The sequence below is a fragment of the Taurulus bubalis genome (assembly GCF_910589615.1).
Source record: "Taurulus bubalis genome assembly, chromosome: 12".
Classification (NCBI taxonomy): Eukaryota; Metazoa; Chordata; class Actinopteri; order Perciformes; family Cottidae; genus Taurulus; species Taurulus bubalis.
Window position 1 is genome coordinate 10,625,911 of NC_136600.1, and position 288,358 is coordinate 10,914,268.

A 288,358-nucleotide genomic window follows, 5' to 3' on the forward strand; every position below is an offset into this window, starting at 1 on the left:
TCAACTAAAAGTACATATTGTACAAAGTCAAATAAAATGTTTAAAGTGCAGTCAAAGCAGTCCTGTTTCAGAGTTTTAATATGAATACAGTATTTATCGTTATATTATATCATTGGGATTTGAATAATTGATGCATTATCATTTAATCAGCATTTTAATATTGCTGACTATTTTTTGTAATCCCTCAATTTGGTGATTTCGTATTTGAGTAAATGCACTTTACTTGTTAAATTCCACCACTGATTGTTATACAGGTATGTACTGTCTTATGGATTGTTATTTCTGATGCATTATTATTTAATCAGCATTTTGATATTATAGATTGTTACAGTGATTCTAATTGAACATATTTTTATGCCTCAAATATGTGTGATCAAATGTACTGCGCAGCCCACCATAGTTAATGGTATACGTATTATGTCATTGGATTATTATTACCACCATACATTATCATTTAATCAGCATTTTAATATGATAGCTGGTCACAGTGAGGCTGCTACTTTATATACTGTTTTGTAGTTAATTATGCTTCATATTTTAGAAGTTTATCATATTCCTTACATGTAAAATCCTCATCTGGAAAGTCACCAAAGCTGTCTCTAAATAAAGTGGAATTAAAATTGCAATATTTGTGACTGAACTGCAGTGAATTAGGAGTAGAAAGTTGAACAAACTGGAAATACGCAAGTATCTTAATAAAGTGCTTTAATAACTGTACCGAGCTATACTTCCACCTCCAAGAAATACCATTAACATCATTCCTAAATATAGTGAATCATATAACCCTTAAAATAGATAAAACATGCATTGTACGATAAGGCCACTGTAAAATCACAACGTTTTCCACCTACACAACTACAGACAAAGAAGATCAGGCGAGTTATGAGTTGTGGTGATCCTATTAAATACACAAATAACCATAAAATACAATTTACGTCCCTTACATCACAAGCCCACTGAGGCGGATCATGTTGTACAATTGTGTCATACTGGAAAACCAGTCAAGCTTAATTAAGCAAAATACATAGCTTAAAATTGCAAATGCAGCCAAGATAGGACGATTTGCTTGTGTGTTGAGATCAAATGTAGATGCTGATCTCAATAATATTTAGTAAACTGAAAAATTAGATGGCATCACCGCCAGCATTTGGAAACATTTTGTCCCCCAAATAGAGTGAATCAGACTCCCTCCTGATGTTGGACGGCTGCAGTTCCTGGAAAAAGTTGTCAGCTGACAGAAACATGTCAAAGAAGTTCCTGGTTTGGGCAAGTTTTCTCACAATCAACACCATTGTAGCCCCTAATCAGCTGGACTTGATAGATATACTTTAAACAGATGTTTCCCATTGAAGACTGAAAATCAGAATATTTTAGCAATGTATACTTTCTAAAATACATTTAAAAACTATTGTTTTACCTTTATTGTTTTAAATCCACATATGCGAGGAGCATTTTTCTCACATCAGTGTTCTGAAATACTGAATGCATTTAAAAGGTGCTAGGAACATTTTATTCATGATTTTTTGTTGAACTCGACACTAAGATACTGTGAAATTACAAAATGCAACTCACGAAAACTATCCAAAAGTCCTTATTTTAGCCTTGATTTAAAGTCATATATCAATTACTTCTATTGAAATGTTCCATTTTAACAAACATTTTTTTAATAATTGACCCAAATAAAAGTATGGAGGCCTCAAATGAAACTATCAAAGATCAGGCTCAACATCTCACTTGAATGTAGAGAATACAGCATGTATATCTGAAATGACTGTACTCCGTCCCTGCACTGTAAAAGAAAAAAATAATTGTGTAATGTACGGTAAATTACCGGCAGCTGTGGTTGCCTGAACTTTACCATAAAAAATAAAGTAACAATCAGACATTACAGTATTTTCTTTGCCACTGTAAAATTCCCAGTTGAGAACTGTTTTGTCTTCATATTATGGCGTAGTTGCGTTATCAGTATGTTTAGTACAATTAACAGTGACAAAATGTATTTTTTTTTTACAAGAAATACATGCACAAATTACAGTTGGGGGTGACATATATAGTAACCTAGTGGGATTTAACGGTCTCTTACTGTTTTAACAGTTTTTAACTGTAAAATCTATTGACTTTATTTTACAGGCAGTGTTTGGATGTGCTTTGCTCTAGCCAGAGGATGGCAGTGTGCTGCCATGTGGGAATGTATGACTCAGCAGCACTCAGGTGGTGAATCCTCCTGACTACGACAACAACAACAACAACAACGTGTCATTGGTGCCTGAGCAAACATCAAATTATAGTGATAATTTTTAATCTCTGTCTGATTTCAGAGGAACTACTCTGAATAATGCACAATCTGGCAAGTTGAGGGAACAGTACACTCTGAAAATGGTTAATATACATAATACCTGTAATGTTTGTGTACCAACTGTGCTGAAAACTGCTCTGGGTTGAGTTTGTCTTTGCAAACAAATCAAAGAGATCTGTTTTAATGATTAGGACCAAAGCAGATTTTCAGTTTTTGGCCAGTTTCCTGTGATTGTAATAACTCAGTGACACTTCAGTGAGTCTTTGGACTGTGTGCAGAATCCATCTGCTAGTCACATTAACAATGTGCTAAAAATAAAAAAGCTATGTGACACAGGTCGGCTTTGACAATGACCCACTTGGCATCGTCGACAAGTTTGTCATAAAGCCTGTGCTAAATGACAGAAATCAGGATCAGCAGTGGCCCTGAATATCCCCTTGAATACGGATTTGCTACTTGAGAAAATATGTTCTTAATAACGTGCATTCACACTATTTTGAATAGAGCTCTCTTGACATTGATTGCCCCTGAGTTTTACAATAATTAAAGAGTCGGTGTCCAGTAAGAAACACCATTAAGTTGGTGTTGAACCTGTATGGCAGATCTGCTGCTGCTGATGAGAGTTTAGGATCAGAATAATTTCCTCTTAACTGGGTTGGAGCTTTACCACCAGCCATGTACCAGTATAGGTTGGAGGCCATCGCTGCAGTTTGTTCTCTCCGATCTGAGACTCTGATTTCCAAGCTTGTGTATACACCTGCAGGCTGTCAGGTAAAGCCATAATGTTGGGATTATTTCTCGCAGTCAGTTTGCATCACATTGTGACGGAGAACAAACCAAGGTCGTCACGCTGGGGGAGATTTGATCCGCCGAATGATCGAACCCTGAAGAAGGAAAGTGTTGTCAAGATGCTTGTTATAGACGAACAGTCTGTCTTCCTCACTCTTGAATCCTCTCCAATCATCACCACTCACAGTGCCAATGCAGTCCACGTCGTACAAATAGAGGACCGATTCATTTTTGTAATCACCGCGAGGCATTATGAAAAACGCCTGGGTGCTGTAGTCTGAGGAGGCGGGTTAGAAGTGGCAGCTCTGGTCCAGTCTGCAGCTGTGCGAGGAAGCCGCCTGTGTGTCACCGATAAGAGCGCGTGAGTGCTGAGGACACATCAGCGTACTTCAGGTGTCAGCACTTCAAACCAGAAGCGGGGCTTCAGAGGGAATGTGCAAAACTCTATATTGCAGAGTTGAAGTGGAGGATATTCTGAGTTTGTGGTATATGATGTCTAGTGTCAACTTGTTCTTAACCTAAGAAAAAGGAGAAAAAAGGTGGTGCCTCACTCGATTTTTTTGGGCGGGCTATTGAAAGCTTTCCAGATGCTGTTTTCTTCTTATAATGTTGCTCAGCAAAGGCATGCATTTTTTAATAAGCCTTTTGTGGTGTAATACAGCAATTTGCTGCATTGCGGTGGAAGGACACTTGAGTTATCAGGCGTGATCAAATATATGATGGCGTAAACCGCCATGGCTTTTTCCATTTAATGGGAAATTACTGCGCATCACTGAGAGGTGTGCACCTGTCAGTCCCATCATACGCTGCTGGGGGGCTGATCCACCGACAGTGAAAATAAACAGCAATGACTGAGCACGACAACTCCTCAAGTGAATTACAATTAATTTGTTCTTAATTGCTCAGTAATAAGTGAATCTGGTCTGAATGATTTTCTGAGCTCATGAACTTTAATAAAACAAAATAAGAATCACCATATGACATAATCAATATCATCCATTTCTGGCTGTATGTTTGAACCCCAAACAAACACCCGAGTGGAATCATCCCAATGATTATAATAAAGTGGGATTACCCAACATAAAGTCCTTCTGTTTTGAAATGGATTCTCAGTAAGAACCAGATAGAGACCACATTTAAAAAAACATTAAAAAAAAGCTGGAGCATGGAAAAATAGCATATTGAAGGAAATTCCACAGGGATTCATCATGGTCTGACCCAACAGTAGAAGGATTTATTTTTGCACAGAGCTCACCAGACATTTTACACAGCGGGAAGAAGGAACAAGCGTTGAGAAAAGGATTCTGCTAGACATGGAGAACAAATTGAATCAAAAATTTGCAAATGAGGGATGTTTGTTGACTAAAATTTGCAGAAATGGCGATAAGAGTGGCTCCAGTGGTTGAGTTTTTACGTTACATTTCACGATGACGTCAAACACGAGCATATAGACAGTTTGCATCTGTGAAGAAATGCTTGCAAGGCTAATTTTAAGACTTGAAAGTACATCATTCTTTATGAGACTACATTTAAATAAAAGTTCGCCGCCTATCGATTTCCCCCAGCATGGCACTGTGAATGCTTGTTTGTAACAGATGGAAGAACTTCCTTTCTTTAGACACAGTAATCAGTAATTACACAGTAGCTCCATTTCCTTTTTCAAACTAGAGCAATGTTTCTTTCCCTCAATATATTTATTTATCATGAGACATGAGGGGGAGATGAAAAGCCAGTGTATGGTAGGGACAGTAGAAAATAATTAAAGGGGTTTGAGATCCAGCAGGGCTGCTGCTTCCAGGCACCTAACCAACACTCATCTTAGGCAGTGTTGTGACACTTTAGGGACCGGATAGACCCCAGCAGGGAGTCTACCAAATAATTCCAAGCTGATCCACCATGCCTGGGCAGTTCACAGGATCCTTTAGTTGTTGTCTTGTGCAGCTGACCTGTGATTCAACTCTGGTCAGTTCAGCCAGCGGTGCTTCCAAGAAAACCTGGGAAAAAGGTAATTGAAAACACATGGAAAATGACACAAAATTTAAAATATCCTGGAAAATGATTTATTTTCTCCTATTGTCCTTCGGCTAAGAATGAAATAGGCTGTCTATGAGAACTCCCCAAAACTGATAGTGCCATCTGAAGGGGCTGAGTTATGTTCACATTAACATGTAGATGGTAGTTTATGGTCTCAATCATTAAATTCAAGTTTTCAATCCAGCAAAATGTTCATTTAGTAAATTATGGTCCATTTAGAGTCAAATAGACCATAAACCAGGTATACTTTAAGGGCGGGGCTACAAGGTGATTGACAGGTCGCCACCACGGAGTTGTCCAGTCTGGAAGTTGTCGATGTTTTTGTCTCAGAACTAAAACCCTTTCTTGCAGTATTTTCAGTTAATCGTAACATTGGTCGCCTAAAAATATCTTATTCAGCATTTGGTTGTACTTAGCTCCATCGTCATGTCCACAAACCAGTAGGAGACATAACATTGACCATGTTCACTTCTCTATTCTTACGAGATGTGTGTGCAGTTTAGCTGTGAAATGTCCAGTGGAGTTCAAGGTGACGTTAGCAGTTCTGTACCGCTTTTACTCGCACATCTGACAGAATTGTTCACTCGTTACATTTCGTTTCCACCTCAGGTCGCTACGTCACTCCTCCACAGTGCAGTCATGGTCACTTCTGCTCACTGGTTGCAATAAACCAAGATAGATGGCGACGGCCAAAATCCAAGATGGCAACGACCAAATTTATCCACCCATTTTTCCTATGTATAAACAGTCTATGGTTGGAAGACATTACATAATGTTGCTTTCTTCCCAACTTGGTTGAACAGTTGAATATCGTCATTTTGGTGAGCATGTTTGTTCCTTTTGCTGAAGTTGATGCGCTTGCTATATACCTTTTTTTCCCTGCAAAGGTGCGAGTCTTGTGATTCAACACTGGCCGGGAGCAACTGTTAGGAACAGGAACCACTGTGAGCAGGACCCACAAGCAGACTGAAGGCGAGGTAGTTTGTTTCAAAAGCAAGGTTTAGTTCAGGCAGGGTTTCTTACACAGGTAAACATACACGGACATCAAAAGACAAACTGGCACAGGACACGGTGTTGACACAGACTAAATACACAGGGGAACGAGACACAGGTGGAAACGATGAGGCCGAGGCTTGCAATCACACAGGAGGGCGGCACACAAGGAGGGAGGAGTCTGGAACGAGAGACAAGCTGACTGACGGACAACACAACAGAAACAGACAGTGAACACAGAACTACCCAGAAGGTCTGGGCGTAACAGCAATGGTTTCCAACGTGTGTTACGCATTATTGGATGATAATTAATGGGAAGTTGGGGTCCAAACAATGAATGGGAGCCCAAAACACTGGCTAACGTTTTTACTTTGTCTCTGTAAATGCAAAGCTGAATTATTCAGGTCAAAGGGACCAAAACGTGACATGAAATGTTCCTCACATTGGACGTGATTGGCCTTGTTAAAGACTCCACTTCAGTGGGATTTGTGGCTGTAGTTAATAAAAATGAATTTATATGAATCTTGCGATCCCTGTCCATCATACCGGCTATAGGTCATCACTGAACATGTCCTGGAAGATTGGAAACCTGTCACATACACCCTCCCAACACCCACTACTGCTGGGTTTGGTCGCTGCAGATTTACGGAAGCTTCAGAACCAACGTGACGAGTTCATAAGCAAAAGATTCACGACTTACTTGACCACTGGTGTATTGTAAAACTGGCTGCCCGCCCACTTTGTCTGTCTGAGATTTTTAGAATCAAAAGCCGTATCGTATAACGGTTGGGTGCCGGCCAAAGTCTGGTTGATGCACATATCAGATTCTGTTCAAATTTGCAAGCGTTTTGTCTGTAGGCTGATGGTTCTTTCCCACCACGCTTATAAAGCATGTCATCTTTTGAGCGCCATGCAGCATTTCTGATTAACTCCTGCTGGAATCCAATCTGATGCCTTATTTTTTTTAAAAAGAACACTCTGGCAAAAATAAATATCAGAGGGTTTTACAGAGAAGGTTAGACGATAGATAAAGAAGGGGGAGATAAATAGAGTACATGTTCATGCCTGCAAGGTTAATGCTTTATCAGGATGTATGTCTAAAATAATAATGCAATATAAGAAATTGCTAATGTAGACGGTTATTATATATTGGATTAGTACCTTATTTTAAGTTAGATGATGGGGCAGTGGCCAAAATCGAATTTGTTTTTTGGCCTCTTGTTTTTTCCCCCCATTACATTTGAAAGCTGTCTGATCACTTTCCTGTCTTCTTAAACTCTGTTTGATGGTTTGCAGTCGGTTGTCTAACTTGGGTTTTCACACTGGAGAGTTACCTCGGTAATCAACTGGAGTAAATCTTGCTCATGACAGCAGTGGAAGAGTTTAGTTTAGTCTGAAAGTTTTAACTTACTTCACCTTTTGTACTACACTACAATTTGGGGTTATGGAGAAACTCATAATGAGCAAGTTTGAAAATTGCTAGATGCAGTTTTAAGATGCAGAGCATGCTGAGGTTCTGATCCAGAAAACACAGTTGTTGACGGCTTCTACAGTCACTACTAATGTTGAATAAAAGTATTTTTAATTCGGTCTGAGAGGCTATTTTTGGTGTTAACATGGCAAATGTGATGTGACAGTCTGCAGGTACGCTAATCTTCTTTATCACCTTCTACTTTACCAGATTGCATCTCGATCAGGGGAAAAGAGAGGACGGGGACTGAATAGGACAGTTTGTTGATGCAGAGCTGGCTGGGTGACAGTCATGTCAGGCATACCTTGACCCGAAGAGGCTCTTTGGGGAATGTGTATGACATTGGCTGTAGAGGTCAAATGAGGCCCCAGGGGCTTCTCTCCGCAATACAGCTCATTTACATCTCACCTTGTTGTTGTCGTCAGGTCTCTGAAACTGGATCTTTTTGTAACATCAATAGAATAGGGATGGGATCGGGACTATCCCGTTGTCTTTCAAAGAGACTGTAAAACTCGCTCGGCTCGTTTGCCAGGCGGAGGTCATTCATGGAGGGGGGCTTTAGGTTTTTTGTCGGTGATCTGTCTGATTTCCTTAGTTAAAGTCATAAAGGACAATAACTAATGCCGTGTTCACACCGGACGCGACGCGAATTTGCGGCGCGACCAGTTTACATGTTAAGTCAATCCACAGACGCGCTGCGGCGCGAATTTGCGGCGAGATAGACGCGTTGGAGGCGGCGCGAACAGAACGTTTGACCTGGGGCGAACAAAGCGAAGGACGCGGCGCAAATTCGCGTGAGTTGAATTATCCCAACTCTGGCGGAGAAATCGCGTGACGCAAAATTGCGGCAGCCAATCAGCGTTGAGAATCAGCGTTGAGAATCAGCGTTGAGAAGCTCCGCCCGTCACCACCGCCGTCTCCCCGTTTCTGAATGAAACTGCTGCTGCTGCGCCTGAACCAGCGCTGACAGCGGCTTCATTGATACGCTGTTGTGGAACTACGGATAATATTATGAACCCAGACACCATGGAGTTTGATGTTCCGACATATGTGGAGTTTACACAAAAAGTATAAAGCAGAACTGGTGGTTATTTCCATGGTGGATGGCATAATCGGTATCGTTTTACGGAGATTTGCGAGACGCAGTTCCTGGAGGAGTCGGTGAAATTCACCGAGCTGTGTGCGGCTACGGATGATGTCATGAACCCAAATACGAGGGCGTTTCATGTTCCGACATGTTTGGGACTTCCACAACAAGTATAAAGCAGAACTAGTGGTTATTTATTCCATGGTCGATAGCGGAAATGAAAGCTCCGTCGCAATGGATAAGCTGGCCACTCCCACCGGACAAAAAAGGCAGCGATATTAGCTAGATTAGCCCGCCCTGCGCCTATTATCAGCCATGAAAATTTCAAATAATTAAAGTAACCGTTAAATTGGAGTATTTACGTAATCTCCAACGACCCTATGTCACATTGTCCAAACGCGGTGTCCAAAACGGTTTCACAAGATCCTTCATAAGTGTCCCTTATAACGTCGGATTTCACTAATCAACACATCTCCGTAAACGTACGGGCTTGTGGGATTCTAACAAAACAATCCATAAGCTTACGAACCACCTAGAAGTACCTGAAAGAACACAAAACGGCAAAAAGTTTGAAAAAAAAAAAAAAAAAACGCTTCCTCTGGACATTTCCCTGTGCGACTTGTGTAGCCCCCACCTTTGTAATACCACGTCACACCGCAGGGGGGAAGGCTTATGCACATTTTAAGGCCAGTCAGCTCTCGGTGAGAGAAGGCTTTCACATAGAAAGTGATTTTCCCATTTTTCAACCGAACGACACAGTTTTCTTACTAAAAATACGTGCCAACACCCCATATGCTTCGATTTTCTTGCATATTCCGATTTAGGCCATAACCTTTCAAAAAGGTGTTTTATTAGTTTGTGGGATGTTGGTAAGGGTCTGAACCATGGAGGTAGTACATGTCGGTGATCGCTCCAAAAGATATGTTTGAGAAATCTTGCTTAGATCATGCTGGATGTTTATAGTTATGATCAAAATATGGTATTAAAGTAATTTTATTGAAAATAGTTTTTCTTCCCACAAGAAAATTCTGAAAAAAAGATATAAAATAATACAAGTAATATAACTAAATGGGGTTCATACGACTACTTGAACAAGGGGAACAAAAGTAGAGAAGTAAAAAAAGTGGTAACATATGGTTCTACGGTTTCCAAAAGGTTAGTTTTATAGGGAGAGAGTTCTTCCAGATCGCCAAGATCCGTTCTCACATCTTCATGACTTCCTGTACGCGGCGCTATAGATTCTGCAGACAAGAAATCACTTATTTACGAGAGCTTCTCGAGCCGTAGACACTGATCACTACAGGCGCAGCCGATCGCCCGTCTCACAGACACAGACTATCACTTGCTGCAGGCCGCGCTGTTCTTAAGTTTATTTAGCGCTTAAGAAACTTATGGATGTGTTGAAAGCACTCAATTATATGACTGTTATTAGTACACCATACACATCATTATTGTAGAACATGATTATGGTGATAAGAATACAGAGAATCACAATTTATTTTCACTGCTTCAATTGACTGAATTTCTGATGGATGAATAATACATACATACTGATCCACCCATACACATATTCAAACTCCTAGTTATATGGTAATCTACACATACATGTATATACACATATATAGTACATGATACATATGCACATACAGTACATATATCCTCATAAGTATATATTTATTCGTAAATATAATCTGATTGATTTGGGTGATGAAGCACTTAAAATGTGCCGATACATTTTCTCAACACTGACGCATTTAACTTTTTTTTTTTTTTTTTTACTTTTTCTGATATATTTGCGACGCTTATGTCTCGCAGCGCTATAAAGCTGCGTTTACGGCAACAACGTTGCAAAAACGTTGGAATATTCGCAATGTGTTTGCTGTGAATGACTACGGTATTGACTTCCTCATATGCCTTCATGATCATCTCCTGCTTCTCAGCAGAGAAATAAAGAGAGGTTCCTCTGAGTTTATTTGCCATTGTACTGTATTGTTAGAACATCGTGGCGTCAGTGCTTGATTAATCCTTCTGAAGAGGAGCGGGCGCGTGCATTTATCCAGATGACCGACGTCTGGCTAGAATTAACAAGACCGTTTCAGCCGTGAAGAAACCCAGATAGCCTGATGTCAATCATCTCACTAATTTAAGCTGGATAATAGGACATTTGCTTGACTTTGTTTAGCTAGGTACGAGAAACAGGGCCCAGGTCGGTCCGCTCCACAAACAGTATTTGGTTGGCGAGCGTGCTTCCTGCACGTCGGCCTGCGGTTGAACGTAAACACCGACCAGCATGAATGAAGTGAACTTACGGGGGGAAAAGAAGAGTTTACAGTTTATTCTAGAGAGAAAGTATTGCTGTGGCAGCAGCTTGGTGGGTTGAAAACTAAGATCAATACTCACAACTAGGGTACTTTTATGTAAGATGAAAAATCTACTCACAAAAAGTTAAATACATCTTAAAATAAGTGTTTCTGCTCCTGATGTTACATTTTTTATCTTGTGGCTCATTCGCTGCTCTTTATCTGTTGATGCAGTCGGCTAATTGTTGCAAACCCCCGTTTCTTCTTCAAGAGTTTGGAAAACATGGGGCTATTGGAAACATTTAAAGGTTATTTTTTAGGCATTTTCTTCAATTGTACTCAGGAAAAGGGGGAGGAGGAAGAGGGGACGACATTCAGCAAAGGGCCGTGGGTCAGATTCCAACCTCGGCCGCTGCGGTAAGGACTCAGCCGTGGTGCATGGGGCTGCCTGCTCTTCCAGGTGATCTACAAGGGTATTTTTCAACCTGGCTGTAATTCTCCTAACTGTGGCCGTAGTGACTGCAGTTAACAATACCAAATGATTTGCCTCTCCAGCCATGCGGTGTTGCATGCCTTATCCCTCTCTCTTTTCTTGTTTATTGCTCTAATAAAGACCAAAATGCCACACACACACAAAAAAAAAAAACTCTGCGCTTGCCATCTCTGTTGTAAATATCAGGAAAATGCAACTCTTGCAAAAAAAAAAAGAACATCGACTAGTGCAAGCTTTCTAAATCTTTCCATATTCAATTTTACAGAAATGATTTTGCTTGTCTCTGAGTCAGATAGAGGGTAAACAAAGGAGTCCCTAGGTTGGAATGTAGTTAACTGCATGGGACCTACTTCTGGGGGGAGGGAAGAAGATTTATGAGGCCGCAACAGAGGCGGCGAGAGCATCGTTAGCGTCACTCATCGTCAGAAGGGTCACATTTATTATCAGGAGAAGACCCAGTTTGAAAAAAAGGCAGAGTTTACCCCTAACTAGTTTCAGAGAGCAGTCGATCAGCAAGTTCTTTACTGGTTATCTAAGATCACAGATTAGTGAAACCAGTTGGCTCAAATACAGGCAGATTTATTTCACCTCACTTTCAGACATAGGCCCCAGAATGTATTGTAACACCGGTCACTGACTTGTGGTGTCCTCCATTAATCAGAGTGTGGGGGGAATTATTGATCAACATCCCTATCAGCCCTTCCTGTAGATGTATTAGGGTCATTAGGGGCTTTGGGACTGGATCCAAAATATGTAAATGTTCTAAAATGGCTGTGATGAGGTTTTTCCCTCTTTTTTTTCGCGAAGGCAGAGCTTAATTTAAGTGTCACACACGCAAACCTTGTAACCTTGAGGGTGAGCGCGGGCACTAAAGGCTGTCTCCACTCGTTGTTGAAGTCTCAGCTAAGAAGCATGGCAACGGCACAGTGCGGAGTTAATGAGCTTTACGTACACAAACGCATGCACGGCGAAGCACACGGACTGAAGCTGCGTGCACGAGAAAAATATATACTCTGGATAAAACACCCGCCCACACACACACACACATTCTTGCCTGTCAAATCATATTAACATCAGGTCAGGCGACTTTTTTAGCTGGTTGCTATGGCAGCAGTGAGAGAAAAAAATAAAAAATGGCCGTCTCTGGGCCGTTCCTCTAGGCGTCTTTCACATCAGGGCTGCAGCAGGAAGATTGCTTCCCTCCGCTGTGCTTAGTGTAATATGAGAGTGTAACTCCAAAAAATGCATGAAATGTTGAATTGCTGTTGATATAAATGAAATGGCTGCAATTTGTCATCGTAAAAAAAAAAAAAGGGGTCAACAACTTTTATCCATTAACAGTATTGTAAAAGCTCCAGAATAATGTTTATTCTTCCCAAAAGAGGGGGATCTCGTTACGGACTGGGAGGGAACATCCATCATATCCTATTTCATATAGATAATTGCGTGGTATTATGAATGAACAAGTTTAAAATCCCTAATCAGGCCGTAATTCGGCTCCCATAACGATAGTAATCCGCCTGTTAATTTATTTACTTTTAGCTCCAATTAAATGTCAATCAGTTGTCTTTTCTCTTCATATTTTCACAACTGACTTGTTAAAGAATGTAAATAAAAGATATCATGACTCAAATATTTAGAGTTGTAAGATCTGCTGCAGAGAGAGAGAGAGATCTTCCCAGATCTCCTGCTTTTGAAGCATTTAAAAAACGCATTGGCCGTCTAATTAATTATTTAACTTAATATTAATTTATGTGATCTTCTTTTATCTTATTGTGGCCCAAAAACATCCTGTTACAAAACTACAGACGTGCACGATCAAGTGCTGCAACAACTTTCTTTTGTTGCCTCCTCGCTTCACAAACAAGACGTGATGATGTCATGCTCCAAAAAACCCACTTGTGGTCATTTTAGAGACTAAATACAACCCTGTGCCCAATTAGCACCGTTTAACTAGCCCAAGGGAAAGTGGACACCAAGTGCACTTGCTCCATGCACTTAGATCGGTAGTCTGGATCAAGAATGTACCCTCAGAAATCCTCAAGTCAAATTACATTAGTTTTATCTGGCAGAGGTTGAGAATATCTATCTGGGTCACATTTGGCAACAAAAAAAAAGAATTATTCTGCTGCGTCGTGATTTGCAGTGTGCCAAGAGCTTTTTTCCGTCTCAGCCTAAAAGCACACATTGATTACTGCAAAGTCAGAAATGAAAATCAATTTCATCAAGTGCAATAAGCATTGTGTCGTGCACTTCCTGTGGACAGAATCCTGTAGCTTGTGTCAACTCCCAGGTAGCTGTGAGGTTCTAGTGTCACAGTTTTTCTGTTTAATTCTCACAAGGTGTGATGCAGAAGCTTTTCTATCAGCAGCCAGGGAGATGCTGCGTGTGGCCATGTCACGGAGGCCGAGGTCCGCATGCGGCATGTGGGTCAAGTTTTTTTTCTTTTCGGTATTTGCAGTGGCTTTGCAGAATGGCCATGCACTTAAAAAAAAAAAAATCTGGCCTCGTTCCACTTCAGCCCCTTTTTGGTGGCTTCTGATAGCGACACTGACCCACATTTGCCGAGACGATTCATGGACGGAAGTTTGTTTGTTTGCAAAATGACTAGTTTTATCTAAACATGTCCAGAGGGAACCAAGTAAAATTAAAGAAAAAAAAAAAAAAAAGCCTCTACACACGCAATACATTTCAAGTTTGAGAAAGAAATGAGATAAAAAGTCAACATTATACAATATTCTGCTTCTTATATTCTCATTAATTATCGTGATTTTGTTGCAAACGTTCAGACTATCACAACATTGTCACGTAAGACTTCTGCTCTTTAATAAGCAAAACTAACAATGAATGCATTTAATGTGATTGCAGTTTTGTAGTATTAACCTTTTTCTTCATTTACCACTATATATATATATACACATATATATATATATATATATATATATATATATATATATATATACACATATATATATATATATATATATATATATATACACATACATATACATATACACACATACATATACACACATACATATACATATATATATATACATATACACACATATATATATATACACACACATATATATATACACACATATATATATATACACATATATATATATATATATATATATATATACACACACATACATACACACACACACACACACACACACACAATATATTAAGATAATCCTTTATTAGTCCCGCAGTGGGGAAATTGCAGGATTACAGCAGTAGTGCACACGAGATATGGTAAACAAATAAAAAAAAACAATATAAATAAACAGTAAAACAGTAATAAAAACAGTAAGAAGATGCAGTAGCAATATTAAATATACAGACGGAATAAAAAAAGTATATAAAGTAAGTGATATGAACACTTTTCCTATTATAACTTGTGAAAACACCTTGTAAAAGCAGTAAAAGTTAGCTTGACATGCTTCAGCGGTTCTTCTGGAACTGCTTGTTCGGCTAACGAAGCTGAAAACAAGGAAATTGATGTCAAGCCTTTGCAAATCATTTGACTGGTGAAATGGGGGAAAGTTAACAGCTTGCAGGCTGTAATTGGGGAGTGCAGGTAAATAGATTAGATGTGCTTTGTGATTGTCAGAGACGGCGGTCGATGTGGGTTTATTTTGCACCCACATAGTTTTAGAAGTGTCAGAAAGAAAATCTTGTTTCCGCCGCATTTTAAATATGAATACTTCTGTTCATTGGTTTCAATAAACCAAGATGGAGGCGGCGAAACCCCAGGAACTCGAGGCTTCATTACGGCAGTCCACAAAACGGGTGACGTCACGACGACAAGGACAACATCCTGAGTTTTCTTTCTTTGTGTTGTAGAGCTCAGCGCTCGCACCGTCCTCCTCACACCAAATGCACATCAACACGCTTAACATTGCGTGTCCTCATGCACACAGACATGAGAACACGCTTGTCTCATGCAGTGTGTTTAATCAATAACACCGTAGCTTACTCTGCACATTACAGCAATTGTTTTATCTTGATTGATATACACATACTTCTCTTTTTCTTCCATCTCTCATATTTTTCATCTTTTTTCCCTTCACGTCCTACAATTTATGTCCCCCCTAATTCATATTGAAAGGATAATTTCCTTTTTTTAAGAATATAGGTTATATAACCCTTGTGTCAACAGCATTTAAAGGATCATACTTAAATATGTAACAGGTTCTAACTTCACTTTATTATTATTTATTAAAATAAAATGCTTTTCATGTTTTTATTGTGGAGATCCAGATGTCTTTTCCAAATCCATGTTTGCTTTGAACTTTTGGTCTCATCCTTTAGAAATTCTGAACACATAATAGATAAACCAGTTTTAGCCTGTCCCATCTCATATTAATATAAGTCTGCACAAAAGGAAAACATTTTTATTTAAATGTCTTCAAATGAATGATTGCATTACAGCCTTCAATGCACACTTTAACACATTAATCAAGGAGTTCATTAGTTAATTAAATTGCTGTGTCCCAAAGTGGAGGCTGAACGTTTGCGCCGAAGACGACAATTAATCAATGAGAAGCTAAATGTGGTAGCGACCTTTTTTTCCCCCTGTGAAACCCCCTCAGATGCTAATGGATGATGTTCCTGTGTGTCATCGGACTAATTGGCTTTGGCCGGTGACCACTCGGTGAGGTCGACGGGGAGTGTTCAGTTCAAGAGTAAAGCCTTCATCTTGTGGATTTGTTGCCTCTCAAGGTTGCATATGAGCCTCAACCAAACACTAAGACTTTATAATTCAGGTATACCATCTGAGCTAATCTTGACATTATCCTGCTCATCAGTAAGAGGTTTAATTACTTTACAACTTTGTAGTCAAATTAAATGATATGTGTGCCGAAGGAAGTCTGCCAAGTTGAAATTGTCACTGAAAGCTCGTAAAATGTTCTTATTTTTCTCAGTTTTCTCCAGAGCTGTTTGCACATTTTCACAACACGAGTGGCTCCTTCATGCCCAAGTGTGTTGTAATGTCCGTCCACATCTCTCTCGAAAGTCAAGTGATTTCATGCGAGCATTTCTAAGTACACTTCATTCTGTCAGTATCCTGCCTGGTGGGATCGTACTCCACGCGTTCTAAACCGGGGTTTGAGATAATGTATGCAACGGGAACATGAAACAGTTGGCCCACTTAACTAAATTAAATACAGGCCGATACAGCAGCCTGCCTTATCCTTTAAAATGTGAGTAATACAGTCAAGTTGAAATGGATATCTGGTGTTGCCCATCGCTGCTCTGGATCTAAACATCTCCCCAATCTTTGAGGTGCAATGTGTGACGAAGGCAGCGTTTCTACTAAATGTACTGTCATGTGTGATTTAGAAGCGAAGAAGAAGAAAAAAAAAAAGCCAGCTACTGTGGGCTAAGAGCCCCGGACCATGGATGTATGTATTATGGCTCTACTTCTTCGTCCTCTCATGTGGGCAGACTGGCTACAGTGACTCACTATCGCCTCTCAGGGAACAAGTGGTATTACAAGAAAGGCCGCGGCTAGTCAGTTAGCATGCTCATTTCAGTAGAAATCTCTGAATACGCAGACGTCTTTTTCTATGTTTTAAACTAAAGTTCTGGCCAAATCTTACAAATGTCCCCTCTAAACTGACAGTGAGCATACAACATAGCCTCTAAACGCAGTCTTTAAATGTCCGCTTAGGCTTAGAGGGAGCTTTGTTAAGCCTGAGGAACTCCACTGATGAAGTTGTTATTAACCAGACATTGATTTGGATATTGCAACGTCTTATTCTTTGTTTCTGGCCATTCAGTGTTGCGGCTCTCAAGATGCCGACGTCTCAGAGGGTACACCGTTTTGGTCCAGACAAAAATCATCATGGTCAAAATTCTAATTCGTCAAAACCTTTGAATTACCCATGATGCACACTGGTGTTCTTTTGCAGTGAACGCTACATTCTCACAAATAAACACACGCGCGCACCACACACATTAGCCTGGGTTCCTCCTGTAAAGGCCTTTACACACCGAGGGCTTCTTCTTCTTGTGAAATTACTTCACACTTCAATGTGTTTTTTCAAACTGTTAATTTGGTCTTGAATACTTACACACAGGAGGCGAATATTAGGCGGCGAGAAAGCGGCGTCAAATGAAGGTTGATCTGTCGCTCCGCTTTCACACGGCGAATAAAGGCGTCAACCAATCACATTGTTCGTATACTGTATTGCACAGCTTCCTTGGGCCGAACTAAGACGGCAAACTTTCAACTTTAACCGAGGCAGAGCATACCAGAGCCCCTCTCACCTTACGCAGTGTATATGTCTCTGGGCTTCTATTGTGAAACTGTTTACCAGATTGAACTCAGTCACTCACTCAATAAAATATCTTACAGTAGCTCAGGCTGTACAACAGTTTACCTCCGATAGACTGCCACACGCTGCTTTGGGTCAATATGACCCAAGAATCTATTCAGACCTTTTATTGCTGCTGCAAGTGTCGCACATTTTCGTCGCTGCTGGTATCAATCGCTTCAATAGTTGGCCGCAGAATATTCCGCATTTGTGTTTGTCACGCCCACTGTGTAAATGCCTTCAGTAGGATCAGATTGGTGTCTCTGTGCGTCTTTGAACGTGAGAGAGACATGGATAGATCTGAGCTGCCATAACACGCATACATATTGCAGGCAGGGAGAGAGAGATAATTATTGTTCACATCAAGCTTGCTGTGCATGCATACTACAACAGATGCTGATGGTTTCTGTGTATCCGTTTGAAGTAAATATTTATCCCGCCATATGGCTTTTAGTCAAATGTTTAGAAATGGCTGCAGCTCCTTCTCCCCGTTGGCACGCCAGGGTCTCTGATCCACGGCGCAGGAGACTCCCATAAAAGACTTAAACGTACTTTGACCTCACGGTTGATCTCATAAATCCATTATCTACCTCGTGCTGGAGATACTTTGGGAGGGCTTGTAAGTCACATACTCTGGGATTGGACTACCTTGATGAAGCTCGTAAAGCGTAAAAATGTTTGGTAATCAGAGCTCAGATTGAGTGAATGAAATATGGATGATGTTGACGCGCTCAGATGGTGTGTATTTACTTTCTAGTGGTTTTAAATGAATGTTAGACATGGGACGGGTAGAAAACCAGGGCCAAATGGGTGGGGTTTAACTACATGAGATACCTTTACTGCTCCTTGTAGATCAGAGCAATGAGGTTCCAACAAGTCCAGATTTCTAGTTCCAGACGTTTCTGGTACTTTATCTTGAAAGGCGACTCCTTTGTCTTTGGTTCCTCTTTTTTTTATGAAATTATGCTGCATTTGCAAATATGAATCAGCCCAGTTCTGCTGAATCATCTCAGGCTTGTTGTAGTTTGTTCTAATATTAATGTGGGGGTACTTCACTGTGGAACTGTCCCCAGTGACTTTGGTGCTTATTATCTTTTTTTTAACCTCAGGCAATCACTACAGCAGCTTCGTCTGAGGAAAGATGAATGGGGGCCATTTCCCAGAATGTAGCATTTAATCAATTCAATAACATTGTGGTCACCGAATCAAACATTGCTTTTCCTCCGTCCTCCGGCTGCCATGGAGCATTGTAGTATTACATCCATTTGGTAGGCCAATGGTGTGTGTAACTGGTATTTCTGTTCGCTTCCTGGAAGGAACTTTGGGACGTAATGTAGAGATGCATGTAGATACTGGGCTAATCGGACAATGATCTGGCAACGAGTGGATGAAGAACCGGAGTACTTATACTGCAGGGTGATTGATGGATTGAAGACAGCTTGGTTGCTTGAGCAGGTGAGGTGAGTTCGTAATCAGGAGACCATGCCCCTCCCACACACAGTGCAGGCAGGGGGCACGGCCTGGCCGTGACAGTAACGTTATGATATTGTTAGCAGGCACATTTCTGATCACAATCTTCACGTCTTTAACACGGACCGCGCTTCAAAGAGCATTGGCCGTCTGTGCAGTTCTGTGATGGCTTCCAGTAGTTTATGATACATGAACTTGGCCTTCTCCCCGAGCATTGCATTGTTGAAGTTTACTTAAAAGGTCGGGCTGGGTGGTTATGTATTCTGGAGGAAAAACAAAAGGGCATGGAACCAACAGAAACTTGGATGATTCGCTGTTAGGATTTCGGCTCAATTCCTGATTTTTGAATGCTGAACGTGTGGCGTTCTGCACGCGAGCAAAACTCTGCTGTAACTGCTGCAAACACCCGAGCATTGCTGCTGCTCCTGATGTAGTGTTTTATTTGCCCCACCTGGTTCCCAGACTTCGTTCACTTGTAGGCTCTGAGTTGAAGATGCCCTAATCCTGGTGCAATATATATATATATATATATATATATATATATATATATATATATGTATGTGTATATATGTATATATATATATATATATATATATATATATATATATATATATGTATGTATGTATGTATGTATGTATATATATATATATATATATATATATATATATATATATATATATGTATATATGTATGTATGTATGTATGTGTATATATGTATGTATATATATATATATATATATATATATATATATATATATATATATATATATATATATATATATATGTATGTATGTATGTATGTATGTATATATATATATATATATATATATATATATATATATATATATATATATATATATATATTTACCAATATGTCAGACACTAAACAAAATGTTGCTCCAGTTCCAAACGGCCACATCTCACACAGAGATTTTTTTGAATAGGGTGTTTCTCAGCTCGACATTCCTATCTGCTCCGGAACACACAAGAGGCTCCAAATCCACCCTGTACCTTACAAATTATACTCACAGGCATCACAGTGAGTCGTGTGGCTCTCCTAGTGAGCGCCCTCACAACAAGTGGATCTGGCAGTCTGCCGTCCACCAACTGATCCATGTTACCACCACAATGCATGCGCATGACTTCGGATCTGATTTGAGAAAGCACTCATGGTGCAAAAAAATTATTATATTTTGATCTTATTGTTAGAGGCATGCATGCAAAATATATATTTTTTTGTCTCTTCTCAGCGTGGGGTTTCACCCATTCAACCATCTCGTTTCTTGGGAAGGGGACTTTAAATTGTTGTCAACCTGCGCACCTATTCAAACACAATCAAACTCAACAACGTAGAAATACTAAATATATGCACTCATCTCCCAGCAAACCAGCCGACTCCCGAGCCGGGTATATCTTGTCCAAACAAAGCAAAGACCTTTTTTATTGCGTCTGCCATAAAATTCATTAATAGTTTAAACTTGCCAGCAGAGGTGTCAAAAGTATTCACATTCATTACTCAAGTAGAAGTATAGATACTAGGGTTTAAAAATACTTCTGTAAAAGTTGAAGTATCAACTCAAGCTTTTTACTTAAGTAAAAGTGTAAAAGCACTGGTTTAAAAACTACTTAAAAGTATAAAAGTAAAAGTAATGTAAGGGGAATGTTTTTTTTTCCATTAAGGACAAACTCTTAAGCCGCGTCTCAGGGGCCTATAGTGCACTACCCCACCTCCCCCAAAACAATCATTTTTATAAAGGCCATATTGACTATAATGTTTTAAAATGTTATGTTGAAAAATGTGGGATGCACTAGTCTACCCGTTTCAGCTGCATATATGCCCATTTAAAATGATCACATTTTATTACAATGCAAATACATTAAAGTACCATATGTGTAATACTGAGCATTAACATGCGTTTCATGGAGCGGAAGACATGATAACTAGTTGCCTGTAAGTATTGTAATAGTGCAAAATAGGCGGCGGCGGCGACTCCGACACAAACACTTAAAGCTGTGGTTCTCAAACTTTTTCTGTAAATAACATAATTGTGTGACTCATCTGTGCTTTTATAAATAACAGAATAAAGAAAATTGCAATCACTTTCAAGTAAATCAGATTGCCCCATCAGACAATGTTTTGTGTAAGTTCTATCTGTGCAAAAAATTACTCATATTTAGTTACTCCTAAATAGCTCATTGTGGAAAACAATAAGCTTTTAATTTTTTTTGCCAAACAAAACAGAATGAGTGCAGATATGTGAGCCATCAGGTTGTATCAGTATTAGTGGCTGCAGTGACCTGCTTTCCTCGACACATATGTTATAAATGGGGTTGTAGATTTGATCCGGCCTCTCTCAATTCATGCTCAATATTGAGCTTAGATCTGTTTTTTATTTTGAGAAACGCAACAGCAGGAAAAGACGAGCTCACGAAGCCGCGTCAAATCGCGCATGCGCAAGCGTAACCTGTTAACGGCGTACCGTAACCATTTACCCGAATGTACAGGCATTTGTCCATGTATTTATTAATGACTTAGTTTTATATCCGTGTACTTTGTACTTTTGTAATATGTGAAGCCAGCAGCTCATTGTTGGGAGAAGACACGAGCACTTTGTCTCGTTTCACCAGGAGCAGGAGAGCTGCTCCGGGTTCAGAGAGCTGCTCCGGTGCGAGGAGAACTCCACTGCTCCTCACATGAGAGCTGCTGTTGCATCTTCACCCTGGGAGCGTAAAACGCAGATATAGCGGTCTGCTTTTCACGCGACATATTTTTCGACGCTCTCTGTCTGCTGCTGTGTGCTCAGCGCTCACCTGTGTGTGCGCGCACGTATCTGTGGGCAACGGGGTGGAGAGGTTTTGTGTGTGTTTTTGAACGATGACAAGCCGGAGTGAAAACAAACCAAAATGAAATAGTAACGAGGCTATTTTTAAAATGTAGGGAGTAGAAAGTACAGATATTTGCGTGAAAATGTAAGGAGTAGAAGTAAAAAGTCTGCTTGCCAGGAGTGACGAGCTTATTCAGCTGTTAATCAAATTGTCTCATAGATTTCCAGGGGGTGTGTGCAGCACGCCGCTAACGGTGCTATGTGAGATGCATAAAGTCATTGGTATCGCTTCCCCTCAGTGTCTTCGTAAAACCTTGCTCAAACAAACAAAGTTAAGAATAGTCTGTGTGCATATCCCAGAGCCATATAAGCCATATCCCAGAGCTCTGTTCTCTGTTGCATAAGTGTGTGTGTGTGGGGGGGTGAAGGGTGAAGAAGCACACTGATCCCATTGTGTCACACGAGGTGCATTTACACGCCGGAGCTCGGTCAACAAATCCATGAGACGCAGGCGTCGGGCTGTGTTTTGATTTGAGAAGTGCTGCTGCAGCATCGTGTCCCCTCGCCTCCACATGAGTCATTATCCAGAGACCTAGTTTCACGGGCATCCGGGGTCGCTGTCCGTTGGCCTCGTGGCAATGATGTCACTGTCATTGTGTTTTTGCTTTGTGAGTTGTGCCGGGATCAAAGCCTGGAGTGGAATAAAGAACAACAACAGAGCAGTATTAATAATCACTGTGTGGCGTATCTTTATACGGTTTCATTAAAAACAACAAGTAACAGCTCACTATTCTTCAAACTTATATCATCTATTTCCCACAGGAGGTGGTGGAAACTGAAGTACAGCTGGAAGAGAGGGAATAATAATTCCCTAACTGCTGGATCTGCAAATAACCTACTGTTTGCCTACAAGCTCCAGCATATACAGTACCTTGTGTTTATTGCAATGTTGTGTTCTCATCGAAGTGGTTATTGCATGTCTAAAACATAATTTGTTGTAAAAAAAAAATACAGTTTTCTCTCCACATTCACGCCGCAGCCGCTCAAGAACGCTCTGCTTACTTGTACTAAATCCTTCTGAGATTCTGTTACTTGTCACAGGACGTTTTAGCCGGAACAGTTGTGTTACTTGTGTGAAAAACAAGTTGCATGAGGGTTTTTATTCATCAAAGTGATTATGGTCAGTTTACCTTGGAATGGCGTGTGGCCTTCCGTGAGATGACTCTGATGACTTTGCTCACCTTCGCTCGCCAGTTGGCTCATGTGTGGTCCCACTGGTGCTGTGACACGGTTTAATAGACTGCAAGCATGTGTTCCACTGATTCAGGCACTTAATGAACCAAGCGACTCAGCGATTTGGTCCGATATTGTATGTAAAAAAAAGCTTGACGGCACGACGACTGTCCTTCACACCTGAAGTGCAAAACATCCGTTTCTTCCCGGTCCTAATGCTGTTGCTGCACAATTACACCACTTTAACATTAGAGCTGGTCCAATATATATCGATGCTCTATCGATATCGTGGTATGAAACTAGATGCACATGACAACAACAAAACAGTGCCCCTGGTGTGTAAATGCGTTACGACCGTGAACATGGCACAAAAATAAACTTAATGTTTGCATTGTGAACATGTTAGCATGCTGACGTTAGCATTTAGCTCAGGTACGACCTCTATCTTGGCTGTCGAATCGTAGTCTTGTTGGGTTTTGGACCAATGCTCAGATGAAAAAGGAGATTTGAACAAGCCTGGACTGTGAGGTACAACGCATTCCTTCCTGACGAAGAACAATGAACCGACGATATAAATAGAAAATAACGGAGCAGATTTAGTCGAAGAGGAAGTCGTTGTTGGTTGCGGTTCAAAGCTGAGGTTCACTCACTGAGTCCTAGAGCTTTGGAGAAACAACGCTAACGGCATGCACTGCATGTCCAGGAGTGCGAGGTCAAAAGGCAATTGGAGTGATGTCAGCTTCTGACGAAACGCCCCCCACCCCCTTGTGATATATATAAATATGATACAACACAAAAAAGACCTTGTTGCCGACCACCAGTCTTTTGAGTACTTACTTACAGTGTACTTACATTATGGATGTCGAGCAGTACTTTCCCAGCTATCGGCAACACTCTGTTGAGTCTGAATGAAACTCCTCTTCCGACAGGAACATTGAATTAACTGCTCTCAGCAGCGGGATGGCGTATTTGCATAACCTCAATACATTCTTTGTTAGCCAATAAGTCCTCTATGTGCACGTAAACTCACCCAAAATTCACAACAATCATCTCCCGCTGTCAATCATCTGAGTCTAGGTGTGTGTGTGTGTGTGTGTGTATTACAACCAGTAACCTTCAGGCACTCCAGACGGAGAATCAGCTTAAATTTTCAGTTCCAAAAAGCTTTCTTATTATAGAGACAAAAAAAATATGTCAGGAGGTGATATTAATATCTCTAAAATCAACTTGTGACTTTTTTTTTATGTTCAATATCGCACAGACAACAAAGGCTCTGTCTTTAAGCGCCTCACCACTCCGACGTTACCTTTTCATCCGCTGTCATTTCAGAGAGGGACTGTAATGTGTTGCAATTTCCTGCCCGCCATCAATCATGTTCAAAGTGTGACAGATTGATCAAAGGGCGGATTCATTTTTTTTATTTTATTTTAAAAGTCATCAAAAATTTAGGTTTTTGATTCATAACAAATGTTGGCTCTTCATAACTTCCCACGATCTTGATTATCAAAAGAATTGTTGAAAATATCAAACACTTCCTGGTTTTCAACTTTTCAATTTAGAGGATTTGCTGTTTGTTTTTTTCTCTTCTTCAGCAAAAGAGAAATGGTAACAAAAGGCCAACTTGATGGCGGCAGGAGTCGTGTTGTTTCGCTGTGCTTACCAAATAATGTGCAACGAGTGCTGATTTATAATTCACGTCAAGGAGAGCAATGATGTTTTTCTTTTGTTGATTCATTGCGTTCCATTAATCAATTTGAACAGTCGTGATCTCTTGTCGAGTGACTGTGTTTACTCTATCATCATCATCATCATCATCGTCATCTTCATCATCTATCTTCTCCTCATCGACCTCGTCGACCGTTAATCAAACAGCTGGCTGTTTAGAAAAGGACTTGATGGAATAAGTCATTATATAGCTGCAATTAAAGATTTACACTTATGACATTTTTTACATTTTATCCCATATCGGAAAGTTGTGATTCAAAAACTTTGTAATATCTGAATACAACCTGGAATTAAGTTCTATTCATACAAAAATATTTAAGTTGTAATGGGTCTGTAACTTTCATATTGCCAAACATAAATATATCATTAAGGCCCTAATCCCACTTCACATGTTGTGACTATATACACCACAGCTGAGATGCAGGCGGACGACAGCCTTCCTCGCTGTGATAGGATGCAACCAGGAGCTATTGTTTAATTACGTAACACGCAATAATAAGTCTTGCATTTGAAAGTCAAGTAAAAAGTATTTGCAGTCGCTCACTAACGCACTCGCTGAGAGGCGGTGATATAATGTGCCCTCAGAATATTCTCTTCTTTATTATTAAGTCAAGAAACCACAAACCCCTGATGAGCAACCACTCAGAGAAACAAAGCAACATAGAGGAAGACTTTTAATTAAACATGACAAACTATGGTGAATTAAATACTAGTAAGTTACATACTCATGATAAGGTATAATGAAGCTTCACTGATGAAAAAACTAAACAGCATTAACACTATTTGACCTGGATTGACTGTATTGTACAACAAAGAGTCTATTATTTACATGTATGGATTGGAGGTAATTGTTTCTTTTCATTCCAAGCTGGTCTCAAAGGACTTTACAGGCCGGGTCTAAAATCAAATCAATGAAGTCATATAAAATACAGCAAAGTACAGTAAACCAAACAAAGCTTGAAGCGCAGAATATGCGGATCGCGTCAGGCTGGATTGAAAGATTTACGTATGAATGGATAGCATGAAAAACAATATTTACCAGTGGCAGTATTTTCCAATTAGAGCAGCTGATACATAAACCTGCAAGATACATGATGTGAAAATATTTGTTGATTCTAACGAGCCCACAGATGGTCTTAAACGTGCACAGAAGTCTCGCTGGCACCAGGGTGTGTTTTACAGAAATAGACCTTTTCAACAGATTCAGTTACAGGTGCCACCAACATTTAATGACATTTCTACCTCATATCTTTCATGTCTTTGTCATGTGACTGAAATACAGCTTTTCACTTGATTCAGTATAATGTTGTTTTGGAAGAACATGCGGTACAGTATGTGCACTCTCCTTTGTGTATAATGATATTTTGTCTATTGAGTATGAAAAATGCCCCGTAGGCTCACAGTAAAATGGAGTTTATGGATAAAGAAACAACATGCAGCGTGTTGTGCTTTGCTGTCTATCTGTCTGTTCGTTACAGTATGTTTTCCAATCATCTAAAACTAGTAGCTCAAAGAAAAGTCATTATTTTATATTCACAGTAATTCTTGTTAAAGCAACAGTTATTAGTACATAAAAAAAATCCCCTCGAGTTGTTTAAAAACATAAAGTACTCCGCTTTGATTCATTATTTGTGTCTGATACGGTTTTCCGCAGGAACAAAAAATGCTGTTAACAAGTGAAGCATTTAATTAAATTAAACATTCAATTAAGAACATCTGCTGCTTCTCCCTCATTGACAAATCCATATATCTATGAATATGCAAAGTTTCACTGATGGACACAACTTCAATGTCTTTAAGTTACCACGTCACACTTTGGATCTTCTGGTCGCTCTCTGGAGCCCTGCTCTAACTTATAGTATATACATTTATCAGATACATCTTTGAGTTGAGGGGACCATTAAATAGTAGCCATTGTCTTCAGCTTTGTTCTAACTTATCTTCTCAGAACATGATACATCCACATATTGACTTATAACTACCAGAAGTAGCTTCTGGTTTCATACCAAAATGAACAGACAATGCACACAATGCGTTTTCTGAATGTAAGTCAATCATTTAAAAAAAAGTAAAGAATGACAACCGATGTCAATAAATGGGAAAAGCTTCCCAATTCTTTTTATTTTTTAAAAGGCAGCCTTCACTTCCAGTTGGCAACCAGTTAATAGTCTGACGTCCCGTTAAAATATGAATCCTCATCCGCTCCTGTGAAGCTCATTGATGCTGAGTGTCGATTGTGATTCGATTTCTCTAAAGATAAAAGATTGTCCTGCCAGTATTCAGGTGGTGACTTTGCAGCCTGGCAGTGCCACTCACATCCGCCTCGTCTTATCTGCTGTCTGTCTGTCTGTCTGCGGGGATCCAGTGGGCTTCTCTCTGTTGATATTTAACATCCAGACGTTACATCGTCAGCTGACACTTAGCGCTATTATTACGCTGTCAAGTCGCATAGAATGACGGAAGGATGGAGGACTTTTTTCTGATTAAATAAGTACAATGAAAAGTCACTGCTCTTCATCTTTTGATTCTTCAACCGAAAGAAAATTTGTAAACCAAAAAAAGTTTTCTGCTCCAAGTTCACCATATTTTTGCATCGTATTATAACATGTGTCCCCAATGAGGTACTCCTGTAGTCAAACAAGCACGCCCCAATACAACTCACCACCCTTTGTTCGTCTCTCCACCGTTCTAACCCTCACCAACTGATTTGGTCAAAAATGGAACCCTAAGCCACTGAGTTAGATGAGAAAACACATTCTTCGGAGGTTGAACATTAAATTGGCAAAGTTAAACGACAAAAACGGCCCCAAAAAAACTTGGATCGACCAACTCCGCTGCCCCTGGGCTTCGCTCTTGGCCCTCGTCACAGATGAACGTAAAAACTAAACATTTCCAGAGCTTCACCTTCCCCCACGCTGTTCGATTGTCTGCGTCGTTTCACTTCACGGCAGATTCTACACCGATCAGTCCGTCAATATCACGCTCCATCTTACGTCCGGTTCTCACCAAGACACTGAGATACTCGGGGAAGCAACTCAAAAGCAACCATCCACCGTTTCTCCGGTAAAGGGTGATGAGGTCATAGTTGGAGGTAAGACAACATGCAAAACAGTGTTGGCAAAAAGATGGATTTTGGTCAGTGCTTCCGAATATAAGCTTTCCCAGAATGGCTAGTACAAATATGAGTAGCTAATACTTTCATGTTCATCAGTGGAAGATGCAATCTCAACGTCACCTTTCTTATTATAAATAATAAGATCATGGGATTCTGGCCCTGTGTATGTCAACAGTTTTACTAAGGCCGTTATCTTGCCGAAAAAACAAAAACAAAAACGAACAAATGACTTCGGATATTATTTTAGGAAGATGATGAGTAAGTCTACATAGTCCCTCTGTGCTGTGCCGTTACCTGATGGCGATTTCTCGGTATTGATGGTGTGACCAGTCGGCCCGGCTGAATGTTATCGATGTTACTTATTACTTATTCTGCCTTCCCATCTTTTTTAATCAATAAGTGAAATTATTTTCCTGATTTCCTGTAAAAAATAAAATAAAAAAGACATAATCAATACGAGGCAGACGTTTGGCAGCTGTCCAGTCACTTTAATACAAACAAGTTGTTGTTTATTTTTTTGTTCACGACATCCTTCAGCTGCCATTAGCGGGACTGTACCTTGAGGGACGCTGGCGTTACAATCACATCTTGCTGGTAGCCATTTGCTTCCATTCTGTTTGGTCTAATTCCAATTGAGTGCTCCGCCCTTTTAGATACACTGCAAATTAGAATAAATAACAGAAGAATTGGCTCCCGTCAGTCTTCTGTATGTCTGGTAGTAATCAGGCTGTTGCATCCCTTCGACTGCATTGTCCAAGGAAAAAAAGAAAGAAAGAGATGACAGACTGACTCAGACTCAAAACCTGCCGGTTAGACGTCCCGACACGACCTCAGTCAGGACAGTTGAGACAGCACAGAACATTAAACTCAGGACACCCACCCTCTGATCCAGCTGTATTTGTGGTAATTGAAGGTTGTGCTCGAAATCGAGAGAGTTCTTTAGGAAATTACTTGCCCTTCTTTGAAAAATAAAATTCATATTTGGGATTCTTTTTTAATTCATCTTTTTTAATTGCCGCAAATGTCTTTTGGGTCGAGTGCTCAGAAAGGGGAGGGAGGTTTATGAAAATGATAACGTCCGCCTTATCCTTTAAATCATCAATCCAGACTTCCACTGACTTTTTGTTGAAGTAATCACTGAGATCCAATCATATTTGGCACCACGCACACACTTTCTTTTTGTCAAAAAGTTTGCGAAGAAATATTTTCTTGGATTAGATTTTCTTCTTGTTGATGAAGTTCCTAGTGGTGGCACTCTTTCTCTGTCTGTGTATCAGGGCATCACTGCCTATATGCTAAGTACGCAGCTCTTTTAATTATCTTTTTCTTTTTTCACCACTATGACATGAAATGCTTCACAAACACAGGATTTTAAAATGCATGCATGACTGTAGGTCAGGGGGGGGGGGGGGGGGGGGAGGCATTTCAGCCTTTCACCCTGAAGTTAAAACACTCCAAGGTCAAACCGTGACACCTATAGGCGCCAACACGATGCCATGTCTCAGTAGTAGAATATCAAAGTATTTATGTGTACTTTTTGGAAGTATTAAGCTATTACCGTGCATTGCCGCTTCCTCCGTTCCATCATTTCACTTTCACATCCCTTTCTCACAAGCACAAGCACAAACACTCTCCCTCCCCCTCATCTCTTCCTCGCGCTCGCTCCCTCTCTGCTTTAGTGTTTTGCTCCCCCTCCCTCCACTTTCTCTCGCTCTGCATTAAGCCCTGCTTGTCTCTGATCCTGGAAGCAGTGCTTATGGGAGCTTCTGAGACCAGTGTGAGCACTGCTGGTCTCCAGTCGCCTTCCCAGCACTGCTAGTGGAGGAGGAAGAGAAGGGGGAGGAGGAGGAGAAGAAGGGGAAAGGGAGAGAAAGTGAGAAGCAGCATGTTAGAGATGCAGATAGTGTGATAATAAAAGGAGGGGAATGAGAGAGAGAGAGAGAGAGAGAGAGAGAGAGAGAGAGAGAGAGAGAGAGAGAGAGAGGGAGAGAGAGGGGGCAGGGGAGGAAAAAATAGATATATAAAAAAACAGGAGTGTAAAAAAAGAGAGAGCAGGGTGGCACGGGGAGAGGAGTGAGTGAGTGAGCGAATAGGAGAGGGGGAGAGAGAGAGTGAGAGAGAGAGGGAGGGAGGGAGGGAGGCGAACAACACTGCAGACACTCGCCCACTGTCACTGCTCCGCAGCCAGAGGACAGAGGCAGCGACGGCAGCAGGAAGCAGGACGCGATGGAGGAGGAAGACCGGACCGTCCATCCGCAGCTCAGTCCCCGTCACTGACGCTTTTCCTCCGGGACCATCCTGTCAAGTTGGGAGCAACCCCCGAAAAAAAGAAGGGACAAAAAAAGGAGAAAACTACTCTCTGTCCTTCACAAGACCAAGTATACCGGACCTCAACTCCTGCAGGACTGACAACACTCGCTCTGTCCTCTCTGTCTCACTTCACTTCTTGTTGCCTTTTTGGACTAGTGTGTTTTTTGTTGTTGTTTTTTTCTTTTTTTGCGACACTGCCATTCCCTGACCTTCTGAGCTGAGTGGATTTACTTTTATTCTGTGGCGGACCATGGGGCCCGGCCTGAGGGGCGCAGCAGGGACCCTCCTCATCCGGACCGAGGGGAGCTGCTGCCTCTTGGTGACATTGCTGCTGTTCTGTGGCTTCTGGGAGGCTCGCGCGCAGACAGACGACGGGAAGTCTGTCTACTTCTGGGAAACAGGTACCGCTGAAAACCACTAATTGGAGATTATATGTGATCCCTTGTTTTACATATAGGGCACGTTTACAATGGCGGGTGGGCGGCAAACCGGTGTGTGCTGTCGGTGCTGGCTGTACGCAACCTCCCACTCAGCAGAGTTCTGAGCGTGTGTGTGTGTGTGTGTGTGTGTGTGTGTCTGTCTGTCTCATCAGATCGCTTGTGGAAAATGCGCACTTGAACGGCGCGATAACTTTTAGAATAGGGGAACATTTCACATCAGAGCGTGTATTTATTTATTCTTTAAATCGTGAAGCATGTAACTCTTGTGCAGAAAAAGACAGATATTAATTCACATGCACAGGTTTACAATGCTTCCAGGTGACACACTTTGGTCGCCTCACAGATTTTTGTTATTTCTTTTCCCGGTTCGACGCTGCCAAAACTTCAAAGATGCGCACACTTGAAAGACGACCCAGAAAAAAAAGCTACAGTAAGGGGTTCGTGTGCAGCACGCAGGACGAGCGTGATCCCTTTTGTGAATGGATTACTTTCATTCCCCCCACCGAGTCTCAGGTGATGCACCATTATCTCCGCTGCGTGTTACGCCATGCGGATGATTGATAGACATTGTCGCACAACTGTGCTTTTGGTGAGGGAAGCCGAATGGAATGGTTTTTGATAGTATTGATATCCGTGTGTGTGTGTGTGTGTGTGTGTGTGTGTGTGTGTGTGTGTGTGTGTGTGTGTGTGTGTGTGTGTGTGTGTGTGTCAGAAATCCATGCATGTATACCTGCGTGGATTGATGGGCGGTTACTGGTATTTTCTTATCTTTGTGTGAATGTCGCTGTGTTAAACTGTCTGTCTAAGTAAAGTACCACACGGAGTCTACTGAGGGCCACAGTGGGGTCCATTTGAATGACATTATCACTGTTGACATGCACATGAAGCCAACGACCGAGCGGCGGCTGCTGAGCACTGATTCATTCCGGATTACAGATGTGGCGGTGATTATCGCCGTGGTGATTTTTATCGGACACCAGAGAATATAACTGTCGGCAGATCTTAAATAAACACCGGGGAGTTCTTAAAGGGCACAAATTAAATGACTTGATTTAATCCCCAATGAGACAGAAAAGATCAGTTGGTGAAGGAAGGCCTGCTCTTGTCTTCCACCAACACTTTACCCAAAAATATGTCTTCTCCCACTATCTCACCCTCCCTCCTCCTCCCCGCCTCGCCCAGCACCAGCTCCCCAGTTGAAGTATCCCACGTCTCTCCCGTGGTTCTGCATCTTTAAAGAGGATGTAGCTGAGTAAGGAGATTAAAGGAGCAGGGATTTAACAACCCAGGAAAGGCAGGCCCAGGGAACAGACTTGAGGAAAGAGAAAGGCAGAGAGAAGCACTGCAGGCGGAGAGAGGGACTAACTTAACCTACATCCACCCTACTGTAGGTCATAGTGATTACGCCTCTCTCCCACGCTATGCACCTTTCTCCCACACTATACATGTTCCTCAACCGCAGAGCTGCAGGCTCTGCGCTTTGAAATGTAATCCAGTGCTTGGAGTTTGTTCACTTCTTCCCAAATAAAAGGTAGCACATTGATTTCAGCCCGGAGTCATCTTTTTGTCTATACGCCTCTTTGATTTGACAATTGCCTGTAGAGTATAAAAATCACACAGGGCAATTTAGGCCTTTGAATCCCAGTGCATCCAACAAAATGCTATCACTGTGTGTTTGCACAAGATTTGCATATACTTTAATTTCAAATCGGAGCTTGTTTTCTTATTTTATTTTTTTACTGTGATGATGTTTGTGCACTTTTGCAGAGTGTGCAGTGGAGGGAATATTCTTGTGGCAAGCAACGCTCTGATGTTTTGCATATTGATGAGTCGAGCTGAAATACAGCCCCTGTCTCCGAAACTGTGGGGAATTGGGCCTGCACTGCTTTTATTGCCTTCTGTGAAAATATGATGTATCTGTTTTGGAAGGTGAGACAGTTGAGCTCTTTTTTTTCTTTTTTTGGGGGCTCTGAGAATTTTATTCAAATGAGGCAGATAGAGACAACAGGCTCCGCCAGACGCCGCAAGTGATATTTGTGAAGGTGGCAGTGAGGATAACTGGAGCAAAAAAAACGAGAATGATTATAGCCACCGTGAGGAGGAGGAGGAGGAGGGTGGTGGTGGTGATGATGATGATGATGGGGATAATGGCTTGCCACAGTTTCTTCTTTTTCCGGGGCCTTTGAGAGATTGCAGGGAGTTTGTCTCCCTCAGACGCTATTCACAGCATTTCCTCCCCCCTTCTTGTCTTCTTCCTCTCAACTGTGCACTCCCTGTGCACTTCCTCTGCATCTCCTTCGCTGTCTGGTGCTCTATATTTTTGGGATTTCTGTTTCGAGATCCAGCTTTTCCCCGTTTCAATGTAACGATAAAATAAGCCACAGCAGCCTCATCTGTTTCCAGTATATATAGTGGGAAGTCTCAATAGATGGAACACGTTTGCTGCATCCTGCATGTTTCATGTGTGATGGAGAACCTATGCAGAGACACACACACACGCACACACACGCACACACACGCACACGCAGCAGGTGCATCGTTCCCATTCTGCGCGCGTGCTTCATTAGACCCTGTTGTTGGAGCGACAGGGTTGCCAGGTTTGAGCTGTCAAGACCTCACATGTGTGCCCGGGGACAAAGCAATTACTAGTGGCAGAGGAGGTGATGGTGTATTCAAGCAAGCACATACTGTAACGTCTTGAAATCGTGTCATTCTCAGAATGGCTGACTGTAAGTGTTCCTTGTGGAGTTTCATAACGACGCAGGTTCATTTTATTTTCAGCGGATCCTAAACCACACATCAAAGGGATGACTTTGAAGATCAATGTTGTTATTGTCTTTAAAAAAGAAATAAAGAAAGATATATATATATATATATATATATATATATATATATATATATATATATATATATATATATATATATATATATATATATATATATATCTAGAGGCTCGCATCAACAGGTGCCAAATCATTTAACAATCCAGTTTCACATCCCGATCTGATCACGGTTTATCACCCCCCTTTGAATGCGGGCCCCCGTAATCTTTCCTGGGATCTGGATTATTCATCGTTCAGATTACGCAGGAGTCACCTCCAGCACCTGATCAAACCAATCCCCTTTCTCATACCTTCTCGCCTCATGAGGTCAAGTCACACCTCTTAGCATATGTCTCTCCGTCGTAAGCCTGTAACGTCACCTGAATCATCATCACAGGCTGTCCCACTAATTGCTCCATCTTATTTACTTACCTACCATGCATACATGCATGCATGCGTGTATGCGTTTACACGAGGGCATGGGGTGTCTTAATGGCTGCTACAATTCTGGGTTTAATCCACACGGAGAGGGAACATTTCGAAGTTGAGACCAATGACAAACAGGCCTCTGATTGGCCACCTGTTACACGCTCTACAAAGCAGTGCCATTTAAACTCTGGTTGAGTGTTTTCTTGATGGTTAACTGACCATATACTGATATTTTGTATTAAACGAAATGTACTTATTCAGTCTTGCTTTTATTTAGTAGATTTTATACAGTGTCTGATGGGTTTTTATGCTATGCTTTTAGTATTTATACATATTCTATTCATTTTATTTTCCTATAATGAGATATATATATATATATATATATATATATATATATATATTTAGTGTTTGAACATGAAACATTTATTCAGTGTTGTGTTTTATGTATTCTTCTTATTTTAATCTTCTCTCCATTCATCATCTCGTCAATCATTACATCGTCACTAACCTTGACTTTGATTACAGTTTTTTTTTCATTTAAAACACATTTTCCTCGTTTTATCAGATGAATGAATGAGATGATTTTAGATCATTCAATTACACCGTTGTGAGTCCACAAATGCGTATCTGGATTGTAACAGACAATGGAGCTTCGAACACGACGCCGCGTGCCACCACGACTCGATGATGTCACCTTTCAATGCGCGGGGGGAGAGGGCGACAGGCACTGACAGGCCATTGTTCGACGGGGACATTCCTCCCGTCAGAGATCCACTCGCAGTGATGGATGTCAACCCTCACTGAGGATTGTTAGCGGCTAGTCGGCGGTGGACCCCACTGAGGAGGCCGTCCAGGAAATTTGGCCGGGGGGGTGGGGGGGTGACGGGTTCACAAGTTCGACACAGCGAAAGCAGAGGTCGTTAATACGGCAAAAAAAATTGGTAACCGAGTTGCTCAGAAGTAGAGCCTTGAGCTGGATCGAAACAAAAGCACAATATTGATCTCCTCCAAGTGACTAATTAAGCATGAAGTCGCTTCTCTTGCATTATTTCCTGTTAAAGAACCACACTAGGAATCTGAGATTGGATCGCTTTTTGGCCTGCCCATCTAAATTAAAATGTTACATTTTCTCATTCTATAAGGGGATGGGGTTATTTTGTTTTTTTTGTCCACATACTTGATTAACTCAGGTCCTCAAATGACCTGACATCTCGGTGTCCCAGGTTTAAATTACAAATCTGCTCTCTCTGTACGCCCTGAAAATCCTTTTCCTTAAATAGCCGTGTGCTAATGCCTGAGTGCTCATTATGTCCGACAGTCTTGAATTGAGCCAGAAACAAACACCCGTCTGAGAGGCTTTGATATCCACAGGAATGTGACTGGCATCCTCCCAAACGAGAACATCCCTCGAAGAGTCCTGCCTCATTTTGGCGAGTGCGTTACGGCGTTGCTCTCCACGACCCTGATTAGCATAGCACCTGAGTGCAAGCGGGAGTCGGGTAGGTAATTGGCCAGCCACTGTTTAAATGCCTTCGCAGCAGGCAACAAATTCAGGCCATGCATATAAAATCAAGACAATTTCCTTGGGATTTTCATTTTTCATTACAAAGTGTGCCAATGGGCCATTTTATTTTAATTCAGCGTGCCTGTGTTTTTGTTCACTTGGAGTAGAAGTGGAGGCTAATTGTGTCTGTTGTTTTGTGTCTGGCCCCTTCAACCATCGCAAAGGGAGCGCTCGGCACTCCGTGGAGCTTTTCTCTGGAAACATCGGCAGTCGCCACGCAGCTGTCCGAGAGAGGAAGGAAGCTATTTTTCAAAGTTAGGGTGTTTTTTGTTTTTTTTTGTGTCTCAAGCTCCGGTGGTCTGCAGCGCTTCAGATGATACAGAGCTGGGACAACAGCGAAAACCATGATGTTGCACTTGCTTTTAAAAAGCAGCACAATACGTCACGTTTGACCCAGATTGATCCGTTTTGTGGCTTTATCACCCCACCACTCTCTCCACTCCAGACTGCTGCAGGTTGTTTATTTAAATAGCCAATCCATCCAGGGGAGAAAAGGGGCCAAAGACATGCCAGAGTTTCTTTAATCTAAATGGCAGAGCTTACACTAAAACCGGGCTATTACTGATATAGGGGGGATGGCAGGATTAGAGATTACACTTCATCCAAAAAACTTTATTTAGTGTGACATAAGAGGATTTCCAGCTGCCTTATTTTCCGCCATATTCAAATGGCTCATAACATATTTCAGATCGGGCACTATGTCGTTCAGCCACACGACCAGTGTGCTTTGTGGATGGTGGGGACGTGAGTAAGCAGATCAGTGATAGATTTATGTTATACGGGGATGTTTTTTTACCCTGATTACCAGCCATGACCTGGTATACCAAAGTAACACGTGCTGTAAAAAGATTAGTAATATGACGGGGGGGAAATCGGACCTGCTCGTTTTCTATTTCCAGTATAACTTTCCAGTCATCCGGCTCAATTCTAGCAACATCACAGTTCACATTTAGTCCTCCCTATACCTCGACACTCAGTGAGACCCATGATGTCTCCTTCAATTCACTGAGGACGATAGGTGCCTTGCTCAAGTGCCGTTTGAGGCAAGCTGCTGCTTTAATTCTTGTCCCCTCCTGTGTTATCCCAGTCACGCCTCATAATGCTCTAATTTCCCCGGCCCAACCGACCAATTGTTTTCCTCTACTCTTCTCCAAAACAAACGGCGGGCATGTGTTTTTCTGTCTCCCAGCGGTGTCTCTTAACAAACGAGAACTCAAATCGGCGCTCAGTCACGAGTTGAAACACAAACAAATCCGTTTTCCTTTTTTTCTTTTGGGAAACCGAGTTTTTTAGCGGTCAGGGAGTGGTATTTCAAAACGAGCCCTTCACTCCCACGGGAGGTAACAAGGCGGCTTCTGTGGGCTGAAAGGAATGGCGGGCGTCACTGAAGAAAGCGGTGACATTTAGAGGCTGTGCTGCCTCCGCCGATGCTACTCTAATAAAGCCGTGGAGATGGAGGAGGCTCAGGAGTAAATATCCTCCTGTCCATCCAGCGGCCCTGTCGTTAATCCTTCATCTCTCCCACTGGCCATCAATCGTTGTCTCTCCCTCGGCTGTGTGGCAGACGTGGGCATATTTTACAGTCTCTTGAAGATAAAAGCTTTGTGTTTCACAGTAGTTCTTTTTTTGGGTGTTGTTGCTCTGCTGTGTTGTGTGTACGCTGATGGAGATGCTGAAAGATGAATTCATCATCAGATCATGTGATGAACTGTAAACACAAACAGCTATAATCTACAGTATGTGTGCTTTAGGAATCATATGTCAGAGTTTTTTTAATTTGGCTGAATATCATCATTACATTAAAATATTGAGCCCGCCGCTGGTTTGAAACATATAACCACATTTGCTTTTTGTTATTGGAAGTCACATTGTGCCGCTGCAAGTTTGACCCCATTCCTAAATGATTTTCTGCTTGGTTCTGGACCGTGTATTTTGGTTTCGTTGAGTAAAAATGGCGCAGTAATTCCTCAGAGTGCCCCTAAGCAACAGTGACAGGACGGTGGGCTTTAGGTAATTGTTTGTGACGGTATTTGCCAATCCCTGATTTGATGGTGCTCTGTGGAATAACACTGACCGCTGTGTCTTCAGACTTGTGCATGTTTCGCTCTGGTTTTAGTTGCAGGAGAAGAGCGATTAACAGGACTAAGGGTCTGCAGCCACGCGAGCAGCTTTGTGAGGCTGCTTTAGGCTAAACGCTAACGTCAACCCATAACCCTCACCCTGTAAGTACAGCTGAGGCTCGGGTATTACAGTATCAAGTTAAAAGGTTCTCTATAACATATTAAGAGCTTTAATATATCATTAAACATTCATTTGCTCTGTAAAGATATAGTGGAGTAAAGTCTAGCAGAGCCGAGAATGATATGTGTGTGTAATCTGAGCTTTGTTGACATGCCAGGCCGGCCGTGAATACCTTTTAGTGCATGTTAGTGCATGTGTGCATACCCCAGTGGATAGCTAATCGCACTGTTGCTGCTGTTTGCGCTGTTAGCTGCGAGCCATTGGTGTGGAGACAATACATATGATCTGAATCTCAAAAATATTAGACTCGTAAAGCGTTTACCTAAAGATAGACATATATTAGTTATAAATTGAATTTCACCCTTAGTAGAACTAAGCCACACATGTAAACCTGATGGTGCGGCCGGAGGAAGCACATCAGATCATCACAACCCGGACACCGTGAATGTGTGAGAACAGCTCCATGCAAGCCCTCTATATCTCGCATGGCTCAACATACGGACAGAAAACAAAGTGACAAAAAAAGTTGAACACAAGGTACATGCAGTGTAAGGTATCACAGTGTTTCCTGCTGTCCGTATTTTCACTTATTAGTCCATCTGTTATCATATCTGTTACCCAGCGCTCTCTGAAGAGCTAACCTTCACACTGAAAGGCAGCACTTATTACTCATAGTTTCAAGAGCAAAAGATTTTAAACTGAAGTTAAAAGTCAACTTGGTAGTAAAGCCTTCAATTATACCTCTGATTGATGCTATTGACCCCATTTGCATTCAGCCTTGTTACACGTACACTGGGCGCTGTATCCTTGAGACTGCTGCTGTAATCTGTCTGCATTTCAAGTCTTTGAAATACTCCACCGTAATAAAGGTGCACATGGCAGTGGAAATTGGAAAAAGGTGATTAATTTGAGGACTTAAAAATGCATAGAAAAGAGAGCGAGCACTTTTTCATTTAAACCCTAACGACAGCATAAAAGGGCTGAAATATAGTCATGGAGGAAGGGAGAGGAAGCAGAGAGGAATTGTCCCCATCGAGGCTGAGTAAGAACGCCACCCACTGCTTTAACACTATCAACATAAATAAATAGATAAACCAGAAAAACAGTATATAATGGTATAGGGAAAGAGAGCGTGATAGAGTGTCTGGATAATCAGCAGTGACAAGCCCTTAGATTAGAGGGAGGGCAGCAGATGGCCCCGGGCAGGGCAGGCTGACCGCATATGAATATCGCAGGAGGTGGATCAGGCTCACTAACTCCTCATACCTACAGCAGCCCGGCCCGGTGTGTGTGTGTGTGTGTGTGTGTTTGGCGTGTGTGTGGCGTGTGTGTGTCAGTGGACGCTTCCCAACCAGAGAGAGGACAGAAGAGACCTTGGGCATTTTTAAGTTGTTTGATGAATTGATTAATCGTTTGGTGGACAAAATTATGAAAAGAGCCTACAGTTAAAAGTCAAGACCAACAGTCTAAAATATGTTTAATTTATATGGATGTAACAAAGCGAAAAGCAGATTTTTGTTTATCACTTAACTTTTTCCACTTGTGTTTCCACTTGTGTTCATACAAAGCCATGGCTCTGTATGAACACCAGATTAGTGTTTAGGCCGCACAGAAGGAGGTCATTGTTAATTTTGACAAACTCTATTGAATTAGAATACCTAACTCCACCATTAAACACATTAATTGATTATCAAGCAGGGTATGCTTTAGGGCGGCTACTTGTGATTGACAGGTCGCTACCACTGATAAAAGCTAATTTTGCTATTTTGGTTGCCCACATTATTTTTTTTCAGTTGTAATTAGCCACACCCTCTCATGTCACTTCTGGTTTTAAAAAAACAAGATGGCGACAGCCAAAAATCAGAACTCTAGGCTTCAAAACCGTATAGTTCACCAACCAATGGGTGACATCATGGCCCAATTCTGATACAGTCTATGGTTTGAACACACATTGACCACTGAGGGAGTCTAGATGACTGGAACAGCGACTGAAATACTATATGAGTAAAAAGCTCCAGCCTAACATGCTCCGCACACATAACCACAGATTATTCTTGGCATATGATGTGAATGGAGGTGATTTTGAAAACTGTTTTTTATAAATGCTCAAAACTACCTTGAATGTGTCTGCTTAGATAAAAAAAAATCAAAGCAGAATCTTCTCGACATACACGCACGCACGCACACACACACACACACACACACACACACACACACACACACACACACACACACACACACACACACACACACACACACACACACACACCCAGCAACAACAACCCAAGTATCCACACGGAAACTCTCTCAAATGGACATAAATGTGCTTTTAGTGACTTGTCAAGGCTCTGCCGGTCTCCTCGCCTTTCGGGAGGAGACTGTTGACATTTCCCCTTTCTCAGCACTCTATTCGGGTCAAGGTGAAATTATCATTTATGTATGACGATGTCAGGTGTCCGATGAACGTAGATAGCGACCCATTTAAAAAATAGTTGTAGTGAGCAGTTCTCGGAAAGGTAAAAAAGATCAAATTAGAAACGTACTCTTAACACCACAGCATTTGGTTTGGCAGGTATTTTAACGTAACTTTTCTGGCTGTGTCCTTAGATGCTTAACCACCCGGTTCTTTCTGCTGCTTTTAAATGGTTGTTCATAACTAAAACTACAATCTTGAACGTCATCCAGCACACACACACACACACACACACACACACACGCACACGCACACACACACAGAGTAAATCCCACTCAAACCACACTTGTAATCCATAGAGAGAAAGTTGGCATTTGCCTTTAACACCGTATTGAAAACAAGACAGCTTTTTACTTGTTTAGCGGTTTCAGTCCGGAAAGAGACCTCTTCAGTGGTCACACCTCCGGTTTTATGTAGCTAAGTGCTAGCGGGTGACAGATTGTCTCATCCATTTCATCTCTCTGTCACTACGTTGTGTAGGGTTTATTTATAAGCGAGCACAAGTACAATATTTGATTATTTCTTAGTTCAGGATTATGGACTGTGTATAAGAAGTGGACACAGCCACGAGTTGCATCCCCTCCTGGTTTGTGGGCCGACGTTTTGAAGCCTCACGTTTGGCCATCGCCATCTTTGTTGTTTGCAGCCACAAGTGACTATATTTGTATGGCGAGGGGAAGCTTGTTTAGTTTTCGAGGGGCACCATTAATTCCCGTTAATTGCGACATTAATTAGGGTGCAAATTGTGGCTAGTAAATAAAGCACTTTTTGGAGAAATTGAACAGCCAGAATTTTTTTTTTTAAATATACGTAGCTGAAAAACACATGTCCATATATATAAGAGAGATATGCAGTCTAATATTTCCTTTTAGCGCGTTTGGACTGTGTGAGTCGTCGTAAGCCGCCTGCATGCCATCTCACCAATATGATCAACATCGCAATGGAATTTACGTTTAGCATTTCACATGTTGTGTGCGTGCGTGTGAGGCCCTTATGTGCACGATTATTAATAATCAAGCCTCATTCTTTAAACTGAAATAGTCTGTGCACATGCCTGCAGTATGCGTCCATGGTTTTCCAGTCCAAGTGTGATAATCACAACGCGTGCGACCGCAAGTTATGCAAACAAGCTTTTGTCATTCGAAGATTAGGCAATTACGAGGGCGCACAACTGGATCCGAATCAAGCGGCGCACCGTACGGACACACTGCTGACGAGCTGTTGAGAATCAATGTCCTGTTGATTTGTCCTTTTGTGTTGTGGAGGCCCGTTTCCCTAAGAGGGCTCATTAATGAACAAGCAGCCGAGACGAGCCCGGCGACTGTAATTCATCATGGCACGCGTGACCTCTCGGATTGCTGCCACTGGCTGTGCTCGCTGTGCCCTTCTTCATCCTCTGTGGACGCACAGGAATGTGCAAGACGCTTTCGACCCCAATAGCTCCGTTTATTCTGGAGTACAACGCCTAAGAGGGTTATAAGAGGTATTTATTGGTTGCTTCATTTCTTTATTTTAGCAATGGCCCCCATCTTGTCAATAGAGTTACGACAAGAAGTGTTGCTTCCTCTGTACAACTCTTTCCATACATCACACATGACTCGGGGCCGGGAGCAAATGGGGCGAAGCAAAAGAACGACATCGTTTGCGTGTCGAGAGAGAGACGTGTTCGATGCTGTAGGAGCGTTTGCATAAGTGTGTGGGTCTGGTCAGTGGAAGTATCATTATTATTCCAACCGTAATCCTTCAGTTTTCCTAAGGAAAGCTTGTTTCATTACTTAAATAAAGCAGTCGGCGGTATCGGCTCGCAGAAGAATCTTGTTTTTTTTGGCACTTTGATGTTTGTGAAGAATGCGAGCTACACGAGTAATGTAGGACATTTTTTTTCCTTCTATTTGTTTTTTTTTTACCTACGTGTAGCTGGACTAAACTAATCTGGAAACTCCACAGCAGGAAGCCTTTGTCATCAAAGGTAAAAAAAATACATTAAAATGTTCGGACGTTGTTTAAGGGCCCTGGAGCTCTTGAACCACAACTAATTGCAAGACAAAGCGTCGGAAAATGTCATCCATCACCTCCGTGTTTCCATTCTCCCAGTTCATTTTTATTTTATTTTTCCTGAAAGGGCCCTCATTAGAAACCAAGTGGTCACACAGATGGAGGGGGAAGAAGAGGTTCCTCTTGCTAGCGGTGGAAAATTGCCCCCCCTCTCACTCAGGATGGGAAGTTTTGTGGAATTAATGCCATGCCTGAAGTTCTCGGAGGGCACGCAGCTGTGCGCTCCACATTTCCTTTCTTTTAAATGAAAAACTCAACCTTCAATGATCTCACACTGTTCGTTATCATCAAGCTGTGTGTGGGTGGGGCTTGGGGGTATTTTATTATGTTTCTTCTTTTTTTTGTGATTGGGTGATTGCAATTAACTTTTTCTGGGTTACCTGCAAAATTCAGTTAGTGATTTCCTGATTCCCAGGATGACTTTCAACGGCCCCTAGAGAACGAGGTTCTTTCTGAGTTGGATAAGAGAAAGAGAGGAATAAAAAAAAAAGAAGATAGCAGTGCAAGAGTTTTTCCGAGTTAACATAAAGGAAAGAGTCTCACCCTTGACGGAAAAATGTCGTCAGCTGCAATTTTCCGTGGCGTACAGAGGCTACTGTCAGTTGATAATAGCTATCACTGTCTGTGATGGGTTTCTCTCTGTATGGCATGCTCAATGGGGGGGGGGGGGCAGCTGTTGAAATATACCGCTTTTATTTGAACTACGTCACCTGCCAGTTTGCATTTCACTAGATTCCACTCTCCTGTAATCTTTTATCCCTGTACGTGGATATTAGTGATGAAGACAAACACAACCATTTTCTTTCCTTCAACCAGCAGACAAGAAGCCGACAAAGCTTGTGGTGATTGAGCAATAAAGAGTAATAAGGCAAAACATTCCCTGTGGGATTGTTGGAGCTTATATTTCATCTCCCCCCCGGCGTATTATCCACTTAGCCTGCTGGGATTGAGCAAGCGGCGATTCGCCTGCTATTTATTGGCCCATACGTCGTCCGTTTATCGGGCTTCTGACTTGCTCCTCTCCTTGGCCAGCAGCGGGTAAGAATAAAATAAATAACCCACTTCCCCTGTGTGTGTGTCTGTGTGTGTGTCTGTGTGTGTGTGTGTGTCTGCTGACCCTCAGCTTTCCGGTACGGTGTGTCATTAGGAGTACTCGTCACCTGTCAGCGAAACAGGCCGACCAGGCCCTCCATTCAGCCGGGCACACCTGCCTCAGTGTGTGTGTGTGTGTGTGTGTGTGTGTGTGTGTGTGTGTGTGTGTGTGTGTGTGTGTGTGTGTGTGTGTGTGTGTGTGTGTGTGTGTGTCTGAAAGCACAACACAACCAACAGGATTATATAGCTGTCACATCCGTCAGTCAAGGCTTGAGCACCCCCCCTACCTCCACCCTCCTCATTTTTGGGCTGCTGACAGCTGTAGTCATGGCAACAGAGATAACATGATGACTGTGTGTATTTGTCAAAGACTCTGCCCCCTGCTACCTGTGACCGTACCTGTCTCGCACGCCTGACATATAATTTAATGGGAATGTTTAACTGTCACGCAGTTGATTATGTGGTTGTTTGGTCGTCCGTCTTTTACCGAAATTGTTTTCCGAGTATAGTTTGTCTGCCAGCAACGCGCTCCTCGGTGAGATCTTATCGTTCATTATTTTTGTAATTTATCTACTGTTTGACAAGACATGTTGCTGCAACTGTTGCAACAGAGAAGAAATAAGGTTGTAACTCATATCTTAAAGCAACAGTACCACAGCGGGGAAAACAGCAAAGCCTGAACTATTGTATTCCTCTGAGTCATGCAGCTCCGTTGTACAAAAATGAGTAAAAATGAGTAAAATCAGTGAGCAGCAATGTGACTTTCCTGTTTCTTCACCAACATGAACACGGCAACACTAGGTTGTTTAAAGTCGTGGAAATGCTTCCCGAAAACAGCAATTATTAAAAAATTAAAAGATATATTTGAGACTTTTTTTAATGTTTTTTTTTTTGGAGGGATTTACGTCGTCAATAGGAAGGAATGGACTTGGGGTTGAGTGCTGCACACTAATCAGAAGAATATAAAGTAACATCAGCCATATCCTTCTATGTTTTTAAGACATTGCATAAGGAAGTATTGGCTTAAAAAAATAAAATCCAAGTACTAAATGATAGTAAGTCAACTAATCTAGTAGCAGTAGTAAGTAACTACTGTCGATGTCAAACAAATTTCATATAATATTCCCCCTTAAAGTTGCCAGTACTTTAAAATGTGTTTTAACCCCAGTACTGTGGTGAGCGTCCTGTCTCTGGTCTCTACTGCAGTGTGCCACATTTCCCCTGAATCGTGTACCTGAGCTCGTCTTCACTCTGCCATTGAGTGTGTGAAAGTGTGTGTCCCAGAGTTCCCCATCAAACAGGTGAGAGGTAGGTCGACGTCTCCGAAAACATTTTCTCACTCGGAGCTCCAGTCGCCAATTTTAGCGTCCCATGTTGATCCAGGTGGTTTTTTCCCCTTCTTTTTCCAGAGGCTTTTCCTCTCAGACAAGACTAAAACTAGGGCGGAAAACCCTGGTGTGTGTGTGTGTGTGTGTGTGTGTGTGAGAGAAATGTAGGTCAGTCCTGCTGGTAGTAGTCTGCTGGTGAACCCTCTAGTCCGGCTGTCAGACAATCCGAACTGGCATGTGGGCACTCGTACATGGGCACGTGTTTATTTGTGTGTGGACCCCACCCTTCTATTGATCCTGCACATATGCTTTTTCTTTATTTCACTATACTTGCCGTCATATATTTAAAAAAGTACTGCATCCCACAACCTCTAAATCACAGGAGTAGGAGTCAGTGTGGGAGCCGTGTAAGTAGCCCCGGCAGCAATGGGTCAGCTCTCCACGCCTCCTCAACATTATTTAAGAGAGGCTCATTTCTGATGCAATCTTCCCCTTCGGTCCACTGTTAATTTACAGAGGATTAATATAATTAAAAGTCTGCTTGTCCATGCTCACTGCCATTTTTTTTCCGCATTGACTGTCGGGTCCCTTGTGAGTGAAACTGCAGACCGAGGACTCCGCGGCGCTTCGCTGTTTACGTGATGGGAGATTGCGGATGAGGAGGAAATGAAGGGGGGTGGACAAACAGAGATGGAGAGAGGGAAGGAGGAAAGAGAGGGTAGGAGGCGGTGTCGGTGTGATCTTCGGATGAATTAAATTGAGCGAGGCAGTGGGCGAAAGAGGGGAGATTCTTCTTCCCCTCAGTTTTCCACACTTATCAAATATAAACTGGACCATTAAAGACGTCCATCTCCTGTTTCTGCCGGCACAGTAAACCGTTGCTGCACTTTGACTCCACTTCGAACTTCTCCAACTCCTCCATGTGGGCGACCAGCGGCTGTCAAGGGCCGCCTCGTCCTCTTCAAACTGTGTGTTCTGCATTCGCTGCAATACGACAGAAATGCAGTTTGAGACGCGGGGCGTATCTTCAGAAATGTCCACATATCTATATCTTAGCTGTGGTGCTGAAAGTTCACTTAAGTCTTGTGTCTTGTAAATATGGCCACTTGTTGACTGAATCATTTCAGATGTATTTCTCCATCTTAAAAGGATACGGCTGGCATTCTCTATATTTTTTTGTTATTGTCAACAAATCACATGAAAAGACCAAAAAAAAGTGCTTTGAACTTCCCCACGTTGTCTATGGCTCTCAATCCCAAAACGCATTGGTTCCTACAATGAAACATAAAAAAAGAAAAAAGTAATTGATGTAAAAGGTGTAGCCTTTCAAGGCCGGTTTGAGAGTCTCTGCTGCTGTCGACAGAGTGTACGGGATGGAGAAATATCTCTGCGCCCAGTGCTTGTCCTTCACAATAGGAGCCAGGCTTAGAGTAAATCGCTGAAGTAACCACCTGCAAAGATGAAACAAAACACAAGGCAGGTAGTGATCAACTGTTGTGGAAGAAGTACTCAGATCTTTTACTGAAGTAAAAATAGCAATTTTAGTACTGCATCAAAATATACTGAAAGTAACAAGAATAAAAGCTCATTAGTCTCAATGGACCATTTCAGAATAATTTATATTAAGTTTATATAGTATAGTTTATGATATTGTTTGATTTGATTGATCCAATGTTAATGACTTAATGTGTTAACTTCCCCACTGCTGATCAATAACGTTTTATCTTAACCTATAATGATACATCATAATTCATTTGCTTGATGTATTTTCTATTATTAATCTCAATTTGCAAAGTAAGTAACTCATTTCGTAGTGGATTACAAATCACCTCAAATGTAGTGGAGTAGTAGAAAGTAGTAAGGAATGAAAATACTCAAGTAAAGTACAAGTACCGTAAACTTGTACTAAAATACAGTACTTGAGTAAATTAGGTACATTCCACTGCTGGTGATCAAGTCAGTTTTGTAATGCCGTGTTCACACCGGACGCAGCATAACACATTTTGGATATGCATGCTACAAGCATATACAGTACTTTAAATATTTTTTAAAGACTAAATAATTTCCTGGAAGAGCTGGGCACTAGTTTTTTTTATAGCAAAGGTTACTCAAACAGTAAATAGTGTCAATAGTACATTTTTGGGGGGTATTTTCAGCTGCGCATTAATTCAGTTTTTCTAGCAGTTTGAGGGATTTCTTCCTAAAACTACATGGTGTTCATGGTAATGGAGCCACATGTCACTTGGTGCAACGGTGTGGCTCATATGTATGTGTTTGGAGCTTCATGGCACAGAGAAAAGACATTTCAGACAAAACTTGTCAGTAGTAAATATATATTATGCGACCACCCGTCTGGGGAAACACAACTTTTACTGCACAGATCCACAGTCCTCGTTCCGCCGTACGAGGACTGTGGATCTGTGGATTCGTCCCCCATCTCTTCACGGCGGCGTCCCTTTAGTAAGGGATCACTTCACTGACAGTATGGAGGAGGAGGAGGAAGAGGAGTAGGACTACAGCGACCATAACTCTTTCTCATGGCCGCGGTGAATTTGCAATAATAATATCCATGCCTGCTCACTGCACTCTATGAATGTGTGTCTCCTCCTGATGGCAAGAGGTTTATGTGACAACATGTTACGACTCGGGAGGATATTGAGGAGACGCAACAAATCAAAAATCTATGTTTGTCCTCTTACCTGTAATGTTGTTTGAGTGTTTTCGTGTGAGGTGCCGAGTGTGGGCAAAATCGTCCGCAGAGCAGTCAAACATATCTCCGATACAATGTAACTACGGTATAAGGTACTCGGTTTGTGGAGCACAAAGCGCCAGAAATATACATTTGGAACCACTCAACAGCAATGTCTCGGCCCAGAAATCATAATTTGTTTACTCAAGATAATCCACATATCTTGTTGTGTACAATTTCATAGAGGAACTATTTTGTTACCGAACTCCACCTGCCATTCGTATCAACTTGCGGAAAGAAAGCGTGCGTCTACTCATGGACGAGAGGCTCGCGCTTGTGATCATCAATGGCGTCCTCCTCGTCCGATCTGTAATGTTGGTGTATTTTTTTCTCAAATGGAGTTAAACCTTGGTGAACTTTGACATGCAGATGTGTTCGTGTGAGCATCGGCCTGCTGATCTTCGACCGGAACAGAAAGCTGCAGAGTCCAAAACAGAGGACGTCATGTGGGCATAATAGGCGTGTCCCTCTGTCGACTTTGATCCAACCTCCCCTGTCGGAGTATAAACCGCCTCACAAAAGAGGAATGGGGTTGTACTTAACGCTCGCGAGCTTGCTAGCAGTTAGCAAACTCTTGAGAGCTTTTATCCCTCCTCAGTAATCCTCTGTTGAATGAGTTGTAAATGCCGTAAAAACCCTGTGAACAAAATGCAAAGGGGGGAGTGAACAGGCCATTGCAGAGAAAAGAGAAAGAAGCCTGGAGAGCTGTTGTTGTGGACTACAATCCTCGCCTGTCAACATTTATGAATGTCACTCCTTTATCTGATAGTCAATATTCAAGATAAACAGGGTAAATGGTGCCAAATAGCAATAACAAACATCTCATCTGCCCCGTGTTTTTGTTTTTTTCAAACAAAAGGTTGATAACTAATAAAGTAGATTAATCGCTGCATTCAGCCCAGACAGCGTCGTCAGCGTGACACGACATTTGCAGGTTGACACGATTCACTCTGGAGCGCAGTCAGTGCACCTTGACCTCATTACCTCCTGTGGTTTCCCTCAACCCTCCAGAGAAATGTGCTGTTGGTTTGTTTTCTTTCTAAATAGTCCAAGAGGAATCATCACTGCTTTATGTGTTTTGTTCTTGTTCAAAACCAACCTAAGAAACTTCTTTTTAAAAGCGGACAATGCAAGAAACCTTAAAAATTATAGATCAATTATAAACATGCTGTCGACAAACAGACCTGAGCCACACAATCTGGAAAGAGAACAGTAAGGGTGCGTCGGTCGATAGTATTGAGATGTTTTGCGTGGCAGTATTGTGCATGGATGATACACGGTTGCCAAGTATTGATCTTTTATTCAGCGGGATTGGCAGGGAATGGTCAAAGCACGGTTGTTTAGTCTGTCTGACTTGATGAGATGAACAGAGTGAAAACGTTATCTTACAAGATAAAACAGATGTTGCCATTACAATATGTTATCGCAATATTTAGCATATCGCAAAAATATTTAAAATCATAATAATATCGTGACTTAAGTATTGTAGTAGTATTGTATCATGGGGCCTTTGGTGATTCCTACCAGTAGAGGACAAACACACATCAGAAAAAATACAAAATATAGAAAAAATCAAATCAAATAGAACACAAGAAATTAAGCTAAGTCTTGTTATAAGGCAAAAATATAGCAAAAAGGAAAAACACATAGCATTATCACCTCTCCCAACTCACACTTCCTCTACTTTTGCACCATAATTAGTTATTTCCACAGGGGTTGCCCTTCACTGCGGGAAAGCCACAGCTCGTCACTCTTCAGAGACCGAGGAGAACTCAAGTAAGTAAGTAAGTAGGGAAGACTGGAAAAATGCAAGAGGATGACGAGGGCAAATAACGGAGAGGGAGAATAAGAAAAAAAGACACTCCAGGTGCCGTCTGTTCCTCTCAACAGCACGATCATCTCTTAAAAAGAAGAATGAGCTATCATCAAAGCCTCTACGGCCTGGAGCATGGACATTGGCAGTATTAACCTTTAGCAGTGCTTGACACTATAATGCTCTCTTGTCAGAGTGGATACCCGATGCCTCTCACGTATGGGTGGATCCTCACCGGGAGGCTGTTGTGTGTAAAGGCAGAGGGGAAGGCGTGCGAGAGAGAGGGGAAGAGACGGAGAGAGAAGGCCTAAGAGAATAGAGATGATGGAATGGGTGTGAAAGAGGAGGAGAGACGACACTGCAAGAATGAATGCCGCCCTCTCGGGATGGAGCGGCGAACTCGACGGAGGGAAATAATAATAAGACTTCCCTCAGTGTGCTCCGACGCCAAATGCTGTGATTGATCAAGTCAGAGCTCCTCTCTTTATTAGGTGGGGCAAGAGGAGGGGGGGTTCCTACACGACTGAAGGGACAAGGAGGAAGAGCACTCTTCAATTTTGCCTGAAATGTATTTCCGTCTGTCAGGTTCAATTTATCCAAGATATTGCCGATATGTCTGTCAAAGTCTGCCTGTCAAAAGACATGGCTGACTTTTAAGCCACCGATGCCAAGCAGCGTTCAAAGACTCTCAGCGTCGTCGGCCTTTGAGGCAACACTGTTTTCATACCAGTCGATTCAGTCTGGGATGTAAAATCGAGAATTTTGCTGAGTAAATACAGCGACACCAGCTGAAGACTATAAGAGCAATAGCGGTTCAAAGCGGCTCTTTCCTCTCATCCTAACAAGGAAACAGCTTTACTTCATGTCCTCCCCAAACACTGTATCAAAGCATCTCAATCACACCTTCACGTTCCTCTGCTCGATCTCAATGCCGAGTCTGGGGGGGGGGGGGGGGGGGAAGTATTGCAGAGCACTGTTTGATTCTCCCGGGAACAAAGTGTTTAAGATGACGGTCCAGGGCGGCTATTGAGTTGCTTTGATCCTCCACCCACTGGGGTGCCTCTGAAAGTGACTCTTTGGAGTGAGGGACGTTCAGTCAGGGGGTCTCGTCTGCAACATGCAACTCGGCTGGAAGCGACACCGCCGGCAAAACCAGGGCTCTGTTTCTCGTACCTGGCTAAACAAAATCAAGCAAATGTCCTAATCTCCAGCTTAAATTAGCGAGATGATTGACATCAGGCTATCTGGGTTTCTTCACGGCTGAAACGGTCTCGTTAATTCTAGCCAGACGTCAGTCATCTGGATAAATGCGCGCGCCCGCTCCTCTTCAGAAGGGAAAATAATCGAGCACTGACGCCACGATGTTCTAACAGTAGAGTGGCAAATAAACTCAGAGGAACCTCTTTTAATTTCTCTGCTGAGAAACAGTAGATGATCATGAAGGCATATGAGGAAGTCAATACCGTAGTAATTCACAGCAAACGCGTTGCGAATATTCCAACGTTTTTGTAACGTTTTTTGCAACGTTAACAGCGCCCGCTGCCAGACATAAGCGTCGCAAATATATCAGACAAGTTAAATGCGTCAGCGTTGGGAAAATGTATCGGCACATTTTAAGTGCTTCATCACCCAAATCAATCAGATTATATTTACGAATAAATATATACTTATGAGGATATATGAACTGTATGCAAGTATGAATCATGTACTATATATGTGTATTTACATGTATGTGTAGATTACTATATAACTAGGAGTTTGAATATGTGTATGGGCGGATCAGTATATATGTATTATTCATAATCAGAAATTCAATCAATTGAAGCAGTGAAAATAAATTGTGATTCTCTGTATTCTCATCACGATCACCTTAATCATGTTCTACAATAATGATATGTATGGTGTACTAATAACACTGTCATATAATTATGAGTGCTTTCAACACATCCATAAGTTTCTTAAGAGCTAAATAAACTTAAGAACAGCGCGGCATGCAGCGGCTGATAGTCTGTGTCTGAGACGGGCGATCAGCTGCGCCTGTGGTGATCAATGTCCGCGGCTCGAGAAGCTCTCGTAAATAAATTATTTCTTGACGGAAAAATCTATATTGCCACGTACAGGAAGTCATGATAATGTAAAGGATGGATCCTGGCGATCTGAAAAAACTCTCTCCCTATATAACTAATATCGCTCCTTCATCAATGAGGAAGGGAGCTGCCTTTTTTGTCCGGTGGGAGTGTCCAGCTTATCCATTGAATTTCAGTAAGCCTGCGCGGGAGCAGGTTTACATTTTCGGCTGTGTTGCTATGGTGATTTTTCTAAGCTTGCTTCGAGAAACCGAGAAAGCCTGACCTACGTCATCTTATCCTGACAATTAGCCCGCTAACTCAGTAAGCCAGGTACGAGAAACAGGGCCCAGGCCACTCATTGCCAAATCCGACAAAGACTCTCTTTCATATGATATTTTAATTTTTATTTTCTCAGACATGGAGGAGCTTTTACAGCCAAAAGCCAGATTTTCAAATGAAACGTGCTCCATCCCACGAACATGCCCAGCTGTATATACATGTTAGGTTTATAGCTATTTATGGCTGGAGGATGATGTTTGTGTTTTGGGTTAGCCTCAACAACAGCGTTCAGGTTTAACGCCATTCAGCAACGCGCCGGCTAATCCAATGCATCTAGGCAAACATTCCCCTAGCTTTGAAACACTGAAAGTGGTGTAACTCCTCTGTTAACCTCGCAACTGTCACAACGGAGGATAAACGGATTCTGCTGCTGCTCGGATATCTTGTTCAGGTTACCTTTTGTCGGCCGCGCAGTGTTTTGATGTCTGAGTTATGAGTTATGGATGCATTATTCAAACCAGTGCTGCAGCTTTGCAAATGTCCCTACTGCGGGACTAATAAAGGATAATCTTATCTTATCTTGGAGGCCAAAGCCTCGAAATACTCCAGTAGGGGAGTAGGTTGGGGGGTCCAGTGCCGTGCTCAAGGGCAACTGGGAAGGGCGGGATTCACAATTCAAAATGCAAAATATGAATCCACATATATGAATACAGAAAAAATGCTATATATACAGTAGCTTAGTTGATTGCCTTTGCCTTACATTCAGTCGGGAGTCTCCCGATTTCTGACACAACTCCATGCTGGTTCCTGCAATGTCGCTGACCCCAGCTTTAAAGTAAAACACACACCTGATGCACACTTTCCCAAGACGGCGCCACAGGACTGATCTGAAATCGCTGAGCCACTTACAAAGTACTTGTGTCACAGAGAGAAATTACAAATTGTTAGTGTGAAAACATGCAGCCGTGGTTTCAGACGTTCACTCTGCGGCAGCACCTGCAACACGTGAGCGCAACAGATCTGGTCGGCAGCGTCATTAACCCACATTCATTCCCCGGGTCGCACAGTGTCGTCGCGGGGAATGCCCCCACCGTGGGTATGTAGCAGTTGGGTACTCTATCTCTTGCGTTGTGTAATTTCTTAGTAACGTAAAGCACACTTGGAATTGTATTGGCGTCACCAGCCGTTTATTCTCCAGTAGAGACGTGACACGGAGATGTGTCAATGGCCTGGCAAAACAACAAAAATACATCAGCTTCTCATAGCCCACCTCGCGGTCATAGCTCTGGCACACAGGGAAAACGTGTTGCAGACTGGGGAGAGCACACGGGGTCCACCGCTCAAGTACGCAGGGGCGCAGAAGGGGCGGGGCTCTAATGTCTCACAGCACGCTAATTTCTGTGGCTGACTCACAACATATTGTAGTAAAGGACAGTGATGACAAGTGGAATCATTAACTCCGTTACATGTACAAAGGCACAAACAAACAAATCCCACCCGCTCCTGCTGCTGTTCACATTTTCACGTTTCCATTCATATTCCGTCGCTCTTGAACAGATGGAGCCGTAAGCCAGCATGTAGACATGCTAACACTGAGCCTGTGTGTTAAGGGCACCGACGCCACACCCATGATGACTCTACCCCCCGCCTTCACGCCGCCACCAGGCCCTCCACCTGGCTGTCCTCCCGCACGCCTCTGCCCTCTTGTCCCACTCTCAAGCGATTACCACTCTAATCCATATTTAATGGTTTCAGCGCTCTCTCCTCCTGTCCCGATGCTTGCCCCTGATTAAACCTCCACTGTGTTTGTGATCCAGATGTTAACGACAGGATCAAGGAAGCTGGGGGGGAGGTGTCTGTATTAGAGGAGTCAACGCGCAGGCTTTTTCTCCGGTGCGAGCCCAGGGAATTGATTGGCTCCCATCGGGGGTGGCTTGTTCAATCACAGTTCCACAGAAGCTATTATCTCGCATGTGCTTAATCTGCTCGTGTTGTCTCCACTTACATAGACTCTGAAGAGAAGTGTTTGATCGCTCCGCTGACTGAGGGCACAGAAAAAACAAGAAAAAAAAAACAGGGAGGAGGGGGAAGAGATGTGTGTGTGTGTTTATTAGCGATGAGAGATGTGTGTGTTTATTAGCGATGACGCCGTGTCGAGCCACAGATACCGAACATGGTCAATGTTCTGCTCGATTGTTTTCTCGATTTTGGGTCATGCAAGGAAGCAGAAATATCAGAGGCTCACACAAACCATTTGGATACTTTGGATGTGTGTGTGTGCGTGTGTGTGTGATTACATGTTCAGTGCCCCCTCCCCATCTCCTCCCCCTGTCCTCATGTTTACCTGGAGTGGCGCAGTTGTGATTTCAAAGGGCAGAAACAGAGAGTCGTACACTCATTTATCTCAGCACCTTCAGATGGAGGGTGGTAGTTTTCACAGCTCACACCCCCTGGCGCGATCATAGCACTCAGAGTGTGTGTGTGTGTGTATTAGTGTGTGTGTCTGTGTGTGTGTGTATGTGTGCGCCCACACATCACCGTGGACCTCCCGCTCTACCTGCTCCCTCCAGCGACAGCATTCTCCTCGCAGCTCGCTGTGGGCCTTCTATTAGCGCCTCTCACGCCGTGGTAAGCAGGAAGGGTTTCAATATCGTGTTCCTTGAAAGCTTTGTTCTTTCTTCGCCTCCTAATTTATGGAGGAAACTGAGGCAGTGGGTGGCTCATTTATACATAATGATATTCCTTGTGATGTCACTTCTCGTTATCTCGCTGTCAGGAGAAGACAAGGGTGTAAGTTAGAGAGATCAGACGAGAGCTACATGATGATATGCGTGTACTGTACAGGTGGAGCAACTCCCAGAGCAACCCTCTAATCTTCTCCCGTTGAACCGGGGCGCACCATCCAGTTCAGCGTCAGGTCTTTTCACCTGGGCTGCCCCGGATTTATTATCAGGGTGATTTTAGGGAACGTTAGCTTTCAAAATGTTATTGTTTTACCTTGTTTTCAGGTCTGATACATTTTTTCTCTGAGGTGTTTGTATTGCCGTCGATATGTGTTTGTGTCTTTGTTCCCAGTATCACGAGGAATTACATCCATACTGGACACATCTCGTGATTTACATCCAAGACAAACATTTGCTGCCAAAACAGGAAGCTGTTTGACCCTTTGTGGAGCGATACGTTTTGTTTTTGGAGGTCAGGGTTGGTGCATGAGACTTGCAGTTGACCTCTGACTTTTAGAAATCATGACTATAATCTTTCCTAGCGTGTTTTAGTCGCCTAAATGTCAAGGCATCAGAAATACTTTGTGGTTTGGATTGCCGTTTATTTGGCATAACCACTATCTTTGCATGACTTCACCATACTGTAGTTGGCATTCACAGATATTGTGTTGAATTTGAGAGGTTTTCCAAAATGTACAGCACTGTTGTATTGTGGATATGTTCAAGTCAGGCTTGGCGGTGTGCGTTTAATAAGGATGTATCCACACCTTCAGCCCTATGAGACTATTTTTAACGACACTCCCCTTGAGTCTGTTTCATTCCTCTGCACCTGACAAAAGGCAATTTGGGCTCCAAACTATCAAACGCTTTTTTTTCTTCTTATGTGATAAAGACTCAATTTTAGATAGCAGACAACACTGTGATGAGTCGCAGAAATAAATAAAAAAGTTTTTTGGGATTCCAAGATGAGATTCTGTATTTTCACTTCAGTAAAATAGATACATAACATATTTTCTGTTTATGTCTTTTTTATTTTTGAACATTTTGTGGATCCGTACTTTGAGGCCAGACAATGTTTAAATATGATGAAATCTATAGATCTAAATAACTTTTTAATGGCATGTAACAATTTGTCTACAACATTTAAGTAGTGAGTGAGTATTTTATATATCTCCCTCTGTTGAGCTGCTTGCTTGGGACAGACATGGAAGTGTGTCTGTAGCACCGTCTTCCAGCTCTCGACTGCTGACAGTGAGAGCAACTCGAAGGGTTTGAAAAGTGACTCGAAACTCAAATCCTTCTGAAAAGTTCTCGCTCTGAAACGGAGCGCAGGCCGGGAGGTGAGTTTTGGAAGCCAGAAATCTGGGGAGCCGGTGAGGTAGATGTCATGGAGTAGCACCAACACATGTCACGGTAAGTCTGTTTGCGACAACACCCATGGGTTTCTGAAGAGCTCAAAGTGGGCGGACCTGGTACAGTAACACCTGTCAAAGCGATCACGCCCTTATTAATCATGCATACATTTAAGCATAAAAACGATTTTCGTACCAGGCTGTAAACATGTTTATTTCTGCTGTTATATTGGCCATATACACATACAGTTCTATGGGGATTGACTCACTTTTTGAGACAGCCTCAAGTGGCCATTTGAGGAACTGCTAGTCTTTTGGCTTCATTGTTCAGCACTGGTGGTTGCCGCTTTGGGTATGAGGTAAAAACAAATAAATAATTGTAACTATTGCAACTGTAAAAGCTTGTATGCACTGTTCAAGTTATCAGGAAGGTTAATAAAACATGAACACTCATATCACCGCACAAATTTATACAAATAAATAATTGAAGGAGGATACAACATAATGCCTGAAGTCAAGCTTTAATCCTAAAAATATGTTGCATATTTGCATGTTCTGTATAAACTGTTGGTCTTCTCTGCCCGTTTCCTCACGAATTGAATTGCTTCAAATCCCCTCGTTGTTTGGTTGACCTTTCACACCCTGGCAGTGCTTCTTAATTTCCAGACTTCCAGTAAAGATGAATAACAGAGGAACATATTCACGGCCAGTCCAAGTACGTGGCCGCGGTGCCATATGGAGAACGATGGCAGCCTCCCCGCCGCTTAATGCAGTCGAGGAGCTCCGAAAGGCGCACGAAGCCCGCCGCCGTGTATCTTTCTCATCGCCACCTCACGCCGCTGGTCAGAGATGTATGCTTCTGCTGAAGTGCACAAACAGTTGCTCGGTGTTATTGATTTGCCCCCTTGGTCAATCCGTTGCGTCGAGTAAATGATGTCTTCAGGGGAGGCTTTCTTAGAAGATCCTCTTTAAAGGAATATGGTGATTTTCGGCACACTACAAGTCGCGGGAAGATTTTTGCTTTCAATCATTGATTGATTTTTCACACTCCAGTAATGATGCTCAGCAACCTGAGGTTGTATGCTGATATGGGGGCCTTTTTTATGTGAGTCATTATTCAGGTTTTATTATTGTTCTTTGACATGGTTTGCAGTAATACTGTTGTTTTTTTACTGCTGACTGAAAATGGAAAAAACTAAACGTCAATGTCTTGAAGAGAATCTAATGTGGCAGACCATCACAGTAAAGAAAAGGCAAGAAATGACCAGAGCCATGTTCGCCCTGTGACTGCCATCAATATCCTAGCAACCGTCTCCCAGGGGCTCCATTATCTTCCTCCATCTATCCAATTAACATGTGGGAAGGGTGTGAGAGGGAGGGGTCAGGTGAGCAGAGACTGAGATCTGGGCTTCATGCTCTGGATGAAAAAACGCTCGACACTCTGATCGCAGCTTCATCACTTCCACTCGACACCCCATGCTATTTCCGTGACAACCAGGTGGAATCTTTCCACTCCGTTTTCATTTGGGCCTCTTGATTAAATCGAGTGCAGCGCCACTTGTCAGTCTGGTGGACAGGAGAGCTCTGGCCACCTGCCTGCTTTTTCACCTGTTTCAGTCTATGCACAGAAAAGAGCCTCGCTGGCGAGGTTAACCGCCGCAAAAACACCCGATGGAGTGAGAGAGAGGACGAGGCTCAAGTTTCATGAATTGACTGAGAGTTAAAGGCTTCCTGCTGAACTCTAATGTTCACAGCAGGATTGTCGGAGTCCGCCTTCATCCAGCAGAATCGCTCATGTGCTCGTCCGATCAAATTCACCCCCATCTCCGTAAAAAAAAAAAAGGTCTTCATGTGCCTTCACTGTTTGACGGTTAGTCACGCCTTCTGTTCAAGGCAGACAATAACGTCAACGCTTTATATCTCGCCTCTTTTATTTCGGGAAGGGATTCACACCTCAGTATCGCCGCTGTTTCTCGACACATAGGATGCATGCAGCAGCCGGCGTGAATTATTCAAAGGTTTTCTTGCTAGTTGCAGAGTTGACATTGAGCTGGCGGATTGTCAGTTTCTTCATATCTATGGGACCCCTCCACCCACGGAGAATGCACTACTGTATACTACAATGGTAGAGGGGCAGCATCTTATACTAGAACTTGCGTGTTCTAAAAGCTGAGCGTCAGAACAAAAAGGCTCCGAGGCCGGCCCTGCTACATTGCACACGATGTACACGCCGTGGTAAACATGGACCTGCACGAGCACCAGCTGCACTAGAAAACCCAGTCGTTTCACTCAAATCCAGGCAGACTGACTCATTCTGACAAAGTGTGCCCAAAACCTCTGTGGTATTATATGCTCACACCTCCACATGCGTAGGCATTGGCACAAATTAGCACAAGCAAGAGGCTGGTGTCCTATGGGAGAGGCAGCTGTCAGTCTTCAGATCTATTCTTGGCTCTCAGAGTCTTCACACAACTGGGGGGGAGGGGGAGGGGCGAGGCAGCCTGACATATAGTAATCAATCATTTGTCTCACGGCTGCTTCACAATTTGATGTGAGCGATGACGAAGAGAAAATAAAAGGAAACTGTTATTAGGAGGTATCAAAGGCGAGATTTTTCAAAGGGATTCTGTCCATAAACGTGACAAAATATAAATAGTCATGTGCTTAACAATTCTCAGCAGATACCAGAAAGTATTGGCAACTGTGGCCCTTCTGCTCTCTTTCTCCATGTCCCCCCCGCTAACATGTCATGCAATTATAGCCCAACATCCTAACAAGACCTCCCGTAGGACCACCAGTCGGTGACGCTGTCAATTTGCTAGCTGAGATTGCTGGAAATGTCTCATTACTCTGCTGAGCACATGCAGCAGAAACTCCTCAACGCGGCACAGTTAACTCTATGTGAACTGTCCTGCCCCGCCCAAGTCATTATGAAAAATAACGCAGGGGATCAGCAGATACCTAGACCTGACCGTAGTCTCCGGGATGAATAAATTACAGTGTTGTACAGAAAGAACAGATGAGGAGGGTCATTGGATGGTCACTGTTTTCGCTGCACAGCCTGTCTGCATGAAAGGGCATTGTTTAAAAAAGTTAAATGTACAGTTGTTCCTTTTTTGTATTGCCTAAGTTGAAATTTAGCATCTGTTCAGATACGTAACACCTATTTCACTCGTGTGAGCAATTCAGACCGAATGAAGTAAAAATGGATTCCTACTCCGATTGGCAGGAAGATTCTTTTTTTCAATCAAAAGCAACGGAGATGAAACAAAACGGGATGTTTGTAGGAGCGTGATTTTTCTAAATGCAAAGGTTTCCCCCTGATCTCACCTCCTCGTTCTCTGTTTCTCATCATGCACGTCAGCGTACCATGAAATGAAGACGGGCATGAAAAGAGCTGACAGAAGGCGGTGGGTCGATGTGGTGGTATGATCACAGTCTGCTCTGCTTTTGGCCTGCTGTGTGTGTGTGTGTGTGTGTGTGTGTGTGTGTGTGTGTGTGTGTGTGTGTGTGTGTGTGTGTGTGTGTGTGTGAGTGCACGTGTTTTGGATCAAGCTTGGCTCCGATATCCATGTTCCCCGTCCAACACCTCCCACCTCCCTACTGCCGCCGAAACAGAGTCCAAGAAGGATCCCCGTAGGCTCCGAAAAGTGGGCCTGGACCTCAATAACTTTAGCAGAAAACTGGCCTAAAAGCTTTCTTAAATCCATATGCCGAGCTAACTAGTAAAACACAAACACACAAAACCTTGCTGTTACTTGAATGAACAACCTGACAGGTGGTAATTTTCCATCAACGTTGCCTCACCGAGGCTTTAATTAACCAAAACAAAAAAATGTAGCACTTTATTCCTTGAATTTGACGAAATTACAGGACTTTCAAAGGCTTATTGTTGCAGACAATTCTGTAATTTTATGGAAATTCAGTGTAAGTTCATCTACAAAGTCTTGGAACATGTTATTGCCACCTTCCCACTCCTACGCCCCCGTAGTTTTGAAAAACAATAGATTTGTGTAGGACATTCACATAATAGCGTTCACATTCAACAATTTGGCCAGACTGTGGTGCTTTGGTTTTAAAAAAAACAAGCAGTCAGTAAAAACGTTGGTAGTCTCTCTCTGAAAAGTTTTCCGTTCTCTTTTTTATCGGACAGATAATATTATACAATTTTCTTAAAGACCTTAATGAGGATGAATTCTACTGACATCTTCAGTGCTGTTCTTTGCACTTCTTTGTATGCAGAGACATTCTTCAGTTATGATATGACCAGGTGCTATTACAGCATCTAAGCTGCCATTGTGGTTTGGATCGAACAGTCGCCTCTCTGTGAAGCGTCACACACGCCTAAACTCCGATTACCTCCTCACATGATGCTGATTGGTTCTTCCGCACACCAGTTTGGACACAAACACATTGTGTGAAGCCTGACGAGATTGCTTTTCTTTTTTTTGCATGATTGTATGATATCGCGAGAATCATATGTCCATCTTTCAGCAGCAAAAGTGAACTGCAGTCAATGAACTACGGCACCGTAGGGCTCTAAACCAGACTAACGTAGCGTTATTGGTTAGCACCTTGCTTGCTGTCGGTCTAAGAACAGCAACCACAATCTGGTACAGCTATTCCACACAGGTTCACGTAAACATTGGAATTACTACATCACCCCAAGCTCCCATTTACTGTGTTATCAGTAACTTTTACACTTGATAATTCAGCAAGCTGGAAATTATTTTATGCACAAAAAATAAACTGAGGCATCAAAAAAAGAAAAAACTTGCTCTGGATGTTTTTGCTATTTCTGATGCTCTTTTTAATGACTTCTGACCAACAAAGTGCGCAACATTTCAGTTTTGGTTTCAGTATTTGCAGAATAAAATGGCAGAACACATGTATGTTCTCTAATCCAGTCTGGACTCTGTTGAAGCTTTTTTTTATTACGGAGACCTGTCAATTTGGTAAAATGATAAGTCAATTTTCAGAATCCCCCCTTGGCAGCACTCCCATTCCCTCAGACCGTCTTTCGTGGTACTATAGGTGATTGTTACCGGATGATGAGATGATTGTAATTGTATTGGTCTCTAATTCCGAGCTTTGTTGAAGCAGAAAAATGAAAATGTGCCAGTCCCGACACGTGGCTCAATATGAACTGGCTGTCTGGGGATGCTGTGCTTGAATCTCATTGTGTTTGAGCGTAATGCTGAGATAATGAATAATGAAATTGCTGGTAGACTCTCCTAAAAGCAGCCTGTGTCAGCTTTTCTCTGACAATATCAGTCTCGAGTGCACAGTGATAATTACCATCAGTGTCAGGTTCCACTGCATATTCCATGCTCGCTTACTCTTATTGCCCAATTTCATTACTATTATCATATCTTGTTTCTTAATGCGCCACCTTACCAGTCTGTATCTGATAGACTGAAAAATTCCAAATCAGCCCAAATCAAAGCATGAAGCAAAAAGAAAATGATTGTTTGCAATGCCTTTTTTGCACCGTTGTGTGTTTACGAGAGTTCACCACTAATTTCACAGCGATATGTCAAAGCAGATCCTCCATCTAGTGTTTTCTAAACGAGCGGGTACCTCGCGGTGTTCTCGTTGCTGTTGTGATTTACTGCGTGTCCCCAGAGCTCATTTTAAAGCTCTCGTTTTCGGAGGCGAGGCTGCACAGTATCTCCACTCTGGCATTGCTCTCCTATTGGATTGTGATGTAAAGCGTGGTGCATTGTGGGAGGGTGGTAATCTAATCCCAGACGCTGACACTCCTGAGGGTGGGAGATTTAGCCATGTGATTGGAAAATGTATCTTAATCAGGTGACAGCTACATCATCAAGCTGCCCCCCTCCACATTACCACCCTCCGGCGCAACACCTGTGCAGAACAACACATGCAGATACAGTGCGGCGTGCATCATGCACAGATACACAGTGAAACACACCTGTATCATAAGATCTCTCACAGGTGCGTCCCACACCAGTGATATTAAACCCTGCAGCCTTGTCTCAACCCCCCACCCCTCCTCGTGCAAATTCATTCACAGACTGTCACTTCTTTTGCGTCCCCCGTAAAAGAAAATCCACACAACGTGAGCCTAATCCACAGAATACAAAAGATGATCCAGCCACTACACGCACGTTGCTGGATTTTACCGTCGGAAGGATTTGTATCAGCAGATGAGGAAGAACGTAGGTACACAATTTAAATCAACACCTGCAGAGTATAATTCGGCAACCAATGCAGCGTGCTGTGGTATCACTTTGAGAATGATGTTGAGTATTAAAGGGTCAGAAAAGCCCAATTTCAAAAACCACATTCCCCTCCAGTGGCATCCATTCAGGGAGATACTTTTGGTTTTATTCGCCCACGTTTGAGGTATGTCTCAGACATTTCTGCTCCAATGGAGTGCTGAAGGGAAGACATGTTTTTGTTGCTCCCTTGACAAGAAGCCAAGGGGATTTTTCCATCGGCTTTTTTTGTTGCATTAATGCAGAAATAAAAGCGCTGTGCAAAGCAAATGTTTATGATACTTACACGTTTTGTTCAACAAGATAATCACCACTTTCAGGATTTTTTTTTTTTATGCCGTTAAGTCGTCACTCGTTAGCAATCTTCCCTTTTTTAAAGACGCGTGAAAGCTTCATCGAGGAAACAAAACGGTAAAATCTGTTGAGGTCGTTTTAACCACAGACCTTATTTCAGTCTAACCGAAAATCCACTGACTTTGAGACATTTCCTAGTTGTACTCTTTCCTACAGCATTAACACGTTTCAAAAATTCTGTCTCAACAATGTCTCTTTCCAGAAGGAGTGAACTTTTCTTTTCTCCTCTGTCAGCAGTTTTCAGAGGGACTCTAAAGTAGTTCCCATCTGTTGACACAGTGATGTCTGCACGTTGTCCAGAGTAAACAGCAGCATTGTCTCTGGAAAAACACTTTTCTGTTGAATTTTTATCTTCCTTTTTTTTAAATATCCCACGTTCTGCTCTTGCTCAGCATCATAATTTATTGATCATACGAACGTTCGTCTTGAATAGATAATAATCAACGTGGGACGATTATTCCCCCGTGGCAGTGTCTCTCTGTAATTGACAGCGACATGTGTGCAATCTGTCACATTACGTTCCAAAATATGAGAAGAAGTTAGACACCTCAACACATAATTAAATCCCTTTTAGACCCTTTTTACAGTTTGTAAAGGATGGTGATCGGTTTCAGGAAATTATTATTTAAATCTGTACACATTTCCAGTTTCTTCTACCGATGCCCGGGGAATTCTTCCATACTTATCGAACATTTGGACAGGGTGGAAAACCAATCAATGCCTTACCTTCTGTTTTTGGACATGTGTTCACGATGTGGTGTCCAGCCACCCCCCACACCATATTTTAAGTCTGTTTTTCATTCGCTTTTGCTTTGTTAGGGCCTGGCATCGTGCCTTTGTTGTTGTGTTTCTGTCGCCCAAATAACTGCAACCAGTCTTATAAATATTGTACGTTTGAGAGAGGGAGATGAAATACCACACCCCGACTAGAAGAATATCATCTTCTGGGAAAACAAGCATCCCTGCTGTGTGTACATCTCATTCTCTCTCTGGTTTTCTTGCTCACAAGAAAAATGCCATGAACAGTTTGTATCACGGCACTTGTAAAAAGCTGCCAGCGCAGCATCTCGGGGACCCGAGGCTTTCATCCACGGGGCGAAGTCGCTAAGCCTCTGACGCTCCCTCTGTGGCACTGGAACCCACCGCCCACCCCCCATCTTGCCACCGTCCGCTTTGCCAAACTATCACACCCCTTCAGGGTAGACTTGCAGGGGTCTGTCAGCTCAGATCTGAGTCAACAGAAACCCGCTCGGTGGACAGCGGTGGACGGCTCTCGGGTGTGAATGTGTGTGTTTATATTTAAACGTTCGTATCACCTCCCTGCAGAACAAGAGCTTTCATTTCTTGGTAAATAAAGATAAAACAATTCGCCGCAGTGCACACACACACACGTATTTAATTTTACTTTGACAGTGATGGGTATGGCCACAGTTGTTTGTTCTGTTTTCCCCTCGGTGTCTCGACTTAAAATGGAGAGGGGGGGCTTTCCCTGCCACAGCCTTTAACAGTATTTTTGGGGGACTTAATTTCTCTCCTTTTTTTTCTTTCTCTCTCTCTCGCCCCATGACACTCAGCTTTCTGTTCAGCACATGTTAAGATGATTTGAAGAAGAACATCATCCCACTAATGTGTCCCAACATCAGCTCTCTGAACTCCTGAGCGTCTAAAGTGTGACTTGTGATTGAAGCAATCTGTTTTCAGTCCCGTTTACAGACGTTCACTCCAAATAGAACAAGGCAGCTCCTGCCCGTCCGTCATGCTCTCTGTCATAATAGCACAATGAGCTCCTGTGTACTACATGGGTTTTCAGAAGAAAAAACAATTCCCCCTCATTAGAGAGACTGCCTTTCTTGACAAACACCGAGCTGTTGCTGTTGAAGGGGTTTGACATAATTTCCTTGAAACCAACTTTGCATGTTGAGTGCAGCACAGCAAGGGGAGCTGTGCTGTTTATTTACTAAAGACCAGTGTTGAGTTGTGACGTTAGCTCACTGGCGGCTGGATAGCTCTGAGAATTGTTGACTCTGTTTTTTGCGTAGTTGATTGTTGTTCCATTGATATTTTTCATGTGAGAAGATGCCGCAATTGTGAGATGTTTCTTTCCCCCCTCATCTTCAACACCAAGCTTATACAACTATTTGTAAATCCCAATACAGCAAAACTAAAGCACAAGAAAAAAACAACAACACAACCATCAACAGACCAATTCATAAAACAAAACAATGGGTGCACTTTGAGCCGGACAAGGATGTGATAGGATTATGACTAAATTGGGTTATTCCACACCTCGTACTTTATGCCAATGTAGGAGATAGTGTGTCCTTTCTGTAGAGCAGTAGAAGCTGGTGCGGTCGTTGTAGTAGATCCGGTCAGACCTGCAATTAAATTGCCTTTTTAATTTAACTAACACCACCAATACTAACAGCACTCTAGTCGACATGTACAGATATTGTAGCAAGTGTGGATTATTTGTATTATCAATAAATCTGCCAATTAGTTTCTTCATTAATCAATTTGGTCTATAAAACGTCATAAAAAGTTGGACAAATGTCACATCACAATATAGAGCAGAAGGTGACATCAAATCAGACCCCAAAAAGATTGAATTGACATTTTCTTTAATAAGGAAACACTTTTAGGGTAATTTAGGGAATGTTCAAACTGGCCCCTACTTCCCCATGTTGGTGTGTCTAAGTGACTAATAGGGAGATACATGTTTTAAATTGGTCCAGTATTGAGGGATACTGCGCAGACGTAATCGGCCAGTGCTTGTTTTCGCCGCTGACTGGCTCGGATTGTTTTATTATTGTTCTTATAAGTTTCTGTCAACATTACAGAAAGAACCCTGCAGAGAAATTAGATGTTTTTTCCGGTCTGTTTGTGATGCTGTCAAGTGACTCGTTTCCGGAAGACAGGGATGGAAACGTGGGTGAGAGTTGGATAGAGGATTGCAGGATTGAGTGTTATCCAGAAGATTTTCATGGCTGAATATTTAGATGATTTGTGGACACAACAGAACAAGACTTCTCTTTGAACCGGACTCGGCCAAATGATCGGTGGAGCGTTTACATTATAACCCGTTGAGCGCCTACAGCGCTCTCTCTCAACACTGGACCGATTTAAAAAATGCTCCTCATCAGTCACATGAGGAAATAGGGTCGACAAAAAGCACTGGACAGAAAGACATCTATCAATCAAATATTTGCAAGTGAACTGTCTTTCGATCGACTAATGGCTTCATCATCTAACTGTTGCATCTCTAATTTCTGTTAAAATGGTAATTAAAAGGTTAGTTATTGAAGGTTTTGTTTTCCCATTTGAAGTTTTGAGATTCATGTTTTAAATCAGTTGGATTATTTTACATTTGATTTTCCACACATTGTACATATTGTGATAAATAAATAGCATGACGTAACAAACAACAATATTATTATGAAGATACTGATATCATTCAGCAGAGCTAAGTGTATAGTTAGTCCTATCATCCTGCTTTAAGTCTTAAAAGTGTGAGTAATATTCCACTCTGTAGAGGCTACTGCACGTAAATGTTTACTTTACTCTCCATACTCGAAAATGGGGGACAAAAAAATGTCGGTAGCGATCACTAGCAAGCTGGAAGTTAAGGATAGCTCGACTGGTAGCCATGGCGGCTAGTTACACATATTAATAACACTGATACAGTATGGACGATGAAGTAGTGGCTCAGAGGTAGAGCGTGTTGTCTTCAGAATCAGAACCATTTATTGCCATGGCGGGTGGTGCATAACATTAAACAATAAACACAGTACAAGAAATAGGAGCATGTTAAATGTACAAATTTAAATGTAAATTCAATTAAGTCTTAAATCCCACATTGCTCCCGCACCCGTGGGTGTGAATGCTTAGAGAGTCCTGATTGGCAGGTGGCGCCTTGCACGGTCACCCCCATCGCCCGTGAGCGGGTGTGAATGACATATGTCAAAAGGTCCGTTTACTATCCATAAAGGAGGGCAAAAGAGTAGAGGGCACACCCACGTGTTGGAAGACTGATTTTTATTTTTGTTGGGGGAAATCCGGCGTCTTTACTGGAGCATGTAAGTGCAGCAATGTGTTACCGTCATTGCTCTCGATGCCTAGTCTGCATGTTTTCAAGAAAGTGTTGAATGGAAAATTATGCAGCTGCTGATTTGATTTACGTGACACATCCTTTAAAAATCACTTTCACTCCGTAGGGTTAGCGTGCAAGCTGCGGGTCCTTCGCTCGGGCCCGGTGCCCGGGCTTCACCCTTTGACTCTGCTAGCAGCGATATCGTCGCTGCTGAGAATGTGGTGGGAGTTGTTCACATCGGAGCACGTTCCCGCTCTAATTGATCTCCTCAACCCTCTGGGGGCGGCGGGGGTGGCTTGTTCTGTAAACAACAGAACAACAAGCGAGTCTATGCTGGTTCAGCTTCAATTACAGGTGCATAGAAATGTCACGATGATGTGCATCTTCACTTGAATGTCAATTTTCTACTAAAAGGTTTGTAACTGCTGAAGATGCCCACTTAATTTGACTGGTGAAGCCTCATACTGTGTAATTTCCTCCTCTCTTACAACGGAACAGCATCAGAAAGGACTGATTACAGCAACCAGGGATTATTTTAATGTACACATGGGCTCGTGAGTATTGATTTAAGACAAACGTAAGAACATTGAAAGTGATCCACTAAAGCTGAAAGATGAGCAAGTTCTTTCTGGTGCACCGGGTTCCCCGCACAGCATCGTTTAGCGACAGCTGGATTGAAGATTGCCGTCGTTAGTTTCACGTGAGTACGTCATATCAAGATCAATCCAGTTCTATTTAATCAGCTTCACAGTATTCAATAGTGGGCTGCAGGAATGAGTCCTACAACCCAGAAATGGGTTCCCTCGTCTCAAAGTCATTTTTTTTTTCCTAATAGGTTTTTGGTAAGTTGCCTGACATAAGGTCAAGTTACAATCGGCACATTTTGTTCTAAGATAAATGAGAAAACGTCAGTACCCACTTGGGAATTTGAAGCTTTTACGCTTCGGTTGTGTGTCTGGTTGAGACGACTAAACGTCTCCATGGCGAACTCGAGTTTGCCTTTATATTAGTGGTGGCGGCGCAACGTCACGTGACCTAGGTGTACGCTGCATTTAAAGCTTCAAGAAAAATTAAGTGGTAGTCATTTTCAAAGACGAAACATAAAGTTTCATGAACGTTTGTTTGCCACAGGGTTTATGGAAAAATCCCATTGGCTTTTTTGTCGAGGGAACCAGTGTAATACTACCTGCCGGCTTGGCCCCCAAGAATGTGTCTTTCCTGCAACACTCTACGTTTCATTCAATAGAGACAACGCACGTTTAGTAACTTACTTGCCACAACCACACTGTTGCTATTATACAGCTATAATATGAATTAAACTGACACGAGCAGAGATCAAAACGGAGACCACTTATTTAACTTTGTGTGACACGTTGAAAAACGTCTGCCTCGTGCTGGGCGTGACAAACACAGAGCCATCAAAGAAGCTCCTTCAAGCCATGCAAGCACAATCGTGGTATTACAGCTAATGAAATTTAGATCAAGTGTGAGCGGAGAGCCTCACTCAATGTGGCTTAGTGCCGCACGGCCCTGGGCCGCGATCACACTGAATGCAGGCCGGGGTTAACAATCATCCGTAAATGCTAAGCTGCTCAAAGTGTTCCTTCTGATGTTAAGTATTCGCCTCTGGTCTTGTTCCTTTCTCCTTCGTTCCCCACATCCCCCCGACACATACTGCGGCCCATTAAGACCAAAAGGCTAATGTCCATCTGGTGATAAATAGTGATCTTTTGACCGTTCCCTCATGAGGAATAGCATGATCTGAATGGCAACGCTTTTCTTTCTGGGAACAGCATTTGGAGCCGGCTGTTTTCTTTAACACACATAAAACACAAAGCTCTGTTGGCCCCTCGCCTCATGTTTTGTAGCTCTCGGCAAAACAAAATTCATTGCTGAGCCTAATGTGACTCAACGTGGCGAGTTCAATGTGGTAATACTTAGTTCTCCCAGAGGCTAAGCAAACGTGCAATTATCACACTGTCGTCCATATGATTTATTCTGCTTAAACTGTGAAGCTACATAAAGTGTTGAACACTCAGAAACTCTGTTTGAATTTGCTTTTTTTAAATACTCACATAGAGTAGTGTACCAACCACTGGATTTGTATTTTTTTTAACTAACAAAGGTGACATAATGAAACTGACATCTTGCTGCGTTACTTTTGAACTGATGGATCAATTTCCGGGCACATTTGCATGAGATTTAAAACACCATTCACGTTTTCTTTTAATCATGAAAACAAGCTCAATCGGAGCGTTTCGGGTGATTCGTTTACAAAAGCAGGAAATACTATCGGAACACTTAAAGGAGGTTTGTTTGTGTGCAGCCATAACATGAACATAATACAATGTAAAATCATCATCCGATGCTGTGATTTCATCTGACAAGTGGACGGCGCTCATTTTCATTTACTGGAAGTGTGTGGGAGAATGAATCCGGAGAGACCCGAGGCGAACACAATATGTACATTAACTCCCTTTCACCCTTCAAACTGCTGCTACTTATCACTCGGCAGCGTATATAAACACTGACAGTATACTGTCTGTGTTCAGATAAGTTTCCACGAAGGGTGAGAAAGGGTTTCATGCACTTTTCTGAACGGTGCCCTCTACCCCTGCAGCGCTTTCAGAAAAATAAATTTTTACTGATTGAGGCAAACCGGCATAATACTTTTGTCAGAACTTTCTCACAGATGACCGATTGAACACATCCACCGGTTGTGGGAGAGACAGCCGCAATGGTCCCGCAATGAACCCCCGACCCGGCCAAGAGAAAGGTCCCACCTTCAGAGTGCGAGATGCCGCAGCTCCGAGCAACGATAAACAAACAGCGGCAGAGAGAGACAGAGCGACACGATGACCCATTCATTACTGGAGCTGACCCTGCGGGGACAAAGAAGCTGTTCATTAAATAGACACTCGAGGCCCAGTCAGAGATCAGGCTCTCACCGCGACTGTGAGGGTATCGCTCTCCACACATATTGCGCGGGGGCCTGTCAAGGGCTCCGCGGGGCCCCCGAGTAAAACAAAGAAGAGCTAATTTTATTATGAAGTTGCCGTGAATAGCCTGCAGTACTTTCCCTTTTTCTCTTTGGTGACTTTTCAGAACTTTTTAATCTTCAGTCCTTGGTTTGGAAGTCACCGAGCACTTTTTTTTTTTTAATGAACGGTCTATTGTGATTTCAGTTCATTTAACTCATTAAATACCTGAAACTAGAAGATTGGGTTCTATAATGAGAGGGCATTTTATATTCAATACTTTATTTAATTTGCAAAAGTAAGCGCCCTCTCAAAGTAGTGTTATGGCGTGTGTTGTGAGATCCAATTACATAAAAAGTAAACTTTTGTTTTATTCATATTCCATGCATATGGTGGTCTTTTTATGCCAAGCACAAGTCCCACCCTCACATGAATGATGCGGGCATACACTATGTTTATGTTCTGCACTTTTTAAATTAAATGAAGTAACAGTGGAGAGAAAGACCGGACAATCAAGTACGGCATGTTTTTTATTTATATTTTGATCCTACGTGTTTGGATAAAAAGGTGCATCGTGGACACGTCAGTTAAAAAAAATCATCGATATTTTCTGAAAGTTAAAAATGACATGCAGAATATTGTGATGTTTGTGTGTTTCTCTATACAGTATTTATTTGGCTAAATTGTGTTTGCTTTCCCTGCTCACTTTTGATTGAGTTGTGTGAAGTAAGTCAGCTAAAACAATAAACAGACACAATAAAAATGATGCCTTTGTTGCCAAATGAGAACCTTACATTTACATTTAGATTGCACAGGTCTGCACTCTATTCTCATGCAGTCTGTGTCTAGCAGGACACTCTGGATTTATGTTTGTTCCTTTGTCTTCTACATTTAATTTGACTCCAGCAAACAAGAGCTGTTACAGTGGAACCGGATCTTCAGCCAAATGAAATCAGCTTTCAGTGACGATTGGTTTGATACCAGTCGTTACACCTTCCTTATGAAGGTATTATGATTGAAGACTTTTTTCAAGAGACCTGATATATTACAGTGGAGTGACAGTTATTGATAATTCAGTGAATACTTTCTGCTAAATGGGAGAAATGGAGGTACAGCAAGCCTTGTTTGTTTGCAGAATGTCTAATGGGGCTGTCAGGCTGCATGCAATATTGAAAAGTTAGCTGTAGGCTACCGGGGCTACACATTGATTTCCAAAGGAGAAGAAATGCCACGTTTCAAACATGCAAACATGCTGCAAAGATCTGACAACACAAAACATGTCACCGAGAATATTAGAAACAGAACGAGATATAGAACAAACAAAGAGTCCAGAGACCAGGCCCGTTGAATACAGCCAAGCTTTGTGATCTTTACTCAGTGAGCTCCTGTTATATTCCACACCCCGAGCTGCAGGAGTCTGAGAGCAGAGCCAGATGAAAGTCTCAGAGAAGATACCTTCTATCTGGGAATGGATTAGATTTGGGTAGGAGGCGTTTTATTTTGGCACCTGGAGAACCTATCTTGATTCCGCTGCGTTTTAGATTCTGGATCAGCGCTATTATTTTTCTTCTCCGCTCCATTTTCTCCTTCTGCCCTCAAAACTCGATATCAGCCCTCGAGATAACGCTCGCTGTCTTTATCAGTTTGCATTGTGAAGGCAAAAACCTCCAAGTCGCCTTTTTTCTATTATTGGATGAGAAATCACATAGATTTTATGGACTCAGACAAAAGAAACACCTGAGAGGATTCGTCGAGAGAATACTAATGCAACTTACCCTTTAAGTCTTCATCCTTAATTCCAGAGTTTGTAAAAGCTAGTAGCACGATGTGATCTGGAGTTAAAGACGGCCATCTTTCCACATTGATTGAGTGTGTCGATACCGTGAGGAGTAAACCAACCTTTGAGAAAAGGCCTTTGAGGCTCCTGTGAACGCGGCGTCACGTTGACTGGAGGTAGATGCTGTCAGCTGTATCAGCAGAGAAAAGGCAACAAGCAGCCTCATCAGAGGCAATCAGTGGCCGGAAATGTGCTGCTGATTTTCTACCAGTCTGCATGGACGTGGGTCAATGTGAGCTGCCCTCGCGCACCGACGGCCCGCAAAGAGTCCAATCAAGGCCCAAGGCCCCATGCTGATGTAATCAATTACCTAGGACTTTAATGTGAGGGGAAAAGTGAAGCTGCCCAATTAGTTTGATTTCTTCTCCCTACTAGTATGAACACCCTTAGGATAACACACTGCGAGTGCAGGTACGCTGCTTTAATTGGTGTTTTTCAACTTGCTTAGAGGACCAGCTGAGTTGGGATGATTGGGTTAAGACAGTTTTCATGCTGCTACGTTTTTCCTCACTGTGAAAAACAAAATTAGGCTCTTTTGCCCTCTGTTTGATTCCACACAAGCCTAAATGTAATGAAATTGTGTGTGTTGGTCCTAGTGTAAGCGAGCTTTTCTTTGTTTCTATTCGCACAGTGTTGTATTCATAGCGTCAAGCACATTGAATCAAGCAGAGCAGATATATGTGTGTTTTTTGGGCTGTCTAGTTTTTCATCCCAGAGGTAAAAGGTGAGGAGAGGAAAGGTACCTAAAGGAGCAATAAATAAACACAAGGCGGGCCTGGGGCTGATGGGGCTGTTGATGAATACAGCAATAAATGAGAACGATGCTGTAAACGGGCGACCAGCATCACGAAACATTTCAGCTGTTGAAGCTGCTGTTACTCCAGATTCAAAATGTGTCAGTGAATCTAACGAAAAGACCAAAACTAACAACGTTTTACTTCATTTTTTGATCATTTATGACTTCATTAGGACTCATTAGATTCCCATTGGTCCCTAATAAAGATTACATTCTTTTATAACATATTCAATGTTTTAAGAGGCCTACAAAAAAAAGAGCCAAAGAGACAAATTGGTCCGGGACTACTTGTCGTCACAGAATAATACACATTTGGTGCGGTAGTGAAAGTCAGCAGCCGCATGGTGTACGTGGGATTTATTCACACTAAACTACAGTGCTCATGTTCATCGTGGTGAAGGAAGGTGAAACTCCGGAGCAACAGTTTTAATAAGCTACAACACCATGCTTCTTAGTGGGATCAATTAATTGTTTGGTTTGTTCTCTGAACAGGTTATGTTGATATCTCCATCCTGATCATTTCAGGACACTGTAAAAAGCCCTGCTCTTAAACCCAGCATTACTAGTCTGTTTCCCTTCACTGCCCCAGGCCTGTAGACTGTTTGCTGGATCTCTGCTACAATTATAAAGAGAGGATGAGGGGAGGCTTTGCCAGAGACTTGTGTACAGACAAATATGTTTATTGATGTTTGTGGCACTTCCTGCTCATTGTCCTCTGGATACTGTGGAGGTGGTGGGGGACAGGAGGAGGATGGCTAAGATCTCATCCCTGATGAACCACGCCTCCCACCCCATGCAGGACACTCTGGCAGCTCTGCACAGCTCCTTCAGCCACCGGCTGATTCATCCCCGGTGTCTGAGAGAGATAGTGAAAGTCCTTCCTTCCTGCTGCTGTCAGGCTGCATAACAAGCTGAGCTCACAGCAGACCACAAACACTTATAACACTTTAATCACTTTGGCCACTTTAATTCATTCATCTGGTGCAATATATAATACATTTAAGTACTTTTATATACTTTTTTTTATTCTGTCTGTATATTTAATATTGCTACTGTATTCGACTGCATTCTTCTATACTGTTTTTATTGCTGTTTTACTGTTTATTTATATTACTTGATTTTGTGTCTCTTGTGTGCAATGCTGCTGTAATCCTGCAATTTCCCCACTGCGGGACTAATAAAGGATTATCTTATCTTATTTTGCCAACAAAGTTTGATAAATTCCGCCGATAGATTACCAACGGCCCTTAAATTGTCTTTCAGACACGTTATTGCGATCGGCAATAATCTCCGCTGTCGCACATTGTATCCGCTCCGACTGTTGTTACTCCCTCGCACCGAGAATTGACCCGAGTGCGGCGCACAGCAAGGTGACATTATGTTTTTATTGAACATGACACTTTTTTTTGCACTCGCACATGCTTCCGCTGTGGGCTGCCAACAGCTTTTCAACACATCCTACATCAAGGACCACGTTAGAGAGAGTCTGTGGATTTACTGTGTCATCCTTGAAGATGCATTTTCCTCAGCTGACGAGCCGAAGTAAACTGTCTGTCTGTCTCTCTCCAGCATTGGAAGGTTTGATGTCTTTGACTAATTGATGCCTGCGTAATGTGGATTTCTGTTTTAAAGCCACGGAGGAGTTTTCAAATGGCATCAATGAGTGTTACTAATGCAACTTCAGGATGTTATTATAATTCGACACATCGGATCACAGCCTGTGCATTTATGTTTTATTATGACAGCCGTGGCCTTCTACTTACGTGATACATACTTATTCGTCTGTATGTGCGGCTCCTTTCTCTTGGGCGCCATGAGGGAGTTTTGCACACTTAAAATCGAAGAATTTGGATGGTCAAAGGTCACTGTGACCTCACCAAAAGGTTTTCTGGCCAGGACTCAATAATCTGCTAATTATGACAATTTAACACAAATGTCGATTGAGATACAACTATAAAGAGAAGACATTTTGGACAGATGTGGATGTACACTGCGAGCCAGAAATTCTAGTTGTATTAATTGATCCATTAGCAGAAGTACACCTTGATGCAATCTCCCTCAACTTGTCTCCAACCAAAACTAATAAAAGCTAATATGTTTTGTCTTTTTCTGAGCCGTCTTCTGTCGTGACAAAGAAATGTGCTTTTCAGGTTTCTTACAGGTTTCTGTTGCATCTGAAGCTCAAAGGTTTATTGTCTTCATACATGTTCATCTTGTAACCTGACCCGGTTCATTTGCTCCCCAGGTCCGTGGGGGAGATGCATGGGCAGCGACTGTGGTCCAGGAGGCAGCCAAAGCCGGGCAGTCTGGTGTGCCCATGTGGATGGCTGGACGACGCTACACACCAACTGTGACCAGGGCCAGCGTCCCTCCAACCAGAGAAACTGTTTCCGCGTGTGCGACTGGCACAAGGACCTTTACGACTGGAAACTGGGAGTCTGGAATGTGTGCGTGCCAGTTTCGGCGAGGACCTTATGGGCCTCGCGGCCATTCACATGCAGCGGAGGCGAGGAGGGTATTCAGACCCGGGAGGTGGGCTGCATACTCAAATCGGACGCATCTCCAGCAGAGGATGCCATCTGTGAGTACTTTGAGCCCAAGCCTCGCCTGGAGCAGGCGTGTTTGATCCCTTGCCCTCAGGATTGCGTGCTTTCAGAGTATTCGCCATGGACGTCCTGCTCCAAAACATGTGGAACGGGCCTCAGGAACAGGGTCCGTAGTGTCCTGGTTCCCCCACTGTTTGGGGGCGCAGTTTGTCTCAACCTAACCGAGTTCCAGTCCTGTAAAGCGGGGTCATGCGCGGGTCCAGAGGGCATGCACAGTCTCAGGGTTGGACCGTGGAGCCCCTGCGCCCTCCCACAGACTCGAACGGCACGCCAAGTTAAGCGCAGGAAAGGAAAAGGCCAGGGGCTCAGGGAGCGTGCCGGGGTCAAAGATCCAGAGACCAGGGAGCTCATCCAGAAGAAGCGAACCAGGAACCGCCTCAACCGGCAGGAGAGTCCGTTCTGGGACATCCAGGTGGGCTACCAGACCCGGGACGTGACCTGCATACACAGGAATGGCAGCACCGTGGGACGCAAGTGAGTGGCAACATTTCCATGTTAATATGACATAAAGTTAATTTGATTTGATTTTTTTATTTGTCCCTCAGCACTTTTATGTGCCCCTTCAATTGTGTTGCTTAGACAATGGTGAAACCTTCCTTGTAAAACCAGGCAATTATCTTCCATGTTACAGGCATTTAGCAGAAGTGATGCATTTTCTGAATCTAAACTAGTCTAATTTTATGTATTTCTGTGTGTTTATTGTCACCAGCTAAACTTCTGTACCTTCGGCATTTAGCTGTCCTCAAGTCAGTGCACTTCTAACATGATGCCAAATTTGTCCTCCTGGAAGTATTTTCCTCTCCCTGTCGGGAGGTGACACGCAGCAGAGGATGCTTTCTGGCTGTGTGTTTGTCGTCGCTGTGCCCGTTAGAGCAATGAAGCACGACTCCCCACAGTGTATTTGATGTCAGCCTCAGTGGATGGAAGTAGCAAAGCTACTCATTTTGGGACATGAGGCGATTCTCTGAGTTTTGTCCTCTGGTTTCGAATGAGTGTGTGATGATGAAGAAATGATAATAAGTTAAGAAAAGTACCACTCAAAATGACTTCACTTGCTAAGACATGACGTCAAATTGCGACAGAACATCTTCTATAGAATGAATAATAATGGAATGCTTTGCTTTCTTTATTTTAAGTTTGAGATTACAACTTCTAAAGACGTTAAAGGATCAGTTCGCCCAAATCACTAAATATAAAAAAAACTGCTTTTCTCACATTCTTCAACCATGCATAAAATACAAGTTTGATGTCCAAAACAGTCTGCATAGCTAGACCATTGCGAGGGGTTAGTGAAATAAATTTTGTTCTCTGATCTAAGGGTCCAATTTGTAAGGTTATGCTGCAAAGATGCAGGTGAAGAAAATGTCTCGAAAGAAGCAGTCAGGGCAGAATGAGAGATCCAACTACGACACCGCAATGAAACGGTATCAAATCAAAGGCCATGACTTGAATAGGTAATTGATTTAGACCTTTAGTGGGCACTATTATCCCAAATAAATGCTGTAATTATATGACCCATGTCTGATCTAACCTCTGGCCCTGACATTATTATAGTCTCGAGCTACAAAGTCACACACAGACTGAAAATGAGACACATCAAATAGCTCTAAATTCCCTCTCATCTTTACTTCAAATGGGCGTCAAACTTTTTACTTCCAAGGACTTAAACCTAAAAAAAAGGATGTTTGAGCAACTGAAGATGATTATTTTGATCTGGTACACCAGCTTAGAAACCTAGCTGCTGTCCACTTTTCAGACCGTTGTTCTGTTCGGGTTGTTGATGACTTAATTAAACTGAAAGCCATCAAGTGGCAATCAGTGATTTCTGGTTCTTGTCACAATATGTATTGCTGTTCTTAATAAGAACCCTCTGATGTCGATGTCAGATGGCTGTAAGGTAATCAGCGATTCTTTTAAAGAGCCATTTCTTTGGATCTGTCGTCTCTTCGACTGACGGTAACTTAAAATGTCACCGTTCTTCCCGAGGAACTTTGAATTTGGGACTTTCATGAGGTCTCTGATCTCCAGGAAAGAATCAGTGACAATGTCGGTAAAGCAAGCCACATCTGCCACATGCGACTGTACTCCAAGATTTGATCAATTATGTACCAAATCTATTCATTAATGCTTTGTTGGCGCAGAGCTCTCAGTAGTGACTGGGTTCAAATATTTCAAAGGAACCGTGAAAACAACTCCCGTACCCTTAGGAGCATAAATATTAATCCTTGACTTGTTTATTTCTTGTCCTGAAATATTAATAGTTGTTTTTGCCACTTTCATAAAAAAAAAAGTAAAACGAACTTGCCAGTGAAGCGATAACTCAGTCATTTCCTAGCCAGACGCTCTCTGAACATCTTTCTCACTTCATTTCTAATTTACTTTGATGAACATCTGTCATTGAGCCTTTACTTTCTCCATAGTCCTGCGCCCGTCCCAAACAGGGCTGCTTCCTCATCACACTGCTTGTTTCGTATTAATCAAGCTTGCACATGACCATTTGTTTTGCCGTGCCACATTACATCATTGCATTAAAAGGTCCCATGTGGTGCAGTAATTGTGTCTCTTCGTTTTCTTTTTTCCCCTTTTTTCCTTCTCAGATGTTTTTTTGTTGTATAAAAGAAAAGGGAAAAAAAGGCGCTTTAATCACTTGACCCACATAGAATTATGTTTTTAGACCATTTCATCGGCCGTTTTCTGATGCAGCTCAAGTAATGAGCCTACAAGTGTTGAAATATGGAAACTTTCTGACTGCTTTTATTTTGTCTCAGAGCCCTCGGAGTCCATTGTCACTGTGTGAAACCTACAGGCTTCAAAATGAGCATTTTCTCGACATCATCTTACTTATTTAAATAGGGACTGATTGTGTCCTCATTCTGTCTGAATGACTGAGATGAAGAAATAATGACTCCTTTTTCGCATCTTTGAAATCTCCCTGAAAATGCTCGGGCATGCACACGACCAACGGAGAAGGCTCAAAGGATCCAGTTTCAGCGGGAAATGGGTCATTGGCTGCATCAGGGGCTTTTTTTTAAAAACAAGAAATTCCATCTGAGACAGGAAATTCATCACGGTCGCTCCTTAAATTCCTCAGTCTTTCCCTCCGATGCAAAACGGCGGCGGCGGCGGCGCACCGAGCGCGTTCGGCGGGAAAGCAGAACTGACGATTTTCCGCCACAGTGTCGCTTCACCACCACTTCAAAGATTGCGGAGGTGTTTTAATCCACAAAGACTCGGGAGTTTCAAGAAAAGAGACAAAAAAGAAAAAAACATACTCGGCTCATACATTTCCTCATTTATACCAAACGTCTAAGTCGCTGGAGGTGAAGTGTGGTGGCAACGTCTAAATGAGAGGTTTCTAAATGAAGCAGAGCCGTAATTAGCACTAATAGCTCGTCAGCTGCAACGCCCCGAGGGGAAAGACATCCAGACTGAGAAGCGGAGCGCGGTCGGCTTTAGTTAGAACACATTTCTAATGATTCGGAAGGAGCCCAAGGAGAGGACGAGTTATTCATTACATCTAAATGTCATTTAGATGATCAAAAGATGTGTGTGAGCGATTGATCAGGGGTTGTTTTGGTTGTTTTGAGACTTACGCCACCCCGCTCCTGTTTTACTGCTAATGTGAAACTGATTGCGCTAATGACAGAGTGTGGCACCGGTCAAGGGCAGAGGGGTCAAAGGGGAAGCTCTACTACCGCTTTCAGTGTCTCAGTGTTCAGAGAACATCAACCGTACAGCTGTAAGGCACCGAGAGGCAACTGAGAGATTTAATCTCACCGTAATGAGCCATCAATAAGACGCACGCTGCATGAGGCTGGTAATATATACTCTCTGTGACCAGCCGGCCAGAGAATAACAAACAGATATAAAATGATCTGCTTTTGTAATTTAATGCAGGTTAATCTACAGAAAGAACTGCCAAACATTGAGCCGGTTTTAGCTTCTTAAATGTGCACTGTTGCTGCTTTTCTCTGTTTTATGTTGTCATTTCCAAACCAATAACATAATTATGAGCCCGGCTATTTATTTATTTTTGAGCAGTGGCTTCCTGGAGTCTCGTGCTGTGTGTATTACAAGTGTGGGACTTTCTCCTCATAGTACCCGTTTGGGTTCCAACATCGATCTCACAACCCTCCTCTTTATCCTTTCCCCAGCCTGTGCACAGCGAGGGACCTGCCGCTGACCGTCCAGTCCTGCGTCCTCCCCAAGGACTGCCAGGTGACCGACTGGGCCGAATGGAGCCCCTGCTCCAAAACCTGCGTGGACCCCGAGTCTCCCCTAGGCAGTCGCACTCGGAGCAGACAGGTGGTCCAGTTCCCCGTGGGCGAGGGGGCAGAGTGCGAGCCGCTGGAGGAATCTCAGTCGTGTGAACCTCAGGGGGAAGGTGTGCCGCCCTGCTCCAAGTGAGTCCCCCCGACAGCAGGGGAGGGAGGCGGGGAGCACAGTGGGGAGGGAGCAGGGGAGTAGCACAGCACTCGGCAGGCGCTCAGGTTTCACGGGGATACAATTGCATGTTTGGGTTGTGATAATACCTTCCTCTTTGGTTTCGGCGTTGTTAAGACCCCGCTACAGTACCAAGCGCTCTGCAGGGATTCATTCTGTGTTCCAATAAAGCTTAGGAAAAAAAATAGAAAATGCATTCAACCTGACGGAGGCTGCACACGCTTCCTGTTGGTTTCCCTTTACTCATATCACACAGCTAATCTGTTCTCCTGGGTGGCCAGTGTGTGTGTGTGTGTGTGTGTGTGTGTGTGTGTGTGTGTGTGTGTGTGTGTGTGTGGCAGCATATGGAGATAGATTAGTATAAGTGCTTGGGCTAGTGCCAGACACAAAGTAGAGACAAATGGAGGGAGACTGCAAGGATATCTGAGTCCCACAAACTCTCTCTCTCACACACACACACACACACACACACACACACACACACACACACACACATATACACACACACACACACACACACACACACAAAGATAGGCTCACAGCTGGCCCTTATTCCCTCAGTTTCATCCTTCATCTTTACACAGCTATTGCCAAAATACTTATACTCGTACTCTCATCCTGGAGTGTGTTTGGGTTTCTTTTTTTAGATTACGATTCTTTAGAAATAAACTTGTCAGAATCAAACATGTTTGATTCGTAGTTTCCTTTCACAGCTTTTTGATGTCCGCAGACACTTCTCACTTCTTCCCGTCACATTATGACATCATCGCCGGCTGTGATGACAAGCCTCTAGAACAAATATCCATCATTATGTCACTTGTGTGTCTGAAAATCTAGTGTGTTTTCAAACACAGGGTGTTCTTCTGATGAACACATTCTCCAAAGTACTTGCTGTATACTGCATACTGTACATACTCCATTACAGTAAACTGAAAAAGTGCAGCTCACCATGTTTTCAGACTTAATTGGGTGTAACAATACAACACACCTTTAAAGGTCTGCAAGACTGTAAGCATTTTGTACTTTTCACACCACGTCACACCCACGCAGAACATGCATGTTCTCCTCCTCTGTAGCTACACATGGAGGAGCACCGAGTGGAGCGATTGCCGGGTGGACTCGTTGCTCGGCCAACAGGACCGTCGGCGTGGCAACCTGACCGGGCTTTGTGGGGGAGGCCTGCAGACCAGGGAGGTGTATTGCGTCCAGGCCAACGCCGAGCTCCTAAAATACCTCAACGACCTCAGAGAAAAAGACAAAGGTAAAAATAATCAAAATAAAGTTCTGTCGCATTAATACCCAGATATACAGACATGCATATGTATGTATGTATGTATGTATATATATATATATATATATATATATATATATATATATATATATATATATATATATACATACATACATACATACATACATATACATACATATGTATGTATGTGTATGTGTATATATATATATATATATATATATATATATATATACACATACACATACATACATATGTATGTATATGTATATACATACATATATATATACATATATATATATATATATATATATATATATATATATATATATACATACACATACATACATATGTATGTATGTATGTATGTATGTATATATGTATATATATATATATATATATATATATATATATATATATATATATATATATATATATATACATACATACATACATACATACATACATACATAGACATATACAGAGAGGCAAGCAAGGATGAAAGTGTTGCTATGTCTGATCTTACTGTTTTCTCTCCTGTGTTCACGGCTTGAGAGCCGATGATGCGTGTGTTCGGTCCCGATAATGATTCATTGGTTTGATTAATAAACCGTATGCCTCGCTGTGCGGGAGCAAATGGGATCATTATTTCACATGTAAGGCAACACAGTTACCTAACTTTGGAAAGCAAAGTCTAATGAAGAGTCACATAGAAACGATTTCACTGAATTGTCATTTATTATTAAAATAATTAACCGTGCACCAGCAAATCTGCACAAAAAGACCTTCAAAATTCATCAATGCTTTGGGCCTCGGCCTAATATGCAGTCAACACATCTAAAAGGTGTCTGAACAGACATTTAGAAATAGCATTAGTCAACGTCATACAACTTTACTATGTTTCTATATCACTTGTGGTAAGAAGCAATACGGTTTAAGGGCCAACAGATTATAACAATAATATATATTATTCATGATTTCTTTCACTGAATATGTTTTAACACAAAATGCATGATTCATGTTGAAGGAGGACTCAACGTGCACTAGTAAACAGTAGTTTTCTTCTGCCGGCTGATTTTTGCTGCAGGATGCGTAATTGATTACTTTTGCACAAAGGTATTGGAGCTTCGGTTCAGATTCCTAAACCAATTAAAGCCTTCATTTGCACACGCTCTCCCTCGTGTCAAAACGCTGCTGTTAAGTTTGGAATAACCAATGAGAATGTTTTCCAGGTGTCTTTTCAATTGCATTTCTGTCACTTGTTTTTTTCCCCACTATATCTCCGTCATCTGTGATTTTTCTATAATTAGTCTGTTCAGGAAGTCCTTTTTTGTCATCTGGCTCATTTGAGTTGAATTGATCTCTTCCTTCACTGCTGTAACCAAGTCGACTCCAGTGGCTGCATACCTCAAATCTTACAGCGTCACACAGGCAAAGCCAATCGAACTCTCTAGTGTGACTCAAATATATTTGATCAAGCGGTGTTACATGACAACTCACATCCTCCAACCCCTCGCACAGTTTTATAGGAGCGGCAGTGTCTTGGTGGATTTAAAGCAGATAATTGCATGTAAAATACAAATATAAAATGACACACAACATTTCATTTGCATTAATAGTCACTGGAGCATTTTTTCATTTGTCTTCAAATATCCCACTGTGGCTACATTGTCAGCTTCAAGTTTTTTCTTTGAACATTGAAACAGTCCTCAACCCCGCTTCCATTCTCTGCTCTTAATCCAAAGCGGGAGTCATTGTGATACATGGATTTGTCTGCTCATGTTTCCTGCTGCGACTTCTTGTCACTGGACACAAGTGCAGAGGCCATTTCTGACACTTGTCGAGCCAGCTTAGAGTCAAAGCTACACTCCTAAAGCGGCCGGTAAACACATTATCTGAGGCCGAGCTTATGGAGAGGTGAGATGCCCGGTCGGCACTTATTGGAAACGTGGAGCGAGATGCTCCTCTCAAGTCCAGTCGATGCGTTCTAGTGGTGTTCAGTGTAGCTCGTGGATGTATGGAGGTATCAGCCGAGCAGCCGATCAGACTGGGAGTTCATTTTGTTTTCTCTCAGTCCAACACTATGTTTGTTTGTGTTTTGGCTATTTTGCCCTAAAAGACCACTATAGATAACTGGGAGGGCACATGGAGAGCTCAGACGCCCGCCAAGGTCGTTCCCATGAGTTAAAAATAACGGGATGGGTTCTTTCTTGGCCCAATGCGACACCTTTCCAAGGCTCCTGGAAATCAGGCCAGTAGTTATCCTGCTGAGAAACAGATCAACAAACCAAGCCAAACGCATTGCATACAGAGGTAATAATAATAATCATAACTTGATTTCAAAACCGATGTTTCTAAGTTCCTTACGGGGAAAAAGTAATATAAAGAAGAAACAAAAATATGTAAATAATGACATATTTAATAACATATAATGTAGAATGATTAAAACAATGACATTCCTTTATTGCCCATTTTTAACAGATGACTGAAGTTTCTGGCCCATTGATGTCCTTTTTCAGCCGACACAGAAGCCGCGGCCGCCCTTGCTATCGGTGCAATTTAGGAATCATGGTGTTGAGGGAGGAAATATATAGATTCAAGAGTCCTTTCTGTCGTTCGACTCATAATTTCAGTTGTATTGATCACAGGAGGCTGTCGGCCGTCTCCTATCAATATTGTAACCAAAGTCAACACCCCGCTGCATATAGCTCAATTCTTTCAGCGCCACGCTGAAACAAATCAGTCGAACTCTCCAGTGTGACTCAAATAAATTTGATCAGAGCGGTGTTACATGACAACTTACACCCTCCAACCCCTCACACAGTGTTTATTATAAGAGCTGCAGTCCCTTGGTGGATTTGTAGCAGATAATTGCATATCAAATACTTGTGTTGCTGTGTCGGTCTAATCCACATTTTAACATTATTTTCTACAATTTGTTCTGGCTCCAGCTGAGGAAGGCTGACATCATCACTCTTAATCCTACTAACAAAGCTCTCGTTGGCTCAGTGGTTTTTTCCAACAAGGGAAATAGCCGTCAATGAGCGCAGCAGCAGAACAATTTAATTTACTGAGGAATTTAGCTGGCTGGAAAAAAAGCTCTTGCATATATGTGTTATATGTGAAACTAAAGATCAAACTACATTCAATATATGGAAAAAGACATCACATTAAATAATGTCTTGTTCCAGATATTTTAACCTGCTAGTCACTTATGATCCGGGACTTGGTGCTCTTGAAAAGCACATACATAATTACTTATATGCAATTTGTATTTTCAGTGATTGCCAGGTCTCTGTTAGGTAGCTAACAGAGCCAATTGACAAAGTGAACGTAATCTTGCTAAAATATGATTCGTTTACACTGAAGACTATCAAATGCAATATATTAAATAGGTTTATTAACAATGTAAACTAGAAAAATGTAAATTACATATCAGAAAAATAATACAATACTATTATCATTAAACTAAATGTCCAGACATTTGATTCACTCTAAAACTGGATGGATTATTTCGGGCACGTTTTCCAAAGTATTACTTATAGATTTACAAAGTATTTTGAGATAAGTTTAACATGTTTTATTCCCCCTGAAACCTCTTAGATGTAAATGTCATGTCAGTTTGGTCTCCTCTCCTTAAATGAATTGTGTCTTTTCAAAACAAATGTCCGTGTTCACAGGAAACACACATGCAGTTTTAAATGCATTCAGTATCTTTTCAAAATAAACTTCCAACATGGGTTTACTATAGTTTTTAGGTTAACTTATACAACAAAAATACTTGGTAAGGCTTCAGAAAAAATCATGGTTTGGGTTAAAATAACTATTTTTGTTATTTAAAATAACTACGCTTTTTTATGTAACTGGTGTTAGTAAAGTTCTGAAGTTACGTAAAACAAAAGTACGGTAAAATAAATTGATTTGGTTTTACATGGACACTAACAGATCTACTGAGTGAAATTAGACAAGCTGTTTATTCACAAGAATATGTTCTAGGTTATGCCCTTTTATTCCATTCATATTTCTTCTACTTGTACTAGTGACATCATTCTCGATGAATGACTTGTTTTTTTTAGAGTTTGAATTGATCTGCATCTGATTCTCATGTCTCAGCACAAATCAAATAAATCTGGTACGTAGCCAAATAATAATAATAGATAGACATATCAAATTATATAATAATCTATGTTTCTATGTACTTAATCGGATTGAATGTCCTTCCTAAATTCTCTAGCATCTCTAGGACTCGGGAGAGAATACAGGACATGTACCTGAGCTATTATACATGTTTGGACGCCTAAAACCTTTAAGGTGGCGTTAAAGATTTGTATATACGAGCACGTTGAGAGCGGTGTCGTCTGGGCCGGCTGTGCAGAAATGTGCGTGACTTGTGTGTGATAGTGTCTGTACAAACACACAAATTCTCAAAGTTCTTATCTTCTTGGCGCAGGATTTCTTTCCCCTCTGTCGGGGGTTAATCTCTCAGCATACCACTGAGACAGAGAGGCACACAGAGGCTCAGTGAAGTTTAATGCAGCCGGCGCTCTCTTTCTCCCCTCTGCCATTACTAAATATCACCATGCAAAAAGGGGGAGGAAGATACCCTCAGGCCAAGATCTGGAATCAGCTTACCACCTCCTAAACCTTAACCTTAATCTTTACAGGGGAGTAACTCCCATCTGACCCGAGATCAGTATCGCAGGCTAAGCAACATCATACGGCACTTCCTCTGCCACGGCTGTGTAAGTTTGGGTTTCTGCTCAGCTGTGGCAGCGTTCGGATCCCTAAAGCACTTCCCCCAACGCTGTGGGACATTTTGGTCCCCTTTCCCAGTATTTGACAATAAAATCGACTTAACAGCCCTTTGAAGGTGCATTAACACTGAGTGTATCAGGAGGGGTTTGATTAAAATGCTTGAGTTTGTACTGTCATTGCAGGTTAGAACAATGTCTTTTGAACTTAGATTTTTTTTAAGGATGCACATTCTTTCTGAGAGTTAGACGAGAAAAATCAATATCATCGTCTGCATGTTAAACGAAGAGCTGAAGTCGTGTGGGGTTAGCTTAGCATTAAAGCTCCCCTGAAATCAAAATAGAGCTTCACATTATGTATTGAGCTGGTCGTCACCTGTACGGCCGTATCCGGCCCAGCGATGGACAAAAGTGGTTATAGAAAGTTTCTTTACGATATTTTTTTAGTTTTTCAGTTTGAGCTACTGTCCATCTGAAGCCTGGTGCGCTATTGGCCACTGCAAACGCCAATGGAGACAAGTCTTTCCCGAACGTCCTGCTTTTACAGGAAACACGTACATATGCTGAAAAAAATAGCACTTTGCCTACCGTTTCATGGGAACTTGAAGACTAAAATATGCCTTCCAACTTCTTTTTAAGATGCCAGAGTTACATAATGTGTGTTGTTTGTTTAATCGGTATGACTTCTAGCACCTTTGGAGTTATTTCTTGACCAACAGAGGGTTATTCATGCACCTGGAGCTTCTATGTAGAGTCTCCAGCTGCAGCGTGGGCTGCCAGTTGCAGAGTCACTTCGGTTGTTGCTAAGGCTCTCCAGCTCATACTGATGTTCTACCATTTTTTTGTTTGTTTTTTGTACAGTAATCAAACATTTTAATTAGTCAACTGTGGAGCTGTTTGGTGGAACACAGCAAGGCCAGAGGTCTACCCTGCATTTAAAAAAGAAGAAGTGAACTGTTCCTTTAAATGCCTGGAAAGACCTCACTTAACACCCACATCTCCAACCTGAAGAGATGGCACATCCACATGGAAATATGATCAGGAACAACGAGTTGAACGTGTCAGAATAGACGGACCACTGATCTCATGTTCAGACCAAAATGATAAAAGACGTGTTGTTAAAGCTTTTAAAACAAGTCTGGTCTACGAGGCCCAGCACTGCTGCTGCTGCTGCTGCTGCTGCTGCATTAGTCTCTGCCAGTCTCTTGTGTGCTGTTTCCCGTCTCCGTCTGTGTTTGTTTGATAGTGCCTCCGTCTCCCCCGATGTGTGCGTAGCTAATAGCACTATCTCCCCTGTAATTGCAGCGGGTCAGACCCAGAGACAGCAGAAGCCTAGTGTCCCCCCTCTCCTCTCCATCACCTTCCAGATTACAGGTAGGTGTTTTCAGCCACACTGATAACGAAGCTCCAGCCTCTCTGTTTGCTTTGTGCCTCCCAGCTCTCTTTCTTTTCCCCCCTTTTCCCCATTCTCATTGTCAGTCTCCTCTCATCTATCCTTGTTTCCTCTCCTCTCTATTCACTCCTCTTGTCTCCTCCTCCTCTTCCTTTGCCACTAATTTCTCCTTTCCTATCCTCTCTCCTTGTTTCTTCTGCTCTCCTATAATCTCTCCTCTCTTCATCTCTACTCTCCTCATTTCCCCGCATCCTGTATTCTTTTATCCTCTCCTTGCCCTACTGTCACCTTCATTCCTTCCTCCTTTACTCTCCTCTTCTTTCCCCTATTCATGTTTCTTCTCCTTTCCTCTCTCTGTTCTTTTATTTTTCTACTCCCCTCCATCCTTGTTTCCTCTTCTCTATCCTTTCCCCACTACTAATTGCTCCGCTCCTATCCTCTCTCCTTGCTGCTGCCCCTCTTCTCTTTCTTTCTTGTTTTCTCCCCTCCTCCCTCTCCTTCCTTCCTTCCATGTATTCTATTACCTTGTCACCTTTCCTCTACGTTCTTCTATCCTTGTTCCCTTTCATTTACTAATTTATCCTCTCCTATCCCCTCTCATTTCATCCCATCTTCTCTTGTCACTTTTCATTTCTGTCAACGGAATGTCTATTCTTTTCCGTCTCCTCCTGCTCTCTTCTTCCTTCCTTCCTTTCATCTCCTCTCCTAACCTCTATCCCTGTCACCTCTCATCTCCTGTCTCCTTGTTTCCTTCTTTCTTACTGTCCTTTCTTTCCTCCATCCTTCCTTTTTGTATTCCCCTCCCTTTCTCTTCTCCCTCTACCTCCACCACTTTCCTCTCCTCTCCCCTGGCTTTCCTTTCCTCTATCCTTGTTTCATCTTATCTGCTAATTTCTACTCTCTTCTATTCTTGTTTCCTAACCTCTCCCCTCCTTCCCTCTCTTCTCCTAGCCTTCCCTTTTCCTCTGCTCTCCTCTTTTGAACATACATACACATGTATCACAAAGGAAAAAGAAAACATGTCATCATAATAATGAGCATTCAAATATAGATATTTGTTTAACAACATGTTGAAGGTTCTTCCTACTACTCTGACACTATAGATGTATAATGCTGTGCACAACTGTGCCCATTACAACACACTTTAACAAAGTTACAAGCCCAGCCTGCTGCTCTTCATCCAGACTGCAGTATTGTTGCCAAATCCAACAAAGGGACAAGTACTATTACAACAAAGTTCTGTATTCTCACATAAAAAATCTGGGCAGATGAGTGGAAGCTTTGTTCCTCCACAAACCGAATATGGATGGTGAGACACTGCAGACAGTAAGCCACACTGGCACGCGGGATGGTTTCCATCGTTGTCAGTTCAGCACAATAGGAGAATGGATTCACTGGAGAGCACAGTGTAAAATACACGGATATAGAGAGTATTTTCTCTCTACTCTGTTGGTCCTCAATTTTGTATTCCCAAATGAATAGATGTTAAGAGATTGAAGTCAGTGTAGTTCACCAATAAGACGTGGATTAACGGTGGCTCAGCAAACTCACTATTTGACTTTCAGTGTATTTGTAGGAGGAATTAGCCTTTTTGCATTTCATAAGCCCCACTTGCCTTCTTCCCCTGTGCAGTTCTGAGGGAATTATGATTCAGCTCTCCCAACTATGTGAGACTTTAAGCTCTTAGATGTCTCGTAGAAAGAGTTGGAATACTGAAACCTCAGGTTGAACATGAGAAGAGTTTTTTTCGGGGGGGATTCATTTAATATTCTCTATAAAAAGAAATATTTGAAATGTATGACTCAATACTATACTTTACAGAGAAAAGTCTTGTATACATAGATGTATTTTAAAACTTTTATGTCACCACTGACTGATGTCTTAAGACTGAGCATCAATTTCCTTTTCTTTTTTAAACGTCGTAATATCTCAATCAGATACGCAAGACCTGAGAGGAAAGGGAAAAAAATATATATAATCTGGTCATCCACGTCTGATCTAAATAGTTTTCTCTCTTGTGTTTTTGACTTAAGAACAGGTGAAATAAAGATACTTTTTCCAAGTAATTCTTTCTGGGAGAACAGGTGTATATATGTATAATATAAAATCCTTCCAATGTTGGCATGAAAAAACAACAAATCTATCGATTTATGTAGCAGCTGCCTTTAAGTTTGTCTCACTAAAAGTAAATGTTTCAGGATTTGTTTGCAGTTTTTATACCAGCCATCAGTTAGTATTTAATGTGCAAATTAGAATGTTATCTGAGTCACGTGCACGGCTGCACACGTTTGCTTTGTGTGTGTGTGTGTGTGTGTGTGTGTGTGTGTGTGTGTGTGTGTGTGTGTGTGTGTGTGTGTGTGTGTGTGTGTGTGTGCAGATGGAAAAAGGTTTAGAAGTGTCAGACAGCGTGTGGAGCTCCCGGCGGGGGATTGAACCTGTCTGCTGAGTGAGCAGGACTCGCTCTTATCACAGAGAACGACCTGGAAGCGAGGAGCAGGTGTCTTGTTGGCTTAAAGCAATTATAGGTCGACATTTTTGGGAAATACTTATTCGCTTTTCTTGACGAGAGTTAGATGAGAAGATTGCTGCATTTCCACATTTCCCTGCCGAGTATGAAGCAGCAGCTCGTTAGCTTAACACAGACTGGACGTAGCTCGTTTGGCTCTATCTGAAGCTCACTAATTAACACGTTTGTCTAATCCATATCCAGGTGGAACAAATGACAATTTAGTGGTTTTACGTGAGTTTCGTGAGACTATTTTGTATTACTCTTTACTTTCATTTACTCTGCAGCCTTTATTTTTTTAAATGTGTTTTTAACAAATTAAACAAACAGCGTTAGCTGGTAAGCTTCAAAGGTGCAGGTAGACCCATTATTTTTACTTTTCGGACAGAGCCAGGCTAGCTGTGTCCAGCTGTTTCCAGTCTTTATGCTAAGCTAAGCTAACCGGCTATTTAACGTGCACACGTGAGAGTGGATTCTGTCTTCTCATCCAACTCCCGTTGAGAAAGGGAATAAGCACTCTTAGCGCAAAAAGTCGACTTATTGCCAGCAGACAAACAGGACATCACCTCTGTGCTTCAAGGTCATCCTTGGATATGAGAATGAGTCAAAAAAACACAATCCCGCAAATTTCATAAAATGTTGAATTTTTCCCACAGGCCACAGTTTGGTATTCAAAGAGCCGTCAATCTCCACCTTCAAATATTGAATAAAGAGAAAGACAGATGCACAGCTCTGGAAGATACAGTATAGCTTCACTTTGAAATGACACTGACACCAACATACATATTTAATGTGCATGCATAAATGCATAAACTCTGCATCCTCAAAAACTGCACACATCAAATGTATTTATCGTTGCATGGTTCGGCAGACACGCAGAAATGTAATCTGCACAGTTGTCACAGAGCCGTGGCTCGCACGGCGATGGCAGCGCTCCATTTTACTTCGACAAAGTTCCTTGGTGGGAGTTCAGACGGGCGCGTTCACCAGTTCATGGAGAGCGCTTCTTTCTTTAACATTGTAGCACGACTCGGGGAAATAATGTGCCACATTTCACCTCATCAGACATGAGCCAAGACATTGTCAGAGTTCCCTTGAACCTTTTGTGTTTCCTCTCCTCTCTCCGGCGAGAGTCGGTGGGCAACGCTCCACAACCTGTTTTTATGTCGCTCGCAAAGGTGCCGCACGGGACAATCTCTGGTAATTTATTATTCTGACACACCAACAGGGTGGCGATAAACAAAACAAAAGGAAAATAGTGTCTACTTCACGGGCATGTTTTTGGTTCTTCTTTTCCCACCTTACTTTGGTTCTCATCTGCTCTCCATACTATAGAAGCCCATTTCTGTCAGTAAAAGAAAAAATGTAGCTAAGATAATACAAATGTCATATATCTCATAATTATGACTCATAATTATGAGATAAAAAGCCATAATTTTGAGATAGACAGTCAAAATGATGAGATAAAAAGTCCAAAATCAAAATAATGAGATACAAAGTCCTAATTATGAGATGGAAAGTCATAATTATCAGATAGAAAGTCAAAATTATGAGAATAGAAGAATAACGAAGGTAAAACCACTGAAGCGCATGCACACTTACTGTCTCATAATTTCGACTTTCTATCTCATAATTAGGACTTACCATGCAGATATTTTTATTATCACAGGTACATTTTCATCTTATTTTGTTCTTTTACTAGCGGAAATGGGCTTTCATTCTAGAGGGACTCTCATGCTGGGAATAAATGTAAAGAAGCATTTGCATGTCCCTTTAGACCGTAATGCTGGTAAAATAATAAAAAAAAAACTCCTTGCATAATGACGAACAGGAATAGGATCAAAGTAAAGCAGGCTTTGTTTTATCCGCTGCTTATTCCTTTTCCCTTTTTGATCGTATGCGCAGCCTCCCACCCGGTGGAAAACAAGCTGTGCGAGGGTCCGATCCCCAACAGGTCCCAGCTCTGCCAGATCCCCTGTCCCATCGACTGCGAGGTGTCGCCGTGGGGCGCCTGGGGGCCGTGCACCTTTGAGAACTGTGACGACCAGGCTGGAAAGAAAGGTAGGAAGACCCCTGTCCCCGTGGATGATTATTATGATTTATCTTTAACTATCAGGCCATTTACATGTTTGATATGATTCTTTCTTTTTTTCGGCCCTAAAGTAAAGATAATAAACATGTTATAAATGATAAAGTGCATTATCTGTCATTCCCTCGTCCATCTGCCATTTTACTCTGTGATAAACAACAATAACTTTTTCTTTCCATTCCTTGCTCTTGTTTCCACTCACTACATCAATGTAGTATAATTAATATGGAAACAATAATAATGAGTCTAAAGGCATTCATGAACCTGCAGTCTTCACTATATTTTTACTAAATTTTGTTATCAATAGTTAATGATTTAATGTCTCTAGTAGTAGCCGGACATCTTGTTAAAAATACATAGGAAACATACCATTACCGTCGGTGGACATTACTGTCACTGCAGCAACATTACAATTAATAATTAAATGTACCTTTTTCGTTTTAATATCAGTGTGTAAAATGTTAATGCAAACTCACACATAAATCTCATGCGATATACATGTGAAAGAGCAATCGAGTGATCAACGTTGTGTATACAAAGATGTCACTGTGACTGGATTCATTGGTCACACGTGCATTCTGCGTTATGACACTTGGTACCAAAACAAGATGGGCCGGGTAAGATTACCGGCCGCCTCCGGCTCGGTCCGTGTGGGGAAATCATCAAGGTTCTCCTCATTAGTGTTAATGAGCTGTCTCAACATGGCAGCCATCCAACCAAGCCAAGCTAATCATCAGCATCCATCATCGCTGGTGTAAGAACTGCTCTGATCCTTCAATTAAGTAAAAGTACCAATGCCACAGTTTACAATGACTCCATTATTAGTAAAATTCCTGGACCCAATATCATCCGCAGAAAGTATTATCAGCAAAATATACTTAAAAGTCAAAGTAATCGTACTGTAGATGAGACTGTTAGATTAGTACTGATGCATCAATGTGTAAGCAGCATTTTACTGCAACAGTAGTTTACACTTTACTAATTTGTATGTTGGATAATTGATGTAACGCCAACGTCACATTTTCGATTAGTTGCATGTCTCACCCACATCTCTCTCCCGTTCTCTCCCTCATCATCAGTAAAAAGAATTATACAAAAAGGCGAAAATGTCCCAAAAATAAAACATATGTTGACAAAATATGTTCAACTAAAGTGTAATTCCCCCTTTAAAGGTTACCTATATCACTCCACACAATTTTATGTATTGTTAGGTAGTTTAGTCCGGTGGTGGCCGCTCCAAAGGGCCACAAAATAAATGCGAGGGGGTCATGAAATAATGGAGGAGAAACGAAGGATGAAAGTTCTGCTTCACAAATTCATATATATTTTTTGGACTGTAACTATTTGATAATTTGACCTATTTGAACCATCTGAGACGTTTAGAAGGGAAATGAGTCTTTAGTTGAACTGATATCATGTTCTGTTTTTTGGTAATTTGTCACAAGCCAAAATAGCTCGAAAACCACAGATTTCATCTGTAACCAACGAATAATGTGTTCATGTGAAACACAAGTAAAATCATACTTTTAATACCTTGAGCACGAAAGTAACTTGCTGTCAAACACATGTAGAAGAGTAGAACTTAGCTTCTTGAGTAAATAACTAGTTACTTTCCACTTCCCGCATGAGAGAAAGTGTTCTGTAAATACATCGTCTTCACGCTCTTTGCAGGTTTCAAACTGAGAAAACGCCGGATCACCAACGAGCCGACGGGAGGGCCGGGGAACTGCCCGCACCTGGTGGAGGCGGTGCCGTGCGACGAGCCCACTTGTTACGCCTGGCAGCTGGTCGGCCTGGACGAGTGCGTCCCCGGCGACGAGAAGCTGTGCGGCCCCGGCGCTCAGCTCGCACGGGTCCAGTGTGTCAACGGCACCGGTGAGAGGGAGGACTCATAGTGTGTTGGGCTTTCTTCATCCAGCCTCCGTTTGCAATAAGAGGCGCACGTCTGACCTCGCGTGTGCAAAATCACAGATTTTTCAAGACCACCCCTCCACTGACCCTCCGACTCTCGCTCTACGTGAGGAGATTTCCACGAGTGGACTTCTCTCCAGACTCCCCTCCCTTCCTCACCTCCTGTTAAAGCTCTCCCACTTTAACGCTCACTTGATTCAGCGTTACCGCCTCTCTCACGCCGTCTCTCTCATTACAGCCTTCCTCTCGGCACGCACAATTAAACCTTACTCTCGTTAAATCAAATCAATCTCCGTGGCCACGGGTCTCGGAGTGCTCCGTGCCCTTTGCTGCTCCTGATTTTTACTGCTCCTCTTTACAAAGCTAAATCTTTAATCTAAGAGTGCACAGATGCTTTGTCAGACTCCCCGTTTGCCTTTTGGGGCTTATGGACAAATGTCAGGCAAAATAAAAGGAACACATTATTGATTTAAATCTTTTCAGCGACCACTTTTATTTATTTCGGCATGTAAAGTTAGAACGTGCTGCCGCTCTATAATCACATCCGGTCCCACACGTGCTCAGTTAATCTGCATTTCATGATCCCGTACTCATTTGTCCTTCTGACCTCTCCCACGAATCACAGCTCCTGCATCGACTGCAGGTATTTGGTGAAGTTTCAATGCAGGACTAACAGAGACTCTGCACTGTTCTCTTTCTTCTCCCCTTGACTTCGGCTGACTGCCCCCCAACATTCACTCCCTCATCTGATGAAAATTGATTTGTTCTGTTTAGATTTTTCACTCCGCTTTTCGCCTCAGAGAGTTTTCACCGCAATGTCAGCTTGTGTATTTTCCCCCCAACTGTGTCGCCGTTCCCAGACATAAAAGAAAAGGCCACGCAGCCAGGCCCCAGACAACAGGCGAAGGTCGATACAAATGTTATTGAAACTGGCTATTGATATTCCCCCCGCCGACCGCCTGCCCACTTAAGCAGGGAGCTGTTTCGTCTCTGCACACGACGCGTGAACGTCTTCCTGTCACAGTGGCTGTTCTGCTCATTCATGTTTTTCCCCTGTGTGAGCCTGAAGACTGCTCGGATCCCCTGTCACTTTTTATTTTCATGCCCTCTCAGTTCAGTCATGATTGGTTCACTGCGTATCTGTCAAATTGACATCTTATTGCAAAGCCAGGCCCCGGACTTCTGAAGCCCAAGCAATTTCTGCCCCGCTTGAAATTTCAATTCAGCTACTGAAAGGTTTACACTTTTTTCTGCATGCATCGCTTACAGGGGGAAATATTCCCTGCTTAGCAACATAGAGGCAGATGTGGGTTAATACAATCCACTTATGACTGACGCTCATCAATAAAACATGGGCGACAGTGTACAAATGTGGAAATCCCATGTGAGTTTGCTCTTCCCCACGTTCAACGGCACTTTAGTATCGAGATTGGCTGGAGTCCAGAGTGCGTCCGTATGAATATATGATATATAACATAAAAAGGGTCATAACAAACTGTCGTGTCAATATGGAAAGCATAAGTGAAATGTTTTTGAATTATTCCTGCGGCGAGCCACAGATTACGTAGATCTAGGAATATCAGACGTGTCAGTGGTTTGAATGCTGGTGGCTTTTTGTGGAGCTTGGATCGTGCCGCTATACGGGTTTATTGATGCGGCCTGTGCGGCCTGCTCCTTTTCTACGCTGCGCCGACCGCCTCTGAGCTGAAGTGTAGGTCGATGGTGATGAAGTTTTTGAGTCCTCAAGTTTTATCCTTCTTGGTAAAGCGACCACCCAGTATTTCATTAACTGGCGAGTAACATCAACACGTCTCACTCATCGGGTTCAGTTGTGCTCTGAAGAGTTTTAGCTTTCGGATTCTTTCTTCAGTCGTGAACGTACCAAGGAGGTTAAAACAATGCACACACACACAACATGAAAACCGGGAAAGATCCCAGAATTTTATGTTGGTAAATAAACCAAAATAATAAGAAGAAATGGAGTTTATATGATCAGACAGACAGTCTGTAAATGTGAAATGCTCTCCTAAGATATGACAGTAATAAGGATATTTTAGTTTTTTAAATAAAAGAGTAATATAGTGTTAATTATGTGCTAATATCAGTGCCATACACAAGAGGATTCATTGGTATCATCAGTAATTGCCTGAAAGAAAAAGTCCTCATTTGCTAAATATCATGAAAATAATGAAAAGTCTCCTGAACATATATCGTGATTTAATACTGGAAAAACCACAGATGGCATCGTCTGAGCTACAACACTATACCCATGAATACATATGGAATTATAGGAAGTAATAAACATTAATTAATTTGCACGAACAAAACGACCTGTCTTAGCTTTCAAAATAAAACGTTCACATTTTCGGCCAGAGTCGTTACCTGGAAACACAGATGGCAATTTCTGAGTGACAAAGTTTACCCGGAAACACATCTGGAATTTTAAAATGAATAACGAATAAACCAAGTTCGGAAATAAGAAACCATCTGTTTCGACTTTCAACAGAAGACTTTAGGCTTGAAAAAGCAAAAAAACAAAGGAGGCATTACCTGGAAACACAGATGGACGTTTCTATGTCATAAATGCAAATAGTGGCTGGCTTTTTATGCCTCAGTTTCAGCTTCTTTCTGTGCTAATTACTGAGCTTGATTTCCTGAAATCCCATCAGTATTAAACATGATGAAAAGACTACTTCAGTATCATTAACTAGTATGCTAGTCTCGTTATTAAATTATATATTTTACAAGATTAATTGCTAGGTGTCACCCCATTATTATTAAGAGAATATTCTGGCTCTAGTTTGTCTCTTTAAAATTATATTGACTCAATGAGACAAAATAAGGATCGAAATAAAAAAGGTAATTTTGAAATTTACAGGAACATTTTTTTATATTCTTTGAGAGTATAAAATCCCAAATTTGCGAGAAAAACCCCCACATTGCATTGAAGGAACCACATTGCATCATTTTGCAAGATACTATTAAGTACAATTCTAACTCTGCTGTTGACAATATATTACCACAGTGTTACCTTACTGTTAGCACGTTGTACACTGGAAACTAACAACATGGATGTATTTTCTACTTTAAAATGCAACTTCAGGCTCTCCATCTTTCTTTTCCCTTCCAAATGTGATGGTGTTATGTTCTGTCCTCCTCAGGAGAGCCAGTGGACAGGGGACTTTGCACAGCTTCTCCGGCTCCAGAGCCCGTGCCCTGCGAGGTGCCTTGCTCACGTGACTGTGTGCTCAGCGACTGGACGCCCTGGTCCACTTGCTCTCAGACCTGCTCCAGCAAGACCATCGAGGGGAAGCAGTTGAGGACGCGCTCCGTTCTAGCCTACAACGCCGGGGAAGGTGAGTCTCACCTGCAGACGGCCTCCTGCACGCCGTGGTGCATGGGAAATATATGCAGATGAGGCTGGGATATTGGCTTCGTCATGGCCTTTCAAGTCGTCCTTTGCTGTCACTCACTGAATGTCTGGATTTCACACTTGTCTGCGTGTGCATTTGTCCTTATCTCAAACAGTCTGCTTATCACTCCTGGTGCTTATTTCTATTGGTCCGTCTCCTCGCCTGACACTTACTTTTTTATCTGTCTCCAAGATCATTTCTCTGCAATATGCTCTGGTTTAAATCTCCGTGTGCGTCTGCTTGTCTCTCTTGTCTTTCTTTTTGTCATGTCTCCAAACATTTGCCTGCGTCTTATCTCGTTGTGTTTGTCTGTGTGTGTGTGTGTGTGTGTGTGTGTGTGTGTGTGTGTGTGTGTGTGTTTTCCTCACAGTCACAGCGATGGTTGTGGCCTGGATCACAGTGATGGAGGGTAACGGCTGTAATTAATAGTCAGCTTTTAGCTGTTTCAAACCTCAAACTTTGTGTCAACACGTAGCAAAATGAAAATTGTCAGCTTGGTTTGTGCTTTTAAAAAGCGACAGCATCGAAACAGCTTTCGGTTGACTTGTAATTGATTTAGATTTTAGTCAACCACTTGTGATACAGTCAGGGCTTGTTGGCCATGTGTGAAATAGCTTGAATGTGTTTTTTTTCTGTTGTTCTGCAGTGGTATTCATTTATGTACTGCATGCACTCACCTGTCACATTAACATATTTCATGTCTGTATTCATCAAAGGTCTCACTCAGGTGCCAAAGTTTCCGGAACTTTTGGGTAAATCTTTGACGTTAGGCTAGAAATGTAGTGGCTGTATTTGTAGTAGCTTTAGAAAGGCTAAGAAAATACAAAGGAGATCACCCCAAACTGTATCCCGCTGTCTATTCAGACACACATCTTTATGACAAAGTTAACGCACACATACCCAAGAACAATACCTGAAAGAGGCTTCTGTCTCTCCACCACAGGTTCCCCCTGCGGAGTAGATTATCTGATTAGATTTTGAGCTCCTTAGCAGATTTCGCAGCTCCTGTGTTGCATATTGATGAAGAACAAAAAAAATTTGAAACTACAGGAAGTACTCCAAGCTTTAAGATAGGGTTCATATTAAAGAGCAACCACCAATATGTGGGCATAGGATTATGTGCTAATGAATACATAAATATGCCTAATTAATGACCGATTTAGCATAACTGCCTCCATTTAATTCCACAGTGATTATTATGGGACTTCATGAAGCTCAAGTGCCTCTTACTCTTTCAACTGAGTGTTAGTCGGGACGCATGCTAAGTGAGAATTGCTCCACTCTGTGAATGAGCCGACAGCCCGTCATTTATCCCACAACAGACACAAATAACTCTCATATGCTGTTTATTTTTTGTTTGTTATGCAGTTTATGTTTCCAGGAAGCTTCATATTTCCCCCCATTGTCCAACAATGCAGCTTTTTCTAGGTCATTGAGGCACCAAGTCATGCTGGCGTTGGGACTAGCGTCTCCGTCGTTGTTAGTCAGCTGAGCTGCCATGGCGCAGTCAGGAGAACGGTAGAGTCACGCTCAGAAACCATTAGGCTGAGCCTTGTCTGAGTTGGCAGCCTGTGATCCAGGCCCAAACTGTGAGTGTTCGCCGCCGCTCATTACGGAGCTCGCTCTCTGTCAACTGCAGCAGCCAAATACAGGTGTCAAAACGCCACAGTCCCACAACACCTCTCAATCTCTGCTGAGAGCCCTAAGTGTCGGCAGTTACTCTGAAACAGAAGAGGGCTCCGTCGACACAGCTGACTGGCTGCCGACTCACAAGAGAAATGAAAAGGGGAGACGCAAAAAGAAGGAACTGGAAAAACAACAGATGGAGGTCAAACGCGCCAAAGTAGTGCACTAAAAGTCTGACACAGAACCTGAACACTCCGATGTGTCTGTAGTGTTCGCAGCATCTACGATGAAACAAGATTAAACAGAGAAGCGTAGCACCTCTGTTATAATGTTTTTGTTTGTTTTTTAACCAAGGGTCTTTGGCGGTTAATTACTGAGTGCAGGTTTCTCCTTGAAGTCCCACAAAAGTTTAACTGTGAGAAAACCAGACTGCCTAATGAAATGAATGGCCTGAACATTTTATTAATGAGAAAATGTAGCACCCTTTAAGCAATAACTTAAAAAAGGACAATACATTTGTGTATTATATGTGCACACTGGCTGTATTCATAGCTAGTATTCATAACTTCAGATTTACAGTATATTCAGAAGGTAAAGACTACTTTTGTGTGGAAGGTCATCTGTATTCAGCTTAAAGCGATTCTTGCAAGCATAGCCGCTCCAATTTTGCAAACAAGGTCTAAAGGCTCTTGGAAGTATTCGTTAAACAACGGAGCACTAAAGGGAGTTCTCATTATAAAGAGGTTCAATGTGAGCGAGTGTAGGTTTTATTCAGTGGGTCACAAAGATTCAGCAGTTTCAAGGAGGACAAAAAATCTGTTAACAACAACTGTCAGACAGGTGTGCTCGATTTTCATAGCTCTCTTTTCTGAAGTGTGCATCACAGAGGGGAAATGTGCTGAATAGAAGATAGCTGTGGGCACTATTCGGACAGCGGAACGAGCACTTGAACTTGAAATTGTGTATTTACATATCTAGTGGTCACAGTGTAACGTAAGCATTTATTGTGACTTGTGTTTCTGAGCATTTAGGCCACGTCCAATATTCAGACCCCTGATAAGCTCTGTTTTGGTCTCCACCATCGGAAAACGGCGAGATAAGAATGGTGAGAGTGAACCAAATCAGTAAAGCTGATCACCATAAAATCAAAACAATGAGCTGAAAGAGGCTAAAAAGCTCTGTAGAGTTGAGGGGAGCAACTGACTCTGGTGATAATTCTTTGTAGGTTTGTTGTGAGAATGCAAGCTTCTCCTTTCAGATTACACAAAGTCATTTAAACCGTAAAAAAAAGAAAAAAGATGTTTAACTAACCAGTATTTTTTAACATGGACCCTATTTCCCCTCACTTTGGTGTCTAAGCGACTGATTGGGAAAACACAGTAAAGCGTAGCTTAGTGTTATCTTCAAGATGTTTCAGTGTCACGGAGGAATGTTTAGATCATGTTGACGATGTGGATGCAGCATGAGACCTCAGAACTAATCTGAGACTGATCTGGGCGAGACTCTGATAGACAACAATAAGGTCCTGTTTTTTATCTCGGCTGTGTCTTGGTGTTTCTCAGGTGGAGCCCTGTGCCCAAACAGCAGTTCCCTCCAGGAGGTGCGGAACTGCAACGAACACGCCTGTACAGTTTACCACTGGCAGACGGGGCCGTGGGGCCCTTGTACCGAGGACCCCTCTGCCTCCACACTCAACACCACCGTGGGTGTCCGAGCCAGCGGCGGCGGTCAGGCTCCTTGCTCCACGGGAATGCAGACTCGCAAGGTCATCTGCGTCCGGGTCAACGTGGGACAGGTGCCCCCCAAGAAGTGAGTTATTTCTCTTATTTATTCTGCTTCTGCTTCATGTTGGCGTTTCTAAACCAGCGGTGCCTGGTGTTGTTTTTCAACGGCAGCAGTCTTATTTAGACTCCCGAGTAATTTCTCGCTTCGCTGCTTTGTAGGTGTTTATAACTGTGACATTAGCTCTCGGAGAATTGTGTCAAAATTAAAATTGCTCACTCCTCAGAGCTGAAATCCACTGGCTTTGAGCTGTAGCTCTCAGTCATGTGCCATCAAGATCCAAAAAGATTCCTGATTTGGACGACTTTATCTAAACAGAAGAAAGCAATCAGTTAAATCTAGTGCTGCCGTTTAGAGAATAGAGGAATGGAGTGCTCCGGCGGTTTTTTGATGTGTGAAATTATTCTTCAAAGAACCTCTTATATTTATTGTAGTTGCTCGATGAACACAGCAAAAAAAAAAAAAAAAGGTTAGAAGCACTCGTCAAGCAAAGAATTAGAAAGCCTGTCTTATGATGTGAGGTCAAAGAGCAATCTGTGAGCATCTGTGAGCATCTGTTGTGCGAAAAGACATTAAGTCAGTTGTGTTTGTTTATTTGTGGTGAACTGGTAAAACTGAATGGTACATAAAGATGTGTGTGTGACATTGAAAACAAGCGAGATTAAAAACAAAACAAAAGAGGAGTCAGGAGGTGAGAGACAGATGAGAGAAGCAGCAGCGTTGGGAAGGAAAGACAGCAGGAGAGTAAAGTGAGTCAGAGAGGAAATTAAAAACACACACAAGGAGATGCTGGTTGGTTAAGTAAGCAGAGCAGACTCTACGTGAAGTTAACTCCCAATTCATATCTTCCCTTCGCAGGCGACCACAGATAAATAAATAATCTCTCCGTCCCTGAAAGCCTAATTAACCCTGCTGTTTTTGGGGCGCTGGTAATTTCTCATTGATGATAATGACGGTAATTAAATGGGATTGATACTTTGAGGCAATTTAATCATGAGGCAGATGAGAGGCAAGATGTTTGCGGTTAGCTCTGGAGACCACACCGCACGAGACGGATTCAAAATATGCTTTTGAGTTAACGTCTGCCAGACGGATCGGCTCCAGTCGGGTGTCAGTTTATGCTTGACTGATTCACCCGACAACAGAAGACAAAGGAGTTGATCTGTCCAAAGAAGATTGATTTATAAAAGTCCCCCCTCTCCCAAAAAAAAGAAAGTCCTTTAATGCATCTTTAGTTTCTGACTCTCACTCAATACCAGCAGACACCTCCTCATCCTGTTAGATATTATCAGTGAGGAGAGGAAGAGGAACAGCAATTATCTCGAGGGTCGGAGTGTGTTGTGTTGTGCAGTTTGAGCAGCTGACCCAGGCGCTGTAGTTCACACATCAGGCCGTGGAAGAGGGGTCGAAGTACAGGGTGTCTTTAATCGCATGTGTTTTATTTATTTTTAAATCCACACGGGCGAAGCTCGAACAGGAGACAGACACAGGCCCAGCGGGTCGGAGAGCAGCAGGGGTCATGGCTAATGGCATCGAGCAACCGACAAAAAAAGAGTTTCCGGTCGATTTGCCTCCATTATCTTTTGTTTTTCGCCTGTCGATAACTTTTATATTATCAAGTATAATTTTTCAATAAGGGCGACGTGTAAAAGCATCGCTCGCGATGAAAGAGACAAGAGAACAGAAGACATGTCGCCAAAGTTGACTCCCCTCAAGCGCCTGCTCAGCCTCTCAGCAGGGGGCCGCTGTTATTGACCACAGCTGAGTCGAGTTTGAGGTTTTTCATAAGACCTCTTGTGGCTGCAGTGACACATGTCTGTTTGATTCTGTCATTGACTGCTGACTCCTCACTCCATAAGACCAGACTATCCTCCCGGTCGCTTGGAGCCACAAGTGAGACATGGTTGGGGGGAAACAGTTTGTTCACTTTTATTGTTTTGGCTAACAGAGGTACCAGTAAACCAGTGGTGGGCCATCAGGGCCTGCTAAGCCTTCACTGCTGGCCTAAACAGAATCACAAACTTATAGCTATTTTATAATTTAGTTGTTTTTCACAAATACACTACATGTATTATACTTATTTTTCCCTATCAGCTTATTTTCTCATTGCACAGCTCCTGTCTTCCTCTGTTGCTCTGCCTTCAGCCTGCAGCGCAGTGCAGCTGAGTTTTATCCAATCAGATTGTTTTCTCCTGTGTCTCTATGTCAGCGAAGCAGTTTAAGCAGGCCTTTGCAGATTAAAGTACACAGAGAGTGGACGTTGTGGTTGATTGTCATGGACTTCAACAAATCATCTTTAGTTTGACAAGCTGGGTGTATTCTTTGTCGTGCCAGTGTCAGAAATGGTGTGGACGTATATGATTGGTCAGTGGCCCAGCGTGACCATTAACATGCACTGTAATTGGTTAGTGGGGCGCGGGACTTCTGTCAACTAAGCTACTAGAAACTTCTAGCTTTTACCTAGAACCTAGAAGCTACCTTGAAGCTTAGGCTGAAGCCTGGGAAACGGACTTGCTGGTGGATTTACTGATGACGCTTTTCGCACAGAGGGTTACGGGCATTTGGTGAGTGAAATGCTGGTTGTGTTACTTTTTTTTTTACATCTGCAGTCGTATTTACTAAACAAGCCACAGCGCTGTTGTTGCTGCTGGTCGAGCCGGGACTGGGGCTGCGCCTCTCCCCTCACCACAGTGCAGCAGCTGCACCGGAGATGTCTTGTGTGTGTGTGCAGTGTTTTAGTTTTGTTGGATTGTTTTGTTATAACTAAATGTGACTGGTTGTTGATTTGGACAACATGCATTGTTGTTGATTCAACAGGGTTGGGCTGATGCCTCCAACATCGCAAGACGAGGTTGGAGGCATCCGACCGAGAAGCAAATAATAACCGGTAGCTGTGGCGTCATAATGAGACGGCACTGAAGGCGCAGGTAGAAAATGCACGGCTCGCCACTGCAGTACACACACAGCCGCGAGCCGTGAGACACAGTTATTCTGGGCGTTTTTATTGGGTATCAACCTCACGCTGACACGTGTATTTTCGGGAAAGAAATGGACTTAAAAACAGACTAGAAGCTGGAATACACAATTTATATTTCTTTCTTTATTTGCTATGTCTTACTGATGTGGTTGTATTTGAGTAGAACAACAGTTCTCTAGATAGTACTCTGTCTTTGAGGTGGAAAGAACCCAAATTGACAACCCTTCAGAATCGATCTGATCCTCTTTATTTCAGCAAACTCTCACACAACTCACAGTTTAAATCTATGTGACTGGATATGGGGGAATGTATCACTACTGTAGTGTGTGGAGTGCCCACTTATACATGTGGTGTCCATGTGTTCTCTGGTCAGGGGATCAAACCTCCATCCTGCATGTATGATTTAGGAACTCATGCATAGTTTTAGTTATTTTGAACTTGTTTTAACTGCAAGCTGCCAGTTGAGCCTGAAACGTACTTGGAAGTAACCTGCAGCTTACACTGCACATACTAAATATCCTGGGTCCCACAGGTATTTTTTTTCAGAGAAGAAGGATTTTGGCAACAATACCTCGGGCATTTATGGCATTCAACTCCCACTTAAAAAAAACAAACAATTAAACTTATGTTCTGAGATGCATATGGCATCGAGACGTTTTGTTCACAGGCTGGGATTTGCTTGTATTTGCGGAATGTAGAAGGAAATAAACTGAACACAGCAAAGAAAAAATAATGCTTCAGTTTCCATCAGAATGATAGTAACTGTGATTTCTGTCAGACAGGAGTCTCTTTATAGACTTCGGGGCTCCTTTTCACCTGCCTTCATGGACCGGTGCTGTCCGTGGTGCTGAAGAAGCTGCCCTCGCTCTGACTCTTCATACAACCCCAGCTCCGGTTATTATGTCCCTTTGCATGTGCTGCAACTGTTGTAACTCTTCAAAGATGCTGTTTAAAGTCTTTAGAGGGATTTTCCTCAGGCCTCTGTCACTGGCAGGATTCCAGTAACAAGCTGTGAACCAGCGTGCAGACTCCCATTTTACTATCACCAAAAGAAGCTTGCAGTGTGTACAACATTGCTCATTTGTTTTAGCTGTGAACACATACAAGTTGTTGTTGTTGCTGAACTATCACATAACACGCACACGCACGCACACACACACACACACACACACACACACACACACACACACACACAGGATATGATTTCAACACCTCATGGGGACATGACTTTGACTCTTCTACTCACAATGACAAACACTGCCACCAAGATGGGGCTATTAATTTGATTGCCAATTAGCCACATTTGTCAACTATAAAAGAAGTCTGGCAATCAGCACTTTGATAAGCAAGTTTTCAAATCAACATGAGACAATTAACAGAGCTGGAAGAAGCCAAATCATCTGTAATTAACATGCATGAGCATTGGTCTAAAAAGAACAGACAACAAACAAATCAGATTACTTAATATGTAGAGGGAGAATGACAGCATGCAATAAACGCCAACTGCGTGATGAGAAAGATGAACAGAAGTCTCAAGTTGACACTAACAACTAGGATATGATGGACATTAACAAGCTATAACTGTATTACAATCGTCATATATATACACTACCGTTCAAAGGTTTGGGGTCACCCAGACACATTTTCAGTTTCTTCGCAATTTCTCGCATGGAATAGCCTTCATTTCTAAGAACAAGAATAGATTGCAGAGTTTCACATGAAAGTTCTCTTTTTTCTGGCCATTTTGAGAGTATAATTGAACCCACAAATGTGATGCTCCAGATACTCAACGAGCTCAAAGAAAGGCCAGTTTTATAGCTTCTCTCACCAGCATAACTGTTTTAAGCTGTGCTAACATAATTGCACAAGGGTTTTCAAGGGTTTTCTAATCATCCATTAGTCTTCAATGCAATGAGCAAACACAATGTACCATTAGAACACTGGAGTGATAGTTGCTGGAAATGTGCCTCTATACACCTATGTAGATATTTCATTAAAAACCAGACGTTTCCACCTAGAGTAGTCATTTACTACATTAACAATGTGTATTTCTGATTCATTTAATGTTATCTTCATTAAAAAAACAGTGCTTTTCTTTGAAAAATAAGGACATTTCTAAGTGGCCCCAAACTTTTGAATTGTAGTGTATATATATATACAGTTACAGCAATGAACTTGAGGTTCAGTGTCTCACTCAAGGACAACTCAACATTCAACCTTCTCCCTTTATCTCTCTCTAAATTAATCTAATCCCCACCTAAAATGCTTTCAGACATGACATATAACTTATTATTGGATTATATACAAAACTTGACTTTATAAGATCCCCATCCTGATCCAAACATCAAGATCCCAAAAAGCATAAAGATAAAAAAGAATTGAAGATTGAAAGATTACTGGAGCCACCCTGAACACTCAGTTAGTTGCTACTATTCTTTGAGTCCATCAATTATTTAAGACAAAAAAAAAATCCCTAATTTCAGCCCCTCAATTGTAAGAATAGTCAGCTTTTCTGTGTTACATTTGATCATGTACTGTCTTTTGGTACGAGACTGGAAGACGGACCTTGAATGACAATCAGAAGCTGTTAGGGGAACTTTTCAATAATATTAACAGTCAAATCAGTTAATCAAGAGAATAATCAGCAAACCAATTGACAAATTAATGTAATTAATAAAACATTAGCGTAATTAGTGTTTGACAGCTGTGATTTACTCACTATGAGCCTAAAGAACAGCTTCAGCTTTTTCCAACTGTTAAACCCATCCACGCCTATATTTGACAGGCAGAGCCACTGACATAGTATAGAAAGTATGAAAGTCTGTGTACAACAGACGATAATGGAGGTAGGATGAGTCAAACAAAGACAGGACTTTCACCCTGGAGACCACTGTTAAAGTCCTGTGTGAAACCATGTCCAAGTTGACTATTTTACCATAGTTTAGTTACCCAAATGCTGTACTTCTTGACAATATTCACGTAACAAGGATACTTATTTAAACCACAACCTTCTTTAACCGAACCAAGTACTTGTGAAAGTAAGCTTAAAACCTACGTTGGAAGTTTATGTTTAAAATGCACCATGCACGTAACAGGAAGAATCTGACACGCTGTCCCTAGCACGTTTAAAACTTGCGTTAATGACGAGTTATTTGATGAGTTTGGAGTGAGAATTTGCGTCTCGCAAATCCCTTTCATACTAACCATTCAGTGATCCCCTCTGGCCCTGGACGTTATATTTCTCCTCTCATTTATTCAGGTTTCTCCTTAAACCTCTCACTTTGGTTATAGTTAAGAAAAGGTTATGCTCTTTCATGAATGCTTTCTTTACTTTTTTACCCTTTTTTTAAGCCCTTGATTCGTTCATCTATTTGACCAAAGCGTAAAGATGCAACAGCTTTGCCTTCCCGGACCATCTGTTGCTCAGATGCAGTGTTTACGCGCCTGCACTCAGGAGTGACTCAATATAGTTTTTTCTTTTTTTTTCTGCACTGCGTGTCTTCGTCTGGTAAAAATCCAACTGGCAGGTAGTCTTGATCAGTGCACCCAGGGGATCCCAGCAGAACAAACAAACATGGCCGCCTGCACCCTGCATATGCAGATGTGCCCTGTCTCATTCATCGATGGATCTGAGCTGTCTTCCTCTCGCAGCCTGAGGCAGTGAACCTTTCAGAGTGCATGCCACACACATACACACACACACACACACACACACACACACACACACACACACACAAACACACACACACACACACACACACACACACACACACACACACACACACACACACACACACACACACATACTAACTGTCAAAGCCCAATAGAAGACACAACAGAGACAAATATGTCAGTGCCTCAGGCTTGGGCTGCTATCATCCCATCGAGAAAGCTGTTGCGGTGTGAGGAAAAAAAACAACGTCTGCTTATTGATTCTGACAGTCTGTGTGCTGAATCCTACCCAATGTGTGTTTGTATAATCACATCGATGCTGTGAAATTTGTGAAAAAGGGAAACTGAATGATTCATGTTCATGATGTTCGACATCAGCTGTATTAATCGCAGTCAATCATCTCCCTGTCGTGTTTTCTAATGGAGGCTGTGTTTACTCCCTGTTTTTTTTTTACTGTGATAGATAGCGTGAAGCCCACGAGAAGGAGGCCAAAGCCACCACTGAAAGGGTTCTTGAAGAACTGCAACCGTTATTTGCTAAATTAAACAAATTATGTTCTTGTTTTGTAGTCCGTTATTTTGATAATGAAATTAATTAGGCCTTATCTCTTCCCACCAGACCTTGTTTTTTTTTTTTCTCTCAGTGTGTGTGTATGTGCGCACGCTGTTAAAACTACTGACAGGTCCTTGCTTTGAATCTCCTCACTTCATTCCTGCTCAACCATCTGCTCAATTTTTTTTCTAGAAAAAAACACCTCTCGCCGAACAGATTACTCTCCGGGCTAATAGCAGCGAGCGAAACATAAGCATTAGCCTGGCTGCCCGTCTTAATGTTGTGCTTTGGGACAAGCTCCCGGTGCCATGTTGTGCACGTCACCCTCCTCGCTACAAATCATGACATTTAAAGATCATTATGAGATTGTTACACTGACTGGAAACAGCAAGTCAGTTAAAAACCACACGCTATTTCTGGATGGCTTCATTTCATTTCAAAACTGCTGCGTTTCCACAGCGTTAAACACACACATGAAGTGTTGAAAGAGGAGTTTGTGTGATAGAAAATACTGCAGTCAGTGAGGGATAAGATACCCCAAGTGCCTTGTAAATAAAACAAAGAAATGTTCTTTAAACAAGCAGCAAAATCTGACAAGCAAAGACAATATTAGAGACAACAGGAGGAAACCAGAGGAACGCCAAAATGTACATATAATACAAAAATACATAAATGACAATATTACAGCTAACTTCACACCCCCATGGTCTACACGGTCTAACAGCCAACCATAGTGTTGTCAGTATTGTGGCTGGTGTCGTGGTCCGCCAACAAACATGGCATGTTGTTTTAAAATGTTTTATTTAAATCATCACAATTTGGATAATACCCCTCATTAGAGGGGCTACAATGTAATTAGTGTTAAAAGGGGAACAAAAGGGTGGGTTTCTCTCTGTAGAGGGAAACCTGCTGTGAGTCAACTCTTTACCCTAGATGTAAAGCACTTAAGACACACACCAAGGGGATCAAAGGAAACAAAATAAAAAACATTTACATTCAAATAACAGAAAAGCACCCAATCCTGTTTACCTTATCCACCCAAATCAAAATGTATGTGTTAGACATGGAGACGTAACTGCCCACAGGAAGTTAACAACCAAAAAATGTAATTTATTTTTGCTCTTATTCAGGCTCTGCTGGGATTTATGCTAATCCCAGCATGCAGCTCTCACCAGACTGTAAGCAGGCAAACACATAGAGAAACAGCCACACTTCACATTCACACTGATGGTTGATAGAGTCTCCAGTTTAAAGGAAACACCTCACCAGAACTCTGTTTCCAACTCCAGATTTAAAACCAGGAGCGAACACTAGTGCTCAAAAGTATTACATTGTTAAATAACTACAGCCACTGTCTCATTCATAAATATGCACGCTGTGTGTGTTTATTCAAACGAAGAAAGTCAAGTTTTATGCATGTAGAAAAAAACAAGAGCGTAGTTTTTTGTTTCATTATCGATACCATTAAAATCTCACCATTGTGAATCTTATAAATTCACTACCTCTGATAAAATGCAGGCTAGATCCACTTTATCATATATATTTCAAACTGCATTTCCAACCCCCCAGAGCCCAGAAGATAGGGCCACAGTTTATGTTTCTGACATGCAGCTGATGACATTACTATTATTATGAAAAGGTTGTAGAAATCCACGAAAACAACAAATAACATTCAAGAATAACACAGTGTCGATATAGTTTCATATATTCTATGAATATGCCGTGCATATATATATATATATATATATATATATATATATATATATATATATATATGTATATATACATATATATATATACATATACGTATATATATATATACGTATATATATATATATATATATACGTATATATATATACATATATATACGTATATATATATATATATATCTCATCCACATATAGTTTTAGTGTGTAAAATCACTGCAGGGAACTGTGCACATGGTGCACAGTTACAGTCTGACTTCTAGAGTCAACTCACTGCCACAGACAGCTGTCAGTTTGAAGCGGTCTCACGTCATTCAGATGCAGGTGCACAGTGGGCTTTTTAGAAAATAACTCAGAGAGAGAGAGAGAGAGAGAGAGAAAGAGAGAGAGAGAGAGAGAGAGAGAGAGATCTGCAAGGACAATGCAAACAAGTTTGCTCAAATATTGGTTGTCAAAGCATATTATTCAAACTTGAGGAAAAAAATGTGTTGACAAAGACAAAATGCATTGAGATATTATATATAAGCAGAATTTTTTTAAGTATAAAGCGGAGCAAGGAGGCATTAATAGAAATGTCCTTTTTAAGAATAAATTGATCTTGATATGATTGAACGCTAAACAGTTTAAAAAAAAGAAAAGGTCTGGAGAACTTGGAAATTCATATAGTGTAAAGAAGGTGCTCTTTATGTATTCAAATTCATGAATTTTATGTAATGGACTTAGACAAAATAAGTCAGAATTGCGGAAAATTGCAATGAAGCCCCTGAGTAAGATCTTGCTCTACCAATAACCTTCAGAAGTCCCATAATGAGTTAAATAAAGTCCTCCTGTCTGCAATCGAAGTGCCACATGATCTTTCACATGATCCAGCGGAGCACCATTAACATTAACAAAAAGGAAAGAATAGGGGACCACAACAAATGTTCAAAGAGAGAAACTAAACTCACAGCAGGGGAGGAAGGCATTAATCAGAGAAGCAACGAAGGGACCAAAGACAAATCCGAAGCTAGAAAGCTCGCCTGCGTAGCGTCGGTCCGGAGTCTTGAACTTTGAGGAGTTCACGAGCAGGAGCTCTTGTTCCCATGACCTTTGAGGCCAAGTGGTCCTATGGCCAAATTGTGTTACTAAATGATGAAGTAATTAGACCGATTTAAAATTGAATGCCAAACATAACAGAAAGCCAGTGTAACAAAGCCAGCATTGTAAACATGCGAGATTACATTCGAAAGTTGATCTAATTGTAGATTTTCTCCGGCGTCTCGGCTGAAACAAGAATGTGGTGCATTACTCACGATATGTGGGGACAGAAGGAATGTTGTGGCTGATTTAATTATGTAGTAAATTATGACCCTTAGGTCATCTTGTTCGAAGAGAAGTCGTTTTACTGTGATTTACTTATTTGACTTTCACGGCAATCACATGTGTGGCTGTCAAGGGCAGTTTTAATGAAATATGAGAGCATGAGGGCATTTTCTGAGGGCATTATTTGTCGGTGTCTTTCAAAATGCCCGTGACAAAAACCATTTCATGGGACTGTTTAACGGTCCATCAAAGGTTAGGTTAGGTTTCGGCTATAGAGCAGCAAGATTTTGAAGAAAAAAAGATCTAATTGTGATTACTTTGATGATTGCAATATTGTGGGTAATGATAATTCTTACATCATTATTCTCATTTTCATTGAAACTCATATTAAAATGATTATGGTGTGATTTTTGCTGAGAAAGAACAAAGAAATCCGTAGAATATGAAATCAAATCACACAATATTATTTCAAAACACATTTTGCCTGATGCAAATTGGAAATTAGCGATTTCGATAAAACTTAGGCTCAAAACATCCTCGGTTAAGAGTAGGGAAAGATGGTGCTCATGGCCGAATGAAGGAGGCAGAATATTCTCAATATTCGCTCAATCTTCCACCCTCAGCTCCTCCCTGAACGGTTTGTGACGCTACAACGACGTTGTGCAACGTCTACCCCCCAGAGGGAGGACTCATAATTCCTAACGACAAGAAGTCAATTCTCTGCGAGCACAAGTTATTTTTGGGCATTTAGAACAACAAGCATTGCTGTTGCTTTCTGGTAAAGGACTTTCCCGCCAGAGCGTTTGCTGTGGTCGTGAGCGGGAACGCTGAGAAGGTGAAATCTAAAAGGCAGGCGGTCTGCACTTCAGAAATGAGTCCTTCAGTCCTGTAGTTTGGTATTCAGAGCGTGTTATGCCTGGATCAAAGGCCAAAGTGAAGCCGTATAACTGTGGGGTTTTATCTAAATAGGAATATTGTTTTATTGCCCGTGTACTTTCCAGATCTTACACTAGTGGTAAATTGTAGCTCGTCCTCAGACAAGACATTTTTTAGTGTAGCGGAGGAATATTAACAAGGTCAAAGGTTTAATCCCCTCTTTGTCAAAGAGCTCTTGGAGTCACATTGTGTAGCAGTACTGCCTCAGTGCTCTGATCCCTCATGATGTCTCAAAGCCGGAGGGGAATTTTCAAGAAATCAATAAGCGGAAGAACTACAACATGTAGAAACATGTAGTCATGCTGCATTTAAAACGTAAAAAAAGCAACTAACCCAAAACTAAATACTTTGAAAAGGGGGAGATTTTAGGGATCAAACCCAAGAAAATCGTCTCTGCATTTGTTTGATATCAAATTTGAATGTTCCAGCTATATTGTTCAGATATTGGTTCAGGGCATCCTAATGTGATGAATGATTTGATCCTGTTACCAGTCAATACAACTTCCTCAATATCCTAATTATCGATCAACAATGTGATTTGGAGCCTCGTGGAACTCAAAACACAATAGTGTAGATGAATATGAATCCACACTCTTAAAGATGGAACTTGTGACAAAGCAAAATCAAAAGTTTTGTTTATTTGTTTTTTGTCAGACTTAAGTAATTTGCTTCATTCAACTGCAGCTTTTGATACTGGCCTCCTGTTTATTGGCTTTGCTCATGAAATAAATTGCTTTTCCATCTGTTCCATAGATGCTTTGATTAGATCTTGCAGATTTCTGTGCGCTGTTTATTTTTGCAGCATTCTCTGGCTCACCCTTGATGAAGAGCTCCATGAATCCCTACAGACTGTCAATGCTGCAGTTTATATATAAATTGTTAAAAAGAAGAAGAAAAGAATCCTGGTTAGCACTGAGGTCTGGTGTAGAGATTGTTCTGCAGGTTCGTGGGTTGGATCCTGTTGACGTGTGCTCCAGCTGGACACCTGTTCATTCACTTCTTTTCTTCATGGAGCTGAGGGATGAAAATGTAGACGTGTCCTCCCCCTGCTGCAGCCGGCATCCGTTTTCTTTTTCCCGGGGACCATTCACTTGTACGAAGACACCAGAGGATTTGTTCCGCATGAGAGGGACTTAGCTCTGTCCGTTGGTATTAAAAATAAATCTCTCCTCTGCGTCGCTGTTGCATTATTACATTCTCCCTGTGAGGCTCACTATCGCTTCCCTGATAAAGGCCTGCTAACGAGTGCGGGACGCCCAGAGGAGAACGCCCTCGTTCGTAGCACCATTAAACCTGACCCGGATGATCGGTGTGCCCGCCACCGGCTGAGGGAAGCAGAGCGGCAACGCCCCGATTACAAGATGTCTTCCAGCAGGGTCTATCTCGACCTATTTATTGTCGCATGGTGATATGCACACGGGGCCCGAGGTGCTTAGATGGCTGAAGATTATCCATGATAACCCTTGTTCTAAAAACCTCGGCTTGACCCCCCCTACTATTTGATGCCATCAATAGGATTATCCCTCACTGATAGCAGAATCCAGTTAAAACAAGAGTTCCTCTAGTCTGCTGGGGCTCTGTGTGTGTTACAGTTTCCTCAGCGTAGAGAAATAAATGTGAATCACCCTCATGTAGACTTGCTTAACATATCCCGTGAAGCCCACATTGTTCTGTTGGGGGACGCGACCACCCCCTCTCCATATCCTTAAAGCAGCGCGAGCCAGATGGCATACATCAGTCGTAAACTGGATGTGATTACGAAGGTTTTCATCAGTTTTTATTGCCCTAGATTGTGCCTGGAATAATTACATTCTGCATTCAAGCAATACCCAGATGGTCCGCGTGCCAAACCTCTACAGTGATATTTATTAAAGCCTTAAAACATGGTTTATATCCCTAGCAGCCACTGTGCTATCGGTTCAGTATATAAGAAAGTCATTGGGGCCTGGCTGATGCTTTACGGTTTCACTGGAGCCTCTAAATTTCAGTTAACGCTGCAGCAGAGCTCCAAAAGGGTTCTGAAAAGTTCAGAAATTGCACAGCGTAAATGTCAATATTGTTACTGTTCGCCAACACGCCTGATTATTATAATGCTGCATCAAAGGTTATCAATGACACGCTTTGAATTGATTTTATGAGGAATTCAAATCAACAGGGATTTGGACAATTATTATAATTGATCTATGTAAAAAACATACAATTAATACCTCAAAGCCAGCAGACTCCAGTCAGACAGCAGTCACTTTAATTCGCTGATAATCGAAACCCACTTAATTTAAAATCCGACGGGCACAAAATGAAACCGTCCTTCCAGCGTTTCAACAATCCCCAACTCTGGTTTGAGAGTATTAAGGAAAGACTGATTAAGTAAAAGATTTTTCCTGCCGTGTTTGCAATGTCGAAGGTAGAGTGCTGCAGGAATGGGTCAGCATCTTTGCCCCTCAGCTTCCCTGGTTTCAATGTCAATGTGTTCTTTTAATGTATTTATTGGATGCCTGAAAACAGGTCTGTGGTCAAAACAAGCTTATGGGATTTAAAGGTTTGGTTCTACAACATAAAACATGCCAGCAGATGATTTCAGTGGGATAAGGGTATTAGTTCAACTTTCTTTGGATAGAATAATCACTCACTTTGGAAACAGTTAAAATGTATGTCCGTGGGCGCTGAGTGAAACGTGTTGCTCTTATCCGTGTTAACTGTCAACTAATTTTTATTGATACAGCCCAATATCACAAAGGAGTCCGGACACATTTGCCTCAAAAGGGGAGCGCAGTTTCCATTCTGTTCAACATACAAGACCCTCCATCGTCAGATAAAAAAACTCCCCCAAAAAAAGGGACGAAACCTCAGAAAGAGCAACAGAGAAGGGATCCCTCTTCCAGGACAGACAAACCTGAAGTAGATGTATGTACAGACCAGACCAATTAAAAATCACAGTAAAAAAAAAAAGATCCATGATCGTATATATTTTATGGTCTCAGGGGCTTTACACAAACACTTGTGTTTATTTTCCCTGACTGCGTGTTGCCAGCAGCTCTTGCTCTGCAGCACACGCCGTACTTAAACTGTTGCTTCCTATAGGGGGTAAAGAGCCTGTAACCAACACAGAATGTAATCTGTGCTACATTCCTAGATGGGGAAACCAGTAAAAAATGAAGAAAATAAAAAATGACCAGAAATCCACACCTTGTCGTCTGTTTTTTATCTGGTGTGCTTCGACCGTTTTGAGGCCAAAGGGTCTGGGAGATGTAATCAGTGTTATTTTTTGGGGTGGGGGGGGCACTCGGAGGGGGGTCTCGCCCGGGGCGTAATTACATGTAGAACCGCCACTGCTTGTAGTCGCATACTTTTACCGTGGGTCACGAGATGAGTGTCTTCCAGAAACACTCTGCTGCTGCAGATCAACACAAGTATCTTTGTGCCTTTGAGGTTTTCGGAACACTAGCTGCATATTGTGGTGTATGTGGAAAGAGTTCCCAGCAGTGTTACTTCACGGTGTGTGTGTGTGTGTGTGTGTGTGTGTGTGTGTGTGTGTGTGTGTGCGTGTGTGTGTGCGTGTGCGTGTGCGTGTTTCCGGTGTCTAGGTGTCCAGACGGGCCTCGCCCCAGCACGGTGCGACCGTGTCAGCTGCCCTGCAAGAAGGACTGCATCATGACCCCGTTCAGCGACTGGACAACGTGTCCGGTCACTTGTGACGCAGGTATAGTGAAAGAAATTAATTTAATTGCTTGAAAGGAGAGATGAACAGGCTGTGGTGAAATAAAACTGCTTCTTACCAATCACAGAGAAGAAAAAAGCATGCATTCCCTTTATAAAAAAAGAATTGTTTAATTAGATTTATTTATTTTTCTGTCTGGCTTTGGTGCAGTACATTAATAGCGTTTACACCACTTGGCTTCGTTGTTTCAGGCGTTAGTGATAATAAACAATCATCAATTAATCATATTGCTCTGACTCAGTCACGGCCTAAAAATAAACACAGAAGCAAGTTCAAATTAACTGTGTGGAGAAAAGAAACGACAGAGGTGGGACCCATTAAACCGCCCCACAAACACTTGCCCTCGCGTGTTGTTACACATAATTAATTTGACAGATCGGCATGTCAGACAACCTTTTGGGCCGGCCTCTTTAAGTGCGCCTGGCGCGCCTGACTCGCTGGTGGCCACAAGTGTCAGCGAGTCAAGTCGCTGTTGTTTTCCTGCTGCGACCGGAAGAAAAGCGTGTCATTCGGATGAGGTCACCTTCGCCAGGCAGCCACCGGCCGAGCTGCCTGGCTACATTAAGAATGATTTACATCTGAGAATCATTACGTCCATATTTTGGTGACCTCTTCGCATGACACGGTGGCATAAATCTCTTCACTTGGAGCGTGCTGTTCCACCGTCGTGCTGTGCATTTTTAATTCCGTGCTATTGATGTCTTCACCTTGCTCGGAGAGATTTCACACCACCCACACACAAACACACACACACACACACACACACACACACACACACACACACACAGGTTTAAAGCAGGCGGGGTTCAGGGCTACCCAGAGGCTCGTTTCATCTTAATTAACTACTTGAGGTCAAATCAACACACGTAAACACCGTAAATTTGATCTGAGTCAATTCCAAGGTCTAATGGGATTTTACTACATCATCGTTGTTGGCTTGATATCCTGAATAATCAGACGTGCGTGTTGTCTACGATAGCTATCCAATTAGATTTGGCAACAGCAGTCTCCAATTCTTCAAGGAGTATTAACAGAGCAACCTACGTGTAGCTTTTTATTTTGACTTGTTTCTCATCACTTTCCCATGCAGACATTTCTTATTTCATTCAATAACTGTAGTGTGTGTGTAATAGTGTGTGTCTGTGCGACTGCTCAGATGGCAACGCTGTGAAGAACAAGCAATCAAGGAAACGTCTTATCATCCAGCTGCCATCCAACGGAGGACAGGACTGTCCGGAGTTGCTGGAGGAGGAGAAGGACTGCGAGGTCCCCAAAGTCTGTCCGGGGTTCAGGTAAAAGCTCCACAGTGATCGGAGAATGGGGATTTCAGGTTTCATGTTTTTACTGCTTGTAAATTGACTAAATAAATAATAAAGACCTTATAAATCAATTAAATGATATCCAGCTGGTCCAACTTTACCATTAAAGTAGTGTTTGCATGTTAAGGTTAATAATAATAATAATAATAATAACGGCCAGGTATAATAATAATAAAAACATCATTCTGACAAACTAATACTTCACATTTTTCTGTAAGGCTTTTGTACTTTTACTTTCGTGAGATTTTGATTACAAGACGTTTACTATAATTGAGTATTTCTATCGTCTAGTATCAATACTTTTTCTCAAGTAATTTGAATTCTTCTTTCACCACTTTGTGAGATGTTAGTTTGTTAAACTGTTAAACAGACACAAAAAATTAAGAAATAGGCAAATTGATTTTTCTCTGGCTGACTGGACAAAAATATAGCTCCTCAACAACAAGCATCGTTTAATCTCAATCTGTTAAAGAAGTATCTGTTTGTGGTATCATACTACAAAACAAGCCTGTAGTTTGTATTTTTGGAAAATAATTGCAATATACCTTATAATATCGGTCTGAAAAAGTTAATATTTCAGCCCTGAATACAGAACTTTATTACATATTTACTTTCTCACGTGGTACAATGTTGGTGTTGGTGTCATAGTGAACGCTGTGGTTGCATTATTGTACTGATACTGTCCTGAATAATTTCCAGGTGGAAAACCCACAAGTGGAGGAAGTGCCAGCTGGTGCCGTGGTTGCTCAGACAGGGCCGCCCCGGTGCGCAGGAGACCTGTGGACCAGGACTCCAAACAAGAGGTATGGAGACAGATATCTCTTCCTTTCCCTCCACATCTCCACCGACCCGTTCCTAATCACCGTAAATTAAATCTTTGCTCGTTTCGGTGCATTTGGAGCCCGGCCACGAAGCAGCAGATGGATGTTGCCAAGGTTTAGAGAAAAGGCCAATTTACTCAGAGCACACATCTCATCCTCCCACTTACTTACTCACAAATCCAAGTTGACACTCCTGAAAACATCGGCATGAGACTTCTTTTATTTTTTTCTGGTGGTTTTTATTTTTATTAAAACATTTGTTGTCATCCTCCTGAGTTTGGGAAGGAAATGTGTCACAGCTCATCATGTGCCCCTTGAGACTCGTTTGACAGTGTGGCTCGTTTCACTGCTGGCTTTTTTCCCACCTCCGGCTCTTGTCATGCAATTTTAATCAAATGTCTCTTGTTGAAATTTTCAGGGGAGACGCTGCACCTTGCCTATAGCATGCGACAGCCCAAGCTCCTGTTCACATGGGCTTCACATGGGCTTCAAATGACGAGCACTTTAAAGGAGTTGTGGCTCTCCCACTTTGAAAGTATATTTCCTCTTGCATCGACGATGGATGTGCCCTGTAGTCCTGGGAGGCTTTCATAGAAATTCAATTTCAGGGGGTCACGCAGAATGATCAATTTCATTATGTTCAAGCTCCTATAGAAGGCCATTATTAGTGCTTATATTTCTGTTTCGTCTGCGCTAGCTTACATTAATGGATGGAAGAATCAATGTATTCATGAAAATGCTTTACGGTCTACTTAGACGCACTCGCCTCGACACTATTCCAGATTCGGTGCAGCTTTTCACTGATTTTACACCATGTGACACCTGATGCACGCGTCCACCCGCACATGTTTTCACCCCTCTGACACTTCTGTCATTGACGTGAACCAAAAAAGACTCACTGTCTATTCTGGTCTGGGATTTTTTCCTGACAGTGTATTCTGTTGTTTACCTGGACAGGGGGGAAAAAAGGGAAAAAAAACACTATTTTAGCACTATTAATAAACACACGTTCAGCAGAGAGATTGGTAGAGATTGATTTCACTATGAAGGTACAGCCCTGCAGAACGTCTGCATCACAAGAAAATGAAATATTGCTGCAACACAAGTAATATCCTTTATTGAAAGAACAAAGAATGGGATGATGCAAGCCAACATAAATTGACTTTTTTTTGGCTTTGAACCAGTTGTGGTGGAGATGCATTTGTGTCTGCTATGCTTATAATGTTTTTTTGTTCCCTGGGAGATGTAATCTGAATCATAGAGTTGTGATCTATTTTTCATTGACTCTTTAGTTGCCCTCTTAAAATCTCCATTTGATGTTATGTTGTTCACCAGTGGGCGAAGACAAATTTGGATCTCTTACTGTATTTAAAGGAACAGTACAGGGATTTTACGAGTAACGGGGAGATGTGGGAGTGTTGTGTGGCTCTGAATGAGCTTGATCTATTCTGAGGAAATCAAGTGTCATCACTTGCATCTATAGAAGCGCAATACTGAATCACTGGAGTATCCCTTTAACAGTAGAAATACCAATCATGCATTTCTTTGAATTATTTAAGCTGTCTGTCCTTTTTAAATACAGACAGCAGCAGGTTAGCTTAGCTTAGCGTAAAGACTGGAAACCGAGAGGAACAGCTAGCCTGGCTGAGTCCAAAAGTAAGAAAATCTGCCCACCAACATGCCTAAAGTTCAATAATGAAAGTGTTCTTGTTTGTGGTTTCATGGGAGTTTATGGAGGTGCTGGACTATTAAACTAGTGAGCCTAGGACCTTCTGACCTAACCCAACGGGTTGCTGGCTTTAGCCTCATGTCGTATTTACCCAACAGATGATAACACTAGTTTATATCTTGTGCTGTTAAATCTAATTAAATTCAACTTGTCATATATGCACCATATTTCAAAAGCTGTCTGCATGTTTTGTACATAAAAACTGCAATCTTCAAAAGAGTTGAAGAAGAGTAAATAGTTAAATATCTGAATTGTATTGAGTATACAGTAACATAAAATGGAAATATGGAAGTTGGTACTCTGAGTTTCTTTTGAAAGAAAAGTGCTTTAAAAATAAAATTTATTATTATTACAAGTACCTCAAAGTTAGATATATATATTAACAAGATGCCAGTACTTCTGTAGTTCACTCATTACTTCTTTTATGACCATACATCATTGCACTATTCAATAGCTACTATGACAGCCAATCCATCTGTTGAAACCTCTGAATCTTCCAGCTGTGTCCTGTCGCCAGCTGGACGGCACGCAGGCCGACTTCAGCGAGTGTCTGAAATTCGCCAAGGCCATGCCACTCATCACTCAGCGCTGTCAGCTCCCCTGCCAGGACGACTGCCAGCTGACCAACTGGTCCAAGTTCTCGTCCTGCACGGCGGACTGCGTGGGGGTCCGCACCAGAAAGAGGGCGTTGATCGGTGAGAACAGAGAGCGAGAGACACGTGGCACAAAACGATGGCCGTTTGTTTTGAACCCTTCTTAGACGGGCTTGTTTGCACTGTAGTTGTAGCGTCTGTGAGTTACCAGGCAGTTTAGGGGGTTTAATGTCGGCGGGCGGAGACGAGCAGTAAAAGTTAAACACAAGGTCATAAATCTCTTCAGGTGCTTCTTGCCAGCCGAATGCTCCAGAGGTATTAAAGCAACACATCTGAAATAACTCCTCAGCCTTTGTTATCCATCAGGTCGTCCCCAGACAGTTTCCCTGTGCATCACAGCCATAAAAGCAAAATGACATGAAATGAGATCTGCGATGCATTAAGGCACCTCTGCTGGAGGTTACAGGAGGGAGAGTCAACTTTAAACTGTGAGAAAGTGCATTTGAAAAGCTTTTAGTTCTCCCCAATGTGAAATCTTTGACCCATTTACCCAAGTACAAAAGAGCAGAGAGGTCATCTGCTGCATTTAAACACTTTCTGAAGAGGTCGTTTTAAAAGTTTTAATGTACATCAGAGTTGTCTGTTTGCTCTTCTTAGTCTTACTCATACAAAACGATACCATGACATCCTAAAGATGTAAAGATGGATGAAAATGTGAACTTTTCAGCTGCCTGTTGGTCACTTTGACCTTTAGAGACACATTATAGTATCCAGCTGCGCTGCCGTTCTCATTTGCATGGGAAACAACTCCTGATGTCACAGGAAAACAAATGTGCACATTGATTTATGGTTAACAATATTAACGACATGTCTGAGAAAAAAAGTCAAGCTGTTTTAGTAAAAGAGCACTCTGCTTGAAACAATTTTGCCAGCGTAATCTATCATCAGCCAGCATCCAGCCTTTTTTATTTCTGTGAGTACACTAGCTCAGACTCTCCCAAAGGTCTTGATGGTGGCCTTAAATATGATGAGACTCAAAGACACATCAGCCTAGCAGAGACAGAAATCTAGCAACACCAGCAGAGTCACCTCTCCCAGAGCAATCTGCTCATCGCTGTCATTCTGCTCTCCTGCAGGGAGGAGCAAGAAGAAAGACAAGTGCAAGAACACGCAAATGTACCCTTTGAGTGAGACCCAGTACTGTCCCTGTGACAAATACAACGCCCAGCCGGTGGGGAACTGGTCAGACTGCATCCTGCCCGAGGGAGGCCGAGTGGAGAGCATCCTGGGGATGAAGGTCCAGGGAGACATCAAGGAGTGTGGACAGGGCTACCGCTACCAGGCCATGGTGTGCTACGACCAGGACAACAGGCTGGTGGAGACCTCGCGCTGCAACAGTCACGGTGAGTAGCGTGTGTGTGTGTGTGTGTGGTGTGAAATCTTACCTGCTTCCAAGGTGCATGGCCTTCATCGGGGTCATCCAAAGGCCACAAACCGAAACAATAAAGTTGTGTCGCTGGAGAATGGATCGAGCAATTAACGACGACAAAATGTTTTTAAAGCACATTCACACACACTGTATTTGGAAAAAATTCCATTCATAGTAGAAATGGTATATGATGCCATTTTTGTTGCTTAAAACTGAGGTGTGACTTTTTGTGCGTCTTGATTTGCGGATTTATCCGCTGCTGCCAAAACCTGCCAGTCGCCAACTGCGAGTAAATTATGGAAACCACCTGCCAGAAATTCTTCCAGTTTCTTACACGCGCTGAGAAAGCTGCTGGTTTGCTGTCACTTCAGTCCAGTGGTCTACTGGCCCTCTGGTATACCGGGACAAATCCCAGCGGGACGTTGCATCAGTGGGCACTAAAGGTGAATATCACTGAATGTGTCCTGTTAAATGTGGTACACTTAATGTAGTACTACTATTATTACTGCTGCTGCTCACTGCTATAATATTGATTGAGAATAGCATAAGAGACTAAGATGACAGGCCAAATAATAATAATAACGGCAAATTCAAATGGTAAAAAAGCAACATATTGTTTATAGCTCGTACATTGTTTTTGATCTACCAGTGGATAAATGGATTATGCAGAGTTCCAGAGACCCTGATGTGTAAAGAATTGAGACCAAGACGATCTGAACGGCTACGTAATGTTGGAGGTCAGCGAGAACATGTCACAATTTGGGTCAACAAACAACTTAAGTTTGGCCTTTGGACCCTGACCGAACTCTGCATCAAAGCGCAGAAGTAGAAGGTGAGGTGTAGCAGGGTACGGTGCTTTCCCTCTCCAGCCTCCACTTCTTGGGTTTCAGGTGAGAAATGTGCTTGAGGCTGCGGATGCAAGAATAACTTTTTGTTCTGTTAAATATTCATCTGAAGTGAAGGATATTGTTTGTGCGCATATGAAAGCCCCTCCTATGGAGGCTGGCGACTCATTTTGAATGCTCAATTTCACGTAAAGGAGGCCTGTTTCTGGCACACTCCTGTCAGAATCATTTGTCTCCTCGTTGTAGAGTCTTATCTTGGATCCAAAATACTTCAAGCAAAGAATCCTGGCACAGAAACTCGTTGTGAAATTGCTGTGAAATAGAATGCGGGAGATGTTCAGATGAATACATCAGTGTTATGCATATATAAACATGGTTTTAGTCTCCTTGTGTGAGTCACAGATCCAGATATGCATCAGTTAATCCGGGTGTGTGTGTGTGTGTGTGTGTGTGTGTGTGTATTTTTACACCTATGTGATGCGCATCCACACATACATCTTCAAGCATCAGTGAGCTCCGTCAAAAGATATGTTCCTTGAGGTGCACAGAAAAACAAAAAACACTTTCATGAGGCTGGGCGTTTCATACATGTGAATCTCAAAGATATCATTAAATCTCTCTTTTCATCCTTCCCATTCAGTCGTTCTTCTCCCTCTCTCCCTCCTTTCTCTCTCTCTCTCTCTGCCACTCCCTCCTTCATTTTCCAAGCCATTCTCTCTGCATTTCAGCCATCATCGCTTTCAATCTCGATAGTGGAGGAGACGCGGTCTTCCCTCGACTCTGCCGCTGACACAATGCCCTCGGCTGTGATGTCAATCGAGCGAACTTTGCCACCGTTATCTCTGTGTTCCTCAAACAGCAACAGGAAGAGAGAAAAAAAAGAGGGGGGGGGGGGGATTACCATTAAAAGTACACGTTGATCCAAGCTTTGTGGCATTGCTCGCTTTTCAGATTGCCTGGTTCTGTAACACTGTTTGCTGTTCTCAATACATGAGCCATCTTATTCAGAATTAGATCATTTTAAAACTACAGAGAACAGTATGAAGAAGACAATTTTATTTTATAATTATTTTATTTTTAATCAGAAAGTATCAGTGGAGCTTGCCTGCAGAGAGAGTTACTATCACAATAATAGAGTTATATTATGCGATGTAATGGTACACACAAGTCAGAGTTTGGAAAATAAATAAATAAAACAATTTATTTTGAACTGTGTAAGTGCCAAAGAGAGACGATATCTTCTTTGTTTACTATTTCCATAACAGATATAAGGAACGCACGTTAGCATGTTGCATGTGTTTCCATTCACATATAACTGTGGACAAATCTCTCTCTCTCTCTCGCTCTCTCTCTCTTTCTCTCTCTCTCTCTCTCACTCTCACCGTTTCCTTTGCGCTCGTTACAGTGAGACTGACACTTCACTCCACTAATGCTGCAGATGCTGCTCATGACGAACGGCTCAAAGTGTCCGGGGGGAGCTCGCTTGTGTGCTTAAGTTCCACATCATGTGCATCGATCTACATGCCGTGGATCCTGCGTGCGGATGACTGCAGCGGACCGTGGCCGTTCAGAACGCATGCACGAACCACTAGAGCCCTGAGTAACATCCCGATGACAGAGTCCTGATTCTATTAGTTTTTCCCAGCTGCAGTCAAAAACCTGAAGATCCAATTGGGATGGTAGAGACTCAATACCAAGACACGGACCTACCAGCTCAGGCCAAAGACTGAAATCCTCTTGGCCTACCTCTATAGTGATGGTCTAAATCCACACAATATCCTCCCAGGGGAGTTTTCAATCCCGACTCGACACAGAAAGTAACTACTACCATCAACAAGGTCATGGTGCAGTCGGGATCCCCTGATGTGTTCTGTATATATGTGACATGACTCGTATAGTTCTTATATTTATAGTGATAAGCGACCCGTGATGCTTTGACCTTTACCATGACAGGATGGCTCATGGGGCCTCTGCAGCATGTGGTAGAGGAGGAGGAGGGAGGGCTGTCACGCTGGGGAGCCGCGAAGGGTGAAGCTTGAGGGCAAGCATCTTGCTGAGGACCTGTGAACTTGAACAGTACTGCAGAAAACAGATTTGCTGGTGCATGATGAATGTTACAACGCGTAAGGATGTTTGTGAAGGTTTGAGGTCTAATCTCGGTGTCCGTCGGGGTTACTTACGTACATCAAAGGGTCCTTCTGGTCTGTGGTGACTCTTTTTTTCTTATTCCTCAGTGCGTTTCAGAGCACCCAGGGATTAGACTCTCCCTGTTGGCTCGGGGACGATTGGTCACGGGTCAACAATCAGGTTGCAATGTTGGATGATTCCCAGCGGCCAAAACGTTTGTGTAAAGCTTCTCGGGGCCACCCGCCCAAAAGAGCGAACAGAATTTGGTTTCAGAGGCCAACACCGTGATGACTCAGACGGACTTTATTCCCGGCTGGATGGCCAGAAATAAACGGTGGCTTGATCCACCATCAGGGTGTCCTCGTCGGGCACCGAGGGGCCCAGCATGCTAGTGGTTTGTTGCAGGGGCAAAAATATTTCGGGGGTAAAAGTCCCATTACAAACATCAAACCAGTGGAGTGTAACATCATGAGCATTTCTATTGGTTCTGCATTCAAAAAGATATTTTCCTCTTGTGGTTGTTGAGAGAATGTATAATTTCTTAGTAATTTTTTTACACCAACATGTTGCTCACCGTATCATTACGGTACACAAATGAGCGTTTTACAGGTTAGAGACAAAGCTTAAAACATTACGTTAAATAAAAAGACAGTGAAAAGCTCATTTTAGTGTTACAAACGGCAATGCAACATAAGATGAGCCTTTATAGACACCCGGAGGGGAAATTCAGGAATCGTCTCACTTACACAAGCCATGTGTGAAGAAAACACTCATTTGGCTAAACAGCTTCTATAAAAACAGAAACTCTGGAATATAATTGAGTTACAACATTTCTGGGAGGAATGCCAGAGATTCCAAGAAAATTATGGAGCTTCAGGGAATTCAGCAAATGGATCACTGTGCAAGTGATCAATCATTCTCACTTTTATATGCCGTTTCTTTTTTATACAGCTACACAAACCTGCACAACTCTTTCTCTTTAGACACTTTGTACTTTAATAGCAGACTTATTTTAACATACTCATTCATATATGGTTTGTTTGTTTGTTTGTCATATAATGTTGTTTTTACTCTTGATTATGGCACCAACCAACAGGCCAAATTCCTCGTATGTTTAAAGCATTTCTGATTCTGATGTGCCATATTTCGGGTTGTCTAGTATTTCTGCGTCAAAATATCACTTGCAGGTATTTTCAACAGGCTAGAAATGACAGTGGGCTCCTGCGTGTTCAAATAGAAAAATACCAACCGATCATTAGCACGCTGTGCATAATGGTTCACCACTGATCAAGCTATTATTTGTGTTTGCTTATGTTCTGAGCAACATGCCGACAGATTTCGGCTGCTGTTAGGAATCTGGTCTGCCTCCAGAGGCGTTTGAGTACATATCCTAATTATCGCTGGGAGCTTCAAGAGCTGGCCGGGCTGTTGTTTACGTTTCAGGTGAAGTTGAGCAGTCAGCAGTTACAACTGCTTTTGGGAATTACAGCAGGAGGAGTACCAGGTTACAAGTTGACTTGTGTAGTCAAAAAAGGAAAAAAGAAAATAAGAGATGTCCTCTTTGGACTCAACCCAAGACCTTCGTGAGAGCTTGGCTCGGCATCTAACAGGTTTATTATCAGTTGAACTGCAAGTGAACCTGCAGGTGCTGCAGCATTTAAGCTATTAGCGAGCTGAAGTGGCGTCAGTGGAGGACTGGTCTTGACTCCAGGACTAACAGAGGTCAAAGGCGGTGAGGCTGATGTTGGAGGTCACGCTGGAGTCAGCAAGGTGTTGATGTGGAGATGCTGATCTGGACTCTGGGGGGGCAACTGAGTGTAAGGAGGTCAGGCAGAAGTGTATGCGTGCATGTCACAGCGGGTTTAGTTACTGCCGGGACTCTAGTCCGGACTGGATTAAGAAGACCTATAAAAAGAAAATCATATTAGCTCTAAGGAATGGTATTGCTCAGTTTTGTGTCAGCATTGTTTTGGGCAGCAAGATCACCCTTCAACTGTCATCTTGAGCTGAGCCAAGTTTTATTCCTGTTTTTAAGCTCCAGTCATCCTTCTGGTCAAAGCGCTTCTAAGAAAGAGGCTGCCGCCTTTGGCCGGTAACGGGGAAAGACAAACTAACAGACTTATTTGAGGTTGAGACTGTTTAAATTGAGAGAGAACTCAGGTTTGTTTGGTTTTGGTTGTATGTTGTATTTGGTTGACCGACGAACCCGAGACTCATCCTGAGCAATGCTCGGGTTGTATTTACACAACCGTTCGCTCCACTGCATCAAAAACAGAACAAAAGCCTCCCTGTTGATGTCAATTAGACCACTGTAGGTAGCTCCCTAATAAAAATAAAAAGTTAAAGAAAATCAGGGTCATCTTTTGCTGCAACCCACACTCACATTCATGATGGATAACTTTGCAACAGAGAAGCATAATTCCACTGTTTACCTTGAACTCAACGAGGCTGTAACAAAAGCTGTGAGATCCTGTCTCATTCTATTATGAGCTGTTGCGCATTGTTTTGGCATCTGACGAGCCTTAAAATGTGTGGGAGTGTTATTCAAACTTGACTTTCTGAATTCCATTTCATCTTCTCAACAGTAGCTTTTAGCAGCACACGCCAACACAGCCAAACGTCTTATTTATCTTTTTGTCTGTATATTTTCCTTTAAATGCAGTGCTGATGTTGGTCTGAATGTGGTCTGATGTGGTCAGGCTTTGGGAGTGGGGCATCACTTATCACTTATAAGATAAGAGAATCCTTTATTACTCCCACAATGGCGAAATTTACAGGATTACAGCAGCAAAGGGTAAAGTGCACATAATAAACAAAAAAATTAAAAACAAGTATTATAAATAAGCAATAAAAACAGTACAAAAAACAGTAAAGAATCTACAATAACTGAAATATGATATATACAGCCAGAATATATAATATAATATATAATGTGAGTAACTAGCAATCTACCCTGTTATTATCCAGCAGAGCTCAGCAGCCAGCAGTGGACAGGTGCTGTTGTGGCCGGCAGCTCAGTGTGAGGCATGATGATGGTGCTGCAGAAGAACATATGTGAGAAAAAAAAGTGAGAGATATTACTCACATATGCATTGACAAAAAAAGGACCAACTGGCCTCTGTGTAATTCCTCTGAAACGTGTTATCTAAAATCGTGGGAGGTGTGTTTACTGCCAGCCCGTCAGTCAGTGAGCGGAGCGCCGCATGTCTCTCACTGAGGAGCGGAGGCGCCTGAGAGAGGCCACATCAGAACGAGGAAGTGGTTAGACGCTCCACTTTCCCGGCTCATTCACCTCATTGATTTGCTTAATCAAAGGCTAAACTGATTTAAAGGCCCGTGCTGCTACACAAAAAATAAATGAGGCTCCATCTACTAAACAGACTTCTGCCTGGTTTCAAAAAAGTCTTTGGGAGGATACAAATCATGTTCAGCAAGTTCAGAGTAGTAATATCTTTCAACATATCCGACTGAACCTTGGCCTGTGTGTGCTGAGAAAGCAGAGCAAATCAAGGCCAAGAGATGGTGAAAAGAGCCCAAAAAAAGTAATGAGCAAGAGGGAAATTCTTAAATTCATTCCCGTTGTGTGTCATGACCCTGAGAGCCGAGGGAAAAGAGATTGAAATAATGAATCTTACTGCCGGGCCCAGCTTCCTTTTTCATATTTACAACCCATATAATCGTGCCTTTGAATGTAGACCCTGTTTTCATTCCACTGGGATAAAGATCAATAAGTGCATTTAGATTAGTTTGTGAAGTATCGGTTAATAGTTTGTTCTTGCAGCTAGGTGTTTTTTTCCCCATCTAGCATTTACAGAGCTCTTGAACTTTAATGCTTGTTTGTTGGAATCGAAAAGAAAAACTAACCTTTGGGAATTTGGCATGAATGTAGTTTCATACTAGATAATGAAAACAAAAGTCTTCTCAGAGATTCAAGAACCGGCCAAGGCCAGTTTCTCTCCACAGCAGTCACAGCAGTCAACCTGGAGGCTGTGAGGCTGCTGGTGGCAGCCGTAGAGAACAAAGGTTTTTACTTCAAAGCTAATTTCTGATGAATCAATTTTCCGGTGAATGCATTTTCTTTTGAAATAATTAATAACAGACTACAGTACGCTGTCTAGTCATTCATTGAAACAGATTGAGAAGAAGCAAATCATTATTTTGTCTTTTAGTTTTTTTGCACTATATTGGGAACAAAGAAAAAGAAAAAAAAATTCTTCGATATGAAGAACATTTTGCACGTTTTAAAGCTAAATGCATCGATTTGGTGCACACAACATTAAGAGGCAAGATCTATGAAGATATTCATGCTCTAGTATTCAGTTTAATCATAAACACATTGGTTGGAAGGATCTTTCTATTCCGCGAAGCATGTCTCATACTGAGCACAGTCCGCCCCAGTTGTCAGTCACACTGGGTGACGCTTAGTCCGCGAGTCACCTTCCCAAGCTGCCCTTGAGCTGGTTGCAACAAAATAGTTTCAGTCCATTATGAAACAGTGGCATAGCTACCTGTAATTCATTAATTCATGGGAAACACTGGATTAGTCGCAAGAAAGCGCAGCAAAATAAATGTTGTGTTTGAGCTAATTTGCTGACATCCAAATGTGTTTGATTTTTGCAAAACACCTCAATTTGTGTGTCTTCCTTTCAGGTTATCTCGAGGAGGCGTGCATCATCCCCTGTCCCTCGGACTGTAAGCTCAGCGAATGGTCCAACTGGTCACGCTGCAGCAAGTCCTGCGGCAGCGGGGTCAAAGTTCGCTCCAAGTGGCTTCGGGAGAAACCTTACAACGGCGGGCGTCCGTGTCCCAAACTGGACCACATCAACCAGGTGCGGACGCCGCAGCGGGAACTCAATCTCCGTTTTTGAAGTCTGAATTGGTGGCTGAGCAGGAGAGTTGAGAGAGGAAAAACCCTGATTCTTGATACAATATACAGTATTTATACTTATTACAAGCGTGATACACATTATATGTATCCACACAGGAGAGAGGGCGAGAAGGAAAGTCTTAATGAATAATACAGTAAGCTTGAGTCTGCAGAGCTTTCCTTCACCTTCCCCTCATTATTGCTACACTCGTTTTTTGCTGAGCAGGCGATGGGTGCTATAAATGGATCCCATCCACCATATTAACGCCCCAACATATGCCAGTTGACTCCTTAAGGCTTCCATGATTTGCAAAAATGAAATGCTTTCCGAGAGCATCAGCAGATGCAGATTAAGGTTGTGTTGATCTACGCCTGTGTGTGTGTGTGTGTGTGTGTGTGTGTGTGTGTGTTTCTGTTAAGTTCACACAGGTATTTATGCCAAAGGCTTTTCTGATTATGTCCTCCCAAATGTTGCATTAATCGTGGGTTCTGCACTATATGAACAGTTGGCATGTATTCATTAATCCGTCTGTCTCCTTCTAATCCGCCCCAATGCTCGCTGGATGTGACTCATCGCTACAGGCCCAGGTAAGAGCTGCTCTCCTCAGTGATTTGTAAATGCAGCCGCAGATGTTAAGTGTCACCGATGTCAGTTGGTCACCGACAAATACACGTAAACAGTCACAATATCCTCACTGTAAGTAAACAAGGTACAATGAGATTGAAGTTTTATTCTTGTGGACGTTTTTTCTCCGAGGCAGCACTGCACCGGGGTCAGAAATAATCATGTTGGCTGAGTTAAAACTCAGAGACGAGCCAAATAATCACTTTGTATTTTAAGTGAAACTGGACAACTTACAGCGCTGAGAGGAAATATTTGTAGAAATAAAGATATTCTGATCATGACCCAGAAGTAAAACCACCAATCTGCTGCTTGTGTCTACTTCAAATCGCACGGAGAACACGTGAAGCACACGAGTAACGTCCTTCCGTCCTCAGGTGTACGAGGTGGTGCCGTGTCAGAGCGACTGCAACCAGTACGTGTGGGTGGCCGAGCCGTGGAGCGTGTGGAAAGTCAGCAACGTGGACTTGAAGGAGAACTGCGGCGAAGGCGTCCAGACCAGAAAAGTCAGGTATCTATTGAGTCTGTCCTGTGAATATTCTTTGTATACATTAGTAAAAGCATAATGGTTAAAGGTCGTGTATATTAGTGTTGGCTAATTTGTGGATTAGTCAATGAATGGAAAATGTATCAACAATAATGCTGATAATAAATAGTTGTTTAAAAATGTTCATATATAAAAAATGTGATTGTCAAATGTGGGGATTTGTTGCTGTTTTTTTTACTTTAAAATCACACAAGACAAGCAAATAAAGACATCGTCTGAGGCTCTCTGAACATGAGACTCTTAAGCTTTTATCTGTTGCTGTTTTGATTATTAGTAATAAAATAATTTGTCAATTGATCTGGAGAAATTGCATGCAGGCTGTCAGACCTCGACTGGAGCTGACGTGTGCGCTAATTTGTGTTCAAATCAATATGACTACTCTATGTGAAGTGATTTGGGAAAAATGTGTTTGAGAAAAAAAAAGGATCTGGGGAAATCTGTCTGAAAGTCAACAACCGACGTCGCTACCAAATCCTTTTGGGTGGAACTCAAAACCTTTGGATTAATGTTGTGCACATGGCGAGACATACGCTGTAATTAGATTTATACGACTGAAATTAGAGGTTTTGTGAGGCATAGAAAACCAACAGTGGATTCAAAGCACGCACACGTACAAATAAGACACAGGGACATCGCAGGATATCAACACCCTCATGATCATCCGGTCGAACGGCTTTGGCTGATGTGAAAAACTCTAATGACCTCAGTTAAGTGACAGTTAAGTGACATTATCAGAGAAATGTAGTGGCCGTCTGCACTCTCCTTAATCTGGAGGATGAAAAGCTGCAATTTAGTAGATATATTAAAAAATATGTCTGCAGCCTTTGAGGAAAGCCAGAAAGAAAAACACATCCACCTGTCACGAACCGGGCCATGACAAAAGAAGGGGGATACACACAAGAGTACTTTAACAGAAAGGGCTTCATTGAATTTAAACAAAAACTAGGTTAACAACTTAACAGTGGCGTGTGGATTCAGTATTTTTAGTAGTGGCGAGTGCAGTGCAGTGTGTGTGTGTGTGTGTGTGTGTGTGTGTGTGTGTGTGTGTGTGTGTGTGTGTGTGTGTGTGTGTGTGTGTGTGAGAGATAATGCAGAGACAAACCATAATCTTCAATACCAACCAAACTGGTGTCTCAGGGCAGAAAGAGAGAGAGCACTAGCTCAGACCAGAGGGCCTTTTAAGAGAATGTCGCTAATTAGCACAGGTGTCCCTGCTCTCCTAACGACCCTCTGCCACGCCCACCTGCACACCAGCAGGTACAACGGCCAGTGGCAGAGAGGGTTACATTTTCCATTGAAATGTATTCGATCATTAGGTTTCTCCAGTGTGTGATCTGTATGTTATTCCTTAATTTCCAGTTCATGAGTATAGTTTTCTTGGCGATAGTTAGGGCCACGAGGAGTAATCGGCGGTTTGTTTTGCTGAGGTTTATTGTTGAAATGTCTCCTAGTAAGCACCGTAAAGGGGATAATGGGACGAGGCAGCCCAGGAAGACAGACAGTGATGCAGTTATTTTTCTCCAAAAGTGTTGAACTGGTGTGCAGTGCCAGGTGGCATGAACGTAGCTATCCAGACTATTTTGAGTGCAATGTGGACAGATGTCTGACGTGAATCCCATTAAAACATTTTTTATTTTATAATGTATTAGTTGTAAATTTGCATTTTTGGTCATGAAGTAGTTGTTATTGCAGATTTGGGTCCAGAAGTCAGCATCAGGAGTGATGGATAAATCTAATTCCCATTTTCGTGACGGTATGGATAATGTTTGGTCAGACTGTGATATTATCCTACATATTTTTTAGATTAACTTTTTTAACCCTTTATAGGGCACTCATTGACACTACTGATAATTATTGATATTGATAATACTTTGAAATTCAAAATGTCAACCCTAGAGCGCTATTGGAGGACATTATAATACTCATTTACTGTTGTGAAATTTAAAAAAAAAAAATATTTTTTAGTAGAAAATGAACATCCACCAAACGGCCATATATGGTTTCTTGCTTGTTTAATGGAAAAAATATATATATGAAAAAATACAAGAAATGCACATGAAAGGGACAGGTTTCAGTACATTATAAAATCACTTTTTTTAACATTCACAACAACATTATGCCACAACATTAGGACACTTATTCATGGTAACCGACAAAGCAGTTACGCTCACTGTTCATGCAGAAGTGGACAATCCTTCTCAGCAGCTTGAACCTCTTTGATGACATCAGGTTGGCAACCTGATGGACCCTGCTCTCCATGGCCCAGTAGCCTCCAATGGCTGGGAGCAGAGCAACCGCCATATAGATGAGGATGGCCACAAAGATCATAATTTCCTCCTCAGTTGTGTGGAAAGTGGTGTTTATGTCTAAAATGAGGCTAAAATGAGGATTCAAAACCCTGTGCTTTCCCCTCTTCCATCCCGCAGGTGCATGCTCAACACTATCGACGGGCCGTCGGAGTCTGTGGAGGACTACCTGTGCGACCCCGAGGAGATGCCCCTGGGGGCCAGGGAGAGCCGCCTGCCTTGTCCCGAGGACTGCGTCCTCAACGACTGGGGCCCCTGGAGCCGCTGCAGCCTGGTGAGAGCAGTTCAGCTGTCCGGCACAGATTTGGGAGCGGCTGGCGCGGAGCCCTCTGAGATTTATCCTGATATCTTTTTTTTCTCGTCAGAAATAGATTTTCTCTGAGGGGCGCAAGGAATTCACAGCACAGCGGCACTGTATCATTGTGAGCGGCGTGTGAATTGTTTGTCAACAGGTTATTTGTCGTCCACCCAAGGTGGAATACAAGAGATGTATGAGCCGGGAAGCAGGAAGAATGGCTCATGTATCACCTATATTACACTGTACTCACTGTGCATTCAGCAGGAAAGGGATATGATTTATGATAAAGATTCAGAACTCCGGAGCAGGTTTCCAGATTTACATTTTGTGATACACACACTTATGCACACATACCTCCCTGCTTCAGCAGTGATGTGGGGCCCAACATGAAAGCTGGATAACGTATTACCCCGAGCTTGTTGTCGTCATTTGAAAGACGACCACAAACAGAGCAAGTAATTTGATGTATTTTCATGAAAAATGTTGATTTTATGAGAAGATTATTCAGGGAGATACTCAACACTTCAAGGAATTTAGTTCATGAATGTTCATTTTAGCCTAAAGGTTGATGGAAAAGAGAGACGAGCATGGGAGTGTATCTCCCTCTAAATCATGACCTCTTTGCACTCACAGTAAAATGTGAAGACTTTGCAATTTGGGCTTTTTAAAGAGACGCTGCTCTCTGATTTAATCACGGGAGCAAAGCGTACACCCACAGGCTGCAGTGTGTGCGTGCGTGCGTGCGTGTGTGTGTGCATCCGTGCGTCCGTGCGTCCGTGGTATCAGCAGCTAACAATCTGTGGTTGTGCTTCAATAGTCAAATGTCTGAATCTTCTGAGAGAGAGAGAGTGTGAGTGAATCTTTGTTCTTGCTTTTTGCAAAAACATGCAAGGTGTCAGAACATCTTGTTCAGACCCTGCACCCCCTGACGCCTCCGATTCGTAGTAAAGAAAAAAATAATAATATATATATATTGTATCTGCTCTGGTTTCACCTGCTGTTCTCACAGCAGCACCCTGGCCATTGTTAATCACACCCCCTTCTCTCCCAAAGTGCTTGACACACTGACTTCCCGCAATTCCAATCTCGTACTGGAGTCTGCGGTGGCGTCAGCGGGGCCTCTAGCATGTTTTATTCATTGTGCAGATGGAAATATTCAAAAGGCTGTCACCCCCCGAACTCTCTGCTTTGCGATCAATGACCATGTAGAATCTGTTGGTTCATCTTTCCAGCACAATATCAATTTCAGCCCTCCTGTTGTTTCCTGCTGGAAGATAATCAAATTCCAAATTCTGGGAATGCCGAGAGAGAGAGAGAGAGAGAGAGAGAGAGAGACTTTACTTCATTATTTTTAGAAATACAACGATAGAACATCCCTCCAGGGACAAAGCCTGTGCCGACTCTGGGAGGATGTTTTGACATACATCTTAATGAATTGTTGGCCAATAAACTGGGAAATCATCCAGAAGTGGGCAAATTAGTAGTAGCTCGAAATCAGGGACACATTTGTATTCAGTTCTTATCGCCCGCTGCCATATGGACTGCTTAGTCATTTATAGCATTTTTAGAAACGTTTTTTAAATATTTTTGTTGTCCAGTCTTTGATTGTGACTCTCTTGTTTCCAGCCGTGCACCAGGACCAACAATCGGGTGCGGCTGGCGTACCCCCTCCGGTCGCCCAGCGTGGGGAGGGAGTGTCCAGACACGGCTGACAAGGAGCCCTGCAGCCTGAACCTCAACTGTTTCAACTACTTCTACAACATCACAGGTAAAGGAAATGTAAAAAAGCACGAAGACTGCAGTGGGCATCAGCATCCATTTCAGAATTAGCTCCTCATCGGTGGTTCTATGGTATTGAGTCTGTAAAGCCACTGTTGAGGAGAAGAGATGGGGAGAAAATTCTCCAAATAAAGGTCTAAATTGGGGCTTAAATGGGTAATTGTCTTATCTAAATACAGAAGGGTATTATCAACGCATATGTATTATTTTTTGTAGAATGTTCTGCAAAATGGATACATATTTTCACGACCGATACTATTTTTCTTCCTAGAATCTATTATTTGATGATGTCGTTTGTGGGATTTGTGTTTTCTATGGAGCGTCTGCACGTGATGAGTTTATACATGCTTTTTCTTTTGTTAATGTGTAAATCAATTCAACCCTTATCTGAAGTAATGCAAGAACAGAATAGGATATATTGAAATACTAATGTCTAAGATTTCCCTGCTACTTTTGTTCTTCTTAGTATCTGATTTGTGATGATGGTAATCACCAGCTACATTTTAAGACGGGTTACACCTACAAATATCTTCAAGCTGCAACACGTCTGTGTGCTGCTGCTGCTGTGCGTTATTAAAAGTACAACATGCGTATTTGCGCTGACGACTTCATTTGCACATCTGTTTTTAACAGCAAGAGGAGCAATCGATAAAGGACTCATATGTTTTTTTAATCTTTATTACTTTTGTGTCTTGGGGTGCGATGCCAAGGCGTTATCAAACATTGTGTTGTGTCATGATGATGTAACGCTGCTTTGAGTTTTGCTCACAGCTGCTCTCCCTTTGATCATGGAGCGAATTTTTTACACAGTTGTATTTCAGTGTGAAGGCGCTTTTCAAGTGCAGTGTGAATGGACAGACGCTCTGTGTTGCTGCAGAGCCCTGCAGTAACAACCATTAAAGCCTTGACGGTGCCAAGTACACCATCCGACTGTTGGCCTCTTTTCGTTACATGTTTTTTGGCCATTTAATTAACAAGTTGTGAACACAGACATATCATCACTTTTTACATTTATATGGCTTATGGATTTATGGAGCAACAGTTTCATGATTTTGCAGTTGTGTTTCTGGCCACGCGGTGAATTCAAGTCCAATATTCACCCTTCTTTTTGGTCTCCACAAGCTCCTGTGGGAGATATCTGTCTCTTCAGACGCTAAGTGCTCCACGATGTTCACCAGCTAGTTGCTCCCTGTGTCTGTCTGCTGTTTGGTGCTGATCAAGTCGTGTACAGTCGGTTTTTACAGCCTTTGCCCCTGAAAATATTCTGCAGTGAGAGCAGTGAGGAGTGACCCAAAACGGAAAAGTTACGGACCGGATAGCGAAACAATAAGCTGAAACCCAAAGCTCTGTAAAGCCGAGGGGAGCTGCTGATACCAGCTTTAATTCTCTGAAGGTTCATTACAACAAGTGACAACTTTCACTCAGTTTTCACTTTGTTATGTCATGCATTGTTGCTATAGAAATATTACAGAGACAAAGATTTTAGCTGCAATAGAGCTCCCCTCTGATCTGCGGGACATCACACCTCCATATCACGTGTCACAGAGGCTACTCCTTCATATTTCATATTTCAACCTGAAAACCACAACAAACTGTTTCAACAATAATGGAAAAAAAAGGGTTGGCAGCGTTCCTATTTTCCAGTTGGATTTGTAGTGTTGCCTTCCGAGCTGCTGTCCCACATTCTCAACCAGCCCTCCCTCCTCCTCTGTCTTCCCTTTGTGTTGCTACACCGGGAGACATGACATACAATCCGACTGCTGGGTTCACAGTGGCATACAGGCATCCCGGGTATATGTGCATAGTATACGAGCAGAGACTATTATTGGTGCTCTTTTTTCTCTTTGTTGATGCGGAGAGCGTCCAAGCTGCTCCTTCCTTCAGTTTTCTTCCTTTTATTGCTCTCTCTCTCTCTCTCTCTCTCTCTCTCTCTCTCTCTCTCTCTCTTTCTCTCTCTCTCTCTCCCTCTCTTTCTTACTGTTGCTCCTTCTTGTTGCAATCTCCCTATGTTCAGTCCCCAGAGAGCCACAAAGCTCCTCGGTAGAAGGAGACACAATTCCCCCCGTTGAGCTCGCAAACGAGCTCGCTGCAGCTAAAAACAGCCACTCATCTTTGTCAGCGGATGGCATGCTTCATGAGTGATACCTCAGCCCTCCTATTGTTGCAGAGTGTTCTCTAACAACTGCATGCACGCTGAGATTTGAAAGGCACCCAAAGTCTGGATTAATATGTTGTCTTTCCACTTCACAGGTATCTTTTTTTTTTTTTTTGGAAGGGCCAAGGTACAGCCTCTTCCAGCTGTTTTTTTTTTTCGACTGAGATTTATTAGGAAGGGAAACTTGTATTGATGTTGCTTTTAAATCCTGTTTATTAAACTCAGATCTGACCGCTTGGCCAAGCGGCTCGCTTACGACGCTGGCATGAAAGGCTACTGATGGCAGCCAGATTTATTGGATTTAAGTGAGCTGTTATAAACCTTCAATGACCTCTTCGCTGACAAAGTAATCTTCTCTTATCGGCAGTGATCTTCGTCAGCCAGAAGCTATTAAGAGTCAGACTCTAAACGCACAACAAAACACACACACACACACACACACTGATTATTTAAAAGGATTTGGGTGTTGCATGTCTTGTGGCAGAAGGGAAGGAATGCAGAGGAGTAAGAAGAAGTGTGTCATGCAACAAAGGCAATGAGCTGAAGTCAAAGTTACTGGACAGGAAGCACAAGCATTCTGCTGAGTCATCGTGGTTCATATTTGTGCATGGCACGCCCATCCTTAAAGATCTATCCACAGTGCAGTGAGAATTTTAGTTTGTCAGCAACATAGTTGGTAATTCATTTCATATTGCTGTGTCAATACACTGTATCATAAATCTACACGTTAATTGATATGTTGATATAAATATCCCGGTGCCTCTGCTTCCTAGAACCCACTTAATATCTGCATATGAAACAACTTTCAGGGTAACATGAGGAACATGGTGCGACGCAGCATTTCAGCGTGTTCACCCTCAAAAAGCCGAGACGACACGCCGTGGTTTATTCTCACTGTCTGAGATTTATTCATCCTGGGGTGTAAAGAATGTGTGACAGCAGACGCATTTGAACACTTTTGAACAGCGTCTCCTTGTGTTTTGTCCCGCCACATCATCCTGCTTCAACAGGAGAAAATACACACACACAAAAACCATCCAAGCACAGAAGCAGAGCACTGGTGAAATGCTGCTTCCTTTTTGACTTGAATTAATGCTCCTCTCTTTTTTGCTTCCTGCTCCCATTTAAATCATGACTCCCTCTCACCTGCCTTCCTTCTCTGCTTGCACCCAGGGTGGTAAAATCAACAGCAGCCACCTGGTAAATATTAGCAATATGTGGGAGAGAGTTGTGCTTCTCTGCTGACGGGGGAGCAGTCATCATGCTCGGCTCATTGTCTATTGGTATTCCAGCCTGCAGGGGCCTCAGGAATCTGTATTATCAAGCACTCTGATGCACTTTTACATTGCCAGTTTAATGAACGCTAACAGCCCCAAATGTAAATGTGAATATGTTGTGCTTCTCCCCAGACTGGAGCACATGTCAGCTGAGTCCCAACGCCGTGTGTGGGAGCGGCATCAAGACCCGGATGCTCGACTGCGTCCGCAGCGACGGAAAATCGGTCAATATCAAATTCTGTGAGGAGGTGGGTGAGACGTGCAAAAAGTTTTACTTTCTTCATTTGACAAGCTCATTTTACTCAATGACTTAATCACATCACTCACTACACTATGTTTGCGGACCCTTCCTATTAGGCCCACCAGCCGCATGAAATATTCAGAAGTATTTTCATGCGGAGATTGTTGTCGTTGCTTCAGGCTGAGCGTTTTATTCATCCGTAATGTGTCCCGGCTCCCTGTAATTGCAGCCGGCGGGCTGCGGCAGATCCGTCCTCACAGCTATTTAACCCCTGGCCCACTTCATCATCTGGCTCATTCACAAAAAACATGTCAGAACAGCTTTCACAGCTTTCCAACCCTGCTGGCCTGATGTTGGCCCAGCCAGAACAAAAGATTCTGGGAGTTGTAGTGCTGAGAGGTCGCACTGCTGTCTGACCGTAACTGATTGAGTTGGCCGTGCCCGCGACTCATCGTCCGGTGTGGGCGACACATGGTGAATTAACCTCTTCACTTCCTCCGTGTGTCACAGCTGAATTTGGAGAAGAAGTGGCAGATGAACATCTCCTGTGTGGTCGAGTGTCCCGTCAACTGTCAGATGTCGGAGTGGTCGCCGTGGTCGGACTGTTCACAGATGTGCGGACTAGATGGTAAGAAGATCAACTCAAGCTCAGAGCAAATAAAGCAAATAAATAACAACAAAGAAGAGCACATGAAGAACAAGGGATTCGGCTCAAATGGGGTTCGCCTCTTGAACCTCACTGATGTTGTGCAGCCAAACATTGCTCAGAATGGGTCACATTTCTCTGCATTTTTGAGTCTGAAGTCTTTATTTTGAACACATCACATGGTGTAAAAAAAAAAATCATGTAGTGTGTTTGATACCGTCAGGTGTGTGGAATGAGATGACCTTCACAGACTTAAATGTGATCCTGTGAAATACTCTTGGAGACGAACAAAAGTTATGTTTATATTCAGTTTTGAACCCATGGTGTGAATCCTGGAGGTCAAACAAGCATTATAAATCCTGTATTGTTTGTACTTGGGCAGCTCAGGAAGCAGTGAACTCTTTGGTGACGGAGAGAAGTTTTCAGAACAGAGTTCATCTCCTCACTGCATCTTTAAACAAATAAATAAATATACTAGATTTACCACTTCTCACACATTATAATTTTTTTTGTGCGTTAAGAGCACATCTGAGAAGCAGGTGTGACTTTTTGTAGAAAGTCCCTCCGGCTGCTTGTGAAAAAGAATCAAACACATGAAAACGCAACAGTGCTTGTTTCTGGAAGCCCTGCGTTTGAAATGTACACATGTACGAATGTGAAGCAGGAAGCTGCAAGTTTAAAAAAAAAACATAACAGTATAGACCTCATAGAGCCTGCAAACATGACGCTTTCAAATTCATGTTCACAGACAGTACGTTTGTCCCAGGGTTGTTTGTAAGAGCCGACTGCATTAACATTTCTTTGTGCATGTGTGAGACTCCACAGCAAAGCCTTGTGTGTGTGTGTGTGTGTGTGGGGGGGGGGGGGGGGGGGGGGGGGGGGAGTAAAAACATGCATGCTCAGCAAAACATCCTTGCGTGGATAACTTAAAAAGTCCCATATCAGACACTTCCTGCTCCCACTGCAGGCATTTGGCCAGAAAAAAAAAGAAGGAAAAGCAGAAAAGTAGAAGAGAGGAAGTGTTTATTTCGGAGTCTTTCCGAATGACCAGCGAAAATGTGTATCTCCTGTTTGCCTGGTTGTTGTTCCCGGCGGTTCAAACAATTGATTCCGTCCCACTGCATCTTCCTGCTCCTCGGGGCTGTGGGGAGCCCTTTGAAGAACAGCCGCTGCAGCAGTAGTTGCTAAATCTTAAGGAATAAGATAAAAGTTTTAGTAAGGCTGAAGGAGCAAGAGGGGACCCTATGTGATGTGTGTGTTTTTTACTTTTTGTGTGTGTGAGTGAGTACGTGTGTGGGATGTTCTCTTGTTGGAATGGGAATACGAGGTTGTACAGTTTGTGTGGGAAGGCTGATTTGTGTTTCATGTGTTGAAAGGTGGTGTGGGTTGGCAAAGGTGTATTCTGAGGTGAGCAGATTGGTGGCTAAAAACGAGAGTGGGATATGCAACAAATGAAGGGTCCTGAGTTTGAGAGTGGGCGGTTTGACAGCAAGGCTGCATTTTCTTTTTTTATATGTGTATGTGTGTGTGCGCAGTGTTATGTTGAGTTTCTACAAGTAATTCATCACTCCAGTTCTGCACTTAAATCAAGCGGTCTCCGAGGTGTTAGCCGCTGTAATGTTCACGATTGATTTAAAGAGAGTTTGCTGATTGATGTTAAAGAAAAAGCCGCTTTACTCAAGTGGACCAAGAGCCAATCGAGATGACGAGAAAAAAGTGCAGTATGGCCCGGACGTTTTAGAGAAAGGCCCGCTCTGTTAAGTGAAGCGCTGTTTCGCACAGCAACATTAATTTAATGCCTTCAAAACAGACCGCATGCATTTAAAAGGAGCTGTTTACAGAGGGAATGGATGATTGTTGTGTGGGGGAAAAGCAGTGGTCAGTACATTTGTCTGCATTTAGTTTATCGTGCAGAAAACAACCACTTTACAGTCTGTGAAATAAAAAACATCCAACCTCTAAAAGCTGAGCAGAACAAGAAAATAAATCACTAAACATCCATCTTCTAATCATGAAAGGCTCCAATACTCGGACAGAGAACCAGTCAGAGTGGACCCTGAGGTTTTTCTAGCTTTAGTGGTTTGTTTTATTGAACAATATAATTTACAAATAATTAGTCAACTTCGGCAATAGAAATCTGTGAGTCATAAAATCAGGAAATTACTTTTTTTCATCTCCTGTCCCGTTGTCTTAAAGTCAATGGGTTAATTGAATGTATTTGTTTAGTTCGATGCCTGAAATAAGGTATGTAGTTAACACAAGCTGAAGAGATTTTAGCGTTTTGTTCTACGACATAAAATACGTCAGTCAACATCCCACCAAGAAGAGCACCAGTGTAGTTCGTTTTACAGCCTAACGTTAAGATTGTCTTGCTGAGCTAGTAACGTGCAAGTACCATGAACATTTGTTTGCCACAGAGCTTTTTTTGTTTGTTGCAATAATAAAAAGTCCAATGAAAAAATGACATTGGCTTCTTTTTTTTTCTCGCTTCCGGGGCTTGACCTCCAGAAAACACGTCATCCTTGCAGGACTCTTATCGTCCAAGAATGGCACAGACCTTCGAATGGCACAGACCTTCGAATGAATCTAAAGAGGAAAAATACACAAATAGCAAAGCGATGATCAACGCGTTGACGTCACTTCCTGTGTGTTTTCTCCAGGTAAGATGTGGCGGCGGCGGTCAGTGGTCCAGGCCTCTCAGGGCGACGGCCGGCCCTGCCCCTCTCAGATGGAGCAGTGGAAGCCCTGCCCCGTCCGGCCCTGCTACCGCTGGCAGTACAGCGACTGGTCCGAGTGCCGGGTGGAGGTACGTCAATAAATCATAACGTTGCAGGGGCCGTAATTATTAATGATCGTATCGACCTCTGTCAGATACAAGAAATGCAGGTTTGACAGTTCTCTGGCTCAGTGGAGATCAATACGCACACGAGTTTGAGCGCAAAGTGGATTTTGGATGATGGAAATCTGGACACCTGGAAAAAAAGAAATAGAGACTTTAGTATTGATGAACAACCCCATCAAATCCCTACGCATACAGTTATTTTGTGGAATGGACAGTGAAAATCAATCTAATGCACTTTTAACGCTGATACATTACTGTAAACCAATACCGTTGCCAAGAACTTTGGCAGCCTTCACACCTCAATTTGAATTGTGTGCCACCAGGTCAGATTATTAAAACGGTCCGCCGCATTGCTTTTTGACATTAAACAAAACTTTGCGAGTGCGGGTGTCGTTTAATGGGACCGCAGAAGAGGCGCGTCACCTGCCATAATTAATGTAGGTCACTTGTTCCTCTCGATTCACTCCATCAGGTGTCCGGTGATCAATAGAGGATTGTTAATGTCGAGCAGCAGTCGGCGCAGTGGATACAAACCCCTGTGATGCCTTCAACTCTGATTTATGTCCAGAGTCTTTCTTTTTGCTGATGAACTAAATTAAAATTCGCAGAGACGTGAGTGAGTCATTTGCATCAGTTAATAAGTGGAAAAAGTGGCCTTGGTTGTGCAGTTGATTAAAACCGAAAACCTCCAAATGAGTAAAATTCATCAATTTCCTGCATCTTTGACTTTCTTGATAAAATATAATTACTCTACTCAGTGATTCACAGCTGATTTTATTCAAACAAAATTAAGTCAAATGTAATTAATATATAAACATTTCTTGAATTCAGTTTAATGTAATTCAAAACTGTAAAAAAAAAAAAAATTACGTAAAAGTTAGTATTATTTATTTAGTATATATTAATTAACACAAACCAGACTTTTTAAAGTGTACTCAAGTTTAAATGAAACTGAATTAACAGAATGTTCTTTATTAAGATATTGCATATCAATGGTAATTAGTTTGGGGTTGATAATCCCTTCTATCTTCATTACATGTCAGGGTTGTCGCAGATTGCAGCTTTACATAGCTTAAACGTGTCATTATTGTTTTATACACTTGATGTTTGTATCCACTATTTGAAAGTATCCTCTACTCTGTCTGTTTACTGTAATTTGGACATAAAAGTCATCTTTTTTTATGAATACTGGTCACAGTACCTGAGACTTTTCAATTGAAATGGCTCATGGTTAAAATTAGCAGCCATAGCTATAATCAGCCAACATTAAGCTGTCGGCAGGTAGCCATAGACTCCTGTAACTCCTGTCTCTCGCTGCGATAACTCATCGTTCTCTTGCTCCCTCTTCCCTGGCGTTCCCGTCCCGTCAGAGCGTGGTGTGTGGGCACGGCATGCGATACAGAAACCTGTCCTGCCTTGTGTCGGACGGCTCCGGCGACGGCGAGGGCAGCTCGGTAGACGAGGAGCTGTGCAGCAGCCTGGAGCTGGCCATCAACGGAGACAAGCAGATCAACCTGAAGGAGGTCTGCACGCTCCCCTGTCCAGGTAACGCAAGAAGCCTCATTAGCAGTCAGCAAGTCATTGTTGAAGGTCTGGATCTGGATCGTAGCAGATTTGTAGCAAGATGCACAGTCCACAAAAGATGCACAGTCCCCAAAAAGCTAATGCAATGAAGATTTGATTACTTATTTTTTCTATGATAAAAGTGTGACTAAAATAAATACATTATTAGCCTTTATTTCAAATAGGGAATCAGAAATGTCTCACAACAACAGTAGTGAACACAAGCAGTGATCACTTTTTAGCCAGTCCGTTAAAAGTAAGTGAGTGCGTGCGTGCGTGCATGCGTGTGTGTGTGTGTGTGTGTGTGTGTGTGTGTGGTATCAGCAGCTAACAATCTGTGGTTGTGCTTCAATATAGTCAAATGTCTGAATCTTCTCATACAATCATCAGTGAATCTTCACACTTCAGGTTCATGTGATATTGTGCTCAACATTATCACATTGTCTGTCTACTGAACTCAAGAGTTCAGAGGGGCGATGAACATCTGAGCGGATCAGGCAGATATTTATTAAACAGTCAAATCTCAACTATTAAAGCAGTGGTTTTGGCACCAGAAACAAAAGTCTGTTTTGCATTGCAGAGCTGCTCTCGGGTTCAAGCAGCAGAACACAGAAGTCACTTTGCGATGCACAACACGGTCAACACTTGTCAGCAGGTTGATTTATATCGCAAAGCAGCCAATAAAAATACTTTTGTTACAGGGCGGATTTTATTATCTCAAACTGATAGCACTCAGTATCTGTTCGTGACCTTTAAAAATCAGAGGTGGGAGCATACCTGGAGGCAGAATAAATGGACTACATTATGGCAGACGCTGTTTTATGAAAGTTTAATTTACTGGTGAGTACCGTGTTTCATTGCCTGTAGCAGCTCAGAGAGCCTTCTATCTTCCTCTGCCAAGGTAGTCAGCCTCCATTGTGCTCTACATACTTTCAGTTGTCCCCATTTCCTCCCAGTTAACTTGATGTCGGTGCACGGTTCATACAAGAAAGCGGCTGAGATACAGATCGACTGCCATTTCGTTTCCATCTCAGTGTATAAGGTGGGGCGGCAACCAACGATTTTTTAATTTCTATTAATAGTTTAGTCGTTAAAATGGCCCAGGTTCTCAAAACCACGGCGATGTCTTATTTGTCAGTGCAAGATCCAAATATATTCATTTAAATATGATATGACACTTTAAAGAATCTGGAAATCTCTATATCTAAGAGGCTGTAAACAGCATCGGCTCCCATTTAACCATTATGTAAATATTTACCGATTATTATTTGTTGTCAATCGACTCATCAATTAGATGAGTTGAGGGTAGTTGCAGTGTAAAAAACTAGTGCAGTGGTCAGAAGGTAATCCCTCACAGGCCTCCCAGCTTGTTGAAGCGCCAGAGGCAACGCTGTCAGGAGCGATTTTCTGTTTTATGTGGAAGGCACAAACTATTTGGACCACCTGCTCTTTCAGTGAAATAGACTGAGAGGCGAATCCAAATGGAAGCTGTGACCACTTCAATTCATTTGTACAGTTTAGAAACATGGAAGCAAAGTGATTAAAACACACAGACACACACAAACACACACACAGATAAAATAACACTGAAAAAAAGGGTTGCAATCAATAATCTGTGTGGGCGAGATAACAAAAACCCTAAAGGCTTCTGCGAAAGACAAGATGGCAAGCTGAGCGACAACCTCACTAAAAAACAATCTGCTGTGCTATAAATGACAATAAATTGTATATTTTATGCATTTATTCATCTCACGTCTCGATGGAGATGCTGATTGAGAGGAGAACTCGATAGAAGAAGTGTTTTCAGCGTTGATTATAGACATAGCTCGTTTTACATTGAGGCGCAGCTCCACACTTGGTTGCTCACGATAAGGAAGTTAATACGGCACATTTTCAAGATTCACAGGGATAATTTATTGTCATTATGCAACACATCGAAATGCAGATGCGGTCCGTTTGCTAAGCAAGAAAAACATGACAAACGACGCAACAGAAACGGTAACTCATCATCAGCGCACTCGTGAACATCATGCTGGAGCAGACCGGGTGATGGAGTAGCCTCAGGTGCTAGCCGGTTAGCTTAGCTTCTGCGTCTCCTCTCTTTCGACTCTGCTCTCGGTGGCGTCTGGTCCGGCAGGTCTGTTGCATTTGAGTGTATTCTGTCATATTCTGCCATTAGTGCTCCAGCAATAAAAAGAAAAGACGTCTAATTAAGAAAGTAATGTAGCAAAATTTATGGGAGCTACCGGCCGACGACGCCATTGCATCGTATTTTCATCCATAGAAGGGGTTTTAAAGTGATTTATATATTGCATGAAAGGCATTAAATGAGATGTATATCTCATGACGTCAACATTTAAGGAAGAGTAGCAAAGTTCAAGATATAGGCCCTAAGCCCCACCCCCTCAATTACTGTTTCTGAATCTTTTTTTGTTCATGCTAGAATCAAATGCAGTTTACTCTGATAACAGTGGCATTTGTCCCTTCCAAATCTAACTAACATTCTGGACTTTTTTTATTTTCAAAGCTTTCATTGAGGTTTTGATTGAAGCTGGTTATACATGTGGTCATAGTGCTATTTAACTGCCCCGTCAATACAGGTGAGAGCCTTCATTTGTGTGCAGAAAGTGGGAGAAAATGTTGTTCTGAAAGCCAGCAAACATGGCCTGAAACCGAAAGTTTCTAATAATAATACTACTGAATACTAACAATACCAGTGCAGCCTAATCTATAACTGCAACTGTGCAGAAAGACATGGTTTAAACTAAATTCATAGTCACGCAAAAAACAATCTCTGCAGCATTTAAATGATTTGTTCGATTTATCGCATAATAATTACAAGAGAAATAGAGAAAAATGTCAAATGTCACAGATTTAGTTCGAACATGACCCCGTTTACTTACCTGTTCATATTTTCAAGCAATATATTATAACTTTTGAATGTTTCAAGTTGAAATCCTTTGAAGAAGAGAACTCACCGAGGTGTTCGTCAAACGTAACGTTGGCATGGGTCGCCGTGGCATAAACTCCCCCGATCCAATTAGGAGCTCCACAGAGCGGCTAACGTTCCCCTGAGCTGTCTGGAACCGGCTTCTACACACAAGGTAAATACAACAGAGTGCTTGGTTCTGAAAAGGTAATTAAAAAAGACACCATCCTCCTTAATGCCTTTATAAACCAAGAGAAGCCCCAATCACTCTGCCTCAACATGTGCAGATATCTTAAGTTCGACGGACTCGTCGTGACTAGTAGCGATTTCTGTAGCTAACGATCAGTTGATTCCACTTTCAGGTTGCATACGTTTTGTGTATTACACATGGTTTTTAAAGCCTTGTGTGAAAAAAAAAAATTCACAAATGCGCACAGAACAATTCACAAATATATTCAATTCACAAATATACACAGAAAGATGCATAAATATATTCGATGTACAAATGTACACAGAAGGGTTTACAAATACATTCCAATGATGTATATAAAGGTAAAAAAAAAAATCACAAATATATTTCTGCATTTGTTTGTGAATAGCTTCACATTTCCGAGTGGCTTTTTTGAGACTCCCCTGCCGTGCTTCGAATTCACAAATGCATTTTTTTCAATATGGACCTATCCGTAGCCAATCAGATGTCGCCCTCATTTTCAACCAATCACATGAGTGCAGCTCCCCCTCCCCTACCCACGAGGGCGGTGCCAGCGTACAGTTACGGAATTTGCGGAGGTGATCAGTCAGACAATGGCGTCTGGTACACACATCCAACATCTTAACTGTACCAGTACAGCCCAAAGTGCCCATCAAAATACATGAAGGTTTATTGCCGTCTGGTTAGCGAGGAACCAGCCCCTCTGGCTTTTTGAGTCTAGATGTAACTTTGTCCTCTTAAATTAGAAATCTTAAAATCAGAAGTGTGTCATATTCTTTCCTTTTTAGTTGACTGCAAGGAGAGATTTCTGCTGCTCGGTGTCACTGACAACAGGACAGTAATTCCACTTATCGTAAATCATTTTAATTCCTAACTATCTTTTCTCTTCGGAGTATATTTTTAATGTATTATTATTTATTTTAGTGTGACATCTTTACTGTTAATCAGGTCTGATCTGTCAGGGTAACATTCTGCTTATTTCAACGGCACCATCATTACAAAAATGTCGTCAAGTTGTACTTAACAATCTGCTGCTACTGTTATTACTTTTGAAAGAATTAGTCGGTTCTACTGCGCCTTTTAGTTTTTTGTTCAGTTTTAAGTCACTGTCAACACACTTTTGCTCTCCTTTCCTTTCCTGGTAGTTTTTGTTAAATATCTATAAGATGTTAGTTTAACACCAAACTAAATATGACAAAGTCGAGGCAATTGGAATGAATAAGTGAACGAGTAGCAGATTGATGATAACCTTCAGTATTCTGTTGCAATAATAATGCACTTCACCTAAATTTACCATGTGAGCCAAAACAGTGCTCGTTAAAATCCAATGTAATTCCCTCACAGTTTGTTAGGAACTGGCACAAAACTCATAACTGAAATATTAAACAAATCGTACTGCTGTGGGAGAGTAATGCTGTTTGTGATTGTATTCCTGGACGACGTGCAGATGAGACAGGAAGGCTGTGCTCCAGGTCAGCCTTTAGTTAGTGTTAACTAAAATAGCAATAAAACATCATTTTCATGCTCAGAATTTCCTTGCTGGAAAAAAAGATTGTTTCTCTCAACAACAAAAAAAGACTGAGGAAAAATAACAAAAACAGCCGTAACCTTTGTGTCCACTAAAGCCGCCATCATTACAAAAGATAAGTCTGATGGCATCACAGTAGCCTATTGACCCCACATTGGCAGTCTCCGCCCTGCAGGGCTAAAAAACAGCACAGTATGAGCATTGCACTGAGGATGTCGACTCCTCCTCCTCCTCCTCCTCCTCCTCCTCCTCCTCCTCCTCCTCCTCCTCCAACCTTGACTGAAAAAGAAGAGAGAGAGACAGAATCTCACAGATGGGATTATCACGTCAAAGGTCGGATCTGATGACTTGTTGTCAGGTTTTGTGACGGAGGCTTGTCAGCTGCTGGGTTTATGTAGCTTTGCAGTGTCGAGCAGAGCCGACAGACAAGTGAGCCGTGCCCAACGCCAGCTGGACTCTGTCCATCAGGCCGGCAGCTCCGGCGTGTTAATGCCCTCCACACATCCGCAGCAAAGCTCTTCAGATTCCCCGAGATACACCCCGACTTTGTGCTGCACATAAAGACGGGAGTATCAGCATTTCTTTTGGGTAAATAGGGCAAATCTACAACATTTAAATGAGAAAAATATAGGGAAAAACTGAACACCCAATTTATGATTCAGCCTGATTAAAAAAAAGGGTGTGTTAACCCACAGTGCAGCTTAAATATGAATTTCCTATTTTCCGTGTCAGCGGTCCCCGAAGGGAGAATGATTGTTTCTTGCTTCTGCCAAAAGACAAAATACAAATGTGGAGTTCATTTCCAAAGTGCTATGCGTCTATTTTGGTTCACAATTGATCGTTCATCATTCAATCTTTGTAAAATATAGAGGACGAGAACATTTTCTCCTTTGCCACGATTTGAATTCATTTTACACTTTTAAGAGTGTGTGGCGTGTGTTTCTACCGGCAGATTCCTCATTTTTGGGTAAGAGAAAGAAAAAGAAAGAAGCTCATCAGATGTCTGCTGGTCCCTGAGATGGAAAACACTGAGAAACGCTGCCCTAGATAACAAGTCAGTCCAACCCCCTTTCTTGCCAAACTGCAGGAGAGCTGGAGTATCAAACGGCAATCAAAAGCACAGAGCGTCTTCTGAGCAGGGACGTACTGTAGTGGTGTCGGGAGGAAATGCAAAGCCTGTTTGTGCAGGACCGGGGACAGCTTGGGAATTCTGGCTCAGGTTGCATACACACACACACACACACACACACACACACACACACACACACACACACACACACACACACACACACACACACACACACACACACACACACACACACACACACACACACACACACACACACACACACTGCCTTGACCTATGGTCTATTTCTCCTGCTGTTTGACGAGCTGCACTTGACAGCTGTGATCAAAAACAAACCCGCCTTCCCGTCTCGCACGCACACCTTCCTCCTCATAAAACTCTTCGAAGCATCTCAACCGCTGTGATGCGCTACGTACATATATTGTGTCTCTGCCACGTGCCCGAACACCTCGCCGCAGATTAAACCATTGTCATCAGTGGATGAATAGTACAATATTACTGTAGTTCTACTGTGGAAGATCTGATGTCCACTGGGAGACACACACGAACAGTACGATGCTGATATTGAAAACGAGTACTAACGAGAAGATATAACAAGAGACTGAGACTGAAGTAAATTAAAGGTGCTGAATTCAAATGTCAGAATATTACTATAGCAGCAAACAGCTCAATCGTGATGGCGTCCTGAGCAAAGAACCAAGCCCATCTCCCTCTGTGTGAGTTGGGATCCAAGCTTCTCTGTGCCTTGTTTACGTCGGCGGGCTGGAATTTAGAGCCTTTTTAAATGTGAATGTCTAATCTGTTAAATCTAGATGTGAATTCAAAATGAATACTGGCTCCGTCAGCTGAAGCTCCTCTGGCGGGTCTTTCCAAGTTATTGTGGCCCTGATGGCAAAAACTGGTCACGTTTCAGTGTTAAACTCTGGAGGAGCTGGAAGTGGCTGAGGTCGTACCCGGGTTACAGGAAATTAAAAGATTTGTGGATCTAAGCCAGACTGAACCATTTCTGTACAGGTCCTGTACAGATACCCAAGTGATGTTGTTTAATTATTTTTTATTAAGACCAAGTTGAATATATAAGTTTGGTTATTGCACATCTAATTGATAACACGCCTCAATGTAGTTTGGAAGTAGTGGCTTCAGACTTTTTAGGTGTAGTTATATTATCTTGCATTTCATCGATTGAGGTGATGTTGCCCTTGCGCTGAGGACGAGTTGTACGAGAGTGCAAAAGCTTGCGTTGCACCCTCACTTTAATATTTCGCACCACAAGGTGATCGAAGGTGAATATCGATCCGCAGGTGTGGTGATCATTAAAATCCTCATCCCTGCTCTCATTGTTAAACGAGGCTTTGCTGCATCCTGTTCACCCTCATCTCCTTCATTTAGTTTAACTGACCAGTCTGATGTGTGTCGAGGTCTGTATGGTTAAACTGGTGTCAATGCAAAAGCAATACAGTGTGAACATGAGCAACGTAATTACTTTTGATACCAAATAATAAGCAATATTGCTACTTTTTAAAGGAGTAATAAGTAAGATATAACACTTCCTCAATAACTTGAAAAATATAAAACATTTTGTTGTATTGCAAGTCATAAAATGTGTTGAATATAAAATGGTTTATTAAAAACAAAGTGTGAGTAGAATAACTGCTGTTGAACAGGGATTTAACTAATGACTCTGTTCATTATGGATGAATGTGATTTAATCTGTGAATTATGTGTATTTCAATCTGTGGGGTAAAAATCACAAAAATGACAGAAGACAAAAGAAAAGCAATGAATCATTACATTGGTGAAAACTGGGTCTTTCACAATTTTTTGCTTGGAAAATGATTAAAAGACAAATCACTTTCACAACCGCATGTATCCAGTAGCGTGTTCTCCCTGACACTCACAGTTCCAATGACGCCTTCTGTCCCTTCGGCCCTTGCAGGTGAATGCTACCTGATGGAGTGGTCGGACTGGAGCTCGTGCGTGAGCATCTGCGTCAAGGGCGCCGGCGTGGACTTCGGTTCGGTTCAGGTCCGCTCGCGAGCCGTGTTGGCCCAGGAGCCCGAAAACCTGCAGCTCTGCCCCGACCAGGCGTGGGAGTCTCAGCCGTGTACAGGTGAGAGCACTTTGAGTAAGTGGGATTGCATTTTGGCACATGCAAATTAGCATGCCAATTAGCTTGCGCGCCAGCCAGAGGCCCCAAACTTTGATGAATCTATTCATCTTGCTGTACCCACACGGGCTCGATGCGCATGCTCGTTGAGAAGTGGAGCAGTGGAAGCATGATGGAGAATTCATCAGGGCATCAGAGGGCTAACGCGGAAAGACACTTACTTGCATTCAGGGTCGTACCTGCAGGCTGTTTGGTCTTCTGTCCCTCTGAACCTGCGTGTTTGGACTGCGAGGGACAAGTGGAGCACCAGGAGAACCCCCCTCAGGGAGAACATGTTGAATGTGTGGAGAAGGGATTAGCAGGATGAAGGTTTTCCTTCACTGAGCCACCTTGGTATCCAAACATGACGCGGGGGGGGTAACTAGAGCGCTAACAACTGCTATCACTTTGTTTTCCCATCTGTACACTTGGTCAATTGGCGCTCTCCCAGATGGGATTCCTCGAGTCGGAGAGTCAGATCTACACCCCATCATCCCTGTGCTCATTTACTGTTGTGATCTCTGTGGTTCCCCAGGCGCGTTAATCACCCATTAGGTTAAGCGTGGGCTGTGAATCACTACCACCACTAAAGCTCAGCATATACACTAGCCACCGGCTCATTCTGAAGAGCAGCCACCCCCGTGGTCCCCCTCCCACTCTTCCTCTCCTCCCACTCTTCCTCTCCTCCCTTTCCTGGCTACTGTACACAGTCCCCACGGCAGTCTTCGGTAGCCTGACCTGGTTTCACAGCATCACTCGAGGGAAGAGGATGGGAGGGGAGGAGTGGCCCAGCAAGGCCAGTAAAGGCGGCAGGAGTGTAGAGAGGGAGTGGAGGGAGAGGGGATGATGACGGAGGAAGGGGAGCTAAGGAGATCAAATAGTTACATACAAAATTAATTTTGTGGGGGCGCCCCGGCAGCCTAATGGTTATGGCACAAACCACATAACCGCTTCAAGTCCTGTCTGTGGAGATCTTTGTTACTCGTCTCTTCCCCCATGTTTCCTGTCTCTTCTTGTCTTTCCTTTTTTTTTCTGCTCTGTGAGTCAGAACGGTTTGTTTTTTGCCACATGCAGAGGACATGAATCCTGTTATCTGCTCCAGGACTTTATTGCGTCACACACATTCACATTGAACTAGTAGGTAATAGGATGTCTTTTCTTTTCTTTGAAATGTGAGATGTTATATGTAGTGATTTGTACCAGTGGTTCTGCCGGAAATGTTTTTATGACTTTGCCGGCCACAGCAAAAAGAAAAAGAATAAACATCTTTACACAAACAATCATCTGATCATTAATACTCTATTATATCCACTGCTGCTGTTATTATTAATAGCTGTGGGCGTGTTAACATCGCCTCTGAAAATAACATTGTTATTACTGTCGCTGAATAACACAACTAGGTGTTCGTCTAACTCGATGGACAGAGAGGGCACGCGGATCAATCATAGTGATCGCGAGCTCAGGCAGCGACAGACGAGGAGAATATGAACTATATTTAATATAAATTGACTTGACTTGCTGGTGGCACTAGCGTGGCTAAAAAGTGAAACATGAGGTTTTAGCCCTACTGCATTCATGTTAGTTGAGTCCCTGAGCCGATCATCTGAATAGCAAATACTATTTTCACTCATTAGTCAGTCTGGATTCATGTTTTTGGAAGCTACAGCCTGCATTTGTGCATGAATGTGTGTGTGATGGTCACACAGTAAACCATGGTCGCATAAAAGCGATATAAATACATTCATAGTTGTTTGTGTTAGTATGGTGTTAATTCATCTTTTGTAAATGAAAAGGCTTGAAAATCAGCATCTCTTTAACGAGGCTCTAGTATATGTATCCAATATGTCTGCTTTCAGGCGGGCTTTTCCTCTGAGACGTGTCAATACTAGTGAAACTCCAATATCATTGTAAAAGATGGTGGGAAGTGCCGGCTGAAGTGAGTCATTGAATGATAATGTAACACTTTTCAGCTGCACCGAGGCAAGAAAAGGGTGAGAACGGAGAAGAGTGAGGGACGTTAAAGGGTGACGTTGTGGCAGCTGCAGACAAATGGTCCTGTGAACGCTGCAGATAGAGCCGTGATACTGTCCCGGGCCGGGGAGAATAGATCTTTCCTTTTGTTCAAGGTTAAATTGTTAATTTTACGCTCCCCGAATGAGCCGGACCGATGATTGGTTACACAGAACTCCATCGGGAAATATGGCCATTTACTGCGCTGATGGAGATATTGATAAAGTCATAATAGCATTGATAGAAAGTCATTAAGCGAAAGCTCTTAGTGAAGATTAAAACATTGAACTGGACCTTCTGTGGAGACACACAGATAGTGATATTATATGACAGCAGCCTATTAAACAACCATAACTTAGCAGCCGCTTTATTAATCTGTCACTCTCATGATTAATGGTCTTCACTGCAGACTCCCACTGTACAGTCTCTATAGATATTGATTACTTTTTATTTTGTTCTCAGGGGGCGAATGTTACGAGTACAAATGGTTCAGCAGCGGCCGTCTGAACTCCACCCGGCCCTCAGTCTGGTGTAAGCGCTCCGATGGACTCAACGTCACCGGTAAGCAACTGTGGCATTGTTGTGGCAGCTCAACTTATTACACTTATTCAGTCAATCATGAGAAGAAAAACACCAATTCCCCTATATGCCATACATTGGAGGTTCCCAATCTGTGGGGGTTACAAAATACGTAGCAAAAAAAATAATTAGATACCACCCACAATTTGATTGAAATATACTTCCGGTTTCCCTAAAGATGTAATCTTGCTGATCGTTGAGTGAGAAATTACCATAACTAAAAAACTGTTTTTGAAATAATCTTTTGTTGACCAATTGGTTCAGCTCTAAAAACATTCAAAGAGGGGGAAAAAAGGAAGTGTGTGTTTGTGGCGAGAGGTTGTAAGTGCACCTTGGTTTATTTATAACCGTGCAATCATTTGGGACACATTCCTCAACACTATTTTGAACGATGAGCGGTGGAGCTGAATTTATCTGAAAAGTGAGAAACTGAAATGTTACAGCGGCTCTACAGCCCAATGTTAAGTCTATATCAGTACGTGTCAGTTTTATGTGGGAGGTGAAATTGACACAAAATATGTCAGAAATATAACACACCGTTCTAAAAAAATAAATATATATATATATATATATAAATAAAATACTCTGAACTTATTTCTATAAGAAGCGAAGGTGGTGGGCGATGGCAGACTGTGCAGCTATTCCTCTCTGAATAACACATGTTGCTCACTTCATACACTTTATAGATGTATAAGGATTTTTTTTTTTAAATGGGTGGATGTACAAGCAACCTTTTAATGTATACATATATTTTCTTACATGTGCTCAGCCAGGAGAGCAGCACATCTGATGTTTCGTTGCATCCCTTTAAGAACACAATGACTTTACTTCCCTTATCCTCTCACCGCAGGTGGTTGTCCTCCTCTTAACCCTCCGGTGGACAACAGCTCCTGTGAGCCTCCCTGTTTCATGCCCAAGTCCTTCTGCAGTGAGGTGAGCGTCTCTTTCTTCTCATCGCGCCCGTTTTGACAGTAAATGAAAATAATGAGTAGATAATCTCATCGAGGACAATTTTGTTTTCCACACAAAGACGGAAAAAATATAAACAATGATGCAGACGTAAACCTGAAAGCATAGGTTTTCTTGGATGAACGGCAGCCTCTCCACTCGCTGTGACGCTCTGCTGCCAGAATTGAATTTGAATGCAGCAGGGAATGAAGCGATGACAGCATGAAGATGTAAAAACACATTTTCGCGCAGTGTCACTCAGCTCTGCGGCACAAAAATCAGGGAAAAAACTATGTCTATGTTCACCAGATACATCAGCTGGTAAATCTGAAAGTTCAAACATAGCGTGTATGTTTTTCTGAAAAGAAAATTGAAACCCACAGAGTAAAGCTGGTCAGAATCATCTGATGAGATGTAGGACATCCAAGGTCACGAGTTCAATCCCCGGATCAGCATGACAAATACACTCAGTTGCCGGTTTATTAGGTACACCTGGCTAAAACTAATGCAGTCAGATACAACAGTCCTTAATAAATGTTGTATTTCTTTTTTTTGTTGAAACTGTTTTAGAGAGGTGTTGATTCAAATGTATTGTCAGTTTGGAAGATGTAGTTTGTGGTGCTGTTGAATAGTGCAGGTGTTTCTAATCTTTTGTCCACTTATTTATATCACGCTAAATAACAGAAACACCTCTCTTCATAAATACACATGCTCAGAAATGGTTTTAGTTGTTTCTGGAGGCTGATGTTTTTTTTAACTGAAACTAAACAGTTCCAGGGCCTCTTCCAAAAACAACCCCCTCTAGATTCATTCACATCCATGCCACCATGGCCCATTGCTTCCTCGATGTACTGTCGCTGCAGCTCAAACCAAACATGATTGTGCGCTTCCCCCTGCAGGCCGGTATATGCATGTGCGAGGAGGCCTTCACAGAGGTGCTGTCGCCCACTGGGCAGCTGAACCAGTGCGCCCCCATCCCGATCCTGGAGATCCCCACAGCAGGGGACAAGAAAGGGGATGTGAAGACCAGTCGTGCCATTAACCCCACCCTGCCCACCACCATCCAGCCTGGACGCACCGGGCGGACCTGGTACCTGCAGCCTTACGGACCAGGTCAGACCACAAGGCCACACTTCACGATCAGTCCAGATGTCTGCTAGAAAATTTGAAATATAAAAATTGCAAGCGACGCATCCAGTCGTAAAGAATTGTGTTTTGTTGCTGTCAAATGAAAACCTTTAATCTCTTAACTGTCATGTTTGGGAAACTAACTCTGCCTTAATGTACCCTTCAGAGGCTCCTATCTCCCAGCTGTCAAGACGTGGTTACAAAAACCACCAAATAAAAAAAACAAGTCAGAAATGTGGAGGAAGTTAAAATGATAGAGAGAGGGTTTGTTTATATTTCGAGAAATGTTAGTTTGACAGTGTTATTGCGGAGAAAAAAAAGTCATTAAACCACATCCAGGTCATGATGCCTGTAAAGCGGACCTGTATTGACTACAAATGTAATGTAGTTGTCTCTTTACCGAGATAGATGTTGGTAAATAATCACACATCATTTCTAAAGCTACCACTTCCAATCATGACCTGAAGGGCTTTTGTGTACGTGCAAGCTTTAAATTCAGGTTCAATTTGATTCATTTGTATAGCCCAATATCCAATAAAGCCTCCGATGACGTTACAACATACATGCAACATCCTCCGTCTTTGGGCTCTCACATTGGACAAAAGGAAAGGAAAACTTTCCCCAAAAACCCTTTCGGAACTCGAGGAACTTTTATTTAGAATATTTCTACTTGCCCTCCTCGATAAGAAAAACAAATTTAGGTTTATCAGAGGGGGGAAAAGGTTTTAGAAAACCCGGCATTTGCCGAAATGTTCTCAACCTGCAAAGCGGCGTGTAATCCTTGAGGTGAAGTCGAGGCATGAAGCTGAAGGGGTTTTCACACGACAACAGCAGAACGCACTTTACACTCAGCTTGTGTTCGGCACACTGAGAGTTGACAGAGTCTCATTAACATCAGGTTTAACACACTGGCATTAAACATAAAAGGTGCATCAGACGTGTTGTCGGCCTGTTCCGGTCTGCTCTGGTGCACGGAGGAGCCTCGCCGTCCGCCCTGACCTGCTGCTACGTTAACATTTGAGAACGGCATCTGCACACTGTGTCGCGACTGACAAGGCATGGCGGCAACAGAAACATTTAGGACGCGAAAGTGCAGAACAGATTGAGTTAACGTCTGTCAGGAGCAGGAACTTCCACACATTCACACGCCATCGCAGTATCGCTTATCTTCAAAATGTTTGCTTGTTTTTGCAGCACACGTCTTGCTAGTATACCTCATTACAGTAAGACCTAAAATAGTTTTTTTTCCCCAATAATAAAAAAAAAAGGTAAGACTTATAACTGCTATAGTGTAATTTTGTTGTATGAACCGGGTACCAGTGAAATACTTACAGAAGGTACAGTAGTAGAAACGAAGACAAGTTTAGTAACTACTGGGCATTGGAGATACTAACTTTGGACCAGCATTTATGATTCCTAGCGTGAGTGGAAGATGTATTCCTGCATTCAAAACTGTACAAATACAAAAGTTATATATATATATATATATATATATATATATATATATAATATATATATAACTTTTGCTTTGTAATTTGCCCCACCGCTCGAAACCCCAAGAATCTAAATCGAATCATGAGAAAATGAATGCTGTACCTACTTTAAAACACCAATAGGAACCAGTATTTTAATAGCACCTGAATACAAATGTACACTGTGAATTGCGTGCTGCATTTTTATGAAGTGCCACTGGGAGAAAAAGCAGCGACATGTTTGAGGTTTCACAGAATGAATTGTTGCAGCTTTTAACTGCTGCAAGTGTAAACAGACAGACGAACTGACGAGCCTCCTCCTCCACAGATGGGAAGCTGAAGATGTGGGTGTATGGTGTAGCAGCCGGAGCCTTTGTGCTCCTCATATTCATAGTGTCTATGATATACCTAGCTTGGTGAGTTGATGAGTTTAATTCCCCCTATTTATCATTATCCTCATTCATGAAACCAAAAGCCCCCCCACCCCTTCTCCCCCGTCATTCAGCCACCCCTCACATCACCGTTTCTTTATTTTTTATTTCCTTTTTGCTTCCTTCATGCCTTCCTCTTGTGCGAGAGCAGCAGCCACTGTGCCAAAGTGCATCGCTCTCTTAAGGCCCAAGAGTCTGACGCCAACGGGATGGTGGTCTGGATGGGCCAAAATGCACATGAGATGATTTACACCTGTCCCGATTGCCAAGAGCTGGCTCAAAGCAGTAGCAACAGCTCATGAGGATGTGGACGCACCCTCCAGTATAAGCACCTGCAGTCCTTGACCTTTTTCTAAAGTGTCACATGTCCTGCCTGACTAGCTGAGTGAAGGTGCTGATGCAGGTGAGGACAAACCGTCCAGGAACATGTGTAGATCTTCAGAGCTGTGGTTCTGTTTATACCTGCTTTTAAAAGTGACCCATATCGGATTATGTTAACTCAAAGATCAGATAAATTTCCATAAAAGTTACTTACAGTATGTTAAGATGAGAAGTCCAACTGTGAAATAACACTTTTCTAACATATTTGAATCCACATATGAATGGTCCTTTATATATTTATTAGTGAACAGATGATAAAATATATCTTAATACGTCTCATGTGAGCAAAAAAAATAATAAATCGTGGGTCCGTTTAACCAGAGGGTGTAAACAGAATTTACTGTATTAGCATATTAGCTTAGTATCCCTTGATAATACCAGAAGAAATATCCAGATCCTTCACTTTAGTGAAGAAATATTACATGTTGTTAAAAGAACACCACTTCAAGTAAAAGTCCTGCTTTCAAAAGAAAGTAAAGAAGTAACGGAGTAGATTTATTGCCCGATGGGGAAATAACTTTCCACAGTCAGTACACAATAACATGCAAATAAACACATACAAATAATATAGACGGTACATTCATTCAGTCATTCCTATCAGCAAAACAAATGTAAGTTTGTTAAGTAACAAAACTAAGAAATACATGTGAAACCATTTTAATGGTGTCGTTCCTCAATATGAAGCCAATTTATGGTACTTGGTGTAGATAGAAATTAAGTATAGTTGAGTATAAAGCAGCAGAATATATATATATATAAAAGAAATATATAAGTATGTTAAAATTGTTCTTAAGTACAGTACTTTCCTCCACTAGGTATTGCTTAATGTCATCAGGAGACACAACCTGTGGAAATATACAACAAGCACCTCACATTATGAATTCAGACAAAGATGGAAATTGTAGCTGTACAGTTACACAAGTTTCCATTGGTTATTATAAATGCTATATACATTGGTTAAAGCTGCAGTATGGTAAGTATGTATAGTACAGATCTACTAAATCTACAACAGTAGACAGATTGGGATGAATGAAGGAAGCAGAAGTGGATATTACTGCAGGGACTTGTTTCTGTACCACAACTCACGATGTCATGCTGCCCCCTTGTGGCTGTGAGAGGAAGTAGGGCAACATGTTCCATCTTCATTTCCCTCCCATTTCATTTCCTGCCAAATTCAAGAGCTCATTATCCTTTTCACACATGAAGCGTGTTGATGTTTTTTTCTCTGTATTTAGCTTCCATGAGTGTATACAATTGGCCTTAAATGAACCTGTTTTTAAATGTCTTTAGTAATATTATTTGTTGCAACATTCAATCAATCAGCAATTATTATTTTTTATTGTGAGGATTTGCTGTTTTACTTTGACTTGCATGATATTAAACTAGTATTTTTGGAGGTCTGACAAAACAAGTTCTATAGTACATCACTTTCATCTCTGGGATATTGCAATAGGCAATATTTTGTAGCATTTTCAGAAAATGTTAGACAAAATGTTAAATTGAGAAAATAGTTGGCAAATTAATTACTTACGAAAACATCATCAGCTGCAGCCATAGTAGCCTAATTAGTATTTAGGAACCTGGCCAAAGTTAAAGAGATACATACATTCTTGATTAAAAAAAAACATATGTATGACACTCAAGAGTCAAGGTCCAAGGTGTCTTTATTAGTACACTTGCTGTACAGATGGGATTATCAGCATTGCAGGTTGAAAAATATAAAAAGACATGAAAGCATTACAGGGTTAGAAAGTCAGTGAAGAAGACTAGTTGAAGACTAGTTGGAGAGTCTTAGGAGGTTGATATATATATATATATATATATATATATATATATATATATATATATATATATAGAGAGAGAGAGAGAGAGAGAGAGAGAGAGAGAGAGAGAGAGAGAGAGAGCGCATATAAAGTACATAGTATAGAAGGGATAAAAAAAAAATTGTATACTATTGCAAAAAAATGGCATAGTATGGCATAAAAAAGTCAGTACCATAAAACTGTGATGTATATTATGGCATAAAAAGCCATAGATATAGCATTCAAAGTCATAAAAATTTAACAACATAGTGTTGCATAAAAAGTAATCAGATTTCCACAGCTGTCGAGGTTACCGACTAACAGATGATCCTGTTGGGATCTCGAACAGGAAACGCCAAAAGAAGAAGATAGATTGCCATAAAAAGTCATAGTATGCCATAAAAAAGTAAATTGCCGTTGGAAGCACGTATCCCCTTGACAAACTACGCTCTAGAGTGGAGGATAAAACATATATTTAATATCTGAGAATGTCTTCATGTCTTTAACTTTGTACACCCTATTACTTGTTACAAGAAAACTATTTGTTTTTAAGCCAAAACTGACAGCTCAGAGAAGTACAGACATGATGCCATCTTCCTCTCAAGGTGCTCCTCTCCCACTGTCCACACAGGAGCTTCATACTTTACTAATATATTTATAGTGCTTTTAGATCTCAATGCAAGTGTCCTTTATCCATAATAACAAACCAGTGTGATGGATAATATCATCAGTTTAGACATGTTTCTGCCATTGCCTCGCTCTCTGTGTAGTTATTTAATAGTTTAATAGAGAAACTGCTGTCTAACAAGTTCAGAAAAGTTTTTAGCTCTTTTACAGTAAAGTTTTTCTTCACACATTGAAGGTCAGGTGGCTATATATATATATATATATATATATATATATATATATATATATATATATATATATATATATATATACATATAGAATATCACCAGTCATATTCTTTAGAAGTACTGTATTTCTTAGCATGATCTGAAAAATCGGAAGTATTTAATTTAAAAAACAGCCAGCTGACCTTCACTCCACAGTTTGAGAGTGAAAATCTACTCAACGCTCGTTAGGAAATGTCCGTTTCTCTATTAACTATAGTGAACTATTTAAAAAATAATATAACATACAGGTGCAACTATGAACTTTGATCTCAGCATTTAGAAGCAGAGGGCTGCTGGACACTTTGACATGTAGGCGATTGGAGTCTAGGATCAAACCGCCGGCCTTGAGGTTAAAGGGCCTCTCGGAGATACAGTGGCCTCGAACTACATGTCGTCAACTTTCTAGACTATCTACTATATCTATAGACATCTATTATCTGATGGTAATACCAATACTAATTCAGGGGCCGTCCTGCACAGGAAGTGTGGAGATTATTTCATAATACTAAACTCTTGACTCGTCTTTTCCACACAGCAAAAAGCCAAAGAGACCTCAGAGACAGAGGCAACAAAACAACCGACTAAAACCTCTGACTCTCGCCTACGACGGGGACACGGACATGTAGTCCTCCGGGAGGCGCTTCGCCGAGCCCTTCACCTGTCACGGAGACCCACTTCATCACGCCGTTTGCCAACGAGGGGACACGGACGTTAGCGGCGTGAATGGACACGTCACAGACTGGAGAAATTACAGAAAATCCTCTTACGGCAGAGACAGTGGTGGGGTTTATCCATTTCAAGTAGAGCTCCATTCAATCACCCTTTTTTTCTTTCGTATTTTCTTTTGCAAGAGCCTTCGTGACCTCCACCGTGTTCAATTAAATGCCTTTTTTTTTTTGGGCCCCAGCACATCCACTTAACTTAAAAAGAAAAGATTCAGCTACAGGAGTCTGGATGCAGAAGACCCGGCTCTCAGCCTGTCTCTGAACATGGCAGCGCACACGCTCCAACTCTTTCCCCCCCACGCCTTTTCCGCTTGTCCCTAAAAATGCTGAGTCGCTGGAGGCTTAGGATGCTCTGACGGTTCGTACGTTGCCAAAAGTCACCGCGGGGAAGAGAAGGAGGAGGGAGAGGAAAATCTCCATAAAAAGGTTTGGATTCCTTTTTCCTCAATCCTCTACTGGGTTTTGACTCAAATCTCTTCTACGGTCTGGAACAAAAGGGAGGCATTTCTTCTCTCCCGCTTTCTTTTTTTTTTCTCCTTCGCCTGATTTAGAGGCGCACATTGCCTGTGTTTGTGGGATAAACAGATCTGTACGATGCTGACGGAGGAGTAGCCTGCACTCAGTTGTTTATGGAAACTACTGCCTGCCTGCCTCCACCCGTCTTTTGTTTCAGGCTCTACATTGCACTATATTAGTGCAGCATGATATGCACACGTGACTTCTACCTTCTATTGCCATAAAACACTGCCTCTTCCACACGAGCCCATGCAGCAGAGGACCGGCTGCCAACGTCAGAACCATCAAAGAACGGCGAAGGGAAGCGATACTTTGATGTGTCACCTTAGACGTGAATCTCAAGTGAATATGTGTATAGATTTTATTTCTCACAACAAATTTTTTTTGGGTTGTAGTAAAAGTACCTTCTGTGGATTTGTAGATTTTTGTCTGGTGTTACCACTTTTTATTTCTGCCCAGATCAAATGAAGTATTTAAATATGATACCAGCGGCTGACTTCATTTGATGAATCGGCTGCTTTAAGAGTTATTTTTAAACTATAAATATTCAAATTCAAATGTTTTTACCATTCAGAAATTTTTGGGAAAAACTGACACTTTGCATCAATTAAAGAAAAAGAAAGAATAGTAAATTTAAACCACTCATGTCATGCAAATGTCATTTCTGCCTTACTGACGATAACTAAATACTAACAGTCCTGTCATAGAGTTTTAATACTTGAATGGGGCACATTATACTACATGTACACATAAAGAAGACAACGTTTTCTTTTGAGGTCACTTAGCAAAGTACACTTCTGAGTTTTTAAAAGGTTTTCATGTAGTAATCCGTATCATAGGTGCTCTGTCGTTTTTCAGTCACACTAAATGGTGTGAAATATAGATGATAAAAAAAACGATCTGTACAAAGAAATTATATAACATGTTAATAACAATAAGAGAACACGCTTCTGCTGAGTTCAACGTGAAAGCAAACTGGTGTGGAGAATGTTTACTTTTTTTGTTGTTGTGGGATTTGTAAATAACAGCAATTTTTTTATTTTTTTGGAGAAAAAAATCTAAGTATGTGTACATTTATTTTGTATTGCACAGAAAATGTTTAGTTTGAATATTGCGAAGTGGGTGTGTGATATTGCTGACTGTTGTTATCATGATGCAAGTTGTATGTTACGAAAAAAAAAAACGGAAAGGAAAAAAAAGACAAAAGGCTCAGCCGTTTTTTTGTACAGGTTGTTTATATGTATGGGAAGAATTCCTGAAAATAAATAAGAACACGGTTGTAAACACACAAAGAAAGTTATCCAGACATTTTTTTCTATTTATATGTTCACAAGCGAGCGAGACCCCACAATAAAAATGTTTAAAATTGTCATTATAGGTTAAGTCTTGTGTTTTCTTTCATATTTTCTTTATTGTTAACAAATCCCATGAAAAGGTACCAACAATGTGTTACAAAGTTACCTTAAATATTGGATGGCATATATTTTCCATCTATTTGTTCCTTCTCAAGACATACAGTACATCTCATAAATATTTATTTCTAAAGGCTCCATAATTTCTTAAAACACCGATGTTACTGAAACAGGATTGAATTAGTTGGAGTGGACTATTTTCAGCAGCGGATTAATACACATTTGGTGCTCTATGCCACAGAGGAATGACACGTCAGGCTTTGGCTAAACAGATTATACTTCTTAGTGCGATCAATTAATGTTTTTTCATGGGATTTGTTGACAATAAAAGAAATGAAGAATATTACTAGACATCCTTTAATGTGGAATGCACATGAATTAAGTTGCTGAAATCTAAATTTCAGAGCACATCTACAACCGCCACACCTCTCCCAACACGCCAGCTAACGGTGCTAACAGCGCACACAACGGCAACAGTGCCGACAGAGCTAACCTCAGGGGGAACTGGAGAGCGGGTGCCGCGTCATGTCAGTGTTCATTTATTAACAAGGAAAAGGAGAGGCTGTCTGAGATCTCTCAAGTTTTCATTAGTGCAACATTTCAAACGTCTTCTGCAAACATCCCCTGCCTGATGCAACATGTCAGGCAGAGGATGACACGTTGGAGAGCTCGGGTTTTTGCAGTGTGCAGAGACAGTCTCTCCTTTTCCTTCATTACTGCTTTCTGGACATGCACTCTGTCACCTGGTTTGCGATGTCAATTAATGTCTCACGTTTAGCGCTTTTCAACCGCTACACAATTGTATTGTTCTGAGCGTGTTAAGTCTAAAAACTACTTGGCATCAGTGGAGTCATTTTGGACTTTGAAGACTAGATTTGAACCAGACAGACGTAACAGACTGGGGATGGAGTTTTAAAGATGTGGGCGTTTACCAGGCAGGACGGGTCGAACAGAAGATGCTGCCACATTGCGTTATGTCACTCACATGACCTCCAGCTTTATGGAGGTGCGAGAACCAATAGTCCTTTTTAATTGATGCTTGTCAGGTATACAAAACTGCTGTGTGCACAAATTAACTATTAATCATGCTTTAAAATATTCAATAAAGGTCTGCAGCTAATTGGTGACTCTTTAACATTTTACATATAGTTTTTTTGGCAATTGTTTTCAAATTTGTATTACATTAAGTTGAACCACTTTCTTAATTTATACAAAAGCCATTTATCTATTAATAGTTATACTTTATTTTATTTATTTATTTATTATTAATTAGATGTTTAGTTTTAGTAATTTATTTTGTGTTTGCGTGGCAAAAATGAAACACTGATTTTCAGAATAAACCTGATTTGGAAAAACCTGATTAACCTAATTTTTAAGAAAAAAAGAAGCAAATCACAGAATAAATTAGCTTTGTTATTTGGCTTATAAACTTAAAAAGCCTAACCTTAATGAGTCACTTACTTCTGAATGAGTGATTAATGATCAACTGAATATTTGGGGTTACGTGAGAGAATAAGCCGTCAGTGGAAGCTTTATCCATGAAGTGCCTCCTTCACAACATCAGATCGACACGGCATCATGACTGATGTTTACAGCGTCTCAAGAAACAGAAGAAGGATCCACTGCAGTGGACGGCCACTAGATGTCAGCCCCCAACGACGATAAAGGAAAAGTTGCCTCTCAAAAGTCAATAATATGAACCTCCTTCTCTGCTCCCCCCTTTTCTCCTCTCTCCCTCGCTCACTCTATTTGTCTCTCCATCCCTCCCCCTCTCCCTCTCCCTCTCTCTGAACCTCAAAGCGCACTATATAAAACATCCCTCCACACTGACACTCAGATGTACAAACACCTCGGTTCTCGCCACGGCGCCTCCAAACCTCGCAACAGAAATCTCCCCAGAAGACACTTGAGGCGTTTTCCAGCGGCGGACATCTGACCCCCATTGGATGAGCCCGAGAAGATTCATCTCCCCTCTCCCACCTCAGGACCGCCTCTCCTCACTCTGTGTTTCTCCTGCAAGTTCGGTGGCTGACCCCGGCGCAGTCCAAAGGGAGGTTTTTCTTTTTCTCTTTTCATTTTGGCGTCTAAAGAAGATCAAGGACAGTTTGACATGAGGGCTCCACAGAGAGGCATGAAGACCACATGTCTGTGGGCGGCCGCTCTGCTGCTGTCAGTCGTCTCTCTGGTGAGTTAAATGGCTTTTTGATTTTACCTTTACCTTTTTCTCTTCTTGTCATTTTATATCTCTACAGGTTATGTGATCAATATCTGGTCGCAGCAATATCGAGGAACGTGCACAAACAGAATTTTTTGGGGATGAAGTGAGTTAGTCCGGGACAACCTCACAGAGTCCAAAACAAGCAACATCTGAATCAGAATCCATTGCTGCATGATGTCAGTTGCAGTCGGATGACGTGAAAGTCAAAACGTAAAGCGAAATGTAATTTAGTTGATTTCAGACTCATTTGAATTGTGCTATAGCAGATTAGAGGCTTCCTTGAATTTGAGCCCTGCGATGACAAACCAGATTTCTAACTGCTCCGAGCATTGACTCATTAATATCGTCACAAATTAACAAAATGTCAGTGTGAACGCACAGGCTTCCCAAATCCAAATCTGCATATTTCTCCCTCAGCACAATCCATTCCTTCCTTCCTTGGCGTCCTCCCCTCCTCTCTCCCATTTACAGACACACTTCAATTGGAATATATTTGACAGTACGGCAGAGAACCGCCTGAGCCCATTATGACAAACATACCAGAATGCTCCCAGACAGTTTGTGACAACCCAATTCCTTTAATCCTCGGAAAGACAGTAACCCCTCACCCACTGATAAATCTGTCAACAAAGCAATCAAAGCAGAACAGGAGCCACTCCTCTCTCTCCAACAAAAAATTCCATAAACTTAATCCTCACAAACTTGACTGGCCTTAAAAAGCTCCCGTAGTGTTATCTGTGTTTAATTTGCATAGTGATGGAAAGAAGTCAATTACTATTAATTATTCTCTACAACTTAATACCCATTATCGAATTGAATTCACCGTCTTGAAAACCATAAACTCAATTTCACAGCTGAGTAAGCGCACTAATCATTTCCTCCCCCCACTTATTTTTTTATTTTTTTTACTTTACGAAGCCTCCCTGCTTTTGAAGCAACGACGACGATTCCTCGATTCCAGGAGCAATAACATTAACAAACATGGATTCCCTTATCGTCTCAATTTAAAGACAAACATTAATCATCAAGTGTGTGAGTTACTCGTACAAACAGCATCCTGGTGGTGAGGAGCTGATCTCACAGCATCGCTTGTTTTTTTTGTTGTTGTGTTTTTCTTTTTTTTTCTTCCCAGACTCCGCTTCCAAATTGCTTCGCTATGCTTTAATGGGATGATCATAATTGTTTCGTACTCGGTGCATCCTAAGCTTTTGCCTGCAGCTCCTTCAACAGATTGACAGACCCATGGGAACCTCACAAACTTATTTTGGCCGCCTTTGAACCAAGTCGTGTGTGAAATAATATGATTATGCATTTTTCCTCTGGGTAAGTTGAAAAACTGGTGGCTAGTCTCTCTCTCTCTCTCTCTCTCTCTCTCTCTCTCTCTCTCTTTCTCTCTCTCTCTCTTTCTCTCTCTCTCTTCTTAGTCTTTAAACTGCCCCTGCTCTAATATCCTGCAGTCTGACCGCGTTTAGTATTTATCCTCCTCAGAAGTCACGGTGATAATTGTGCCCCGGCCTCTCAAAGCGGTGATGGGACCTCGGCTCCGACTGCAAGCTGCCTGTGATGTCTTGACACACTTTGTGATTTGTCATCATCTCTGACCCCCCCCTCAGGTAGTACTTTGATATCACTGGGAGAGTGTGGACCTAAACTCTTAGCGGGCGTCAAATGCGCTTAGTTGATCCATCAGCTCAACTACGGGGGGACCTCACAAGGCGAGACAAAATAAATTCACTATAAACGACTATGACGACAATCACATCCCAAGTGCACAGTTGGAGAAATACTCTAAAAGACGGCTTTAACACACGAGGGACTCTTAAACTACCTTCCTCTCTGGAGGGAACATTTCTTACAAACATAGGCTCCGACTTAGAGCCGATAATCCATAAACCAATATGTATGTGTACTTTTTCTTCTTGAACTCGAATGCTGCGGTAGAAGTACGTGTCGTCAGAAGGTCATACATTAGATTAAAACATGCTTTTGCTGTGAGGTGGCGTGAGACGGTAAGAGGGACTATCCGCATGCCCCGAAAAAGGTCACAGCAGGTTTGATCCTGCAACAGCCTTGTGTCCTTGAGCCAAAACTCTAACCCCTAATAGCTCCTCACACATTAAGCCTCTCTGGATAAGAGCATCAGCTAAAAAAAAAAAAAAAAAATTTTAAAAAGGAGTAAATAAATCCAAAAAAACGTTCACACACACAAACCAATAAAATAGGGCGACGACTATTAATATCTGAATACACACACACACACACACGCACACACGCACACGCACGCGCACACGCACACACAATCAAGATTGCAAAAGTGGCAGCCCAAATCCAGCTCTCGGCCCGCTTCTCTTTTTTAAACTAGAAGCTGTCGCACACACAAATCCTCCCCACGCCGCAGCAGCGTTCAGGTAAATGAAAACTGACACACACTTTCATTCTTCCTTGCAAGCTTTTTGTGTGCGGCCCACCGCCGAGTCATCTGGCTCCTCCGATGGTTCTATTAAAAGGTGGAATTTGTTGGCTGCTCGGGGGGTCCGGCCCATAGAATGTCCTCCGAGCTCCCCGAGGGAAGCCGGGGGTTGTTTATCTTCCTGTTTTTTTAAAGAGCGGACGCCTGCGCCTTATCACAGCCTCGCCAAGAGAAGATAGCATTTAGGTTTGTGCAACAGCCTGTGCCTCTACGCTGCATCTGGCAATCTGGAGAGTCGTTTCCTAAAAGGATTTCTGCATGCCGATGCTGTTTGTGTTATCTTGTTGAGGGATTCTGCCTCATACACCGAACCGGGGGAACAATATTAACAGACAGTTAAATGGGGTAGGACATGAATATAACAAACTGCAGGTTGAAGAGTTGGAATAACTCGGAGCCATGAAATGAAAGCCTCTCAATATGATTGGGAGATATGTTTGAATGTCTTTGAATGGGGGCGCTATATTTAATATAAATTGCAAATTGAATTTTATTTTTTCCTCCGCTGCAATTGACCGATAAGACTTTGTGTAAGTTAGTGTGTATTTTCTGTATAAAAGCGACACTCCACAAATTTTAAGCCTGCGTTTCAAAAGACATTTGCCAGGTAGGTGCTAAAGATGCTTTTGTTTGAATTATGGGAAATATAGGAGCTTGAGCGATACTACGCAGGAAACTAAATCTGGTTATCTCAGCCTGTGATGCTTTGATTTTTACCATTCTCGTGCGTGCCCTGTATTTATGTAACTGCATGGAAGTGTAATTCTAAACCTCTGGAGTAAATACAACACATATCTTTAACACCCCCTGAAAACAAGTAACGTCTCCATACCATTAAGGCTTATAAATATAACATAATTATGATCAAAGTTAAAGTTCAGGGAAAAACACAAACATCCGTAGTTATTATTATAAGAGTGTAACAGTCAAACACTCAACTAATCTGCTACATCAGGACTGTGTGGCTTTGGCTTTTTGCAACACGAGCGGACAACTGACATTTTCCAACATGGCTCTTCCCACTTTAATCCTGTGAGCAGAGCTCAAACTAATCCCAAAAAGAATCTCTCATGAAATAACCAAAACTTTGTAGGAAAATCAGAGGTATAAGTGCTTTAAATCTTTTATATACATTGTTCCCCTTATGGAGTATCAGACACATCTAGAAAACTATTAATCATGTAGAAAACCACCTGAGTGATGGCTGTGATCGATTGGGTCTTTATTTGATTTACCTGCACATCATTTTATCGATTAATAGTTTTACCGTTTGATCCATAGCGAGAAACAATTGTTATAGTTTCTTAAAACTATATATTATAACGATTTGTCCCAGTTCGAAACTCAAAGATATTTACGCTGCTATCTGATGAGAAAAGCAGCATCCAACACTCTGTCAAATAGTTGGAGATTCATTTCCGCCTGATCCAATAATCAAGTAATTGTTTCAGCTACATATCATGTCTGATGCAGATCTTGTTTAGAGGAAACCATCAGCACTTCAATTCAATTTATCTAGAGTCGAGTGCACAGATTTATTTTTGTGACTTATTTTTGGGGACTCTTCCAAAAATATTTACAATTTGTAGTAAGTGATTCAAAACGACTGGTCCGAAGTGGCTAACCTGAGGGCTGCAAGGTGGTTCATTGGATTGAAATCGAGAGATTTTTTTTTGCAGATTTTCTTCTAATCTTGTGAAATGTTGGAATGTTTTAGCTTTTCTGGACACTACAACGTATTTAAATGGAACAATCTGAGAGGTTTAGATTGGATAATCCCTCGCATACATCCCATATAACTTGTGACAAACGGCGCTTCAAGGGGTCACAAACCAAAAAGCATGCGGAACGCTGCAATAACGACAACGACTGAAATAACAAGATAAATAAAAAGAATGAAAATACAGTTAAATAAAGCTATCCAAGTGCAAAAATGAATCTAGCTTGAAGCTGCGGAAGATATAGTTTGATATTTAACAAAACCCATTATTGAAAAACCAATATCTGTTTCATCCAAAGTCATCACAGTGTGACTGTTGACCTTTACGCTGCCATGTTTGTTTTTCTCCTGTCCTTTATCCAGCAGCAGTTTCCCTTCTTTTCTCTCTGCAGTATCTCTTTCATGCACATTCATGCATCTAACACACACAAACACATTCTCTCTCTCTTTCTCTCTCTCTCTTTCTCTCTCTCTCTCTTTCTTTCTCTTTCTTTCTCTCTCTCTCTCTCTCTCTCTCTCTCTCTCTCTCCGGCGAGAGGTAAATCTTGGCCCTCTGAGTGTTGGTGCAGTCAGTCGGGGTGTTCTGGATATAAACCTTGCTTTAGTCAGGACTGCCTCTGATCTGCCTAATCTCCCCGGGCTGGATTACAGGTTGGACTCTAATCCGTGAAGTGGGGTCTCTGTGAATGTGCCTCTGAGTGCTCTAATCCAGAGACTGTCAGGTGCTTTAGATGAAAGCTAATTGCATGTCACAGTTTGGGGACCATTCAGAACGCCGGTGACAACAGAGCGAGTTCCCTCACAACAACAAGGACTTTGGGTCTGATGATGACTGGGCACACACTTCAGATCATCTTGGAAGGGACTAGTGAAGAAATCCAGTGACATCTTCTCCTACAAAATTATTCATAACATGAAGTCGCAGAAAATGACGGCGCTTTTCCAAAACACACCGTTGGAGGCAATCTAATTTCCTGAAAGCAAAATGATAACACTTTTTGAGTCTTAAATCTCCTCTGATCTGCATTGTTTAGAAAATATAATTTACCATTTACATCTCGAAATGTTGTACACACACACACACACACACACACACACACACACACACACACACACACACACACAGGCTAATTAGCCTGACAGTCACTTAAACCAGCTCAAAGCAGTTTCCTAATATCCCTCGATCTGGTTTCAGGACTCCGTTGAGACTGAAACCCGGTTACTGAGAAGCATCAGTAATTACTGCACGATGAAAATTATATTTCATTTGATCGTTAGAGACTTCAGTCTTTTCACAACTCAGAATAGAAAAATTCATGAAAATGAATTAGGGTTTACAGTCTGGTTTAGGGGGTCAAAGATAATTTAGCCGATTATTGCAAATAATCTAAAACTGAATTGTCTCAACTCCCAAGGGCTCAAGTGTTAGAAATCCATTTAACCAAAACCTTCAATTGTTTGTTCTTTTTTTTTAAACGCGTATCCATTCAAAAATACACACTACCCGTATTCAGCATCCGTGCCTTTAAAGCGAGCTGTTAAGGTTAACGTTCGGTCGTGACGACACAACTATACAGCAAATACACCGTCTCACCGTTTAAAACGTCCCAAACGTGTTCCAGTTTATTTACGGTTGCAGTGTACGTGACAGGAAGTAAACATGGAAGGGAATGAAGCCGGGTATATTCGGACAAACAGTAAAAGAAAAAACATATAAGCGTGCTCAAGTAGTGACCCAAAATACAAAAGTATAAACCCTTAAAATCAGCACGATATGTCTCCTTTAAATTAGCTGCTGTATTAACCTTAATAATATCTATATATATATATATATATACACACATTTATTTTAATGCATTTTCACTTTTAAAATCCACATAAAAAACTGAAACAAGCTTAAACCTGAAATATTATTGAGCCCAAGAATAAAGACAATTGTCATAATCGACTTCATAGCTGCTTGGCTGACATTCTATACGATACTAATTCACTGAACTTTTACATCCTAAGGAGCTTTATGTTTGACTATAATGATGCAGATAAATCCTGAACAGGAAGCCTCCCTCATCCTCGCGCTGACTTTATCTTTTTACAATACATCACCAGTGAGGCCAACATGACAGACTTTTGTTTCCAGCAATGGAAGACAAAAGGAGGTGTTCATTAATACAGTTTAACTGCCCCACTGCGCAAGGAAACTGCTGGAATTCATATTTCTCTCCACCTTGTCACGACAATCCTTCTGCAGCTAAAAGTCCTGCAGCTTTCTTTTTTTCATCCTTTTTATAAAACCAGCCTGCTGCAAAGATGTCCAAACGTTTTCTGGGTTTGAAAAGGCTTCGATTAAAATCAGGTTCTGTTCGTCTACCCAGAGAGGGAGAGCGAGAGAGATGCCACAGCTACTGAGCCAAAGTCTCTGCAACGCCACTAACGGTTGATCCACATCAGGCCATTCATCACGGAGGCCTCTTCAAAAACAACCGGGGGCGATCTTTTCAAAAACTCCTCCACTCTGGAGCCGAGTGCACCAAATGAGCGCACTCTTTCAAGAGGCCTATCGCAACTCCTGCAACGGGTTTTTTGTTATTTTTTCCGTGCAAGAGCTCCTCACACTCTCTGGCCTACAGTGCTACAATGTCATCCAGTGAACTTTCTGAATGAGAGAAGACCTTATTTTCAGAGTATCGATCGCGGGGCGAAGGTACAAAATGTAAACGCTTCGACCAGATAGATCTGCTGTCACGTTCCTCGGCCCGGGTTTGGACATCACTGTCACGGGCCGCGGTGTGGAATCTTCGCTCTCCCATCTGTGTGATTGTTAGAGGAGAGACACGGAATGAATCATCAATCATCCATTCAGGCCACATTCAGCAGGTAATAGTCTGCCGTTGCATCATGTCTGCACCCAAGAAGCTCTCCATTCATTTCGATGCATGGCAGGAATAACCTTAAATCTTGATTAGGACGAACCAGCACAAGGCGTTTCACACACTGCGAGAGTTGGTCACAGCATGAACGCATGTTTGCTAGAGGCGCTCGTGGATGGATGAGCTCTGGTTGGTGTTTTATAACTGCCGCAATAGGGGATCGACTTTGGTCTTGTTGTTAGTGAGCAGGATTCCCACAAACATGTCCACAGATTTCCCCACAGAGCGCTCAGCCTGCATGCGTCCACCCAACGGCAAAGCCAGACAGAACGCCAACATTTGGCCAATTCTGCAAAACACTGAATTACGTGGGGTTAAATTAAGATTGTGGTTCCAGCAAATTAAACTAAACACACCAACAGTAGTTGTTGCAACTGCAACAAGACGCATCTCCGATCCATTGCATTAAAGTCAATATTCTTATATTTTCTGGCACGCCAAATGAAGATCACTTTTATTTCCTGATCCGGAACCAATTTGGTGAAAGGTGTGAAATTCACGTGAATGCAAAGGATGCGAGTCTGGTCCGCCAAAGCGGCAAAATCCTCTAATTTTGCGGAGGTTTAAATGGTTTTGTTTTAATCACAGAAAACGCTTCCCACCTTCGTCACCAATCCCCGTCACATTCCATCCTCATACGGAGCTCTAATATACTCTGACAGAATCTGTATCTGTCACTTTAATGTTATGCAGTTTCAATTCTGAGAGCATTTTCTGCAGCCTTGTCAGAGGTGTGAGCTCTCTCTCTGGTTACCGATTGAAATGTTTCAGTAATGGAGATCGTGTTTGTTTCTTCTTTCAGGTTACCGGTGCTGATTCACCGAGTCCAGGGCATTCAGACTTGAGAGAGCGCTCAAAATCCAGAGTGAAGACCTACTGGACTGAAAGCAGCAAGGCCGTCTCCATCAGCCGCCTGCTGTCCCAGACCCTCTACGGCAAAGAGAACTTCACCTCCCTGGATCTGAACTACGACGAGGCCGACTCGTTCTCCAAACAGGAGCAGTGGAACTGGCTTTACAACACTACGAACCCCCGCGACGCTCGATCCAGGACAAAGCGGAGGCCAATGGTCAAGACAGGCAAGTTCAAGAAGATGTTCGGTTGGGGCGACTTCCATTCCAACATCAAGACGGTGAAGCTCAACCTCCTCATCACGGGTAAGATCGTGGATCACGGTAACGGGACGTTCAGCGTCTACTTCCGTCACAACTCGACCGGTCAGGGCAACGTCTCCGTGGGACTTGTTCCACCGACCAAAGCCGTGGAGTTCCAGGTCCACCAGCAGCAATTCCACCAGCACCACCAGCAGCAGCAGCAGCAGCAGCAGCAGACGGCTCTGGAGACCAAGGACAACAAGCTGTTCAACTGCAGGGTGGAGTACGAGAAGGTGGAGAAGGGCACCAGGAACTCGCTGTGTGCCCACGACCCCTCGCAGAGCTGCTCGCAAGAGCAGACCCAGAGCCACGTGTCCTGGCTGTGCTCCAAGCCCTTTAAAGTCATCTGTATCTTCATCACCTTCTACAGCACCGATTACAAGCTGGTGCAGAAGGTGTGTCCAGATTACAACTACCACAGTGACACCCCGTACCTCCCCACGGGGTGATCACATGACCAGACGACGACGACAACAACAACCAAGAAGAGTAAAAAAAAAGAAAGAAAAAAGGAGAGACCGGCTGTCGGGTCTTGAACGATGTCAGATTATTTGGATGAAAATGGATTCAAGACACTTCCAACTTGAGACATTGACAGGCATTATTCCAGCTAACATATCCTTGACGCAAGACTAATGTTGCTCCAATGAACAGACCTACCCCGAGGTCATTATGGGAGCATTTAGGGAAGCATTTATAGGCTTGCAATACTCATCTTATATGCATAGCAGCTTACATGGAAAGGAATTTCTCAAGCCAACCGTAAAAATATGCTGATTGTATTTATGTAAATATTGTGGGTTCCACACAAAGACCAGAAAACAATTTTATTAATGTTTTCTCCCGCTAATTTAGTTGTTTATGTTGATAGTGTATTTCCGCCTCAATCATGCTTTCTGTCTTTTTCCCAATCAGTTGCTGGTAATCATTGCGAACACGTAAATGTCGATGCAAATAAGAAGAATCTGTCAGTATGCATTAGAGGGCATAATGGAAAAAGCAAATATACTTTGAGTGGTGTTGTTTTCTGCAGTGTGATTGTTAGAGTGAATATACCTCTCTCCGATATTGTTGTTGGAATCTCGTCCATGTCCATGCATGAACCAAATGTGGTAAACAACTGAATAACGTCCATCTATATTTTCATGTTATTGCAGCTGTCAGAAATAATCTTCATCAAGTCACCGGAGAAAAAAAAGAAGCGTAAAAAAAAGTACTTTGATTTCAATCCTGTGATATCTGTTAGCAGTTTTAAGGCCACGGTAAATGACACGAGTGGAGGGCTCCAATCAGATCAAACATGCAAGCGGGTAAATGTTGCAATAAATAAATAAAACTTGCAGAAATCACACAAGAAAACAAAGATACAGACGCACATTTTTCTTCACTGCTACTTAAAAAAGTTAACACATCTCCCTTTTAGACTTGCTTGACATTGCTCTTATTTTTGTGACTAACAAGTCCAGTACAATACATTTCACCCCTTGCATCACCAACATGACAAGCAGCCAGCAGTACAAGGTGTCAGAGCCCCGGTGACCCTGCAGTGTCCAAAAATAGGTATCGGTACACACTTTGTATTAAAAACATGCAGGATGATGAGAAAACAAAACCACAAGGTAAAATGTGTTTCAAAATAGATCTTCGTACAAGCAGAAAATATGAAAGTACATCAAGCAAACGGCTGAAACAGAACTGTTAAAATGTGGTTTCTTGCTCCAGAGGAGACGGGACATGCGTCAAACAGCAGGTGCTAATCACACATTCTACCTATCAAACATTCGCACCTCTGGTTATCTAAAAGAAAGAAAGAAAAAAAAATCTGGATGAGACTAACACTGGCTGTTAACGATATTGGATGTTCCAATTGGCTATTAAACCTTCATTACATAAATTGGGAGCCAGTGGCTCAACGTGAAGCATTTAGAGGAAATGAACACAGTGTAAGTGGGAGCTCTGCAGAGTCAACACCACAGAAAGAATGAATTAAAATGCTGATGAAAACCTGTATATAAAAAAAAAGAAAAGAAAAGAAAAGCACAAATGTGCACCTAGGGGCCCAATCACTGCTGTCTATTTAAATTCAGTGCTCTTCCACAGTGCACGCGGTGGTACACGCAACACAGTAACTGCTAATGGCAGCCTGGACGACATCCAATATGCCAACGTGGGGTGTATTTTCTGACAAGGCAGGCCGAAGAATAGGAGTCTGCCTGTGGGATGAGTGAGCATAAAGAGGAATTTATGATGTGGAGGAACAAGGCTGGCAGAAATCACTGGGAGCACCTGACTCGTAAATTGAGAGCATGTTTCTGTCACCGAGAAGAAGGAATGACTAATGTCTCCGATTGCTGTTTGGGCCAGTTCTTTCATCTCAATAAAGTGACTTTGATATCTCTCCACCGTTACCCAAATGTGCCAAGGACAGTTTGTTCAGCTTCAAAGAATTAAAGCAGCACTTTGCCGAGACAATGCAGCCTCATTATGCATAATCTTACAAGTGTAAACAGTCGGGCACAAACGTGTTTTTGGGTGCGAGAGCTTTCGAGAGACGGATCTTGTTCCCTCACGGATGTCGCCTGAGAGCGAACGCAGCGTACTACTGTACGTTGTGTGCTGTTTAAATTAAATGAATGATGTACGGAGCTATTCACCAACTCAAAGCTGCACTAATCAATATTTTAGCAATGGGTCAAATGTCGAATGTAGGAAAGGAGTGATGATTCGCAAAGACAAATATTGCCAGATTGTGCCGAGCGTTTTTAACATCTTTCAGCTAGTTCTTTGGATTTTGTTTTTTACACCTCACAGCTTTACAGTTTTGCTTCACTGTATGCTGAAAGTGTTAAAAATACGAAACGTCGTCATATCTTCATGAGGTGATAACTTGTACGCGTTAACAGCTTGTTGCGCTGCCCGCAAGGTGCCAAACAATTCAATTAATGCAGGTTTTTGAGTTTTGTGTGTTTTAAATCGAAAAGTAATTGCAGCTATCAGGCTGTTTTACGTCTGTATTTAATAACATTGCTGATTTAAAATAATCTTTGGTCTTCGGGGGAATTTTAATAACTTAGATTTAGTTGTTCAGTCTAGTATTATTCCTTTTATTAAAACACCCGTCAATCATTTTGTGAGTGACTGCTGGTTCCAAATTAATGTTTTGTCTTTAAGCGCTAGGTCTAATCTTTTGTTAACTTTTAGATCACTACCTGTACTTTCACTACAACTCAATGAAATGATTAAACAGAGGGGATGTAGGAAGCAGAGTTATGTAATTAAAACGTGGAAAATTAAACTCCAACCGATTTCAAATATCTAATAAACTCAATTCAGCGGTAAAGCTCTTTCTTGGAGAGTAATTTCCACAAGTGGGAGAGGTTGGATCCATTTAACTCCTCTTCAAAGCCAACATTTATCTAATTATGTTAATTTCAAAGCACCAATTTACCCGGCAACAAGAAAAACCAGCGGTTTCCTCGGGAAAAAAAATAAAAACTGTCCGTCCAACGATCTCTTTGTGAGTGAATGAAACCGGCAGCATTACAGTGTGGCAATGTGCGGACGTCCAAGTTATCTTTGGGCCCAGATCTTCTCCCTCGGTTCAGTTGTCCTGGGCCGGAGCCATTCATGCCCGCCGTCTATCCCCCAGCTCGCCCGCAATCCCTGATTAATGTGGTCTGGGTGGGAGCTGTCAGAAATGGCAGAGAGAATCATGGGATTTCTCCTTCAGAGTCCCAATGACACCCAGCAGCTGCAGGAGTAAACAGATGACTAACCACTGGCCTTTTGGCAGCCTGTGGAGATTCACACGGAGGGAGGGCTGCGAACGTTGCTTTGACATTTAGGTGGATTAGAAAGTTCTTGGGTTCTGGTCTCGTGGTGTCAGAGGTGGTTGGCATAGTAATTATTTGCGTCTCGGTTTTCATCCCCTCTCTAAACCACAGTGAACATTTAGAGCTCCGCTTTGGTTTCCGTTTGCAGACGAAATATTTTTTAAAGTGTGAAACATCCTCACAAGCCTCATTTCTAATAATAAAAAAAATCACATTGTGTATCCGACGCTACAAAAAGGACATAATAGGTATCTTACTTAAATAATAACAACAAGCAATTGTCATTTCAGATCATGCCCTGCCTCAGAATTCATTACAAATCTGGGGCTGAAGCTGTCCTGGGGCACAGTTTTGTGTGAGGTATTGACATATTAAAGGCATTATCAGACAATGGCTTGGTGGTTGTTGTTTTTTATTTTTAAATCAAAAATAAATTACTCTCCTCAAAACACTATTACTCCTCCGGAAATGAAAACTCGCTCATTGTGAATGTCTCATATCAGGTAAAAACTGGAGAGAATTAATTAACCTTTGTCATTTTAATTGCTTTAGTGACAGCTGTCCTTTGGTGCCGGAGCTATCCTAATGCACATACTGTGGGCTTGTCAATTACTTTGCCAGAGAATAGATTAAAACGCCACAGAGGATAGAGTCATTTCATTAGTCAGCCTTAATGCCCCCCAGACATAACCAGGTACGAACACTTCACCCCTAAACATGCAAGAAAATGAGCAAAACTATTAAGCCTGTGTGAATCGAATGAATTGTGGCAACATGAAATTAAGTTTACGCTCCGTTTAATTCTGTCCCGCTGTTATTATACATTTGTATACACATTTTTCTCTGGAAGGGTTGGATCATTAAGGAATATTTTAGGGCTTTTAATAAAAAAAAGAAAAAAGGTCTCACAGACTGAATGGCAGGGCACCTGTGTGGTGCAGCTAATTGCTCTAATGGATGTTAGAATAGTAACGCTGTCAATTCTTACCGCACTGGATAATGGCTGACAGCAGCCACTGTCTCATTCTCCCATTTTGCAGTTTGCACATCCGTGATTCGATGCTACTCGGCTCATCGTGAATCTGAAAGAAATTAGGCCGCTTTCAAAAATCTGTCAGCTGGATGTCTCGGCGGCTTCCAGCAACAAATGCACACATCTCCAGTCTTTACCACATTATAAAGACAAGTCTTTTTTTTTTAAATACATTTTATCAAGCTGCTAAACCCCCTTTATAAAAGGCCATGAGGATTCTGACACCCGTATCCTGAGTGTAGGAAGAATAAGCTGAAATTCTCAGTTTGTAGATAACAGAATCTCAACATTGTAAGAAGCAGTAAAGAATGCAACAATTTGAGGTTCAGTGTCTTCATACACTCAACAGATCCTCTGGGTCCCTGTACACAGACACAGTATGGATTTAACTTTACCTGACATCCAGGTAAAAAAAAAATTGGGTACCCGATCCAACCCAAACTATGAGAACGTATATACTGTAGTAGTATGGTTCTAATAATATTTTTTCTAAAGTTGTGACACTTTAAGGTACAACTTAAGCTGGCTGTGTCTAGCACTGGGTCAAAATGACCATATATTAGTAAAAAAGTATATGACACATAAAAACATAACACTGGACCAAAACAAGCCATCGTCTTGGGTTTGATCGGTCGCCGAATGGGTTTCTGCCATTGGGTGCTGAGTAAAGTTACCCAGAATTACGTTGGTTCCAAATATATATTTTGGCTTAAACACAGTCAACTGACCCAGTGCATATATTTATATAATTACATTATTTGTCAATCGGTCAATTGAAAGACAAGTATTCTGATCAATTAATTGTTTCCGTTATTCATAAGGCTGTGACATGCCACCAAAAAGTTTTTGTTGTTGTTTTTCAATGAATCGTTTTATTCCGACATCACAATCTAAATGTAAATTATCACAAAATTGCGAACAATGCCGACTGCAAGTTCCCGGAGCTCCGTCGTTGAGAGAGGTGGCTTTATCAAACCAGACACGCAAGTATTGATGTCAAAGATGTGTTTGCTTTTAAAAACGACACGAGATATAAGAGGATTACATGGCTCATGAATGTGGCCCATTTCTAGCGTCTGATTCATCACCTTTTTACTATCAGAAATCCTCATCTCCATCCATAACAGACTGCCACACAACACAAAGGGCGGCTCTTCTTGTACCTGAATACCTCAGATTTAATTTCAGTTAAGAAAAGAAAAAGAAAAAAAAAGTTGGATCCGCTGAATATATCTGTGTGTGAGAGGCGAGTGTGCGCTGATGCTAAACACGGACAATTAGGCTTCGTTCACACGCAGCTGCACCTCAGAGAAGAAGAGCAACTGGTTGAAAATCTATTTTTATGACACACAATGCTGTCAGTCGATTTACTGAAACAACAGCAGAGAGAGGTGATGATTTCTGCATGCCACCTTGTCAAAAACATCACTAAAGCGTAGCGCTGGGTGATGCTATTTATAAGACATAATAAGACACAATAAAGATCAGACATATATATTTTTTTCCAATCAAAGTATTACATTTTACCCACGGCATCTGGGTATGTATCGAAACATCAGGGCTTTGCAATAAGTGTTAATTGTTAAGTGCCCATACAAAAAATCCGTCCACGTGAGGAGTAGACCATATTTTTCCACGTCACAGTCTAAATATATAGCACCGCTTTCCTTCAACGTCCTGCCTCTGAAACAGGGACGGCAGGTAAAACAATCAGGGTCCCAGCCGGAGCCGGGGCTTCGTTTGCCATTGATTTATATCTTAAACAACCTCTCCCGGTGCTTCCACTGCTAAAGGTGAGACGCACAGCCAGTGTTTGTGACAGAGATGGACTAGGAGCGGTGGCAAGAGAGAGAGGGATGATGCGGTTTTAAAAAATGCATCACCATTAAATCAAAGAGTAACCTTGAATGAGTTCAGGCCGGTGCCAGCTCGGTGACATGCTCTGCCCTCAGTGCTCAGTGCCACGGAGCATGCCAAACAGCGGGGCGGGGGTGGGGGGCTGCGTCGCTCTGATAGAGGTTAGGACGGTGGTGCTGAGTAGCCGTCCAGCTCCCCGCTGACCAAGGGCACTCACACGGACATTTTTGTCCTGATCAACATGTTATAGACGAACGTAACGCAGTCTGAGGGACGGAGATGTCCTTGGAAACCGCCTCAGAAAAGTTGACAAAGAAAAAAAAAAAAAAAAAAAAAAAAAAATATATATATATATATATATATATATATATATATATATAGCCCTGTTAATCACTTGGACTTTGCACTAATCGAAAACTGAGTGCACAGATGGTGCGGAGTCAAAAACCACTGGTTTGACATATGTGACTTATAGCTGCCTAATGTTTGACTAAAACGGCTCTGACCTTTTCTCTTTGTATATTGCTTATATGTCCAGAAAGACAAAGAATGGATGGAGAGGGTTCAGTGTGAAAAAATAAAAATAATTTAAAAAAAAGCATTCATGATGAGAAAATACCTAATGTGAATAAGGGGTTACTTTTATTATTCAAATTTGCTGCGAGACAAACTCCCCAAGCTATTACATGGGTTTTAGCAGAGCAGACAAAGCATTAGAGTGTAGCCTAGAGGAGGAAATATTAAACCCCGCTGGTCCCTCAGCTACAAAAGGCTGAACTTTACATATTTCTTACTCATGCAGATTGCTAAATCAAGGAACTACATTTATTTACCCTTTTTAATAAAGCACTAAGGCCTCAGAGGAAATCCTTTATTGAGACGCCTGGTAGAAATGCTGTGCGGCTGCCGAGTCCCACCAAAGTACCCATATTTTCAGCAAATAATGTCTTCTCTGGGCCGTTATGGTATACATAAAACAGTTACCAGTGCATGAGGACGGATTGAAGTAGCGCGCATACATTGGAAATAAAAATGCATCGCAAGAAAGAAACATAATTTCAGATTAGATTTCCGGGCAGAAGCTATCTGCGGTATATAACTTATTTTATAAATCTAACTTCCTCCACTTCTCTCACATTCATTGAGACATGTCATCCATCTATCTCGGCCTCCGGCTGCAGTAGTTCCTCGACCATGAGTGGCTGCTGCAGCGGGGCTGTATTTCAGCATGTTGAAGTGCATGGAGAATTCCCATGAAGGGTAAGGGATTATGGATTTTGGCCTCTAAGCTGCCTGGATGCCCAGTGAGGATGTCTCTGAGCGTAGTAATCTTCAAACACCACGCAGAGTGATGAGTGGGCACTGAGGAGTTCTACTCAGGATCTAAATGTGTTCCAGCAAGTTACTGGTGAGGGAGGGGTGTGTGTGTGGGGGGGCACCGTTTGGTGCAGAAATGGAAAGGATCGATTCAGTGGCTCCTTCAGGCAAGAGACACTTTTTGATCCTGTGACCTGTTTTGAGCTTCAGTCTGTGTCGGAAAACTTGCGCCGAGCAAGGGATCACATTGGAGTGGTGCAAATGTAAATGTCATGGTTCCCCATCACCGCACATAACTGCGGATGGGGGAAAAAAAGTCAATTGAGCAATTTTTTGGGTCAGGTCAGGCGCTCTTGGAGGGAGGGGGGGGGGGGTGCAAACCTTTATAATGAGGGCACGGCTCAAGTGTGGTTAAGACTGTGTCCCGGAAAGATGCAACCGTTCTGGCGTACAGTAGACGACGGCGGCATATGAACAAGCTCTTGAATGGATCACTGGAGTACGGAAATGTCAGAGAAAATCAATGGTGACACACGACCCTGATCAATATCAGAAAGGAATTTCATCCTGATTGAATCACCCCCTCCCCCCCCAACAGAATCACTTCATTTAAGGCCCTGATTGTTTTCCTGTCTTACTTAAGTGAACTCAAATTGCTTCGATACCATCTTGGATCTGAAGACAAGGTGGGCGCGTGCAGGAGGAGGATCCGATGGGGTGAAGGACACCAGTCGTTATGGAGATAATATCCTCTGCTTAAGAGACGCGTCTATCTATCTGCCCGTATCACAAGCCCTCGAGATGCTGTCAGAGGTCAGGGTTTGGAAAAGGCGCCAAGGTCTGCTGGAGAACCTGCTTTCGGTAATCAGACCGTGTCACAATGCCAAAGATGCAAGACAACCACAACATGCTCCGTTCCATATCGCATATCAAGGGTGGAAACGAGCGGTATTGTGCAGAACGTGACCTCGGGGGGAGGTTCAAGGATCAAAGGGTTCCCCGCTCCTTTGGTGATAATCAAATTACGTCTGCAAAGCTCCACATAAAACACACTTTCCAAATATAAATCCACAATCTCCGTTTAAAAAAAATTTATATAAAAAAAAGGTATTCCAGTGCATGTGCTGATCAGTAAAACGTCTGTATGCTGCTCACACACTCCTCGTGACTGTGCAGCTCAAATACTGTCCAAGGCTACAAACAGGTACATCAATTTGGAGCATGACAAGAAATTCCCTTTAGGTGACAACAAAATGTACATGCTATTAGATCAGCTGCAGTATAGTGTGATGAAATAAATTGAAGCCAACAGATGAAAGCTCGGGGCCCCAAACAGGAGAGAGGAGACTATTAAAAGGTGCACTGCTCTTTTTTTTATGCTACACTGCCATCCTTTGGACAAATACAGAACTAAGTGCATGTGGCCTGCAGAGAGAACGCAGACAGACACCATTTGATCGCTGACATTTGACCAGTCAGGCTGCAACTCATGATCTTTTTTGTTGTCGGTTAATTTGCCGATCACTTCTTTGTTTAATCAGTTAACCACTTTATTCCATTCCATTTTTTTTATTACAATGAGGGAACATCTAACTAACATAACTACAATTGGATCAAAACATTTAGTTTAGAGATAGTTCTGGTCATCTTATGTATAATCTTTATGGGAAAATACCAAAAGAAACACTTACGGGCTGTAGTTTTCTGTATTATATTATTGTGATTGTCTAATTGTATTTGTAAAACAGTTCTGACTAATACATATTATTATGTATTATTGTTTTATAAATATGGTGGTTACTTTTGCTAGTACTATTATCATTATAATCATTATTATAAATCATCATCGCAACCATCATCATCATCATTCCTTATTGTTCTTTAGTCTACAGCCATAACACCAGATGCACAAACCCTCACTGTTCACGAGACAATCAGGGTTTATGAACATCAACATCTGTTTGCACGAGACCAACATCCGACCGTGGTGCGCGTCAATGGGAGCGCACCCTGAATGACGTCAGCTGCGTTGCGTGAAGGAGCAGCTGTGTGTACACACGTACGGTGTAGAAGGGCCTCCAGCCGCAGCACCGATGGGAGGACTATAGGGAGCATTGCATACATGCTAGCAGGTAGGTGTGATGCCGTTTTTATATTTATATTTTTGATATTCTCTCATTGTGATCGTCCAAAGGGCGACGCCTGCTCTGCGCGCAGTGAGTCGGGCGACGTGTGGTGCGGCGGTGTTGTGGTCATATTCAAATTTTTCCATATGCGCTGCTAAATTTCCACATTAGTGCACATTTATCACGATGCATTTCTCCGTTATTGAGGGCATCGCATAATTACCTATCGCATGAAAACGAGTCGTGACGCGCGAGCTGTATGTAAAGCATGATTAATATTGATTCATGTCGTCCGTGATGGACAGCAGGGGATTCTGCGCGTCTGAGAAAACATGTGGTGGTGGTTTAAAAAAATATGAAAACATCTTCCATCAGAAGCTACATGTACTCTGGTGGTGACCGTGTCCGCTGGGAAAAGACCTCCGTCACACCGTATTAGCATTTAGGTTAACAGATGTCAGTCATGCTAACTTTACTTTGTAATTTCCTTTTTAAGGTACTTGTATTACTCTACTGAGGGACATGTTGAACTCTGTACTCCACTACGTTTATTGGACATTATTTACTGCTTAATTCTCAGCATTAGAGTAATAATACTAAATATAAATCAATAGGATGATATTATAAATTAAACTAGCAATCGATGTTACCTTCACCTTAACGAGCTGCAACATTAAACACATCATTGAATCAACAATTATAATCCAGTAACACAATATGATTCTGAAATTGGCCATTCTGCATAATAACTTTGAACTTCAGTGATCAGTTGTTATTGTTTTACAGAATGGTTTTACAGATTAATGACGTTTGAAAATACTTCTCTGATCCAACAATGATTCATATAATAAACTGTACTTATGTAGCAGCTAAAATAAAGCAAACATAAAATTGTAAATAAACATAAAGGAGGTCACAAATATTAGTGGAAGAAAAATAATCTGTAAGAGTTTGTGTTGAGTTCAAAAAGCCACATGTAGTCGGCGCAGGTGAAATATAGTTTTTGTTTTCAAGGTAACGCCCAACAGTAAAACACAGCTCGATGCATTTCAAATCAGTTTGATTTTATTGAATGTTCTTTATACATGTGTTATAATATCAGTAAAATACTCGTGATAGCGTTGTGGTATTGATTTTAACTTCCAGCTCAAATCAGAGGCACTTTTTCAAAAAAATTTGTGAATTCTGAAATAAATTGGGTCAGATGAGTAAAGCATTCCGAGGTTTGCTTCCAGTGAACTCCTGATAGTTCCCTTAATAACTGACAACTACCAAAAAGGTTGTCTGTCTTTTCAAAACCACAGAATCTAAGAGACGAAGCTTTGAATCAGACTTCACTGATGCAAGGAGCGGCAGGAAAGGTGTTCTGCTCAAGCTGTGACTTCAAACAAGGCAGCATTACTCAACTGCTAAACGGGTTCTAGTTAAAATCATACTGAAAAATAAAAGATTAATGGGCGTCATAAAAAGTTAAATATTTGCAAAGCTAAGTTTTGATGAAAAAACATTCTGTAATGCACTTTTTTTTTTTTTTTTTTTTTTTTTTTAAAAACACAGAAGATGTGCAACTGCAATTTATGAAACATAAGTGTTCTGACTTTTTCTAGCAAAGAATACAAATGTGAAAAAAAAAAAAAATAGTGCTACAACTGTTCCCAGGCCCTACTACACAATCCTCTCTTTCTGTTATCAGTTTGTCTGTTTCCTTTACAGGTAATCTAAAAAAATGGAGGGAGGAAACTTGTGAGTATAAACCTCTGTTTACAATCAATCAATGACCAACTCTCAGAAAGCACCCGTCACAGCACCGGTCCAACGTGCGTCTGTCATTGCAGCGGCTACCCCCAAGACTATCTGGACCGCTTCATCCAGAGCCAGGACTCATCGGTGGTGAACAAGTTCCAGCAGAGGTACTGGAAGACCAAGCAGACGCTCATCAAGGCCACCGGGAAGAAGGAGGACGAGCACGTGGTGGCGTCGGATGCGGATCTGGATGGCAAGCTGGAGGTGAGGAGGGAACGTGAAACTGTTGACCCTTCAGGCGGTTACTAAAATGGCTTCTTGATTCACGCGATGCCAGTATTTGCTCGGGGCTTAAAGTGTACATTAGGCTGTCGTGCCTCCATCCCAGGAGTGAAGTGAATGTAATGGCTGAAATCAATACCTCATAAAAGCTTGAACAGCCAGCCTTAATTTAGGCCGGGGCCGCAAAAAGCATTGAGATAAAACTGGATATTAACATGCGAGATCAGAGCTTGTGTTTTAAAAGCTTTGATGTAGCATTTCAACACTATTTTTACCTCATAAAAAGGCTTTAGTGTGACTATTTGTCTTCTTTAAAATAACTTATCATATTCAGGCAGTGAACCAACGTAGCAGGTCTTATTTACCAATAACTTCCACAAGGATCAGGCCTTTTGACTTTCTACTTTGCAGGTCTTCCACTCCATCCAAAGAACATGCATGGAGCTGCTGAAGGTCATCGAGCAGTACCAGAGGAGGATCTGCTGTAAGTATTTGGTGGGAAAAAAGGAAACTAATAATAAAAAAAAGAATGAACTGTCCACAGAGTGCATGCGAGTTCATATTCCTGAAATATCAGCGCTCCAACGCTTCGTTTACGAGTTATACTGTGTATTTATTTTATTAACTTGGGACACAGCAACATGAATGTCCATCCTTTGCTCCGTTCTCTCTGATGCAGATCTCTCCCAAGAGGAGAATGAACTGGGTCGTTTCCTGCGCTCCCAGGGCTCGCAGGATAAAACCAGAGCTGGAAAGATCATGCAAGCCACAGGGAAAGCTCTCTGCTTCTCCTCCCAACAAAGGTATACGCAACATACAACAACAACATCAGTGTGACAGATGCCAAATCCTGGATTAAACAGCTGGATTAAACAGCCAGATAATTATTCACACGCGAGTTACGGCTGCGCCACAAAATAGTTGTATGTAAAAGGTCGCTCAGTTGTCTTATTTGTCCATTGTGTAATACAAAATGAGAATGGAATTTATTTGATTTCTGAACCCGTATTGCAGTCTGCCGACTGGAAAAATGAGACCAAACAAACTACACATACGGATTTATGATACTCAAGTGTTCCATCGTCAAAACGTCGTACTAAAGGTGCTCTCAGAGTGCAGCTCTCCGCCACAGCGTCCCTTAAGACCACGACAGTACTGTGTAATTGCATGAATACAAGCCGTGGCAGAATACAACAAGTATTTAAAAGGTGTTTTGAGTATGTACACAGGGGTGCCCACACTTTTTGGGCTTGCGAGCTACTTTTAAAATGACCATGTCAAAAAGATCTACCTACATTAATAATATATATATATATATATATATATATATATATATATATATATATATATATATCATTATTAATGTACAAATATACCGAGTATACTTTATATTTACAATATTGGCGTATCTTGCATAACTGCATGAACCCTTATGACAATACAATTCTGTACATTTTTGGTCATTACATTTTACCCTGATGACTTGCACTGAATGGAATCACCCACTGAATGAGCATGCCGCCCAAATTATTATGCCGTTTGCTGCAGCAGAAAGTGAGATTAGCCGTTGACAAACACAGAGGGGCCAACTCACTTATGGACGCACTCATGTACGCCAGCGATCGCATGATCCTCCCAGCGCGGGATAATTACAGTAATTGTGATGCACTTAGAAAACTGGAAAATAATTGCAAACAGGGCGACTGTAGGTCTGTTGGTCATTGGTGAGCAAGGTCATCCTCCAATCAGAGGATCGGTGGTTCGATCCCCGGCTCCGCTAGCCCATGTCGATGTGTCCTTGGGAAAGACACTTAACCCCAAAATTGCTCCCTTAGCTGTGCCTACGGTGTATGAATGCATGTGTGTGTGTGAATGTTAGTTACACCTGATGGGCAGGTGGGACCTTAACTCCTCCCATCAGTGTATGAATGGGTGAATGATGTCATGTCATGGAAAAGCGCTATACAAGTACATGTCCATTTACTGTTACCACACAAAGGGACACAAATGTGAATATATTTACAGAGTTTACAGAGTCCTACTAGTGATTTTGTTTCTTCAGAGTAAGACTAAGCATCACTGCTTATCTTTTGTTTGGCATTTCTTTACTAAGAGGGACAAACAAAAGTTTGTTGAACCAATTCTTTCTGGTTCCCGTTGTTGACTTGACTATTTGCTTTTGCTCTGCTGGGGTTGTAGGAGCATTTTCCTCCGTGACTTCAAATCATTCAGCAAACCATACTATGCACCATGAAGTTCAGAAGAGGTTTTAACGCAAAGATGGTCGTCTATCATCCATTGACATTGTGCGGCTAAGATAGTGTCCAATGTGTCGCGTGCAGGATCTTAATACTTTGTTTAACTCCCCAGATTGGCTCTGAGGAACCCTTTGTGTCGCCTGTACCAGGAGGTCGAAACCTTTCGCTACCGAGCGATCTCAGACACGTGGCTGACGGTGAACCGGATGGAGCAGTCCAGGACCGAATACCGCGGAGCGCTGCTGTGGATGAAGGACGTGTCGCAGGAGCTGGATCCAGACACTCACAAACAGATGGAGAAGTTTCGCAAGGTTGTACAAGTCGCTATACGCGTGTGCACAATATATGTAAAACATCAGTTAGCCAATTAATTGGGCTTTTGTTTAATTATGTCAATCACTGCCTGTCACATAAAAAGAGAAACAACGTCAGAAACCTGCCAACACAGTGTGGGGGAGAAAGGCAACATGTTAACATCTGCTGCAACAAGCCATCTGCTGTTGGACTACACCAATTATTGTAATCATTATTGTTTTTATTTAAATCATGCATTAATCAGTCAATTTCTTTTTTTTTCAATTAAATGTTCTGTCTGAAAAATGTCAGGAAACAGTGGAAAATGTCCATCACAAGCTCCCAGAGACCAAAGGAGGAGTCTGCTTCACACACAAAGATATTCACGTATTAAAATATTCAGAATATCATCAACAAATTGTGTCAGCCTATATTTGCTGAAATACTTAAGGCCACACAAAGCACAGCAGTTTTAGTTTTTACAAAATAATACCACTAGAGGGCAGAACGCACCATCAAATGTGGGTCCATTGATTTATATATATATATATATATATATATATATATATATATATATATATATATATATATATATATATATATATATAATAAGAAATTAGCATGCTGGGTTCTTGATTGGTACAATATATCTTAAATCAATGGACCCACATTTGATGGTGCGTTCTGCCCTCTAGTGGTATTATTTTGTAAAAACTAAAACTGCTGTGCTTTATGTGGTATTTTGGTGTTGTATGTATGTATGTATGTATGTATGTATGTATGTATGTATGTATGTATATATATATATATATATATATATATATATATATATATATATATATATATATATATATCTCTCTCTCAGGTTCAGGCCCAAGTGCGCACAACCAAAACAAGCTTTGACAAACTGAAGACTGACGTCTGCCAGAAGGTGGACCTGCTGGGAGCCAGTCGCTGCAACCTGCTCTCTCATGTTTTAACCACATATCAGGTATAACGCACCCCACTGGTTTGCATACACACCTATTGATCCTAAAAGAGGCCGCTGTCACCACACGTAGTGAAGCCAAACACGAGGGGGAACAAAGACGCCGCATGGAGATTTTAAACTGGTGAGACTGGACCGGCTCAACATGTGGTCTCCGCTTGTTCCACTATTACAGACGACACTGTTGCACTTCTGGGAGAAGACATCGCACACCATGGCGGCCATTCACGAGAGCTTCAAGGGCTGTCAGCATTACGAGTTCTCCGCTCTTAAGGTCAGAGAGCCTCTTGACCTGCACAGATGAGATATAGTAGTTCTGCATCTTGAGAATCGACCACCGACCATAACCGGTGACTTTTGTTATTTTTTCAGACATTGCAAGGCCCCATGGACAAGCAGGCTAAGAAGAAAGGGAAGAAGAAAATTAAAGCGGAGGCCGAAGATGGAAAGAAAGCCGAGACCACGGACGACCAGTGAGTTATCCCGTCATGAACTTTCCTCGTGCAGGTAGAACAAACACGCGCACGATGAAAACTGAGATTACACTCGACCAGACTGAACAGTATGTCTACACAGCTGCTGCTTTATGTTTGCGTAACACCGATATGAACTGATCTGCTGTTTGTCATATTTACAGACTCATCTCACTAAATGAAAACACCAGCCATACGACCAGAGAAGGTAAAAACAACACTGTTATTAGTATTCATAGAATATGGAAATAAACTGCAACTAACCATCTTTTTCATAATCAAATTGCCCGTCTTGATTAAGTGGTCCATGTCTAAAATGTACAAAAATACGGTAGTGAAAATACATTTTTAGAGCCCAATGTGACGTCTAACCAACAGTCAAAAAACCCAAAGATATTCAGTTTACTATCACAGAAGACTAAGAAAACCAGCAAACATTAACATTTGAGAACTTGGAACCAGTGATTCTTTTGCCATTTTTGAAAAAAATATATAGTAGAAAATAGTTTGTTTATTTAGAAATTCCTTAAAACACCAGTACCTCCCATTTACGAAAGCAAAGCAAATAAATGTAGAATGACTTCAAAACCGTTGGAATAAATGTAATGTTTTTGGGAAAATTAGACAAACAAAATCATCAGTAACATTCTGGATTGTTATGATAGAATTAAGTCCTCTGACCACTCTGCCTGCTCATCCTCGGGGATGAAGACCATCTCTCTGCCCATCCAGAGCTAGAGGGGGAGGAGAAGGACGGCATGGCCTTCCTGAACGACATCCTGGGCGGCATGTCTGTGGACGAGGGCGACTTCTCGCGAGAGTGGACGGAAGTATTCGGAGACCCCAATGACGGAGCGAGCGCGGCGTCGGGTCGACCGGCCGAGGCCCAGCAAACTGAAAGCTCCTTTTTTCTACCGTCTCAGCTACTGGACCAGAGCTTGAACCATCAACAGTCTTCCCTCTCAGGTCAGAATGTGCTGGTCTGCGTGTGCATGGGTACAAAACGCGCCGTTTTGTCATAATATGAAGCTTTGTGTGTCAAAATGAGACCATTTGAGGTTTCCACCAATCTCTTCTAGCTAAAAAAACACATCTAAATAAGCCACTATTATACTAATTTAATTACTAATTTAGTACTTAGTGAAATGAATATGCCCGACAAAAAAATAAGTAAGATTGTTTTTCCATGAATGAGTCCATTGACAAGGAAAAAAAAAGATGTTTTTTCCTTAACTACTCTACCACGCAGAGAGAAAAGTGGCTTTAAAACTATTTATAAAACCCATGACTGTCAATGCAATAGCAGGAGGCTATAACAACATGGCAATTAGATTTACCAGGAGGTAATTGCCAACTACTTTCCATTTCATCTGGGCAATAGCTGCTAGCACCCCATCTGGTTTTGTGGATTTTGTCTGTTTCCAGCTTGGAGGGTTGAGTCGCTCCACTATGGGGAAAAAAAAGAAGGTATCAAGACATGAAAAATTACAGTAGGCATTTCCTTTGAACTTCTGAACATGACCATGAACAATTCCTGCGTGGTTTGGAGTCACAGTCCAGAAGGAAAGTGACAGAAAAATAAGTCAGCGTGAGAACATGGTCGAAGGAATCCGAGTGGGGGAGGTGGCGATGGGTTCTGAAAAGGGAGGCCGAGAGTCCAGCTGGTCAACGACCCGTACTCGGGCCTGATCAATCTCAGCCTTTTAAAAAGCCATCGGAACATATTCAAGCAGCTTGAATTTAATTGGTGTTTCAGCTCGAAGTCCAGATTTCAGGACGAAAAGAGTGCTTTTGTATAGAAAGAGTGCTGCTCTGGGACACTGAGCAGGAAGAACCTCATTCAAGAGTCTGTCTTGGGGAACGTAAATATCAGGTTTTTATCAAAGTTCTTGCAAGAACCATCACATGGGGGCACAGACAGGCAGACAGACTTGGTCAGACAGAAATCGTGACTGATCTTGACCATGCGGCCCAAACAGCCGGCGAGAAAGTCGAATGGATTAAGACCAAGAATGTAAAACAAAAGCTAAAACAAATCTTTGTGGAGGAAAATCCCCAAATCCTCATGAGTCAAGCACATTCAGATGCATCCAATAAGATCTGAAGCTGTAGTCACACTCAAAGCCTTTAAACTGAACACAATGGAGAACATTTCTCAAGCATTTTCTTGTAAAAAGATTAATACATGTTTTCTTCATTCAGAATTTCTGCTTAAACAGAAGCATACATAAATGCAATATATCAGCAACAGAAGTTCTGCCTAGCTGCTACATTTTAATGTATTTATGCATTTTCTAAATGCACAAAAGCAACACAAATGTGCCCGAAACAAAACCACAAAGTTGCAATGGCAACTTTTGGCCTGAATCTAATAAACCACTACTGATGTCAGAAGTGATTTTGCCGTGATGGGTCACGGCAAAATCACATCCGACAGAAATCACATCCGACAGAAATCTAATCAAATAACTTTGATTATTGCTCGTTTGTGTGTCTTATTACAAAATATATCAGCAAGCGTGTGATGCTTTATTCATCGGATCACGTTTTGGCACGTTAAGTGGCCCCCGTCCATTAATCAAAGAATCTGTGTCTACATTTCAGATTGGGCCGGCGTCGCTCCACAGGCCCAGGCGAAGGATCACTCATCTGGAGCCAATCAGAACCCCTCGAAGCCAGCAGTGAATGGTAGGTCCAGGCCAAACGAGTAAAACAGATGAAAAGACTTGAAAGAAAAAGACTAACTCATTCAACGAGACGTATCCAACTGAAAAAACTGTTTATGGGTACTTTCAATGAATTTGCTGTTTTTTTCCATGCATAATTATGGATATCAGCCATGGGATATGTTTAGCAGTGTGTCTGAGTGAAATTGACCCATCATGACTCACTTTGCAGAGAATGCGGGGACATCCAAAGACCTCTCGGCGTGGTTCAACCTGTTTGCCGATTTGGACCCCCTCTCCAATCCCGATGCAGTTGGCAAAACCGACAGAGAGCACGAACTCCACAACGCATAGTTCTTCCTCAGCGACGGGCTGATCTGAAATGGAGCCCTTTGTTGGACGGTGCAGCAGAATAAAGCTTCCCCCACACCCTCATGTGACCAGAGAAAAATCCAATCAGCCAAACACTTTTGTCTTCTCTTTAGCAGATATAGAGATGAAACTATTAGTCGACAAATAAATCCACAGAAAATATTGATATTCGAGCAGAAATGGCAAATATATTTTGGGAGTTTGACAATTTCTGATTTCCCATTCAGTAGTAAATTAAACATCTTTGGGTTGTGGACTGTTGGTCAGAAAATAGAATGAACAATAAATCAGAAAGTTAATTTAATCGAGAAAACAATTATCATAGTGGAAATATTCAATAGCTGGATCTTCTTGTGACAACAATATATGTGGTAAATGTCCCTTATTATATTGACATATTATGCCATATTATATTATAAAAAGATAAACTGAGTGTTGTAATAATAGTAAAATTACATATTAAGGTATGTTATTATAATGAGACAAATATATTGTTATAACAAGAGAAATGTTCCTGTGAACGGATTGATTTTTTCTCTTGGTGGCAGCATTACTCTGCTGAAACGTGTCCCACTAACGACGACCAGCTCTCGTCCTTTTCCACCGGGAAAGAAAAGAAACATTTATAAGACGACCTCATAAGTCCGCTGGCTCTTCGCCCCTGGTTAAACCTGTAATGTTTAGCATGGATACCTCAGTGTTAGTCTGGAAGAAGAAGCCTTTGACATTAGCTGCCTTGAAAATGTGTATTCTCGAGTAGCATTCATGCTTTATTTCTGATTCTCATTACTGAAAATGTGCACACAGGCAAAACTACACAACAGCAGAAAGAAAGCAAACATGACAACGATCACACTGCAATAGTTCTTATTTACAAAATACTGGAACATGTCGAGTGAAGTTTCTGCAGTCTTGGAGAAATATATTTATTTATTTATTTATTTATTTATTACAGACTTCAAACACTGATCAGAATTCTAGACGCCCATGTCGGTCCACAAGTTTACTTTATACGAATCATGCTTTTAAAATGCGTTTGCTACATGCTGTATTTTTAAATATGGTCCAGAAAAACACAACATTAATTCATTACTGCATGTTGCATGCTTTGTTTTACGTTATCCAGTAAAAGTGTGATTGAATGAAAAATTCATTTATAATCAATGTGACATTTTCAATCAGTGTATTATAGTTTGTATCATCCGGGCATGTATTTATTTAGCTCAGTTATTGGCTTTCACAGGAAATATATGCAGTTTTCAGTGGATTGTTTTCGGAGCGAAACCAACTGGAAAGTTGGATCATCATGAAAATGTAAATCATGTTTTACTGATTTGACTACAATGCTGCATACATTGAGTGAGAGATATATAGATATAGATATATGTAAACGCCTTAAACTAATCACAAATCAACAATATAGAAACTCATAATTATTTGATTCATTATAAAGGATATTTATTGTGAATTCATCTTGTTGCAATTTAGCCTTGTCATTTTTTTATGTTCAAGCAATGTGACATTTGTTAATATTTCAAATCATATCCAAATCCATTGATTGCCTTACCGTGACTCCTATTTGTATATAAAAGGCCATGCTTATGAATACTGGTATTATTAGTCGCTGTGTCTGTCTATGGCCTTTGAAAAGATGATATATCAATCCAAAGAGACTTTTTTTGGTTTTCTTTATTGAAAAAGAAAAAAAACACAAGATCTACATAAAAATGCGTAATACAGAGGAGAACTGAATCATCATTGCCAAACATGGCAAGCATTTCTTAACTGCACAATGAGCTTGTGAATAAAAATGAGTATGATTGAAACTCTTAAGAGCTGCAAGCAGAGGAGTTTTTCATTTGTGTGGAATGTGTTGCATATGGTTCTTATCGTCTGTGCAAAGCGGCTTAATGGACCAAAGTTTTTGAATTAAACAGTTCGTAGTTTCTCTCTCCCATTCAACGTTAACATGGTCTGAATAAGTCCTGTTGTATTTTTTAATATGTTCCGGTGAAGCATCTTGTTGGATCTGTATATTGAGCAAAACTGTGTTTCACAAAAATAGTTAATGTAGCTTTACTTCCTTCAAACTAAAATCAATTGCACACTTCTGATTGTTTTAACTTCCAAATTGGTCTAAAATTAAATAAAAATAAAAAAAGTGATTATCATCTCACTTCCGAGTAAGTGCTTAGATTTGGTTCAACGATTAACACCTGTGTTGAAACACTGAACCGGTGTTTATGTGGCGCTGAACTGTTTATAAACGAAGATAAACATTCTGCTTCTGGCACACAAAAAGAAATGGTGCTTCTTGTGTCCAAAATTGTGACAGGCCTGACATTGTTTTGCAATTTGCTTTGGTACATATTTAATAAAAAGGGGAGAAACAAATAACATATCTGTCAAAGTCTCAGTTTGGGAGGGTGTAGCTTATGTAGCTAGCTCTGCTTACACGAGTACTCACGGTTGACCTTTGCAACAGTGATCTCTGGAATGTGTCGTAGCACCTGAAACTCCAACCTGAACGGGTTAATGCGAAAAAGGGTCATCAGTCACGAGATGTGACACCAATCGGTTGATTCAGTCCGTAATAACCTCTCTCTCCGAGGAAATACAAATATTTCTCATTTCTGCAGTAGACTAAAAGTCTTCCAGGAGAAGAAAGTAAAACACTGGGGGAAGGCAACATAGTCCAAGCAAGTACATTCCACATGACCTGAGTTCACTGTATTGTGGGGCATTACAACAAGGCAATGGGGCGGTTGTGTGCTTTGTGGTTGGTTATTTGGTCACTGAAAAACAGCAGGCATTTGCTTTTTGTGACGAGCCAATTAATAGTGATCAGACTAGAAAAGCAGATCTCTAGGTTTCGGCTTGTCGGCTCGTTGGGTGGAGCACTCAAGCAACTGCTGGTTTTCACGAAGACAATGTGCTACAAACATTTTGAAATAGCCATGGCCTGTATCGTTTGGAGCCATGTCTTAACAAGTGCAAACATTGTGGTTAACGTGGGGCAATGTATTCTGACTGTATGACATCCTGATACGCTAAACACATGAAACAGGCATTTCCCATCGGGTCAAAAAAGCTATATATATATAAATATTTATGTACTTTAGATGTTAGCACGCTGAACAGCTAATAAGCTGGTTAGATAACATGAGTGGTAGATCTTTCTCTGGTGAAAGATATTTTCCTTTTTTTTTAATTTATTTTTTTATTCCATGTTGATTAAACTGCCGGTGTCACATAACAAGATTATTTGAGCAGTCCTTTTTTCCCTTTGCAAAAGGAAACGCTATTTTTTCTATGGGTGTTGTCACGGTACAGAGGAGAAGGCTAGGTTAGCGATGGGTGATGGGAGGCGGTGCCCAAGGTCAGGACACTCAAGTCTGGATAACAATGATCAAACTACCAAGCTTGTGCCGCAGGAGGCTGGTACCATTATCATACAAGGTCATTTCTAGACCTTGGGCACTCCCTGCTGGCTTACGTTTGGATTAACAGAGTGCAAGGACCTTTTTCTGTGTGTTTTTTTATTTTTGTCGTTGTAAAGCCATACCACGTGACTCGCTGTAACATTTCAGCTGTAGGTGGTTTGGTTGTGAATACCTGAGGACTAGCTGGTGAGGAGGACTTGTGCCGAGCCGTCTTTCCCCACGTCTGTGTTGGGGCTCTGGCCGTCTGTGCTGTTGTCTGCGTTAACGCCTGTGCTTGTGTCGCCGCTCCAGTCGGCGGCGCCCGGAAAGGTAGCTGGCGGTACGGCGGACAGAGTCGGGGTCACCTGAGGCCCCGGGCAGTCGTTGACGGAGGAGCAGGACGAGGGAGAGATGGGGGAGAATAGGGAGGAGCAGAGGAGTTTGACGGGGCAGAAGGCAGAGCCTCTGGGAATGAAGTTCACCTTGTTTTTGTCAGGGCACGAGAAGAGAGGGAAGCCTTTTGATCTACCAGACCTGAAGACATTTAAAAACCAAGCTCAATACTTTTGCCTGTTAACTTGCATTTCATCAAAACAGTCATACAAATGGAAAATGTATATTCCACACCCCTGTTTTGCCCTCCACACCAGCTTGTTGGTGTTGTCCTATATCCTATGTCCTCTATCAATCTCAAAGTATATGATATAGCACAGTTAACTGTATCTATTGTTTTTCTTTTAATGATCAGTGAACTCAGTGCGCATTTAAAAAATAAATAAAAATACACCACAAATACGTTTTAAAATGCATATAATACTTACACCATCTCCTCAAAGACTTTCACCCTCTCACAGCCCTCTGGAGGTTCTCGTTTGAACATGTAGCTGTTGTTAGGTTTTGGAGATGTTGCAAACTTGGGGAGAGGAGAACTGCACACACCATCTGAAAATAAAGTAAAGAACATAAAAAAAAATTGGATACCAAAATCTTTGGTCTCCTCTGTCCATAAGAAGTTAACGTTGCTTCGAATGTCATGTTTTACATGCAAAGTTTTGATAGATTTCAAATGACTATTCGAATGTCTGTCGACATATTTTATGATGTTATCACCACCCCAAATTGTTATTGTATCCTATATAAATCCAATTCACGGTGATATTAAAGATGAGACAATAATGTAAAACGGAACATGACGCTGTGAAGTCACACCAAGCACAGACAAAGTCCTCTTGCAGTAATGTTTAAGCTTTCTGCAGTTTATATAAAAAAGGAGTGTGAACCTTTTATCTTAAATATTAAATGGATCTTTTAATTCAACGAGGCACGAGTAACCGTAATAGGACGACATGCAAATGGTAAAATAAATAAAAATAAAAACGTCTTATTGCTTATATTGTTGTGTCTTAAAAGTTCTCCATTGATTTGTCATTGCACTCGTTTCACGTCGCCAGACTCATGATTGAACCAGAGATTGTCTTGTTAAAACCTGGCGCCTACATTACCCACAATGCAACTCAACCAATGACAGTTTTGGCAGAAATTCAGGTGTGTTATGCTAAAGTAGAATGTAGCTTAAGCAGAAATGAGGAGCGGTCTTATAGTCTTCAGCCCTCACCAAAGCGGACTCAAGTGACATCGCTTGGCGGTAATTTAAGGCTTCATACATCTCTTTTCACGCATCCACACACCTCAATATCTGTAAACAGGCTTTGATGCATAGAATTCCCTCTAAAGTTGCAAACAAAAAAAAGGCACACACCTTTGTCAATTTCCTCTGCAGAGCACGGGCTTCCATCACCAGAGTGGGCGTGGTCAGAGCTGCAGGGGCGGGGCGACGGGCTGGAGTCGCCACTCGAGGGGGCCTGTGTGTCCGTGTCACGCTTGTCCCCACTGCTGTAGTGATGTGGCGGGAAGGGGGCGCGGCGGCCATCCACCACGTCCATGGCCTATGAGGTCAGAGTGCGGAGGAGGTGGTGAGAGGTTGAAGCGCTCCTGTTCCTTGCTGAACAGCTGCCAGCTCACTAACTGATGTCGGTCTGGGTTAAGAGCATCAGCTAAAATGTCCTGAATCTAAGAGTGAGTGAGTGAGTGAATGTGTGTATTCAAAGGGCAATTGGAGACGCAAACACCATACCAGATGGTAATATGTGAGAGTAGATGAACAGTGTGATGTGCAGAACGTTAGTTCGGCTTTGGCACAACTGATCCAAATTGAAGAGCAGGAAAGCAAGACAGGTTGTAAATCTGTGGTGCGTATGTTTAAGTGTGTGTGACTTTCTAAGAGGGGCGTTTTACAGACCTGCCAAGGTTCACTACCCCACATCAGACTGGATTTACGGCTGTCATCGCCTCTACGCGGTTTAATTCAGTGCGGGTGAGAATATAATTCAGTGTGAGTGAGAATGTGTGTGTGTGTGAGAATGTGTGCGTGTGTGTGTGTGTGAGAATGTGTCTTACTGTATGGTGCACCATGCTGCAACTGTCTTTACAAGACTGTGTTTATGCATGCAATATATTTCCAGCCTAAAGAGGCTATTTTTGACTATCCCTTTAAATAAACCAACTTGAACATATAGGCCTGTGTTACTCCATTAACGAATATTAGTGATGTAAATAAATACTTCACAGATTCAGAAAGTATAAATGATTGTTGCACACAGTTAAATGCAACACGATTGCAACCCCAATGCAAGCTCTGCACTCGCACCACATAAATAGAAATGAAATCCTCTATTAGATGTTTTGTATTACGTTACATTGTGTAGCAATTTTCTAACAAGTTAACAATAAGGCCATATATGTAGCCTAAAAAGGCCAGCTGCACTGGTTGCATTTCGTTAATGTACTTTGCAGACAACCATGCAGTTCTTTTCACCAACACAGTAAATATTTTATCCGACAGAAACTCTCTCATAATTACAAGGAAGCCGACATGAACAACTTTTCCCCTCTTTGCTGCTCATATTTCCAGTCTGAAGCTGACATTTAACCCATCTGATACAAACGAGAAGACTTCACCGTGAATGGCTGAATTGGGTAGTGTTAGGAGAGTTAAGAAACTAAACGGACACATTTACAGTTCAACAAAGCACAAAAGCAGCTTGACCCCGTTGCTGGTGTGTGTACACATCCCTACCTGTATTCCCTGCTCCCAGTCCTCTCTGATAAACACATTTTCTAGCTCGTGGCTGATGCCCTCCACACTGCTCGGCACCCTGCATATGAGGGATTTTGGCACAGGGATTGTTGACAGGGCTGCTGAAGTTCCTTTGTACTGGAAAGACAGAAAATAAATGCGTTTAAAAAAATTGGATGTACACCTCAAAATAATAGTCTTGTCATTCAGATGACTGGTGCAATCAAATACATAACACTGAATACATCTTAGACTCTGTGGCACCAAGATCTGTTGGCAGTATGGAATCATTGCTGATCCAGTTGTGAGATATTCAATGGTTGGAGGCGTTCAGTTTGAATAAGCATTACTGAAGTGGGATTAAATATCATAAAGACACACAGCCACGATGGTGATCTACCACATGTGAATATGGGGCAGAAGCATATCCCCGTTTATGTTCATTTTCCCACAGTGGCTGATGTGTGCTGTTGCCGGGCATCTGTTAATGAATGAACTGCAAACAAGAAGAGGACAGGGCATGCCCGGACACATTCCCTCTCTCCTCTTTTGACATAACTGGTCAGAAGGGACTCATTAACTAGACCTCCTCGGTCAAACGTGGTGCAATATACAACATCATAAACTTGGTTTATGATAAAATATGCACGAGCCTGAACGGCACATTCAAAACAGGCTATGAAAATACAAACGGGCCCTTTCACTTGACACATACTCCTCGAATGGTGACTGCATACTTATTGCACGCCGATAACCTCCAGCTATATAAACTACCAAACTTACACTGATGTAGCAAATTAGAAAGGTGATTAATAATTTGATACCATTAACAGAGTAATGCAGAAAACCACCTTGCTTAACCCTGGTATATTCATAGTCTGTTATCGTCAACAGCTGTGATATGGCTTGGTCACCATCTGTTTCATATGTATGCTTTTTGCTCGGCTGCTAAGCTACCTTATCATACCCCCGCTGTCGGGGTTAAACCTTGCATCACCAAAGTCAGAGTTGGTTAATGTTTTTGCCTGAAAAGAGCATACTGGGTGACTCAGTTTGGCAAGGCATGAACACGGACATGAATAACTCACCTGCGGTTGGCATGCAGTGCCATACTGCGCCTGTTGCTGTAGCTGCAGTGAGCTCTGCTCCCGGTCTTTGTTCTGCCGGCTGACCTGTTTGCTGCGCTGCAGCTGCAGTCTCAGTTTAGCAATCTGCTGGAGGAAAATTAACACTACTTCAGCAAATGACAGATCACATTAGGAGTTGAGGAGGCAATATTTGTCAACATGGGAATTTGAATGAAGCTGTAAGGTGATACGCATATTTGATGGCCATGTAGGGCTTCATAGTTGCAACCAGTGATCATTTTCATCATCAATTAATGTGCCGGATATTTTGCTGATTAATCGTATGGTGTATTAAAAAAAGAAAACCCCCTAAGATCAAGGACATGTCTTCCAATACCTTGTTTGGTTCAACCAACAGTCCTAAATCCAACACTATTCAATGGTTTATACCAAGGCAATAAAAAGCAGCAAATTCTGACATTTGAGAAGTTAATCCTATCAAAAAGTTGCATTTTTGCTTCAATTATCATTGTTGCAATTCATTTATCAATGAATTGACCAATTGTTGCAGCTCTACTTGCATGCAAGTGTTAGCCTAGAAATTGTATGAAAATAGTTTTTTGTCAGACCCGATAAATGTTGTGTTTTGCTGAATATTTGTATTCATTTTACTCCTTTTCCCCGCAGCTGACAATCTACACTAAGAATAATATTGTGCTATTTGTCAAATTCATATTTTCTCATCATTTTAAGGACGGCGGGGAGGTTGATTTACGAGGCGTGCAACAATATATGGAACTTTTTTACAAAATCATAAAGATGGACTTGACTTAAATATTGTTACAGGGTACTATAGTGCGTATGATAAATCTGCCACACATGTCTGATGATCAAACTAGTGCGGTCAATGGGTGTTACTGCATCTGGCCCAGTATCAGCCTAAAAACAGGATACCCTTTGTGAGCCTAACAGACTCAGCTGTACTATGCAGACAAAGGTGTGGTCTTCAATGCTGATCTTGTAATCCCGGCAACACAGTCAACAAAGAGACTTGCTCATTCCATAGATGTCCTCCCACACATGTAATCACAGAGGTTAGAGAGCTGGAATACAGTTCACTACATTCATTGAGTGACCATAGCAGTCGATAATGACAAGTCCAGGCAATCCCGATGTAATCTCAGAGGATGAGAAGGAGAGGTTTTCCTGGCTGTGCTGCACTATTGATCGTGCAGGCCAAAGCCCTGGAGTTGTCTGCAGAATGTATTACACTTAATAATTCTATCGGGTGTAGTTTTAGTGGATGACAACATTCACACTTGGATGTGATTTATGAAATGTGAGACTTATGATCACATTTCATGAGATCACACCGCTGTGAGTCCATAGCCAGAAGATATGCGTATCTCTCGTGTCCGCATCTATTAAAAGGTGTCTCTCCCCATGTATTTTGACACACCATGTCCAAATAGATTCACAATAAAAGCTCAAACATTTCTTTTTTGAAGAGTAATGTGTGTAAAATGTAATTATTGAGTGGTCCCTTAATGCACTTAGTGCTTAACCGTAGCCTTGTCAGGTGACACAGGGTCAACAGGGTAAAGGCTAAGCCTCTTCCTTTCAAAACACATTGTTCTATTGACCTACCGTACATGTGTTTTGTGAAGATACATTTATTACAAACTTGCAAAAACACTATTTTGTTCATAAAATAGAATGTAGTTCTGCATAATGGTCTTTACATCTGGTTGAAGTGTATTCTACTTTTTTTTTTTTTTTTTTTAAAAAGACCAAATTATAATTGTATCTAGTCAATACTAACAAAAACCCTGGACATCTGTGTGCCATTTATATTTGGGAACCAACCATTGATGACGCACAGTTATTAGATCTTGTGCTGGAAACAGGAAAACAGGAATGTCTATTGTGTTGCAGGGGCATGAGTAAGGCTTTTAAGTAACATGAGTTCCCCTGAATAAGTTCACTCAGTGCAAGCTAAAGAGGGAACAATATAGCTACGTCACCCTTGAGAGGTGCTCCTGCACTGTCTCTCAAAAACAACCGGCCATAATGAGATGTGAGGGTGCAGTTGAGTGGGAAACAGAGGGGAGAAGGAGGTTAAATTTAGACTGGTCTGGAGAGCTGGAGAACTAATAGCTCCATGTGGTCGGCTGGTCGGCCACCAAGCCCAGCAGATAGACAGGAGTGGAAACCAACATTAAGGAGCATAATATTTAGGCCGACCTCAGACCCTGACAATTAAAACACATTTTGAATAAATTGAATGAGTCTCTGAAACGACAAAAACATGCTCTTTGAACCGGCTGTATGTATGTTTTTAAACAAGTCCTGGCCTAGCTTAGAGGCCGGACAAGAACGCTGAACACTTCACTCTGTTAATCCACCATCTGTGTTGTTTGCTGTCAGCAGCAGCTGGGACTTGGCTGAAGCAAGGTTAAGACGGGTGAATCTACCTCTTTGAGGTGGTCTGCGCTGCCCCAGGAGGCGGACCGCTGGTGAGGACTTCCCTGTTCTGCGCCCTCATCAATCCAGAGACCAGGAGTCTGAAACACATCAACACGTTACACAACTCTATATTCTTTCCTCTCACACAGACAAACACAACTCATGTTATATTGACACACGTTACAAATGTCCTGTGTGACACAGTTGCCACCAAATAGCACGTCTTGCATCGGCACACAAAGATAAGTATGATGTACTCCTGCACAACAGAATAAACACCAGGTTGCACTGCGTGTGGATGTACATGTATCTAAATAGAACACACTACATAGCCCTCAAAGCTGAAGATTAACTAACCTGCAGTTTCTGAAATGTGTTTATGTGGCGGGTGGGCCTAATGTTTACAGAGATCAGATAACGGTAAGTTGCAAATGTAGCCCTTGTTGAATATATGCCCATCAAGAGTCATGGGTCTTATAAAACGCCATTATTTATTTTATATATTATTCATTCATTTATTTGCACTATGAAATAGTATAAATGATACATGTACAAACACATTAATAAATACATATACTCAAGATTAACATGAATTTAAAGTAAATTAAAGCTTGTGCAGGAAACAAATAGCTTCTACAAAGACCTCTCCTAAAATCTAAACTGAATAGCTGATGTGCCATTAACATTGTGAAGTCTCTCAAGATGTGAGCATCGACTCAATAGCTTAAAAGTAAAATGTTTGTATAACCAGTTGAGAGAGAGGTGGGTCAAAGCAGTAATGAGTGCCGTGTGCTCAAAGGCAAAGCTGAAAATCTGGAATCAATGAAAATGAAGAAAACAGTCACAAGATACCATCCCGAAGGAAAGCACTACTTACAACAGGAAAAACAAAAGTCATAGCAGGCGTGATTGCTTCCATTAAGCCAGTACATACCGAAAATCCATCAAAAAAAGAAATAGGGCTACCAATTAATATAGGATTATCTGCCTGGTCAGTCACTCACAGGTGACATAACCAAGCACTTAACTAGCAGCTGGTGCCAGTTTCCCACCTTGGAGTTCACACCCTTTCACCTTTAGTTAGCCCACGAATAAGTAGAACTGTCAAGCCTTTAATGCACCAGTGAATTGGCAGAATATGTACCGCACAACACTAGACTTACTAAAAAGTCAACGAGTCAACAGAGAAATGTTGTATCCCAGAGTACACCAATAAGAAAACATCTGATATACAAAACATTCCCTACCAGAGAGCATAGAGGCAGTTCTGTCTCACTGAAGATGCCTTTTAGACCTCTACTGCATAAACAAGGAAACGGTTAAATTATGTAAATATATGCAAAAGTAGATACAGACTGAGGATGCTTCTTAGGGCTGTCTGAAACCACATACTTCCCTCCCTGATTATGCACATCAACAGTGCCTCTGGTCCTCAAACAAATCCTCAAACATCTGATGCTTTATGGCCAGCACAGTAGTACGAAACATCTTAAATGTCAGTGTCTTCACAGTGCCTTATGTCTGACCCCACACAAACAGAAAAACCTCTATGTCTCTCCAACTAACGCACAAGCCTTGCCCTATGATATGGAATATCACACTGTGAATAATGAGGAACACCCGTGAAGCCGTTTGCGCTGCATAGCTGGCGCTGGTTTCCCCGGAAAAGGACAGCGAATTAAATGGGTGCTTGTGCTCTCATAAAAGAGACCACTGTGCTTGGCCACGCTGGATGGCAGATGTGTAGCTAGCCTTTAGCATTAACATTTTGTGCGAGGCCTACGGAATGGCTTGTGCCGTTTGATGCCTCTGCCAGACATTGAGGGACTCGTTGCTGCAGCTAAATCCGTTTGTACAGAATGCAGATTGCTGGAAAAGGGCAGTGGGGCTTTATGGAGTTGTGGACTTGCCGTTGAGGAAAAACTAAGTTCTCACAGATGTTCTATGACGTCCAATAGGGAATGCAGTGTGCTACGTGTTACTCATTTGGCAGTGAGTTGTAGGTTTTTACAGGACTGAGCAATACTGGTTTAAAAAAAAAAAAAAAAAAAAAAAAAAAAAAAGCACAATCACTCTTATAATCAAAAGAAAAATAGAGGGGATCGTGGTAGGGGCTTCATCATCAGTCTGATGCAAATAAATAGTGGTATTAGCCATATTTTAATTCAATACCATTTAATTCAGATATTCACAAGTGGGACTTTTCTTCGTCTTGAAGTCTGGCTTCATTCTGATAAAGCTTAAATCACATTAATCCTTTCCGTCCGGAAATGAATGTGTGCTTACAGTTGACACAGAAAGGTTCCAAGGTGAGGATAACTGCAGTGAGAATACAGCCTGCAGCTTATACACCAATTGTTTTTATTTTAGCAAACATTTAAACAAATATCAGCTTCTGAAACACACTGACACAATAATGGGACTTTCTACATTCAAAGATTTTGTTTTAAATCCCAAGAAAGCTCACAACTTTAGAGATGTTAACGGGCCACAGGTGTCAAGGTAGGTCACTTTACTGTGGTGGATATCTCAGTTTGATCCTAATTTCCCCCTAGGGGTAAACAAAGTAAGGCAGTTACAAATACTGCAGGCTACCTTTCTTGATTGACACTTGCCACCCCCTGAAACAAATTGTCTGTTAACAAGAACACCCACCTTTATTTACCTCAGAGGACCCATTATCATGTAGCTCTCGAGCTTCCGGCCTGCGTTGTGTGCTTTGTAGACTTGTGTACCTGAGCTTCTGCCTAATAATGTGCTGCTGTGCAGATAAAGCTGTTACCATAGCCTGCAGCTTGCTTCCCATTATGATTCCCACCCGAAGGGTTACATGCAGGCAACATCCTCAAGAATCCAGCTCTGTTCCAAAGCAGGAAATAATAGCTGTGCTTCAATAGAATTTGAGTGGAGCTTGTGCTGGTTTGTTTAGATTGCATGTCAAGACATGCCAGCAGAGTGCCACTGCCATCATTTGATGGGGTTTAGAGATGAGGAGTTATGATTTGGCTTTGTGCATCTGTTATCCCTAAATGTCTTAACCTCACTTAACATTACAGAAGATATATAAATGCAGCATTTTTGTTGTTTGATCTCACTTCATTAATTTATATTTCACATAAAACAGCATACACATGGCAAAAAAAGAGGCACAGTGAAATCATATACCACGTTAGACAGCACCTACGTATGATTCATTGCGTGTGTCCATTTTAAAGACAGAGACACCGGGCCGAAAGATGGATATCTGGGAACAGGAGGCCGGTGTAAAAAATGTGTGGACAAACTTATGACAACACCGATGTTACAGATTACGCGGGACATTTGACAACAAAAGATATTAGTTGATGACGCTCAATCAACGCTTTGTTTGATCTGTAACGTTGGATGGTTGCTTGTCTAGTCGCTCCTAACAAGCTTGAGCTGCAAGCATTTATATTTAGCGAGATGATTTAGGCAGATTCCCAGTAGTGTGAGAGACCGCAGGCTAGTTGGTTTGTCTTTTCGTTATGTTTTTCAGATTACAAATGCAGACTCCCGATTAGTTATTTCCTCTCACTCAGGCGCAGAACGCATGTCAGTGGTCAGCTGACCATCGGCTGTTGTCTTTGTGGTGTATACAAGAGCAACTTTTAACAGAAGACGTGAAGCGGGCGCAAACTGTTTGATCGGCCTGCCTTTGTCGGTTCTCGTTCTTTAATGTCGGCTTGGTGTGCGAGGGCCCTAATCTTCATACAGACATGCTCTGTGTTCTGTAACCACAGGGCCTAGGACTCTCAGACCTATCCCGGAACAGTGATTAGCATATGTATGGGCCCTCTGCTCCTCAACTCCCACACAAAAGGCAGGCGGGCCGTGCATCCACGAGGGCCAGGTGGCAAGCAGTGGGATTTCTCCTCGACACAGCCACAGCCTGGGGGACAGGTGCAAACAGCTTCACCTCCATGCAAGGCTACATAACAGCTCAAAGGAGAGGCTGTCTTGAACTTGTGTAATGCACAACAAAAGAAGCCAGGGACCTTTTGTCTGCTGCTCTCTGCCGTTGTTGTCTTATAGAAAGAGCTGAGCCCAGGCATAGTTTCTTTTTTTTTTTTTTAAACAGGAAGTGGTCTCTCGCTATCCTTGGGGGAGTTTGTGCATTTAATCGTTCAAGGATTTTCAAGTGTGTCACACTCTCTCCCACATCATTACAACATAGCCAAATGTTTTCCATCTCATATTTCCACAGCTTTCAAGGACATAAATCTCCTCTTGAACGGTATTTTCATTTTGGTCAGCCTTCAATCAGATCTTTACTGATAATAGCTGGGAAATATGGTCCAGGCCATGTTACTATGTAGCACAGGCAAATATCACAATGTGCCAAAAAACAGTAGGTCCACAAGATCACCGTGTACATGTGCCCAGACGTTTTTTTCTGCAATAACCGTTTTCAAGACCTGATAATTATCAAATTGATTTTCCATACTTGTCCAGTCTTTCCATGGCTGCAAAGGAACTCTGTAATAAGAGGTATTTACTCTGTATACAGCCACTTCAAGAGATCTTGTAGGCCCTCCCACCACTTCCTCAGCCTACACACAAAGAAATGCGAGACAAATGAAGGGTTAAAAGGTATGAAGACCATGCAAATTAGGCTTGGCGGTCTTCATTCAGATAGATGAAAGGCTTCTGTCAGCAAAGGGGGAGCAGCCCATGTCATGATCACACATAGTCAAAATGCTTTTATAACACAAACCCACCCAAAACTAACTACCCCCCAAATGTTTTGATCTTCAGAGGAAAAACTGCATTTAGCCATCAGTCACATGGCAAGATTAGTGGGTGATGATGTGTGGGCTGCTGTCCAGGAAGATTGTGCTGCGGCTCAATATAAAACCCATGCACAGGTCTTGTTGAGTGTTATAAGGTATTAACTGTATGGCTGTGAGGGAAATATTTATACAAAGTCTATGAGGCCTGTATTGTCACAAGACTCCACCACCAGGGTTACCATAACAAAATAGTTGGTCACAGCTTGTAAATATGTCTTCCTCACGAGCTACTATGATGGAGATCAATAGAGTGACTTTCTTCTCAAAACATCCCCAGAATACGACTGATTAAGTCGTTTCTTACTTTCCCCCTGACGTTGCAACATGCTACACTTATTAATTACCCCAAACCAGGAGTACAATGTGCCGGGCTGAATCAGACGGATCAAACGTCATCAGATCAATTTGGTTACCAGAAGAAGACGCATGTGGCCTTTGGTAGTGTAACGTAGCATCTTTTCTCTTTGGGATGGATTTTCATGGAAACATGGCTATATCCACTGATTTACAGACATCTCTTTCCAAATGCAAGTCTACGGGGAAAAGTATTTTTTGGGCCAAAAGGCATCACGTGCTCTTCCTGGTTGCTTGATCCGAACGAGCTGGCGCACGGGGGTGCTGTAATTTATCTATTCAATATACAATGTTACACTATCCCTAAAAGGAGAAAGCAGTACGTAATATCGCTAATGACAGCCAATCATCTTCTGTCAATCTTTTAGAATGGTGGGTCGGAACTGGTTTACTAAGCCCCGATGCTAGGTAGTCTAATAATTAACATTCATTAGTGATATAAACTTTAAAACACTGAAGTTTTTCGCAGTAGCCCATCTGCCGCAAGCACCGCTGTCACCGTCAGTGTAATGGATCCGAACAGTGGAACATAAATTAATAAATAAAACAAGTATAGTTAGTAACATACTCACTAAGTTTTATTTTTAACACACCTGATGCAACCCAACAGCCATGGTGAGATCGGGACTATATCAGGGTTTGAGCAGAAGTTGGTTTAGATGTGCTAGAGCAGAGAGAACTGGAAAATGTGCAGGTAGGGGTGCCTGGTGTGTGGGAACCCAGGCTATGATTAATTATTACTATTAATAATGTAAAATGGCATAAAAGCAATTAAAAAATAATTTCAAAAATCATAGGGAATACCCTGTCATGAATAATATGATGTCGCCCACCCCTATTCCAGCCTAAAGCCAAGATGGTGGTATTTTTTTCTGAACGGTATGTACCTGTGTGGCTTTGTCTTTCATACAGGAAGGGTAGGGTCCATGGGAGTCCCGAGGCCACTGGCCGGTGAGGTATGGTCCTGTGATGGCGTCCAGGGAAGATGTCCGCCGGATGGCACTGGAGCTCCGAACCTGTAACTTGGATCTTTCTTATATGGAAAAAGAACAAAGAGACAGGATGAAGCACACACACACGCACACACACACACACACACACACACACACACACACACACACACACACACACACACAGTGTCTTTGAATTCAATGTGCCAAATTCCAAAATAAATTCCACAAAAGAATACAAATGTATTTCAAATCACAGAATCAATTGTTACTCGGGTCACTGATAAATAAAATATACAATACCTCTAAAGAACAATACATTATAATCAACAAATACTGCAATGAACTGTATTATTGAGGTGAGACCATGCCTTGCAATCCTTTCTTGTTCTCAAAGTGTGGGCCATTTCTCTAATCTCATAAGTATTAGTGCAGGGCAAACAAACAGGCTTGAGAATTGAGGCCTGAAGCAAATGTAAATGGCTGAGCAGGAGTATTTGATGTTATGAGAGCAGTCTGCTGTGAGCCAGAACAGTTAAGCACACACCACCCACATAAGAACTCATAAACAACCACACCACAATGCACATCAATACTGCCTGCATCCACTCAACATTCCTGCAGTGACACGCAGTTATAAAAAAAAAAATTTAAAAAAAAAAGAGAAAAACAAAACATGCAAACACAAATAAATTAGCTTGAGACTGCGGTAAATGTTGGATTAAATGTATTAGCCTAAATTTTACTCTGTGTGATTATGAAAAGCCAATGAAAGCTCCTTCCTTTCTGTATCAAGAAGACAGATTAAAAGAATAGCATGATGATCAGGAAACATTTACTCTATTCCTTGTCAGAGTTGGTTTACGCAGAGGCCTTTCGAACTTGAACACACAAACCAACACTCACACAGACTAAACTATCTACATGAGGCACCCCTCTCTTTGCAGAACTACATAGCTGTTCATTGTTGTTCTTTGTTCATAGAATACACAGGCCTAGCCACCCAAAGGTATTGCCTAAGTAAGCTTACTGGGCTACAGTAAAATTCCCTGAAGCATTATAGACAAAGGAAGCAGGCTAAATGTCCATCAATATTGATATAGGACAAGCCAGTGCTCTCAGAACTGGGATTGTGGTTATTTTCCATCGTCTCCCAACTTGCCAGACTAGAATAATCTCCTGATGAGAAAAAAGAAACAGTGTGAAAGAAGCAAAGACATCAAAGCAGTCCATCTGCTGATTTCAGGGATAAGTGATATAAAATTCAACCCCAAAATATTCCTTTTTAATAAGAACTTTCCTTCATTTGGCAAGCTGTGAAAAAGTTTTGCAATTGCAGGGGATAAACGGGTGGTTCATTAACTGTAGAGCAGCAGAAGCAAATGTGAAAACAAGCACGTGGTTCAGATCAGTAAACAGTAGAATGTTTTTTACAAGGCACGACACTGGTTGAAAGGAAAATCACAACAAATAATTTCTTAATTAGATAATAGAATTTTAGTCTGTGCTAAAGCTTGGACATATTATTATTAAATGTAACTTTATTGTGATTGCTTGATTGACCTCTGCAGTGATTAAAAAAAAAAAAAAAAAAACGTGGAATTGCCAACTCTCAAGACTTGACTATGAAGGGGTGCTCGGGCTACATCTAAACAATGGATGCAGAGTAAAATACTTATACTACTGAAATAACTTCTGCCCATTTGTCAAATTGAATATTATTTGTTATATTATTCACTGTATAATATGAACTACTGATACACAAGGTATAATCTGCTTCATGTATTCCATCATATAAGTTAAAAAAACACTACACACCATCATGGAGGAATCCCCTTAACCACTAGGCCACCCTGCGGTTCATGTCCCAGTATTGTTCTACACAAGTTGCTCAAGTTAAAAAGTGTGTTAATTGGAAGCAATAATTCGAACAGTGACGGTCTTTCAAATAATATGAATGATGATATTAATCTTGGCCAATGGCCATGATATGTTAAAGTTATGAGTTTCAGCATCAGTCCCTCAGCTGGTCAGGAAATGGCTTATCAGTCAATGACCTCCCACAATAAGTTAGCTTGGACTAGTTTCAGTGTGTCTCAATGAACGAGGAGGGTATGCTAACGATTCCAACTTTCATCACTCGGAAGAATGTGCAAACTTGTTGGCATCAAAGTTAAGGTTAAACCAGATGGTACACAGTCAAACACATTCATGTGCAGACTGAGTTGGACAACATCTCATTTTCACATTTGGTCCTACTCTGCAGTTTGAATGGGTGACAATGAAGCAGGGCTGTTTCAGCACAGCTGGCACTTTGACAGAGAGCAGGACCATCATTGTTGGGACAGTGTGTTAAGTGAATGATGTCATGCTCGTGAACCTAAAAAAGGTCATGATGTTGAATATAATTCTCTTTACTCTGTCTTTCATCACCATGCTATGATCTAAACACCAGCGCAGTCCATTATGAGCGTGACATTGTCTGGCACTGGCACTGATGGTACTGCGAGGCACTTTGGACTGAATCTCCCACCAAATGGCAAGTATTATGTCTGCGAGTGGGTTCAAAGTCCTACAGTGAATGATAAATTACAAAGTGCAAAGCCCCCTGCTTCAATCACAATCAAGTTGGGGCTTTGTGATGAAAGATTAAGAACACCAAATCGTGTTTGCATTTTTGACTTCTTCTTTTGACTGTTTCAATGTTTTAATCAATATTCTTAACTGTTTTTATATCCTGTTTTCTTCTATATTATGTTTTGATGCTTTTATGTGCAACACTTTGAATCGCCTTGTTGTTGAAATGTGCTATACAAATAAACTTGCCTTGCCTTCTAGTAGCCAGCACCGACCGCATATTGATATGATCATAGTGATCATCTGACACCTTCTCCTGTGTGTTTGGACTGTGAGATCGCAGTGATTGAGGAGGGTGGAGTCTCCATCATCATTATCACCACCACCACTAACATGGGACGCTAGCCCGGGTTAGAGGTCGTCTCTTGCAGAGAACCAAGGTATGCGTGGCATGCCACTGGGGTGGGAAATCAACACCAAACACGAGAGAAATTTGCCGTGCCAGGCAAGTCTGTTATGGAAGAGACTTCGTTTCCTGCCTTGCATGGTACACTGGTCAAGGTTGGAGGTCATCTCATTCAAAGAACTGAGGAATGTGAAGCACGTCACACAAGTCCACAATAACTAAAATCCTGCAATGAAATAAAGAGGGCTGCTAAAAAGTATAAGAGGTAGAAGCTATTAAAGAGGACTAATAAACATAGCATTGCGATATGTGACCTAATGTCATTTAGTGCAGAACACTCTTGTGGTGAGAATACTTGGTGCTTTTCATGGGAACTGATGTAGAGTCAGAAATACCCACTCAGGTTAAAAGGAGTCTCTTGTTTCCACACACGAAAAACGAGCTGTATTCAGACATTTCCATATCATGTTGTGTTTAGATATTGTGGGGTTTTCTGTATGCATTTGACATAAAAACACAGGATTTACAGAAGAAAAAAAAAAACAGCATTCTTCCAGCAAAAAAAAAAAAAATGCTGTTCTGACCCACAAAACAGTACTTCTTCCGGTCTTGAAAACCAGCCACGGCGTCGATGCTTGGCAGGAAAGGCGGTCACATAAATGAGATTTAGTGACACTGGGAAATGCAGATTTAGGGCTGCCTGGACTCTTACGTCCTCTTTCAGTTTTTCTTCTTATCACTTCCAAGGAGCCACTGAGCATGTCAGGAAACAACATAGCACTAGCCTGTGTTATCCATGTGCAAGGCCACGTGGTGAAGCTCAGCATATGTTCTGAATGTGCCATGAGTACTCCATGCTGTTTGTATGGCGTGAGGTCAGAATAAGCAACACCCGATTATTTGCTCAGCACTGTCTATTGGGACTGACGTGGCCCATTTTACAACTGAAAGTGTGTCTTTCTGCCAATTCCCCCCCTCCCTCTCCTGTCAAAAGTCCATTGGAAATAAGAGCCAATAGTGCACTCTATTCTCTTTATGAGTGCCTAATTGTGTAAGAGGATGGTAGGCTTAATAGTTAATGCATCAACCTTCTGCAAATCAAGTGCCAACTTTGCTCCAGACATAAAAAGGTGACCACCTCAAACATATACAATGGACACTTATTTTGCACAATTATAACATTAAAATGTAATTATATAGTGGGCGTAACAAACAAAACTAAAAAGTCACCATAACAAATTATTAGTTAGCAACAACACGTGGTGACATGGCATTTCTTGTCCTATGCCAAGGCAAAACAGGTGGTTTATTTTACCTCTGGAAACTGGAGAGTCTTGGGGACAGGAGGAGTCCTTGTTTTCGGGGGACAGTCTTTGCTTCGCACTTCCTGACCCGAGTGACGGGCTGGATGGAGGGCTCGAGCCTCGGCTGCTCGCGGCTCCTCCGTAGAGGGTCTGCGCCCGCGTCGGGCTGCCCGGACCCCCGCGCAGGAGCTGGTAGGGCACGGTGGCACGGATGGGGTGCAAACGACAGCTGCTGCTGCCGCCGCTGAACGAGCCGGGGGAGCCCGCATTGCTGCGTCTCACCCTCGGCTGCTGGAGCGAGTTGCTCGGGGCTGACATCCTCTGAAACCGAGTGCAATTCCTTTCGGAGTAAGAAAGACGTACTGCCAAAGTTTCTAGAGGAGGAGCCGAGGAAAGAACGGGAAGATAAACATTAGCGTGTTAGCAACACACACACACACACACACGCACACGCACACGCGCGCACACACACATGTTAGCTTCCTTTTTTTGTGTGTAAATTTCAACTCATGCGCTCGAGGGACAAAAAAAAAAAAGACGCATTATTTGGCGACAACTTACCTGTAAGATGCTAACACATGCCGACGTGAGCTTGAACCATCGCACGAGTAACTTCAAAAGTTGTTTTTGATACTTTTGGAAACGTTTAATTCGTGTTTTCCAGCTCTCGTGGTGTCTTCCCCATCATGTCCACTCTGTCTAAATGACAGTTGGTCCGACCAGACCACTGGCTGATGCCTGTGGGCGTGGCTTCGCTTCTCACTCCCGGGCTTCTGATTGGATACTTGGGTTGTACAGTAATGTCGCTGATTGGCGCAGATTTTTCTATGGATCGCACTTTCATCCAATCGAGTGAGAAATGTCTTATTGTGGGTAAAAGTTTCTTTGCTAAAATTAAAATGTAAAAACATACTTACGGTATAAAACATACTATTGCACATAAATGCCGCCTGCATGTGTAATGCATGATCGAATACAATATTACAGTTGAGGTTGCCCATTAGCAGCTGTAAAGGAGCTCTCACTCATTATTACACGACCAGATGGCGTTTGCCCAATTGTGGAAATGTAGATTCTCGGTTTCCTTCTTTTTCCATTGCGCACTACTAACGTATTTATTCCAGCCTTGTATACATCATTTACATTTTTGTATTAAATAATTGTAATCTTTGTTGAGCCTCGTTTCAACTGTATATCTTTGTAAAGTTGATTCTGATTGTGGTGAGATTGTTGATTAATTGCTTTTTTTGTGAATTTCCCTCTCAAAATCTGACTAAACATGGACAAGAAGAAAAAAGAGAGGGAATTTAACTACTAGGAAAAGTATCTGGTGAGGAAGACTGCGATGTGACTGAGAACATCTACTAATGGACCTTGTGATTGGGATTGTTGTCAACTGCTGATTGGAAGGTTAATAATTCACTTTCAATCTAAGATCAAGAGATGTATTACTACATCTGATCTATCTATTGTTTTTCCATCGGTGTCCATCTTGCAGCCTGCACTGACGGTCTGTGATTCTGTGGGGGTTCCCATGGGAGAATAATGTGTGACTCAAATGCTTTCAAGCAAAGATAAAGAACGTACAGAGTAGAAAAACCCACGCCATCTGTGTCTATGAAACACGATAATGTAAAAATAAACCATGTAAACTTATGGAAAACCCCCCATTCAGCAGAGCTCCAATTTGTCACTCGGAATTTATTTAAAAGGGCAAAACACAAGAAACACTGAAAGGATGAAATTCCAGCCACCCTGTATTTTTCGGGACGCTATACGGCTCGCCAATTTGTCAGCTCCACTCCAAAATAGTTCACAAAAGGGCATGCAGGCTTATAAAACCTCCCACACCGGGAAGAGATCCTGGTGAAAGCGGCATACAGTAGCTCCTGTGCCCCCCCCCATCCTCCTCCTCCTCCCTACTCCATGACTAAGTGATTTAGCCAGCTCTGGTGCAGGCCGCCTCTCACTTACAATGCCTCCCCTAGGTTAGTGACAGAGTGGGGAGGGTGGCAGAGAAAGAGAGAAAACCCCATTTACAATGCGGCTTACACACAGCCGTCCGCTCGCCCCCCACCCCCTCCACAGACGGCGCCCATCCTTGGATTGATGTGTGGTATGCATAGTTTTTTGGGGTTGCAATTTGGGCACCACAGAGAAGGAGAAAGAAAAAGAGGGCAGGTCTGTGTATGTCGGAGGGTGTAGGGGAAGGGAGTGGGCTCAGGCTGTCTGTTCTCTCGCCCTCTCTTTGAGTCAATAGTGTTCCGGCAGCTGAGGTTCTTTATGAGGGGAACAATCTGGAGGGTCTTGTCAGAGTGCCGAGCAGCTGCTGTTTTCTGGCGAGCTTCTTTCATGGACCACAGGCCTGGAGTGGGCTGGTGAATACAGACGCAACCCTCCCACCTCTTGCTCCTCATCACCCGTCACCCCCCACCACCTTCTCCAATTCCTCATCCACCCCTTCAACACTGGAAGCACGCACACGCACACGCGCAAAGAGTGGCACGGAGGAACACGAAGAGAGCAGTGTATGGTTATTGTGAGCGCTACACTCCGCTCCGCCCCCTCTCCCCGAACAATGCTTTCATGAGGTATGTGAAGATCCTTTCGTAAGACAAACACAGGACGTTAAATAGCGTGTTAAAACACAAGCCCGAAAAATATACAGCTCGCACACATATTGGCACCTGTGATCACAGCTTTACACCCTGATGTGTGAGTGGACATTTGTGTTGTTTTTGTTAATAGATCACAATAAAACTATATGCCTGATTCAGGTTAGATTGGAAGAGGCCGATTAAAGCTGAGCCTCTTGTATTTCTCCTGAGTGGGATTTACATTAGCGGCGTAGTGAGTTCGCATTTGCTCCCTTTTCCGTCATTGATTCAGTTAGTAAGATCAGTAACACACACCGTCTCCCTTCTTCTTATAGGGCTCTGTTATAACATTAACTTCACGAGACTATATCTTAAACAGTATGTCGCTCTTTTCAAGCAGCCACTTCAGGGAAGCGCACTGCTGGCTCCTCTTTGTCCGTCACCCAGTTGCCGTCGTGTGCAGCGGGTGCAGCAGTGAACCTGCACCGGGTGGCTTCTGGCTGGTTGCTTAGCTTCACTTCCCGAGGAGCGTCTCCTGTTTAGCTGCTGTCTGAAGGCACCAGGTTCCCCGTGGTGTCCAGCTGCATGCATTTACATGTGCAAGCAGACACTGGGCACTCTGTGTGGTCTCTGTAATGGACACATGAAGGTCAATAAAAAAAAATAATCAAATGATATCTATACATACAACATAAGAGAGGAAGAAAATGTATCTCAAGAGTAGTTATTGCAGATAGAGGTTCACGTTGGGTTAAATAACTCTCGTCATCTAACGTCTGTCAAAGATATAAAGAGTTGACAGCAAAAAGATCAATGGCCCCATTTTGCACTTATGGATTTTTTTGGATTCCAGATTTGAAAATCTAACAAACAGAAGGTGCATGGACCAGAGGCAGGAACCATGTATCCACATCCAGTGAGAGTCCCACCTGAACCAGCTGAGCATGTGGCCGGCGTGGCCGCCGTGGCGACAGTTGTGACACCAGGTGAACCAGTTGTTGAACTGAGCGAGTTTGTTCTCCCTCGTCAAGTCCACCTTCTCATCAGACTTCCCCGTTCCTGCCGGAAAAGGATTTACCCACATGTCAATATTAGCACTCAATAAAGTTTGACTATCTATCTCAACGTTGACGTGAGCGATGTCACGGCGATAAAACTAATTTAAAAAAGGAACTGGATCGGCCGCTAAACGTCCAGGTGCAACTGCCTCTAAATGCCGATCAAAGTCCACCCAATCCCCTCCTGCTCGGTTGTAAACACTCACCCCGCTCCGAGACGTCACCCGAGCATCGGTCTACGTACTCCGTGCGGGCCAGCTTACCTGGGCAATTAGAAACGGGTGTGCCCATGTTCATGAGGCAGAGGGCACAGCGTGGCAGTGGCTTCCTGCAGCCGGGGCAGCTGGTGACTTTTGACTTGGTGGGCGAGCCGCTGACACCATACTGGCTGAAGCCGCGGCCCTGGTGGGGCATCGCCGAGCAGCTGTAGGAGATGGATTTGCCGCAGAAGTTGCAGCTCACAAACACCTGCCGCACAAGAACAAACACAAAGGTCGGGTTGATAAGGGCCGGCGAGCATAAAGGTAAAACCAACACACAGACGCTCGCCAGCTGTCTGATTTTCACTTTGAGGGGAGAGGAAGATAAGCATGAGATAATACTGCAATAATCCCAATTTGCTTAACCGTGAATATTGGAATGTCAGTGTTTTAGGTTGAGGTGGCGCCGAGGTCATCTTGCAGCACCAAGATGCGCCATCACACATAAAAAACGGTTTTAGTATTCGGCTTCATAAAAGGATCTGTTTAAGTACAGTGCGTGTATCTGGAACAGAGAACACAACCAGGATTGCTCATGAGAACACAAGTTTTTATGACAAGAACTGGAGAGCAGCAGAGCTGTGGGTGTTACGAGCTTGGCACAAACATCACCAGTAACCTATAATGATTGCAATGATCAAATACAAATAGGTATGGCTGCAGCTTACAATCATTTTCATTAATAATTTATATCTATCTTTATTATTGTTTTTTACTCTAATAGTGAATACTTTCCAAACATCCTCACATTAGAGAAGCCAGCAAATGTTTGAGTTTTTCCACAGATACAATAATCAAAACTGTCATTTGTTGTCAGTCGATTTCATTCCATCTGGCAGGTGTATAGCTGAGGTGCAGCGCTGAGGTGCAGCGTCGTGTGAGAGCTCTTGAGATCTTTATGAGATATGTAATAGTACTGTGTTATGTACACACTGTAGTATATTGAGAAGGAGACCCTATTAACTGTTGCGCCACCGAACGGCATGCTGGGTAAAGGTCGCTCGCTGAAACCCTATTGACTGTAAAACTACAGAACGGCATGCTGGGTAAAGTATGCTCTCCGTTGCTTGATACAATATTAACTGTTACACCACCGAACGGCATGTTGGGTAATGCACGCTCTCCGTTGCTCGCTACAACATCAACTGATACACTATCAAACGGCATCCTGGGTAATGTACACTCTCCGTTACTCGCTACAATATTAACTATTCCACTGCCAAACTGCATACTGGGTACAGCTCGCTCACGACAATATTGACTGTTACACCACTGAAAGGCATGCTGGGTACAACTCGCTCTCAGGCACTGCAGATATGGTCCCCGGATGTCCGTTACCTGGGCCAGGGGTTTGGAGCTGGGGTCCAGCTTGCCTCTGTGGATGTCAAACTCGGCCCGTTTGTGCCAGAATCTCCAGGCATCCAACAGGTTGCGGTAGTTTTCGATCCAGCATTGGACTCGGGGATCTTTCAACACATCACCTGGGGAACCCTGTAGGAAGATTGTTGTTATTCCACATGATCACTTCAGCGTACGCATTGCACCGATAAGCAGGTCACAGAAAGAAGGCTCGCCCTTCCTGCAACCATCCCTCTGGTGGAATGTGTACATGTTTGTGGAAATGTATGTGAGGGAAACGCAATTACCACTCAGGTGGTGGATGACTTGTACCATACAGTAATCCATTCAGCAGCAGGTTAAGACAGGACCGAGAGAGTTGGACTACAGCATATTAGATAAGTTACAGACCTGTTCCACCACTTTTAATTTCTGTACCTTCCTTTATTGAAAGAAGTGCATGAGAGCAAACCACTCTGGCTTGCTTCACATTGTTATTTGAGCTGGCGATTGTGTTGAGAATAACAGCTGTGACGTTTAACAAACGAGAAGGCAGGTTTTAGCATGTACCTTTATGATCTCTCAGAGGTTGCGATCAGACCGACAGTTGCAGGTTTGTTTTCTCTTTGTTGCTGTTTTGTGTTTAGCTCATTGAGGTTAACGATTGAACCTTTTATTTTGGGGTCACTGACTGTAGCATGTTGTACTTTCAACCAGACGTCTGCAGTTTGCATGGCTCAACGCAAGTTAATAGGGCATTGTTATCACCTCTTGCAATGAACCATAATAAATGATCTAGGGTTTGGCAATTAAGATTCCACTCTGGGCCAGTCTTTTCTAACATTATTTAAAGGAGGACAAGTAGGCCTAATTACAATAATAATCAGTGGCCTGCTTCAATTTCTAGATGTTGTGCCTGCTCGTCTCCTACGGCCTGTGACTTTGAATCTCCTGAAATGCACGTGGAACAAACAGAGGGTCTTGCCAAGGCAAGTGTACAAAAACAAAAAGGTAAGCGAGGATACAAAAAGTTTTCTAACTTGCATGAATTTTGTCTGAGCTTGTGTACCTTCAGCATGCAGAAGCTGGCCGTCTGGACATCCCCAGTGCGGTCCACGTAGCTCTCCATCAGGTCCACGCCATCTTTAGTCAAACCCGTCAGCAGGATGCCCTCCAGGTTGCCCGCCTCCTTCATCTCGTTAGTCAGTTTGTCAATGTATCGAGGCAGCTGCAGCCGGATACCCCGGAGATATTTACAAATATATCACAAATCAGAGAAGAACGTCATAATAAATGGTGTTAAAGGAAGTGACGTGTGCATAACTGTAGTGTATTGTTGTGAGGAGGGATTGGCTTTGTATGCCGTTACCTGTGCGTCGCTGAGAAACATGCAGGCAAAGGCAACGCGGTCCCGCACAGCAACGCTGCTCTCAAACTGAAACACAGACAAATATTGTTCAACTCCTTTCGTCATTTCTCTCGACTGCATATTTTTTGCTTCACGACTTAGCGGGAAAAATGCTTCAATTGACATGGAGCACCTTGCATTCAGTGCATAGCACGTGACTCCATATTGGCACTAATAACTTTGCCTGTGACGTTAAAATCTCAGACACAGTTCTGCAGGGAACTATTTCCCACCTCATCAATTCTAAAAGCCAAGATCGTCAAAGCGACTGACTAAATGTTCTTATTGCGGAGTCACATCCATTTTGGCCAAGAAAAGGTCTAAAGAGATAAATTAATGTGACGGAAGCAGGTGGCCAAAATCAGATGAGGGACGGGAAAAAGCACAAGCATGCACTCAAGTGTCCGGGGAACATTTTCTGTGAGGTGTTTCATGACTTTCTGTTATTTTTCCACTAAAGACCAGTGCAGTATTAACTAACTATTCAGCAGCGGTGTGAAGAATATGTACAAGCTTTCATTAAGTTGGAACAAAACAGCCACTGTTCAGAGAGAAAAAAAGAGTGCCAATTCAAACACTTTTCTTTTTTTTGCTAACTTCCCATAGGGTTCGCAACAGAGCTGCAAAGGTTCCTTGATAGCAAGAGATTCAATACCAGCACGCCATCGTAGGCTCCGGGCTCGCTGGTGAGAAAGGCAAACATGACGCAGAGGTAGGGGTTCTTCAGCTGCAGCCTCAGAGAGCTGCACATCTCCCTCCACAGGGAGGACTTCTCGTCGGTGTAGCCCGACAGAGCCATGGCAACCACATTCAGGTTCAGGTCACCTGGGAATAAGGAGCCAGACACGTAACTTTATTCACTCTGTGCAAAGTCTTGACTGTAAGCGCAGCTCAAATATGTTTTGGGATGGAGCTTTTGAGTTCAAGATGATTTAGCTTTGTGGCTCAATGAAAATAAGTTTATAAGAAACTGGATTTTTTTTTTTCATGTCATGCTGCGTCCTTCATCAGAGAGTAGAATTCAAAACTAAACAAAAAGGGAGGGGTTTCAAGCACCATTTGAGCCAAACGAAAGCTTGTTTGTATTTTTGTGAGGTAAAGCAGACGTCTGGTTGGTGCAGAGTGTTGTGCATTGTTTCACATAAAACATGTTCAGTGATTTAAAGTGGTAATACGCGTATCTGATTTCTTGCCAAGAGCTAGATTAGAAAATGTATAACACTCATGTCTGCACGCTAAGTAAGAAGCTACAGGCAGCAGCCAGTTAGCTTAGCATAAAGACAGGACAACAGCCTGGCTCTGTCTAAAGGTTAAAACCTAAAATTAAAAAAAAACTGCTTACAAGCACAGCTGAAGCCCATTTTTGTAAACAAACCAGCTATAACGTAGGTAATTAGTGAGCTTTAGAGGTGCGGGTCAGTGGAACCTGGTAGACCAACTGGTCTACCAGGTTTAGCTTTAAATGTCTCGTGGCGGTAGCGTCATATTTCGTGGACAGATATGAGAGTTACTTCGATGAACTCATCAAATTCTGGGCAAGAAAGGGAATAAGCATTTTAAAAAAACAAATGTTGACACACTACTACCTGTGCCACGCAAACTACCTGTTGGATGCCTGGAGAGTCTGGCACAAACGGGCTGAGTTTGACATCCACACACCTTATCTAACGAATCGCCCCATCAGTCATGTTCAGAAAACACTCTTTAGCACAAAACATTTGACCTACATTGGTAGGATTTCTTTTTTTTTCATTCACGATGTACGTAAACAACAGCTCTCTCTCTCTCTCTCTCTCTCTCTCTCTCCTCAGTGTGAAAAGCTCTGCAGGACGAGTGTTGTGTGGAAAACAAGGATCTCCTGCTGTTTTTAAATTCCTTCAGACCGTCACTTCATTTGTTGAGAGACTCTGAAGGGAAAAAAGGCATCTAGCACACTTAGACATAAACTATGTTTATCAGGAGTCTAAAACTATATTCAACACATTTATGAGCAGTTTTTAAACCCGCTCCAGACCTGAGACAACATTACTTTATAAATATTGCTTACATCACTTCCTGTTGAAGCAGCTTGACATTACAGAGCACAACAAAGCAGAGGCTGGTCACTCTGAAGTGCAAATCAATAGGATCTCAGTAAGAGAGGGGGGAAAAGTTGGGAGAAAAGATTTTTCTGCTTCGGCTTAATTTTAAAACCAGTACATGATTTAATTAGTAAAACACACAAGTCCAAGCACATTAAATCTGCAACAATTCAATGTGTTGCTGGACAAGTCCAAATTTGCAAACGTATGTGCATAAAATCTCACACAGACGCACACAGACGCGCGCGCGAACACGCACACACACACACACACACATACACACACACACACACACACACACACACACACCCACACACACACAAGCGCACACACAATGCCAAATTAATTAAATAGATTTGGGTTTTCCAAATGTTCTCCAGGACATATTGTGATGAGTAATTTAAATTTTTTAATTCAACTGTTTCCTGATGTTTTAGAGAACAAACAATTACAGATGAACCAAGAAAATAATCAGAGATTAAACGTTCGTGAAAATAATCGCTCAGCACATTTGAGTGTGTTTGGTCGGAAACATTCTTCCTTCCAGTCAACAAGTGGCTTCAAAGATACACCTGCTTCCTCACCTCCCCCCTCCCTCTCCTCACACCCACTCACCCTTGTCAGCGGAGGCTCCCTTGTTGAGGATCTGGATGGCCCGGCGGATATCCAAGTTAAACAGAGCCACGGCGGCCGCCTGCTCCCACTCACGCTCGTGCTCCAGCGATCGCAGGAAGATCTCCACGTCGATGTCGGGACCCCGGCTGATCCAGCCGCAGAGCCGCAGGGCGAGGAAGCGCTCCTCGCTGTGGTACCGCGGTACATCAGTCTGCCGGTCTGAACCGCTCCAGCACCTGCGGCTCTCCGTTGTGCCTGGAGGAACCAGGAAGGCATCCAGTGTATTCAATGAGCCCATTTCCACAATTTGGCAACTTGATATCAATGTAGGATAACAAAAATCCAAAACAAACACAAAAACTAATGTTGCTATCTAACCAGGGTCAGATTCTTCCTCACAAACAGTTTTTCATCATATTAAACGTTCAGGTGGTTCAGACCAGTGCCTCGCTGACTCACCTGAGCTGGTCCTCACAATGTTCTTGATACCAGAGTTGACCACCGACTGTTTGTTCCCCTGCAGCTTCAGCTCCATGTCCTCCGCACACTGCTTCATATGTGATGCTTTTATAGGAATTGTAACTGATTTTGAAGTTCAAACCACATGACGACAGAACAGGGCGGATCGGAGGTGCATAAGAACCACAATTACTCAAATTCAAACTGGACCGAAGTAGAAAAACAGTCAGACTGCAGCTGAATCCAAGAAATCCATCAGACATTTTTACCATCAAAACAAGAATTAGTCCCAACTACAGAAGATTAACTTCCAAATTCAGATAAAGAAAATTAGATATCACAAGTACTGTACACCATGAAAATACAAATAATCTATAATCACAGGAAACTTCTATTCAGTGACTTGAATAATATTTACCTGCATTGATTTAATGTATTTAAATATGAAGTATAATAACACTATATATATATATATATATATATATATATATATATATATATATATATATATACATAGCAAATCCTTCCTTCCTGCTGCTGTCAGACTACACACCAAACTGAGCTAAAACAAAACACTTTTTGGTCATTTTAACTGCTGCAGTATAAATACATTGTTAAATACTTGTTTATTCTGTCTGTATATATTCTAGTGCTATTGTGGATTATGTGTTATTGCAGTTTACTTATGTACTATATGTATTACTTGTTTCTTATTTTACTTCTATCTCTTGCTGCTGTAATCCTGCAATTTCCCCACTGCGGGACTAATAAAGTATTATGTTATTTTATAAAACTCCAGAAAATAAAAATTAGTAAAGCACAACTATTAAACATAGACTAAGCTGTGTGGCCTTAATCAACCAGGTGCTCCAAACCACAGTAATTTCACAACGACTTTGTTTCCACCCCATCATCGTCAAAAAGGATATAAAACAGATCATACCACAGACACTTGAGCTGGGAATCTTTCCCCCCCGCTAGCAGGTGGTTCCTCCACACCTGGATGGTGTCGTGGCCGTACCTGGACTGAGCCCTCTGCCTCATCTTAGTGGCGATGTCTTTCTCAATCACGGCCTCCGCTCCTTCCGCTCCGTCCTCCGTGCAGTCATACAGGTGCCTGCCGCACGCCCACATGAGCGAGGTGGTGGAGCTCCAGGCGAGCGAGATGCGCTCGAACACGGTGAAGTCGGTCATGACCCTGTTGGCCGCTGACACCACCACCATGCGGTTCTGAGAGGACGGGTGCCAAGCGAAGCTGCCAATCTGGCTTTCGCAGGGCTGCACACTCCGCTCAATGATGGTGGGCTCCGTCTCGTCGCCGATGGGTGTGGGGGTGTGCTGCATGTCGTACAGGCGGATGATGTTGCTGTCACGCGTCAGCGTGGCCAGCAGGCCGTTACGAGTTGGACACCACGCTACCTGAAAGGGGAAAGGAAATCATCACGTTGTTAACCGGACACTTTCTGCCAACAAACTCCCTTTTCAGAATAAAAATAAAGACCGTAACACAATTCTTATTCCCAACTGGACAGAGCTTGAACAATTTGCTCATATCCTCAAAAAACAAAATTCCTCATACCTTCGTGAGCGGCTTCGGCTGCTCTGTGAGCGTGAGCACGGGCTTCTCAAACTTCCTCAGATCCCAGATGGCCACCTGACCCTCAAAAAAAGAGGCCACACGGTCATGGAAGTGTGGGTCGACAGTCACCCCCTGGATGGCCTTAGTGTTTACAAATGTTTTCTGGCTGGTGTTTCTTAGGTCAAATATTGCGAGGTTCCGGTGCATGCCAGCCAACAGCAGCTTCGGGTCCCGGAGCAGCCAGCAGAGGGACAGGCAAGCGTCGTTCTGGCCCAACTCGTACAGCGGTTTGGTCACCACTGTGCTCGAGTCCAAATCCACGGACGAAAGGCGGATCTTGTCAGAGGCTACGCTGGCCTCGGGGGAAAACTTGCTGCTGATGTCCCATATGAGGACAGAGAAGTCCGCTCGGTGCTTGTCCAACCCGGCGGCCAGCAAGTTGCTGTCCACCGGGTTCCAGGCTAAAGTGTTGCATTGCCGGGCGTGCTTGGGCACAAATTCCTTCCCCACCAGCTCTTTGCACGCGGTGTTGTGGCTCTGACCCAGGCTGGTGAGCACCACTCTGCCGTTGGCCTGGCCCACAGCGAGCAGACACTCTGGCTCGTGCTTTGGGTACCAGGCTACGCATTTCATGTAAGGAGTGTCAGAGTTAATGGCGAGCAGAGTAGCAGCGGTTTGTTCGGAGAGCGGGAGAGTACCACCCTTGGTTTCTGAGCCGCCCACGGATCCAATGCGATACAGTCCCAGTTCAGAGTCACAGATCACATAGCGGTCCGGGTGGTGGGGGGACCACAGGATGTCCGGCTTGGAGCCACTCATGATTCAGGGGCAGCTAGACGGGTCTCAACAAAATTTTCCTTCTCCAACCTGGAGATTGGACAGATTAGTAAATAAATTAGCACATCAACAAGTACTGGTGATATTGGCAAACAAGATAGCACATTAACCCTTAAGTACATGAAAAAGTACTGGTGATATTGGCACAAGAAAAAAAAGGTTGACCAAAACAAAGGATTTGTTTGTTTGTTTATCATATTTGTATTGTACATTTGCATATTGTTCTATTTTTAAAGTATGTCTTATGTTATTGCACTCTGTTTTTGTATTAATTATTATTAGTGTTAATCACCTTACTTGGCAATAAACAGTTCTGATTCTGACGTCATTCTGCAGATTAGCTAAACATGTCCATGCTGATGATTTCAAGCCGAAGAGCTCGCCAGCAACATATTAGTTCGAGCTAAGAGCCACGTGACGTAAACTACGGGGTTATTTTACTTGATGACGAAGTTAAAACTAAAGTCCAAAGTTTGTTGACATGCTAATGAACTGAGCTAACGAGTGAAGGACGACCTCAAACAAAAATCGTTAACCTCGCGCGCATTTAGCTAGTTAGCAGTGGAAGACATTTTCTGAGACGTCACAATATTAACGGAGCTGTGTCACTTACAAACGTGCAGAGAGTTTAAATGAGCCCGTGAATCACGATTTGTCTGGCACATGTCGGGCAGGGGACACTCCGAGCTCCTCCGATTGTTGTGTGTTACACCAAAACATGTCCGTGTGATTGAGAACGTCAGATACTCTAAAAGTTCCGGCCACGCGCGGGTCACGCGCGCGGTTCACCACCAGAGGGCGCCGGAACCAAATGTGTGTGAAAATACACAAAGGAAAACGGTGGAAATAATTCAAAGCTCATTTTAATATTTTAGATGATCGATTATTATTATTTTCGGAAGGTAATCAATGTGCACGGATTTGTAGGCTAAAAATAAGGGTAATTTATGCACTGGGAATCCCAGTACATCTGGTTTTCGCATTAATGGGCGAAAGTGGAAAAGTTAAACAATATCTCATTTGGGACTTGTACGCACAGCATCCGAACAATCTCGATTTGCAACTTCCCAAAACACAACGCATTGACCGTGTTAACCCTCCAAATGTAGTCTGTCCATGAGTATAAGACTCAGTGGACGAGAAAACACCCCATGCTCCTTTAATATTCTTACAGAGCAGTGTGTCTGTACTATTGCGGGAGCTTTATTTGGATAAGTATATGTGTATATAATTTTAGGGCGTATAGATTGAATAGTAGTCCATCTCCTGCGCTATTCGAATATGCCTGCAGGAAGTTATTGCGTTCAGTGAACAGCCACAGAGTCAGAAAAAAAATAAAGATCCTGTGCGTCGACAAGCTCTGAAGTGGACCAGCGCACAAATGTTGGAGCGGGCCACAGCCCCCCGACTACACACACAGCACACCAGCTCGTCTGATGGTCCTCAGCTTGATTCAACCTTGTTTATAGAACTTCATTACGCGGGGAAATGACGCCCAAAAGCACCACAGCCGACTGGACTAACTGCACTGACTGCAGCTAAATGAGATTCTAAGGTAAAATAACTTTTTTTTGCATGCCTAATACAGTATGCACCCTTAATGTCTGTTACTTGTAATGTCATGTTAGAGTTTGAATGACAACTTGAATGTGTGCACTGCAGCTTGACACGAGGTACATGTTCAAACATTTAGATTTACTGCATTTACTCAGTTACTTTGCAGATTACCTAAAAGTTGCATTTGGAATGTATTTACACTAATAATATTGGATTGATTTATATTAATCTTATAGTTTGGCACTTTATGTTGCACGCATTTTATAAAGAACAGTACCAAGCATATTATCAGAACAGTATGATTGGAACAAATTAAGGTATTATGATTATTATCTGAAACTTTCTGTTTGGGGTGTGGTTATAGGATGCATGATGGTAACATGATGTTGTGCTTTGCACACACTGTAAGTTTATGAATGGTTTGTCTTGTAAACTGCTTTCTCTGCCAGGATGGAAAAGTCGCTGAAGGGAAACCTGAGGAGAGGAGTCGGGCTCTGCCTTCTGCTGCTGGCTCTCGTTCACGAGGCTCCGGGCCAGAGAAGGAAGACAGGACGCAGGAACAACTACAAGCTGCATGACGATGGAGGAAATGGTAATTTCTTTGTATGAGGTATCCACATGTTGGTGGTGCAGGTCTAGTCACTGGGATCCTGTGGGTGTAACAGACTCCTGGTAGGAGTCACAACATTCACAGCTTCAAGGTACACATTTGCAATCACAACATGCAACATTTAGAGAGTTTCACAGCACATAAACCAAAAAAGTGAAGCGCTTTTAAGGTTTTTATGCCAGTTATTGATCCAATGCACCAGAGCACACAGTCACAGTGGGACTCTTTATAGCTGTCGTTCCCGAATTTCACCATCCATGAGGCCACAAAGGGCCGGGCCAGATGATCAGGTACACATTGAGGGACTAATACTGCAAATATAACCCTTAACTCCAGTGACTCGATGAGGTAGGTAGGCCTTCCTACTTTTGAGGGCAGCTCTGCCTCACAGAACTCTTATAGTCTGTGGCTCTTTGAGGGCGTAGAGTCCTGGTTTAAATTCAGTTGCTTCTGCTTTACAGTACTTTTTTTTTTTTTACAGAGATTGTGGACTTCTTTGACATCTTAAAAAGACACTATGGCAGACAACAATGCATGCTGGAGATGCAATTAACGATTATTTTCAGGATACACTAAACTATTTATATTTTCATAAGAAAAAAATGCATTACTTAGTCTATAAAAATGTAAAAAACATATGCTGAAGTAGGGGATTTCTTGATATTGCTTGTTTTGTCTGTCCAACAGTCCAAAACTATAATGTATTTAATATAAATAATAAATAACAACTTTCTGTTATTCAACAAGTCATCGTTTGCTGCATGTTGCGGAGGAATACATCTGTTTCTGGACATCACCCTCTTCAGTTCCATAAATAGTTATGTTTGGCTACTAAAAGGACTGTAGAGTTGCAACCTTCTCCGGACTCTCTTATCTTCAGTATTGTGAATCTCTGCATTCACCGGTCATCAGGTTTTGCTGTCTTGTCTCCCACAGGTCTGACATGTTCACTGGAGGTGGCTTTCATCCTGGACAGCTCTGAGAGTGCAAAGATATTCCTCTTTGAGAAGCAGAAGGCTTTCGCGTTGAGCTTCAGCACCCGCCTCTCCATGCTGCAGGTAGCCGGCTGGACGCTGAAGATGCGACTGGCTGCGCTCCAGTACAGCAGCTCCGTGTCCGTGGAGCACCGATTCTCAGCCTGGAAAGACCTGGATTCCTTTCACAGTCAAGTCAGCGACATGAACTACATCGGCCATGGCACCTACACCACCTACGCCATCACCAACGCCTCGCTGCTGCTGGTGCAGGAGACGCCGGCAGACAGCGTCAGGGTTGCAGTGCTGATGACCGACGGGGTCGACCACCCCCGCAGCCCCGATGTGATCGCGGCTGCGGCAGAGGCCAAAGGTCACGGCATAAAGTTCTTCGCTGTAGGTTTGTCCGACATCAGTCAGCAGAGTCAGAATAACGCTAAGCTCCGGGCCGTCGCCAGCTCGCCCGCTCAGCAGTTTGTCCAAAGTCTTCTCGACCCCCAGCTGGAGGAGAAGCTGCTTAAAGAGATGGTGAGTGCTGGCTTCCAGTGAGATGACCTCAAACAAGCAAGCCTCAGCTATCCTAAAGAAAGATATGTTGGAATGAGACACAACAGACACAGACACATCAGTTAGTGTAATTTGTTTTGTGGATGAACAAAAAAAAAAAAATATATATATATATTATATATATAAAACAGAGACCATATCGCCTTTATGTCAGGATCTGGACCTTTGTTACAATAATAATCTTAAAATGGATTTGAAAAGCAACGGGTAGTCGGTGTCAGAAAGTCAGGATTGTGATCACGTTTCCAAGCCCGACTCAAATCCTAGCAGCAGAGTTTTGTATGATCTGGAGAGGGATGAACAAATCTAATGTAATACATCTGTAAATTATCATTATTGAATCCCCTGCTGTATGTGTAGGATCTAAAATGTTCTGACTTTGGCGACCCCTAGTGGTGGTAGCAAGAAACACACTGTGGCACATCCAACCTTATTTACAGTCTATAGATCCAACCCAGGACATAGAGAATGAACGGTTAAACACATCGCATGGACTGCACCAATCTTCACAAGAATGTTGTACATTTTATTTAAACAAATAAAACATATACGATATCAGAATAATATGAAAGACGCTATTATCTCATAAAATATCTACACACAGGGCTTTAATGTGTGGCTCTGAAAAGGCGTCTCAGTTTGAGTGTTGTACTGCTTGTTGGCTTGCATCATTCTGGATTTGTTGTACACCCGGGTAGATCCCGGGAGTATATGAAAATCTTTATAGCGATCAGATTTTGTCCAAAGTCATCAGTGCCAAAAAAAAGGTCACTGAAACTCTGGCTTTCTGTCCTCACATCGGGTTCATGTCTCAGTGACACAGTTGTGTCTGCATGACGGGGGCTTTCCCTCCTGCCTTGCATTTTTCCACATGCACGCACACACACACACACACACACACACACACACACACACACACACACACACACACACACACACACACACACACACACAGAGAAAGGTCAAATAGCTGCATGTCTGTCTGAGAGAGATGCACAGCTTCTTCTGCTTTCCAGAAATGTCTGATATTGTTCATTCACAATTATAGCTCATTAAGGAAGATGAATTAGTGTTGAGTGTAGATAACTTCTATTCAATACCAAGACTGAACCAAAACTACTAAATGTATATTTTCTGATTGAATGAACTGCCATTGATATTTTTGTGTGTCATGTTTTGCATCCAGGGTGCAGTAGTATTGGATGGGGTAAGTCTTTCAATGCAATCCAGTATTTTTACTTCAGTAATTAATTGAATGGTTACATTGACTTTGTGCTTTTCTCTCGGTTGCAGTGTCCACAGGCTCAAGTGTGTTTGTGTGAAAGAGGAGAGAGGGGCCCTCAAGGAAGTCCAGTGAGAAAAACTATAAACTTTTACCAAAATTATAGGATACTTGTTCTGTACTTCTTCATCACAAAAGTGCGTATCGTCATCTTATTTTTTAGCATCCAACCTAACTGTTACTAATTTCAGGGTAGAAAAGGGGACTCGGGCTTCAGAGGGACACCTGGGCTAAAAGGAGCGAAGGTAAGACGTCACACAAAGACAAAAAACTATTTTAGTGTCAGATTTATTTTAATGCAGCTGATTTTAAATTGGTCTCTATTTTGTTTTTTTATAAGGGGGAACCAAGCTTGAACGGTCGACCTGGAAGTGATGGTCCAGAGGTAAAAAATAAATAAAATATCTTCAACTACAAAGTTCTCATTAGATTTAATTCAGATTTCATAACTGTTTCACCTTTTACAGGGTCGTCCAGGTTATAAGGGATACAAGGTGGGCGTGCTTATTATATTATATGTTTTATTCTCATCACGTATAAGGTCATCAGAAGAAAGTAAGCAGAGGGTCTAATCTTTGATCTTTTAGGGGGAGAGAGGAGACTGTGGAACTCCAGGGGAAAAGGGTGACAATGTATGATCATTAATCTACATTATTTCAATCAATACCTCGTGCTTTGTCTCTCGTAATGAATTCATGCATAATTTTGCAGGGACCTGAGGGGCCGTCAGGTCAGCGAGGAACAAAAGGAGAACAGGTGCGGCCAGATGTCTTTTTTTGTTGTTTTTAAATATATGTTAACAATTATGAATCTTGGTTTGATCTTTTTAAACCCTAAAAAAAGTTTTACAGGCAAATTTCAGATATGGAAAGAAGCATTTCCTGACTTTTAATACGTCTAAGCACATTTCAAGAATACATTATAACTGTATTTATCCCAATGGAAGCTGTTGTGTAGCAGTGGCAATGCAAAGTAGAACAAAACATGCACATTTTAAATAAATCAAGAGTGTGATTCCGAAATATAAAAAAAAATGGCTACCTGCTTTTTAAATATGTCCTCAAGATTGCTACTTCTTGCATGAGTAGTAGAAGTCGATCAAATAATAAAATAGAATACCTTGAATTCAAATAAGATAGTTGTTTTTTAGCCATGCCAGCAGCATGAAGGAGAGACACATCTGGATGTTTATTGTATTACTTTGTCTCTTCTCCTAAATTCACCAAATTAGCTAAGCTTATTCCTCATTTGTACATTTAAAATTAAGATTTTAGAAAACATGTAATGCAAAGAATAATGCTCTCAATTTAAGTAATCAACTGGGGAGGTTTCATGCTGACATCCTTTCGTTAAGCCTATATTCAACCGTAGTGTTTGGAAAATACGTTTTTCTCAGACTCTCAGATAATGATGCCATATTTACCTTTTCCAACATACATTTTCAGAAAACTTGTGTTACAAAAAAAAAAGATTGTCTTAAACATCTGGGCGAGTTTCATGGTGATATGTAATGGTTAAATATTCAACTCTATTCCCCCGGGGGTCTCCCCTGAAGCAGCAGTGTTGATATTGATACACAGACATCACACAGTCTGTTCTCTCCCCAATATGAAAAATGGAAGTGGAATTTGTCTCCTTTTCATCTCTGCACTAATGGAATGTGAATATTGGATTATGGGTAATCCTGATACTAATGTGGCTGTCCAAAGCAGTGAATCCAGGCTGGCAGGATATTATTCTTCTGCAGGAGCAGACTTTGTGTGGTGGGATTAGGCCATGGACCTGGCCGCCCAGCGCCACTCTTCTCCCCCGGTGCTACTGGCACAGTGTCCGTATAACCGTGTTATTTTGCGAGCTCGGCCTGAGAATCGAACCACATGAAAGCCGCGAGTGTTGGTTTTGGTTATTTCAGAGGTGGAGGGTTGGTTTTGACCTGAAGCTTTGGTCATACAACGTGGGGGCTTCGACACAATTATGGGTTTGATTAAAAGTATACTTAAATGGTTGCACTTTGTGTATTTTTTTTTAATTTGTTTTCTAGGGTGCAATAGGACCACTGGGAGACATGGGACATGAGGGCTCAGCAGGACCTAAAGTAAGTTCCCTCAAAACCTCCATTGAAATTTGTCTTTTCTGCACCTGAATGTTTCCAGCAGCAACACTTTGATTGGCTGGATTAAAGCCGCGTATCTTAAGAAATAAAAAGCCACGACGCGTACGAGGATTTGAAGTACCTCCCAGTTTCACTAAGATATCCCACTGTGGCATACAGCAAGTTCTGATTTGTTTGATAAACAAACCACACCACTACAGTACACGTAGAGGGAGTGGAGAGGAGAGCAAGCAGGAATAGAAGTTATTCATGTGCATCTTCGTAGCCTCAGTCTCCTTTTGAATTAAGCATATCGATGAGTTTTGAGGGGAAATAATCAGATCAAAGTATTCAGTTATTTCAAAGTTATTCTCCTAAATTCTTACAGCATTTGTCTTTTAATATTTTTTTTCTTCTCAAAACATAGCATCTTTTTCATGACATAAGAACTTTTTTTTCTTTTCAAATCTCTGAGGTTACCAAAGGGTCGCCTATAATATTGCTTTGTACGGATCATAGCCTGCTTTGTGCTGGCTTCTTTTTTCTTTTCTTTTTTAGCTCATCTGCTTATACTGCTGTCAGAAGGTTATTAGATCAATATAGTTTGAATAGTCTGATATTTTAAAAAATATAGTTATTTGCTTTTTGCAGAGCGTAAGCCGCTGGTACCACTGTCTGTGTCTTAAATTTAGAGCTAGCTTTAACGTAGTTTAGCTTAGCATAAAGACTGGAGGTAGGGGGAAACAGGTAGCCTGGCTCTGTCCAAAGTGAAGAAAATACATATAAATATAAACACAAACAGAAATGTCAAAATGACAATTCTAACCGTCAACATCCCAAAAGCACAGAGCTAACTAAAAAATATAGTTATTTAAGATAAATGTGGGGTTATTCTTTTCTTCTACTTTAAAATGTATGTATGAGTATTAATTAAGGATGAATGTGCATAAAGAGGCATTACATGGAAACTGATTCTCATTTAATTTAACACCTATATGCAGTGTTGGACTGCCATCACATGACATGCAAACCTCTCAACTTGTTTACATGCTACAGGGGGACAGAGGACCCACCGGTGCTTCTGGACCCCCAGGGGACATTGGTATTGGATTCCCAGGAGCCAAGGTAACTCTTTGATACAACAAGTCATGTTTTATTCCTAAAATGTGCCTCAATGTCTTCTCAAGGTACCGTTTTGTGAAGTACGACATCATATTTCTTTATTAATACAAGCAAGTATAATTAAGGGTAATAAACGCCCAAACCACTTTTTTTCAGCAGAAAGCCATTTAGTATTTGGTTGTTATTGATGGATTCAGGTCCTAATATTAACATTTTAGTGCAGAGTATGTTGAATACTGCCCTCTACTGGGTTTACTAGCTAACTAGCCAGCTGCTAAGTGAGTAGTGATAATATTTAACACATTATAGGAGAGCACATTGTTGAAAATGTTCTGGAGGCATTTAGATTACAGGGTCGATGCATTTTAGCCCAAACTCTGTGGTTTAGTTAGTCTTTCATCATATTATATGCAGAACATTTTAGGGAAACGATTGTTTGATAAGATAACGCCCTTTAATAAAGTTATTTTCTCTGATAGTGATACACTAATGCACCCCATAGAGATATAATACATATTAAAACTAATTTAGGAATTACTGTAACATGTGGAAGAAGTAGTTGACTGGTGATGTTTGATTCTCTCAGGGTGAAAAAGGCCTTCAGGGAAGATCAGGTCCCACAGGTCCTGTTGGTGTAGGAGAACCAGGGCTACCTGTGAGTATGAAACGTGTTATTGTCTTGTATTAATGTTGTATGTAATGCATCAAGGTCTTGACCACAGTTGAACAAATCAGTAAATGAGAAGCTACCAGTGGTGGAAGAAGTTAAAATCTCTGTAAAAAATACCCACAAATACAAGTACAAGTCTTGCATTTAAAAAAGTAAAAGAACACATGTTTTTCAAACAAGCAAAATGTACTTAAAGTACCAAAAGTGAAAGTACTGAGAGTGTTAATATTTGTAATATTATTACTGATGCATTGACACGTTAGCTGTATTTTAATATCTCAGCTAGTTGAGGTGGAGCTCATTTTTATTGCCTGATACAATGCTGGATAGTTTATATCAAAACATCTTTATAACATCTATTTACAACATCTTTAAAATCTAGAACAACATTTCATACTTCATATGTTGATCATATGTGTTGTATGTGAAATCACCAGTCTGCAAAGTAACTAGTAACTGGAGTTTTCAAATAAATATAGTGGAGTAAAAAGGGCAATATTGGAGTAGAAGTATAAAAGTATAGCAGAAAATAGATGTAAGGTTCCTCAAAATTGTACTTCAGTACAGTGCTTGTTTTTAGGGGTTCGAGTTGAAAATGAAAGATGCGAATAGAAACTGTTTCGCAAAGAGCGCTGACTTAGAATGCAGAGAAAGCTAAATCCCATATGCAAGATGGGTTTTCCATCTGTTTTCCTGTGTCTTTATGCATCAGATAATGCTGACTCAAACACGACCAGTTTACTCACATAATTCCTGGGAAATTGAAGTTGTGATGAATATTCACACCGCTGCTGCCACCTGCAGCCCACAACATGCAACATTACACCTTTATTCTGCCTCTTTTGCTATTTTGTGTTGGCAAAAAAAAAAAAAATCACATGTGAGGACTTTTATTAAAAGTCTTTTGTTTGACCCAGGGTCCCCCAGGAGCACCAGGAACACAAGGAAACCCCGGACTACCTGGAGAGGGGCTTCCGGGGTCGAAGGTGGGTTTAATATTTATAATTTTTGGGGTTTGTCTGCGACCAGAAAAAAAAGTAAAAGAAATTGTTTCACTGATTGCTACAAAACAATGTGTATTTACTGAGGAATTTACATCATCAGCCTTCACAAACTTCACATATGAAACATGCAGCTTCTGTCCAGAGGGCGTCACTCTTTCCACCTTTGGTTTCAGGGCGATCGAGGGTACGAGGGCCCCAGGGGCCATCGTGGACTTGCTGGCGTTGGGGTCAAAGGTGACCAGGTAAATTAAACTCTAAACGTATACATATCTAACAGGGGTGGACGGTATAAAATATATTCATTTGAACCGTATGACTTGACTTTGGGATGGTTGAAAAAAATCCTCTCAACTTGCTAGTGCTCTATCCTTTCAGATGCATTTATATTGACAATTAAGGAAAAACAAATACATTATATATACCATTAATGTCTGTTTCTACTGCGACATTTACGAGTCCTCACCCACGTCTCGTGTACTCCGATACAGAGGTGACTCTTTGATTGCTGTATTTCTTTTCTCAGGGAAGTCACGGGCCTCCTGGGTTTCCTGGTCCAGTCGGGGCTCCGGGTTTAGGACTTCAAGGAGAAAAGGTAAAAGCTGCATTAATGACTGCTGCAGGTGCTGACTGACTGGGAAGTAACTAAGTACTTTGAGTCAAATATTGTACTTGTGCTTGTGCTTTCCTTGAGTCTTTTCTTTTCATGCCATTTTACTGATTCTCCATTTCAGAGGAAAATAGTGCACTTTCTACTTCATTTAAATTATTTGACAGCTTTTATTACAAGTTACTTGCATGTAAAACACTGGACAAGCTTATAAAATATGATGTTTTGTGAGTAAATGACATTCCATCATTGCCAACAGCATATAAAAGAGTTAAAATGAGCACCACCTTAAACTACAGCAGTAAAATACAACATGCACATGCATGCAACAGTCATATTAATCCAGAAACTTCATAATAGTAAAACACTGTCAGGGAACATTTTACCGTGCAATCAATACTTTTACTTTGATTCTTTGAGTACATTTTGCAGACAATTTTGACATATTTTTACTTCAGTAATGTCTTGAATGCAGGACTTTTACTTGTTGTGGTTCTTTAAGTGCTTTTACTGAATCTACTGATCTGAATACTTATCAAAAGTCAAAGTCAGCTTTATTATCAATTCTTCCACATGTGCAAACATACAGAAGATTAGAAAAAATGCTTCTCTCCTGTCCAACATAAAGTGAATACAGATAATAATAATAAAGTACAAATAGATTAAAAAAAAGAACATTGAGACAACATATATGTTGAGAAAAAGTCTGTATTATAGCAGCAGTCAGATTAATCTCCCACGTTCTGAATAACTAAACTTAACGTACAGAAAGTTGCCAGCATCTTAAACCGGCTCACCTCATTTTGTATCATTCTTTTTCTGTCGTGAAGGGGAATCAAGGCCCAGTGGGACCTGCAGGCCCCAGAGGAGCTCAAGGTATTGGGATAACAGGACCAAAGGTAAGGTATTAACTAAGGTTGTTTGCCTCAGAGACAGAAACCCAGATAATAATTATGATCGGCAGTCTGCTGATTTTCCGTCTGATTGCATCTAAACACTTTGCATATTCCATCACTCGAATACGCCGGAGAAACACAGCTGGCCTGTCAATCAAATGCCCGGGAGTTTGAATCGGTCTCATTGGTGGATTTATAATCTGAGACATGTTTATTTCACACTTAGTTCTGCATCATTGAAGACACATTTGTAATTTGCTCTGTCCTAGATTTCACCAAATATCTCTCTCACTGTGTGAACGTTGTTTTCAGGGGAACCAGGGCCTCTCAGGTGAGCCTGGACTGACAGGTGAGAGGGGTGTCGGAGAGCCAGGACCTAAAGTAAGTCCTCAACACTACTGCTCTCCTCACTCCTCACTCCTCACTCTGCAGTGCAGTTCCCAAGAGTTAGGCGACGATTTTTGTCCACTTTCATTTGTAGTTGCTAGTAGGTGTATTTTTTTTTTTACATTTGAAAAACCCTGGCTATCTTTCCCCCTACTTCCAGTAGTTATGCTAAGCTAATCACCTCCTTTGCTCTAGCTCCACCACAGTTAAACTCCAGCAATTAGTCTCTCGGCAAGCAGGCGAATGAGCGTTGTAAGAGCCAAATGTAGGGATCAAACTATGTTACTATATATGTACACTGGGTGGCGCTTTTCTGTGGTCCTGGGCTTTGCCTATATATTCAATTAGAGCATTATTGACGAAGAAAATAAAACTATCTTATACATCACAACATGTCAAAGTGAACGCAAGCAAATTCAGGCTCAACAAAGAGCGCGTCAGCCAGATCGATCCAGAGGGAAAAACACCTCAGTAGCCAAGCATCAGACTGGGCTGTATCCCAAGTGTGTATCCCAAAATGTCAAACTGTATCTTTACAGCAGATAGTAGAGCAAACAGCTGAGCAAACATCTGAAATGTCAGGTCACACCCTTTAGCTCCGTTGCGACTCCCTAAAATGTAAAGCAGCAGAGATAATAAATGACTAGTTATTTACTTGATGCTCTCGTTCAGACTAGTTGTGTAAATTACAATAAAGTTACAGTATTATAAATTCAAAAATTATCAGTGACTTTTGAATTATTTAGATAATTGTAATACTGCTTTCATACTTGGGTTCAGTGGTTTACTTAACTAACTTTCCTCTCTCAGGGGGACCCGGGGGCCGAGGGGTTACCTGGTGTACTAGGTGAGCCAGGAGAGGATGGGGCCTCGGGGCAAAAGGTAACATCATAACCTGAACCCGTTTTCTCCTTTTCATAAATACATAAATATGTAATGTATTCATATTTCTTACCAGTCCACTACTTCATTGACTGTTTTCAAATGACGGCAGGGTGACGTCGGGTTACCGGGATCCAGGGGACCCGACGGTGTGCCTGGTAAAGGCACACCTGGAGGAAAGGTAACATACATTTTACATATCTCACGTTTCACAAATATTATGTGAATGTGATCTATGATCTATGAAATGATCTGAAACGCTTAACTCAGAGTTGATTTTTTGTTTGTTAGGGAGACAGAGGGGACCGGGGGACCAGAGGACAGCCAGGTGCAGTCGGTCCTGTGGGGCCGATGGGGTCAAAGGTAAGTAGATACAAAACACAAATTATGAGAAAATTATAATTGTACAGTGTTATTCACTTCAAATAATGCGGCCACATTTCTAGATCATAGAATGAAGTTGTGAGCAAAACGTTGTCACATCGGACAACTACATGTACTCAAGTACTGTACTACAATCTTTAGGTACTTGTACATGAGTACGATATTCCATTTTACTTAACTTTTTTTGTCCACACTTATTTGATGAATTTCATTACTAGTGTAGTTATTTGGCATTTGATTCAGGCAATTAATACAAAATGTAATAAAAAAATAAAATAATTGATATTAGATTAAACTACCCAGCAGTAATTCAAATTATCTCCACCTTTACCAGCTGTACCATTGAAGTGAGACACACATTAATCAGGGATAATAATCCATCGATATAATGTATTATCCTGAAATAATCCATTCTGCATTTGCAGTACTTTTGTATATTTTGATGCAAAGATGCAAGACATTTTACCATTAGAAAGTAAATATTATTATCAAAGGTGACTGTTAATGTAACAGTGTTTTGAACAGTAAACGTATTATTAATGAACACCCCAAAACATATTGAATTATTGGTTTAATTTTTATTAAAATACAGCCTTTAAAATATGTATGTAACGTAACAACAGTCCATAATGAGTTATTTTCACACTTTTAAAGTATTATAATGTCAAAGCTCACACAATGTATACACTGAGCCTGCAGATGTCTGAGTTCTGCCTTGTTGCCTTGTGTATTATTAGTCTGATAAGTGTTTCCTTTTTCAGGGGGAACCAGGAAATATGGGTCCACCAGGTGCCACTGGACCACCAGGGAGGGGTGTAGCTGGTGCCAAGGTACAGCGAGCCAATGAGGTGCAAACAAACAGTGGCTGTAACTGTCAGCAGCAGCAACAATTGATCTTCTTCTGTTTTTTTGTCAGGGAGAACTGGGCCTGACGGGTCCAGCTGGAGCTGTGGGAGAACCGGGGTCGGGTTTAACTGGACCCAAAGTGAGTTACGGTTTACTCCTCACTTATCCTCCCATGAAAATAGTTATAAAAGTGGCATGTTTTGGGTTTTAAGGGAGACAGAGGGTCTGCAGGGCCTCCTGGGACACCGGGAGATAAAGGGGACGGTTACCCCGGCCCTACGGTGAGTATCAACCTGCATCGCAGCCCCTTTCATCACTTTACACCCGGCATATGCAATCCTTCCTCATCAACGTCTTTCTCAGGGACTTCTGGGGCCTCCTGGTCTGAAGGGAGAGACCGGATCAGACGGCGTTGGTTTACCTGGACCGAAGGTAAAAGTTCTAGTTCGATGTTTTATGAGCTTTATTTAAAACAAAACTTGTATTGTCCATTTGTTTCCTTTCAGTCTGAGATTAAATTGCTGTTATTAATGACAGATATCTATACTTTTTTTTATAATTTACAATCTGTTTTCTATTCAGGGAGACAGAGGCTTGCCTGGACCTCCTGGACCTGCTGGGCCGGCTGGAGTCGGCCTCATTGGTCTAAAGGTAATCTGTCCTGTTCTAAATAATGGCTTGGATGAGATTTATAAACCATTAATTTAGTGCCTTTTAAATCAATTTTGGTATCCAGAAAGACCGAACATTTCATTTTCATGCAGGGTTCGGTTGGCCAAAGGGGACCACCTGGTGAACAGGGGTTACCTGGAGAGGGCATTCAAGGACAAAAGGTACCATCGTATGATCTCATTGCCGACTGTAAAGGTTTGATCAGTAACTGCAGTCAGCTGCATTAGATGGTTTATGAAGGGGCATTGTCATCTGACTGGACTGGTCTTATTTTCCTTTCAATCGTTGGTGAGCAATGTTTTAGGCTAAAGACTCAAATATAAAAGTAAAAAAACGGAATTAGCATGAAGACAAATGTGCCCAAAATTACTTTAAAAAGGTAAAATATGATAAAGCTCTCTTTTTATTTTTTATTTTGCTTTGATTTTTTTCAGTGGTCCTTCAGAAAAGCCGAAACATTTTACTTGAAGTTTTTGTCTGTAGTCAGCTGCTGTACGAGAGAGTAAAATCACATGTGCGGACAGACATCATCCATCTTGTGGTGAAAGTTCTCCTTGACTTGGCATGTGCTCTGTGTTTCAGGGGGAGAATGGATTTCAGGGGATCCCCGGCCCCAGAGGTCCTCCAGGACAAGGTCTGCAGGGGGACAAGGTGATGCTATAATGTCAGCAGAGGGAACCTGTATTATGAAATATAAAGTTACAGTAAAACTTGCAAAAATTGGAGAAAGAAAATGTAATTATGTCAGTGGCTTCCAGCAAAAGAGGATAACTTTAGCGCAAAAGATTATTCAGTAAACTGCATTCAACATGTCTGTATTAATCTATTATTAATTATAGGTTATCTATACAGGACCCTACTGTGTGATTCAAAGCAGCTGTTTCTTTCTTCTTGTAGGGAGATCGAGGGTTCAGAGGGGAAAAGGGCAAAAGTGGAGACAAAGGACAACTAGGAGAGGCTGGATCCATCGGACCTTTGGTACTGGATTCCGTGTTTTTGTCATGAAAATTGCATTTTTAAGCCTTTTTGTATCACATCCTCCCTAATGTGGTGCAGCTATTTAACAATGTATACACAAACATCTATTTATTTGTGTTTTTTATCCAAAATCCAATCATTTTGTCTTCCTATAAAACAAAATATGACATGTGCTAGAACCAACCAATTTCAACCAATAATATCGTGACATCCATCCAAGATATGTGTATGTGGAGCCACAGTTCTTTGTAGCTCCGTATGCACTACTTTTAATAAGTCCAACCACTTTTTAGTGGTTCAATCAAATGTGAAGGATTTGATTTAAATCCCTCTTCTAACTTTAATCCACTAAAATATTTAGTTTCACTAGGTAATAGTCACAGTACAGAAGCTGAAGACGCCCTAACCCTTAGTTCTCTTTTGATATGTGAAAAGCTAATACATTATGATCTGTTTCAAATCACAGGGCAGAGTGGGACAAAAGGGAGAGCCTGGATTTACAGTAAGTATAGTGCATCCCTCGTTACACTGAAACCATCATGCAGAGCAGTCAACAATATTGAGAGGTTAGGTTTACTACATGCTGTCTTTCAGCTTTAATTTAAAGGCGTTCACATCCGATGAACAGGAGTTGGAGGAGTTGTTGCCCTTTTTATTGATAGTCCCACACTTTATAGGAAACAGGAATTACTCTGAATTTTCTAGTCACACTTTCAGGTTCAGGGGTCTTTGACCTGCTCGGTGGTTGGGCTCAGCATTAGAGAGGTTGAGGTTGAGGGAGGGAGCTCGGACTAGAGCTGCTGCTCCTTCACGTCAAAACGGGCCAGTTGAGGGAATCTGATCAGGATACCTCGTGGTGGACCTTTGGAGGTTTTCCGGGCCCGCCCAACCGGCAGGAGATCCAGAGGTAGACCGAGAACATGCTGGAGGGGTTATTTATCTCTCCTGACATGGGGAAAAGCCCCCAGGAGGAGCTGGAAAATGTTGCTGGTGAGAGAGGTGTACGACTACTTAGCTTTTCTGCTTCCACCTCGACTCGGACTTGTGTGCAGATTCGAGAAATCTGTATGAAAATCATAGACTGTGCCAACTGATTTGGATTTAAACGCCCTTAAATTAAAGCTAGAACTTTGCCTTCATCACCGATGCATTCTCTTTACTCTAACTCAAATCAGTTTGTAGTAAAGGTTGTGCTGTCTTTCACAGAGGGAAGACATCATCAAAATAGTGAGATCCATATGCAGTAAGTAAGAAACTCACTTTTATTTAGTTATTTTTGCCTATATTGTTTAATATATAACTTGTCTCTGGATTCCATTAGGTTGTGGAGTGACCTGCCGCCAGACCCCTTTGGAGCTGGTTTTTGTGATCGACAGCTCCGAGAGCGTCGGCCCGGACAACTTCAACCGGATCAAAGACTTTGTAAACGCCCTGATCGACCAAGCGTCGGTCAGCCGGGACACCACGCGGGTGGGAGTCGTGCTTTACAGCCACATCAACACGGTGGTGGTCAGCCTCGGACAGGAAGCCACCCGCAATGAGATCAAGTCGGCGGTGCGCTCCATGACCTACCTGGGCGAGGGCACGTTCACGGGCAGCGCCATTCAACAGGCCAACCAGGTGTTCAAGGTGGCGCGGGCGGGCGTGAGGAAGGTGGCCGTCGTCATCACGGACGGGCAGGCGGATAAAAGAGACGCGGTCAGTCTGGAAAGCGCGATGTCTGAAGCTCGGGCGAGCGGCATCGAGACGTTCGTGATCGGCGTGGTGAACGAGAGCGATCCTCTGTATGGGGAGTTCCAGAAGGAACTCAGTCTCGTGGCGTCCGACCCCGACAGCGACCACGTGTACCAGATCGATGAATTCAAAGCACTTCCCTGTGAGCCAATTATCATGATCACATCAGAACCATGCAAGGAATTTATTTAGATTGTTATGTTTCGGAACCTTTTAGGAAAATCCCCAGTTTTGTCTTGATGGATTTTACTTTTGGACCTTACAACAAACAATCCTACTACACCTCTGAAATCTAATTTTACAAATAGTATAAAGTATAATACTAATAGTATTAGTAGCCAAGCCGCCATCTTAAATATAAATGTTTCTTAATTACTCGTTAGGTTAAAAAATATATATATATATATATATATTCTCTGACAGTGTCTGTCTTTTAGCTCACCATTTGAGCGACGACACAAAATTCCAATTTTTTTTAAATACTTTAATATACAGACTTTTGTATAAAGGATACAGTAAGTTTGTTATTGTGATTTTAGTTATTAATTTACAAATTTGATTTGGATAACCTCAGAGCAGCAGATCCTGGAGGCCCGGACCCCAGGTTGGGAACCATCTACTACCATAGTGCTCATGAGCAAGACAACCCAAACTGCTCCCATTTAAACTGTGACTAAACTATACAGATATAAAACTTCATATTTACTGTTTTGGTCTTCTTACGTTGCAGCTCTGGAGGGGAAACTGCTGAGTCGTATCTGCGAGGACGGAGAAAGACGTTTGTTCAGCTCCGTCCCGAGCTCCAGACTGGCTCCGGGAGTCCCAGAGGTCTCCAGTAACGTTCGAGAGCCTCCGTACAGGACCGATACCGACACTCCCACTTTCACTTTGGTGAGAAGAACAAATCAGTAATTTCTCTACCTCCATTTGGCATCTTATGCTGTGTTACAACAGTTTAATAGATCATTGGTTATATCGAGTCAGTGTGTTGGTCCACCACTTTCATCCAGACTTAAATATCAACAAGTATTGGATTTCCATTACATTTTTTACAGATATTCATGGTGCCCAGAGGATGAATCCTAAGGACTTTAGTGATCCCCTGACTTGTCCTTTTGGTGCCACCGTGAAGTTAACATTTGTGGTTTTGAGTGAAATATCTCAACTATTGGTTGGACTGAAATCTGGTTTAGACATTGATGTTCTCCCCAGAATACATTTAAAAGAAACTTGAAATCATCATCAGGTCAAAAATGTAAGTTATCAAATATTTAGTATATGTGTCCATATTGTTTACAACAAAATACTTGGAACACATCAACGTATCATTACAGCTGTATATATGCTGCTGCTGGGTAGTTTGTTATACCTATATTTTACAAGCTCTTTGAATCTTAATTTTTATATATATATATATATATATATATATATATATATATATATATATATATATATATATATATATATATATATATATATATATATGTATGTATGAAATGTAGTGAAATAGAAGTGAAATTAAAAGAAAAAACTAAATTAAAGTACCTAAAATGTGTACTTAGTTAAATTCCAATAGCCCCCCTATTAAAATGTATGTATTTCATTCGTAGTTTTCAACCTCATCTCTTACAGATATAATGGGTCATTTTCAGGTATTGTAACGAGAGGTTTGTATTATCTTACCCGGATAAATAAATGTACAGTAGGCTTAAACCGTCTCTGCTCTGTTACAGCCCGGCCCTCCAGCGTTGCAACCCGACATTGCTCTACCGAGACCCAAGACGGACGACAGCATCGCCTCAGAGACGCCCAGATTTCCGTTCTTCGACAGGGAACCCTTCAGGCCGGTCACAGAGTTCCTCCCACCGTTTGGCATGAAGAACAAAAACGGCCACATGGGGATGACGGGAGTGATCGGGCCTGCGGGTCCCACTCTAAAGACCCCGTCTGAGGAGAGGACTCAGCCACCGACACCTCCGGCACCTCCTCCACTGCAGCCATCTGACGCATCAGGTAACCGCTGAAGAGATTGTAGGATAGAGACATGATTGGTTTGATTGTTAAAAATAAAATCTCAACTCAGGGGAAAAAAACAAGCAATGGATATGTTCTAACATTAAAAGCTTTTTTATTTTCATTTTAGGTCTTCTGCAAGTCTATTATTAATTCTGTGAAAATGTTGAGACAATTAGTTCAAAGCCTTGAACAAAATCCGATGAATTTAAGATAAACTCAAGATGTTATATGTTCACTAAAATAAAGATTGAGAAAAACAAAAGAAAATCTGTAAAGAAAAATGTAAAGAATAGTTTGACAGTTTGGGGGAAAAAAACACTCAGGAAGTTTGATTAGAAGATTGATATCAACATCAATATAATGGCTGTAGCTAGCTGAATATGAAGCTACAGTCGGGAGCCAGTTAGCTTAGTTTAGCAGATATCCCAAAATGTCAAACTATCAGAGTGCAATAAGTTTATAGGGATTCAAAAATTAGTGATATTGTAGACGGTAAGAGTCACATAATTAAAACCTTTACAGCATATACAGTAATGAAAGATTATTATCAGCTTTGTATCCTGATTTTGTAATTCCTAAATTACAACAAATAAAATGTTCTTCACATGATTCAATCAACCACTCACGGATGTATTTTTAGCCTTGACGGCAGCAGGGCTCGAGGTATGGGGATGTTGGTCTGTTGGACGGACAGACAGACAGACAGATAAACAGACAGACTTTATTCATCACAGTAGCAAGCAACTTACATAGAAGACACAAAAAATATCAGGAATGCAAAATACTCAATATATAAAAATGCAAAGTATGTGCAGTGACCAACTAAACAACAAAAGCGGTGCAAGGGCTATTGATGTTGAGTCAATTGACGGAGGATCTGGCCAGAGGTGAGTCATTATAAAGTCTAATAGCAGTGGGCAGGAATGTTCTCCTGTATCGGTCCTTGTGACAGCTGAGCTGGATGAGTCTGTTGGAGAAAGAACTACCTCAACATCTACTCAATCAATTTGAGTCTGGGACTGACCTCCATCCTCCACTCGCCCCCACAGAGCGAGTTCATCAGAGACCTGCAGAGTCTGGGAGTAGAGAGACTGGAATGGCCTCCAGCAGTCCTGACCTCAACCCAACTTAACACTTGTTAATCAGCTTGGAGGTGCTGTTCACGCTAGAGTGACCAACACAACCACGTTGGCTGACGTGAGACAGATCCTGCTTGAGGAGTGGAATGCAATTCCACAGCAGTGTTCACCAGGCTGGAGGTGCCAGGCTGCTGTGGCTGTGTATGGTTCTTCCTCACACTACTGAGGCTCCTGACTTTGTTAAATGAATACATCATTAAATTAGCAATATGTCTTGTTTCTTCCGTGTTACTGATAGACTTCAATTATCCACCAAACAACCAAGAGTCAATAGCAACAGACTCTGTTCGGCATTGGCAGAGAAGATTTGGCACATCTTTCATGGGCGCAACCCACACACTCCGCTGTGCTGCTCATTCCAGAAATGTATGTTCCTCACAAAAGGGAAATAAACAGGCTTTCCAACGGTATATAATTAATTGCCAAGAAGCATTGTTACAACAGAGAAACAATCTACCAAACACAAATTTCTGAACTTTTTGTTTGATTTTTATCTCGAAAACTATTGGATGGATTGCCATGATAGTAGCTGCACACGTTCACGTTCCCCTCAGGATGAACGGTAATAACTTTGGTAATCCCCTGACTTCTCCTGTAGCATCCTAATCAGTATTTTGTTATACTTACACCTGCAAAACTAATCACAATACCATCATTCTTAGTTCTACTTTGTATTTAGTGCTAGCTATCAAACGTTAGCAAGCTAACACGCTGGACTTAGCATAGCCGAAGACTTCTTAAAATGTGACATTTCTTGTTTTTCGTTGTCTCCAGTGGAGCGCTGCAACCACGTGCTGGATCCCGGGCCGTGCCGGGACTACGTGGTGAAGTGGTATTACGACACCACGGCCAATTCCTGCGCTCAGTTCTGGTTCGGAGGCTGTCAAGGAAACGGCAACCATTTTGAGACTGAGAGGAGCTGCAAAGAAACCTGTGTGAGGGTCTAACGGGCGCATGGACCTTTAGTCACGAACGAAACATTTTGCTGTGACTTCGCCATGAGGTTCACCGCAACGTCAGCAAAGTGGCATTTTACTTGTAGCTTCAACACGGATAGGGGAAATAAGCAGCTAATGTTATAAAAGAGGCATCATTACACCACACATTAGTTTAAAATGGAGTTGTAAAATGGTTCAGTAGGCCAGGTACTATTAATGTTTTATTCCTGTTGGTCAGAGGGATTCCTGTATTAATTCTGTGAACCAAACTAAGCTAATGAAGAAAAGATTGTGCCTGTTACTTACACACTGTGGAAAAGTTCTATTAAGAAATAAAGCAACAAACTTTGTCATCACTAACCTTTCTATTCAGAAAAAGTAACCCTTTTTATATGATCCATATCTTTCTTAATATCTTTGTTTTGTAATACTGTGAAATGTCATTAAAAGAAAAAGGAAAAAAATAAAATAAATGTCATGCATTGGAGGGTAAATGCCATCATAGTAAGGTGCTTTGTACCAAAGTGTGTGCTAATTGAATGTAAAGTTGGCTAATTCATAATTTTTTACCCCAAATAAAAAAGGAAAATAGCAGTGATTGAATTTGTTCGTGAACCTAAAATATGCATATATTCTTGAATCTGTGCACAAATAGATAGAAACCGTTTTGCTATTGAGGCTTAAAGTTTGTCTGAAGTTTAACACTGCTCCTTCCCCAATTCTTAGCCCCCTACATTCGACGCCACTTGCCCGGACCCCTCCCCTCTTCGAACTCGGCCTTCATCATCTTAACTAGGCACCTGTAAGATTTTACTTGCACAGGAACAAAATCTTCCCCCAGACCGACGTATAAACGGCACAATGATACACAGACTTAGGAGGAGAAAATAAATTCATACTTCCGCAGCTGGGAATAAAAAGCTAGTATTGTAGCTGCTTCGCAACATCAAGTTGGCAGTTGACACAAATGGCTAAAATAAGACAAGAGAATGCCAGCGAGAAGCGCTTGTTCCTATAAGGAGGAAGATGACTCACTGAGAAACACTTTCTACACTTCAACGTTTCAAGTTGGACGTGATCACATGTAATTAGTGAGGAGAGGCTGCTCTCAGAACGATGCATCTCCAGCTCGAGTGGCCATTCTGCTGCAAGGCTTCTTCTTGTTGACTTCAGAGTAACATCTCGAAGACGTAAATGGTCAGCCGTGTTGGGGCGAATGTGTCGAGTGATATTTTGTCCATTGGCGCTTTGTATTTATTAAGCCCAAAGGTTGCTTCCTGTCTACGTCAACGAAACAGCAGCACGAGTAACAGAGACAGTCGGTGAAAGCAGTAGGAAAAAATATACATTTAATCTTTGACTTTGAATGTACATTCAGAGTTAATTAATTAAAATCGCCATTATAAATGTTGAGTTTTACAGAGGGGCATCATTTGTAAAAGACAAGAAAAGAAGACATGACGATGTATCCAGGCTCCTTAGATGGATTAGGATCCTTCCCTTGGAATAAGCCGAAGTAGACGACGGTGTTGGATTCAAACTCGCTCATGTTCAGCTGAAAGAGGACAGGAGCAAACAGAAAGCCACAAACCCCAGTAAATAAACAAACAAGCACCATTTCAATCTCACAGGTATCTTCATCGGGCAAACGATGACGTCATTGTATCCGTAAGCACACGTCAATCAGATGTCTGTGATCCGTAAGAGTACAAATCGTAGACTGCATGAAAGAAGTGGACGAAGTAGTCGTGACATCACACATTTGTTTGTGAATTGCGCTTTTTGAAACCTCGCGTTTGAAAGTGTGGTCGTCGCCATCTTGTTTTTTTGCAACCAGGGAACGGAAGTGGCCGTATTTGGACTCCAGAGGAGTGGCGTAGAGACGTGGCCCGGTAGCGATCTGTCAATCACTGTGTAGACCCGCCCCTAAAGCATACTGCTTTATGGTCTGTTTGACTCTAAATGGACCATAATTTATTAAATACACACCATGCTGTATTGAAGAAGGCTTGAAACTAGAGATTGAGACATAAACTCATGTTTACTGAGGTAATGAATCAAGAGAAAAGTAGAGTAATTTTCTATAGACTTCTATACAGTTAGAGGAGTCGCCTAGTGCAGTGATTCTTAACCATAGGGCCGCTGCCCCCCATTCGGCCGCGAGCGCCACCTAGAGGGCCGCCAAAAACGTCCCGTTTTTCACCTGTGGGCCGTGAGGGCCGCGTAAACGCATAGGTAATGAATTGAAGACCACTTGGTGGCGGTAATGCGTCAGTTATTTAACAAGCTCCAATAAGCAGAAGAAGACACTCAGCCAGCAGCTAACTAGCCTGTAGCGAAAGTTATAGAGAAGTATTTAAAACAAAATAATGAAGATGAAAGTGCTGCTGAACACCCCCCAAACGTCTAAATGTTTGTGCAAGAATAATCCTGACTTCACAAAGTAGGGCTTTGTGAACGGAGGAAACAAGCCGGAGCCCTGAGCCTGTGTGGAGTGTGGGCTAATGCTAGCGCAGCACTGAAGGCTTCAAAGCTGAGGCATATCTAAAGACCAAACATACAACGCTCGTGAGAAAGCCGGTAGGATTTTTCAAGAGAAAGGACGATGTACTCCAGATGCAGAAAAGGCCTGTCTGTCACTGACAAGCAATTCCAAATGTGCTGTGAAAGCCAGCTGTTACAGATATGAAGAGCAACTTCTGGTTCTGCAAAAATGAAGACTGCTGTAGCCTATCATTCACATCATAAGGCTATATTTTAATTTGCACTTTATTAAAATGTTATTTACAGTTTATTTAATTTGAAAAGTATTATTTTGAAGTGTGCACATGTCTGCACACTCATAGTTGCCCAATAATTGTGAACACACAGATATTCTAAAGTAAAAACCTCACTTTTATTGTCTTAAACATTCAAGTTTGAGGTTTATTAACATTGTGGATTAACCAAGAGCACTGAAGTAGTTCAATAATACAATTAATCCTAAAAAAAACTACTACTAATAAAACTACTTTCCTAATAATTGGGCAGTGCATTTCTTTTATTACCACATTATGTATTTATCAAAAAAAAAATCTCCGTTTTTTTTTTAGTCCTCCTTGTTTTTGTAGAACAATCGAATAATTAGTTATTTGTGTGTTAATACACCTGACTTGAGCCTTTAAATTAGTTATTGTATTAGCTTGATTTGTTCCATGACTTGTTGTCTGTGCAGGTCTACATACACATGATCAATAAATGTCTTTGTGATGTTCACATTGTATCATGTAATTTATTTGCCAAGGTTTTTGCTTGTTGAACTGTAGGTAGATTTGATTTAGTTATTGACTACAAGTCAAACCAAGAGTGTGATCAATTTGATCAACACATAGTACTTGAAAAGTTGGGCCCCGAGGTCAAAAAGGTTAAGAACCCCTGGCCTAGTGGACAGTAGAGAGAATGGAAGTTCAAAGCACTTCAGCATTGACTTCACTTTTCAGAACTCAAGGTTGCCGCCTGGTACAAATGTAGCTTCCCCAAAATTAAAACCAGTCAGGACAAAGAAAACAGCCTGATACACCATGAAGATTAGAAGAATTAAAGACACGTTGAAACAACCAAATGTAGAAACTTATCAAATCTGACATTCGTGTGTAACATTTTTTCACACACAAATCCTACAGGGAATCTGATCTCAGGTCTGTGCTGAGAACAGGAGAGCACTCCATTAATTCTAAATGGTTTACTTCACTCAAATGTTTTACTTCAGTATGACCTCGACTTCACTGCCTGTTTCTTGTGAAGCTACTGGAGGAAGAGAGGCTTCAAACCTGTCCTCAATAACCCTGATCATGTGTGAGCGTCTCAAGCGGAAAATCTCAGACTGGTGATGATTCTTTGTGGGTTCACCAATACGAACAAAACTTTTCATATTGCAAATTTAACCATCTAAGAAGTCGTCATTGGAAACCGTTTGCAAAAGGGCGGGGACTTTAAGCTGATTGGATGAACCATCTGTCAATCAAACTCTTACTGAAGCCAGTCGAGTCATTCAAGCCATCCGTGCAGTTTTTTGCTCTTCTTTCCGTGAACAAATACTCCCCAGTTCTTATATAACGGATGCCATGTAGGCCATTGTTGTTTTAAACAAGCAGCCGCCGCTCCGTGTTGTGACCACGAACCAACCACGACCGCTCAGACATAAACGCTTCACTTGAAGATAGATTTTCGTGAGATGCTGCAGTTCTCTCATGATCTTGTGATATCGCTAGAATCACAAGATCATGGACCAAATAATTGCGATTCAAGATATTATATATTTATATTATATAAACATGCTTAAAACACTAAAACATTACTTTAACTGACATCTTGTGAACAAACACATATTTGCTATATCTTTTTGTAGTGAAAAACAACAAACAAATAAAGGATAAATAATAAAATATTGTGATTCTGTTCCTTCTCATTTAATAATTCCTGTATTTCATGCTATGCAATGTATCCCTCTCAAACATCATCTCTGACCCACTACAAAAGTGTCTAGGTTTCACTTCTCCACCATGACAGCGAGCTACAGCATTTTCGTCTCTCGGGACGATATTAAAGAAATTCCCCACAAAATGAATTTATTGTGAGTGTTTTTATTGCAATCCGTGATATAATCCTGTCTCGTCCCATCCCCTTGATCCAGCTGCCGTGCAAATTAATTAAACAGCTGTTGTAGACTAAATGGAAAACGTTCGAGATCGATAATGCAAATAGAATCAAATGATGACATTTGGGGTCACGGTATGTAATATATATATACATATATATATATATATATATATATATATATATATATATATATATATATATATACATATACATATACATATACATACACACACACATATACATACATACACACAGATATCTGTACCTGTTTAGTGACATCTGTCCTCCAGGGGTCGACTTGGAGTCCGTCACACCAACCTCCTCGTCCGTACAGCCACGTACCGTGTTCATTTGGTACGGCGCCCTCTTTCACCCGCAGAGTGCAGCCCAGCGGCGTTCCTGATGGTTCCCCAACCACGACGCCACAATACATGTGAGAAAACAAAGACAAGATCTTAACAGTCGAGCGGCTGTAGCTCATGGGGATGAGTGGTCGTCCTCCAACCACAAGGTAGCCGGTTCGAACGCCAGTCTCCCCACAGTTTGCATGTCGAAGTGTCCTTGAGCAAGAACCATGCTCCCCGGGTGCTTCTAAGCAGCCCACTGCTAAATAAATTTGCTATGGATGGGTTAAATACAGAGAGGTATGTAATAAAGAAAAAGGTGAAATATTCTGACTCATATGTGAGGACTTCTTGAAAAGTTTTATGTCATCATGACCAAAAGGTTTATACGCAACTTTTGTAAACAACAAGGACAACATGCGAGAGCATCAACAAGGGCACAAGTTGCAGCTGGCCAATCCAAAATACATTTTACTGAAATTTCATGAGTAAAATTACGGTTGAACTTGTTACTTGAGCATTAAATAGGCAAACACTAAACTTTTACTGCCAATTTAAAAGAGGATGCCTTTCAAAACTTACTATCGAGATAAAAAAAAAAAACTCTCACCTCAAGGTCCATTTCTGGATCTTTCAATTATATTAATGATTACATTTGTTTTTTCTGAACACCTCAACCTAATAGCCACTTAGATGAGAAGTCCTTAAAAGGGCTCAGAAAACTGGAAACATAAACATCTAAATGAGCAAACTCCATCTGCTGAGGAAGAGATGTGATCAAAAGCTCCACAGCAGCTACTTATATGAACGGTGAGATGGGATCATTTGGTCAAAGACCTGCAGCAAAAGCTCCTTTGTGCGTCTCTTACCTGCAGAATCAAACGTGAGGGTGTTGTTAAAGACGTCGTTGATCAGGAAGTGGTGGGAGGTGACGCAAAATTCTCCACAGCTGTTGTCGTCATAGCCGTGGGCAGTGATGACGGCGTACAGCTCCACCTGAGCACAGACACACAAACGATTGCTGACGGACGGAGCGCATCGGATTACATGATCAGGGATCGGCGTCAGAGCCGTTACCTTTCTGGTTGATGCTGGGACGGACACTTTGGTTGGCTGGTATCGCTTGTTGTAGTTTTTGTCGAAGGTTCCCCCGCTGTACAGTGGCATCACTCTGAAGGGGCGGAGCTTCTCTACTTCATAATCTGCAACATAGATGGCTTTGAGGCTCATTAAAAGGTTTGCACAGTAGCTACTTGACAAAACGACAGCGGCGGAAGAGGAATTTGAAGAGTCACGTTCATGAAACTGTGAAACCTACAATAAACCATAAATGATCAATGCAAAGCACCACGTGACACACATATATATATATATATATATATATATATATATATATATATATATGTGTGTAAGAGCCTGCCGATCAATGGTTCTTCCCGCTGAATCGTCGAGCAGTATTTATATTTATATTTCAGCAATCAGACTGATTGCTTTCCAACTTGCCAAAATGATTGCGATAATCAGTGGCATCCACAAACTGAAAATGGAAGTTTGACAAGCTGCTAGATAGAAATTAAAAAATTGTGTTCATTGTACTGCAGCATCAACAATTCTAAATGGTTGAACAGTGCAAATAAGTCAAATGCTGTAATATTATTTTTGCAAAAGATTTGCATACAGCCATATTTCAAAACAAAATTGGCAGAAGAATATCTTCATAAAATCCCCCAAACATTATGCCAGACAGGCTCCTGTTATATTTCGAACAAACCTCTGAGTCATTATCATGAAGATTGATTTTTTCTTTTCTTAAGGAAGCTAATTCAAAGTATTTCCAGGAACTGAAAGCTGTATCTTTGCTGTGTGTCATCTTCCAGTAACTTAAGGGACAGACTGTTCCTTCCTGCGGAGAGATTTTTGCTCTCTGCTTTTTGAAGAATTCTCTGAAAATGGACAGAAAATGTGGGATCACGGTGTTTCAGTCGCAGCGCTCCGTTCCCACAGTGTCACCGTGTCCCCCAGATCAGATCTAAGCAGCAAATTATTGTAAATTTGGTGTTGAGAAAAAAAAGCTTTGACAGCAAGAGTGCTACAAACAATACTGAATAATACATAGTACATAGTTTCAGCTTCATGTTGTTGCTGATAAAATGGTGCAGATCTGAGCAATTTTGCATAAAAAAAAGAGTGAATAATATTTGATGTTGTGTTTAACAGCACCAGAACAGTTCAACACTGGAGTGCTGGGTTGATGACATTATTTTATACTTGTAATTTAATAAAAAAAATAGACTTGTGAGTATATTGTTTATATAGGAATATTTATATTTTATTTGAAATATTAATTTGTATAGTAAATAGTAAATGAGACTGAGAAAAACTGGTGGATTTGTGGGATGTAAACAGGAAGTAAGTCAGATGTGAGTCAGACTTTGAGCCACATCTTTTTAGCTTATATTTGTTTTACGTTTTAACAAACTTTTACCATTAACCTTTTAAGCCCCGTGGCAGTTGTTAGGTTTTCTACTTGAAATAGCATACCCAAACTAAAAAGGGTGTATCTCTGCAACCACAAGGGCTATTTGAATAATTTTGGTGTTATAATAAAGGCAACCCATGTGAGCTTTTGGTCAGATGTGTAAATATTAGTATATATGTTGCTGGCTAAGAGTAAATAAAGATTGAAACACAGAAAAAATAGAAGTTTCAGGTCCGCCTATAAAAAAAAGCACTTTCAGGATGATTATCTCCTTGAAATGATGCTTCACTAAGCCCTGAAGCTCTCCCAAATCATAGCACAATATGTGAACAGTCTCTCTGCAATGTTTTCACTTGAAAAAGTGAAGCAGAACAAAGTCAGAGAGGTAAAGTACAGAGAGAATTCAGGCAAGGTTTAAAAAATTTGCATTTCGGCACTTTTGCGCATATTTTCGCGCATCTGTGACATTTTAATTTTTTCATGTAGCATTTATTGATTTACGGCCCACGGAATGACGCTACCTCGCCCCGGACAAGGGAAACCGGGGCACCCTCCCGGAGCCAGACCCGGGAGGGGAGCTCGACGGCGAGCGTCTGGTGGCCGGGCTTTCACCCATGGGGCCCGGTCGGGCTCAGCCCGAAAAAAGATCATGGACCAGCAACCGTGTGGACTCATCACCCGCGGGGGGAAGCATCGGGGTCGGGTGCTATGCAGACCGGGCGGCGGGCCAGGCGGGAGACCTGGGCGAGCCGATCGCCTGCAGCATAGACTAGCTCTAGGGACGTGGAACGTCACCTCGCTAGCGGGGAAAGAGCCGGAGCTGGTGCAGGAGGTGGAGCGGTACCAGCTAGATATAGTTGGGCTCACCTCCACGCACAGCATGGGCTCTGGAACCAAGCTCCTGGAGAAGGGTTGGACTTTGTCCTTTTCTGGAGTTGCCCTGGGTGAGAGGCGCCGGGCGGGAGTGGGGATACTCACGAGCCCCCGGCTGGGCGCCGCTATGTTGGAATTTTCCCCGGAGAACGAGAGAGTCGCCTCCCTGCGCCTACGGGTTGCGGGGAGTAAGGCTCTGACTGTTGTTTGTGCTTATGCACCGAACAGCATTTCGGAGTATCCGGCCTTCTTGGAGTCGGTGGGAGGGGTCCTGCCGACTCCATAGTTCTCCTGGGAGACTTCAACGTTCACGTCGGCAATGACAGAGAAACCTGGCGGGGCGTGATTGGGAGGAACGGCTTGCCCGATCTGAACCCGAACTGTGTTTTGTTGTTGGACTTCTGTGCTAGCCACAGTTTGTCCATAACGAACACCATGTCCGAGCATAAGGTGGCTCATAAGTGTACCTGGTACCAGAACACCTTAGGCCGGAGATTAATGATCGACTTTGTAGTCGTCTGATCTGAGTTATCTGATCTGCAGCCGTATGTCTTGGACACTCGGGTGAAGAGAGGAGCAGAGCTGTCAACTGATCACCACCTGGTGGTGAGTTGGATCAGATGGTGGGGGAGTCGGCTAGAGAGACCTGGCAAGGCCAAACGTGTAGTGAGGGTGAACTGGGAACGTCTGGCAGAGGATCCTGTCCGGGAGGTCTTCAACTCCCACCTCCGGAAGAGCTTCTCACACATCCCGAGGGAGGCTGGGGACATGGAATCCGAGTGGACCATGTTCAGAGCCTCTATTGTGGACGCGGCCGCAACCCGAGAACCCGGTGGTGGACACCGGGGGTGAGGGAAGCCGTCAAGCTGAAGAAGGAGGCCTTTCGGGCCTGGTTGGCCCAGGGGTCTCCTGATGCAGCTGACGGGTACCGGCAGGCCAGAAGGGCTGCAGCTGTGGCTGTCGCGGATGCTAAAACCCGGGAGGAGTTCGGGGAGACCATGGAGAAGGACTTTCGGTTGGCCTCAAGGAGGTTCTGGCAAACCATCCGGCGGCTCAGGAAGGGAAAGCAGGGCCTACCCCAGGCTGTTCTTAGCGGGGGTGGGGGGACTGCTGACCCGGACTGTGGACATCGTCGGGCGGTGCGGACAGTGCGGATTCCGTCCCGGCCGTGGAACAGTGGACCAGCTCTTTACCCTCGCAAGACTACTGGAGGGGTCCTGGGAGTTCGGCCAACCAGTCTACATGTGCTTTGTAGACCTGGAGAAAGCTTTCGACCGGGTCCCTCGGGGGTTTTTGTGGGGGGTGCTGCGGGAGTATGGGGTGCCGGAGAGGATCCGGTTCGGGAGTCTCGGGATCGCCTCTCTGCTGTTCGCGGATGATGTGGTCCTGTTTGCCTCCTCGGACCGTGACCTCCAGCATTCACTGGGGCGTTTTGCAGCCGAGTGTGAAGCGGCAGGGATGAGAGTTAGCACCTCCAAATCTGAGGCCATGGTGCTCTGCCGGAAACCGGTGGATTGCTCCCTCCAGGTGGGGACAAACTGCCTACCCCAAGCGAAGGAGTTCAAGTATCTCGGGGTCTTGTTCACGAGTGAGGGTAAGGTGGAGCGGGAGATCGACAGGCGGATCGGTGCGGCTGCAGCTGTAAAACAGCCGCTGTACCGGTCCGTCTTGGTGAAGAGGGAGCTGAGCCGGAAGGCAAAGCTCTCCATTTACTGGTCGGTCTACGTTCCAACCCTCACCTATGGCCACGAACTCTGGGTCGTGACCGAGAGAACGAGGTCTCGGATACAAGCGGCCGAAATGAGCTTCCTCCGTAGAGTGGCCGGGCTCAGCCTTAGAGATAGGGTAAGGAGGGTCAGGAGGGAGCTTGGAGTCGAGTCGCTGCTCCTTCGTGTCGAAAGGAGTCAGCTGAGGTGGTTCGGGCATCTAGTCAGGATGCCTCCTGGACGCCTCCCATTAGAGGTTTTCCAGGCACGTCCAACTGGTAGGAGACCCCAGGGAGGACCAAGGACACGCTGGAGGGATTATATCTGCCGGCTGGCCTTGGAACGCCTCGGGGTCCCCCAGAATGAGCTGGAAAGTGTTGCGGGTGAGAGAGAAGCCTGGATCGGCCTGCTGAACCTGCTGCCACCGCGACCCGACCCCGGATAAGCGGTTGAAATGGATGGATGGATGGGAACCTTATATTTCACTTGTATATGACTTATGGTGTTCAATACACTTGTATCAGTGTGGATTTATGGTGGAAATGCATATTTTCAACAAACAAAAAAAAGTTTCAAAATTTGCTGACTCAGCGATTTATGTTGCTGTGTTCTTTGGTTCATATCTCGGTGATGCTTTGAAGCAGAGGGATTTGGTGAATAGATTTGGAATCTGTGTGAAATTGTCTTGCTTTTTGCTATTTGTCTTTTTCTGATACCTACGGGCTGCTAGTTCCAGAAACATGCAGAGTGGGCTGACTCATGACAAAATTATGATTATGATATTTTAATAATTATTTTAGTTGGTGTTTGAGTTGTGTTGAAATGGCTGACTAATTATTGTAGCCCAGGTTTTCTTGTTTAAGAGTATATATATATATATATATATATATATATATATATATATAATTAAGCTTTAGCAGTTCCTGTATCCAATGTACACATGGATTTACAGACAACTATCCCTGGATTAATTTTATACTGAAAAAAAACACCGTGAAGATTCTCAGGCGAATTCTGGATCACATTGATCTTTTTTATATGATTTGTAATCGGGTTTATGAATATTTTTTTGGAGATAATGGTCTCCTTGCGAAGAGCAAGTCTCACTGAGTCTTGAATGTGTATGATTTTTGGCAATCAGGCCCAAATCAGTGGGTCAAACTACAATTAACTGACCCTTTGTTTTCAGGCCCCTGGAATACACCTGTACCTTTCACCTGAAGCAGCGCTGCCCCACTACACCACCCGCTCACCACAACCACAAACGCCACGATGGGTTTCACACTTTTAGAATGTTTTACGGTGTTTTCTACCCGTTCGATTGCCGACGCTGAATCTCAGGTTGAGGGAGGCGATCCACGGCATCGCCCAGGGGACCGTCTTCATGGTCAGGGTGCACTTGTTGCTGTCTAGCAGGGGGATCAGAGGGGACACGTCTGTCAGCCAGCGCCCAGTACCTCTGCCGAGACAACACATACAGCAGTCATTTCACACACATCTGGTAAAATATCATGAAGTAATTTTTAAATATTTAACATGACATATTAATGAGGATATTTTGAGGTGCGATACGATCTGTTCCCAGTTGTGTTGGTTTTTAATCCACTCTCTCTCTGAATACTCTGTTTATTTGTATGAAATGATCACATCAGACAAAACACATTATCATTTAATTTTCTTTCTTTCTTTCTTTAATTTGGATAGATTCATATTATAGTTTTGTCAGAATCCTTTTTAACAACAATATGTTGTCAAACAATATGACAATAAAATGATTAAATTGCAATACAATTTAAAGTCAGTTGACCACCATATTGCTTTTTCCCCTAGCAAGTGAAGAGCAATTTAACGGTATATAGGTCAATATACTATTGTGCTTAAGTATGTATCAATAGAAAGTAGCAAAACTGACCTATTATATATCTCAGATTTGAATTGCCTTCAATTTAGATATATTACAATGTTTCAGAATTCTAAAAGACCCAAAGACAGTACATACAGATGAATGTATTCCACAAAAGCTGTAAATTATTTATATGAGTAGCAATTCATATGATTACCTGTTGTGTTCTTTTCCTATCGGAGTATTTTACATCGTCATCTTACCTGCGGAAGGCAGTGATCCATCGGCCCAGCTCCGTGTCACAGGACGGGCCGAGGGGGTCGCAGCAGACGAACAGCTGCACCGTATGATCCCAGTGAGCGCAGGACGAGTCTCTCCTGCCGGGACACGACAGGGACGCATCCAGCTCCAGCACGTCGAAGTCCGACAGCGCTGCAGAGAGACGTCATGTTCCAATGTCAGTGTCACTTGAACGCTCGACTTGGCTCATGTTCCCGTTGTAAGAGTTCACATGGTTGGAGGGTCAGCGGGTGGTGTGCGGTCACTGATGGATGCTTGTTTGTTCGTCCACTTATACCTTAACTACATGGGAAGAGTTTGCAAAACCTGGAATAAACTTTCTTTGCACATCTATGGTTTCGCTACTATGAAACACAATCGGACAGCTTGACTTAAAACTCTTTATTTAGAGAATAATATATCTTGTCTTGGTTTCAGAGAAGAGAGTTTTAGCTTAAATCCAGTTGGTTATTAAGACTGGGTTGTTGTTGATGAAGTTACCTATCGGCAGGTCGACCGTGGCCACCGCTCCTTTCTCTCCCTGCATCTGGACTTTGTCAAAAACTGAAACGACCTTTGCAGGACTTTGAAGTTTGATCTGCAGAGCTGCATAGAAATCAAACCTTGGAGACAAAGAACAAAGTCAGAGACAAATGCAAAAAAAAATACATTTCACACATAAAACTGTTTCAAATACCTAGGTTGATAGAGATATATATATATATATATATATATATATATATATATATATATATATATATATATATATATATATATATATATATATATACACACATATGTGTGTGTGTGTGTCCGTCCACATCTGAAGTACAGATCTATCATTCTGATAAGTCAAGTTAGTGAATAAGTAAATAAACAAAACAAACTCTTCAGCAGTCGCTCTGCAGAAGAGTTCGGACGCACTGTCCTCACCACTGCGCCTGCCAGTTGACGAAGCTGAACGAGGGGTAAATGAACCAGCCCATCTCAGCCAGCGCCCCCTGATGGTCAATGCCGATGAAGAAGTTCGGGGACGGGGTGTTCTGGAAGGACGCATACACCGGCTGTCCAGACCTACACAGCAAGATCCAGTAGCATCAAACCACAATGAGATAGGCAACGGGGAACAGAAGACGTCACATGTCATACCAGATGGTGTCAAATCCATTTTAACGAGCTTAAATCAACCGATAACTTTTAAACACATTCACAATCAGATTCTCTGTTCTTTAGAGACACAGAATGATATTTTTCTATTTCCCCGTGAAGAGCTCATGTAATATTTTGGAAACATCACCTTAAAGTTGTGACCAGCTTCAGAAGAGAAGAAGCGAACGGACTTAAGAGAATCATTACTTTAACCTTTAAAGTGTTCAGTTGATCCATGTACAAGGATGTTAATCATCAAAGTGAGGAGGCTTTTAATCCCTCGGGTCAGTCTGTCTTACTCGAGCGCCTGAGCGACAGAAACCTCCAGGTGCACCATGGCAGCGGGGATGGCCAGTGTTGTGTCGCATTCATCCCCGACACAGTTCATGTCCTGGATCGGGTTACCAGGGAGAGCGTACACAAGGACACCAGAGGCGTTGGATTTAGCCATGCTCTGCACCTGGAGGATCAGGGCGGATGAATACATAGCAGATTAAAGTCAAGACTTCCTGTGTTTGTTTGTTTTTTAAATCATGGCCCGGCGGCAAAGAGGAAAAAGCAGTGATTATTTTCATAATCACATAATCTGTTGATTATTCTTTTGAGTTAATTGATTTGGTTCAAAATTTAAGAAAACTGTGAGAAAAGCAAATTATTATTGCTTATTTGGTCCAAAATACAAAAATATTAAATTTACAATGATATAAAACAGAGGCATTGATGGATAAAATGAATAGAAATTATGGTGAATGCCATTAATGTACAGTTAACAGCAACAAAAAAAACACTGGAGCTCAACATATTCAACAAAATAATATGTATTAATTTGAATTTGCCTTAAAAAAAGTAGTGCGTAAGAGGAAATGTTGATTTAGACCAGTAACGTTGTGATGGATACAGTTCAGTGTGAACTGGTCTGTATGCAGTAATTGTGTTCAGTATGTTGTATTTGAACACCCCTCTCATGGAAAAACTGCTTCAAAGCTTCTGGAGGTTGAAACCTTTAACGGTCACGCTTTGAAACAAAAAAAAAAAAGCACAAATCTAGTTGTGTAACTAAGTATGTAGCGTGCTCATAATAGACCAAATATGACTTTGCTGAACGCCATCGCGGACCTTTTCACGATCTGGAGGTACCGAGCTGAGTGGGAAGCGTCACGTTTCATCTCCGATCGCACAAAACGGACCTTAGTGAAGAACGAGCAGTTTCCCTCGGACACCCAGGCCAGAGCTCCCGCCACCGAGGGGGAAGGTCCACACCCGTCACCTGCGTCCATCAGCCGGTACGACCTTGGGTCCCCGCGCATCATGAGCCAGTCGTACCTGGCATCTAGTCTCTTGACGATGATAGGCATGTTCCACCCTGAGAGGACAGAAAATAAGAAGAAAAAAAAAAATCAAGAATACAGTTTATATTTGACTCTTGGAAAAGAGATCGATGTTGTCTTTGTGGCGTGTGGGTTCAACATTAATGTTTTTTTCCACTTGCTGAAAACAATTTGTACTTTTCTCATTACAAATAGTTGTAAAAGCAACAGATACTTAAGTTAATTGTTGTGTTTTATCCGCCCAAACTCCGCAATACGTAGTTAGAGTTTCGCCCACAGCGTCTCTAACGCAACACGGCTGAACTTCCGTTTCCAGAATAATTGAAATAACTTTAACTTCAGCTCACAAACTTTGTCTTTGCCCTCGGCCCTTTTCTCAAAGACGGGGACGGGACGGGACACACAACACTACGAGTGAGTTGCTAGATGTACTAGCCAGACGTGACCTTTTACTTTACTTTACCTGGACAAGCAGGCAATCCTTATTGTTGAGTCTTGACACACCTTCAACCCACCGAGCATTAACACTGCTGCTTGTTAGTTTAAAGACAGAGGCAGACCTGCAGGGTTTAAAACTCTTTGAGCCCTAGGGTTCAATGGGAACCCTTTTATATCAAGTCACAAGGTACAAATCAAGAAAAAAACATGGTATAACCTTTTATAAATGTTTGTACATTTGGGATCTCAAGACACAAGCGAAAAGGAGGCTTTTAGTTTAGTTTATTATTATTTTGTTTGTTGTGTGCTGAAAAAAAGACCATATTCAGCTGGAAAATAGACAAATGAACAGTAAAGTTCAGAGCAGTTGGGATGCTAAGATGACAAGAGTGATGTCCCCGTAATGCATCTTAAATTACGGCTGGGCCATATGGAGAAAATCAAATACCACGGTATTTTTCACCAAATACCTCGAATATCGGTATTGTGAGCTTATTGTAGGGTTGACTACTTGTTGCTTTCACAAAACTTTTACATAATGAAATTGTTGATAAATAATCATCAGTAATGTTGAGATAATGACTAAGTGGATAAAAGCAAAAAATTAAACAGCAGGAACGGTCTTGTAAATTCAGAAAATTACATAATTGTAATGCAGCCTTTAAAACCTGCAAAAGACAACACTTAAAACGATATGTAGTCTCCCATCACGATATTGATATAATATTAATATATTGTTTGTGATAGCAGTATTACTACTCTCTAGTAATAAAAGACAGTCCCACTTCCAATAATCAGTCACAGAATCTGACCCATTGGGGCGGCGCTGAGACGAGGGGTCTTACCCTCGGATTTGAAGACGACCTGGGAGAAGGCACAGCCGCGCCCGGTGCAGCGCCAGTAGTAAAGCACATTGGGTATCCAGTTCCCCAGAGCGAAGACCGGCACCGGGGAGAAGTGCAGTCTGGTCAGAACCTCCTTATTCCTGCAGAAAACATGCAGGAGGTTACATGTGGTTTGACAAAAGGGTCACCAAATATGTTGTGCTAGTTGTAGTTACACATTAATCCACTATTTACAATCCAGTAACATAATATTCTGAAATGTCTCATCCGTTTTATACAGTACTTTTGATTTTGATACTTTAAGCGTATTTTGATGCTAATCCTTTTGTACTTTTACTAAAGTAGAATTTTGAATGCATGGCTTTAACTTGTAACAGAATATGTCGATAATGTCGTATTGCTTCTTTTAAGCATCTGAGCACTTGGTGCATCAGTTCAAATGGACATTTTGTTCTGCAGAATGAAGACAATTTAATGATTTATATGTTGTACTGCCATACTTTGACTAAAGTTTCATGTCCCACTTATACTAAAGAATATGTCTCGAAAGCTGAGCAAAGCTGAGAAACCGCAACTGGTCGAGTTCTCAGTCGCTCTTGACCTTGGCTGAACAGGTTAGATAGAGGCCGCTGTGGCCTTATATGCCCTTGCAACCGCATATTAACACATAAAGCTTGCTTTTGGCCGTTATCGGTCTGGCACAGGGACGGGTGTCTGGTTCCTGTCGTGTGTGGGAGGTTCCGCCTTTGTGCTCTCGGGAGGGTGTCAGACAGTGTGGCTCGCTCTTGTGACCTTTAGATGTCTGAATTACAGATGGACTCAGCTCCCTTTTTCGCTACTAAGACTGCAACAAATATGGAAGTCAGATAAGAGGAAGTCTCACAGAAATGGGATAAATATCCATTGCTCTTAGAGAACGGGGCCCACTCTCATTCTGGGGGTGTGCTGACTGTGTGCAGACTGTATGCAGAGCAGACCATCAGGGGAGCTGAGTCCGAGGCCTTGTAATAGGTATGCATTCCATGTATGTGTAATAATGGCTTAAATAAATAATCTTGATTGTAATATAACCTGTACTGTCAATTCTTGAACACCCGAGGAATTTCCTGGAGAGGAGAATTCAGCCCTTCAAGAATAAATACTTTACTTTTGATACTTAGAGTAGGCTTACGTTTATCTTCTGACACCTCCATGCTTAAACTCAAATAGCATTTTAAAGTATTTCTTCCACTATGGATACGCCCTGTAGTATGTAGAAATGAAAGAACGGCAGGTGTGTCCAGTGATGGAGAAAGTATTCAGCTATTTCATCACAAATAAAAATCCTACATTCAAAATGTTACTCGAGTTAAAGCGCAGATGTGTTATGAGATACAGAGGTATTTTCAGAAAAATGTAAAAGTAAGTAAAAGTACTTGTTATGCAGCTGAAGAAGCAGTTTCATGCTGTAGCTGTAAGGTTGAGCTCATGTCAAGTATGTTAAATACTGCTGGATATTTTAACCGACAACAATGTATAATATTTTGTAAAGTGGTTGTGTAAAACGTTTTTCTTTTTAAAAGACATTTCCTTCTGAGATGTGGTGAAGTGGCAGAAATTGGAAATACTTGTAATAACATTTGTTAAGTTGAGATGGTCTGCATTTGAACACTTTGCCTCAAAACAGTGGTTCTCATCCGGGTCACCTGTGCGTGGCGACGCGTTGCAGCTGGTCCCTCATCCACAGAGCATCGCTGACCGCGGAGTCGTCCAGGGACAGAAAGAGCACCTGGGTGCTGTCGGGCAGCTCCTCCACCAGGCTGGTCAGGGACGACTCCGAGCTCCACATGCACTCCAGGAAGCCCGACTTGTTGGAGAAGGCGTGCACGACGAGCGGTCCACGCAAGGCACCGGGCTCGTAGGAGAACTCCCCGTCCAGAGTCGGGACGCTGAACGCGGCCGCGAGGTCCCCCGGCTCCGGCCCGTCGGGTGTGGCGGCAGCGCTGGATCTCAAGCTGACCTCGTTGTCTCGGGAGTCACAGGCCGCCCCGTAATCGATCAGTTTCGGTTTCCCCGCAGCTTTACCCACGCGAGCTGTCACAACAACGGCAAGGAGCCACAGCACCGAGAACTTTGGACACAATAGCACCATGGTTCCCTGCCCACGGCGGGTGACCGTGAACTCACTACGAACAGCCGAGCATTTATTTTACAGAGTTTATCTGAATAGAACAGTTCGTACTGCTGTTAACCTCTCTCAAAAGGCGCTTTTGTGGATTTCCTAATTCCATCTAGAGACTTGTGAGTAGGGGGCGGGGTGTGCTGCGCTCTACGGTGGCCTGGGCGGGACATGCGAGCGCTAACGAACGAAAACGGGATTTGTGTCGGACTGGTTCCCACGACAACAACGTTGTTAATGATCTTTTCACGTTTTGTTGAGTTAAGATATATGAACTCGTAATTTATAAACCTATAAAATAGTTAAATTATAACTTAACTTGACTATTGTGCGGATTATATTGAGTTCAATTATGAATATATATTATATGAACTTAGTTCATATAATATATATTACTATAATATATTATATTAATTGAGTTCATAATCCGCACAAACGATCTGAAATGACCACAAAGAGACACAAAACGACTAATACAAATGTGACCACACCAAAAATGACCACTTATTACTACTAAAATGACTTAAATAGATGCAAATCGTTCACAAAGAGATGCAGAATGTTTAAAAATAGTGGCAAAACAGCAACAAACTACCTCAAATGTATATTCGTTCATTACTTTAATTGGATGTTGCATATGAAAACATAAAAGATCCAATCAAGTCACATCTTATTTATACAGCCCAATATCACAAATTTGGCTCAATGGGAGGTACAGTCTTTACAGCACACACACTCTGTTAGAGCCTCAATTATAAGGAAAAACTCCCCTTTTAAAAAACCTTTAATGGAAACAGTCATGGAAGAAAGCTCACAAGCAGCAGAGGACAGGCAGATATGTCCAGATAGGAAACAGATTTTTAAAATGTTATACAATCTGAATTAAAAATGAATAGAGCAAGGTATACCACCTAAATTTGGTTATTTTTGGAAGTCCTTTTCCCACTTAATAATCTGAAAATATTCTGACGGCCAGGACGTTTTTCCTCGAGTTGAAACATTTTATACAAAGTTGGTAAACCCAGTAAAAAATGTTTTAGTATCTATAGTGCAGTATTTGTGTGCACCCATCACATGAAACACATACTAATTGTGTCAAAGTGAAGCATGTGACTCACAGAAAAAAATTGCCGGAGACGAGCATCGACCTGTTTCATCCAATCCAGTTGTGCGTAAAAGCCCTTATGCGCAAGAGGAGCGTTAATGGCGAGGGAGGACGCACTGCTGTTCTCTCTATCAGCATCTACGATAATCCAGCAGCAAGGTGGAGAGACTACCTGCACAGTGCGCACACATATTGATCATTTGCTGTAATCCAGGAGAAAGGTATTCAGTTTTTACTTATTTCTTTTTACGCAAACGCATCTGGGTGACATTTACGCACGGTGGATGATGGAGCTCGTTAAACCGGTTCTAGTAGTCCTGCTGCTTCTGACAAATGTTTTCTGTCATGAAATGGAGGATGGCAACTGGAGGGAAGACGACGAAGAGGTAAGACATATCAAACTTATCTGGAAAAGCTTTTACTGAAAGACAAAGTACTCCTTTAATAATTGTAAATTATAAAAAAGATAATCAAGCAATATTTAACTAATTTTGTTCTCATCCAAGAACAAATGGCCAAACTCTGAAGTGATGCAAGATATATTAATGAGAATGACCAGAAAACCAGGACTGCGCCAATATCTCGGCCTCATGGGGAAGAAAGACTCCGGTAATGAATTAGTACGAATGTGAACTGTATTTATGTTAAAGACTGCTGCCTTAATGTCTGATTTAATTTATTTACTCCAAACAGCAAAAGCGCAGACAGCACATAAACGTAAGCTTTGTTCTTTTGCTTGCTTTTAACATCAAAGATAAATTCTGACATAAAACATATTACAAAAATATGTGTTTTTATTCGCAGGGCATAAATTTAAAACCTTTGTGGGTCTGATGGGTAAAAGGAACTTTGAGGATTAAAGGTATTTTACTTCCAACAGAGACATTAAATGTACTGGATGGTAATTTCAGTGGATATTCTGGTAAACGCTGATTTCTTCCCTACAGGAGCCCGAGAGCAGAAGATTGAAGATCTGCGTCTCTTATTTGGTTTCAATCTCAGAGAACGACACGTTTAATTTTGTGTGGTCAGTTCGTAATTGTTTAATTAAAAATGTCATTATCAAATTGAGTTTGACACATTTGCCAACGCCGAGTACCATTGAGCAAACAGCGACATCTGGTGGTGAAATACAAATGACGAACAGTCTGGAAACGATAAATGCATCGCTGTCAACCTGTGGAAGCACATTTCCACACTTGGATGAAAGAAAAGATCAATATGAGGAACTATCTTGAAGCACCTCACCATTGTTGAGATACTTGGCCAAAATATAAAAGTTTCTGATTATTTTAGGAAAGTTTCTCATCTTCAGTTGTCACTATTTTGAAATACTAAGTAATATTTTTTAGATGTCATATTTTGAGTTTAGAAGTCATTATTCTGGTAAAGTTTCTCATTATTTTGAGATTCAATGTAATTATTTTGAGTTGCTAAGTCATTATTTTTTAGATGTTATTTCATCTTTTTGAGATTCCATGTAATTATTCTGATAAATAGTATAATATTTTGAGATGTTAAGTCGTTATCTTAAAGTGTCTCTACAATGACTGATTGTGTTTCCAGTGATGTGCTTCCATACAATTAACAGTAATATTTAAACTGTCATTTCAAATGCATCCACATCAGTGTTGAAAACAAACCCATTTCTCTCCTCAATATCATCACAGGTTTATTAAGTGACTTTGTACAATACAAATGAAAAATAAAAATACAGAGATGGAGTACATAGCCAAAGCAAACTGCGGTGTTGACTCTTCATTTTCCACAGATCTTTACCGCAGAGTGATTGAAATATGTTTTGTTTTTCTTAAAGCATCGATGGATCACTGTTAAACGTGAGTTTCTGTAAACAGCGGACGCTGCTCTCAAAGTCTGAGGATTTTTTTTTCTAAACATACAAAAGAAGTTATTACTCCAGCTGGCTCGGTATATATAAAAATAAACTAAAGTGAAATATAACACTTAAGACAATATAAATGGTGGTCCAAGGCTAGTTGAAAATAGCTAAACACAAGAGGAAAAAGAAAGCATTACATTTCAGAAAAAAAAAAAAAAAGCTTTAGCCGTTTGTTTTTGTATTCTATAAAAAAGGCCCAAGGTGCATTTAATTGTTTGTCTTGCTTTCAGGTTTTCTTGTTGACATGTCTCATTTCTGTCTCTGACAGAAGGAGGGTTAAATGTTTACCGGTTACACTCAAAACCAAACAAAAAAGGATTAGTTAATGCCTTGTCCTCTTCTTACTTTAATACACGAAGGAAGATCATGTTAATGTTCATATACTGTTACTTTCTTTCTTCCTGTAAACAAATAAAATTCACCAGAACTTGATTGTACAACAGTTTCTTTTTGCCTGTGCTCTCCATAAAACTGTACACAGTCATTTAAAAGCAACCTTAGGGTGAAAAAAAAAAAAAGAGAGCAGCCGGTAGGGGCAACAACAACAACAATAATAATAATAATAACATCAATAATAATAATTAAAACAATAATAATAATAATATGAGTTTGGCCGTTCTGAAATGGGGTTATGTTTTTATACTTTGATGTTGAGTCCCGAGGCAGCGGGGGCTCTGTGGCGGCGGTTCTGACCGGACATTCAGACGCCCTCCACCTCCTCACACACCCATAACACCCCCCTCTAGTGGCTGGGAGCAGGAGCACAGCTGTGCTGGCAGACCGAGCAGGGACAGGACACAAGGAAGGGTTGGAGGAGAGAAAGGGAGGGAAGGAGAGAGGAAGAGGAGGTGGTGGGTGATGTCAGTGCCACACACAGGTGTCCTGAACCGGCAACGTTGGCAATCGAAAATATAACTGGAGTTGGGGGTCGTCCTGCCGACGGTCTCCTAAAAGATCTTGCCTTTCTTTTTGTTTTTCTCCAGAGTCCTGCAGGAGGGAAGAGAAACACAAACACTGTAGAATAAATTCCAGCTCTTTTACTTTCAGATGTACTTGAAGCAAATACATTAATCCCTTTAAAAGATATATGTCTGAAAGAAATAAGATTTTAAAAAAAGCCGGATGCATTTATGTGCCGTGTAACGTCCACGTTAAAGCGTCTTTGGCCGACTAGCTCGTTACACCGGTTATTTAGAAATCACACTTCACTGTTTGTGGGTCGCAGCAGCTAATGGAGCAATATGAAGAAAGACGTGAGGAGATGCTTGTTTGGATATCAGTGGGCCAAAAAAAAACCTTTCATTTTCCAAAACGGTCGTGTCTGAGGTCTAATTCAATTAAGTTTCGAGGGCGGGAGCTGCAACGCCTCCCTTTGCATCGGCATCTCCTCCAACAACAGCTGAGGGAGGTACACTGGAGTCAACCACAGTTCTCTGAAGCTCCTCGTTCCTTTTTATGAATTTGATGAGTCGGTGGATTTTCCCCGTAATGTTTTTACTCAAACATATAGTGTACAAAAAATGCTAAAGTTGTACTCTTGAAGCGTGGTAACTTGATACAAGAACTTCCACATCTTTCACTTTTAATTTAATAGCCACACAACCAAAGTCGGTGGAATTTGTTTTATTTATACCAAAAAACGAACACTCAGAGGTACCAAAAACAAATTCCACCAACTCTGGTGTCCACTGTCATTAAAGTGAAGTGTGACGTGAAAGATGTGCACCCCATCAACGCTAACACAGTGTCACCAGCACAACATGTCACAACAAATAAAAACCAAAGAAGAGCCGAATGTATGAAACTACAGTGCGCTGATTCAAAGGACAGTTTTTCAGAGTGGAGCTTCAGCACTCAGACATTCAGAGAAAATACTATTTATCCTTCTGTCGGTAGCCAATATTTATACATTTACATTCTCTTTTTGTTTTAAACACTTTATATAAAAAATATAAAGTATTTAAAACAAAAAGTATATTTTTGTATTGTAAATTTCTGTTTTATATTCATGATTCTTACTGTCTATTGTGACCGTTATACACCAAAAATCTGACACTTTGTATGTAAAAACCTGCACTGCTCTATTACTGCCCACCATTTACACCTCCAGTTAAATAAACAAAGCTCCATGTCATGATGTAGGAGTTTGGTCTGTGTCCGCTGTACCTGGAGGCCTCCATTTTCTGCTGCTCCAGGCGCTGCTGGGCCTCCCAGTTTGCTCTCTCGTCCTCGAACACACGTCTCTTCTCCTCCAGCTCTCTGTGCTGCGCCTCCAGGTTCTTCTTCATCTGCTCGTGACGCCGCTGAAGCTGCAGAGACAGACGGGGGGAGGAGGGGAGACAGAGGAGGACGTCTTTGAACTTCCGACTGCACAAAACAACAAAACTCTTGCACAACACTCGGTCACACTTCTAACCGCTGAGACAGCTCAAGGGGAAGGAAGAAGCTCAGACAGATGAGTAACTTCACGAGGAACCGCAACGCGCGGGGGGGGGGGGGGGGGGTGTTACCTCTGCTTCAGAGTCTTTGAGCTTCTGCACTTTTTCCTTGACTTTCATCTCGAACACCTGCTCCATTTCCATCTCCATCTTCTTCATCTTAGTCACATGCTCTCGCCTTTCCTCCTCCATCTGGGCGAGGGGACTCCTGCACGGGGAAAGATGGAGCACGCACACACACACACATTTAGATCAACACTACAGAGCATTGGCGTACAGTCGGTTTGCATTGTGAACAGTGACGTCCCCCATTGTTACGAGTTGTCACGATCGTCACAGTTTCCGTCTCAGAACAGTACGACTGTTAAAAACTGAATTTACAGAACTTAGTTTGGTGTTTTTAAACAAACTCAACTCTTTGTTCCAATTTCTTCTGCATATGCAGATTGGAAAACCGATCAAGGTGATTAAGAGAAAGTTGCATGTTTTACCTTCCTGAACAGGTCAAAGTAAAATATGCTACGTTTTCTCTACAAGAGCGCAGCAGTGCTTTCTGTCCAGAAGATTGTCGCATTACTAAACAAGTAAAAATACATCATGTCTGGGTAAGGAGGGAAAGCGGAGCGAGGGGAAAAGATTGAGGAACGAAGGGATCGAACAGGAACAGGAAACCAAACCAACCAGGATACTTTCAGAAGAGGGGACCTGCAGGTGGGTTAAATGTTAGTGAAGCTCATCAGGACGTTTCATTGCAGTGTTAGTGGACAGAGACCCGTCATAGAACATGTGGAGAGGTTACCGGTGATAAGAGACAATTTCCCATGATTTGGGTACAGCGACAGGTTGTTTGAATTATATTGTAACAGAGGGGATAGCTTAAGAAGAAAACAAACTGATTAACACAACTACAGAAAGAAAACAAATGGAAAGTCACTGATGAACATTCGGTGCCTATTCCATACTCCACTCCATACATGTCATGTACCGGTCTCTGTTAGTTCTCCGAGCAGGGCTAACGGCAAGTGGAAGCAGCAAGTGGAAAGATTCAAAGGCTTTGTTGTTGGGAAGAAAAATGAAGGCGTCACATTCATAGCGGTCAAACTACACCCATAAGTGTGGCAATTCACGGGTTTGTCTCCTGCTGATCCTGAGAGATATCTACTGACAGGTGGAAGTCTGAGGGGGGAGGGAGCAGCCTGAAGCCAACAGGGAGGGAAGAAAACACCCGAGTGCAGCCAACAGGGGAGAGTAGAGAAACGATCATCATACACAAGGGTCTCAAAAATAGGAAGAAAAAAAAAAATCACCACTTACATTCCTTCAACTGTGTCAAGTCTAAAAAACAAAAACACATACAACCAAATCGCACACGCGCACACAGACACACGCGCACAGACACACATACACACACACAGCATGCAATAATGAGTTCATGCACTAAAATAAAACAGTCTCCTAGATGTGTTCTGTGACTTCATCTATCCTTTTTCACTGCGAATGAGAAAAAATAGAAAGCTTGGAAACAATAACAATGTGGGTTTTGAGCACTGGGTGTCAAATTCATGGCAGAGTTGGCCAAACGTTGAGCCGTGAGAGAGAGAGAGTGTGTGTGTGTGTGTGTGTGTGTGTGTGTGTGTGTGTGTGTGTGTGTGTGTGTGTGTGTGTGTGTGTGTGTGTGTGTGTGTGTGTGTGTTAGCATCAGCAGTGTTGAGACCTCAGTTCAGCTTCAGAGCTGGAATTTTAGCTTAGTGAGTTAGCCATTTTGCTTGTGTCTACAGGAATGAGAAAGCCGAATGGCACTTTGAATGAAAACGGATGAAAATCAGTGGCAGGATTTTGTGCAAAGTGGAGCAGCAAGAGGCTGCAACAAGAGCAGAATCATTAGTGTAATCATAAGTGTTTGTCAAACATCACCGGATGAGAACGAAATCCCAAACTTAGACGAAAAACAAATTACCGTAATAAATTAGGATAGGAGTAAATAGTGAATGCCATCCATGTTGCTTTATCAGAGTTTCTGCAGGTTCACCAAGTTAAATTTAAGCTTATGTATAACCTTAAATAATTAATACATTAATATAATTATTATTAAATAACACATACAGTAGAACACAATTTAATACCGATTGGCCGATTCATATCGGGCCGATATGACCTATACTTCAGTATTTCCCAGCATTTATAATACATTATTCTCAACGATTTATCCAATTAAATGGTGGGACCTGGATAAGCAGCATTAAATGGATGGATCACAAATGAAAAAAAAAACATTTTAATTTAATTCACTCGCCCATAATCATCTACCTTGCTACTGTAGCTAGCAGTAGTGTTTTTGCCACAGGTTTGATCGCGCGGACTGAAACACCTGAGAAGAAGGACTGAACAGCAGGAAACAATACACTGCCGATTTCAGTTCATGCATGTCCAACGCTTTCAGACAGCTAACAGTCAGACACACAAATATTTAAGCTACGCGCGAGAAAATATCTGCCGAAAGTCTTTTGAAACATTTATTGTAGGGACTTTGAGGAAAGTTAATCTTTGCAGATGTTTAAATAACAGAATCGAGCCTTCAGATAGGCGCTGGTTCCGTCAAAGCTCGCTTGTAAATTGAGAAAATAAACTAAAGACCTAAAAGTAACCAGTAATTCAGAGGTCTTGTTTTAAGGTAAAGTAAGGCGGTCGTGAGCATTATTTAGAAGTGAACATATTCCACCTGCCTCGAGTAAAACCTCCACGTCTCTTGTGCACTTTGTCCAGGACTTACTTGGTGCACAGTTGACCTTTGACCCTGTTGTTGTCCACTCCGTTGTAGGTGACAGCAGCCAGCTTTCTGCTGCGGTAGTTTTCGTAGTGGACGTTGTTCGTCACGTCCTTCAGGTCCTGCATGTGCGTTCTGGGGAGGGACGACAAAGCATTCAAAATATTTAAAATGCTCCGAGTAATGTTTTCACCCGCTCTTTCTACTGTAACACGGTCATATCTAAACAACGACGATCTTCCTTTTTCCTGTTGTAAAAGGCGATCTTATATTATTATAATCTAGGGATAATCAACATAAACATTTGGTTTCTTAAAATCCTGTAGCTGCTAAATGCACATAAAGCCATTAAGTTATCTGCCTGCTATCTCAGAAATTATATCAAATCGGTGTTTGAAGGAAAAACGTTGCTGATTTCCATCCATCTTAAATTAAATGGTCAATTAGATTCTTTTTATTTTTTAGGTAAATTAATAGTTTAATCTTCTAAAAGACGAATCAATAAGAAATTAGTTATTTATTTATGTTTGTTAACTGTAAATCGTGCAGGTTCCTTCCCCATTACCTGATGAGCATATCCCTGAGGATTGTGAAGTCACAGTGGTCACCGTTTTCAACTAGAAGGGAAAACCAGAAGTCAGTCAGGCAATCATCAGAATAACTAATACTTAACACGTGGAAACATGTCCAGTTCCTTAGCTTATTAATATATATATATATATATATATATATATATATATATATATATATATATATATATATATATATATATATATATATTTTTTTTTTTTTTTACACAAGATGTTTGTTTGACATGTTTTTTTTCACTGTGGTAATATTAAACAAACTAAAACATTCCTACCTTCTGCAACCCCCCAGGGGTATTGTCTCCCTCGGACTCTTTTGCTGTTCACCTCGATGATGGTGTTGCTTCCTACTACAGCCAGCGGCAGCTTGTCCTAGCAAAACAACAATATTTGCCTTTTATAGAAACACAAGTGTTTTAAGTATCTGGGTTAGTAACAAACCAGTCAGGGAACACGTGGTACCTTAATCTTCTTCACCAGCTTGTTCTCTTCTTCGTCATCCGTCTCTGGGAACTCGTAGATCTTGATTTTATGCTCTTGGATTTCGCACATGATCTGGCAGGAAAAGATCTTTTAGCAACTTCTGGCAGAGAAAATGTGTAAATGGCAAAACGAAACAGGTGCCACCCTCAGTTTAGAGTTGATCAAGGGAACACAGTTCAATTCTAAATGCTGATTGTTTTTTTGGGTTCCACTTTCTGTCCACCGTCATAGAGCAACTTTAACTGTGTGACACTGGCTGCAGCATATTCTTTGTTGTGGTTTCACGATATATTTAGAACCGATTGCAGATGTATTCTCTTGTTGTTTCTTTCAACAACATTAACACTGAAGGTTCTACTGTTGCCTCATATGTTCTTAATTCAAATTATTTTAAACAGCTCAGACTTAGCTTGACTTGTTGATGTGCACCAACTACACATGTTATTTAGCGCAGCACATCACACAAAAGCACGCTACAAAACGCAACTGTCACATCTTAAAAGGGATTACATATCAATCATTCTTTTTGTATTTAATAAATGTGTAATTTACAACAACAACAAAAACTCCTCACAGTTTCAGGACATCAGTGAACAAACAGCTGTAAAAAACTATTTGGATCTATTTGGTGAAGCACATTTTCACCATCAGACTGATGACCACAGTAAAAAAGAAAAAGAAGAAAAAGAAGATTATTTTGTTTCCGCAGTCGTATGCAGCTGTGGAAACCACTGACCTGTTTCTTGAACTGTTGGCATTCCTCCGGGGTGAGGGTGTCTGCTTTGGCGATCAGCGGGATGACATTGACTTTCTCATGCAACCGTTTCATGAACTCAATGTCCAAGGGCTTCAGTCTGCGAGGAGATAAAGACACAGTTTGTGGTTTATATGGATACGGCACGCAGTGTGAAAATCCTTGAGAAAAACTCTGTACCTTGAATTTAATATTGATATCTTAACTGTTGTCGCTCCTTGATAATTTTGGGCTAACGCGCTTTTTGGAAATACATTTAATTTGTTTATATGTTTTGGGCTTCCTTAGACAACAAGGATAAGTGGAGCGTTACCAAATATAGAAAAATATCCGTGTGACTGCATGACTAATTGTTGTAATGTCTAAGAAATTGACCTGGGAGTCGTGAGAAAGCACCGCCATTCTTGGCTGTTGTTGAGCTGAATAAATAACATTGACTGATTTATTGAGTTCTAGCTTGGCATTTTTTAAGATTTTCATCTTCTTTGAGTGCACATTAGAAATACACTCAGTCCAAATCTGCCACGAAGCAGAATTAGTTAGTTTCAATTCTCAAGTCTCAATTAATCAGATTTGTTTAATTAACTGAAGATCCAACAGCTGGTGCCTTCACAATGGGTGTGTTACACTTGTATAATAAACCAAACAACAAAGAATAACAGCTGGTTAATAGAGCCGTCACATCCCAAAACATCAACCTCAGTGTGATTCAGCACCCATCATGTCAAATCATGAGTATTTCATCATCTTTGGGCTGCAACTAGGGTAAAGATTATTAAAAAATATATATATTAAAATCAGCAGCAATGCATCAATTGCAATTTTGTTAGCCGATTCCAATTCAGATTTTTTAAGAGGTGGTGCATCTATAATTATGAATTAATCTGAAGATTATTTTCTCAATTAATCATTTTAGTAAAAAGGCAGAGACTAGTGACTGACAATATTCCAGAAAGCAAAAGGTGACATCCTCAAATGCCTTGATTGTCTGAATTGTCCAAATCCAATCGTTTCAGCTCTTATTACTGAAACCAGAAAATATCTCATAATTGGGTTCAACCACAGTTTGGGGAAAGCCATGTTAAACGATCACCCACATCAACCAGAAATTGATGTGGGTGTTTTTCTTTTTTACTTAACGAGTCACCGTCTTCAAACCTCTAAGAAAACCGGCCATCAGAATTCAATGTTGTCATTGTGCTACTGTGTGAGAGCAGTCGACTGGTGTTATGAGGGGATGCTGTGTGTGTGTGTGTGTGTGTGTGTGTGTGTGTGTGTGTGTGTGTGTGTGTGTGTGTGTGTGTGTGTGTGTGTGGACATACGCTGTCCATCCTCAAGGCTAAAGTACTGCTTGTGTGGGTACAGAGGACAGGCTTGTACAAACACAATGTCTCACTGAGGACAGACAGACTGAGGAAGGAGAAAACAAAAACGCACACATACGAGGAGAGAAGAGGATAAAGGCTTTTCATTGTTTATGGGAAGTCACGGTCAACAGCTTTAAGGGGATGTGAGCACACGGTGCACATTTGCATATACACAAATTGGGTAGCTCCACAAGGAAATACAAATGTCCTGCCCTATAAACACAATCAGCATAAGCTCCTTTTTATATACATTTCATTTAAAAAAGGTCAAATGCCTATTTGTTTTGCCAATATTTATTTATTCAAAGATGCATCGCAATGCAGACGTGCAAGACTCTGCATCGATGCAGTGACTGAACATAATTAGGAGAGCTATGAGTTGGTAAAGGTAACGAACTAACTAGCTAAAGTCTGCGAGCTGCTCGGCTAACTCATGCAGCAAAAAAGAAAAAAAAGCCACACACCTTCAGTGTCATAGAGCTGCCTGCTATGTGAAAACTATTACAGCCCACTTTTAATTCACTGCAGAAGGATTTATGTTTTTGTTTATATACTGAGTTGGCTTACAACAGATACTGGTGTTGAAAAGATGCAGGCTTTATGTTGTGGGCAGATTTTTTTTAAAGCACTTTCTAAATAAAATTACTGAAAATGTAAAACATTACTGAAAAAGTACCCATGTGAAATGTCAGTCAATGACAGAAAATTGAGAATAAAGATTGAGAATTTGTTGACAGGAGAATCATAGAGGAATCGAATCGTGAGGCAAGTGAAGATTCACACCTCTACTAACATATTATCAGAATTTTAACGTGTTATCGACCAAATACCAGAAACATCTAAATCAGAACAGGAAATAACCTCTGAAGTTTCTCAATTGCACTACTCCCACACTTGCTTTTTGACTGAACAGTCACACAAGACACGTACACATCCTAAAAGAAAGATAAGAGGAGCACATCTGAGCTGTGAACTGAATACAGACGATCTGGTGGCTTTTAACAGTAAAGGTCAAATTCCCCAGTCATCTCTTTATGAAACATGTAGAGATCAGTATCATCAGCTGGGCTGATCGTTTGCCAGAGTCCTCATCCTTTTACAAGTTGAAATCCTAATTCTGCAAGTCAAGAGCTGCATTATCATTGACAACGGTGGCCTTGGGGGAGGGGGGGGTATTTGTAGTAGATAAAGTAAGTTACTGCGTGACCACAGCTTCATGTCAATGGCCACCAATCTGTTCCAGGAGCAGTGGGGAGTTAAGCGCGTGGCTGGAAACGCTAAAAGCGGAAGAGCCTTATTGACTGCCCTTTTCCAGGCTGCACAGGGATCTGAACCAGCAACTCAAGCTGCTCCTCTGACCTTTGGGGCACTCTTGACCTATCGTGTCCCTCCTTGCACTATTCTTTACTCATTTCCTCACACTGTTCGTCCCTCCACTTCCAACCTTTTTCGTCCTTCTATCTCCTCCTAATTAAGTGACAGCTCAAGAGTTTGATTCTCACGGGATCTCACTGCCGTTCTGAGTAAAAGCATCCACAATATAAAAAAACTGATTAATTAACTGGAGTTAACGTGAATTTGTCTCGCAGACTCACCCGTGTCCCGAGGGGGCAATGAAGTACAGGCAACAGTGAATTCGGCTGTCGGGCATCAGTCGTCTGTTCACCCGGGATTCTGAGTTCAGGTAGTCTTCAAACTTGCTGTCTATGTGGTCGATGATCGGCTGCCAGCTGCATGATATACAAATGAAAGCTTGCGTTGAAGACAAATCCCCACACAGACCCAGAAGTACCCCTTGAAATAGGAATGGTGGAAAACAGCTTTGACATTTTAGGGTATTCTAAATGAGGGAATATTATCTGTGCCGAGCTGAAGTCGTAGCGGTCCTTACCAGTTGCTGTTGTCGACGGCATCTCCGAACCCTGGGGTGTCAACTATTGTGAGCAGTAGCTGGACGCCGCCTTCCTTTATTAAAACTTTGGACTGCTCCACCTGGCACACGAGAAAGAATGAAGGGTTTACTTCTGCCACAAGCTGTGCCTTTGAAACCAAATGGTTTAAACACAATATAGAAAAGGAGGGGTGTCAAATCATTATTGGTGGAAGCAAATAGTATCACAGATCATATATTTCACGTAAAAAATGTTTTAAAACACTTGAAGCAGCATGTAGCAACAGGCCATGTCAGAATGTGCTATTAGCCAACTATGCCGAGAAGCCACAAATACACACAAGCATCTGGAGAGAGCAACGTTGTCCGTCAGGAGCCAGACAGATAAAGTGCAGCACTTGAGTCACTCAAGATTCAGGACAACGTTGTGTAATCGGGGAGAAGATGAAGGAATTCAGGGCAGGAGCCGACAGCATCATGAGATAGAGATAGAGATAGATAGATATATATATATATATATATATATATATAAAAACGATGATGCTGAATGACTGTTTCTTTGTTGAGTTTGCCATTTGACGAATGGTGAGAAAGGGATAGATCATTCTTTCTGTATTAAAACAGAGCAAGTTCTCCGGCACCGGAATACTGCAAATCACAATGTCTTTTAACTGTGCATTCATGTGTGTTTTTATTATAATGCGTTAGGGTTAGAGTGTTTGTTTAGGTCCAGTTGCTGCTGTAAATGTTTATTGTATTCATCTTAGAAGACTCTAAGAAAACAATAATTAAGTCGGCATTTATGTCATTAACACAGATGTACTATGACACAGTAAACAATCCTGTCGTGGCCACATTTTCAAATAAAATGTCACATTGAAGGCTGCCAAAGCTGTTGGTGGGTGAGAGCCTATTATCAGCCACAACCACAACGTGTAACACCATTTTTTCCACTTTGATATTTGGTCTACTTAGTGCTGCATAAAAACAAACATGTGTATCCAAGGTTTTTGTTGTTGTTGCCAACACCGTGTGCAACATCTTGGCTAAAAGATTGTATTTATTTGCCCGAATGTACCTGGACAGTCTTTTTGATTCGATGTGAAGGTCCAGGATACTCTGCTGAATACAGGTCTGTTAGGAACAGAGAGTTGATCAACGTGGACTTGCCCAAGCCCGACTCACCTGAAGAAAAGCAGAAGGAAGAGAAATCTGAATTTCAAGAACAGTGTGACCTTTACTCCTTGTGTTATAGTTGGGAAGCAGGTCGGACTGTAAAGCACTGCATTACTTGGAATAAAACATATATATTTGTTCTATTATATCCAAACAAAGATCCCTGTTGACACCCTAAAGACAACCAAAGGCCACGCCGTCTGTCCGTGGATGAGAGTGACATTTGCCCAAGACATTAATCCGTTCGGGTCAACAGTTAAAAGGCTATGGAAACAACAGACAATGGCTCTTGTTATGTGCAGTGACTGGCTGTGTGGTCTGGGAGGCTTCTCAAGCTTGGTGGGCCGTTGTGTGCCCAGTTTCCAAGCTCCCGATGAAAAGAATCATCAGTGGAAACGACCACTGACACTGCCTGCCTTGGCTGATGGCCTCAAGTCAATATTTAACGAGCCACCATTTACACCAGAGCTGCAGTCAAAGGGTAATGCGTGGTGCTCGTACTGTAGCATTTGCTTGTAGTGCATTTTCGTGCTATGGGTATGCGCTTGTTAAATTTACTGCAGTGTGCGGTGATGACAGGCCTGTGAAAGAAGCTGCTCTGTAGTCTGAACTGAACAGGTTGTTGGGTCATGCGTTTCACGAGGCATGGGCAGACGTGCCAGTCACTGCTGGTGATACCAGTCCCATCTCTCTTCTTCCCTTCCCCTTTCTTTGATCCTCTTTTACACCACACTGGTGACGCATTGCGTTGCACGACAGGGACATGTGGGCTCACAGCTCATTGGAGCCAAGAAAAGCTGTGTGTGTGTGTGTGTGTGTGTGTGTGTGTGTGTGTGTGTGTGTGTGTGTGTGTGTGTTCATGCCAGAGGGTGATACCATAAAAACAATGGCAAGCATTTAACTATCAACGAGCCCAGAGGACCTCCTTAACTCCAGAAATAAATTGGCAAATTACTCCTGTGATGAAATGGCATAAGCATAATAACTGTTTTAAGTCAGGTACTTAAGTAAAAATACAGGGAAATCGTTATGACATAGTTATTAAACTAGTCTGTGTCACAGTAAGTATTTTTCTGATCAATTGAATAAAATATTGAAATCTGACAAGTTCGTATATTCAATCTGGGTAAAATCAGCGTTATACTAATCAAGAATGCAAAAAAAACTATGATTAGAGTAATTGACAATTTAGTTAGATTGATCAACTATTTAAAAACGAAACAGTTCACTATCGTTAAAAATAATAAGAATTAGGTGCCACCCTCTCTCAAATTATTCCCAGAATGAAGCTTTTTGTTGCAAACACGTTGAAGCACTCAGAGGACACTGCAGAGAATAGATGCAACCAAGATCCAAAGGCTTTTGTCATGAGGATGTTCTAATGCAAGCACCTGATAACATAAAAAGGCTGCACACGAACATGATGACACTGAAATCTATCAGCGGTGTTTAAGCAAAAAACCTGTTGAAAAAGAGTGTTGTCGAACGCAATGGGAGATGCGCTATTCTTAGAGGCATGCTGGGTAAATTCTGTCGGTTCCACCACAGGAAATGGTTTTGACCCGAGGAAACATTTTCCCTCCAAACGGGGACTGATCAGCCGAGGAGGATCTTGGCTCAGTGTCAACCACCACATCCAGACATTTTAAAAGAATGTCTCCATTTTTGATTCCGAGTGCAGCTCTTGATAAATCCATCCCAAATGTTTCTGTTCTGGCAGACAGTGTCAAGGACCTGACATCGAGATTAATTCAAACAGCAGCAATGCAAAGCCCCCCACTCCCTCTCTGAATCAGTCTTTATCGCTACAAAGCTGGGGGCATGTCCCTTGTGCATAAACATATTACTGTGCACTTACACAACCTTTCTTTTTCAAAAACAAACTGCAATGGAGGATTTTTTTTAAATGCCAACCGCAACAATTACAATGAAATGATTCATACAAAAGAAGAGCGAGCAGCGTGTGTTCTTACCCACGACCATCAGGGTGAACTCAAAGCCCCTCTTGACGGACTTCCTGTACACTTGGTTGGGGAGGCTTGCAAAGCCAACATATCCTTCCAGACTCTTTTGCTGCTGTAAGAAAGTAAAAAAAAAATATTACACACATTATTGAATCTTGCACCACTGCTTTAAATGTAGGCTTTAAAAAAGAAAGAAAACTGCCAAAACTGAAATATACTTCAAACCACCTGAACTCTAAAGTTTCCATCAAGTAGTTTCTGTTTGATAACTCTGCTTATTGCAGTTTTCTTTGAAGAAATATATCATGTACAGTAAATTATTAAAATCCCAGAAGCGACCATTAAATCAAATGGAAAAATTCAAGATGTTTTAAACATGTTTATATAGTAATGAAGAAAAGCACTGGAGACTTTGAGATATTGACTAAGATAAAAAACTATGTTCGTTCTGCAGAGCATAACGAAGCTGGTTGGACACAATGATTAAAAAAAGAAGAAAAAGTGGTCCGGCTAGTTAAGATAGAGATCATTTCAATAATTACCATTTGTACTGCTGTTTTGTGTCGATCAATGGAATGTTGTCCCGATGTGCAGGAAAGGCCAGCGTTCCCAGGGTCAAAAAGCAAAGGGAGAGGGCACAAAAACAAAAAGCAACAGAGAATCAATCTCAGGCCATCTGACAAACAAACCGTTCAGTCTCAAGAATCAGTTTCCCGAGCTGAGAGAAGCTCGAGGCATAATGATTCACAATCTTGGCTACTGTAACAACACAGAGAGTTGGCCAGTGTGGTGCATATTCCACTTTACTCGCTCCTTTAATGTAAGTAGCGCAATAAAGCAAGGACCGTTCACCGTTCACAGCTTTTTCTTTGAGCCCGTGGCTAGGAGAGGATTTCTGCCTCTTGCTCTGGAGCATCTGCCTGCCAATCAACAGCAACCCACATGTCTTCTGTGTTGCACTGTGACTTCACATGCAGGATGTGCAGTTTAGTCTCAGCAGCATCCTACTGCTTCAGTCTGTGAATCATTATGTACGGTGTTCTGCAAAAGCAAACCAACACCTTTTTTTTAAATGTATCACAGCTGCTTTTGTTTTGTTTTTTTTATCTAAAAAGCAGAGAGACATTTTAAATTCTTTCAATTTTAAATTTCTGGAAATATCTGACAGGTCTGCTTAAAGACGTGATGACAGGGAGGATAGCGTTTGAGAGAATTATTCTGACTTCCAGGTCTGAAGCCACTCAATTTAAAAAAGTCAAACATGATCTCTGAGGTACTAGATCCACTGTAATCCAGATTAGATGGCAGCCGTGCCTTCTTTACGCCTCATCGAGACACATCTTCGGCTTCATTTGCCTAACATGGATGCTCCAATCATGGCAGTTTAAGCAAGTTATTGATCACACACTCTCTTTCTTTCACACACACAGAGAGAGAGAGAGAGAGAGAGAGAGAGAGAGAGAGAGAGAGAGAGAGAGGTCGTTATCCCCCAGTTTTGAGAAGCATTTTGAAACGGCCAAATGAACTGCTCATTAAAACGGCTGTCTTCTGTATAACGTGGGACTATTTTGACGTTATCTCACGAGCCTTTACAGCTCACGAGCAGTTAGCGGTTTAATCCAACAATCGACACCAAGTTAGCTAGGTAGTCTAACTAACTGCTAGTAATTAGTAACACGCTTAAAGGAAACAACAATACTATAATACTGTCTTAACGTGGCGTATTATGTGAGCCATGAACACAAACAGAAAGGTGGACTGGAAGACTTTGCTAAAGGCAGGAAATGACTCCCCAGTCAGGCTGTGCACCCTGCTAGCTCTGCTAGCTCACGAGCGACTGGAGGCGGACTACTGGGCGTTGGTTGCTCTGAATAGCGGCACCGCCAAAATAAATATTTAAAAACCAAGCGAACACAGACCAACACTAATCATGACAGGTGGAGTTTACACAGCGGATACGTGCGGGCTCACCCATAACGTTGACGCTCCCTGCCGCCTCAAAAAAAAAGACCGATCATTCACAAGCCGACATTCCCCTTCTCGCTGATTTTGCGCCCGAGCTACGCAGAGAGGCACGCAGCGCCGCGCGAGCCCCGACGTGCTTACGCATCGAGGCTGACGTAAATTCTACGTGAATCACAAAGGGAGGAACGCTCCGGCGTCGCGAGAACTTGTATTCTCCTTTTATCGATCTTGATGAGTTCTCGCGATAACTAAGAAAATACTTTTCTTAAGTGGAACAAGTTTATTTTTTCTTCTTCTTTTGATCATGTTGAACTAATTACACGTTCTATTCTGTCACTACACTTATACAGTGTAATTACATAATGATTAGTTCATGATGGGGCTAATTTTTTTTTTACCATTTTGTAAATGTTAAAGAATGAATGATTAAGATAAAATAAGATAATATACTTCTTTATTAGTCCCGCTGTAGGAAAATGTACAGGATTAGCAGCAAAGGGTAAAGTGCACATACGAGACAAAACAAAATAATAAAACAAGTATTTCAAAACAATTAAATATTGTATAAAAATGTCATTATACATTGTGAGCATGATAAATAGTAGCTATAACATTGCATTCATTGAGATCTTTTACATACATACATGCAAAAAAACAAAAGATAGTTACCCCCAATTACACTGTATTGTTATGTGAATATAAACTTAAACTTATAACCACTTAAAAAAGTCAGAAGAAGAAGAACTGTTTTTCTTAATATCATTTTATGTATGGAAGTTTATTTATCCCAATCCTTTTTTTTTTTTTTATTTCAATTAATGGTTGAAGATCCCACCAAGAGAACAGCTTACCTAACTTTCTCCTGAAGAAAACCACTTCAACAATCAAGCTAGCAAGCTAACCCAACTCAAGCTAACCCAACTCAAGCTAACCTAACTCAAGCAAACCCAACTCAAGCTAACCTAACTCAAGCTAACCCAACTCAAGCTAACCTACACAACCATCAGTGAACAACACAATAGTTAAACACTCATGAAGTTGATTTTATTATCTCTCTAAACTTTAATGAAACATTTCCTCTGGTCTGTGAATTGTCAAACTTTTCACCTTAAAGAATTATTGAATAAAGTAAAGAAACTCAGGTTCAGAACTATTATCAGTGGAGTAACTGCCAAATAAATACTTATCATACAGATTGGCTCATTTCAAAGGTCTATATAATATTTTATAATATTGGATTATTAATACTGATTCATCAACATGTGAGCTGTATTTAAATGTAGCATGCTGTGCAGGTGAAAGCAATTCTAAACTATGTATTGTTGGGTAACTTTGTTCATTCTATAAAATGCTTCATGTTTTGTAAAAGCAACAGTCAAAGTTAAATAAGTTGTGTAAAATGTTTCTCTGCAAAGTAAGTAGGACATTTAGCTGTCAAATAAATGTAGTGAAGTACAGTAGAAGTAGAAAAAACACAATTGTATATTACAGTGGGAACTTTCCCTCCACACACAGTGATTGTATTATTCTGCCAGTAATAGATTGATATTGTGTAGCTGTGCGTTTACTTTTACTGATCGTTCAAATTCAGCTATTATTATTTTATTATAATTATAGTAATTAGCAATTATTAGTCTTCTCAATATTTGTCACAGGAACCCAGTTTACTTCAGAAAAAAGTATTTTTTCTGAAAGTGATAGACAACATGGATCAGACTTCAATGTCGACAATTGAACCAAATTGATTGTGTGTATTAAATATAACTTCTAGGTGATACAGATCATAAGTGATGCACGCATGACAATATATGTTATCCTTATTGTTTGAAAATGTTCATAATTCATACGTTACCAACAATCCTGTGATGTTTTTCATATTTAAAAAATAAATGAAATCATCTTGGTTTTATCACACATAAAGTTTTGTACTGTGCCCAAAACATTTACACGATGAGCAGCAGAGAGTGAAACAACCACAGAAATATCTTTCTTTTTTTACAGAAAAGGCACCGATATGTTTCCGACTTTTAGAAAGACAGCTTTAAATTTACTTTTTTTTTAAAATGTAGTCTGGCGTAGGTTTCGCTGCGTTAAAAGTATCTGACTGTGTAAACTGTAATAGAGCTTCTAGACAGATAATAATAGGAATTATCTTGTTTGTTGTTTGTTTTTACCCTAAGATGGCCTGTCGTTTCCAATTCAGTGCAACCAGCAGCATGGTAAGAACACCAAGAACCTGAACGCCACACGCTTATTTTTAACACTTTATTGATACTTTTCTTTCATCTCCTAGACAAGTGTTTACTTTAGTCCATTGCACGATTTTATACTTTTATACAAGTTACATTTAATAATAGCAGAAAATAAACAAGAGACACAAAAATCAGCTAAACCAAAAACAAACGAAAAAAAGAAAAGGGAGTGTGGGAGAGGTGTGTGTGTTTGGGGGATTGGGATGAGGCGGGTGTACCTGTTTATTGAAAAATGTTGTGATGTGTTGTAATGATGTGATGGCTATAACGTTATTCAAAAGGTGTGCAGTGAATCCTACAGCTTTCCATCAGCCATAGTTTGTGTCCATGACATTTAGGAAGTATTCGTATTATATATATGTATATAATACGGTTACTGTATATATACAAATATATATGTATATATATACATATATATACATATACACATATATATAATATATATATATACACACATTATATATAACATACATATATATATGTATGATATATCATAGCAGTGCACAGACAAGGCATGTCTAGTATAATGTTTGCTGAAAGAAACGTCCATACTGGTGACTTTTTCAATCTTAGCTTCTTATTCTTTAAATCTGTAATTTATTTACCAGTAGATCAAGTCAGTGGATGCAATTTGGACTATTTACTTCAGTTTCCCTCCAGAACCACAGGGGGCAGTATGAGCCCGGCTATTGAAAGACGCTTACTATATGATGTTTTGCTGGCTTGTATCTCACTGTTTTGTCATCATCTTGATGTTATGTCTATGTATTGTCTCTTGTCTTACATTAAATAAATAACTAAAAAAAGAAAGACGCTGACCTCAGAACAACCTCACAGCTCCTCCACGTTAAAACAAGAACTGCTGCGTTCGCCCTCAGACATGACAAAAGCTGGCAGATGTAGTGGAAACATGACAAAGCCACAATGAAATCATATACACAAAACTTTTAATAAAGCAACAAAACAAAAAACACATGAAACATGATGAAATGTTCCAGGTTAAAATTGCAAAATATGTAAAATTCACAAAATATGGAAGACGTTGGCACATCTGGAGGAGGCACGGAAGTTGTTAAAGAACACAGGCTGCTTGTTTTGTTACTTACAGGAGATATTTTACACACCTAAACAACATCCTTCTGTTTCATGGAATGTACAATTCTTGAGGCACAAATGTCATTTAAGTTTCTGATCTCATTTGCTTTGCCAACAATGAGACGATGCCGATGTACGTTTTGTAACATTATACCACTTTTCCCAAAATCCTTTTTATCCTAATGCAAGTTTTCTTTTTTTTTTAATTAGTACTATTTCCACGGTAAACAGTATTTCGTGTAGGCAAAAATGAATAAGATGGCTATCTGTGATAAGAGAATATCACAGAACCCAACAATGCGTTGGAAAATAATGATCTTTTCTGAAACTCGAACATTTCAGTAAACATCCAGGTCTATCAATAATTGCAAAAATGACATCTGAATACATGTGAGAGAATAAAGTTGTGTGTTAGCTTACTTTCAGTGTAACTATATTTAATACGGCAAAAAATAAAGAAAAAATAAGGCAGATCTCCAGATTTTTTTTTTTTTTTACAACAACTGTTCCAAGAGAACGACACGCTTTTAAAAGGCGTAGTTGTGCGTGTTGGAGTTCTTGCTGAAGAGCGGATCCACACCACTCAAAATATACAGCTGGAGCCAGCAGCCGGTTAGCTTAGCTTAGCATAAAGATTTGAAACGAGGTGGAAACTGTTCAAAACTAAATAACAAAAATCCCCCTCCCAGGCCTTCTGAATCTCACTAATTAACATGCTACTACATCTTGTTTGTTTCTTGTTCCATTGGATCCAAACAAAACAAAGTGTAGACACAACAATTTGTGCGGGGACTATTTCCTACATCACTGTGAGGTTGCTAAGGCAACCAGCGTTCTGAGATCACTCCCTGTGTATGATAGAGAGCTCTACACTTACCATGCGAAACTTTTAATTTGTGTGAAATTAGTGATTCTTATAGTGCTTTCGGAAAAACATGCCGCGGTGGAATAAAAAAAAAGTAGTGTCCGTATCATATGCACTACTTTCTGAAAACAATCCCACAATGCATTGTATCACATTTTAGGGCTGAAACTTTATGAAAATATCTAATTCCCATTATTTTGACTGATGTTGCAGTAGCGATATGATTTGCAATAATAGAAGGAATAATGATTTTTACATCATCATTCTCATTGAAAAAAAACATATTAAAAATGATTATGGAGGGATTTTTTCAGGGATTTGTACCAAACTAAGATGTTTTCTTCAGTCTGTAGAATATGACGGCTAGACAAGGACATCTCGGCAGTACGACAATATTTCATTTAAAATGGTATTTTGACACGTTTCACTTAATTGAAATAAACAAAAATATTGCTCCTCCTGCAGTCGGCCGTATTGTGAGTTTACATAAAATATCACATTTCACAGAAAACATCCACTGTGTGGCGAATCACTTTACGTATTTAAAACCAGTTTGTTCAGTTCACTTCAAAGATTCATCACTGACAAAGTATTTTGTTCACTTTTTTGTTTCGAGGCTCAGAAGTTTTCCGTACGTACTTTTTTTTTTCCCGTATAAACTCAGTCACATACGTTTGAGAGCTTCTACATTTCCCTTTTGTGCACACAAATCAGCGTGTTTCTCCCTCTGCAAATATGTTCAAACAGTTAGTCCAGAGTTTTCTTTTTACACGTACGGAAAACAATACATTGCGCTTACAACCAGTAGACGTTTAAGTCTATTAT

General features: G+C 41.8%; 8 protein-coding genes across 9 annotated transcripts; 4 read left to right on the top strand and 4 right to left on the bottom strand.

Moving 5' to 3' along the window:
* Nucleotides 1–30,723: 30,723 nt before the first annotated feature.
* thsd7ab (thrombospondin, type I, domain containing 7Ab) lies at nucleotides 30,724–161,007 on the top strand (the record flags this gene model as incomplete). Its single annotated transcript, XM_079228151.1, has 28 exons — nucleotides 30,724–30,874; nucleotides 74,442–75,276; nucleotides 78,957–79,205; nucleotides 80,322–80,506; nucleotides 86,551–86,619; nucleotides 91,050–91,205; nucleotides 92,905–93,108; nucleotides 96,306–96,500; nucleotides 99,746–99,992; nucleotides 114,697–114,812; nucleotides 115,987–116,122; nucleotides 116,849–116,952; nucleotides 119,200–119,394; nucleotides 120,429–120,695; nucleotides 128,344–128,522; nucleotides 129,560–129,693; nucleotides 132,156–132,309; nucleotides 133,960–134,101; nucleotides 137,677–137,792; nucleotides 138,296–138,413; nucleotides 141,092–141,237; nucleotides 142,644–142,818; nucleotides 150,528–150,701; nucleotides 153,210–153,308; nucleotides 154,177–154,259; nucleotides 155,174–155,387; nucleotides 157,203–157,290; nucleotides 160,917–161,007. The coding sequence occupies 28 exons, from the start codon at nucleotides 30,724–30,726 to the stop codon at nucleotides 161,005–161,007; spliced, it is 5,022 nt and encodes a 1,673-aa protein (XP_079084277.1).
* Nucleotides 161,008–165,144: 4,137 nt separating this feature from the next.
* On the top strand, nucleotides 165,145–173,972 carry LOC306745368 (neurexophilin-1; the record flags this gene model as incomplete). The annotated part of the gene is made up of 2 exons (XM_079228142.1): nucleotides 165,145–165,219; nucleotides 173,172–173,972. 2 exons carry the CDS (start codon nucleotides 165,145–165,147, stop codon nucleotides 173,970–173,972), a joined length of 876 nt encoding a protein of 291 aa, XP_079084268.1.
* Nucleotides 173,973–183,647: 9,675 nt separating this feature from the next.
* On the top strand, nucleotides 183,648–192,747 carry ica1 (islet cell autoantigen 1; the record flags this gene model as incomplete). Its single annotated transcript, XM_079227618.1, has 13 exons — nucleotides 183,648–183,695; nucleotides 185,403–185,432; nucleotides 185,525–185,696; nucleotides 186,126–186,198; nucleotides 186,394–186,517; nucleotides 188,085–188,283; nucleotides 189,132–189,257; nucleotides 189,430–189,528; nucleotides 189,627–189,727; nucleotides 189,892–189,935; nucleotides 190,460–190,693; nucleotides 192,332–192,415; nucleotides 192,626–192,747. Exons 2-13 carry the CDS (start codon nucleotides 185,416–185,418, stop codon nucleotides 192,745–192,747), a joined length of 1,395 nt encoding a protein of 464 aa, XP_079083744.1. The 5' UTR covers nucleotides 183,648–183,695; nucleotides 185,403–185,415.
* A 791-nt stretch (nucleotides 192,748–193,538) lies between these two features.
* Nucleotides 193,539–213,576, bottom strand: glcci1b (glucocorticoid induced 1b; the record flags this gene model as incomplete). The annotated part of the gene is made up of 8 exons (XM_079226939.1): nucleotides 193,539–196,721; nucleotides 197,009–197,129; nucleotides 197,947–198,133; nucleotides 199,324–199,461; nucleotides 200,412–200,537; nucleotides 202,865–202,954; nucleotides 208,909–209,054; nucleotides 213,270–213,576. The coding sequence occupies 8 exons, from the start codon at nucleotides 213,574–213,576 to the stop codon at nucleotides 196,388–196,390; spliced, it is 1,449 nt and encodes a 482-aa protein (XP_079083065.1). The 3' UTR covers nucleotides 193,539–196,387.
* A 1,631-nt stretch (nucleotides 213,577–215,207) lies between these two features.
* mios (missing oocyte, meiosis regulator, homolog) lies at nucleotides 215,208–226,185 on the bottom strand. Its single transcript, XM_079226927.1, has 12 exons — nucleotides 226,104–226,185; nucleotides 224,654–225,520; nucleotides 223,981–224,493; nucleotides 223,075–223,162; nucleotides 222,616–222,870; nucleotides 220,575–220,744; nucleotides 219,881–219,946; nucleotides 219,581–219,739; nucleotides 218,512–218,664; nucleotides 217,177–217,381; nucleotides 216,785–216,914; nucleotides 215,208–216,485 (listed from the first exon to the last, which is right to left on the bottom strand). Exons 2-12 carry the CDS (start codon nucleotides 225,470–225,472, stop codon nucleotides 216,395–216,397), a joined length of 2,649 nt encoding a protein of 882 aa, XP_079083053.1. The 5' UTR covers nucleotides 225,473–225,520; nucleotides 226,104–226,185; the 3' UTR covers nucleotides 215,208–216,394.
* Nucleotides 226,186–227,497: 1,312 nt separating this feature from the next.
* Nucleotides 227,498–246,856, top strand: col28a1b (collagen, type XXVIII, alpha 1b; the record flags this gene model as incomplete). Its single annotated transcript, XM_079228002.1, has 34 exons — nucleotides 227,498–227,639; nucleotides 228,594–229,159; nucleotides 230,385–230,405; nucleotides 230,492–230,551; nucleotides 230,672–230,725; nucleotides 230,821–230,865; nucleotides 230,948–230,974; nucleotides 231,068–231,112; nucleotides 231,192–231,236; nucleotides 232,522–232,575; nucleotides 233,629–233,697; nucleotides 234,281–234,349; nucleotides 235,282–235,350; nucleotides 235,542–235,610; nucleotides 235,892–235,960; nucleotides 236,806–236,874; nucleotides 237,184–237,252; nucleotides 238,069–238,140; nucleotides 238,253–238,321; nucleotides 238,432–238,503; nucleotides 239,286–239,354; nucleotides 239,441–239,509; nucleotides 239,583–239,651; nucleotides 239,734–239,802; nucleotides 239,953–240,021; nucleotides 240,135–240,203; nucleotides 240,625–240,693; nucleotides 240,940–241,020; nucleotides 241,487–241,522; nucleotides 242,227–242,263; nucleotides 242,342–242,896; nucleotides 243,485–243,645; nucleotides 244,488–244,767; nucleotides 246,684–246,856. 34 exons carry the CDS (start codon nucleotides 227,498–227,500, stop codon nucleotides 246,854–246,856), a joined length of 3,561 nt encoding a protein of 1,186 aa, XP_079084128.1.
* Nucleotides 246,857–248,176: 1,320 nt separating this feature from the next.
* On the bottom strand, nucleotides 248,177–264,900 carry LOC306745250 (uncharacterized protein; the record flags this gene model as incomplete). The annotated part of the gene is made up of 12 exons (XM_079228003.1): nucleotides 248,177–248,402; nucleotides 251,751–251,884; nucleotides 252,699–252,825; nucleotides 252,907–253,031; nucleotides 258,201–258,346; nucleotides 258,994–259,162; nucleotides 259,511–259,632; nucleotides 259,943–260,083; nucleotides 260,458–260,618; nucleotides 261,346–261,521; nucleotides 262,770–262,909; nucleotides 264,455–264,900. The coding sequence occupies 12 exons, from the start codon at nucleotides 264,898–264,900 to the stop codon at nucleotides 248,277–248,279; spliced, it is 2,013 nt and encodes a 670-aa protein (XP_079084129.1). The 3' UTR covers nucleotides 248,177–248,276.
* A 2,791-nt stretch (nucleotides 264,901–267,691) lies between these two features.
* Nucleotides 267,692–281,463, bottom strand: septin7b (septin 7b). Of its 2 annotated transcripts, XM_079228115.1 has the most exons (13): nucleotides 281,366–281,463; nucleotides 279,295–279,401; nucleotides 278,217–278,317; nucleotides 277,921–278,055; nucleotides 274,941–275,058; nucleotides 274,184–274,276; nucleotides 273,997–274,093; nucleotides 273,700–273,751; nucleotides 273,141–273,269; nucleotides 271,685–271,705; nucleotides 270,443–270,578; nucleotides 270,099–270,241; nucleotides 267,692–268,919 (listed from the first exon to the last, which is right to left on the bottom strand). In XM_079228115.1, the coding sequence occupies exons 1-13, from the start codon at nucleotides 281,373–281,375 to the stop codon at nucleotides 268,880–268,882; spliced, it is 1,182 nt and encodes a 393-aa protein (XP_079084241.1). In that variant the 5' UTR covers nucleotides 281,376–281,463; the 3' UTR covers nucleotides 267,692–268,879. The 2 variants fall into 2 exon arrangements, with proteins under 2 accessions (XP_079084241.1, XP_079084242.1); XM_079228116.1 differs by lacking the exon at nucleotides 271,685–271,705.
* Nucleotides 281,464–288,358: the final 6,895 nt, after the last annotated feature.

What these genes read in the sequence shown, in the direction of transcription:
- septin7b (XM_079228115.1), bottom strand. An exon ending in GCCGTCGACAACAGCAACTG is followed by an intron (nt 278,056 to 278,216) that starts GTAAGGACCGCT and finishes TATATCATGCAG; the next exon opens with CTGGCAGCCGATCATCGACC. An exon ending in CTTGACACAGTTGAAGGAAT is followed by an intron (nt 270,579 to 271,684) that starts GTAAGTGGTGAT and finishes TTCCCCGTGCAG; the next exon opens with GAGTCCCCTCGCCCAGATGG.
- mios (XM_079226927.1), bottom strand. Translation starts at nt 225,472, where the DNA reads ATGAGTGGCTCCAAGCCGGACATCCTGTGGTCCCCCCACCACCCGGAC. An exon ending in GAGCCTACGATGGCGTGCTG is followed by an intron (nt 219,947 to 220,574) that starts GTATTGAATCTC and finishes TCTGTGTTTCAG; the next exon opens with TTTGAGAGCAGCGTTGCTGT. An exon ending in CACATGCTCAGCTGGTTCAG is followed by an intron (nt 216,486 to 216,784) that starts GTGGGACTCTCA and finishes TGTCCATTACAG; the next exon opens with AGACCACACAGAGTGCCCAG.